At 38.3% G+C, this 228,825-nt stretch overlaps 11 protein-coding genes and 3 non-coding genes across 19 annotated transcripts; 5 read left to right on the top strand and 9 right to left on the bottom strand.

Annotated features, from left to right (window-relative positions):
- Positions 1-13,070: 13,070 nt before the first annotated feature.
- gpc5 (glypican 5) lies at positions 13,071-131,624 on the bottom strand. Of its 2 annotated transcripts, XM_011490229.3 has the most exons (9): positions 131,016-131,624; positions 129,097-129,258; positions 105,397-105,857; positions 105,072-105,305; positions 104,334-104,467; positions 104,134-104,259; positions 75,613-75,733; positions 56,410-56,572; positions 13,071-13,286 (listed from the first exon to the last, which is right to left on the bottom strand). In XM_011490229.3, the coding sequence occupies exons 1-9, from the start codon at positions 131,152-131,154 to the stop codon at positions 13,132-13,134; spliced, it is 1,695 nt and encodes a 564-aa protein (XP_011488531.1). In that variant the 5' UTR covers positions 131,155-131,624; the 3' UTR covers positions 13,071-13,131. The 2 variants fall into 2 exon arrangements, with proteins under 2 accessions (XP_011488531.1, XP_020568813.1); XM_020713154.2 differs by lacking the exons at positions 13,071-13,286; positions 56,410-56,572 and adding an exon at positions 63,541-63,650.
- Positions 131,625-131,872: 248 nt separating this feature from the next.
- On the bottom strand, positions 131,873-131,975 carry mir92a-2 (microRNA 92a-2). Its single transcript, NR_107083.1, has one exon. It is a non-coding gene; the product is annotated as a microRNA 92a-2 (primary transcript).
- Positions 131,976-132,167: 192 nt separating this feature from the next.
- On the bottom strand, positions 132,168-132,276 carry mir20a-1 (microRNA 20a-1). Its single transcript, NR_107082.1, has one exon. It is a non-coding gene; the product is annotated as a microRNA 20a-1 (primary transcript).
- Positions 132,277-132,501: 225 nt separating this feature from the next.
- Positions 132,502-132,607, bottom strand: mir18-1 (microRNA 18-1). Its single transcript, NR_107081.1, has one exon. It is a non-coding gene; the product is annotated as a microRNA 18-1 (primary transcript).
- Positions 132,608-140,687: 8,080 nt separating this feature from the next.
- Positions 140,688-148,365, bottom strand: LOC101172801 (ephrin-B2a). Its single transcript, XM_004067145.4, has 5 exons — positions 148,020-148,365; positions 147,157-147,440; positions 146,177-146,269; positions 142,293-142,400; positions 140,688-141,558 (listed from the first exon to the last, which is right to left on the bottom strand). Exons 1-5 carry the CDS (start codon positions 148,163-148,165, stop codon positions 141,161-141,163), a joined length of 1,029 nt encoding a protein of 342 aa, XP_004067193.2. The 5' UTR covers positions 148,166-148,365; the 3' UTR covers positions 140,688-141,160.
- Positions 148,366-165,494: 17,129 nt separating this feature from the next.
- LOC105356912 (C3a anaphylatoxin chemotactic receptor) lies at positions 165,495-168,326 on the top strand. Its single transcript, XM_011490255.3, has 3 exons — positions 165,495-165,566; positions 166,148-166,263; positions 166,971-168,326. Exons 2-3 carry the CDS (start codon positions 166,180-166,182, stop codon positions 167,901-167,903), a joined length of 1,017 nt encoding a protein of 338 aa, XP_011488557.1. The 5' UTR covers positions 165,495-165,566; positions 166,148-166,179; the 3' UTR covers positions 167,904-168,326.
- Positions 168,327-170,954: 2,628 nt separating this feature from the next.
- cenpq (centromere protein Q) lies at positions 170,955-174,939 on the bottom strand. 3 transcript variants are annotated; one of them, XM_004067065.4, is made up of 9 exons: positions 174,837-174,938; positions 174,609-174,694; positions 174,476-174,542; positions 174,286-174,382; positions 173,592-173,660; positions 172,890-173,019; positions 172,451-172,570; positions 171,707-171,781; positions 170,955-171,391 (listed from the first exon to the last, which is right to left on the bottom strand). In XM_004067065.4, exons 1-9 carry the CDS (start codon positions 174,895-174,897, stop codon positions 171,227-171,229), a joined length of 870 nt encoding a protein of 289 aa, XP_004067113.2. In that variant the 5' UTR covers positions 174,898-174,938; the 3' UTR covers positions 170,955-171,226. The 3 variants fall into 3 exon arrangements, with proteins under 3 accessions (XP_004067113.2, XP_020568795.1, XP_011488567.2); XM_020713136.2 differs by having other exon boundaries at positions 174,859-174,919; XM_011490265.3 differs by lacking the exon at positions 173,592-173,660 and having other exon boundaries at positions 174,837-174,939.
- An 868-nt stretch (positions 174,940-175,807) lies between these two features.
- mrpl16 (mitochondrial ribosomal protein L16) lies at positions 175,808-179,258 on the bottom strand. Its single transcript, XM_023953395.1, has 5 exons — positions 179,033-179,258; positions 177,690-177,761; positions 177,208-177,356; positions 176,654-176,947; positions 175,808-176,101 (listed from the first exon to the last, which is right to left on the bottom strand). The coding sequence occupies exons 1-5, from the start codon at positions 179,100-179,102 to the stop codon at positions 175,910-175,912; spliced, it is 777 nt and encodes a 258-aa protein (XP_023809163.1). The 5' UTR covers positions 179,103-179,258; the 3' UTR covers positions 175,808-175,909.
- Positions 179,259-179,983: 725 nt separating this feature from the next.
- On the bottom strand, positions 179,984-182,472 carry txnl4b (thioredoxin like 4B). The gene is made up of 3 exons (XM_004067067.4): positions 182,022-182,472; positions 181,774-181,925; positions 179,984-180,638 (listed from the first exon to the last, which is right to left on the bottom strand). The coding sequence occupies exons 1-3, from the start codon at positions 182,151-182,153 to the stop codon at positions 180,473-180,475; spliced, it is 450 nt and encodes a 149-aa protein (XP_004067115.1). The 5' UTR covers positions 182,154-182,472; the 3' UTR covers positions 179,984-180,472.
- On the top strand, positions 182,241-184,328 carry trmt10c (tRNA methyltransferase 10C, mitochondrial RNase P subunit). Its single transcript, XM_004067146.3, has 2 exons — positions 182,241-182,350; positions 182,459-184,328. The coding sequence occupies exon 2, from the start codon at positions 182,518-182,520 to the stop codon at positions 184,036-184,038; it is 1,521 nt and encodes a 506-aa protein (XP_004067194.1). The 5' UTR covers positions 182,241-182,350; positions 182,459-182,517; the 3' UTR covers positions 184,039-184,328.
- Positions 184,329-185,724: 1,396 nt separating this feature from the next.
- ercc5 (ERCC excision repair 5, endonuclease) lies at positions 185,725-194,465 on the top strand. Its single transcript, XM_011490285.3, has 15 exons — positions 185,725-185,999; positions 186,112-186,287; positions 187,090-187,205; positions 187,292-187,393; positions 187,576-187,639; positions 187,832-187,966; positions 188,046-188,256; positions 189,896-190,702; positions 190,781-191,043; positions 191,641-191,760; positions 192,055-192,268; positions 192,477-192,621; positions 192,717-192,917; positions 192,992-193,076; positions 193,748-194,465. Exons 1-15 carry the CDS (start codon positions 185,912-185,914, stop codon positions 194,255-194,257), a joined length of 3,237 nt encoding a protein of 1,078 aa, XP_011488587.1. The 5' UTR covers positions 185,725-185,911; the 3' UTR covers positions 194,258-194,465.
- A 321-nt stretch (positions 194,466-194,786) lies between these two features.
- mettl21c (methyltransferase like 21C) lies at positions 194,787-197,788 on the top strand. Of its 2 annotated transcripts, none has more exons than XM_023953397.1 (5): positions 194,787-195,080; positions 196,585-196,733; positions 196,813-196,930; positions 197,047-197,144; positions 197,247-197,788. In XM_023953397.1, the coding sequence occupies exons 1-5, from the start codon at positions 195,029-195,031 to the stop codon at positions 197,556-197,558; spliced, it is 729 nt and encodes a 242-aa protein (XP_023809165.1). In that variant the 5' UTR covers positions 194,787-195,028; the 3' UTR covers positions 197,559-197,788. The 2 variants fall into 2 exon arrangements, with proteins under 2 accessions (XP_023809165.1, XP_023809164.1); XM_023953396.1 differs by having other exon boundaries at positions 194,794-195,080; positions 196,582-196,733.
- Positions 197,789-202,713: 4,925 nt separating this feature from the next.
- LOC101173774 lies at positions 202,714-207,529 on the top strand. The gene is made up of 8 exons (XM_004067149.3): positions 202,714-202,813; positions 203,016-203,136; positions 203,206-203,369; positions 204,013-204,130; positions 204,207-204,827; positions 205,128-205,276; positions 205,373-205,490; positions 206,456-207,529. The coding sequence occupies exons 2-8, from the start codon at positions 203,025-203,027 to the stop codon at positions 206,851-206,853; spliced, it is 1,680 nt and encodes a 559-aa protein (XP_004067197.1). The 5' UTR covers positions 202,714-202,813; positions 203,016-203,024; the 3' UTR covers positions 206,854-207,529.
- Positions 207,530-207,781: 252 nt separating this feature from the next.
- tpp2 (tripeptidyl peptidase 2) lies at positions 207,782-225,205 on the bottom strand. Of its 2 annotated transcripts, XM_023953393.1 has the most exons (29): positions 224,843-225,205; positions 222,723-222,851; positions 222,472-222,567; positions 222,190-222,294; positions 221,700-221,824; positions 221,431-221,594; positions 221,111-221,265; positions 220,958-221,034; positions 220,747-220,874; positions 220,291-220,539; positions 220,077-220,192; positions 219,805-219,976; positions 219,560-219,717; positions 219,404-219,480; positions 219,224-219,330; positions 218,635-218,789; positions 218,399-218,515; positions 218,208-218,308; positions 218,035-218,131; positions 217,816-217,953; positions 216,743-216,987; positions 216,408-216,486; positions 211,745-211,783; positions 211,276-211,433; positions 211,090-211,186; positions 210,830-210,960; positions 210,404-210,653; positions 210,004-210,123; positions 207,782-209,884 (listed from the first exon to the last, which is right to left on the bottom strand). In XM_023953393.1, exons 1-29 carry the CDS (start codon positions 225,005-225,007, stop codon positions 209,795-209,797), a joined length of 3,840 nt encoding a protein of 1,279 aa, XP_023809161.1. In that variant the 5' UTR covers positions 225,008-225,205; the 3' UTR covers positions 207,782-209,794. The 2 variants fall into 2 exon arrangements, with proteins under 2 accessions (XP_023809161.1, XP_023809162.1); XM_023953394.1 differs by lacking the exon at positions 211,745-211,783 and having other exon boundaries at positions 224,843-225,203.
- Positions 225,206-228,825: the final 3,620 nt, after the last annotated feature.

The following is a 228,825-nucleotide window of genomic DNA, read 5'->3' as shown; positions in this document are numbered from 1 at the left end:
TGTGCTAACCCAAGCTCATAGCAATATGTGAAACATTAAAGAAACAGGAACCTCTGAGTTGCACAGATGGACATGGTTTCATCATTTCTCCATTGCCTCACACTGTGTAGTACATTTCAGTAAGATATTTTTTAGCACATTGCTCATATTACATTAAAGTAAGGTAGTAACTTTATGGGAACATATTTATACTTTGCAGAACTATATCTTTGGTCAAAATGTAAGAGCAACCCAGTTTTTCAGGTTTTGAAGGAAATTTGAAGGAAATTTGTGCAGTTTATGACTTCATTGCATAAATAAACTGGAAAAAAAAAACAATGGGCAAAGAATTCATTAAGCAGAAAGTATAGAGTTTTCAAAAGAATCATCTTTAAAATATAAAGCAATCTCTCTACAAACCAAATCAAATCTTGCTCAAAAAGAACACAGGGTTCTGCATGGAGAAAAATAATTAGTCCTAACTTTCTTGGTCCAGGCTGTCACTGACTCACAACAATATGCTGCACTCAGCCCAACCATAATGCATCTTCTTCAGTGCTTGACAGCTGACATTACCAATCCCATTTTATATTTATTGAGAAATATATATATATATATATATATATATATATATATATATATATATATATATATATATTCAAAGTTATTATTTGAATTTGTTAATCCAAAATACAAAATATCATACCAAATCAGAGTTCATAAAAACGCTAGCTGTTTCTGATGTTTAGCTTCATTCATATGATCATAGCTTATATTTTAAAGAATTGTAAAGCTTTGTGTTGTACGTGTCTTGCTGAGTAAAATGAATTGCCGCCGGAAGAGCGTTGGGCTCTCGGCGCGGCGGGGGGGCTGCTTTCCTGGTTGGGCTGGGGCGGTGCTCTCTTTCCCTCCGCGCCTCCCTGCTCTCTGGCTCTGGGGGCCTCGCGGCGGTCCTGCTGGCCCTGGCCTGGGTGGCGGTCTTGGTCGCCCGGGGGGCGGTTGTTCCCTGCCTGTTCCCGTGTGGTGTTGGGGGAATTCCGGCTGCCGCTGCTGCTGCGGCGGGGGTCTGGGTGTGGGGGTGGCTGGGCGCTCCTCCTCCTTCTTTTCACATTCCACCATCCATTTTAGAAGAACATAAACACTCACCTCAGCACAGGTGTTAGCTCACCTTTGCACTAATAGTTTGCATGATTGAATGGATGAAAGATTTCACACTAGTTGGTTTAAAGGCATAGGTATGCGTTCGTGAACACTATCTGTTTTGTGTACATGTTGACATGTGAACATTTTTTGCAGCTAGCAGGTGTGTTGATAATATTTGAGTGTGTGTGTGAACAGGCCCCGCCCTTTTTGTACTACATTTGAACCGTACCGTAATGATAAACAACCAGTAAACCTGTCTGCTCTATGCTGCTTCATGGTCTTACCCCCCCCCCCTCTCACTATCAACCCCCCCCCCCTCTCTAACATCCCTCTCTCTTCTTCCCTTCTTTCCTTTTCCGTCCGGTCCAACACCAAAGATTTTCAAACATGGTTGAAATGAATAAAGTTTGGCCTCAATTACAAAAGGGGTTTATTCAGACATACCTTTGGTTTGTCTGAAGATTAATAACCCCTCTTGTTAAAGTAAAATATGTCCAACACAAGAGGCCCTCAGCTCTCATCTGCCTGCCTAGCTGTTGGACAGGACAAGTTAAAAAAAAAAAAAAAAAAGAAAGTTTATCAATAAGTAATTAATACTATGCTTAAAAAAAAGAAGAAAAAAAATAGCTAAACTTATCTCATCTAGTAAATGGAACAGGCCAGATGTATTCAAATTGTATTAAAATTTCATGCTATTGATTTTAAGCTTTACACTTAAATTTCACCAAATAAAATATCATGCCAGGCCTAAGTAAGACATTTATTGCAGCTTTAAACCTTTCACTGAAAATGACCTTACTCAAATTTCATAGCAATTTATCTCCTTGACTTGCTCAAAGGCACGTCCGGTGTTGAGAGTTAAGCTTCTAAAAGCGTCTTAGCCATTATGAACAGGTTGAAGAATGAAACCGACCGTTGTCTCCGTCTGCACTGCCATGATTAAAGCTCCTGTCTGAGTTGAGGCTAAACGTTAGCTACTGTCAAGGTCAAAGTAATCATTTTTAGTGAAACAGAAACCTCAATGGGAATATGAAATTAATCTCTGTATATGTTTGAGTGGGGCTCAGCATTATTCTACTTAGATGGTCCCGAGAGCCCTTTTTCAGCATGGAAAGATAAAAGACTCTAGTTCATAAGTATCTAAGGCTTGAACTCTGAATTTAAGACACAAATGTGTTTTGTTGCTCTGTTTGCTGCACCACAGAAAACAAAACGACTGCAGAGAAAACACTCCTATATTAGCTGTTTTTAGAATTTATAAAAGACGAGATTGGAATTTTAACACCCTTTCTTTCTTTACCTTAAATTGAAGATGAAAGCAGTTTTTTCTTATCCTTTTTGCAGTTTCTTATTGTGTTTCATTTTTTTAACACTTCATTTTGATTTCTAGAAATGTATTTTATCATCCAATTGTGTTTTGGTTTTTATGGAATTTATCATTTTTATTTCAAAAATTTAAGGTCGTTTTTGTATTATTTGTTTTGCTTTTTTAATTGTCATTGCGGTTTCTAATATGTGTTTGCGTTAGGTACTTTGTTGCTGTGATTTGCACTTCAAGCCACCATGGTTTTCAGATAAATTCCAAAAATAAAGTTGAAGGAACGTGTTGACATTTCATGACACAAGAAGCTTGTCCTTGTTTTGTTTTTGTCTTTTAGTCTGTCGAAAAAGTTACACCTGTAGAAGCGGAAACAAGTCAGCGCTTCACAACAGGATAAATACGTCAGATAAAACTGGCACAATACGGTTGTGTTTGCTGAAGACAGAGTAAGACCTTAAACAGAAGAACACCTCCTCCCCTGTTGCACTTCATGTTTTTCAAACTGATTTGTTGCCAGGTTACACTTTAAGTGCTGATGTGTTGCTAATCTAAAATTAAAAAGATAAACGGGGTTCAATGCCACTGGTGGCACTGAGTAAGAAATTCCCTGTTCAGTTTGTTTGTTATTGAGTTGACAGAGGTTGTATGTGCAGAAGGTAAGGATTTGTTTTGGCATGAAAAATAAATCCTCACCTTACTAACTCCTTAAGATAATAACTTTTATTTGGTCAAAAATGGTCAATGGGAACTCTGAAAGGGGTTTCAGACCCACTTTAATCAGCTTGATAATATATATAACCATAAAGAGCAGATTTTTCTTAACAAACGGGATAATCAAAAAGATAAAAAGATAGTAGAAGCCAGCAAGGTAGGGTGTATGAAGACCAGGACATAAAAGAGAATCACATTCTCAATAAAAGACTAAATTAATATTATTGAGCTGTCTGCAAGCTCCTGACTTAGCCACTGATAACCTGGTGGCTGAGCATACAGTCAAATTCGTTATGGCCTCAACTGGGCATTAGCATGTTGACGTGATTCATTATTATTTCTGAGCCGGCTCCTTGCTTGTATGAGCTAGGAACTCACTGGACCACAAGCTCCATCAACTGAGAACAGCATCTCAGGCAGAGAGAACGGGGAGTCTGACAGCCTGAAAATCACGGTCCAGTTAACTGAACTAATAAAAGATTTACCTTGACTTTTTTAGGGTGTTTTGTGCTGATTATCTCTATTTAGTTTACAGGGGGATTTTTAGTTTTGCTCTGATTCATGTCAAAATAGAAACATCCAAATCTTTGCTAAAACACCACAAACCCTCTCTTAAAAGCTATTAACATTTTATCATCAAATGTAAAAAGATTTGCTCATGTTTTTCCTCTTTAAATTATATTTTTGTCTTTCACAATAAATCAAAAATATATCATCACAATATCAGCCTGACGATGTAAACTGTGATATCAAATGCGAAAACAACCTCATGGCAGCTGGAAGTGTTTAACTAATCAAATACAACTTATTACACATTTAACCAATCAAATGGACCCTTGATGTTGCTGAACAATCAAATGGAGCCTTTGTATGTTAGGTTAATAACACACTGGGCATGTGTGGCGCATGCCCAGTGTGTTATTAAGTGGTAAACGGGTAAATCTCACAAATCTTACTCCAGGTTTTTCTTTGACAGCTTTATTCCGATATATAAAAGACTTTGTGTCATATAATTTGGTGTCAAATAATTTATGACACCAAGGGAAAAAAACGCAAATAATTCTCCTTCACGATAAATTTTCAACTGGTTGGTACTTCTGTGTTTTGAAAAAGATGCTATCCATACATCACTATCAAATCCGAGTCCCTGAATTGGTTCAAAGATCAACTGTTTTAACGTTTAGCGTGCATTGAATTGTTGCACGTTTTGTATGTAGAACCCAAAAACTGACTTAAAAACTTGTTTAGTGATACCTGAACATGAGAGCTTTGGACACAGACTTTTTTATACGCACATATGTGTACATTTACGTGAACTTTTCATTGGAAGCTTTTGCTCGAGTTTCCGAGTCTGGTGTGAAGATATCATTAGATGCCCTCTTCCTTTTGATGTGGGTTATTTGCAGTATAATTTAAGTTATGTCATATTTAAATAAAACTGTTGCAGTGAAATTATTTATTAATAGTTGTTTCTTTCTTTTTCATGGATGGCAAGTCATATGGTCATTGCAATATTGATCAGTATATCTCGTATTGCACTTTTTCTTCATGTCCTGCAGCCCTACTTCTGTGTGCAAAATACGTGTACATGACTAACATCCAATTTAAGTGTTTGGCCAAGCCAAACACTTGATCTCGGCGGTCAAGGCAGTTTACCACACCAAATAGTAATAAAGGTGAATAGAAAAGGTTCATTATTCCAAAGGGACTGTAGCCCTTTGCTGAAAGCAGAAGAATATTAGGACTCCAAGCCAGTCAGAGCCACAGACTGAGAACCTACAGCTCCCTGAGGACAGTAAAGTCTCTTGAGCGCCCATTTCACGTCTCAGTATGCAAAACTAAAGTCTGCTCTCATAAGACATTATCACTTGTAATGACACTGAAAATGTAATTATCTACCTGGGGATTTATATCCAAGCTGAACTTTGCTTGATATGGTAATAAACAATGAGATGACATACATAGCCATTTGCAAGTCCAGCGTTACACATTTGAGAAGGTTAAACTATTTGGTGTAAAGAATTTACACAGCCTTATAATAAATTATTTATTACACAGTTTGATTACTTTAAGACACTATTATCAAAAATATGAACTAACTTTGATCTGGCTTATGGGTCAGCTGCTTTTTCATTGAAAACCCCTACCAGGAATTCCCTCAACAAACTAATACTGTTGATCACCTTTCAGCATATCCCTTCAGGGACTCAGCTTACACTGATTCGCACAGGTGGTTTGGCAGAGATTTTTACGCCGGGTGTTGCACAAGGACCCACACTGGATGAGCCCAACGTGCACCCATGTACAATATATAAATTATGTTGCATTTTCAGATTTTTACACATCTCACATTACTATCTAAATGATAAAACTTTTCTCGGCCTACTTGTTATTGACTGCGATGGGTAAGAATAAAAACTTCACTCAAGCTCACTGAAATGAGTTCCGTTCATTCTTAATGCAATATTTGACAATTATCCTGTACATTTTATCCCAGTTGCATCCCATCCTAAGTGTTTGCCAAATACCCTCTATCCTTTTTAGATCTACCCCTTTTTACTGTCGCAAACTCAAGATGTCTTTGCTTCTCTCAGCTGTGGTGCATTTACAGAACCCAAGGAAAAAGCACACAGTGTTACACAGCTGATAATCTGGCCTTTTTCCTACAACCTACCACTGTATTTTATGATTCCTATCAGGGGGAGCATTAACTGCAAGCAGTTTACAAAGCGGAATTAATATGTCATGCCCCCTTTATAAATAATGGATGCCAAAAAGACTTTCTGAGGTAATAAACCGGTGCACTCTTACTCCCAAACTGCCTTGTTTTCATCTCCTATCCCGATGCTTTTTTTTTTTTTTCATTTACTAAAATCCACTTTGGATCCACAGGCATAAAGACATGCAGTTAGAAAGAGGTTAGACACTCTTGAAGCAAATAACTTTTTAAAACTATTTTATTGGGTCAGATTGATTTAAATTGTGGCATTAGGAGCTTTCTGATGCTCTTTTCCCTCAAAAGAAATCTGCACTTAACTGTGACAAAAGTCTTCCCATATTATGGTTTATAGGTCCCAAAAAGGTAGGCTGGGGGAAACTCTTTCTGTTATAAGGTAGGATAAGCCTGAAAAAGGACGAGTCATCTACTTAAAGACTTCGTGTCTGCCCTACTCAACAGTGGCTGCAAGAAAGATGACCAAACTCAAGATGCGGACTTTAGGTTTAAATAGAGTGCAAGGTCAAAGCTGAGCTGTTAATCAAGGATCTGCAGTGCTCTGCTCAATCTTTGTTCCAACTCCGCCTGTGGCCATGACAGCTCACCAAATCATGAGATCACAGTTCCAAATGTCCTGGTGAGGGCACTGGGTTGCAGAGGGACATGCTTGGATTGCATTGTTCAAAGCCTTAGAAAATACAACTCAAACACAGCTTTATTATAAGGTTGAGTTAACTCAAACTGCTTTATGCTTTATAGTTAAAGCTAAACTCTGAATGTGATTGGATTTATGACCCCAAAAATATTCAAAACAAAAGGGGAAAAAATACTTTTTTGGTGGCAAATTCTGAAATACTGAACAATAGCAAGTCAGAGCTAGCAATGAAAAACCAATGATTCATTCATTTGAAAAAAGAAACATCTGCATTAAGTTGAGTGAATCAACCTTGTAATAATGTAAATGTTAAACCTTTTTTTTACCTAAATAACTCCTGACATCTGGAATCTAAAGAAGCAAAAGAAGCCAGGTTGTTTAAACAAGACTTCATTAAAAGCGAGCGCCTAAACTTGTTTGTAATAAATGCTAAGCAAAAATCAATGTGTGCAAAATATATCAAGTGGCAGAGAAGGTTAAAGTTGAAAGTCTGTTGGTTACGACTGACATCTGATCAGATCACCTTTAAAAGCATTGGACTGGAGTCTCTATCAAACAGCTGTAGCAAAGCTGGATGTTAGTTTGGTTGCTCAGCTGTTCGACTAACTTGCATTATTGAACCTGTTGCTCCAACTGTAGATTGTTTTCATCCCAGCAGCAGTGCCAGCAGTTACTGTTGATACTGTTGATCATGGGATCCTTTTGCACAGACTCCAAGACTGGGTTGGCATCTCTGGATCTGCCCTAAGTTGGCTCAAGTCTTATCTAGAAGACAGGAAATATTTTGTTGAAATTGGGAGTTGTGTCTCAGACTACATGGGCTTGAATTGTGGTGTGCCCCAGGGATCGATCCTGGGACCCCTTCTGTTCAACCTCTACATGCTGCCACTAGGGCAGTTAATACGCAGTAATAACATATCTTATCACAACTATGCAGATGATACTCAGATCTATGTGTCACTGACAACAGGTGAATATGGGCCAGTGGATTCACTCAACCACTGCCTACAACAGATCAGCGCGTGGATGCAGAACAACTTTCTCCAGCTAAACTCAGACAAGACCGAAGTTATTGTTTTTGGCCCACAGAAACAAAGAGAAATTGTCAGCAGCTACCTTCATTCTCTGTCTCTCAAACCCTCAAATCAAGTCAGAAATCTAGGGGTAATCATGGACTCTGACCTGAACTTTAACAGCCATATCAAGTCAGTAACATCAACGGCATTTTACCACCTGAAAAACATTGCCAAAATCAAAAACATAATCTCAAAGCGAGACCTGGAGATACTTATCCATGCATTTGTCTCCAGTAGGTTAGACTACTGTAACGGCCTGCTCACCGGCCTCTCCAAACGAGCTGTAAAACAGCTTCAGTACATCCAGAATGCTGCTGCTCGAGTCCTGACCAAAACCAGGAAGTATGATCACATTAGTCCTGTGCTCAGGTCTTTGCACTGGCTCCCTGTACCTCAAAGAATAGACTTCAAAGCAGCTCTGCTTGTGTACAAGTCTCTCCATGGCCGAGCACCAAAGTACATCTCTGACATGTTAGTGCCATATGAACCATCTCGTACTCGGACCACAGGGGCCGGCCTCCTGTTCATTCCCAGAGTCAGAACTAAACAAGGGGAATCAGCGTTTCAATATTCTGCAGCTAAAATCTGGAACAGCCTCCCTGAAGGCGTAAGACAGGCCTCTTCTGTGTTCATGTTCAAATCTAGACTTAAAACATTTCTGTTTAGCCGTGTATATGACTGAAAGGTCCTATCTGCACCTTTCTTTCCTTCCTTTCTTTTTAAATCTTTTTTTTTTTTTTTTTTTAAAGTAAATTTTATGTTGATTATTTCTATGATGTATTGTGATTTTAATGCACTTTTCTGTTTTGTGAAGCACCTTGAATTACTTTGTGTACGAATTGTGCTATACAAATAAACTTGCCTTGCCTTGCCTTGCCAGTTTCTGACGGGGCAGAAGAAGTCAGTGCTGCCTTTTCTTGATGTAGCACCAAAATCATGCTATGATCATTAGGCTCCAACACTGCCTGCTCCTCGTGATCACTTTTTAAGTGTATTTGTGGCTATTGCGCTTTATAATCACTAGGCCTGCACAATATACCGCAAATTTATCGTCATCGCGAAATCAAGCTGTGCAATATGCATACCGCAAAAGACGGCAAAAATTGCAATAAATGATTACCTTAAATGTGCTAAAACAATCTCATGGCAGCTTGAAATATTGAACAAATGAAATAAATCCCTTTATGCATTTAACCAATCGGAAGGACCCGTTTACGTTGTTGATCAATCAAATGAGCCCTTTTATGTTTGATGTTTGCCTCCTACGTCGACAAGGGTCATTTGGAGTATAATTTTTAAACTGTTGCAGTGAAATGGAAATGATGTTTTTGTTTTTTTGGCTGTTTGTTTATATACCGCAATTTATATCGTTAACGCAATATTAATTACTAATATCGCACATCGCAAGTTTTCCTCATATCGTGCAGCCCTAATAATCACACAAAAATTTAACTAAAGAAACATCATTACTTGGTTTTGTATTTAGCCTCCAGGCATCAGTGTTTGTATCTGCTACCTTTCATTTGGGAATTAACATCTTTTTTTTAATAGTGTCATCATAACAGTTGCTCAAAACCTAATTGCTAACTGTGAGCGTGAAAATATAATTGGTATAAAGGGAGAGTCTGTGACAATAACTTCAAGATTTTTAATATAGAAAATTATTAGAAACAATTGACAGATTTTTTTAATAAAAAGAAAATCCCCTTAGAATTTAGAGTGAAGTTATTTTACCAATAATATCTCCTGTCTGTGTTTTGCAAAGTGCCTCTTTTGTTTCTTGTCAAGAACATTTGGGGCATCTTAGTTATGTTGATCTATAATGGCTATACATAATATAATAATGGATGGATCAGTGTTCTGTGAATATACATGGGTTTCAATGATGAGCATAAACTACACCTATTCTAGAGTCAGAACTATCTGGATAAAGCTGCTTTTAGCTGGATTCAGGTTTCAGGTTTTCTTAACATCACCCACATTTCTTCTCACTGTTTTCCCAACAATCTATATGTCATAAACACTTATCAGCATCCCTACTTAGTCATCTTCTTGTCAGTAACCGCCCTACAACGTGCGTCGACTGGAACAAAAAAGCAGGTAAAAAGTGTTGAAGTTAATGTTAATACAGGCGTTAAAAATTGGTCAGCATAATACAAAGTTTGAATGAACTATCCACAAGGACTGCAAAGCGCAGGACTTCCATAATTTCTGCCTCTAGTTGGTTTGCCCCAAAATCCTTACCAATGAGTGAAGAGATCTTTAGTCATGTGGTTTTGTTTACAAGCCTTAGTCCAGGAAAGGAAAGTGCGTTTGACGGGAGTCTGAGTAACACCAAACGCAAGGTTCAGGACTCGATCAGGACCAAATTTAGTAGACTGGGTCCGGACTAAGATTTTTCCCGTATGAATGCACCCTCAGAGTTTCATAATTTACTATTATAATGCATTTTTTTTAGCTGCCTTGCACATATCAACAAAAAAAATAATTGCAAAAATTATTTTATTTTAAAGATCTTCAAATCAGTTCAGTTATATTTTTGCAGTTAATAAACAATTTACTACAGCAAACAATTTAGGAGATTTCTTTTAATTGTGATTTTTCCTAATGGAAAACACAATGTTGCAGTTGCATACAATGTATTTGTCAGTCATTGATTCTGTAAGTTGTCCCACATATAAACACGAGAGAGGTCTGTAATGTTCATCATAGATGCACTTCAACTGTAAGAGACAGAACATAAACAAAGAATATACAATTTCAAAAGACTTTATTGGGGTAAAGTTGCAAAATTTAAGGCTTTAGATCCAACAAACAAACAAAAATTCTTTTCCTCGAAGACCTGTTTGCTCTTCTTTAAGAAGCTCTTTTATTCTCCATTCATTACCTGTATTAATGGCAGCTGTTTGAACTGGTTACCTGCATAAAAGACACATGTCCACACACATATACAGTCATACTGTAACATTTCCACCAAGACCAAACAGCTGTTCAAGGACACCAGAGACAAGATTGTAGACTGGAGACTAGAACAAGACTGGGATGAGCATGGGGGTGGAAACGTCATACTTTGGGCTGCTTTTTGCAAAACAGACAGAAAGACGGATGTGTAATAAGGAAAGAAAGAATGAGGATATGTATGGTGAGAGGTTAGGCAAAAACCTCAGTTAATGACTGGTGGAAGAATCAGTGACTGACAAATATCTTTTTGACCCACTGTAAGCAGTTCAGCTTTGCTGATGTGTAGTCTCTAGAGATGTGACACTGTAAACACCTTGATTCCAGAAATGTCAACCTACACTCCCAGGAGATGTTTGCAAGTTCTGTCAGGAGGGAGTGGAACTGCCAGTAACCAACAAGGCTCAGAGTTCCCCAGATTATAACTCTGACCAATTTATGTCAGAGTCTTGTGACTGTGATATACGCCCAGTGTTGGCTGCTGGGGACATTTTGATTAAAACAATGAGGTATATGAGTCATTTTCAGCTCATTAGGCATTTTGAATCAGCCTTTATCTGTAGCCTTTTTTCTTTACAGTGTTTCCAATAGCTGAAAACGCTCCACCAAGCATCGGTGTAGGGTTATTGAGCAGGTGCTGAGCTGAGCTCTGTTGTCATGAGGCTCAAAAATGAAGCTTCAAAACTGCAGCATAAATGCATCAGACCAGAGAGCTTTGTTTTCCCTCGAGAGTCCCATGTTTTTTTTTTTTCCAAACAGTCTTTCATGTGCCTCGAAGGACTGCTTCTACCATGTCGCTCTGCCTTAAAGCCCAGATGAGCAGTGATGGTTTTCCCCCTGGAAGTACATCCATTCTCCTTTTTACCAATGCTCTTATTTTTTAGTTTTTTTGGATAGACAGACTGATCTAGAAATAATCGTTTCCAAAACTTTATTTTTTTATATATCATTTTTTTTTTCCCCCAGTAAGACGCAAAGGATTTTTAGAACGACAGAAATGTGTGCTTTGCAAAGCTGAAAACACTTTTGCATTCCAACTTACTCTCACAAGATAAAAGGATTTTTCTGCCTTTTTGTTTTCAGTTTTTTCTGAGAAAAAAATAAAAGAAAATATTCACTTTTCACATTCACACATAATAAAATCAGGTGGATAACCGCCTTAACTATTTCCGAACCTTCACTGCATTTTTTGACAGTTATATAAGGTCAGGTACGTTATCTATCAGTCTTATACTATTCTGTCTGTCCATCCCAAACAGAAAGAAAACAAAAACACTCGGCCAATTTTAAGAGAAACAATTGACCACATATCACTTTTGAAGCCACCTTTCGTGCAAACTGAATGATTTCAAAAAGAAAACTTCCCACTCGGTGCTCTCTATAATAAGTACAAATAACATTTTTGAGGGAGTCAAGGAGACTGAGAGCTTTCTAAAAACACACTGCTTTGACAGTCAAAGAAGTCCTTTTCAAAAGCAGCAAGTGCTTTTGTATCTCGGCCACTGACCAGACACTCATATGTGAAACAAGTCATTTTACATCTACATTTTCTACACAGAAGCCTGTCAGATAGCTGCAAGAAGCAATTGGATTTTTCCTCACCAGTGACTCCCGGGGCTATCAACCTCCATGCAGGCCTATGAAGGCAGAGGAGGATGGAGTCTGAAAGATGATAATAGACTCCAGAGGAAACTAATCTACTTCTAAAGAAGAAAGGGGGATGAATTCTCTCACTCGCCCCCGATTTCCACCTGTCCAAATTTTTGCTTTCAGCATTTCTTTCCACAGTAGCACAGGTCGATAATACTATTGAAATGTGTGGTTCAATGGAATTTGCAGGCAAATATCACCATGGAAAAGTATTTCTTTTTCAATACAGACCTGATTTAGAATTTTATGACATGCAGTCATGTAACAAACACAAATATATTTATGATATTTGACAAACAATCACAACAAATTCTTTAGACAGAATATTACTTGGTCATGTACAAATACAGCAGAAACAAATCCACCAAATATTTAGGTTTTTTTTAACAGAATATGCAGAAAATAAACAATTTTAATAATTAAATTGATTAAAAAAACACTTTAGTAAGTATTGCCTGTCATAAATAAATCTTTGTTAGTATTTAAGATTACACTGTAAATAATAAACATCATATCCTGTGTTTGCTTAACCCTTGTGCTATCTTAGATGACCCCGCCCTTACATTGACGTGTTCTTCCTACCATGACAAAGGTGGATAAAGGTGAAGAGGATTTCATGTAATCCATGGACACCAGTGAAGATCACAAATCATTGAAGAAAAATGGTTCAGGGCACTGTCTAGTGGGTCTAGATGACCCAACTCCCAATGTTAAAGTGCCTAGGATAGCACAAGGGTTAAACATTTCTTCCAGCCAATTAAATCTTCTGTCTTGTCAGTTCCACTCCACCCTCTGTCCAGGGTACGTAGAGAAGTGGAAGTCCTCCATGGATCATTGATTCTGTCATCCACGGGTTCTTTCTTTTTTGGATAAATAAACTTGAAATCAAGTCTTAAGGTTTAATTCTGCAAAAAAGCAGCTGTTACCAGACTAGGAGCATATGTAAACAAGGCAATACCGGGACCCAGATGGTTCCAATCAGTCTGACGCTGTTAGATCTGCCACCTATTTCTGGATCCTTGGCAAATGGAGGATGATGATTATGATGTTTGTAATCACTGATCACATCTGGAACCACTGTGGAGAGAAGAAAGAGGGTAAGACACAGAGAGAAGTTCACCAGTCATGGGAGTGGTACCCAAATTTGAGATGCTGGAACAAACAAATCGTCATAATACCTTCAAATCTAAACTTAAAGTCAATATTTGTCTTTTTTCTTTTCTTGGTAGCATTTTCTAAAATCAAGATCAGCTCCAATGGAACTCTTGAGGGAAAAAAAAGACTTTTGATTTGATTAATTTTAAAATATTACATCAAATATTTATTTACTCAGTCAGCGTAAATAAATATTTGGTAGAAAGTGTAAAGATCCAACATAAACTCCAAATAGTTACAGTCACAGCAGTAAGCAGAAATAAATCAGGAAAAATGTTGAACATTGAGATAAGTTTGAGATTGTTACGTAAATGTTCTTTTTTTTGCCCAATACAGCTTGAAGATGCAATCAAATTTTTACATTGTTTCATCAGGTCATGGTTATCGGTGCTGTGAAACAAAGTAATGAAATGTTATAGTCTATACAAATGTTAACAGCAGGGAAAAGATGAAAGAAATTTTAAAAATATGAAGAAATCTTTTTTATGTTGTTGTTTATCTCTTAACTTTTATTAATTTAGGGCTGGTTTCAAAGTGCACCTTATAAAGCCACGCCAAACCAAAGCATGATAACAGATAGATATGTGTTGGAGCAACTTCAGTCGTTTTTTTAAATTCATTAAATAAAAATGTGTAATAATATTATAGCATCACCAGCCAACTAATCAACCAAAAAGGGCATGATTGTCGTACGAAAACTGGCTTCAAAAAAAGCACCAAGGATTGTTGAAAGTATTGGCAATTTTACAACAAGGAGAGCAGCCATGCCTTACACATCTGTCACAGTTGCAGTGCATTAGTGACCCTTCCAAACCATTAAGGTTGTCTGTTAATTTTGCACCAGCCTGATGAGTGAGCTGATGCAACCACGTGACACTTTGGCCCTCCATCTCTTTCGCTTGAAAGGTGGCTGTGTGTGACTTGGGTGTGTCAACTCCCATTCCAATATGGAAGAAAAGCTGTGTTATTATTGTGAATTTAGAAAATATAATACTGCAAGAGACATTCATGCATGGATACATATAGCCACATACTTAAATTTATATCTATTAGTGCTGGGCAGCTATTAATCTATTCAATGACGATTAATTATATGAAAACTGACTGCAACTTTTAACAGTCGGAAGCCAAAAGCTCTCTGCTCTGCTCCATTTTGATGCATCCACTTGTAGATGACTAGATCCTCGTCTGAGCTGGCATGTGGCTCAAAATTGTATGGCTGGATAGCTCCGATATTGCTCGGCATTTTTGTTTTGCTGCTAATGTAAGCTTGCAGGTATGAGGAGCTGTAAGCTAGCCTAAGTGTAAACACATTGATGATGGGAAATGGTCCCGCCCAAAACTCAGAGGCGATATTCTAAAGAACTCCTGCTGCTCTGCAGAAACTATAGCACTAAAACAACACTTTTTATTTGGGTCCAAAAACAGCAAAATTATAATTAAAGGACCACTTGGAAGAGGAGATCAAAAGACGATAGAAGTGGGACTTTAAAAACACAAAGTTGACAAAAGTAGAGAAATGTGGGTGGAAAGCTTGATTTCGCCCACTAGAGCTTGGATGAAAGAGGTTTGGGGCAAACTTAGCGTTCTTTCTGCCTTGTTTTAAAGGAAGCCTTAAGCAAGTGATTTGACAAAATGGCCAACAGAGCTGCTGGTTGTGGTAAGCTCTTGTGGACATATAGAGAAAGATGGTGTGAAGGGCAGTCTCAGGTGAGCACAAAAGCTATGAAAAATGACTTAGCTTGGCATATTCCCTGGGTCTCTGACATCATTACAGTTCTTCAACTTAAGCCTTTGACCTCTGGTGGTGCAGTTGTCCAATTACTGTGAAAGGTAACTTTTTTTTCCTTATTACTTGGTTTTAGTGGTATAAACTTTAAATAAAAGTAACATATTATTAGTCCATCACAGCAGGACTGGAAGTAGAAAATCGGACGAGACTTTTTTATCATAGCAGAGGATTGTGTGAAAAAACTAAGATGATAATATTAGGGTTTTAGGAGTATAAGTGTTTCTGATACACACTATTAATGTCTTAGCTTTTCATCTTCTCACTTTCACATTATTTACTCCAAATCACCTAGACCTGAACTCCAAACCCCCCAATGTATCTACGCCTTTGAAATTCCACCTTTACAGATATCAATTCCGACAATTGCACACCAGGTGCCAACATCCATCTTGTTGTTTACATGTCTTTGGAGGCCTGAAATGTTGGGGGAGGTCCCTCGCCAAGTGAAATAGAGTATCCTCTTTAACCCCACTGATGGAGCCTCACACTCCATCCTGGCTCATCCCCACAGGGACAGAATGAGGTTGAACCTAAATAGATGACCAACCGCTTTAGGACTTTGAGGCTTCTCACTTGAGCCCGAGGGTCATAAGTCTGTCGCAGGCAGGGTTAGCCTCGTCCATACCCCCTCAAAGTCCGCAGAGCTCTGCTATCAAAGTTTATCTTGCTGGCAGAAAAATAAGAGCAGCAACAAAGGCCATTCGTACTCTGTAGATTCAATTCCACTTTTTATGGCTCAGCACAAATAGACTACAATTCTTTTCCACATATATGGATCCACAACCTTCTGGATTCTGTAAGGGTATTTAGGTTATGGAATCTCATAACTCTAATGAAAGCTAATACTTTTATACAATAAACACACGTTTTTGTTTTTTGTTTTTCATTTAATGCGGATTTTTATGAATGGACACTTAAATTGTAGATGCTTTTCCTAAAATGGTGTTTCAAAACTGATAGTCTTAACATGTTAGGGCATATTTAGGAGCTTTAGTGAAAGCACGTGACTGTGGTTTGAAGTTAACTGCTTATCGATTCGCTGCCACACAGCGCCCGGGATAACTATTTAAAGGTATACAGCTCTCTGACAGTCTTTATCCTCAAGAGAACTGAACTTCAGCTCCTCAATCAATTCCTCTTACTGAAGCTTCACAGTTTCTAATGCTGCAACAAGCTGCAGACAAAATGACAGAATACCACTCTTCTCTCCAAACTGTGACACAAACAGAGCAGCCTTTAGGAACTCACTGGACATCACTAGTTGATGTGAAAGCAAGCAATTGTCCTGATGATTCACCGCCAAAAATCTACTAAAAGCTATAACTGGTATTTTTATGTGTTTTAATAGGTGTATGTATATCAGAAAATTCTTGATAAGTATAAGACAATAAAAATATAACTTTGGCTAGCTATAAGGAAGACATAGAAATATAAATGTTTTTGGCTCATAAAGAAATCTGTTGTTTTTTTTAAAACAGAAAGCTCCTTTTTGAAGTTCCAGCCAAACAACACGGCAAACTCCTGACCAAGCCACAGGAAATGTCAGGTTGGGAGTAAAATAGTTGTCATTGTACTGGGTTTTTTCTAATCTTGGGATTCATTTTGAGCCGTGTCTTCAGTTTTGCCTTCAGTCGTCATGCTGCGCCCAGGATTCTTCCCAAACTGAAGTCATTTTTATCTCACTATGGGGTCCAACAACAAGGGCAATTCTATTCCTCTCATAATCACTGCTACCAAAAAATAGACATAAATAGCGATGTGGAACCAATGCCAATGTTAAAAGTTAACATTATCCAGGGTTCTTGTAGATACAAATACTTCTCTTTAAAAAAAATGCATGCAATTAAAATAATAATTACTTTTGGGAAAAAGTGTACCAAATGACTGCGGTATGCGTAAACTTTTGTAACAGCCTGAGGATATAACATTTGTCAGAATAATATTTGGTAATTTTCTTAAACATCTGCAGCTTTTCATTTTTCTTACTTAAAATAAAACTTAATAAATGTTTTAGCCATGACAGGAATGACCTTAAAACTAATGTCTGTCTATCAAGAAAAGATATTAACTGTTTCACTAAGTCTATTTCCACAAGGTGTTTGTTGGAAAACAATGGTTACACTTTTAAAATAAATCTAAAGCAGTTATTTCTGAAACAAATATTTCATGTGATTTCACCACTTTGTGGTAATTCAGAATAAAACAATTTATACATTGCGTAGGAAATCCTGTTCCTTTGGTTCCTGAATTTGAAACAAATCACAAAAAAATGTTGCAGTTTCTCATAGAGGATGGTAGCAGAAGAAAGCTATTTTCCCACTGACTCAAATGTTAAAAAAAATCAGATTTTAAAACAAAAGAAATTACATATTTATTACCTTAAGATAAAAAAAATTATGTTTATGGTTTTAGAATTGTTTTTTGTAAATGCTTTAACACCAGATCTTTATCTCCAATGTTAACATTCTTTTGACTACTGTAATTCTACAACGGTTTATGTAATTAATGTAATTCCAGTGGATTCTAAAGTAAAGGAAAGTGGGTTTGTGCCATTATGCAACACTTTAAAGTGACTATATCATGTTTTTTCTAAAGTCCCCCTCCGATTAAAATCGTGCTTTTTGAGTTTTTGACATGTGTGGTATTTTTGTTATAAAAGTGAACAAATTTAATAAAAAATAATTTCAGTTTTACATTTCTACGTACGTCTCCTTATAAACCGCTGTCAATGTCGCAAAGATGCTCGGTTTGTATTAATGGGCCGTTGTGACGTCACTTTGGCGCAGGAACGCATATGCATTGCACAAGCTCCCTGATCTGCCCTGTCCAGTAGCCAGGACGGGTACTATTGGGCAATTTGGTTCAGACAGGTACCAAATTACGCCATGCTGCTGAAATCGCCCCGCTGCCAGACCTTTGCACCCCGCCCATTAATCATTTTGCGCTGCTGGACCTCAGATTGCGTCTGTACCATTGGCTTTACATTGAAACTGGCCGCCTCTGCTGTGTGAATCGCATTTGGTGTGACACAATAGTTATTTTGTCACAATTAGTTGCTGTTTTCATAAACATCATTCAGGTCAGCAGAACAAACTCAAAATGCCACTTCCACACTTGCACTCCAGTGTAAATATAATTTGAGTTAAGAATCTGCAGAAATTATAGGTTTAGAAACTGATCCCAGCAGGTAGGATGTTTGAAAGGTTCTTGGCCTGAAAGACAGTTCAGACAAAGACGTTTACTTGCTAAAGCAAAACCATTTGAAGCTGATTTGTGGGGACATGACTAACAGCGATCAATACCACTTTACCTTTACCAAAGAAAGACCTAAGAAATGCAGGGAAGAGAAGTGTTTGTATATTTTGTGCGCTTGATGAATTTGAAGCTAGCATCTAAAGCTGTTCGGTGTAGGTGTTATTATCTGAGGCTCAGTTATGCCAAACTATATCACACCTTTCATCTTTTTAGATGAGTGGTTTCGTTACCCAAGAGATTTATCGTTCATCTAGACAACAAGTGATAAAGAGCACTTTCTGAAAAGAGCCTTTGGCTTGTGAGATTCAGTACAAATCAAGCTGCACAAATGACACGTTTAAAACGCCACATTTATTGAAAGAATGAGCTAATGTCGTCTCCTGTTTGAGACATAAATCTCAAAAAAGTGGTCAGATCATCAGTTGTTCCCTGAAACTTCTGCTGATAAAGGTGCAATAGAGGCAGAAATCGCAGTAGCAGGGTGCAAATGGATGCATGAGGACACAGATCTACTAAAACTGCCAGATGTTTAACAGTTGTTGGATTTGTGATATAAATCAACAGGAGATGGCAATTACAGAAATAAAATATCATTCATCACAATAAGTATATACTTAGAAGTGACACAAAATTCTTTGTTTCAAATGGAATAATCAATTATATAAACCGAAATGAGGGCTTTTTCAGAGACAGATTATGACCTAGCACCTTATGGCTTGCGAATAGTAAGTTGTGGTGCTATTTCGCCTTGTTGAAGCAGATCTGCAAGGATTTTGCTGTCCACGCCTCCATGGATTTTTCTGTAATCATTTTGGCTTCTTTCTAAATATCAAAACCATGCAATTCAGGTTAATTAGTGTCTCACAATAGGCTTTCGTCCATCTGGCTGTCACACTTTACTTTTGCACTTCTGCACCCTCTAGGTGTCTTTTCACATGGTTCGAGGTCATCCCAAGCATGCAAGATGTGTCCTGCCCAGAGCCTAACCCCCAATGACTACTGATTAATTCATGCACAAATTCCTGTTTCACTTTCAAATCTTTCAATCACACTTTCAAGATCTCTTCTTATTAAAATGTATTTATAATATCCATAACTTGTTTTTGTACTACAAATGGTACCTGTGTCTCCCTACCAAAGCATCAATACAGCTTAACGTGGGTGCTTAAAAAAATGTAATGTCAAGCCAACAAGAAAATATGTTTTCACAAATTGTAAATATCTGCTTTCTGAACTGGCAGCTAAGTTATTTAAATCAACATCAACTAACAGTTTATAGCTAAATATACACAGGCCATAAGAAGAGCGAGAAGCAGCATATATAAAGAGAAATGCATTTTCTCTGTTGTTTTCCTTCAGATTTATTTTGTTTGCACAAAAATGTTGGGAACCAAGGAGAGAAGGTAAATAAAGAGAAACCGCGTGAGACCCTTTTGAGAGGAAGACACTGTGCGGCCGTTCTGAAACAAAACAACTCAGCACAGCTCTGCTCCAGCGAGAGAATCCCTTCTCAATTAGATTCAGACTCCCACAGAAAACAAAATAAATTAACTCTTTATCCACATAATTTAAATCATTTAGCTAAATTTAATTCATTCAGTGTACTGTGTATACTGTTTCAGTGCAAGATACACATGCTTTTCTTTTTTTTTACAAAAACTGTTAATGCAAAACATGTATATTTCTCTTTAATGGTAAATTGAACCAGTTCCAACAGAGTGGAAGCAGCTTCACTGTTGCTATGATAATATTTGAAAAAATAAATCAAAGACTTGCAATGGGTGGGAGGATGAAGACAGAAGGGGGTAATGGGTGGGCTGAGGAAGCTTCAGGGAAGAAGTTGATCTTCAGTCTATTTGTTCTTGATTTTATTGTTCTGAAGCATTTGGCTGACAGCAGTGGTTGAAACAGTGATTGACTGGGATGTCCGCTGGCCTTTTTCGGCATGCAGTCAGTGCACATCCTCTCTATAGGTGTGGGATCTCCCTCTCCACAATGCCCAGGGCAACTTCTGTATTGTAGGTCTATTCACTCAGCAGCTGTGCAGCTTCCAAACCACAGATATGCAGTTTGATCGGATGCCCTCTGAGGTAATTCTGCAGGCGTTCTGCAGCAATTTCTAGAACAGCCTTTCTGGGATCATCTATCCGAAATAAAACCTTTTTTGATAGATTTTCTTGACCATTCTTGAGCTGTTTAGGGTCCATGTCAGCTTTTTTTTGTTTTAGGCTGCATTTAGATTGTAGGTCTTGATGTCCATATCCGATTTTCTGACTATATCTGATTTTTTTGATGACCCGCTTACATCATCTTTTAAAAATGACCCGTATCAGATTCTTGCATTTATACTATTCTGAGGACTACGTAGCAGCGTTTCCGCCTTCCGCGGACCTCCTTCGGACTTTTGTGACTGCGGTTGTCATGGAGGCAACGCAGCGACGAAGGAGGCGTTGCCTTGTGCGCTCCAGAGGGGAGAGGAAAAAGGGGGGCTGCTCGGCCGGCTTTTGTGCTCTCTCTGAGTTTTGAATGAGGAAGTGTTTGCAGACATTGTGTTGTCCGAACAGTTTGATACAAGTGTTGAACCTTTCCTGCGCGATGACTTCTCTTTTTCCGACCGTGGTCAGAAACGCACGGGAGATTTTCTCCAGGGCCAAAGGTTGATTCTCCTTCGGGGTTCACTTTCCCGTTCGAAACCCTCAGCCTCCAGAGTGGGTTAAGAAAGACTCCAAAACTTTTGGGGGAGACACCTTATTTTTAATTTACGGTTCTCCAACACTCCCCCGCTCCGCGCTCACACCCCCTCTCCTCTCCTTACACACAGCACGCGCGGTCCCCATCATACACGCCCCCACTCCGCAACACAAGCAAAGAAATAAACAGCTTCTAGCCTGTTCCATAGCAATGGTGTCCAGCTTGATTAGTTACCGTTTGCGTCCCAACCGGGACAGGACCGGGAATAACAGCTGTTTCCGACTACGGTCTGAAGCCTGAGGCTGAAAGGTAACACGCTGACAGCAAAATCAGCTCACAAAAGCACTTCAGTGAGTCATGTGATCTCAGTTGGTGGTGTCCTGAGTTGACGTCACTGACGTACGACTCGCATTTACCGGGGAATATCCGATTTGTCTGCTCACATGGCACACGCAAATGCACGTATCCGATTCGTATCCGATTTATTTCCACATATGAGTGAGGCCTCTATCCGATCTGAGAAAATCGGAATCCATGCGCTTTTTTCCTGCTTACACATTCACCGGTCATGTCCGATCTGTGCCACATGAGAGGAAAAAAATCGGAATTGGGTCACTTGAACCATGCAGTGAAAATGCGGCCTTAGTCTTCACTGAATCTCCAAAGAAGCGGTCCGATCCCCCTGTTCTCCAGAAACAAAACATCATCTATATTTTCAGACTAAACTGCAATCTTCGAAAAGCAGTTTTCCACTCAGTCACCATAACAGCCAAATGTCAACACACTCTCTAAATATAAAACGCAAAAGCTAAGCAAAAATGATACAGATTACAAGTGAGCAAGGCCAACAGTTTGTCAGCTCTTACCATCTGTTGAAAGCTATTTCAACTTCCTTTTTTTCCAGTTATTCACACGATCTGCTCTGTTTTTGCTCCCTCTATAAACTGCTTTTTTCTGCAGAATTCCTCTTACTCTCTGAGTTCAGAGGAAAACAACTTGGATTTGGCTTCATTGTGTTCAAGCAGCTAAATATTACTGGATTTAGAAGCGTAAACATGATACAGAAAAGAGGGGTTGAGACTGCTAGAAATAATTCAAAAGCTAATTTTGAAGACAAAATTACTAAAAACTCATAGAAAATATACATTAACATACAATTAACTTGTATGTCTATTCTTCTTTATTTTCTAACATCTCACTTATTTTTGTCCTTGGGTGCTCTTTTTAAATTGTTCTTTAAATTTGCTCTCAGGTGTGGAGAATTTAAGATCCTTTACCAAAGTCTTTCCATTTCCTTATGAACAGAATGACCTTTGAGATTGTTTCATGTAAAGATAACTACTGAAAAACATACACACATAATTTTGAGACCTTTTACATGTAATATTTAAATTTTAAATTCAAGAAATGTGTATGATTTTCTGTTAAATAAAGCTTTTCCCTCCATAAATACAGATAGGCTCATCATCGAAGATGATAGTTTTACATGCAAATGACATATACCATTTTTTATATAGCACGTTTTACATTTTATTATAGTGATGCTTGAGTATGTCAGTGTTATGTTTTTTTTTATTATTTTAAATTATTTTTTAAAAATGTGGGGGGTAAAACTTTATTGTCTAGCTGGTAAAGAAAAACAGTGGAGGGGTAATAATGTATGTAGTAATGTATGGTATGATATTGACAAAAGATTGTCTTCTCATTGATCTTGAGTGAGGTCTTGCAATCGCTTAAATTTAATTTGTTGACACCTGTAGGGCTACTGTGACAGGAAGAGCGATAGTTTTTATGAATAATTTAAAAAAATCAAAATAATAAACCTTGTACCTTGGTTTTTAAGAGGACTGAGTATCAGCCAAAACAATATATCCATTCAATGTGAATTAACATTTGAAGGAATTTGATTCAAGATTCATTGTCAATTTTTTTTAGCTAATTCCTATTGGAATCATATTTTATTTGGTGATAAAATAAAATGTCACATAACTAGATATAAACAGAACAAAGGTAGTCCTCTAATTAGTGATTGAAAGAACGAATTTGCCTGAAAAAATACAAAAATACAAGATTTAGTTTAAGGGAAAATAGATTCAGGTATCTAGTGAACTCATTATAATATTTTTAAGTAAAGACCAATGCAATATTGACAAAAATAATTTAAACTCAGCTCTACCTTGTGTTTTACAATAAGACATAAAGAAAAGTAGAAAAATAAGTTTAGATAAAATTCTACAACATTAAAAAGTTGTTGAAAGGATCAATTTTTTATGAGGTTTGATGGAAAGAAGCAAACTATCAACCACCTTATCGTTTCAAGCAGACACATGCTGCACATTTACAATAACACTTTGCTCTGACGTGAGCATAAAGTAGACCATTTTTTTGTCCTATCGGCGTCGACAGGGACAGCTGCATTTATGGTTGACAGCAAATTTATGGGATTTCTTGTAGCCTATCACAAGAGAGCCAGGTTGGTAAACACAAACAAGCTGTGTTTACCAAACATACATCACTTGGCTGTTTGGACTATAAATGCCTATTGATGGCTTCTTCTCAACACTGCACACTTACTAAACTGCAGGCCATAAGCATACAACACTGCAGAGAGCTGGTGTAATTGTATTATCTGTGAAGCAAAGTACAATGATTTGTAGAGATGAGCACCTTCACCTTGGCAATAAGCTGAAACAAAAACGAGAGCTAGCTCTTGTACACTTGTCTCCTAATAGCCCACTCACCTTGAATCTGGTCAAACAGCCTTTTGTCTGATTTAATTTAGCCTATATGCCTAAAGCTAAAGTATTTCAAATGTCTGCTCTGACCCCCTGTTAAAACCAGCATCCATCCTGTTTGTGCAATTACAGAGAAAAACAGGATCAATGGGATCTAATTTAAGGCGCAAGCATTATTCCAAAACACGGGGCCCCTGCATCTCTGCATGGAGCCAGCAAAATGATTAAGTGCCCTGGCTATATCTTGTATGGCTCTGCTGCACATGCCACAGAGAGAGTGTTCACGTCCAGGATCCCATCACCGCAGCCTCTATTACATCCTCAGAGCAGTCAATACTGGTCTCTGACCACCAGTCAGTCACTCTCACGATGCACACACAGGAGGAATACCAATCAGTCTGGAAAACTCAAAGCTCTGCATCCAGTCTGTGTGTCAAACACCTTTACAAAATGGATATTTGTTTGGATGGGAACGTTTCCACAGTTTGTTTGTGGGTGAGCATGCAAATGCAATACTAGAGAAAAAAACTCAATTCCTTTAAATTTGGAGTAATGAGACCTACTTGGTGTTACAAACAAAACATGATGTTTTCACTCATTTGTAATAAGCATTGCAAATTATTGAGCAAGGGGGCACTTCTGAGGCCAGGATTTGCTTCTGTAGCTACGCTCTAGTTTAAGACATGCAGGATGTTGGGATGCGGTAATTAGCTGAAGAATCCTTAAAATAGTGGGATTGAAACTTTTGAAGAAAATTTCATGATTGCATGATTATTGTTTGATTCTTTCAATATCTCAGTGTTTAAAGCCAAATCAAATAATTAAATGAACCTTTATTTGTATAGCACTTTTACAACTCAGGTCAGTCAAAGTGCTTACATACAACATAATCAAATTTAAAAACAAAAGGACAAGACTAACAATTATTTTGTTTAAAACCTGCAAAATGCCAAAAAAAAAAAACCACACACAGACACACACACACACACAAATACACACAAACACACCGTAATAAAAAGAATGTTAAAATGATGCAATGTTGAAACCTGAAGTTCCACTCCAATCATCTTTTTTTAATCTAATGTGAAAGCGTTCCCAGTGTTGTTGTTTTGTTTTGTTTTTTGTTTTATTTTAAATTATGATTATGCCACTTTTAGCCAAAATCAGTTTTTGCAGAGTGGAAGGAGTTCATCAGAAATTTGACCCTGAGTTCCGGACGACGTAACCCCGCCCCTATTTCACATCACCCATCTGTTTATACGCTTCCCCACTAGCTTACAGTCCCTCAGAAAGCCAACATAACATTACCAGTGCTGCGATAAAAATTGTGAGCATTATTGGAGGTATCCAGCTTTACAGTTTTGATCCAGATACCAGTTCAGATGAGGAAAATGAAGATGTGCATGGATCTATTTGTCTACAAGTGGATGCATCGGAATGGAGCAGAGCATGGAGCTTGTGACCTGCCAATCATAGCATTCATGGCCCATTAATAATAGCTAACTTTAATAATAAGATATCAAAGAACCAAGATGTTCCTCAATTTTTCATGCACTGTTCTTTTTTAAATAGAGGAATATAGAGTTAGATCAAGCTGATTTGCAGCTAAATGTCTCTGCAAACACATAACTTTATCCTATTTCATTTTTATGTCTCCCTGAATCATAAGCTCAAAAATTAGGAATTAATCTTCTGAAAGAAATGCCGATTGCAGCAGCAGACGAACCTTCTTTGCTGTCTATGAAGAACACAAGGTTATCCAGCTCTGTTATCTTTGCGTCTATGACTGGCGGTGCAAAAGGCCTTGAGAAGCCTTTTCAATTAAAGCTCTAAATGTCACTCATGCACAAATACAAATGATGTTCCACAAAGTTACAACGTGTATGAGAAAAACAAGTTTAGTAGATTCTGCATATATAAAAAACATATGCTCTAATATATACTTAAGTTCTTAGTGCATAATACAAATAGAGATTGAGTCATTATTTTGTGAGTACATCTTGACACAAGGTTATCTTTTTATCTTAAAGCTTTTGCACGCTTTTTGACCGAATAGAAACACATTAATATACGAATGGACACATGATGGTATGTTTGGATCAGTTTACATAAATCTTATATACAAGTGTTACAAGTGTATACATTGCATAAACCAATGTATGCAAGTGTTGGGGAAAAAAATTCCAAGAGAATCTTCATTTGTTTCATTTAAAAAGGGACCAGACGCATTTGTCACCATTTGAAACTATTTTTTCCATAAATATTTAGCAATAAGTATAACAATGTAACAAAATTCAAAATTTAAAAGTTGAATGTTTTAAGTATTTAAGAATTCTGTTTATTAATTTCAACATACAATCAAAAGCAAGAAATATGAGTGATTTATTTTTTAACACACTTGTTAGATTGGGCCTCCCACCTTCATTAATAACAACTGAAGTGCCCTTGAGTTGGGCGCCTAACTGCTTGCCAGGTGTTCCCGTTGGGGCAGTTCCCTGCTCCTGATGTGTGTTCATTGCACATTTGCATGGTCAGGCCTGTAAAGTGTTCACTTGCATGTGAGTTAAAGGTGAAGGGGGAAAAACAAAAAAATGCTGAAGAGGTAATAAGAAAATAAACTAAAACGATGATACATCATGGAGTATATGTTCTAAAGACTGAAAAAAGATTAAAGCTGAATTACAAGAAGACTTTAGTGTATAAAATATAATCTAAAGGTAGACTATAAATATTTCTCGACGCTTGGAAAAACTAATTAGCTTGATCAGCAATATTGCCAGGACATAATTAACCCCAATACAGAACATATTATACTTGACTTGCTAATAAAATAGTGCTTGTATGATAATAAAATAGTATGTGCATACACCTCTTAAACTTCATGGGGCTCTCATGAAGATGTTTGAGGTATCGACCATTGTGATCCTCATCTGCTTTCCTAACAGCAGCTGAGGATCACATGGCTGCCTTGTGCTGCGGGTCCCCAGCAGCATGTTCAGGTTAGATGCTGAGCTCAGCATGGTATTAACTGCATCAGCAGCCAATTGGAACACATTGGCCTCAGTTTGAATGTGAACATGAAAGGACCTACCTACACGTGTGCAAAGAAGAGTCGTCCACATGTATGGAGATTTTGCAGATACTGCAGCTGACACTCAATTTATCAATTAAGAATGATATTTCTTAATCAAGCTGTGTTTTGAAAAGTCAGTGATCATAAGCTTTATAAATATTTTTTTTCAGTGAGCTGAGCTTCAGAGGTGGCTCTGTTAAAACCAGCACAGAGACAATTTTCTAATTAACAGAGCCACTTCACAAGCGCATATTGGTCTTTTTAGAAAACATAATTTGCATAATAAGGTTTTTGAATTTGTCCCTCTCTTATTAACCTTCTATTAACCTTTAGATAAGCATAGACATCTCTGAGCTGCATTCGCAGGGACCACATGCCACAAGCCTTGGCCTAAATTCATCAAACCAGCTGTAGGATTGGTTGAGAGTGATTAGAGCACTGATAGCTTCTCACCCACTAAAAATGATTTCTGAGATTCTGCTCAGGAGCAGGGAGAGCATCGTGTGATCCAAATCATTTTGAATTTTTATTTTTAAAAGTGCTAATATTTCTTCGAATTGATTTGTATCTCAGGAAGAGTAAAAAATGTCATCTTTTAGGAAGTGAATCTAAAAACCCAAAGTGACACACGTATCTATCTTAAGAGAAAAATGATGTGTGTCTGTGCACATTTCAGTGTGGGTCCTCGGGGACTTGTTCAACCTTTTCCTCCAGTTCAGCTAGGCTCTCCCTGTGGTTGATTAACTTTGTGATCCATTAAGTAGCTTCATCCCCCCAGTAGGGGGAAAGTGCCCTCCACCCAAACCTCAGAGGATTAAGGAAATCCCTCAGACATCATCAAAGGAACTCCAAGGTAGAAAGTGCTGCTGACTTTCTATGAAATGTCAGGAAAGAGGGCAACTTCTCTACAGAAATATGTCTAAGTGCATGCCCACAGTCTGCCCAGAACTGCCTTAGTATTACAATAGGAAACGCATTTAGATAGAAGCCATCATCTCCTTTTTTAAGGAGTTTTATATAGAAACCAAGTAGAAGGAAAACATGAGATCTTTCAGTGATTTTAACACAACAGAATGGAAAATACAGTGTAACAGACTGCAAACACTAATAGGAGATCAACTGCAGAAATAATGCTGTAAAGGGATTTTTTTAAAGACCATGTAATCATGATTAGTAATTAATTAGTCTAATTAATCTAATTTTAATCTAACCTAATAATTGCTGGGAAAGGGCTTATTTTAAACTGGTTTCATTTAAATTTGTGACATTTAAAAAAAAGACAATAACCAACCTATAATCACCAGGAGCTATGTGGGGTTCAGTGTCTTGCCTAAAGACATTTTGACACATGGGCATGCAAGGCGGGAACCAATTTGTGATATTCTGATCAAAGGGTCAACCGCTCTACCTCTTCACCAAGGCCACCCTTAAATACACTATAGACCATTTACCCAAATCAAGACATCTGTGGATAACTGGCACCCTAAACCTGGAGTGAATGATAGAGGGAAAATAGAAAAACAGAACAAGACCAAAACCAAGAACGCAACTAAGAAAAAAACAAAGCGCTCAATCCTCACACCAGGTTATAAATCAACAAGTAAACCAAGGTGTTGCAGTTTCTTCAGACTTAACAGGCTGTAAAAAATTGTCTTTCAAGACCGTATTCATACTTAAGTCTTTTCACACTGTCATTTCTTTTCTGAATGTTCTGTTTAATCTCAAGATTTTTTGTGACCTCATAAACATAAGAATGCTCAAAACAAGCAATTACCTGGTGCAAACGATTACATTTTTTTTAATCTCAAGTAGTGTCCCAATGCGTCTGTACTTAGGTTTCCATTCAAATGTCAGTTGTGTTTTTTTCATGTAGAAAGCATTAGAAATTATGGGACCACAATGCTTGCATTGAATGATGCTGTAAATTGTATGAAGCTGCAAGGCCACAAATTTCATTTTAAACTTTTATTTTTCCTCAACAAGCCCAGTGAAGGTGTGAATGTGGCATGAAATGAGGTACAGAAGCAGGGCCAATTGATATTTAATTAATGTTAGGCCTGACTGGAGGGCCCAGGCTCATCTGCTGTGTGTCTCATCCAATATGCATGATTTACAAGTGGGCTTCTTGCCACAGCATACTTTTCACGCAATAAGGACCATCAGTGTGAGGTGGTGTCCACTGCCAGCATACAAAAAAAGCAAGGATTCTGCAGAAATACTCACTAAATCTTGACAACTGGGATTTGGATTGCACCACCAGACAGAACATTTAAATTCATTCTGGCCAAACCTATCTGAGCATTTATAGCAATCAAAGCTCAAAGGAATTTCAAGTACTTGCACTTTCTTTTGGCCAAGCGGTTTGAGAATTTCTGTAAGGAGGCATCTGTAATTTGATATAAAATATTTAGGAGGTGGTTTTTGTCACAGTTGTGGACAGTGGATCAAATCTACACTTACACAGAGTGCTTGGGGATTCGAGCTTTGTAGATTTGAAGTAGTTGTTCGATCCTCTTTCTCGCAGTGTTATGTGGGAGGTACTCTGGGAATATGGGTTCTCTACTAAGGACCGCCCAGTCTGTGACACCACAGCAAGAGCTTGGATCATGTGGCCAGCAGTAACTCAAACTTCTTCTCAGTTTCATGTAGGACTCCAGCAGGGATGCAGCACTCCCTTGGATATACACTTAGCAGTTCAGACACTAGGGAGAATTTCAGAGTAGAGCCGCTGCTCTTCCATTTTAAGAAAGGTGGCTCTGAAATCTCTTTTAGATGCCCCTTTTACATTTCCCTGGACAGGTAGGCCTATTCTGGGCATGTCACTAAGGGGCATATCTTTTGGCTGGCCTGGAAGCACCTTGAATGGGGTCTCCTTTGGCAGAACTGAAGGAAGTGTCTGTGATGAGGGAGTTCTTGTATCTACGTAGACTTTTGACTCTATGAATGGATTGCCATATATATCAATAGATGGATATTTAGAAGCCCAGCTTTGTAAGCAGATCTTTGCTGTTTAATGAGAAACTGGTTTCCTATAGACACTTATTTCATTTCATTTCATTTCAATGAAGCCAAATTTCATTACTGAATACAGGCAAATGAGAAGAGATTTTTTTGTTTTGTTTTTGATTTTCTAAAGTAAAATGGCAAGTAAATTATATTTATATACTTCTTGAGAGTCAGGTAAGAGAAAATCTACTAGATTTTCAAAAAAAAACACCATGTCCACATTGTTTTCAGGTAACATGTATCCTAATGAAACAACGGAATTATAAACCTCCTAAAACACGGCAGGTAAAATTTTCAGATAGTGCAAAATCATAAAGTGTTCTGCATGAGACTGTGGCTGGTGTGTTTGGCCCTCACACAGTTCATGCCCTTAAGTGTGAAATAGATGTAGTTTCCGATTGCATTTCTTTCAGGTTTAAATGAGTGCTAACCACTACTGTCCAGGCAAAAACCACTTAAAACTCAAACATTTTGACAGTCATTTCGAACACTTTGAACGTGGCAGTAGCAATAAAAGGCTAGACAACAGTTTGGATTATCTATATATTGGACGTCATTCAACTCCCTGGCAGAAAGGTGATGTTTCTTGGCCATAATATAATATGCAGTTTTCATTAAAATATTTTTTATAAGAGCAAAATCATTTGATCACTACGACGGAGTTTAAGGGCCAAAAAAAAAAAAGTAAAATTACGACATTTTAAGTCGTAAAACTCGTAAATTTACGAAAAAAAAACTCTTAATTTTACGAGATCAAAGTCAAAGTGAGCATACAGAGCAGCAAGTAAACGCCGCGGAGCACGCAGCAGAGCAGACCGACTAAACTCAGTTGAACAGGTAAGCGGAATGTTTATTGACAACGTTCCAAATGTTTGGAAGCTCATTTGTTTGATTTACGATTTATTAATGTTTTTTTATTGATGGGTGGTTTGCAGGATCTCTGCAACCCGATGAAGCCATCGGATCCCTGCAGCTGTTGACTTAAATCCTTTCTTTCTCCACCAAAGACAAGATCTCTACGTTTGTGTGATGCTTCCGTCCAATGAGTTATAACTCAGTTATATCGCCACATAACTCATTGCTTCCGTCTGAGGAGGAGCACTTTTTGGCATTTTCAACGTTCTAATGCTAATATAACAGAGTATTTTCATTCCTCTTTATTATTTTATGTTGAAACGGGACATTTCATCTGGAGGATGGGGCCTATGCAACTGTTTACTTCCGCATTGATGTTTGGATGACAGGTTCATGACGTACGGTGACAAATGAACTTCAGGGTGTGTGAATGAACAGGAAAATAAAGGCTGCAGCGGTCCTCTACACCCAAACGTGTCTCTGAGACACTTTTTTCACATATGAAACTCCGCTTTACCGACACCGAACCCTGGAAAGCCGGATACACTGAAAACAATCTGATTTTGAGTCACTAAAAGGTTCCAAATCTCTTTGTTTTTTAAACCTATTCGGAAATAAAGCTTCACAAAAGGCTCCACATCTTTCATCTTCAAGCTAGGCTCCGATAAAAGGAAAACTTTGGTGATTTTTCCTCCTCAATCTATGACTTTTTTTCTCATAAATCTCATAGATTTTAAGTATTAAATTTACGAGAAAAAACTTGTAAATTAACGACTAAAAATCTCGTAAATTAAAAGTTATGACTTTCTTTCTTGTAAATTTACGACGTAAAAGTCATAATTGAAAAAAAAAAGTTTTTGTAAATTGGCCCTAAAACTCCGTCGTATATTACTAAACATACTATTACTATTGTAATCCAAATTATCACTAATCTTAATACTTATTAAATTCTGTATTTAACTAAAGCCAACTAGGACATGATTAATCATGACACTATTTTTAACAATACTTATAAAGGTGAAATTACAATAAATGTTGGCTCATTCATTATTCAACAAAAACGTAAAGGAACCTGTGAACACACAAATTTAGATATCTAGTTATATTTAGTTACAATGACTAGTTACAATGATTTAGTTATAATGATGCACAGTGCATCGGTTCACAAAATAAATATTTGTGAATGAAAGATTTTCCTTTATGACAAATAAGGGGCTGCACATTCCTTGCTAATGTCCATTGAATGATCATTTCTCCTTCTTGGGCTATCCATCAGCCCACTCACACTGTCCACGTTACATTAAATAGATGCCTGGCTTTTCTCAGGAGTCCACAGCAGTGTTATTAAACTGCCTACCTGGATTACGAAGATAGATCTCCTCCAAAGTTTAGAGCCACAGAAAACTGGGGTTACCAATGAATGCAGAACATAGAAGAATTGCTTGTGCAGACAAACAGAAAAAACAATGGAAAAAGGCTGCACACAGCTGACTGCGTTCATATTTTGACAAAGGGCAACAGAACAGGATAGAAATGTGAGCAGACAACAGTTCAGGGAATTTGACCGTAGCACAATGGGAAAGCTAAACAGTTTGAATATATGAAGACATGACATTGAATGAAAAAAGTATCCTAGCATATGCAAAACAATTGGAAAGTATTTCTGTAGCCCTTTTCAGCTTTTATATAGAGTACAGCAAAAGTACTTTTTTCACAGTGAGTTACATTCAGAAAATACACTCCTTCCAGCACTTCAGTTTCTATTACAGTATCTACTGCCACGATTCTTTAGGCTAGCATTGCAATTGCTGTCCTTGAAACTCAGTCTTTTGAAGCTGAAATGACAAACACCCACTGCTTTCAAACAGATGAATTCCTTCACTACTCACTACATAGTACGCTATATAGGGCGTTCACCATTTTGTCCGATTTCAAAATTGAGTGCCCTAGAAATTTCTCAGGAGTCTCTAAATACAACCAGTGTGCATTGATGCTTACTGAGCTATTTTGACCAGAATGCATTGAGTTTAAATAATTTTTATGAAAACATTTATGGTGGGTTCATAAATAGTTTTCATTCAATGTTCATATTTATAAGGTTTACTTCAGGAAATCTATGATATTTGCTGTTTAAAAAATAATAGAAAAACATGAACACGGTGTCCAAATTGCTTTTCAGATCCAGGGCACTAGAAAGTCCTGAACTATACAGTTTTTTTAGTAGTTAGAGAGTAGAGAGTGAATTCAGCCCTTGTTTCTGTTTATGTTTGCATCACTTCCTGTGCCTTTTGATCGTCTTATTTTCACAGGTTTCTGAACTTAATCATGTTTTTTCAGTTATGACACTTTTTATAGTTTATTTTCACATGAGTTGTGAGCCCTTTGTTTTATGCAGGGTTTATTTCCTGTCAATGTTCACACCTGGTTTGACTTAACAATTATCACAGCTGCTTCCAATTTTTTTCATTAGCCTCAGCTAATATTCCCTGCTATTATTTGTTTGTTTCCTGATCCATGTTGTTAGTTTTGCATTCTATAGTGTGCATACTTCTTTATTCACTTGTTAATAATTCATGAAATGTATACTTTGATACATTTTTTTTGTCCTTATTGGTTTCTAGCTCATTAGTTTCTAACTATTTTGGTTAATCCCTTTTTTAGTTTTACTTGTGTGTCTTTTTGCCTCACATTTGAGTCCTCAACACACACCCAGAGCCTCACACTTTTCTGACTGGCTAAAACAAACTCTTGAAAGTTTTACAAAAATTAGGAGTATTAAAAGTATTTAAAAAATAAAAACATAAACAAACAAGAAAACCTATTCAGGCTACAATAAAAAAGTAGTATTTCAAATGACCGCCCCTTTTTCATGATGCATTTTTCCATTTAGGAAACCACATACATTTAATCCACTCTGTATAATAAGTATTGTGTAATACCCTGCATCCAGCAATGTTTCAACTATGCAATAGCTGTCTAGAAGGAGCAGTCTTCTGCCTCGCAGTCATGATCACGTCTGCTTGCCAATTTCCCACCAGGCCTAGGTGACAAGCATGTGGATGTCGAGCGTGATAATGGATGATTCTAATGGTCAAGCCTGGACCGCACATTAGAACTGAGGTCGATTCTCAGTACTGCACACAGGAAGCGTTGCCAACAATCAATGAGAGGCTAATGTGCAAAAAAAGGAGTATGTTGAATGTCAGTGTTACCGATCAATAACTATTCATTTTCAGCAACCGCATTTCCACAAAGACACCTGATATTGTGTGATTAGGTAATTACCATCCCCAATTAAGGATCTGTGACACTTAGCAATAAACGTGAGATGGAAAACAACTGCCAAAAGGTGTTAATGGATATATGTGTCTGTCTCAGATCGACAGTAGGGAGATGGATCTTGATGACTGCAAACTGTTGGACGCCAGCAGAACCGGCAGGAGTCAGATAATCCTCTCTCCATCTCCATAGCAGCAGAGATAATGGATGTCCATCCTCTCCGATTCTCCTCTAACAGGAATCCCAAAGTCCAAAGGGGAAAGACACTACTGTAAATAAATATTTTGATTTTTGGTAGATTAGGTTTCTGAGAATGAGAATAAGTCCTTGCAAAAAATTCAACTGTGCAGAATTAAATTCATTATGTTTGTTTTGTGTTATTTAAAAGCATATTATGGTCTTTATATTTTGATACTATGGTCAAATGAAACAGAAAAAAAACTTCAGGCTCAATTATGTTTTAGAGTTGAAGCAAATATTATCCTTAAAAGGAACACAATTACATCTGACATAATTCTTCAAATCCATCTTAAACTACATATTTGAATCCAGCAAAGCAGGAAAGCCACTAAGATCTGAAGGAAAATCTGAAGGTCTCACTCAACATACCATGAAGCTTTCAACAAAACATTGCAAATTAAGAATGTAAATAAATAACCAAACTGATTAGAAGCCTCACAATTCTTGCATTTCTGTCAGTTATTTACTGGTAACAATCTGCCATCATTCAATAATGTGGCACCTTTTTGTTGCAACATGGGTTGTTGTCTTATTCAAGTTTGTTTATTATACGTCTAAGTTTCCATCACCAAACCTGGTCTCCTGCATTTGTGGGTCCTACATCACCAGTTCAATGACACAACTGCTTTTGTAAGGGTTAGTGTTGTTAAACATTGTGGTCAAAAGGACTAGGAAAAGGACTTTCCATGTTGGAATAAGTGTGATTAACAGGCAATGAAATAAGACATGGCATTAGGGATACATCAAAGCAGAGCAATGGCTTACCATCTTCATTCAAAAAATTCTTTCATTTATAAAACTAATTTATAATCTAGTGTAATCCCAAACATTGTATTTTTTCTAAATATGATGGAAACTGGTGCATGTGGGATCATGCTATTAGCAAAAATTAAAGTGCATTTGCATATTTGGTGCTGGGTGGGCTTCATTTTGCCTGAACATATGGAAGGCAGAGTTCGGGTCCTTTTTTTTTCTTCTCCCACAACTTTGTTATATGTATTTGTGTCACTGTCGTCTTATCAAACAGCAGCCCAAATGAAAGCGGGGTGTCTGCTTTTAGGCACGTTGGGAGCATGTGGACATAGAAAGTAGCAGCACCGCTCAGCAGCAGAAGCCTCTCCTGTGGTCAAAAGTGAACTCATCCCTGCCGTTTAATGGAGACTTTGATCATGATCCTGTGTGCATCTGTGTAAATGCATGGACCACCTTCCTTTAAATAAGTCTCTTTAATCTAACCAAAGTATGCATCATGTTCAAAATTTAACTGAGTCATTTTGAGTGTTTTTTTAAACATTTTTTCTGTTAATATTCTGTGATTTACCATAAATAGGTCATTTCAGTGTCAGCAATGCTTCTGTCTTGGTAATGATTAGTTATCAGTGTTGAGATTTTACAAGATTTGTGACAGCAGATAAAGGGAATAACCTTGTAAGCAGGAGATTTACCGCCATTAGTCAGTCACTCTCCCATCACCTGTCTGCCACGCCACTCCTTCCACCATTTCCACAAATGGACTTCTTTCTGATGGCTGTCATTTCTAATTTTGTCATCTGTTTCCCAAATCATATGGACGTACTGGGGTTGCAAATACAAAAAAGCAATCATGCAAAAACAAAAAACAAAAAAAACTTTATGGTGTCCTAAAAGCATTTATGGTCTGCTTTCTTTTTGTAAATTCTAACCTAAATTAATAAAATACACACTTAAGAAACATAAAATATTTTATTTGAATTGAGACAAATTCCAAGTCACAAGAGTTAACCCATACAGGTCAGGAATATCAACAATTTGAATACAGACTTAGGATATCTTTCTTTTTATGCCCAGAGACTGTTAAACACTTTATGTAGCAATGCTTACACTCACCCTCCTCTTAAATGCTGTTTTGTAAAGTTACACTTAATTGCATTTTTCATTCAAAACACCTTCCTTTTTCAGGAGATGAAGTACGGTGTTGCTTGTTGCCAATTTTGAATCTTTTTTTCCTTTATCAAGGTAAAAAATGAACACAGATGCACCTGATTGTCTTTTTAGAACAAGTCAATTCTCAAAATGTAACCCATAGTGACTCTTTTTAAGCTCCAATCAAACATGAGCGTGTTTTGCACAGGATACTTTGCCAATTAGATAACTTTGATTTGAGGAAAGTGAGACTTTTTATCCTCTGAGAGCTCCACACAGTGTTGTGACATTCAATCACCCTGTTCTGGAAAATGAGTAATTGTCAATCTTGAGGGGAAAAAAACAGCATTCCCACTGGGGGAACATAGATCACAAACACATCTGCTCTCCGATATTTAACGAGATAGGACTGCATGGCTGTAATCCTGTTGACACTGGTACACTCTCTGCTCCAGATAGTTATCGCCATTAAATCTTCTGTCCTACTCCTATAGTTTCTACATCTCAAGAGAAAGAAAGTTTTTGTTTCTAAATAATATAACCATCACATTTTACATGGATGGATGTGAGTTCAGAAACTGGTTTTCTAACTAAAAAACAGCTAAATTTATAGATAAAATTTGACATTCAAAAAGGGTCAAAAAGCCAGTGTTGAGTCATGAATGATCCACAGGTATCCATCTATTTCATAGCTTCTTCGAATTGTTAAAGACATCACAAAGTCAGCATTGATTTGCCTGATGAAAGCGTCTTATCAGTAAGGGCCAATAGTAATTGGCAAGACTTGTTCCATCTAACAGGAAAGTCATTAACTGAGGAATGAAACGACTGTACAACAGAGCAACAGCAGGATGGGGGGAGGGGGGCATTCACGGACACTCCTTGTTAAACCATGAAATGTGCGGTTCACAGCACCAAATGCCCCACAGGGCTTCTCTGCTGTGTACTTTTAGGAGAAAAATGAGGCCACAGAGGGCATCTGTAAACCAAAAAGATGATTTAATAGTTCTAAATAAACAAAAAAAACTACATCCCAACAACCTACTTACTGTGGGAGGAGAATATGCTGTCAACAGAATCTATTCATTTATAAAAGGGGGTGATGATGTCCCGTTCTGTTAGTGGTGCTTCTTGGCACGCAATACGCCACTTTTTGCCAACTAAGCATCATTTAAATGCAACACCAGTCTCTGCTGCCAACCAGAACCTTTTATTCATTACTAGGGTCTTCTTATTCTCTTAAGGATAGCTCTAGATGGGAGAATACTGAAGGCATTTGTTACAGCAGCTCTATAACCCTTAATAAAAACGACTAAGGAAACTGTATCATGCAGTTTTAAGAGCATGCTAATCCTTATATTTTATGGCTTTACATAAACTTTCCTCCATTTATAGAGCTCATATATGTAAACCGGCTCTGTCTGTTTGTTTTTCTAACCTTAGGCACTTTTGTCCCACTGACACCAGGGTCTATTTTAATTGGTTAACTTATTGAGCCATGCCTAAAAAGACCAAAACTAAACACTTCATGCTGGCTCAAAAGTTTCACTGAATGGCTGGTGCCCTTCTGCAAACACCAAACGATGCCTTGACCTCTTCTCTCACTTTAAAAGAAGAAACATGCAATTATGGTCATGTAAAATTCTGAAAAGCAAACAAAAATCCGTTGTCTACAATAAACAAACATGAACAAAAAACATTTGCCAGTTTTGTTGGCCAGTTTAGGTTTTAATTGTGGTTGACTCAGGGTCGGTTTTGTGTTTTCCTAAACAAATTTGTAAAAAAAAGAAAACCAGTGCTGAAAAATGGCTGATTGGGCAGGACAAAGTAAAGAGAGAGTTTGTTCCACCAATCAATTATAAAAGGCACACCCCTAAAGCCGCACACACATAAGCTCGAAAAAAATCAAAATAAATAGGAAAAATGCCAACACTTAATATTGTCCGAAATGAAAAAACAAACAAAGCAATAAAGTTATTTAATGTGTCAAATAAGACGTTTTAGACACCAGGGTGCACAAATGTTTATCTTTGGTATAAAATCATGCTTTTTAACATAGTAGGCAAGAGGAAATTGCTCCCCTCTCCAACCTACCTCCAGTTGTCTTTTGAAGGACTACTTCACTTTATGTCATAGCTTAGGGTGAAGGGAGACAGTCATTAACACTCCACAGGCTGCTCCACTCCTCTGGGTTAAACCAATTTGTTGGATTTTAATGGACGGTCATAGATAGATGGAAGATTGTTCCTGAGTACAGAATCTTGATGATGTCCGCTATTAAAATAAAAGGTAAACCAAGTTCAGTTGACTGTTCTTTTTTACTTTGATTTCTAGGATGACGTCTTAATCTTTGTGTAAACTGACGTGTTTTTTTCTTGTCTAAGTAAAACCAACACTACTTATGTAATTGACATTGCACAACAGATGGCCCCTTTCTAGAATCTGCCACCACAATCCTGGTAGGACTACTTTGATTGACCCACTGCTATCATCAGCTATATTAAGACAGCTGGGCCTCAAGGCACAGAGGGATTTCAGGGCTTCACCTGTTCACAGAAATCAGGAATTAGCTCATGAGTGGCGGCTAGGCAAAGATAACAGCCACAAGTTAAGAAAAGTGAAAGGATTTCTTGTGACTTTTTTGTTAACAGGAAAACAGAACATTTTGTATTGTACGCTGATTTATTTTGTTTACCACTCTCTATGAAAATGATAATAATTTATCCCTAATGTGATATGAAAATTCCTCCATGTGCCTGCACCTAACATCAATGGGTTGGAAAGATGTTTTAGCGCAGGATATCAGGCTTTTTTCTTTAAAATCATCAATTGTCAGTGAAGGTCAACACAGAACATCAGTTTGAGAAGATTCAGACACGTTGTTCATGTTAGGTGACTCAGATTTGCACCGGTTCACCTGACATGTCCTGAACACGCTGCTGCATCTAAAGGTGGTGTGCGTGTGTGTGTGTCCACACATCCTTGTGTATAGATGTGGTAGTGTGCATACGATTGAAAAAGAGTGTAAGCCATGGGCTTTTGCAGCAGACACAGCCATTTCTTTTTTTTTTCTGCATGGCAGGGCACTCAGACAGAGAGAGGGGATGATGGGAGAGTGGTGCGTAGGTCTGCCAGAGCTGCTGATGCACATCTGAGGATGACCTTGGAGGTCTGAAGATGAAGGCTGAGTGAAATTTTAAGAGGACATGAAAAGGAAGGAGATGGAAACTTGCCTGTCATGTCACCATCCTGACAAGTGGTGTGAGTCATGCAAGTCAACTTTCATGTCCAGTAAGATCCAAAACATCACATTAGTAGGGGACAAAAAGAAGATTAAAGTGGAATTCAACTGCAAAGCCCCTTTCTCCAAACATATGCTGGCAAATAATGATTTGTGTCACATCAGGTGAAGCAGACAGGTGAACAATTAAAAGTCTGCCACCCACAGAAGACATTTACTACATGTTTCTGGACATGTGTGTAACAACTTAACGGTAAACTGATGCTTAGAAAGTTAAAATTTAACAGTTTGATCACAACAAATACAATAATTCAGTAACAACAGGACAATTGTCATCACTCTTTTTAGTACTCATCTCTGAAATATAGTAACTTACATGAGGATCTGTGATTTTTACTTTTAAGTATGTTTTGGCTTTAATGGGTTATCATTTGTACATTTCTACCCTTTCTATCTTTTCATCTATATCTCTTTAAGTATTAGTCACAGCGATTCCTTACATTTTAGGTTCGTCTTTTGATTGTTGTTGCTTTTAATCTGCAGTTTTTTATTGAGTTTCATTCTTTTAACCATAAAAAACCCCACTACATCAAAGAATTGTCTCTCTGAGATTCAATGGGTAAATGTGTTTCAAATAAACAGAAGATCATCAACCAAGATCATAAAGTCTTTATAAACTAATAAAACCAATCTTTAAATTGTTTTTAGAGATTGTTTTTTTTAGAAGACTAATAGAGTTTGTGTCTTTTTTTAATCTAGAAAGAAGAGTGTTACAAAAATCCATTCTTTATTAGATGGCATAAAAACAAGGGTCAGATTGGCCATAATTTTAAATGATAAAATGCCGTGATTGTTTAGCAATTTGTAAATTTAAGCTTAGATCTGAGTCTGATATTTCTCTGAGGTTCCTGATGTGTTCTACAGTTCTTTAATTACTTTAATCTGATTCATTGACAGGATCAACAGTTTAAATTTAAAGTTAAAATAAAAGTCATTTTTTTATCTTTATCATAGGGTCTACAGCAGAATTTAGCTGTCATGTTCCATCCCCCTGTTATCAGAAACCACATCAGGTTTTTTAAGTCATTTGTGTATGAAAATGTATGTCAGATAGACATCACTAAGTGGGAGCATGTAAAGGCTAGAAAAAGTGCGACCCAAAATGTAATCCTCAATCTTTGCCTGTTGGACATTCAGTAGCAATACAATCTGAATATTTTTCTCATGTCAGCACTGAAATTACAGAGAACCCAGGTATCAAGGATCTTAAAGCTGATGAACTCATGCATACTTATATAGTCACATATTCCTATCTGAATGTATAAAAGTAAATAGTTTATTTTGTTTTTACCTTATTTTCATTTACAACTTCAACAGCTCATTTTTAGTTTTACCATTTTTTTTCTTGATACTCTGAAGAAATTGATTCAGTTTTAGCATTTTTTTTTGTTCATATGGAACTACTATTTCCAATATTTCTTCAGAAATAAGGTATAACTAGATGCATCAAAAAAATGCCCTACATATATAGAGGGGGGGGGGGGTATTACAAATGATAAAGCTTGAAGTAATTTTTTCTTGACCTCTTTAGGTATAATGTTCATCTAATGTAAAAATACCTTTCTAACAGTAAAAAACACCCAGTGAAACAATTTAAACTGTTCCAAACAATGAATAAAAAATGTGAAGCTCAAAGTGATTTAATATTAAAAGGAACATATTTTATGCTTTTTTAGCTTTCTTTAATAATTTGAATAATATCAAGTTTAGTTTCAATGTTGCCACAGAAGACTTGAACATTACACCTGACAGTGAACCAAAGGCACGGAGGAAACTGGAGACCCAAAGACAAGACAGGCATTAAAAGGACAGTCAGACTTGATTACTGAGCTATCAGTTCCTCAAATGAAGCATTCAGCATTTTTGCTTATTGACAAAGCAGACTTATGGAAATGTGCTGTATCTCTGACACAGTGGCGATTATTAAACAGTTCACACAATGATGTGTGCTTGCCCTTTTCATGGTTCATTAATACGAAGAGATGTCCTTCCACACAGGAGCCGCAGCTCATTAAGCCAGCCATTAAATGATGCAAAGTATGGAAAAATGATTGAAAAACAGGAATGTGCCGTTGTAGATAATGACATCTTACTGTAGTTAAAAAGCTAGGCTTCAAAAGACACAAGCACCTGGAAGGGAAATGATAAAGAAAATGCAAGGTTTCTATTATCTAACAATAAAAATGTCATTATGTTTACTGCAGCAAATCAAAAAGCAATTGCATTTGATTTTCGTCCAACCGTGTTTGATTTAGAGCCGGGGAGGACGTCAAAAGCTCAAAGGTTCTGCTTTTATTATGCTCAAAAATCTTATCTAAACTGGGGCCATATGCTAATAAAAGATTTTATTCTGGCTGACTTGTGAAACCTTTTTTTCTACTATTTATAAATATGTAAAAAGCATTTATTTTACATGTAGCAAAGACAAATAGTCCTTGAGTAACTTGAGTTAGATTTAAAAGTACAAAACCATGAAGTTTACCATTTTTATGCATGCAATGGCAAATGGCTTTACCATGTTTAACAAATTCTGGAGTCACAGCCTGAACTTAAGTGTTTTTAGTTATAACTACTTTGATAAGCTGCTCCCCATTCAATGCCAATGTCTGCAGGCAGACTGAATTAACGAAAGAAGCCCAGCTATCCATATTACAGAGATAAGCCTACTACAAATTCAGGAAGCATTCACAATGAGGCGTATGAGACCGAGAACAGGAAATAATCTCACGCTGAAGCTAAAACCTTTAATATAAGGTGAATGAATTAGAGGCAGCGATTGTCTTTTTTGAGGTTTAGGATGGATCGGTAATTTGAAAAAAAAAAAAAAAGTGAAAAGCAACCTGAAGCAAAACTAAAAACTAGACAATAAAATGTCAATAGAGATACTAGCAATTAAATAGCGAAGGCAGATCATAATTATGAAGGCTGATTACATCAGATAGTGAACTGTGGAATAAGGAATGTGAACATATGTATTATGGTTTTAATAAGAAGTTAATGGTAAATATTTTTTAAATTGCTCAGAAAAATAGTCCTACTGTTTTTTGGATGTGTCCAATTAGAGCACTCAGGACCAGAGGTGCTTTTTTCTTAATCGTTTGAGATTGGAAATGATCCCTCTTGGTGATGTAAAACTAAAGGGTGGAAGTCTGTTTTAAAAAGAAAACTTTGTAGCGCAACTTTTTAAATTGTATTTTGATCTTTTACTGTACCACAATGTCACAAATTTAAATAAAAATAGATCTAAGTTATTATTTTACAGGAGTTATTAGGTGAGAATAAAAATAGATTAGTTAGACTAATAAATTACCGGTCATGATTAATTAATCACACAAAAAAAATTGACAGCACTAAGTATATGTGTAGCTGACAGGGGAAAAAAACACAGAGAAGAAAATCAAGCATATGTTAGGCACCTTTACTTTTTAAAAGTATTTACAAACATTTTTCAATGGTTTGTGATTTGAAATTCTTCTTGTAACTCAATCTGCAAGGTGCTTGTGTCAGCAAGTTAGCTGCTTAGTTTGCTTGCAGGTTTCAGGCAGCCAAGGATTTTTTTGTTTATTTGCTAACAGAGTTTGGATTGGCTTTCAAACCTTGTAAAAAAAGCACTCTAAGGAAATGGTTGCTAGTGTAGACTGAACAGCGCCTGAACAAAAGTGCCTTTCTGTAACAGTTATTATTATATTATATGCTGTATGCAGAACTGCACATCCCAGGACGTTCAGGAGATGCCTCTTAAATATTGGCAAACAATCATTGGGTTTGATTGGTCAAATCTGGTTACACTCACCCAATGCAGCACATCAGTTTACCCACTTCAACATGTATGTCCTGTAAACCTAAATACAACCCTACAAACATAAAAATACAAAAATCCCATCAAAGTTGCTCTTATTAAACTGATTACGTATTTATAATATAAAAACCTGCTCCTTTTCAACTTGTGTTTGTATAAAATGTCTTTACATTAAAACCAAAGAAGCACGTCAACGTTTCAAAAGTGCTGAATTAAGGATATCTACTCCTGAAAACATCACTTGCTGAATAAGGCTTCCATCTGGCAGATGGTGTCTTTCACTGGCAATCACATGCAGCCACCTCATCTGTCTGTTGATGACAGGAGCCATTTTACTAATGTACTTATAAATGCTTTGCGTGTCATACCCTGTCCTTCAGTTTCACCTTAACTGTCTCCTGCTCCATCAAAGTGTGGTGAACAATAGCTGGATTCATCTGTAACGCATAACAATTTTCCTTTTTTAAATATATATCATTTATATAAGGAATCACGACACCGAATTACTTATTTGAGTCTCATTTTTATTACCTTTGCAAAGTTATGTTGAAGGTTGTTTTTATTTATTTTTTAAACAAAAGATTTCCTGCAGCCATCTTTTTTTTCCATCTGGATTGTGGAATTTTTCTAAGATAAGACCCACTCTCCCCTCTTTTGCAGTTATGCAGCCACATGTTTGCACTCCAAATGCCTTCTCTGTCATTTCTGCAGATCATCTTGTCACAAAGATTGATGGCTTGCATGTGGGTAAAGTGATTGATGGCAGCCCCCTTCCATGCAAAGTTGTATCCTCCCTTGATGGAGATCTGACTGAAGCAGTTTAGGTCTACATAGAACGGCATTTCAATAGGTGGGTACATTTGCTTTGCACGCTGCCACAATTGACAGTCACACATGTGATTGTCCTCGACTCTAAGAGTACGACTACTTTGGAAAGACTGAGTTTTTCATTACTATTATTCCTGAATGCAGATTTAAAAAACATTGTGGTCAACCCAGTTTTCTGTCAACAGGAGTCTTGCTTTCAGACCAATTTAACCTTATTTTAGAATAAAATTGCAATAGATTTTATGCCATTTGATTTATTGCAGTTTGATTTGAGGTGACATAATAACATGACACAGCGGTTGCAGTTGTTGGCTATAATTTCCTGATTCTACATTCAAACGGATCTCGGCATTGCGGCGTTTAAGCGACAGCTTCCGATGTAAAGTCTATGTAAACGTGTGTGGGTTTCGGGCTTCCTTGTTCATGTTTTGCGACACAAGTTTTTAAGTTCTTTCAAAAATGTGTGGCCATTTATCGCGCATTGAAAGTTAGACCAGGAGGTCTGGGACTAGGATGTGGTAGTGATGTATAGATGGTGTCTTTTTTAATTCACGGAAGTGGAACCCGTTTGAAAATTGATCACAGTGGAATTATATGACACCAAGTTTGTCACATTTAGGAATACAGCTATGAAAGAAAAAACATCACCCAACTGTAGGAACATGCACTATTATCAGGTTGCAACAGACCAGTGCGAACACCACATGCTAAAATACTGTTCAGAGCAATCTTAAACACATATAACATGCCCAGTTTGAACACATATAAATAAAGCACATTTAAAATGTATTTTGGTGTCTTTGGAGGCCATTCAGATGTGGAGATGCCCAAACAGAAGAAACACATTTAGTAAATTCAAGGTTTGTGACTCTGTGTTGTCCTGTTTAAAGGAGCTTCAACAAAATAAGTGCAACTATCCATCTTCTGTTAATCCTGTGCAGGGTCATAGTTTTTGCTGGAGCCTATCCAAGGTACTATAGGGTGAAGGCGGGGTTCACCCTGGACAGTTTGCCAGTCTGTTGCAAGACACACAACAAGACAATTTAGAGTTGTCAATCAACCTATGAATCATGTTTTTTGTCTGTGGGAGGAATTCCGTGAGAATACCCATTCATGCACAAAGCAGAACATGCAAACTCCACACAAAAAGGTCCCAGCAGGGATTTCAAGCAGCGTATGTTCACTGTGAGGCGGCAATGACCATCATCCCACCACATTGCAGCTCTTGGGATCAACCAAGTTCACCTTTTACACCTACAACTGAAAATATGATGCATTCAAAGGTTCATGCCGTGTCACCCAAAATCTACCGTCCAAATTTGGCAGAAAATATGATTTGATATTATACATTTTTTGTCATATATTTATCATAGATTGCACAAAAATCATGAATAGGCCACATTTATTTGAATCTCTTTTCTTTGTCTTTTTAATGTCCAGCTGGTCATCTTGACCATGTCTTCATTTTTAAATGCTCAGCTGCAAACTGATTGACTTGTTAGTTTTGCTGCAACCCAGAGGTGTGGGGGTTGTGATGCAAACATTGTTTATTCTTCTCATAAATAGTTCTGTACTCTCTACAAATGATTTAGGTCAAAGGTTTACATTCTTGTCTGAGTTAAAGCTTTTTCTTTTTCTGAATAATTCACTGTTGTAGGTGCTGAAAACCTAATAAACTATGTGTGCTACAGGCCCAGACAACAATAACAAAGTCTTCTTGTAGATTTTTCCACAACAAAGTGGCTGGTGAGTACATACCTCAAGTTAAGTACTTGAACGCCTGCAAAGTCTCCATTTCTGTGAGTGCAAACTCTTAGGGTTTCACAGAGGGATTCAGAAAAAAAAGCAGTTAAATTCTACATTATTTCCCTTTCACTCATGGTGGTTACATTTTAAAGCGCGTGCACATCTCCATCCACAATTTTCCCTGATAACTTTACTGAGCCCATATCAACCTTAGTCACCTGTCATTCAGGTAGACATGAGGGATGGACAGTCACATAGCAGAGTAATGGATGTGAAGGTAACAAAGAAGGAGAAAGAGTGTAAAATGGAGATTAAAATATTTTTAGACAAATGCTCTTTATTTAGATGAAAGTCTAAAAGCTACAAACTTTCCCTTTAAGAATTCTAGCTGCAAAAGTCATCTCAGGGTTTTTATATGTTGCACATTTTCTACGTAGCTCTGAAAAAGCCCTGGCGATGCTGTGTAGTCCAGCCTGTGTTGAGACTCGTCTGTTCCAGTGACAGCTCTGTCTTCAGCAGCTGCTGCTTTGGGCCTCTGGCGTTGTTTCCAATCCCCTGCTGATCTTTGCTCGTGTATTAACACACGTCTCTTCAGCTTCAAGACTCTGATGTCTGACAATACTTTTTTATGTTGGACAGTATTGGATGGTGCTATTCCCTCGTCAAAGTCTTTTATGATCGGTATTGGTCCCCCTTGTATTTGGCAGTCTGGCTGGGAGCCTTTTGTTACCCAGTGGTTCATTTGTGCTTTGAATTCTGAATGCAGTTCTATTTAAAGTCCTTTAATCAGTAGGTGTGTGGGTCATTTCAGTGTGCATTTGCTGTTATAATGTTGTCAACGTTTAACTCTAGAAGAGAAAAGAGGGGTGTGTGTCTTTTTCTTGTTTTTTGTCATTGGTAATTTAGCCACTAGTAGCTTAGTAATCATTTTTTGGGGAAAATAATTTGCTTTTTTACAAACTAAGTCTACAAATTATAGTGTCGCTCTTCGGTGTCAGCTACATCCAAAAAAAGGCCTTATTAGTTACACACTAAAACAAATGAAACTCAAAGCACTGTGTGGTTTAAATAACTGCTTGGGTGCATCAAATAATACTATGTACAGCCTGTTTTTTTAATAATAATTTTTAGGTGTCAAAAAAGTTTTTGAGAGGCTTAATTATCGAGAATAAGTAAGTTAATCTATTATGGAGTTCCTACAGTAAAGCTTGGTGCTCCAAGGCTTAGAAGGTACAGCATGAAACAATCTGAAAACATTTATTTGGGGTTTAGAAGGACACAATAGTCACCGCATGTGACCAAAGCTGCTCTTTCTAATGGGCACAGCCAGATGCTCAAGAGCCTGGTCGGAAAAACCAAGTGCTCCCAATAAAAATGGCAACATTGATGTACCCGTCATGTTTGGACCTCTCCTTTAACCCTTATTTATGTGTACACCAACTTTAGATTATTACCAAAAAACATGTATTACAGCATGTGGAAAAACAAAATTAAATGTCAAAGCAAATGAGACACCAATTTCCTCCTGTCTCATGAAGGCGAAGCTCGGGTAACATTTAAAAGTCTACTGATGAGACACTATTAGTTAATATAATCCTGATAAAGAAAGCTCTCCCATTGCTCCCATTGTGCTTACAGTACTTGCAAGAAATCGATTAGCGTCTCTCCTGCTGCCACTGTGTCTGACAGATGTCTTTTTGCCACACAGCACTGGGGGCACAAGCAGTCACAGAGTCTGCAGCAAAACGATGCCAGTCCAGATAAGAGGCCTCACGCCGTCTGTTGGCTTTGGAGAATGAAAAAGCCCTTAGATGCTCTCCACTGGAGGTGTTGTTAAAAGGTAACTGAAATTTGAGAGTGAGTTTCAATGACAGAAAACGTTTTTTTTTTTTTCCAGTTCTAAAAGGTATCTAGTGCAAACAAAATGTAAAGCAATGCTGTTTGAAGACATTTGTTTAGCACTGAAACTGACTTTACAATTCAGCAGTGTTGGCTGGTTTATCACTCAGCTTTAGAAAAACCTTTAATCTTCAAACCCCTTCCATAAACACTGGCTGACCGTATATCAAAAGTAAAATGCAATATTTTCACATTCTTCAAAGCCTTAATGTGTCACAGAGTAAAATGTGTCATGACTGAAGTTTACAAGTTTGCAACGTTTTTTGTTCAATATTGCTGTAAACATTATTTAAAAAGGAAAGGCGTGTAAAACATTCAGACTGTTAAAATGACGTGCTTTTAGAAAACCAACATGTAGCTTGGCTTCATCTGAGCTAAGAGTTTGGTCAGAACTGCCCTTACAGGTAGATACGGGTTGTCTAAGGTGAGAAGTGGGCAGACCTGTACGCAAGTGGTCTACACAAAACATCAAGGTGTAGACTGAAAAGTTCTAAAAAATTCAGCTGGACAAAATTTCTAGTTTGAAGATGTTTTGCCTCTCATCCAAGTGACTTCTTTAAATCTGTCTGACTGGTGTTGAGCTGCAGATATAAATCATCCTAGCTGGAGTTTAATTCCTTTCAAGGCAAACAATGTCCCCAAACAGCCAAGTCGTTGACCCCTGTGTCACTGAGTTTCATCACCTCTCCTGGGTTACACCTCTGGGTAACCATGCCTATTCTCATGCTGAGTATGTTTGTGCAGTGATTTCAAAACAGGATTTTAAAAGGATGAAAGGTTGTGTCTGAGTCCACGCCCTCTGTTCAGCGAGGGATTTTTTATTTTTACAAATATGGCTTCCTTGACTCCTCTCTCAAACCAGCGATGTTCCCTGGAGATGATCAAAGCAAATGTTTGTATTAGCTTTGTTGGTTAATTATTTTCATGCTCTATTTTTATATATTTTTTATTACATCTTCATGAGAGCTCCACACAACACCACTGAATAGCCATTCAAACATTTTCAAATGCTACACAAATTGCTAAATGGATTTAACACAAATTCTAAAGCAAAGAAGGATCAAAAAGAAAAAATAGAAAGACGGAAAACAACTTATTTTTAACCTCCACCTTCCCTTTATCCCATTAAATCTTGGTTGACAGTAAAATATAGAAAATACATTTTAAAAGTTTTTTAATCTTTGTAAATTAAGAGTTTGTTTTAGTGTATGCTTTATATTCTATAACATTATTGGATCTATCCTTACAGTAGAGGAAGGTCAGTAAATAAAGGCAAACAAAACCCCAAACAGCTGTGTTCGGACCGACACTCTTATAGATCGATGTAAATCCAGGATGTGACTGTGGAGACTCAGTCATCATTCACAGGCCTATCTTTGGCCCGTGAATTAAGTGGTGGACAAGTCTTGAGATGAAAGCAAAAAAACAAAAGTAACAAGTCTCGCTGTTAAATTCTCAAAGGGAAGGTTTGTAGCTAAGGAAACACAGAACACAGAGGACTTGTAGAGGAGATCCTTTAACTGTCTTTATTTACCCGAGTCTAGAAAGGGAGTTTTTTATTTAACATGACACTGTAGCTGACAGTAACATTGTGAGCCTGACACACTTCAAAAGAGGCGAGAGTTTGATAAACATCAAATAATAGAACTGGGTTAGTTTTTGATTTTCAAAGAGTAAGTACGATTTTCTTTTAGGTAAAATACTTGGACTGAATAATAGATTGGCAGTCAAGTTTGACTGCAATCATTTTCATGAATTTTGTACTGCCAAATCGTCCTGTCACTTTATAAAAAATACCTTGTGGGAATGATTTTGAAAATGTTTTAGGATTTAGCAAACGTAGACCCCAACAGGGCAGGAAACCATTATAACCACAAACAAAGCAATCACAGATCTGCCCAAGCCTACATGATAAATTCTACATCACTCCAGAATGGCTAATACCAGAAAATAAGCAAACAGTAACTAATAAATATCATTGGCAGCAATTACATTTTGGATATTAAAGGTACAGTTGGCAGAATAGAGGTGTCTAAGGACTCCTAATTAAATTATGCAATTAAAACACAGTTTCACAAGACTGGTACAACACAATGCCACAGTAAATAAATGTTTATTGATTTTGTTAATGAGAATTCCTGAGTTGTATAGTCTGTTTGCTGTAATTAAAGCTGAAAAGTTAGAATGGTGTGTTTGTTCAAACAATGGGCAGATGTGTTCCACATATAAAAAATAGGGGCTGCAATGAATGACATTGATATCGCCGTTTTGTTAAACTGTACGTTTTTTTTTATTCCCCTTCAAATCTGGTAAAAGTGACTGACATTTACACTATTTTTGTTTTTTAAATAATCCATGCATTTTCTAGACTCGCTTTATTCCCATTCAGGATCACGGGGGTGCTGGAGCCAACCCAGCTGCTGAAGGGTGGGGGCGGTGCACACCATGGACAGTTCACCAGACCATCGCAGGTCTTCGCATTTTAAAAAATGTTATTTCTATGTATAAAAAAATGGATTCCTCGAAAGTGCAGTTCTGTCCACGCTGAATCATGATCTTAAATCATTTGCTGCAGTTATGTTTTTTAATCAATAAAATTCCTGCATCATGAATACCCCACATCACTGCATCTTGTCAGACATCACATTTTCACACACGACTAATTATGCATAATAAGGATAATCCCTTAAATCAAGCTTGTATTGTCAGTATTGAGCTCATCCCATCTGATTCCATTATCAAACTGTTTATCCCCAGGGTATTCTGAAGATAAACATCAAAGACACAAAAGAAAAGGATTAGGAATAATTGCATAAGAAAAATCCAATTAAATTATACATGGTCTTTAAGCTCTGTATCTGATGATGATGGCATTATCACTCCAGCCAATCTGTATTGATTGACTGCTATTTCTGTGATAAAAGTCCAGCTTGAAGTGCATCTATTTTCTAGCTTGAATAATAAATGCTCACAAATTGTCACATACAGCTATTTTACTCATTATGCTTTATGCTAAAATTTTACTTCAATTGTAAATATACTTATATCTAATCTTAAACTGATTTAATCTGATTAGGCCAAAATTATCTGATATGAAATTCAACACATGAAGAAACGCCAGCCATCTGTCTTCTATTCCCACTTGGTCCTGTGCAGGGTCACAAGGGTTGATGGAGTCTATCAGAGACTTCAGGGTGAAGACCCAGAACAGGTCGTCAGTTCATTTCAGGGCCACACAAAGACAGATGCACTTACATTGACTCTTAAGGGACAATTTAGAAATACCAATTAACCTATGAAGCAGGCTTTTGGACTCTGGGATGAAGCCAAAGTACCGAGAGAATACCCACACATGCGCAAGGAGAACATGGAAACTCCACTTTGACAGGACCTTCACTCTGAGGCTGTAATGCTAACCACAACCATTAACTTAACTATACTTGTTAAAAAGGAAACTTACAGGAAATATAATTAGACAAACTATGACTAAAGAAAACACTGCGCTCTACCACTGTACGGTACCATAGCGTATTTTACTACCACACTGATCCCGTTTACCCGTCACCATTCCATCTGCAAGGCAAATAATAGCCAATCTAACAACTACCAGTCTCTTTTCAATGCTGGGTTATCCAAATATTTTTTTAAATAAATGGTTGGGAAACTATGGTTGTTCAATTTTGAAAAACAACCTTGTGAAAATGTAAGAATGCACAGTTGTTACTTAGAATTTTGGTTTAATTTATTTTATTTAAAGGTACAGAAAAATATGTTAAATGTTAATACTGATGTTTAGCTTGTATTTTTAGGACTCGCTATAAACCACATGGTTTATTTATTCATTTATTTCTTAACTAGTCTGTTAAAAGATAACATTTTGAATTTGTTGCATATGTCTGGTGCATATTATTTACTTTACCTGTGATTCAACCTTTTTATAGTTGTGTTTCTTAAGTTCAAGTTATAGTTTGTAAGCATCATGTTGTATTTTATTCTCTGATGCCTCCTGCTTTGAAGTTTCTGCACATGCACACTACCTACTCAACAGTGACTTAATCTCAAAGGTACCTGTCTTATGAGCTCTTTTGCTAAAAAAAAAAAAAGTTGAGGTAACTCTAAAAATATCTGAACTGCATTGACAAGAAACTCTGGAAATGTACAGAATCGAAGGATGAAAAAGAAAATAAAGATATGTCATTTCTAAGGAAAAAATATCTCTTGTGAATAGAAAAGTGATCAACATTTTGAAAACATCTTTCAAGATAGTCCATGCAGTTCAGTGAGTCTGCCTCCTGTTGCTGTGTTTCATCTGCTGTGGGGTCACAGGAAGCTCCAGATGATGTTGTGTTCCAAAAAAGTTAACTTTTGTGAGGCGAGAGAAAGTGACAGGGAGCTTGGGTATACTTCATGCCGCTGCGAGGCAGTGCTGCAACAGCAACATGTATATTTCAGTACAGGCTTTTCCATGTGTTTCAAACTATCTTTTTCCTCAAAAAAAGATTAAAAAGTATGCATGGTGTAATGCAGAACAAAACATTTTCTTTACATTTATTAGAATTCTGTGAGGTTGGTAGGACGTTTGCCAATTTTTGCAGTCTGAACAAAGCTACTCCATAATCTATAATTTAAAGAGATTATTTCAAGTGAAAAAACCCAAGTCCAAAGAAGAAGAAAAAACACATTTACCGATTAAAACGTTTCAATCTTTTTGTGGTTCACATTTCTTCAGGTTTTGGCTCAGCCCTGACCTTACCTCCACATTGGTTCACTTGCCTCATAGGTCCTCATAAATCCATCAGCGTTCACCTGAACAGCACCTGAGTCTTTTTACAAGTAAACTAAGAATCCTGTTCTCCAGTGGATCAGCATTCATTTGTTTATTCCATACAAAAACTCTGATTGGCTTTCATGCCAAATAAACAATTCTATCAAAAGAAAAAAAGCTGGTATCATGGTAATCATACCTAAAATTGTGAATGTGCCCGCTCCTTGGTCCCCCAGATAATCAGTTTTATTCAGGTACTTGCACCAAAGTTCAAGCCCTTAAGATCCTCATTTTCAGGTACACAACGTTCACCTGTCATGCTACGTTCACATGGGGCATGTGACAAGTGTTCTTGAGCATTCTAAACCCACATTCTTGAATGTGCATTTAGTAGGGGTGTGTATTGGCAAGGGTCTGGCGATATGATAAGTATCACAATACACGTCAAATAACGATATATATTGCGATATATCCCAAGACTGTACAAGGGACAATATCACCTTTTTTTAAAGAGTATAGCCCTGTACACACCGGGACGAGTTTAACGCCTCGTGACTAAACAAAGGGCACCAATGTGAGTGTGCACACCGACACGAAAAAACGCCACGCGTCAAAAAAAAAAAACGCCTCGGGTTCGTTTTTTTTTTTGACGCCTCGCGTCGAAATCTATTCGACCAATAAGAATGGCGCTTTTGCACACGTGTCTGGAGCTTCTGAAGTTACAGTAAAACACAACTTGGGGGCGCTCAAACACAAAACTGCCTTGCTGAGCACACATACCAGCGAAGAAGATAGACGCCAAGTAGCGTCTACGCTGCCGCGAAGAAATAATGACGGACATTCTAAAATATCCCCGAACCAAGCACCAGTTGGAGCTACTGGTGCTTGAAATATTCATGTTTTCTTTGTATTATTCTGACAAGCGCGTAAATACTTGCTCTCTTCTTCTGAGTCAAAAGCGACTTTAAGAAGCGTAAAGTTGCGCAGCGCCACCTTGGGTACAGGAGTATTTCTGTTTACATTAAGCGCCATCTAATGTCAGGGAATGAAATTGCATGTTCGTTCGGCTCATCGTCAGCGAAAATCGCCTGAGTGTGAACACAAAAAACGCGGCGAAAAACGCTGGCGAATAACGCCTGGCGAATATTCGTCTTGGTGTGTACGGGCCTTAAGACTTTGTAAAAGCTTTGTCTTAATATTTACCTTCACATGAAAAAAACAGTCAAATACATTTTAATTAATGATAAGAACATTAGGCACTGCAACTGTGTCTCATGTACAAGTTGCTTTTAACCAAGTAAATTTATGGTGCTTTTCTTTTTGTATATTTTTTCATGTTTCAGAAATGTTTTTTCAACATTTAACATTGCTTTTTAACCCATGGAGTCTTGCCTGATTAAATTCTCTCAGTTGTATTGATTCCCGTCATCAAAGACAAGACTGCCAGTTTAAATAGTCTGTTGAATTACCGACCGATTGCCCTTTCCAGCAACATTTCAAAAATCTTAGAATATGTTTTATTGACTAGACTCGAAGTGCATCTTTTAACAAGTGAGAATCAATTTGGTTTTAAAAAAAGTCTCGGCACTGATATGTGTGTCTACGCGTTACAGGAAATAGTTGGGAAATACCTGCATTTGAAAACATCTGTATTTTTGTGTTTTATTGATGCCACTAAGGCCTTTGACAGGGTCAACCACCTCAAGCTTTGTCAGAAGCTAATTAATCGAGGAGTGCCCAAATACCTTGTACGATTCCTGGCTTTCTGGTATGCTAATCAAACAATGGTAGTCAAATGGGGCAATGTCTTATCAGAGCCTTTTTATGTAAGCAATGGTGTTCAACAGGGGGGGATCCTCTCTCCATTTCTATTCAATGTGTATATTCATGACCTATTCACTAATCTGAATCTGTGCAAAACTGGGTGTGTTGTTGGATGTCAAACCTTTAATCATCTTATGTATGCTGATGACCTTGTCATTTTTAGCCCCTACAGTGCTGGGTTGCTCAGGCAAACATGCTGATGAGAAAATTCAGTATGTGTTCTCTTCAAGTGAAGTGTTCGCTGTAGCTCATTGCCACCGCGATAGGCTTTTTCTTTCACAGCTTTATCCCGATATTTGAAGGACTTGGTGTCATGTAATTCTGCCCGGGCACAAACTGCAAATTTTTATTTATCTTCCATAATTAATTTTCTAATGGTTGGCACTTTTGGGTATTAAAGGGGATGACATCCATGCATCACTACCAAATCTGAATCTTTGATAGGTCAAAGTTCAACCTGGTTTTACTTTCAACGCACGTTCAATGCGTGTAGAGCCCAAAAATGGACATGAGAACGCACATAGCGAAGAATGAACGTGAGAGTTTTGAAGCCTGAAAGGCACATTTGCACACGTTCACATAGACTTTTCATTAGAAGTGGTTGCTTGATTGCGGGTAGCCAAGGGCCGTGTGAATGTAGTTCCAGGTTCACACCACACCTGGATAAGCTTTCATATCTCTCAAACCAAGTCTCTTTGCAAATACACTTCGGTGTGAACCAAACAGCTCAGTGTAAAAAAGCTGTAAGTTTTGGGACATTGCTCCAACAATAGACCTGCACTTCTATTGACCCTTTCAATGCACAAACTGAAAGAAAAATCCCAACAAAAACCTTTAGCTGCATGTTGTTGCTATGAATGCTGAATTGCGCAAAGAGGTGGGAGCTTTAGTGGCAGTGTAAGGGTCAGGCACCAAAGGACAGATGTTCAACAGGGGTAACAACAGACAGTGGGTCATAAATATAGAAGACAGGCTGATCTGGCCTATGACAAGGAAAGGGCGGCTCAGCTGCAGCAGGTGATAAATGTCACAGCCTTCGTCAGCTTCAGATGAGCGATTGTTAAGCAGCTTTCTTGAGTCTAAGCTGCAGAAGCCGCGAGTCAGACTGACAAGCGGCAGAGGAAACATTTTCACTGATGGAACAGTGTGTTTGGATGACCCCCACTTCCTCGCAAACGCCATAGGCAAAACGAGAAAGGTGATTAATCAGGTTGTTAGCATGTTTGATGGAGTGGAGAGGATAGGAGGATTCGGTGCGCCAGGGGAAAAGTGTGAAAGGTATCAAAATGAAGAGGAAAGCTCTGTCGTTGTGATTCACGGAGGGTTATTGAACCACCAAGGAGCAATAATTTTTGAAGTTACAGGCCTTGATTGCAATAATGTCCCCATAGCAACTATTATCCTTAATGACTATTATTACAGCTGCCATAAAACAGGCATTGGAGCCAGTCTTATTAAAATATAGCATTACAAAACAGCAGCTCTAGCTGTCTCTTCTGATCAAAAACTTTTTATCATTCTTTTTTTAAAAACAGAATGTAGTTGTCATTGACCGAAAATAATTTACAATTTACAATTTGGCTATGTATGTGATTCTTTACATTTAATGTACTATGTGGATATTATTTACTTTCTTTATATGTCCATTTGTCCAAAATATTGTGTGCCTACTTTTTACACCAGGGGCAGAGCTACACGGGGTTAAAAAAAGCCTTGCCCCACTCCCCCCTTGCAATTTTTAGGTCAACATTAGTATCATTATTGGCAAAGATTAAGAATTCCTCAATCCAAGCTTCTTTAAGCATTGCAAAAACAAAAGCAATGCTTTTATTAAATAAAAACCACAACAACAATACATTTCTTAGAAACACAAACTTGTGATCCCTTCGTTTGTAATGGCCTTCCACTGTGGTGTTTTGCTACCTTTCCAAAGTCTTCTGCCCCCTTCCCGCTCCCCCATATGAAATGTTCTAGCTACAATGTTTTTACATAAACTATTTCCATAAAACCAAAATAGCTAACCTGTTCATAAAATACTGAAATATTCAAACTTACATTTGAAGACTTTAGAAACTTTGCTTTTTGACTCGCCGCCTCCTGACCCGGCACAACCGTCCTCATCATCGCACTCGCCGCTATAGCGTCCCTCTCCGTCTCCACTTCCTGTTTCGATCTGATCCAAGGAGCCCAGTTTAGGAATGGACTTCCCCTGCAACAACTAGTTTGGATAAAAGGACATGATAACTATACATTTGTGGGTAAATACACACCTTTAAAGTCAGACTTTTTATGTATTTTCAAGTTGCTTACACCTTATTAAGTATTTACAGAAGTTAGCTCACCTTTGCACTTATAGTTTGCATGATAGAATGAATGAAAGATTTCACACTAGTTGGTTTAAAGGCATAGGTATGCGTTCGTGAACACTATCTGTTTTGTGTACATGTTGACATGTGAACATTTTTTGCAGCTAGCAGGTGTGTTGATAATATTTGAGTGTGTGTGTGAACAGGCCCCGCCCTTTTTGTACTACATTTGAACCGTACCGTAATGATAAACAATCAGTAAACCTGTCTGCTCTATGCTGCTTCATGGTCTTACCCCCCCCTCCCCCCTTCACTACCCCCCCCCCCCCTGACATCCCTCCCTCTTCTTCCCTTTTTTCCTTTTTTCCAACACCAAAGATTTTCAATCATGGTTGAAATGAATAAAGTTTGATTTTTAAAAAAAAAAAAAAAAAAAAGTATTTACAGAAATTCTGTTTACACATAAAGTCACCCCACTTTGTAAAGGACACATTGAGTTGCTGTTCCAAAAATTTAAAAAAAGCAGAACTGAAGAACGGGATTTTCTTCATTAAACTAATTAATTTAATTTGCATTTTAAATGTAAAAATGCATTCTAGGTTTCTCTTTAGATTTTTTACAAGAACCATCATTTTTAGTCTTTTTTATATGGTTACATCTCTTTTGACCTTTTTACAGTTTATGCTTTACTATGCAAATGCAGGTTTGTTTTCCAAAGAATATTTGGGGGAGAAACTTTTTAACTTTGATCAATAGAGTGAGCCTAGGTTTTGCAAACTATGTTTTGTTTTGTTTTTTGCCAGAGACTTTTGTGAGGTTTTTGTGTAAATAAGTAATTAAACTAATGTTTTTTTTGTTTTGTTTTTTTATTACAGTTGGAAGAAAATGTTACTCCAAACTTCTAATTGGTTTGATCCTATAGTTTGGTTCACAAGTAAACAGCTAAAACGCTCTGAGCAAAAGTTTCTGCTTTCAGATTCTGTTAGTCCGGGAAAGAGAGACTAACTTTCATAATGAAGCAGAACTAACAATTACAAAGAAACACAAAATATTTGTATGCATCTGGAAATTCAGAAGAAGAAACAAGTCATAAAAAATCCAAAAGTTAAACATCGAGTTACTAGAGATTGTTTGTTGTTAACTCAAAGTTACATAGAGATTTTGCACAGATCAGGTATTTTGACTTGTTTTGTACTTCAAATTATCCTATGAAAACATTTACAGTTTTGATTTATTTCCATTCATTTTGGTGCTTTCAGTCTTCCGTAGACACAGCGGCTGTAAGTGATGAGCTACATGATGTTGATCCTCCTTGGCCCTGCTGGTGTAAAGGGCTGCTCAAGTTTCTGTAGTAAGTCTCTGCTGCAGAATCTCAATTAAAGACTTTGTGAATTTGACACTGGGGGGATTGCACACACTAATTGGCTCATATAAATTCATGACGCATCGATGGAAACAAGAGAGAATGCTTTGTGCAGATGAGAAAGGTAGTGAATATGATAATTAGTTACTGTGGTTGAAAGCACACAGGGGAGAGACAGCGTTAGGTTGGCTGGCACGCCTGAGTTGGGACATATCTGAGCGTGTGCGTGGTCTCTGATGCTAGCCTGTGGCAGGTTAGATGATGGCGAGTATCAACTCCACAGGCAGTCAAAGCTAGTAATTGCTATAGTTTTCTTTCCAACTCTGGCAGAAACATGACCAACTGATTGCCACATAATAGAGAATGATGTGTTTCTGTAGTGCATAATTGTAGCGCGGTCAGGGGGATTGACTGAATATGAAAATTTAACTCCATGATTCTGAGTGGCTCTGAGGGACAGACTGCCAAACCCCCATAAACAGGAACTGGTCGAGCTGGGTGTGAAACATGATAGAACTCTTGTCAAACATACAATATGAACTGGGGAAAATTGGATCTGACTATTCACCCATCCATCCATCTATCCATTCAGCTATCCATCAATTTCGCTCATCTGGGATCCTGGGTCGTTGGAGCAGCAGTCTAAGGAAAGATGCCCAGACTTCCCTCTCCCCGGTCACTTCCTCCAGCTCCTCTGGGGGGACCCTGAGGCGTTCCCAGGCCAGTCAAGAGACATAAACTTTTCAGTGTGTGCTGGGTCTTCTCAGGGGCCTCCGCCCAGTGAGACATGCAAAAAGCATCTACCCAGGGAGGCGTCCAGGAGGCACCTGGACCAGACGCTAGAGGAACTTCAACTAGCTCCTCTTGGCATGGAGGACCAGCAGCTCCACCTCCAGGTGGCCGAGCTTCTCCCCCTATCTTGAAGAGAGCAGCTCTATTCGGATACTTCGAGGCTTTTACTTCCACTCAAACAACCATCAACGCACACGTTCCACTTCAGCTTTCATTTGTGCTGTTCTAGATCCTATATGTGATGTCAGACATTATATGTTCTGCCGATCAGCAACATCAGCAGCCAGTTAATCAGGTGAGTTGTATTAATTTACTGTAAAACCATTGTTTTTGGCTCAGGCGGTTTAAACGTCGCTTTGAAGGCCAAACGTGCAATTTGCAGTGTAATTTCTCACTCTGTTTGAGATGTTTAACGGAGAAGTAAATGTAGTGCAACTTGTTTTGAACATGCTATCAAATATGCAAGTTTTATTTTTTAGCATGCAAACCTTTAGTAAATTAGGCCTTTATTGCTGTCTAATATAACAATCCTAACTCCCTACTGTATCTTCCAAGGTTTTCACCCGAAAAAGTTTGAAGTAACTCATCTCCTCCACCACCTTTTGCCTAACTTGGCATGAAGTACTTTGTCGATAAGTGATCCCACTAACATATTGCCTCTGCTCCTTTGAGAGTCCTTCTCATTTCATCTGTCTTTAAAAACCTTTATTTGATTTATTGACTCAACCTTGATGCCTCAACTTGTGGGTCTTATTCAGGGACAAATGTGTTTCAGCTTTTCTTTCCTCCGATGTCTGTCTAAAGCACACTTTTGTTCCCCCTTCTCTTTTTCTCTAGGTTCTTGATTAACCTTTTCACGGTTAATTTGTATCTTTTCTTCTCTTTGTGGCCTTTAACATCTGCTGTGATTGCTCACAACTACCTGGTGGTCATCAGTAAAGTATATTTTTCACAATCGTCTCCCCTTTTCGAAAGAAATATAAAAGCTTCTCAATTTCTCAGAGATGTCTTTTATTGCCTGCAGGAAAGCTAAATTATTAAGAGCACTAAAACATTGTGAATTCCTTAAATCACACCAGACAACATATCTTCTGAAAATACCGTTTTTAAAATTCCTTTTTTTTGGCTTAGACACAAACATATTTGGTTTAAAAAACAAACAAACTCGGGCACGTGTAAGTAAACATTACTACAGCATTTTGAAAAAACACTACTATGGGTATTTTTATATAGGAAAATAAGGAGGTAATCTTAATCAAGTAGATTTTTGTCATTTGATTAACATTACTGACTAAAAACAGAATATTTTTTAATAAACAAGTGCGTAATTATAATGACATGGATAAAAATGTGGTTAAACCTGTAATATTCTAAATAAATCAAAAACCTGTCATAAATGAAAACAAAACTCATAAATAGATTATTATTTAAGCTGCAGTCCCATGTGATATTGCTTTGCATCATTTATTTGCATTGGCTAAACATTGTTATTCAATAAATCAAATCTTGCAAAAAAATATGATCAATGTCAGTTCATGTGTTTTAAAATATCAATGGGATATTTTGCATGTATGACCAAACTATTAATCAGATACAAGGTAAATGCTGTATGTTGATTTTGATTGATCAGCTGCCATGGCCTCGCTGATACACAGCGACGTGAAATCCTGACAGGGTTATTAGTCGCTGTAAATGACGCACACTTTTTTTTCCACTATGGGAGGACATTTGATTTTGATGTGTCCCTCCTTTGACCAGCAACCCCTCCAGACAAGCCAATGTTTTTAGGTGAGTGTGTGCAGTCAATCAGGGATGAGCAAATAATAGTACAACCCTTTAAAAACAAAGCTAAACCATAACACTACCGTAGCTTTTACAATGAGTTTATTCTTTCTCATTTTTTTATGTTTACTCATAGCAACTATTGAAAAGAAAACATCCCCAAAACGGTTATATGTATATCTCCTCTGACGTTTTTAAACAAAAACAAAAGAAAATGATGTTAGTGAAGGGGCTGCACGGTGGCACAGCGCTTAGCAATCTTGGCTCACAGAAAGAAGGTTCAAGATCTGGCTGCATGTTCTTCCCGTGCATGTGTGGGTTTTCTAAGGGAACTCCGGCTTGAATGTGAGAGTGCATGGGTGTGTGATTTGTAGCCCTGAGACAGACTGGCGACCTGTCCATGGTGACAGTCTGGTTAAGATGAATATTCAGGTCAGCAGTGACCCCTAAACCTTTCCTCATGTATCATCATTAGGTCGAAATGCCACTTTGTGCGATACTTCGCACCGAGCACCGGCACCATGTTCCATGTTGCCCTAGCTGCACTTTATCCTAAATGCTAATGAGCTTTGTTTGCCGGTTAACATGCTGCATTAAGAAAACATGATAGACACAGCGGCAGCCAATAGTGGCCAATTAAGGTATTTGACCACCATTCGGGAATGGTGTTCTCAGAATTTAATGTGGTGACTGACTTAAGAAATCTGTAGCTTTGAACAGAAATAATAAACTGTTTAGGGTAAAATAATTTCACAAATTTATGTTTTTTAATTATTATTTTTTCTGACTGGATCAGAACAGAGTTTCACACACTGCAAAAAAAAAACATTATGCCTTTCATAATCACTCATTCAGATTTCTCCCTTAACAACCATCCATTTAGTTAATTGATTTAGCTTCAGCGTGGCAGATGTTCTTCTCCTGTAATTTCACACAAAGAAGTCTCTGATATTGTAAGACAGAATATTGTTTCAGAAAGGTTTTACAGGCGTCAGTCTGTTATAGCTGGATTTCTTTTCTCTCCATCTCTCTCTCAAGCCACCTGTCACTCAGCTACCTGGCTCCCTCTCGCTCAAGAATGACTGAATGTCATGTTTGAGGTCACTGATCTGCTCAGTGAAGCCATTAAGGCTGGAAAGAGGCTTTGTGGAGGTGTGCAAATGTGGATGTGTTCTCCTGTGCCTGATAATGTAATTCCTGTGTCAATGGGAAAAATAACGACTTGGTCTCTTTGATTTGACCACCCTGTTCTGAGAGCCCTGTACACAGAGCACTTAAATGCAAATGCTGGACAGGAGGAGGATGTTGCAGTGTTAGGCGTTGTAGCAAAAAAAATATGACTAAAGGACTAAAAAACACTATGTACAAATATCCTAGAATTTGCCCCAAAGTGTCCAGATGGAAGAGGTGCAAAACCATTTATATTGAAGAATTCTAGTGATTTTGATTTAAATAACTGATTGGACAAAACATAAGGCCTTATCACACAGCCGCTACGTACAATTTGCCCGTTGTTGGAGGAAATTTTGGTCTTTCATGATACATGCTTTATATACGTAATTCATAAGTGTTTCTTGCGTTTGTCATTCGTTCATGTGCGCAAATGTCCGTCAATGGTCTTAGCCAAAGGATCTTTACGTATATTCGGTTTTGAGCTGTTCAAAATTTTTGGTCAGTTGAGAATTGCACAATTTATGCATTTTATCGCAGTTTATATGCAATTATTAAACCACACCTAATTGTGTGTGATGCAAATTTGTGGCTTTCCATGACCGTTCAATGTATGCCCTTGTATGACTAACGGACTTTACACGCATGCACCACACAACTATAACTTTCATATTTCGTATACGGTGCACGTCTCATTTATGTTATTGACGCACGAATCACTAATGAATTGCATATAAACAGTGCAATAATTACGCAGGATTTATGCGCGATTGACACATTGTGTGACGGGAATATAAATCAGCCGATCTTTTACCCCTCCAGCAGTCTACACCGAGTGGGGGTCTCCCACCCAGAGGGCGCTGCACAGAAGGGGAGGGGGGCCGGGTACAGCTGACGCGGGTGCAACTCTTTAGGCATGCCAGGCCCTTCTCATGGTTTTCCCAGCTACGGCTATTGCCAGGGGCGATCCTTGCCGAGAGCATTACAAGGGCCTGCGGTGGGTGCTGACCATGGTGCTGACGCAATGTAGTTTCTGCCCAGTGCTTTGGGCTCTGGCGCCTAGCAGCTGACTTAGAACTGCTGCAAACCTGAGGAATCCGACTGTTTCATTAAAATGTAGCATCACGAGAGTCTGCGACGGGTGCTGACCATGGTGCTGATGTGATGTGATTTCTGCCTAGTGCTCTGGATGTGAAAGGGAAGAAATTCAATGAAGCACATGTTTACGTGTTCTTTGCATGGTTTATTTATTCTTCTTCCGAGGTTTTAACAAGGTTCATTCGTAGTACATCTCTGACAATTTCACATAAAAAAACAGAACTTTTCTAATTTTTTCCACATATTTTTATGTGTTACCAGTTTTCATTTGTGAAATATGCGCAAAGTGTACATAGCAACAGTGTGACACAGCCATAATGTTCATATAAATGCGCCTTTTTTTGCCTTAAACATCTTTTTTTTTATATATCTCTGAGGTCTGTTCTATGTACAGCACAAACTTCCTGGTCATACCCACCAGGCTCACATTACCTATTGAGGCAAACTGACTCATCTGTCTTCACCGCCCCATGAAGAGCATATTCTGACAGCATGCATCACAGTATATGGCTTAGCACTTTTGACTGTAGAAGAATGAGAACTGCAGCAAAACACAGTAAAGCCTCCATCAAAAATTTACTGGCACAGACACGCTATGACTGCATGATATCTTCTTTACCCGCAGCAAAAGGAAAGCCCAGAGCATAATCAAGGACACCAGTCATCCTTCCCACATTTTTTTTTCCTTTCCTGCCATCTGGAAAACGCTACTGGAGCATTAAATTATGCACCAACCCGTTCAGTAGCAGCTTCTCCCCACAGGTTCTAAGAACAGTCAATAATGCCTGCAAACACAAAAAAACTGTTTATGTAATTAACAGCTTTTGGATGATTTTTATTTTAATGATAAATGACTGTGAAGCAGGTGAAAGGGAACAACAAAAGCATTTCTGATCAACTACTGCATTTATTTCTGACTGCTGAGGCTTCACTTTTATTTATTTAAAAATGGGCCTTTTTTAGCAAATGTGATAAAGAATGTGACATTTATCTTGTAGATATAAGAGTATAATCAGGGCTTATTCTGCTAAAAGACCTGTTCGGTCTACAGGTAAAAGAGCACACAAGAAATTCAAAGTTTCACTTGGCAAGTGACAAATAAAAGCTACTCATTTGTCATCAGGCTGTGGATTGTGTACAGGATGTGTTTCCTAAAGAGGTGCAGGGTGTCATGTGGCAAAGTGAATCACACCTTCAGTAGATGCAAGGGATGAATCATGCTGTGACCGGATTTTTAAGCTTATTAGCATTCTCTTTGAACTCGTTCTACTATGTATGGAGGGCGGTAAGGAGTCCTTACAATGATCATATTTGCCAGTCAGAGGGGGAAAAAAAGTGTCAGGATATGTGTCAGCTCCCAAGACGCACACTGTCACTTCCTATCTCCCTTCCTGCAGCAGCACCACTGACAGCATGTTTATCCAGACCAGGAGCAGCAACCGCTACCAGGCAGCAGGTCACTCATTTAGAGGCCTAAGTGAAAATCACCATATGGTTCATGCTTTTGCTCAAAGTCGTTAAATTATTTAAGCCTCTGCATTTGCTTAAATATTTAGAAAACAAGCACATATGAAACAATAGTTACAATAGTTACAAAAGAGCTTTTGGGGAACGAGTTCACTCTAAAACCCCAAGCTCCAAATTTTAAATGTCTTTGGAATTACTAGCTTTTGGTCTTGAGCAATACTTGATAGTATCAATCAATCCCTTTATTTATACGGCACCTTAAAGACCCACTCTGACTAAATTTTGTTTTTGGTGTTTTTAAAATGTTTTTTTTCCTCATGATGGAGAACATAAGAATTTTGAGATTAACAAATCATTTCTGAATGTTTATTGATTCAAACTGTTGTGAATCAGGAACAGATAAAAAAAAACAGTTGGAAAAAGCCTATAGGTGTGCCACAAGCTCCCTACTCCGCCTTATTCTGATGCATCCTCCTGCAGACAAATAGATCCGTGTACGCCTTTGTTTGCCTCATCTGTACTGGAATTCGGCTCAAAACTGGATAGCTCCAATATTGCTTGCCATTTTTGTTGCTACAGTAATGTTAAGTTGGGGGAGTGAAAGGCTGTAAGCTAGTGGGAGAGGACGTAAACAGATGGATGATGGGAAGGGTGCCACCAGTCCTTCACGCAACTTAGATGTAAATTTCTAATGTACTATTGCCGCTTTGCAGAAACTATGTTGTAAAAAACGACAAAGGTTTTTGGATTTTGGCTAAATACGGCATAATCATAATTAAAAGACAATAGAATAAAAGATGATCGGGTGGGACTTTAAATTTAGGAGGTTTTGTCTTATTTGCTAAACGAGTTTTTAAAAACGGACAGTGAGGATTCCTGCTGAATGCTATAATGCTATACAACTGTTCAAATAAATTATATCTTGGTTCTATCTTATTGTAACCATTTTTTTTTTTTTTTTTCAAACCATCCTCTCGTACCACAAAACATCAAATTCCAGAATAAACCCTGTTTGAAATAAAAAAAAAAGGTTATCAATCGTTTGTTCTTGTTTTACTAAACAGGAACTTGGCAACATGAGGAACAACAAACTCCTTTTTAAAAGGGCTAGTCCTTCCTCCACACATACTGGAGGACATAATGACCAAGAGTTGTTTAGTGTCCTAGCTGAAGATATAAAGAAAAGAGACTTGGACTGATAAGGTGTCTTCACTAGAAGGTTTCTTTAAGGTGGAAGATTTTTTCCCTGTAGAATGCCCTGCAGCAGCCTCTGCTTTGGAAGGTCATGGTGGTTCTGGGTTGTATGTTTTGAGCAGTTGAATGCAGCTGCACTTTCGCCTGAAGCCAGAGCTTTCTGAGCCAATTCAGTACAGGTGCAAACGAAGTGGGTGCGCCCCTGAGCGGTATCATAATCAGTCGATAAGAAAACAGTCCTGCATTCTGCTGTCATCAGAAAAAAGAGACCCAATTATTCCCAGAAATGTAAAACACAAGTGGATTTTCAAAAATTGCAACACGTTCTGTGAATAAGACTTGATGTTTGATATTTGTTTAACAAGAAAAGGGTTGAAGAAAGGCACAGTGCAGCACAAAAAATGATACACCTCGTGTGTCTAAAGATTCATAACCCCGTATTGTAACAGTATCTGTCCAACACAAAAGGCCTCCAGCTCTCATCTGTTTGCTCAGCTGCTTGACAGGACAAGTTAAAAAGAAATTGAGATGAAAATAAAAACGTTTCAAAATATTTTTATCAATTTCCTGTTTTTAATCACTTTATTACAGTGACCCTGAATGGAAATAACACCAACAAATAATTTAACGCAAGAACATCTTAATGATCACAATGACAATTAAAGAAGCAAAATAATTAATAAATAAAAAACATTAGATTTTAGAAATCAAGTCAAAAATCCAGAAACCAAAACACACAAAAATTACCAAATTACCGGTAAACAAAATAAAAATGAAACATTTCGGAAAATTAGTATGGAGCTTATCCAGTAAAACTACATGCTTGTTTCCTTTTGGTTGAAATGATGGACAGATCTCATCATCCAATCGGTGATCCCGATAGAAAATAAAACATTTCAGAAACCAAAGGTGATGTCCAGAAATGAAAATAAAACATTAAAACATGAAACAAAAGAAGCAACCACAAACTATTTCACTTTTTAACATTTCTTTTTGAAATTCCTTTTTTTTTTAAACATTTTATTTTAATTTTTTTTTAATTTTTTTGGAATTCTGTTTTGGTTTCTGAAAGTTTGTTTTCATTACTAAGATGTAATGTTTTTTTTATTCATTTATTTAAGTTGTCATTATGATCTTTTTATATGTTTCAGCGTTGAGGGATTTGTTGGTGTCTTTTGCACTTCAAGGTAGTACTTTACCATCAATAAAGTACAGTGGCAAAAAAAGCATGTTTCTTATAAATTGTACTTCTTTTGCCCTTTCCTTTTCTTCTTAAATGAAGAAAATTCCTATTCTATTAAAATGAAAAACAAATCTGCCATAATTTTTAACCAAGAACACAGAGGATTATGCTGCTCCTTTGAGTGTGGACATGTGCACTCACCTGATAAAGTTATCTACAGGTGTGCAGCTTAGCTAGATTTGTCTATGGAATGTTTTTATTTACTGTCCTGGCCTTATCTTGCAGTGTAATGAATGCCACAATGAGCATAGGTTAAACAAATCATTATGCTGCACGCTGCAGTCTTAATGCACTGCACCATGGGACTTTGTTTGGAGGGGGGCTTTGGTGCAGCAGGTGTCGGGATTTGTCTCCCAGAGGACTTACTTTCACAGTTTGCTGTGACATGTTGCTCTTTACCAGCAGGAATTATTACAACAAACCCAATTCATGTTATGTTTTAGTAGTGTTGAAGAAAAAAAAATGCATACATAAATAAAAAAATAGGAAAACACACAGAAGCCTCCGTACACCCAAAAGCCTAAATATTGCTCATGAATAGCATTGCCTTTGTTCCCGTGCAGGACTTTCATAACATTCAAATGTTTAGTTGTGGTATGCAAATATAGAAGCACAACAAATAAAATCTGAATACACTCTCAGTGTTAATGCTTTGGAGTAAAAGGAGAGGGGTTATGAATAATTCACAAGCAAAACTGCTGGTCAACCACCACATCAATGGCTGGTAAATAATTCAGCCTGCAGACTGGGTGAGGAGCTGCTTGCCCCTGATTTCTGATTGAGAGACACAGGACAGGGCCTACTTATGGATTCTTGATGGGTTTTACCACATCAAGAGGGGAGGACAGCCAAAGAAGAGAGGAGTCCACAAATAATTCATAGGAAGGAGCTGCTGATGAGCAAAATGATGAAATCCAAAGTTTGTTCACTTAGATTGCATGATGAATTTGTCAATAGCCGCATTACTGTTTTGTGTGGGTTTTTTTTTTCTGCAGTCTTGGCAGAAGAATAGTAATGACGCATTTCCATTCTGTCCAGGGGAAACTAGGAGCCGTTTTTGCGTTTAGAGTCAAGGTCAGTGGCAAATGAATAGCAACAGCAAACAGCAATTGTGGGATGTAGATAAGAAAATTCAGAAAATAAAATCAACCCTTGCCTGGACGCACAACTCCCTACACAAATGTGAAAACGCCCCCAACAGAGAACGTCTTACAGAATCTCCCCCTTTTGCTTACAAACCACACATCAGCATTCATTCAATAAATTCTCTCCAAGCGCTCACACAAGGCACGGTGGCGTTCATGTGCTCCTGTGCATTCACGTCCCGGCACCTTCCATTATAATGAGTTGCACCAATGTTATAGTGACTTACAAGACTAATATGGTGTGAAATATGCAAGATGTGGGCACGCTCACCCATGTGTACAATGGAATCAGAGTGCGCACTGGTATATGTAATTGATGTTTTTGCTGGTCATACTGTAAAATGAACTGTCATTAAACCCCCCCCCCAAACTACCTCCCAACACTCCCACACACATATGCATGTGCCTTAGATTTCAAACATTAGCTGCATTTTTAATCAGGAGAAGAGCATCCTTTGTGAGCCTCCACCTTGAACTGCCACATTTCTGCCTGATTAGCTCTTCTTCAGGCAGACTGTGGTGCAAAAGCATAAAGAACATCACGTAGCGTGTGGGATCATCATCTTTTGAACAGCAGAAGAATGAGTTTGGAGTTGATAGAATGATGATTCCAGTCAGGCGCAGAGGAGGACACTTGTGCTCCACTTTAGCACTTGGTGAGATGCCAATCAGAATTGTTTGCAAATCCAGTCCCACAGAGACGATATGATGGTTTCATGCAAACTAGACTCAAGGACTGTGATCAGGCACACAAGCCGCCACAGGAGCTGTGCATATAACTGCACCACATCTCCACCTTTTGCTAACCTTTTTTTTTTTTTTTTTTTTTTTGCTTATAGGTAAAACCAAATAAATTCAAGGTGCCATTGTAGCTAATTATAGTCTCTGCCAGTTCTCAAAGTTCTGGCTCCATAGTTTAAAGGTTTCAAGGCCTGCTAGCTTACTTCAGTGTCCCTAATGACCGCTTTTTTTTTAAAATCAAAACCAAAAACGACAGTTCATTTCAATAAGTTCACGCTCCATAATTAAAAGCAGAGTTTACAGGCATATTTGAAAGCATGAACATTAAGGAAATGCAAGTCAATGCAAATCATTCATCAAGCATACTTCACTAATTGGATTAATTATTTACTGCCAGCAATACTTTTTTCTTTAAAAAAAAAAAAATCAGGCTTTGCACACCCACACACGTTAAGTGCATGATTTAACACTATACTGACAGAAAAATGAAATAAAAAAACATAAACACTTAATAAATGTATGAGTATACCTGCTTCACGTCAAGGTGTTTAATGTTATTCATTAGTGGATTCATTAGATGACCTTACTTTGCTTTTAAAAAGCCCAATTTGCATGCTTGTTGTTGGTTGGTTGGTCAAAAAATATGAAGAAATTTTGTCAAAAGAGAGACAAACATTAAATTGTAATTGCAGGTAATTGAAAGAAACCTATGGAATTCTTTTTTTTTTAGATATGGAAAATGAAAAATGCTGCAGTTAGGATCCAGTCAAATGTGTTGTCCTAAGGTTCTTTAGTGCTTGGTGCTACAAAACAGAGGGAAAAAAATGTTTAACTGTATTTAAAAGACTGCACGCACATTCTGTCAACAGCCGTACACCACATCAATACGCTTTTTCTAACGTCAGAGGTAAAACTGCCTTTTTGGCAAACTGCATAACAATGTCTTTAAATAATAAATTTTAGTGATAAACACTTACAAATGTTTGAATTTTTTTTTGTTTTCTTCAGTTTTAGTTTTTTAGTTCAGGATTTATACTTTGAAGAAATCTGTTTTACTGTACTTTTAAAAAGCAGCTTCACTTTTCCTTCATTTTGAGATCCAGTCTGATGAAAAATGTGTCTTTAACATGTTCTTGTGGCATTTTTCTGATGATGGAGGACATTAAGCTCAAAATTGCATTTCTGAGTATTTCTTTATTCAAATTGTGAATGAGAAGCAGAAGAAAAAAAAGCAGTTTGAAAAAGAGTTTATTTGTAACGTCAAATATGCTGGGCGGGCCACAAGCTCCCTGCTTTAAGCTTTCAGCAATGGGGAGAGGAAGGGGGGCGGGATTCCTCTGCACCCACAAGTCAGAGGTAATTTTCTAATGAACTGCTGCTTCTCTGCAGAAACTATGTTCTAGAAAAAACAGATTGTTTTTTTTTATTTAAAAGGCTACTGGTAAACCACTTTTACAAAAGATGATCAGAGTGAGACTTTAAAGACAATTTAAGAAAAAAAGGTCAAATAAAAGCTTGTTCATGTGCTAGCTGCTTCATCCCTGAACTTCCTGACATGCTTTAACATCACACAAGAGGAGGAAGCTTACTGTTGGCTCGACTGTGTTGACATGTCCTGGGTGTACTCATGCAGATACTCAGTCAGAAATGTTTACCAAAGGAATCTTCTCCCAAATCCTGTTTGGAAATTTCAATTTACCATATCAGAACAAATTCTATAAGCTTTTTAATACAATTTATATCTAATCTAGGGTAGCAATATAAAGCAAACACACTATAGAGATGAAATATATATAGTGTCAGCAAATTGTTAGCTGATATGAGGCTTACAGCTCGCACAACAAACCCCCTTCCTCTGAGAATCAGTTTGACCCAGCGTCGGAGTGCAATTTGTCTTGTGTGTGTGGTTTTTCTCGGACTTGTTTGCAGCTAGCTTTTGTTGAAATCAAATCCAAGAAATAGCCAGGAATGGCTTCCAGCATGGAACAGCTCATTGAGCATTGATCTAGAAGGTCACAGCCACGACTTAAACAGACAGGGGTCACCATTCATCCTCCAGCATTTATTCTTTTTCTGTCTGCAAGTGCTGCAAGCCTAGACAAACTGCACTTGTGCAGAAGGGTAAATGTTAAATTTCAACACAAGGAGGTTTTAACTCCAAAATCACTCTTTAGAGGGATCTCAGCTAGCTTTGAGCAGACTGCTGCACTGAATCTTCACTCCTAAGAGGAACACGTAATTCCTACTTTTACAAAATAGCAGCTGAATGGCGAAAAAACATGTTAATGCATCGTTAAAGTATATAATATTTCCAAATTATAGCAATCTTCAATACTATTGGTAATACTGAATGCTCATTATTCATTATAAAATTACAAATTGAGTTTTTCAAAACTACAGGTCTCTCAATAAAGAAGAGAACAAATTAAGGAAAATAAATAACATGTTAAATCCAAAAATAAACAGTTATGGCAAAACAAACAGAATTCCTGTGTTTCCTCCATTTATTTAGTACAATGTCATGGAGTGTTTCATTTGCAAATAGCGAGCACTATCTTTGGTTTATTTTGGGGTGGATTTTTTTTTTGTGTCACACTGGTTGATGTAACACCTTTTCTGAGTTTATCAAAGGGGGTGGGAGAGGTTCAGCTGCGATGCTGAGCTCTGAGACGAGTCATGCGGGTAAGAGGCTTCTGTTACTTTATACAGCTGCCTTGATAATTTATGATGTGATGTGTCACTTTTGACACAGCTGCCATGTTGGGAAAAGTTGTTGTTGTTTAACAGCACAGCAACTGTGTCAAAATCTGTACAACATAAAAGTGTGAGGTTATTATAGAGATTGTGCTGGGAATTGCTCTTTTTTTTAACGTGAAACAATGCCATGGTAACCCTTTTTTAAACAAAGAATAATGTGACAAAAATATCTGTGCATGTTTGGTGGGAACTAAACAGAACTTCAAACTAAAAGTAAAGAAATTATGATAGGAAATCAAACTTTGTTTAAAAAAAAACATTTGGAAGTTTGCTTTAACCCTTGTGCTATCCTATGACCCCACCCTTAAATTGAGGTGTTATTCCTACCATGACAAAGGTGGATAAAGGTGGAAAGATTTCATGTAATCCATGGACACCAGTGAAGATCACAAATCATTGAAGAAAAAAGGTTCAGAGCACTGTCTAGTGGGTCTAGATGACCCAACTCCCAACGTTAAAGTGCCTAGGATAGCACAAGGGTTAAAAAGATAACTTTATTTTATTAAACCCTTTAACCGGTGATGTCACCAGCGACATCCAAATAACGCACGCTCTGTGACCTACCGTAACTGCTCAGCAGCTGATTCTGATGAGAAGAAAAACACCTTTTCATATCAGCTTTGCACCAACACAACTGCCTGTATGGGTGGATGTGGGCAGGCAAAAAAGTGGGCAAACCTGCACAGGGGACAATGGTGGTCCGCACACATATACAATACATACATACATATATATATATATATATATATATATATATATATATATATATATATATATATATATATATATATATATATATATATATATATATATATATATATATATATATATATATATATATATATATACACAATATATATATACACAATATATACATATACAATATCAATATAGAACACTCAGTGAGCCTGTAGGGTGAAAAGTTCATGTATTTTTTTTCTATACGCATGCTGCGGGGGACAGGTCTTAGTGAAGCTTCCACCACATTGCTAACTACTTGCAAACACAATGCAACCCACGACAAAAAAAAAGTAAAATGTGAGAACTCAGAAAGGTCATACTAATCAAAGTAATCTAAAACGGCTAATAAACCTTCAGAGCAGGAATAGATGGTTTCCCAGAGCAGAGGAAGAATGTCTGTTCTACGGATAGGAAAAGACAACCACATCAGCATAGAGAAAGAGGAAAAAAAACATTAATTGCTAAAAGGAAGTTATTGATAATGGAGCCCCATGCACACACATATAACACTTGCACTTTTTTTATAACAGTTTTTGTTTTTTAGGGCTAGCAACTAATTTTTAATTTCTGACTATGATTATCATTTTTAGTTGATTGTATATCACTAAACAAATACTTATCTAAAAACTCCTCTTACTTTGTAATAAAGTCATGTGTGAAGTCAGACGCATAAAGGAAAGCGTTATTTTTGTTATAAGGCTGTCCTTCATGCAGCTGGCATATCCTCATAAAGGGTCTGCTTGCTTCTTTGTTGTTTTGAAGAGCAGGAGATTGCAGTGAATGGAAAGAAAAGAGAGCAAACAATGAAATTGAGAAATGCATGTCTGAGAAAGATTGAATTTCTGGGAAACAGCTTTTAAGTGCCTGGATGAAAACGCACTTTCAGAATTACTGGTATCTCCATAATACTGTATGTGCCGGTTCAGAATCTCAGTAAATTAATTTGTTTTGGGGGAGAAAAGGATGCAAATAATGCAAAGTTAACATTCTGTCCCAATCTTGCTCCTTCTGGTCCAAAAATCTAAACTTTGAGATCCCAAACTCAGATCAGAGTGAAGTCACTGAATGGTAACAAAGCAGAGACACCTAAAAAAAAAAAGAGCAAACTGCTCCTATGGTAGATTAATTTTTCTGTCCCAACAAACATAGAGTAGAGCTCTTCCCGTCAGAAGCTGCAGCAACAGACCAACTAAAAGGATTTACATTCCAATGAATCCGTCCAGGGATTTCTGTTAATTAACTTCAGACATTTCTTTTTGTTTGCGTAGCAATAAGCTGCAATTTTTCTCAAACAGAAATGTTTCAGAAAAATGTGACAGGCTGAGTTACATCAGTTGGAAAAAAAGGACTGCTAAATAAAGAACTGCAAGGCTGAAAATGTAATAATGAAAAAGATGTATAAATGTGCAATGGAAAACTGACCATTTATTTGATTAAATTTAAACTTGTAATTAATACAGAGGCAAGAGTAACACACAAATGCTTTAAAGTCCCCCTCTGATTATCTTTTGATTTATTTTAAAAGAGTACCCAGTGGCCTTTTAATGATGATTATGTCATGTTTTTGTCCGAAATATAAAAACTTATGTCAAGTTCTGGAACAAAGTTTCTGCAAATCGGCAGAAAAATTGTCGCCTCTGAGACTGTTGACGTGGAATAAGCCCACCTCTGTTTCCTAACATTCATCTGTTTAAACTCATTCCCACCATAGCTTACAGCCCCTCACAACCCCAAGCTAACATAACCAGTGCAAAAAAAAAAAGCGAGCAATATAGAAGCTGTCCAGTTGTACAGTTTTAAACCAGAATCCAGACATGGAAAACAAAGACATACGTGGATCTATTTGTCTAAGAATGGATGCATCAGAATGGAGCAGAGCAGGGAGCCTTTGGCCCGCTGTAGCGCCTCCATGCCACACCTAAGCTTTTTTCCAACAGTATTTTTTCATCTGCTCCTGATTCAGAATGATAAATAAAGAGATACTCGGAAAGTAGATTTAAGCTCAATTTTTTAAAGCAACACTAAAAACACTAATACACTGAAAACACATTTTTCATTGGAGTGGGTTTTCAAGTGCATGAAGTGTTTTTGTTGTATTTTCAAACTATAATTTGCTACTGTTTACCCATGTTTGTATCAAGGCTTAATAAACTAGTGAAAAAGAAAAAAGGCACACAGACAAAAAAACAGTTACTAAAACCTGCAGAAGAAGCTATTCAAATAAAGAAATAGTAGCTCAATTATGGTCGTCGGGATTACAAATCACCAATTGCTTAATAATTCGGGGCACTAATTGCAAGAATGTGCAAGGTCAAAAGCTTTTTAATTTATGTAATCATTACCTGAATACAATCTGCTGTCTAAAACAGGTAAAAAGATTTGTACTGAAGATTTAAAAAAAAGGAAAGAAAATTACAGTTTGGGTTTTAAGTTGCACTTGGTGATGCACTTGCTCTCAGCAGATTGTGTGTGATTACATAATCTGCACTGAGCTCATAATCATGATCTGTTTCATAGTACTTACAGTAAATCACATGGAACAGATAAACTATTTCAGAGTATTAAAGATTATAAAACAATCTTCTTTTCCCTGTAACTAAAAAAGAGAAAACAAAATCACAGATCTGCATTCAAATCACGTTTAAAATGAAACCAGAAAAAAAGAGAACACGTCAAAAACTATTATCCACAACGAATGTCAACAAAATAGATCCGAGGCTCTCAGATGGTTATGATATAGATTTATGAGCTCTGACATCCAACAGATGGCGAGAATTAGTGAAGGAGGGGATGCCAACGTGAGGTCAACAGAAATGCCCTGGCCTTCAGCCTATCATTTGCAAGAACAAAGTAGCACGTGAAGACATGGGAAGCTGCATCCGCTGCGCTGCAAAAACCCAGAGGTAGCCAAGGCAGCTGTTACCAAAGCTACAGAAAAGAAAGTGCTAAACTGCTCTAATCTCATCATCCTGAGAGATAAGCAGCTGTAAGAGAATCCATGGCAGCACAAATGGACAAAGAAGCAGACCGGGACATTGAAAGCTGCATTGATTTTGAAATAGAGCAGAAAAGAATTTTGTAAATATGAAAACACACAAAACAGATTCAATGGGTTTTTAAATGTGTAATGATTGATTTTTTTCCCCATGTCTAGAAATGATGGTGTATTTAAGGGCATTTTTCTCAAATGTGAAGAGTTTTCTGTGATATCAAAGGTAATATAAGTTTTCATCCTCTTGAGAAATACTGTCAAAAGGATTTTGCCTTTGCAGGTTGAAGAATTGGACTTGTAAACAAAAAAATAAGTATAAGATGGTTGCTGCAGGGGGCAAAAGCTACTGTGTGACCATCAGAATGGAGCTTTGGAATATACACTTACAAGAATTGACTGATGCAGTAATTCATAAAACGATACGGTACATCACTCAGTAAAATATTAAAAGGATTAGCAAGTGTCACCTGGTTGATGTGTTTGAGTTTGTCGATGATCTGGTTTATCACAGGATCGGTTCCCTTCACCTTCACCTCAGGATTAGCACTTTGAGCTCTGACTCCACTTCCAACCACCCGAACTGTGTAGCTGTAAAGAAAAACAACATAAAAAGCATTATGGATTGTTATTTATCCTTTTGCTTCTGATAACTTTGGCGCTGAAACATCATCTTTGACATCAACAAGCTCTTAACACTGACATCTCTAATCTAATGCCACCAAATTATCGAACACAAAGAAATTGGATAGAAATTTGCAGAGCTTTTATCAGAAACAGCTAAGTTAAGTATAAGTTCAAATATAGTCTTTCTTAAGCTTTTATTTTTTATTTTTTCCCCTCAATTTAAAACAGAAAATGTATGAGTCTTAGAACTAAACAAAATGCTTTGTCCTCACAATGGTATCTATGTATTTGTGTATCCTTGCATGCAGAACCCAAGGTAGGCAGTTTCTCTCATGATTATTAAAGAACTTTGGAATTTAAACTGAACTACAATTATGCCGTTATACTCCCAGCTTTGTAACCTTCAAAAGTCAATTTCTTTGTATTTACATTGTTATGTACTTTATTCATTCATCTTCTACTCTCGTATTTTCCCTTTCAGGGAAGGCAAGGCAGGGAACATCCTGGACAGGTCGCCAGTCTGACGTACGGCCAAAATCTCACACCCATGCACACATTAACACCTATATATGGAAAATTTAGAGTAACATTTAACATTTGAAACATGTTTTATGTACTTCAATTCTACCGTTTAAGTAGTTTCTACCATTTAAATGAATAAACAAAACTTTGGTAATAAAATGTTTACCTTTTAAAGACCCAGTGAGGAAAAATTGTGTTTTTGGTGTTTTAACATGTTCTTGTAGCCTTTTTCTCATGATGGTAGACATATATCAATAAAATTAAGATTTAAACTGTACTTTTGAGTATTTCTTTATTCAAAGTGTTGTGAATCAGAAGCAGATGAAAAAGTGCTTTTTGATCATATTGAAAGATCATAGGTGTGACGTAGAAGTTAATAAAGCACGCCACAAGCTTCCTGCTCTGCTCCATTCTAATGCATTCACTTGCAGACAACTAGATCCATGTACGTCTTTGCTTTCCTCGTCTGAACTGGAATCTGGCTCAAAACTGTTCGGCTAAATAGCTCCAATTTTGCTCAGCTTTTTTGTTAGATGTGCATTTCTGATGAACCACTGCTGCTCTGCAGAAACTATGTCCTAGAAAATGACAGTTTTGTTTTTGTTTTGTTTTCCAAAAACAGCATAATTAGAATTGAAAGACCACTGGGAACGCATTTATAATAGACCAAAAGAAGATCGGAGTGGGTCTTTAAATATTGGAGGTTTTGTCTTATGTGTAAACATAAATGATAAAGTAGCACTCTTATTTTGATATAGTATACATAAATGGAAAATGGCATATACTTCTATAGTTCTTTTCTTCCTCTATTAAGGCCCATGGCATTTTACAGTCCCATTCACCCATGCACACACACAGTCACACACTGATGTGCACACAGGGGGTATGTGGGGTTCAGTGTCTTGCCCAAGGACACTTCAACACACGGGCAGGCAGACTTTGCTGCAACTTCCCAATCAGAGGTCAACCACTTTACCTCTGCACCCCATTACTGTTGAATCTGTCTAAATTCTTCACAAAGAATCCCTTGATTAAATTTATTTTTTGTTTTTCTTTTATTGTCACTTCTTCAGCAGTGCAAAACTCAATTTAAATCGAGAAACGGAACTTACTTTGCCACCTCTGAGGAACGCGCTGGCGACGCGTCTGAAAAACAAACTAAAAAAACTCACACTGAATTAAATCTAATCTATTATCTCGTCCACTCATATGGGAGCTCCACAAAAAAGATGATAAATATTCTGAACTCACACAAAGGTGATGGCAAAACTCATTTGCAGTCATACCCTTGAGTTAAAGCAGGATTTGGAATGTGAGGACATGAGTCACGATGTGTGCAGGAAACTGCGTCTGTCTGCTGTGGTGCTTGGCTGCTGTTTATATGGATGGTTTATGAAAACTATATATCAAGCTTGCATGTGATACCTTTCCGAAATTGAACTATTAAACGGCACTGGATGTACAACATACTCCACACAACTGTTCATTGTTGTTACAGCCTGGTAATAGGCTTCAGATCAGCTCAAGGCCTTCTCCCTCTTTAGTTTCTCTTCAGTCTGTCAGCAGTAATGCCTGTGGCCGTGGCTGCAGGTGAATAAAGGCAATACACTGCGTCTTAATCTCCTCCACAAGATTTAATCAACCTCAAAAACCAAGGCAGAGTCCCTAATTACCACAATACCTCAACTCTTTGGTGCTGTGTGTGATTGGTGCAGTTCTGGCAAAATACAGACGGAAAAAAACATCTATCTGTGCATAAATACAAAAACAAAACCTAGAAAAGGACACAAGGTGGGGCTTACAATGCGGCAGCTATGTCGAGAACAAACAGTGCAATTTAAAAAGATAGAAATGTAAATAAAAACACAGGCAACAAAAGAGTTTCATTTATTTCAAAGTACAGGTGGGTGGAGGTGTTCAACAATCCAAACGTCTAAACAGACAGACAGACAGACAGACAGACAGACAGACAGACAGATAGAATGGGAATAATGTACTCTAAAAGAAAATAATTAAAAACAAAACAAAAATAATAATTGATAATATTCCAGGAATGAATGAGGCTATGAGGCTGCAAAAACAAAACCACCTTAACCACCTTGTTTTTTAAGGTCACCATTCTTATACTAACACAATGCACACATATTATGCACATGTTACAAAGTCCTATCTGCAGATCAGTGGCTGGGAAAGGCTCCAGCAACCCCATGACTCAGAAAGGGGTTAACCGGGTTTAGAAAATGGTTGGATGGATGGAATTAGTTTGATTCTATCAGTCAGAACAATTTGTGGATCTAAGGCATCTATCTGAGATTGTAGACAGCTCTTCATCTCAATCCTGTTTAAATGACACAGGTCAACTGACGCTGTTAACCAATCAGATTACAGGAGAAAAGAGCAGTCCACAGATGTCAGGGTCAACGCTGTCTTCTGTGTTCTAATATCTCCAATGAAAAATACAGTTAAAGATTATCCATTAAAATAAAATGTATTGAAAATATTTTCTGCAAAACCCTAAAGATTTGACCATTTTGACAATGTTACCCACTCAAACTGTTTCTCACAACTGAAACAGTTTCTGATAAAACAAAAAAACACCTTATAGTGCGGTCAATCCATGATTCTCTACATCTTCATCGAATATTAAAAAGAAAAATAGATTTAAAATTTGCTTTATGCTCAGGGCCTGTTCTGCAACAGGTTGAAGGAGTGCAGAAATGGTAAAGATTGACTGGAAGCAAAACGTGCACAAGTCAGTCAATTATAGCATTTATTACCCCCACATCTACCTTTTTAAAATCATTTAGTGTGACTGATTGGACGTGAGTTTTTATTTAACAGGAAAGGATAGATTTCATAGCCCACACGTCGAGCTGTCGGCAGGTTATTTCGCTGCATGTCAGCATCTTCTAACATTTTCCTCCACGGTAACCTGGCTCCTTTTTCTCATCTGAACCTCATGATCAACTGAAAAATAAGTGTAAAGTCAAGGTCTGGTTTGTTTGATGCAGCAGGCGCCTGAGGCTGCAACCTGATGCGTAGGGACTAAGCTGCACCTGAACCATGTTTGTAGGAGCTATGATCCATCTGCCTCGAGCGTTGTTCGATCCCAGGACATGCACATGACTTGCTTTTGCTTTACAGTTAATTGTTTATGGTGAATTTAATGCTTACAAAAACCAAAAAGGGCATAAAAACAGTCAAATAAAAAGCGATCCCTCATTCCACATGCACTGCAGTCTGAAAATGTAATGGGCCCATTTCTTAATTCCTGTCTTCCTTTTTTGGAAAAAAAATTCAAAATAATTAAAATTAATCTTCTGCAAATAGTGTCATTTGATGAAAATATGTGGCCAAACTCCTGCGTGCAATACTCTTTTCAGTTGGGAAATCTTTTTTTTTCAAATCCAATTATTTGGATGCAGATAAATGTCACAAATATAAGATATAATGTTGGTTCATTTTAAATTCAGAGATCCATATGGTAAAATGCAGATAAATTCCAGCAGCAGAGCAAGCGTGGCAACAGGAATGAAATCGTTGGACTGAATACCACAAAATAAGAATCTGCTTTTTAAATATGTTAGAGATTAAAAAGCAGATCACGATCATCGCATATTCTTCAGCGCGAGGCGAAAGCACACAGTGGCATAAAGCACCACCTACAAGAAGGTAGGAGGCAGCTGAGTGATTACCTGGGTCTCTACAGACCAGCAACAGGATCGTATAATCCATACCATTCTCCCCAAAGGGGTGCTTGGTTTGCATCTCATCCCTACTGTTCAGCCCTAGATTAAAATTTTCAATCATCCTATCCTTGGGTCTTATCCCTGCCAGCCGTGCGGCACTGTAAGTGCAAAATATTAATGTCTGGATAAAAGAAATCTAAGGGAACTTTTAACTTCTTTTCTTTGATGCTAGGACAAAGTAACCTTTTTGGGGGGGGAAAATCGTCATAATACTGGCTGCACACAACTTTTCTGTGGATTTTTTATCCTCCATGTTTAACTTTTTGGAACTTGTTTTCTGTGTAATGAAGACTGACCTAAAAATGGTTGAATTATGAATATAAAAAAACATTTATTTTGTCCTATATGGCTTGAAAACTGCATGCAAAAGTAAATAGATTCACACTGACAAAGAATAATTCAAACTGCAACAATCTTTTTGGTTCATTCTTTGTGTTTTTTAGCAGCAGTTTATGAATTGTTCCAAATATTTATTTGCAGGTCAGAGAACTGTGTATTTTTTAAGCCAGCATGCTTTTACTGACTCTAAGTGTAGCCATCCTTTCACTTTGCGAACATTCACAGTATGAATGAAAACCAGGTTGTTAAAAAACATTTGTCCCCTTTTTAGATTTATAAAGATGGCAACTTCAAAAACTTTTCAAATAAAAGCCAAAGAAAGTAGTGACGGATGTGAAGGAAAGGTCGTGCTGGTTGGAAATTGAAATGGGTTCTTGATGGAAATTGCTTCCACGTGTGAAGCTTGGCACCCGCCCTATCTGATGGAATCATGGTCATTCATATTTCAATCTGGAACAAATGGGCGTGCCACCTATCAAGCTTATTTAGGCTTTCCCCACACACACAACAATCACAAAGTAATCAAATCAAAGCTGCCAATCTGAAATGTATTTCTTTTTCTGAGTGTTTTTATCAAAAGAGTTATGGCAGGAGGACTAGAATGGGTTGATAGACGCCAGACGTACAGCATACACAATCACCACGGTTGGCTGTGTGGGAAACAAAAGCAGGTCTTAGCAAGCTGAGAAACACCTGCCTAATATTTGTCAAAGCAGAGTTCAGAAAAACAAGAGTGAGGAAGAAATGTGATCAAATAGGTTTAAAGAGCAGAAAAACCTCAGGCAAGACAATAGGAACTGAGCAGATGAATGTAAGAAATCAATGAAAAAAATCCACACTTTACTCTAAATCAACAATTTGCAAACATAGGCAAGAGTTAACGTGATTAAAATGAAAAAAAAAACAGCAATATGAATAAAAGTTTTTACAAAAGCAGTGATACCTTCTACAAGAAAAAAATCATAAAATCATTCGTCATCTGCCGTGTTAGGTGGCCTGCGACTTAGAAGACATCACATCCAGAAAAAAAAATGGTAGACCCGTTGTAAACAAAGCTCCGACAAAGAGCAAAATGATCTTCTAAACTGGCTTTTATTATTGTAATGATTATTATTAAGTGTATGTTTGCTTGTTTTTTTTTAAATCAGTGCGGTAAGCGCTTCATACTTGGCCAAACTGACCCGAAAGAAGGGTTAGGATTAGGTTAATTGCTAACAACATTTAGCCGTGAATGAACTTACACTAGAATAACATCAGGCTTCATTTTGTCTGGACCCGACTGGTAACACAAATTCATATGATTGTTTGTACGGTTTCTCAGGACTGTTTATTCAAAAGCCGCCTCCGCGCGTCCCAAAGCCACTCAACTGCTTGGAGGTATATCTCCCAAGAAACACGGATCTCCTGAGTCCGGCAGCGTGACAAACTGCGGTCCAAAGCTTCCTCCAATGCACACCGTAACAAAGCACCCTCCCCTGCCTGCAAACACGGGGCTACGACTGAATCCAGCTGCTCTGCTCAGAGACATGCACGAGCAATGTGTGAGCGAACGATTGCGCAACAGTACAAGCACAGTTTTTCAGATTTTTTACATTTTTTACCACTGGCCCTGGAGGGTTCCGTACATCAGCCACGTTAGCATATTTATAAAAACTCCCTACCTTTTTAATAACACGTAAGTAACACAGCCTGACACCGCCACACATTAGCCCCGTTAGTTTTCTATAATAACACCCAAACTTGTTTGCAACTCAAACAAAAAGCAGAACTTATGACAGTACGTCGTGTTCCTCTCAAAATGGATTCAACACCAGTAAACACAACCAGAAATATATAGGTTTTTTGTAAAATCTGTGCTGAACTTTGTTTAGTGATGTTTTATTTATGAGCAATTTATAAATTCATTGAGGAAACCCTTAGACGGGTTGTTATAAGGCAAATTCTTAAAGGATTATTAAACTCGGGCATAGGTGTTTACTGGTATACACATCTAAAAAAAACATGCCTTTACACAGTGATGTGACAGAGGGGATAATATGACAGCAGTCGACTGTGCCTTTGGCAGAGATTCAGCTCCAAGCATCACTACTGCCATGTTTGTTCCAATTACTGGGAAGCCTTGAGCCTTAAAGTTGTATTGACTTGTTCCAGTGAGACACATGAAATTAAGCGGACAGAGCAGCTTGAGAAATGTGGCAGCTGTAATTAATATGGTCAGCTAGTGTTGGGCGCAGGGCAGTGACAAGCAGCAGTAACAGAGAAAGCTCCTTAGATTTTTGTGACTGTTCTGGTGTGAAAAGAGGAATAGCAATTATGGAATTCAGAAAGTTATGCAGGACTACAAGAAAATGAAAAGGAAGCAGTGTAAGTGCACTCTAATGGCGGTGAAGCAAACACCATTAGGAGGAAATGAGTGGGAAAACATGAAAACATTCAATACAAAGAGAATGAGAATAGAGGAAAGTTATGGTAATGATAAGACACAAGTCTAAATGCTTTTTAGTACTTTCCTAATGACCCCAAACATTAAACATGAAAAAGCACTTTTTCAACAGACCTTACTTATCATACAGTTATGTGGCCAACCCTGTGCTTTACAAAGGCCTGTCCTTCAGCCTTAAACTAAAAACTAAATCATCAGTGTGGAACTGCTGTAGAGATTAATCCAACATTTTCACATTTTGGTGGTTAAAATCTGCTATCCAAAACACCAGAAAAAAAGTTGTTGGCTTTTCATGAATTTTTGCAAAAAACATTAATCTTTAAGTAGCTTAGATGGGCACTAAGGGCATTAATATTAATCAGTTTACAATTTTATGCCATAAATCCAAGGGGTTCTATGAAAAGGGGCAGGCAGTATGTGTCAACTACAGGAGTCAAGTCAAAGCATTCATATATTTATCGATCAATAAAAAAATCAATAAGTTTCCTATTTTATTACAGATGGAAAAAACAAACTAAATGAAACCCATCCTGAACAACGTATGGCAGCATTACAAGGTGTCGGGTTTGACTGACATGTGGCTCAACTAGGGATTGATTCATCCATGATCTGATCAAAAGATACGTAGTCAACTTTATCCTGACAACATTCAGTCAATATATTTTGGAAAAGGGAAAAGGAGAAAGAACATCAGTCTCTTATGCAAGGAAAACCAATATTCAGCTTGTAAATAGCATGGTTTATTCCTTGGTAAATCCCTGTAGAGCTAAGTGGCTCTGAATGTGGATGAGCAACTGCATCATGCACTCAGCTAATGCCAAATAGGTTTTAGAAGTCCTCAAACAACGATGCCACTTTTTCAACACCTCTTAAATATTCGATTTTTATAGACAGCAATAAGGACAAATGGGAAACTTGACTATTTGGGAGGCACAATGGCCCCATAAAAGCAGATGGTCATCAAAAGAGGAAAATTTTAAGGTTGTTGATGTCCTGTAAGAGCATCATTGTTTGAGATTAGACAGATGCCGTAAGAGAATGACGGGACATTAAAAGACTTTATGATGGTAGCGATCAACATGCCTTCACCCAAAAGGATCCTCTGTATTACTTTGCAGCATGGGAAAACTGAATCCTTTCTATCAACTTTCTATTTTTTTTTTTGGGGGGGGGGGTTAGCACATTAATATTCTGAAGAACTTTATGTACTGATTTTATGTTGGTTTTACTCCAGTGCAGATTATCAAAATCACCACTTTGATGAAAAGATTTTCTCCTTTCCAGCTCAACTTTTAAGAGGCTTAGTCGTTCTTGCCATCTCCATCCCCTGATCGAGCCTGTCCAGAACTCGGTTCTTGTCGTAAAAAACAATGACAGAATGATTATGAAATTACAAGGAGGTTTGGAAACTGCCAACAACAAATCAGCAAGCTCTGGAGCAACGCCCTTACGCCCAGGTCATCAAACAGTGGAGACGGTGAAAATTACAGGTTTAAAAGGTAAACACTCTGATTTGGCTCCTCTCAATGAGGCACTGACTCCCGCTGAGCACAGAAGCCAAACAAGTGTTTACAAAAAAAATGTAATAGGGGCTGAAGAAACCTGCTGCAACAGAGTTTCAGAGCTACGCTTTTTCTCTGAAGCAGCGGGACACATCAACTACTTTGCAACAATTTGAATTACCTAAAAATGGGTTCAATAAGAGCCTTTCTACACATTTGATGGATTTATAGTTTGGAGTTGTGGCATATATTTGGCACATTCTGGAGATTCTAAAATAAATAAATACTAAAACCTGTTTTATTTTAGTGGCTTCACTGCTTCTTCTGAGTTTTACTTTGAGGGAAACGGGCCAGAATGGTTGGAGACTGAAATACTCAGAAATGCAAAAATGAAATGATTTCTTATTACATTTGTTCTCTTTCATTAGAAAAATGGCACACATACATACACACACACACAGACAAACTCAAAAAACGTGATTTTCATCGGAGGGGGACAAGTCTTCATCTAATTTAGGTCACTAGTGCCTTTCAAAGAAGTGCAAAAATTATCAGTGTGTGCATTCATTAAAATAAAATGTGTTTTTTTATGAACTTGTGCCTTTCTGTTTTTCACAACTGCTTATAAGGTCATTTCACAGACAGCAAAAGCAAATTCGGAGCAAAACGCATTTAACAAACCACAAGATATCGTCCTTGTTGCTCCAATGGGCTGTACCTCTAAAGCTGCAGATAATACGTGCTTTTTTTTGCTTGCTAATTACATGGTGTAGTCAGGGGGATTTTTTTTGTGCTTCTTTTCTAAATAAAACTTTTCTTTGTCTTAGTTTTTGTAATTCATTTTCTATGTTTGTTATAGTAATTTGTCTTTCCAGACAACTCCATTCAGGAGTCGCAACAGGGAATCATCCAGCAATTCACACATTTGATTTGGCTTCAGTGCTACGGCAAATGGCCAAATGATCCAATCCTCTGCGTTTATCCGGCCTTGGGATCGACACATGGAAATGCTGCAAAGTGCCCCCATGTGGTTGCAGCAAATATACAGCACCCTGTGGTTCCAAGCGATCTCTTGTCCAAGAACTACCCAGGCCTAACCCTGCTTAGCATCTGAAATGAGACTAGAATAAGCATTTATAAGATGAAACAAGATGCTCTTCCATTATAAAGATAAGTAAAAAATATACAATGTGTTTTACAAACACAAGCAGTGACTTATAAGGCTAATGACTGCCGTCTCACAGGAACTGCCTAATGTAGTACTCTGCAAAAAGTACTTTAGTTAAGAAGCAGATTATACAGCAATAAACGTTATTCTGGTGTCTAGAGTATACCTGCAGTATTTAATGTTGACACAAAAAATACAAAAAGGATTATCTAATAATAAACACAAAATGATAGATGTGTTGTGTTTATTTCTGTTAAAGATAAAGGTTTAGAAGCAGGTGATGGACTGCTGCTTGTATTTTCTTCTACAAGCTTCCAGTGATGGTAGAAACTTGTTAAACATTAAGGAGCTCAGGGTGAGGAAAGTCTCCGCAGTCTTCTCCCTTTAAGTAACACACATCTTGAAAAGCTATCAGGCCTGAAACCATCTGCTCACTCCATCTAAAAATATCAACCAAAATCTCGACTGGAAGTTCTTTATCATTATTATACAATGCACACCTTCACGTCTTTGCTCTGTGTTCTAAAGTAAGCCTAAATGCAGAGTAGAAATGCATAGGATCCCTCTGCTGTTGATGTTACTTATTGTAAGAGAAATCTGACATTTCTCTATAAATCAAATTGTGTGGTGCATGTGTGAGTGATTCCTGCCTATTTTTACAGCATTTCTGTTCGATGATATCAACATGGGCTGCAAATCAGAACTTCTTACAACCAATTGAAAACCAATTTAAAAACCAAACGTGCAGGAACTTTGATTGAGATTACAGTTAAAATATTTAAAGTCACTTGCCCTAAAAAATAAACGTTGAAAAGATCACAAATATTTGAAGTTAAGTTTCATGGTTTTTTTTTCAAAGGTGGACTAAAAAATAAAATAAGATTTTCAAGGTTTTTGATTAGGTCAGTGTGTTTACCATTGGAGGAAGTCAGTAAAGATGGTGGATACCCACAAGGGATGGCATACATCTCCTTTTTGAACAGTGAAGTATACTATCCATATGCTGCCCCCGGATGGGCAGAAGAAGACGGATGGATTTCCAAAATATAGTTTTCAAGCTTGGTACCCCAAATGGTTCCAACTTGCAACCAGCTTTTTGCTTTTTTATTTGTTTTAAAGTGTAAGCCATGGATGACCTAAAAAAAGGTTTTCATGATTTTCCTTCTTATGTAAGAAAAGAAACTTGTCCTATGATAGAACCCCGCCTATCTACAAATATTGCAAAAACGTGTCCCTTTCTACTTGAATTAAACCACACAAGGCAACCATCTTATAAGATAAAACAAGGAGTTTTTTTTGTTCAACAAAAAGCAAAAGAAATAAGGATTAACAATATACTCCAAGTGGACAGTGCTATGTTCACTACTAGGATGCAAAAAATACCTGCAAATGTAATAAATGTGATTTAAAAAGATACATCTGAAGTCAAATATCAAGCAAATTTGGAGAAACATGAAACAGTTCCATCCAATTGGTCAGCTTCCACACAACCCGTTTGAGAATCCAGCATGCACTGTGTTTCTGGGCCTTTGTCCTCAGATCTGATTGCCGGGAAAGAACAAGTTGCCACGTCTGCTGTCTCTCTGGTGACTGTCAGTGGAATTCACCACAGTGTCACTTTGTCTCAGAGAAAACATTGCAGATCCACAGCAGTAAACAGCATTTTGGCAAAAGGGACCAAAATACCAACAATCTGCTGAAGCTGTTTGTGGATATTTGCTCTCAGCATCATTCTTCTTTTCACTCGGTGTAACAGCAGCAGAAAGGGGAAAAAAAAGAACTGCAGCTGATGGCAAAGCGGCTCTTAAACCTCCTGCAGCCATGGAAAGCTCAGAGGAGAATGGCAGCAGCAGAAATGCCATTCAGAAAGATTTGAGTTGTGTCCAAGGCTCCTTCAGATTAAGAAGCCTGTATGTCAACATATTTACAAGAATGACAGTCATCCTTGCAACTGGAGCATTCCACAGAATCCCAGCTGTTGCAGCCAAGATTGAACCTGTTAGAGGAAAACATTGCATGGCCTCTTTGACGAACAAATATGATGCTGACATATGAACAAATGTCAAATGTTAGTAACACGGAAAAAAAAAAACAGTCTGACACCGCTACACTTTAGCTGCATTAGCGCATTTTGTCAAAGCAATGTGTACCTCTCAAAATTGCTTCGGCATTGGTAAGCACAAGCAGAATGAATCCATATAGCCTCCTCAGAAACCCCCCGCTCATTTATGTCTTCCCAAGAGGACATTTATTTTTGGATTGTGTCCTTTGACTCATTTGAAGTTCTCTAAGACCTGATGTGTCTAAATAAGGACATCCTGATCTGTCCAATAATATCTCATTTGGGTGGGATAATGGGAAGTCAGCTTTCCTAGGGAGATACAATGCAGTCTATAGAGTTCATAAATTAATGGACTGGTTCTCAGTAGGATATAAGGTGCTCCGGATTAGAGGTAAGATCTTAAAACCGAGCCCGAAATTCGGGTCAGGTCGGGGCCTAAAATGACAATCATTACGTTCGGGTCCGGTCGGGCCGGGCTTCTCTCTCGCTGACTTTTTTAATAAATATGTGTTTATAAAAATGTATACTAAAATAATGTGTGGATACAAAACTAAGGAATACTTGTTATAAATAAATAATTTGGCTAAAACAGAGAAGACGCTGTAAGGTAATTGCTATTTAACTACTACTAAACAGGAAGCGCAGCTGCAGTATTTCTCAGCGTAATGAAGCGAGTGCGCATCAAGATCTCTCTTTCACTCTCTTTGTCTGGCCTCTTTCTGTGTTCCAGCGTTATTTCGTTGTGCAAATGCATTTATCATGATCTTAAAAATATGTAGATTATTTTAACTTTAAGAAATCTTGCGTTTTTTTCTGCCAAAAATACTATGGGATAAATTGAAATTTCGGGTTGGCTTCGAGCTCGGGCCTGCAAATCAAGTTAATTGGTCGGGCTCGGGCTGGGGTGGGCTTTAATGCCCGCGGGCCTGGGGCAGGTCGGGCTGGATTTTTTAGGCCCAATCTTACCTCTACTCCGGATTATAAAGCGTGATGTCAATTGTGGAAAAAAAAATAGGGTTTATAAGTTTGCGTTATAGTGCGCAAAAAGGTATGTGTAATTGTTGAACTTACCAAGCACTGACTGCTGTAGACAGTGGCTCGGCCTCTCTCCAATATAAAACAATATCCAGAACTTTCAGCTGAAACCAGTTTAGAATTGTGGCTAAACTCTGGAACTATTAAATCAGTGCAATGTAAAGGTTATTTGCATTGGAATGCATTTGAAAGCATTATTTCAACGCATTTCCTAATGCAAAGTCAGAGGAGTCATGCTTGGTAGCAGAGCACAGGAATGTTGCAAGGAGGTGAATATTTGTCACAGTGGTAAGAACTTAGGAAACAAACATCTGTCACACTGCAGTGCGCCATCTGCCAGCTACAACCAAGAGCCCGCAGACTGCACTTGAGTGAAATGACTCTTTTCACTAAGAATAAAGGGTAAGTTTCAAACAATTATGTGGCTGCTGTTAAAACCCAACCTGTGCTGATGCACTAATGTTGCCAGCAAATTGCCCACTTATGGATTTGATGTTCACTAAAGTCCAAAGAGGCATTAAGCTTCTGAAGATGCCATTTTAACAGTTTTGGCAAAAACAGCTCAAGAGTCAATTTTGCTGCTGAAGGATTTAAAAATACATCTGTCCTAATTCTCTAATATGTTGATTTATGTTAATTCCAAAGACTGTTTTTGTCTCTGTTTGTCCAGTCATAGAGAACATAATCAACCAAGAGTGTGCTGCCTTAACATCAATCACAGAAATGCCCCCCCCCCCCCCCCCCCAACCATTCAGGGCCAACCAATCAGCTGGCGTTTTGTGAACCCTAACAATAATAATTAAAGCAAATCAACTAATTTACGAATGTTTTTCCAATGGGATACTTCTTCAAATTAAACACAAATACATCCAAATAAAATGTTACTACAATTATTGTGAATTTTGTTTTTGAAGACCAGAAATAATATGAAAAAAATACTTTCACCAACATTAAAGTTGAGTTCACATGAAATTTTATAGTTTACTCATTTATTGCTCACTGTAAACTTCTAAATGTAATAATCTAAAGAGGAAAATAACACAAATAGTCATCCTAGCCACTGTGGTTTTGATCAGAGAAACTCATCAACATTTTAGAAATGAGCTAGAAAGAGTCACAGAAGGGTCCAACGACAGTGTTGCCACAGATTTACAACAGTTAATAACAGAATTTAGCCAATCACTATTGAGAAATTGTACACAAAGGTGTAGAATGTGCTGAGGGCCACATATTATTGATTTTATGACAGCAACCTGTAAGCCGGTGAAATCTGAACGCAGGACGCATTCAGCCCCCTGGCCAGACTTTGGTCATGTCTGAACTTCAGTTTAACTTCTTTATTTACATAGTAGAAAAAAAAAATGTTTTTGTGTGTTGGCCAGCTGTGGTACTTTCACTGCGTCAAAAAAGCTTTAAATAACATGAGAGGTCAGTGAGGACCTAAAGCAAACATGGCTGAAAGAGTGAGTTTTTAGACCTTTGCTGCTGATTCTGTGTCATCATATTCAGCAAATCAATCACCAAACAGCTTGACCGCTTATGGATGATGTGCTTAGACAACTGCACGCATTTAGTAAGACTAAAATTACTTTTTTTTTTTTACATTTTTGGGATTTTATACGTTTTTTTTCAATTTAAAAGCACAAATTGGGCTGATGAAATGTTTTGAGCAGACCAGCCGCTGCACACAGTCTGGAGATTTGCTATAATTTCTCCTCCACTACAACTTTCTATTTAATTTTCAAGAAGCACTTAACATCCCCTTGTTGGGTGCCCCTCATGCCAAAGCTGTGGATTGTTGGCCTCTGGTTTGATGGGTCCTTTCATTTGTTAACACTTTTTCTTGAGAACAAGCAGAAGCTGAAAAGTCTTTTTTTGCTGTGTTACCACACTTAAAATGCATGCTCTCGCTGCAGGACACAAACATTACAGTTCAGATTTTTCTCAAGCACTCATTTGTTGCAGAATGCCACAGAGTCCTTTGATGATTCTAAACACCCAAACAACATCCTCCTGTTCCTACATGCTGAAGGACAAAACAATTTGCTCTAGAGAGAATTAATTCTCAATTTACAAGCCAGACCTCAGTATAAATTCAATTTCACCATTTTTACCTTAAGGTGAAACAATCAGTTTAAGCTAACAAGCAAAGGCCACCTCTCCCCCACTTCCACAATGTTTGACTAGATTAGATTTGATAATTTTTTGATTTCCCTGGTGGAATTTGATAAGCAACCCATGCTTGGTGATGTACAACAAGGAAGATACCAATGAAGGACAGACACAATACTGAGATATATCTTGGGACAACACAATTCATTTTATAGGTATAGAAAAGCCCTGGCCTGTCTAGGGTGTACCCCACCTTTGCCCAACAGTAGCTGGGATGGGCTCCAGCAACCCCATCAGACCTTCCGCGAGGTAGCGGGTGGTTGAAGCCAACCTTCCACCAGAAGCAAGGTGGGGTTCAGTGTCACTTCAACATATGAGGGGGCAAGGCAGGAATCGAACTTGATAATTTAATCTTCTGATTAGAGGGTGACTGCCCTACTGCTGCACCATATATGCACCTCGTGTTCCAAAAGATTCATAACCCCTATTGTAACAGAGGCATCTGTCTGACATGAGAAGCTTTCAACTCTTCTCTGTTTGCTCAGCTGTTAGACAAGACAAGTTTAAAAAAAAAAGGAAAGAAAAAAAAGCGATGGACAGACGGATGGACGGACGGATGGATGGAAAATATAGTTTGAAAAGTTAAAAAGTAAAAAAAATTGTTGCAATTAAATCATGTACATAAAAATTCACATGACAGCTTCCAAACTTTCCATGCAGCTAAAACCTTCTTTTTTCAATCTTAGCAGTCATTTGTGACTCATGTTGTTTCTATAAACTGACCACTGTGTCTGTTATCAAGTTATCCAAAAACATAAGTAAATTTTTTCTGTACTTGAGGAAAAATCCTGTGCTAACAAAGGAGATTTTTTCTTTTTACCATTAACTTTTTGTTTTTAACAGATGTAAAATAACCCGGTAACATACAGTCAGCTGTATGTGCTGCATTGTGACACAGCAGTAGTATATGTAGTGACTGTGTTGCTTGTTGTTTTTTAGTACACAGCAATCTGATAAATTTTTTCACAATTTATAATCAACCTATTTTACTAAAAGTGAAGGACAATATATTTGCAATAAAATTGTCGTTAACGATAGCATAAAACCTAACTATCATACAGACAGAACCATAAATATAAGCCACATCCACTTAATGCTGTAAAAGCTTTAGAATGGTACTAATAGTTTCTTTCAATCATCACTTAGTTAGGATGTTAAAGTCATTTCTTATTTACAATTTGGGTTTTTAGGTCTTCCATTTATGGTTAAATAAAACAAACTAAAGCAACGGATGAGAAGCTGAAACTAGTCTGTTCACAGTAACTCATTATTTACATCAACCTGCACATGAATTATGACATTTTCAGCTGTGGCGTCAAGAGAATCTTTGGAGCTTCTCAGGGGCTTCAATCAAAACCAAAAAATTATTCAACAGAGACATTTTGTCAGAAAAGGGTAGAAAGCCATCCACACAGCCGGACTTCAGTCTTATACAGTTGCAATAATGAGATTTCATCTTATTTTAAAATAACAACAAAGCCGCGCCTCCCACATACAGTTCAGTAAAAATGTCAAGTTGATGAATTGGACATGCAGCTTATTTGAGTTTGCTCATTTTTGACCGAAGCAGGTTTCTGGGCTGTGCAGCGAGGGCCGGTGCTAATCTTTACAACCTCTTCACACTTCTTCAGCTTGTGTCAACAGCGTTGTGAGTCAGTTAGCCATTCATATGCTGCTACAGATGGTCCCATCCTTCTTCTTCAGCTCTGCTGCTGACATGATTCATGGGGTTCTGTGTCTTGATTTAGGGTCTCTTTCATATTTCTGCTCGCCCACAGCAGAGGAGCATTTCTCTAAGACACCCCTGAGGCGATGACCCTGGCCTGCCTGGCCTGTCTGCCTCAGACAGAGGGAGGAAAAAAAGAAAAAAGAAAAGAGCCCAGCACAGTAAAACTGGGCTCAATGTTGCATTGTCATACAGACACAGGTGTATGTGCTGTAGATGCATTTGGAATATCTTGTACAGGAAAACCAAAGCGGGGCAAATATGTCTTGAGGTGTCCACCCAAATGAAAACACCCAAAGAGCATCTTTACAGGGGGCCAGTCAGAAACCCATTCCTGACGGCTTCAGATGATCCTCCTGCAGCATCACAGCTGCACAGCGTGCCTTAAACAACCCAAGGAAAATAAGCTTTAAATGACATGCTGAATGACGGGACGTTTTTATGTTCCAACCAAAACAAACTCTAACAGTCGCATAAAAGTTAAGCAAGCACATCATAGCTCAACTCTTTATTGTTGTGCTGTTTTGAAATTTGCTTAATTTTTTTGTGTCCAATCTGTTGTTTGGAATCAGATTCATTCCGCTCGGGAACAGCAATATTGTGAGTTATTTATTTTTTGCCTGATTGTTTTATCCCCGCTGACTCTTCTCTGATGCGTGTTTGGCTTGCCAGCTATGGTTTTGGCACTTATCCTCCTCCTTACCATTTGCACACTGCCAGCATAGGTAAGTTCATTAGATGAACTCCGTCCATCATGAGACACGTAGCAGCCACACAATGTTCAGCTGCCCTGGCACACAAAATGGGCCTTAAAGTCAACCACATCATTATGAATGAGGATTAAGTGGATAGCCAAAGTTGTAAATAAGCTCTTACTGATGCAACAACTGAGACCCCTGCCAGCTCATTAACAAAGTAGAAACAGACCACTTTACACTTCTGTTTTTGCAGCATTTTTATTACTGTTATTTTTGATCCCAAAGCCACATAAATGAATATGTGCATCCCTGAAAATTGGGGGGCAGGTGATTCTTTCTTTACTCTAATTTGATGGATTTGAAAAGGAACTTTATATGTTTTCCTGTTTCCGTTTAGAACAAAAACATTCCCTCAATTCAGCTTTTGTAGGCTTCAGATTGGCTTTTCATAAAGGGTTCTATCAAAACACTGTGCACACCAGTTCCTTATCACCAGCACTAAATTACCTCAGGATCAGATACAGGCTGCCAACTCGCAGAAACTCCACTTAGCAGACAGAGAGACAAAGAGAGACTGGACAAAAAAGAAGAAGCGAGGAGAAAAAAAGGGTGCGTTAAAAAGATGACAAGAGTAGGAGAGAGGCCCTGCAGACGCACATTTTATTGGTTCTCAAAGACCATCGGGCGCTATCTAAAGATCAGCTGCACTTATCAACATTTACTTCTTTGCACTTTGCTCAACAGCTGCAGTCGAGCATCTGTCTATCTCAACTTTCATAACCCACAAGCACAACAAAAGGATGGTTTCCTATTGACATAAAAGATGCAGAGCACCAGAGGAAATCTTTTTTTTTTTTTTTTGGTGGATGGATTGTATGGCACAAAATAGCTGGAAGTAAGTCGAGAGATGTGGGTTTCAAAAAGCCAAAAGAAGCCAGTAATCAAATAAAAGAAATCAGTCATCTCCTTCAAGCAATTTTAGACAAAAACCCAGAAAAAATGTCACTAGTTTGAAATGTGTTTGCTTAAAATAGGAACAAAAGATTTTCAGGGTTGTAGAATGAAGAGGAGCCACATTCAAGGGACAAACAAAAAAAACAATGAAGTATTGTGCCTTGAAGAGTTTATTACTTAACAAGATATGGAAACATAAGGAAAACCAAAACACAAGCAGAAAACACACAGAGACAAAATGTGTGTCTGAAATAGGTGAAAGAAGCAAAACAAACAAAAACACAAAGACTATAATGTTTCTGTGAAACACTTTTTCTGCTCTGTCTCGTCACAAATCTTTTCAGTTATAATTTCACCACAATCTTGACTTTCTATGAATGTGCAAATAATATATTAGTTGTTTGAGCCCCTCACTTTAGCTCGTCAATCAAAAGGCCATTGTCTTACTATAATGTTTTGATGTAAACTATTATCCCCAGAACAGTTCTCATGGATAGACAATCTTTTTACAGAGAAAAAAAAAAAAAGAAATCACAGTTATTACATTTAATTCTGTTGTAAATTGGGATCAGTTTCCACTGGAGTAACTTGTGACTGGTTGGTTTATTTAACAAGCCATCTAGTGGTTAATCTGCAAATTGATTTGGCTCCATTAACCTAGATTTGTTTTTTAAATCCTACTTTAAGATGGAAGAAACGGGCGAGCCCCAGTAAAATTTTAAGCAACTCAAGCAGATTTCAGAATTTAAATACTGATGCAGACAAGAGCTTAAAATTATTTTAATTCTAAGCAGGTAGGGAAATAGATACTAACAAAAACGTTATAAGTGTCAAAATTAGACAACACAAAATAAGCCAAAAAAAGATTTACAGTGTTTATGGTGTTTAAATTGGTAATTTTGCTCCCTTTTCTTTAAAATATTTGACAAAATCAAAAACAAAAAGCCTGATTGCACATTGAGTTTCTGTTTCTTTCAAAACTCTGCTTTTCTTTCTTGAAACTCATCTCTTTTAAAAAATTCTTGAACATGAATAATTGACGTGTTAAGACTGCTGTTACTGCAACATTATATTCCCCAGTGGGAATGAATGAACATCCATAAATGATAGAACACCTGTTTGTTTTTTCAGACGAGTCTTTGCTGGACTCATGGTTCCTCTTTTCCTGTGTCTTTATGTGGAGTTTAGTCACCTACACGTGACGCGATTTAAAGTTTCAGAAGTTTGTTGCTCCGATTGTTTAGGAGCTTTTAAAAAAGAAGCGTAGTCAGAGACTTGTCCCTTCAGAAGCTGTGAGGAATGATTAAACTCCCCGCTGGTCGTCTGAATGTGGGCTGCGGCCCGCCACGAGACGCTGTGCCACAGATGAGGTTCCCGTCCTCTCGGAAGGGGGGTGCTGTGTGCAGCAGCTCCAGCATGGTGGAACTGAGCAGATGGTGAACGTATGCAGCACTCTTGCATGTCATCATCACCTTCATTAGTTGAAGGTGACATATGACATCATCTGGCCCAAGAACGATACAGGACCCAGAAAGAATTGTCTGCTTCCTCCTCCTCTCATCACTGCAGCAGGGTTCAAGGTTGTTTTTGGGAGGTATTGTGATTACACAATATGTTTCCCCTCCCATGCACACGCCTTATTCTAACCACTCCGCCTTAAGTCCCCCCCCCCCCCATGTTCCCCTCTTTCCAACATTAAGGTAAATAAGGGCTTCCAGCAGTGAGCCAATGAGCACAGGCCAGTGAGCAGAGATGCATGTTTGTGTTGCCTTCCTCCCAGGACCCTGCTCGTTTATCTTGGCTGTCAGGTAAAGGGCAGACTCAGAGAAGGTGAAACTTTTTTTTTTTAATAAGGCCAGCTTGGTTCCCTTAGAAACAGCAGGACAACATTTCTAGGAAAATGATAAGAGAGCAAAGTCAGGTGTCAGGGCATCCCGCCATGTGCCATGTTGTTGTAGGAGACATTTGTGTTTATGTCAGAGAAATGAAAGAGCCATTCAGACCACCAGACTCCCGTCCATTAATGCAGGAGGGGAGATTAACAAGAGTATATTCACGCCTTGCTTTAAGCTTTGTTCAGAGGCTAAAAGAGAGGTTTTAATTATTTGCTGTTTGCTGTTTATGTGGTGAGCTGTTCAGTGAAATTATGAATGAATGTTTTCTGAAGATAATCAATCATTAATGGTACTGGATTTTGTTACTTGAAAAGAATCTATCAGATCAGAACTGGATGACAAAAACTGTAAAACTATCAAAGGAATTAACTCCGTAGGGGTGGGATTATATAAATTTGCTTCTTTCCACTCCTTTTCAAGCAATAAATCAAGCTCTACTTAAATTTAGTTAATGATCACTGTATTTAATTAAGCAAAATGTGATTTAAGTGACTTTTTTGTTTTGTTTGATTTTCTGTCTTTTTAATCTATGCATTTTAACATTTCTTTGATAAATATGTGTAAACTTGTTATTCCTTTGACTGCAATGAAATAAATCTATAAATCAAATCAACTTCTGTTAGCAAAAACTCACTTCAAAAGGAAAAATGTCTATAACTAAAATTTTAGGGTTTTTTTAAGATGCCAAAAGTACTATACATAATTTAAAAGTATTTAGGTGAGAGAAAGATAAAAAAGAAGGGTAGCACATGTTTGAACATGTTCTTGTGGCATTTTTCTGATGATGGAGAACACATATAAAGAAAATGAAGCTTAAAGTTGCTTGTCTTTGTTTTCCTCGTCTGAGCTGGCATCTGGCTCAAAACTGTACGGCTGGATAGTTCTAATGTTGCTCGCCATTCTTGTTCCGCCGGTAATATAAGGTTGGGGGTGTGAGGGGCTGTAAGCTAGCTGGAGAACCTGTCGAGAAGTCAGGGTGGGCTAACATCGCACCAACCGTCTCGCCCACAACTCAGAGACGAATTTCTAACGAAGAAGTCACTCTGCAGAAACTATATCCTAGAAAATGAAACAGGTTTTGTGATTTTGGCTTAAAAACAGCATAATCATAATTAAAAGACCACTGGAAACACTTTCACAATAAATCAGTAGATTGGAGTGGGACTTTGAGGCTTTGCACCACCACCCCTTAGTGTGTGGATTCCTGGTTTGATCAACCAGGAGCTCTACTTTCAAGATTTTACTCACAGTTCAGTAATATGCATGTTTCCAGTTAATGCATGATTCCAGTCAGAAAGGTGAGCGTTCCGGGCTTTTATCACCTCTGTGTGAGCCCTGAGATGGACTGCCAACCTGTCCAGGTTGCACTCTGCACCTCTGCTGATGACAGTTGGATAGACTCCAGGCCCAACAGCTCTGAACAAAATGCAAGCAGGTATACTAAGGATGTTTCCAGAGATCCAGAGGCCTAATTCATTCCCACTCATGTTAATAACTTGTACGCACAACTGCTGAATTGAACATGAAGGCTTTTAACAACATTATAGCCATCTGAGAAGCAGAGGGAAGGCATGCACTAAAGCAGTTCCCTCCCCACAAAACAAAAAAAGTATTTTATCAGAAATATTTGTCTATGATTAGTGCAGAAATGATTCCAACGGTTTGTGAGGAATGGCTCACACAGTATCTGGAATGTTTCTTTAGAAACCTTTTCAGGTGAGGATCACACAGAATTTCTCAGCAGAAAACATGGTACCCTTTCTCCCTTTACGACTGTTAACATTTTTTCCTGCTCCGTCCCTCGTTTTTCAGTGGCCCCTGATTTATGTCCGAGCTACAAAGAAAGAGTGCTCCGGGGGGCGGAGTGTGTGCGTTTGGCAGTGGACAGAAGCGGGCTGATATTAGGCTCATGGGTGAGGGTGTGTGCTCTGACAGCTCATCAGTGGACAATAAGGCCTTGGCTGTTAATGTCCTGCTACCTGGCACACTGCAGGGTCACAATCTGCTCCAGATGCCGGAGGCAGACGTCCAACTCGAAGTGACAGAGGGAGGGAAATCAGCGTTGGAGAGGCAAAAAGGAGAGTGAACTCACTGATAAATGAATGGGACTAGACAGGCGCTCACGCACGCAGGTCCATGCACCACCAGCCAACTCTGAATTCACTCCCTCTTCTGTACAGTACTCTCACTGGCAGTTACTGTAGCAACATCAGGGATAATATCTCAGCACATATAAATGAAATCTCTCTTTCGCAGCCAGTGAGATTGAAAATTTATCTGTTCAGAGCAATCATGCATAATTCGAGAACGGGGTCCAGACACTTGTGTGTGTGTGTGCACTCACACTTCCACACACTGATACAAGAGGGACTTATGAACTCAATTTATCCAGCCAGACAGTTCTTGATTCTGCCACTTGGGATAATCGTCAGGATGTGGTACTCTGACCAAAACCCTGCGTCTAAACCCAGGCAGGATATAAGGTCATGTTGGAGTGCAACTCTAGCCATGCAGCACCCAGACCTCAAGTGCTCCAGTGGTTTTGTGGTTATCTGCTGTAGCCAGCTGTCACAGTACAAAGCTTTTCAAGAACGTCCGCTCTCCTTTTCTGCTGCCTCTCATCTTTCTCCCCCCTTTCTCTTAATCACAATTGGTCAGTTAGCCCGCCCAGCTCTGTCTGCAATCTGATTTCAAGAAGTCAACTTTTGCTAAGTCTTGTTTTACAGTTTTCTGTTAATGCTGATGATGTGAACCGATGCAAGATGATTCTGTGATTAATTTGTTTGTAAAAGGAGTGCCTTTAAAGGGAAATGACCCCTAGTGTTCTCTGACAGGACACTGATGCATAATACATTTGACGGCACATGTTTAAAAGGTTATCTCTTCTACTTTAAATTAGGTCAGTTCTCCACAGTAAGAAGAGAGGAGGCTGTGCAGCCATATGTTCAGCAGCGTGTCTGTATATCATTTAAATTCTGTTTTCTGTCTGTCACTGTCACAGACAACATGGATAAGAGTCGCCTCTGTATGGCATACATCACCAAGACTGATGCAGAGGCGCAGTGGACTGATCTGCAATCTGCCATGTCTCTGGCCTCCACCTGAGCAATCCAAAGTGCACAGCTCCACCTACTGGTCACACTTTGCTGATATGTTCATTGGAATACACGAACTGCTCTGTCGAAACAATTTAACTGTAATAACTTTGTTTTGTTAAACTAGACCCCAAAGCTCCCGCTGTTTATGTCAATTTAGTATCAATTATTTGAATGAAAAAATATGGTCAGTCTTTTTTCTTTTGCATTTTTTTAATTACATTTAAATAAAACAATTCAAAAAGATGTGCCTTTTTATTTGATCTTAAATGAAATAAAAAATATAGAAATAATATTTAAAAACAACATAAAGATATTCAATACTGTAGTATCAATTACAAAGAGTCTCTAAAGGAATTTCACCAATACTTTTTTAAAATGTATCTATCATTTTTATACTTAAAAAAAGTGCAAAATAACAAATTAATTTGCTCTCCAGATCAAATGAAATGTGCATTCTTAGCTTTAAGTAATATTTGATCTTCAAACATCCTAATTGCTAATTCTTAGGCGGTTTAGGAGGCTTCAGGATGATAAATGATGTTAAGGGAAGTCCAAGTTGTGTGTGCATGAACCACATCTTAACTAATGTGAAAGACCAAATCAATTCCATAAAGGATTTTTTTTTAGATTATTTTCCCTTTTCTTAAATTACTACCCAAAAAAAATGTTTTTGCAGAAGCAGATCAATACTGGACATGAAAACTATTACTAGATACATGAAACTCAGTATTCTGTTGTATTGCATCTATATCTTTAGGTTAAATTTCACTGAGATTTATTAATTTAGTGTTTTTAGACAGCACTTAATGAGTTTAAAGAATCGTGGGATATTATTTATTGCAATAATTCCCAGTCATATGCCTATCAAGTTGACAACAAATGTTGCTTTGACAAGAAAAACATTAGGTTTATATCAGTAAGAAAAAAAGGAATTTGTTTTTTAAACAAACGGTCTTTCGTTCTGCAACTAAAAGGGCTTCATATTACTTGAAATCAGAAGTAAGTTAGATGCACAGTGCATTTGTCAGATGTACAGTGGGTTATCTGCTGGTATAGCATTAAATTTGAGAATTCTCTCTTTTTAAACAAAGATTCAAAATATTTACCTTCATGGTAAAAATCAGCTTTATATCGGAAAGGGTTATGCATTCTTTAAATGAAAATGTGCCCCGCTGAACAGGCTGAGCTTTTTATCCCATTACCCAACATAAAGCCTAAATACTGTCATTTTAATTAAGCAATCCACCCAGCCAGGAGGGTAAATGATTAAACATGTATGAACAAAAACACAGCAATACTTCATGCTGCGGAGGGCCGAACAGAGCAGCAGATATAGGAGTGCAGAATCAATTGGTTCCTCTGCTAATTGACCACACACTGTCTGCTCCGGCCCTCCACGCCTCTGATTACCATATGATTAACCTCCTCAGGATGAACCGGGCCGGTAAAGACACAGCAAAGGTTGAAGGTCGGCCCTCAGACAACTGCTCTGGCATGAGGCTCGGCCTATTAAACCAAAGGCCGTGCTAGAGTCGGCCCATCTGCCCTCGAGCATCACTCTGAAACATATTGTGGGTGTTCCCCCAGAAGTACTCAAGAGTTAAATTCCTGCAGCATGCAAGGACAAATGCTTTTATAAGGGCTGAAATATCCTGGAACTGATGAACTCAATTAAGAAAAGGCAACTATGCAAACAAACAGCTATGAGATGGACCGCAGGTGGAGCAAATCGAGAGTGGAGTCACACAAAAGCAGGTCATTCAGTACAAACCTTCACAGGGTTTGAGATAATCCAGATGTTTACCTTTTTGTTTTTTAAAGATGGGTGACTTACAGCAACTGCCTTGATAGATGAAAAACTGAAAGTATCCAAAGTAGTCTGAGTGAAAGTGACAGCATGTTGGGGGTACATTATCCTTATTTTAGTGTAGGCATTCATTATAATAGAAAATATGTTGCGACAAAGAAACTGCCTGATGTGAGTTTAAAGGTATTTACACAGCTTATTCACTCTGGCGCTCAAGTTCTGAGGGGCTGTCAGCTTAGCTCACCTGTCAACCTTCCTTCCCAATCTTCCAAACTTTGAGTGATTTGTTGGCTGCAGGTAAGACACTGTCAGACCTTAAGAACTTTACTCAATTTCACTTTAGGACAAAAAAAGTAATACAGGTTTAAAGCAGAAACAGTTGCCATTTTATCCCACCAATGGCTGAAAAGAAAATGACTACCTCTTTCCCTTCAGCTCTGTATGTTTTTTATTGCATCTCAGCTAATAGGTTTCTTGGCCTGCAGCTGTTTTGAGCATAAAACCCCTTCCTTTTTTTTTTCCTGTACACTACCTGTCCAGCCAGTCACTTGGCAGGGAGCTGATAAAAATGGTAGAGTATCCTAAGACATGCTGCTACTCCATATTTCTAATACAGTTGTTGTGCTGGATTATATTCTGCATAAAATCAGAGACAATGTTTATATTGTCTTTGATTTAATAATCTTTTATCATTATGCATGTGCAAGTAGAAGTTGTTCAAAGGAACAACTAAAAAAACGTTTTGGGTCTCTTGTGTATTTGCGATAAAAGCTACACAACTAAGATAGATAATGACAGACAGGTGCAAGAAATTTCACCAAAAGAATTGACAAACTAAAACCTAAAAGATCTAGTAAAGGAAGATGATTGACAGACGTTGACAGCTTGTTTGTTTTTATTGCCCCCAAGTGGCCGAAGATGTTACTGCAGGGTTAAAAAACAAAACGAGCTTTAACTAGAGGCTAAAATTGTTCATATATTTCAAATGAGATTTTTAAAAATTATGAAAACTAAGCATTTTCATGTACTGAATATTAAATTATGGGTATGCAAGTTTAAACATATCTGAGAACACTGAAAGAAATGAGTAAAGGCTTTGAAACAAAAACAAAAATCACAACATTTGTGGGTTTTGACCTAATTACCCATCCAATAATTCCCATTTTTTGCCTAAAATAGCAATGATCTATGAATGAAAGTAAGAAAAACTTAAAAACATTAGAATGTGTGAACCTGCCTTGAAGCAAAATTCCATCATCTCCGTTCACAGGGGCACCGTGATAAAAACAACTCCTCTTGTTCCTACAAGATCTTATCTGAATGTTCTTTATCATTTTGTTTACCACAGATTCAGATGTGAACAAGACTGAAATCTCCTTTAAATCTGATGCTTTTGTTTTTTTGTTGTTTGTTCATGTGTGTGTGCTTACGCATGGCCCTTTTTTATATAAGAAAAGACTAAGCTGCACTGCAACACACTCCTTTAAGACCATAAAACAATATGTGGCAGCACACAAAGACCAGTTATAAAGAAGTGTACACGCACACTCTTAGGTACAGCTTCTCGCACAAACAACCACACATCAACTGAAGCAATCGTTTAAGGTCTCTGAGGCCTCGATAAGCTTCAGTAAATCACCCGCCATCCAGCAGCGAGTTTTACTCCCTCCTCTCTGGATGTATGTTGGGTTATGACCTAAAGGCAGGATGTTATTTGTTGCTTTTGTCTCACCCCGTGTTGACTCAGCCTCTCATCTTTGCTTGTAGGCTAATAGAAAAAAGGACTGCAGATCCACAGGAAGCTGCAGGTACTCGGCTCAATGGGCCTCATTTTTCGAAAGTCTTTTTATTTTTCTGTCTAGCACCTTTTTGTTTTTTTTGTTTTTTTGGAACTGAGTGGAGCCGATGCTGTGATACAGATCTTATCAGTGAGCGTGTATATGAAACACAGAGATAGGAGGCTGAAAAGGTTAAGAAATACCTGCAAACCATCATTTTTCTCCAAAGGTTGTTATCGCAAACTACTGAGTGGCCTGCCTCCTTCACAAGCACACACACATTTATTCTCAGAGAATGCTGCCTCTCTTGTTGCAGGCCTGCAGCAAAAAAAGTAGCAAAAGACAAAAAGAAAAAGGACATATCTGGCTAGGCAATTACTTGTCTATCTGCAAACATCATCAAGTAGTGAAAGAATCTGGTTGCTAAACGGCTAAACTGCATCCCCCTCTTCTAATCCTAACTTGTTCTTTCTTACCTTTACACACTCTGCTGTGAAACAGCCTCTACCTGGCTGTCATCCTCTACAATAAATCATCTAACACAAACTGGCAATTCCAACCTCAACGGCCCACCCGCTGTTTCTCCTGTGCTGTCAGCAGATGGCAGTTAAGAGGTACAACCACAGACTGAGGATATATGAAGGAGTCCTTCAGCGATGACAGCATGAGTGAGAACATAAACCGTGATGTGATAGAGACAAGGCTGCAAACGCACATCATGAAGTACGGCACCACGTGTCCGCTCCGCCTCACAAGCATCCATACTCGAGATCTATGTTCTGGTGGCCCAAACAGCTGGATACCACCATTCACCTATGTCGCCGTGGCTCTGGGAGGTTTGTATGCATATGTATCCATTAGAAAACATAAACTGCAAAACCTAACTCAAAAATTAAAACTACTGATTATTTAATTCTATTTTAGGTTTTTTATTATTTTTCTTTTTTTGGTTCACTGGTAATGTCAGTTTGGGGTTGTGAGGGTTCGTAAGCTAGTGGGAGGAAGTGTAAACAAATGGGTGATGGACAGGAGAGGGGAGCTTGCTTTGAGCCAACAGTCCTGCCCACAACTCAGAGGTGAATTTTAAACAAACTTCTGCCACGCTGCACAAACTTTGCCCTAAAAAATGACACAGCTTCCTTGATTTTGGCTTAAAATGGCTTAATTATAATTTAAAAAAAAACACAGGGAACGCTTTGACAATAGATTAAAAGTTGTAGTGGAACTTTATGAAGTGTTCTTATTTGTATTCTTCAGTTAGGATGTTGGATTAAATTTAAAAATAATTTTTAACTCTTTTTAACTTTGCACAATCATTCATGAGTCCAGGAACAAGCATTCAAAACAAAGATGCTAAAAATCAAGCCTAAACTCTGCAAATGTGGAAGTGTTAAACTCTCAAGTTTCCAAACAAACCTCTCTACCATGCTGGTTCCATTCCAGCAGAGCCACCCATCGCCAGACGAGAGGTATCTGTCACAAAGCTGATCTGCAAGGCTGCCGTAGAATGTGCTGTAAGGCCGCAGAGTGCGTAAGAAGTCCCTGGAAAATGTGATATTGATTGTTTAAAATGTCAAATGTCCCTCTGCAGCCGTATGCATCTCAACCCCACCTACCGTCTCTTGCTGGTAAATGCTTCTCCTGTGACTTTGACTGGAGCTTGAAGTGGGAGCGATGCCCTCCTGCTGCTGTGACGCACGCTGACCGACTCTGCAGGCTTCCTGCCAGGCGGGCCACACACTTTCTGGACCTGAAATCCAGAAAGTGAAATAGGAGCGTGTATTTCTACGACTTGATGACTTGACGCCTTGCTTACATGAACGACAACCTCACAAAAACGTTCCACTTAAAGACTGAGAACAGATGTGTGCACTTTGAGGGCCACGTTCAGTTTGTGACAGTCCATCATTGACAGTGACTTCTGTTATCCACCAGGGGGAGCTGGGGTGTCTCTATTTATTCAGACACACAGCATCCTGTCACTTTATGACCATGAGATGTGAAAGATACCCATCAAAAAGTGTATTTTAATGTTTAAATGTATAGCTGTTTATGGTACACAAACTTCAGATATTTTTTCTCCAAAAGGTAAGCAAGAAGAAAAATACATTCAGGCCTCTGCAGTCTGTCTTATTGTGTTTAAACTGGTCTGCCTATTACACCTCTTTTTCACATAAAGAAAACAACTGTACCAGCAGCAAAGTGTGGCACAAAAACTGTCTTAGGTGTGTGTGAAATCCTTTATTTTCCATTTATCCAAACAGATTTGCAGGTGACAGTGCTTTTGCCCGCTGCAGAGCCCCAGGCATGCTCCAAACTCAGGACAATACCAAATATTTTCTCATGATCTGAACCTGTTTTGAGAGGGGAGCTCCGTTTTCCAAAGCATGTCCGACAGCGTGGTGCAGCAGCGTGTGAACTCCCAGGAGGACTTGCTCCAAATCCAGTGTTCCGTGCATCCTCGCTGACAGGCCCTCCAGCGAGCTGACAAACTCCCTCCAGTGGGTGTCGATTTCTGCCATGCTTGCCAAACACCCTCGCATCACATTGAGACAGTAACCCCTGCAAGGCTTGGACTGGGTTAAGCCCTGTGGAGCAAATTACTGTAGATCAGTGCTGCCAGTAAAACGTTTCATTAATTCAGATCAATAAACTCAATTTACAGACACACATCCATACCTGGCAATGAGGACAGAACTGCATCTTGAGCAGGGCACGCCTGCACTCGCGGCTCAGCTGTAAGTGGTCGGTGGTATTGATGACCTCAATGCTGAGATGCAGCGCCTGAAGCAGAAGCTTCCCAGAGACCCCAGAGGAAGTAATCTGATCAGCAAGCAGGCCCGGCGCTGCACCAAATGGCCTGACATCACGGCTTAATGATCTCACACACTCAGCGTAGCCTGGCGATACATCGCCAAGGCCTGGGTTTATCAGATGCTTGTAGACGAGTGGGAAGAGGGCATCAAAGAACCGCTGCACAAATTCATCAACGCTGAGCTCAGACCCCAGAAGAAAGAGGCCGACGTCAGTGAAGAGCTCTCCGACTGTGCTCACAGCATGATCAGCCATGTTAGGGTAGGACATATGGAAGATGGCGTTGGTGTGGTTCTCAGCCTGCCTGATCAGGACCTCAAAGGTTTCTGTGGGATCCAAGACAAAGAAGAAGAAAAAAAAAGAGATGGAGGTCTATTTAAATACAGTAAAAAGAATTGTTTCCCCTTCAGTAGACGTGCAGCTGGTTAATTGTCTTTTAAGGTTCATTCAGATAATACTTAAGGTTAAAACACAGAAGAGCTTCTCAGAAGAGAAACAGAGCCGTGCAAGCGGGTCGCTAATTTGTCCTTATCGGTCTGATATTACATCACAGCCATGATAAATTATGACCAGAGCTGCAGGTCATAGAGTGGAAATGAAGCACTTCTGTAGAGCAGCCAAGATAACCAACAAAGGCTGATGTTCATTTTGGAATGTTAAGGGAGAGCAACTATAAACTTGATAAACAATTTTTAAAACAAAAAACAACATAGCATTCAAATGCAACCACTCAAAAGTATAATAAAAACTGTAAAAAAAAAAAAAAAAGGAAATACTGGCTTTTATAAATTAATATACTGTTTTGTTTGTGGTTTACTAAAAGAAAAAATACAAAAAATCAAAATTGTCATCTAAATAAATAAAAATTATGAAGGAAGAGTAAATATGAACTGGAATAAAGCTTAAAGGTTAATGATAAAGAATGAACATTGACTTATCCTACATTTAATTTTAAATTCAGCCGTTCAGATGGATCAGCAACATTAATATTGAAAAGAATGATAATGAAAAGTTGTGGTGTGGTTAATGACATGTAGATGATTAGCTCCGGCTTAAGCTGTGATTTCTAAAGAGCAGAACAACAAAACTGCAATTTTATAATAAAGAAAAACATTCCTGTTTTCTTTATGATCTTTTTGGGGAAAATTATGAACACAGGCATAAGCTTTTGCAGCATTGATAAAACATTACATTTACAGTTCAGTATAGTTACTGATACTGAACGGTTCCTTATGTATAAATTATATTTATGCATAAATGTGTCCCATAAATGGACCTAAAATTAAACCAGTTTAACAGCAGCATTTATAAACACATTTTTTATCTTTTTGATGCTTTTGAGGATTTCAAATGTAGTGTTATGAATGGAAAAGCACAGATGTATTGATATGAGAAATATCATTTGTTGATTATAAAAACTATACCATCTGATCAGCAAATGGCTTCAGTTGTTCAGACTACAAGATTTACAGCTTTTATTTTATCATAACTAGCTTTACTGTTTCTGCTGTGTTCTACATGAAACCGGGCAGTAGGATGTCCACTATGCACTACGCTGATATTTTTTGTTGGATTTGGTTTTTATGACTCTGCATGTTTATGTTCTCATTTACCATTTTATTAACTTAATTTGATTGTCCTTTACAGTCCTTTTGCTGAACAAATCCAGTTTTACAGACCAAAGTCCAAATGTCAGGGAAATACAGTTGCTAAAATTCATGGACATTATGAAAAACAGAGGCAGCTTTCAGAGAGGTTTTCACATTTAGCGGATTTGTATTTTTTACTGGTTTTTATTTTTTTTTAGATGTTGCTTTTGGGAGTATTTTTTTAAAAAAATTTCTTCTAATTTAGGATCTATAAACCTATCTGTTTCAAAATAAGACTCATACATACGACAAGAAAAACAACCTGCCATGAGATCAACCTGCAGTCCAGCTTGTCCTCCACAGTCAGAGAAGAGCAGTTCAGTTTAGAAATTTACTATTATGCAGGTGAGCTCAGACATAATGAAACCTGAGTTTTATCCCTCAGAAGTGATCCAGATAAAAAATTATAAGTCCGTGTTGGGTCAACACCTCCAGATTTTCTGATGTCTCCTAAACTAAACCTTTGCTGATCAATCTCTCCAAGTCTTGCTCTGATTAAAAAGACAAAAAAATGTTTCTTTCAGACACAATATATCACAATCTTCCATAAAACCTCCGGTCTAGACGACGATTATCCTGTGGCTGCAAGGATGGGTTCACTGTGCAGAAACTGTCTGTGCAGCTGCACGCTTTATCCAGGAAGAATTAAAACATCCGTGCTGTTGAAAATAAAATGAACCAAACCCTGTTAGAACTGGAGGAACACGGCACTAACACAGCACCGGAGCAGTCCAATGAGATCATTTCTTTAGAAAATGTTCCACAATTTAAGAGAAATATAGAAGACAAAAAAAAGGCAAAACAATTAAGGTGGACTTCTTGCTTTTTAGTTTGGAGGGAGGATGAAAAAGGTGCATGGGGAAGTGGCTAAAGTAAGGAAGGCTGAACCTTTACTTCATATAATTGACAAGTGGACCAACACATTTCCAGAGCCAGATTTATCAAAGGTTTATGTCCAAATGAAATGAAAGTGATTCTTGGGAGAGCAGACGGATGGTGCAGAAACACTAATGGCCCCAGGGCAGCACTTCAAGAGCAGAGCAGGGAGGAGGATGTGATGGAGGATACTGGCACTGTCATCCATAAGGATGAGCTTAAACCCTCAAAATGTTCACCAAGAAACACCTTTTTAATCCCGGTAAAGGATCTTCAAATAAACCCAAAGTCAACACATTTTGGTCCAGAAGAGCATAACTGTTAATCCCAAATTCCACGCTTTCACAAACTGGCAAAAACAACAACAAAAAAAGCCGGAGGGTTTTTTTAATATTAGGTTTTTATTTTATCGCCTAAAATTCTTGATATTTGTTTAGATAGATAAACAACCCAAACTATTTAATAAGAAAAAGGCTAAGATCTGTTATTTTTGATCTCTTTGTGTCTCTTTCCTGAAGTTTAGCCCGACTAATACCTGAGCCACAGCTTTTCACATCATGTGCTTATCATGAGTTGTGAGGTAAGAGTCGGGGTGAATGCCTGGAGCTGCCCAGGGGGCTGAGCGTCTGACAGAGGGCAGCCAGTGTGATGAGGGCTTAGATGGTCTAAAGCTGCATAATGTGCACCGACGTGGAAAGATTGACCGAACGCCCCCTGGTGAGGGTGACTGCGAGGGGAAACAGAGAGGGGTCTGGGACGCCTGTGGGCACAACATTTCAAGTGGGAGCACAAAACCACCAAGTACCAGGCCCTGATTTTTATCTCGGGTCCCCTGTGATTGTGCATGGACGTGTAATACCTTGCAAGATCTGAGAGTATTAGAGTTTCTATTATGTGTGAATAAAAAAAAGAAAAAGAAAAGAAAATCCTGACAAGCTGTGTGGTCCGGAAGCAAAGGAAAAAAGGGTGTAAAAGACAACACAGACAAGAGCAGCAGCTGTGATAGTGAGCGTGGAACAGAGATCAGCCACACAGAGCAGCAGGGAAACAGAGGAAGAACTAAGCGCTAATGGAGAACAGTTTGAGAGTATTACTGCTCACAGGTGTATAAAGCAGAGCAGCTGCAATTACGACCTAATGGTTTACAAAACATAAAAAAACCATTTAACTGCACTTTTTTTTAAACTCCTTTACAGAATACAAGTTTATTTTATTTTTAGTTATTATTGCAGCTTCAAATGACATACATTTGGAAATTTGAAGTTCCTAAGATAGCAATACATCATTTTTTTCTGGTATGTAACACAAAATCTACTTATAAAACTACAGTCCATGCTTTCAAACACCTTAGTTTCTTTATTCTAAAACCCTCCTCTAAATTAGAGGGGGCCCAAACAATGACTACACTAGTATTAAACTCCCACCTAAAATATTTCTATATTTCAGAGTCTCAACATTAAAAAAATGCTTATGGTTGATAAAGTTTTTTTTTCTTTTTTGTCAGCATTGCTTCTCCGTTGGAGACCTAGACCAGCAGGCAGGCTCCAGGGTAAGCCTGAAGAGAGAAACACCGGAACAGGAAATATGAGATGAAATATTAGAGAGGATAATGAGAAGGCTTTTATTTTGTAACTAATACCAAAACAATAAAAGCCTTGGTGTAAACTCTGAGAGACATTGCCCTTATAGGCTTCAATATTCTTTGCAAAAATTTGCTTTAAAATCATTACTACTCATGCATTTGGTCTTAGCTAAACGATAGCAAGCCTTCTACTTAGGGGACACAATATCAACTGTCTCCTGAAAATGTGGCTAACAAAATCATAATCAAGAGATGGAAAGATAAACCCTTTACACTTAAGAACATTTAACAAGAAGACAGAGTTGTTTGTATTTCTGCGAGAGGGAACAAAGAGGGCAAGTTCTCATGGTTTTAGTTTAGGAGAAGGATTGTGGGGTTTTTTTATAATGTGTGAAAGAGAAGAGAAATGCTGATCTCAAGAGAAAATTACTGACCATAAAGGGTAATCTTTGGCTAGCCCACATGCTGTTTTGAGAGCTGGTCACTCTCAATGGTTATAAAGAAAAGAAAAGAGTTTGCAGGAGTGTTATGGTTTGTCTGTGCTTTCTCAACACATCCTTACTTTCTCAAGTCTTTGGTGTTCTGAAGGAACTTCACATTCAAACGTTCTTAACATTCAAATGAGCAACATGCTGACCGAATACGTACCAGAATATATGAAAATAAATAAAGCTGAACAACACAGAGCAGGTTGAGTCTCCCCTAAGGATGAGGAGGTTCGTTCGGCAAAGATGTTGGTGAAAAAAGAGAATAGAACTGTGAAATGCAGCATAATGAAAGGTTCAGCCCCACAATGCAAAACTTCTAAACCTCTAAATCAGCACATGTAGAACACTAGAAAAGATGCAGAGTGACACGGTTTAGTGGATTAATGCGTTGAGTCTGGACAATTCACAAGTTTTAGCACATCGGGAAAAGAGATAAAAGTCTACTGTATTTGAGTCCTGCTCATACTAAAGTAACACAAAATGAGGTAATAATAGTGCTTTGTTTATTGCTTAAATACAAACAATGTAAACAATATATAAAAGATTGCATATGTAATGTCAGATTAAATGACGTTATACAAGAAAATTTGTTGCACGTTTGTTTTGTTTTTATTGCATCTTTTGATGACAGTATAATACAGGAATTTAACATCAAACATACCTGTGTGGCTTATATCTATGCATCTTAGGGTTTCACAGCAACATACAGCTCATTACGTGGCATCTATGTCTTGTCTGTTAAATGGATCATTATTAGAACAGCTCATCCTTTTCGGCTCAAGTATCTCTGATTAATGTCCAGATTTATTAGCTTTTGAACAGCATTCATGAAAAGTCCTTAAGTTAAAGTCCACCATGACTGAGCTGGGCTCCATGTCTGAAAGGCTTTTAACTTTAATCCGATTTTCTTCTTTTCTACCATTATCGCAGCACTTTGCCTTTTATTTATCGTCGGTTGATCAAGTTATCTGTGACAGGACTGATCGACGAGCTTTCATTTGAGGCAAGTCGGTCAGTTTCTCTATATCTGTTTCAGCTGATTTAAGGGGTTAATCTAATTATTTGATTATTTAAAATCCAAAAACAGGTGACAAAAAAGCTTAAAAACAATATAACCGTCTTACTGTCTCAAGGCGTTACAAAAGCGTGCCATGGCCCCTTTATACCACAAGAGGGCGACAGACTATTTTTATATGCATGATAAATTAGTTGATTTAAGGAACCTGGCAAAAGATGGACTGCATCCTTATGACACATTGCTGTTTTATATTAATTTTTGTAGTTATTAAAATAAGTTCAGGTTTGTACACATCGATATACACTAGACATTTGAATTGTTGTGTCTTCTTAACACCTGAGGAGATCAAAATGGGATTTACTGTGTAAACAAAGGCATTTCAATAGCTTGTTTGAAGTTTGCAGTGCTTTCAAATTTCATGCTCTCAAATGCCACCAACTGACCTGCAGGGAGGGCAAAGATGGCTTTTATTAATGCGATTCATTCCCTCTGAATGGCTGTGACCACAACAGAGGAGCTCAGTGACATCTGATAGGCTGCACAAAAAACCCCAGCCGTCTACCGGGGATGAGTCAGTGGCAATTTAGGTTCTGCTCATCTCAAAACACATCATGAAAAATCAGGCAATTCAAATCTTTTTAAAATTAAAAGGAAATTGTAAGCTTCTGTGATTACAGAAGTTAAAAAGTTTATATTTGTAAAGTTTAGTACTTTGAAAACATGTTTTACAGTAAGTTCATGTACCGGTAATTCATAAAGAGCTGGAATGAATAACTATCTTACCACCATAAAGTGAAGCAGAATGAGTCACACATTACAGCTTCCTTTATTTTAGAGCTTCTCAGAAAACCACTTTGGATCAAAAGTCATTAAAAAAAAGTCCCTACAGCTGACTCAAGAGCCTCCAAAACATGACGACGCCAGGAAAGCAAAATGTACTACAAATACTAAAAAAGGGCTGAAGCTGATGAAGTGTGATGCTAAGTTCAGCGCTGAAGCAATCGAAGAATTGTTCTTTTTACACATCCACCTCATGCGAGAATATTACAGAACATTACAGAACACACACCTCATCAGAGTAAGAGTTTTCCCCCTCATCTCCTAGCAGCCACACTTAAAAAGTCCTTAAAAACTTTGTTTTAAAACAGATTCAAGGCCTCCAGTTTCTACAGATTTGAATCTGGCTGCATATTTCTGCCTGTTGCAAACCAGCCATTTGGCAGCATGCAGGTCATATTTATGTGCTTTTTTTCTGTTATACATTTTTTCATGTTTAGCTGATCTGACGTACATCAACTACGGCTCATCGGCTTTAAAAGACGTCAGAGAAATCTAAAACAGACAATACTTTTCTTTTCCTTTTTGATTTCAAACATGAGTATCAGGTATTAGACATTCATTCCAGAGGTATTGTGTGATATGTTTAACTGCTTCACATCATAAAGTTACTTTGCAAGTACATTAAAAATGTCTGAAATTGTTAAAATTGTTTTTTTTTTAACTTGCTTTACGTTCATCTGGCACAGAGTTTGATGTAGTTGCAGAAAGAGCTTCTTGCTGTTTTTGGAAATGCTTACAAAAGTCAACAGACGTAAGCTGTTAACATAAAATCATGTCTGACGTCTGCCAGAAGCAGAGAAAAAAATGTTACAACTCTGAGAACATATTTACAACAACCTTTTTGGAAATAAGATAACACATTGAAATGCAAATGTTTGCTTTCCGTGGACGTCTTCTTCAATCTGCCTGGAGATGGAGGTGAAGCGGTGAGCTTTTTGGTGTGCGTGCTCCAATTTACAAACAAACCACAGAGTCAAAATGAGTCTTTTATGTTGAGCGTGCTTTTTCATGTGTCGAGACGCGTGCAAACATGCATGAGGAGGGGGGTGGCAAAAGCACAGACCAAAAAAAAAAAAAAATGGAAAGAAGTCCAGATCTGATACCTTCACATCAAAAATGTTTTCGTCCAAAGGTTTAGCCTGGCAGAGGCCGAACCTGACAACAGCTGGCTTGCAAACGCCAACAATCTGACCCCTCTGACCTGCGGAGAGCAGCGTACGTTTCAGACAAAAGTTAAAAAGCCCTCAGATGTTTTCCTTTTTTCTCCCCGTCTTCAGCTTCAATAAAGGAGGCTTTGTTTAAAAGTGAACAGTCGCCAGCGTACGAGTGTCGCAGAAGCTTGTTCAGGCTCAGATGAAGAGGGAAGATTTACTCAGTAGAAAAACAGAAGGTAAAATATTGTCCATTTAAAGACCCACTCTAAAAATGATGTTCTTGTAACATTTTTCTCATGATGGAGGACATATATAAAGAAAATTAAGATGAAAACCGCATTTCAGAGTATTTCTTTATTCAAATCAATATTAAAGAAGAAAAATGCCTGATGAAAAAAATTGTTGCTGTGATGTAGAAGCTACAATTAGCAGGGCATGAGTTCCCTGCTCTGCTCCATTCTGATGCATCCACTTGCAGACAAATAGATCCATCTATGTCTTATTTTACATCGTCGGAGCTGACATCTGGATCTAAACTGTACAGCTGGATAACTCCAAAATTACTTGCCGTTTTTGTTGCACTGCTAATGTTAGGTTAGTGGTGTGAGGGGCTGTAGGCTAGCGAGAGAGAGTGTAAGCAAGGAATGATGGGAAATAAGAGGCAGACCTACTCCACCAACAACTCAGAGGCAAATTTCTAATAAATTCCTGCTTCTCTCTTCTCTGCCTAGAAAACAACACAGGTTTTTTTTTTAATTTTGGCTAAAAACTGCATAATCCTAATGTAAAGACCACTGGGAACAATTCTTAAAATAGATCAAAAGATGAGAATTTAACTAAATCAGACTCAGCTTACCATCAAAACTTTGTAATACCTCCTCTGCATCAATAAAACATGCTCTTCCTCTCAGACATCAACATTTGGCAAACACATTTGGCCAAAGCAAACTCAGCTACCATGTAATAAATGTTACATCTCCAACCAAAGCTCCAACAACAGACATTTCCCCTTTTTGTGAGTCCTTCTTCATATGAGCCACACTACTCTGTATTTCAATTTGTTCGCGTTTTTTTTCCGCTCCCTCTCTCTTCCTGAAGGCTTAAAAGTCAATATTTGGGGATCTGTTACCACGCTTGAAGCCTTTAAAGAGGACCGTGCGGCGCTGTGAACGTGCCCTTTAATATGTTCTTCGGGAAAAAGTTGAAAAGGTCAAAAAAAGTGAATCCTACATGTAGAAGATATTGTGATGGAAGCGTGACGGAATGCCTGCAGAGTTCAGGTGATTTTGGACTTCTTGAAAACTTTTTCAGAGTGAGCACAGACGTCCATTAAAAAAACAAATCTCCCCAGTTATAAAAGTAGAAGGAAAATAATAATATAATAAAGCTTTCTTTTGCTTTCAAAGGTGTCTCTGTGCGAGGCTGTTGATGGTTTCCTGTGGCTGACCTCAGGGAGCTGTTAGAAGCAAGCGGAGAAGTCAACATAGCTGTCAAACGTCTGAGAAAAGAGCTGACTGCACACAGCATGCTATTGATTCCTCTATTGAACTGAATGGTTACATTTCGTGAATGAAGACATGCTGTACTGTAGGGGTTCAAGAATGTAAATCACAGAAACCAAAAGAGGAGCTCTAACATTGCTGATGAACCTATTTTTACAGTGGTAACCTTCATGTACTAGTTTTCCACATAATGACTCAGTCACAACTGCCCTTAGGGGTGGATACTGCAGACAAAATGGGGGTAAAAAAATGGGCAGACCTGTTAGAAGAGGAAAGTGGCCTGCATGAAATGTTGAGGTCATAGGCCGCATGATGAAGCCAAAGACCAAAAATGCACTTTTTTTCCCCCAACAGTCATGATGCGAGCGACAGGTCATAGCAAACACTTAAACAACTCAGGATGCAATGCATTCACTCTAAAACGCGTGTTCGAACAACCGCTCTCAAAAGAAAGTCAATGTAAACATCCGCATATGAGCATTTCAGGTTCCTGCATACAAAATTCTTGAGTCCAGGCATCGCTACGCAATTTCTTAATTCTGTTTTCAAACTGTACGTATAAAATGCTCAGAGAAAGTTAAACTAGTTGAATTTGGACCAGATACTTAGATTTGGTAGTGAAGTATGGATAGTGTCCTTTTCAAAACATCAAAATTCCAATCAATTAAAAATCAATCATGCAAGAGAAATTAATAATTGCAGTTTGTGCTCAGACGGAGGTACATCACACAACATTGTTTGTGTATCGGAATAGAGTGGAGAAAGTAAAGGCCTGGAGAAAGATTCACAAGATTCGCACTGCTTGGACATTTCACACCAAGCCTCTTCCAACTGTGAGTACATGCACTAGTACTGGGTGGTGACAGATCTGTGTGACCACCTTATGCTACTGTGCAAAAACCCACATTTTGCACATTGTTGAACGCGCCACACCTGCCCAGTGTGGCATAAATGCTGTTCTAGAAAGCGAAGGCTCCGTGCATGCAGCCTGACTGTTAGAAATGAGAAAGAGGGACAGTCAGAGCCGTGTTTGTGTGGACATCATGCGGGCACTTGCAAACTCTGCAAACTCTTTGCGTGCAGCATTTGTGTGTGTAACTTACAGTAACCCAGTGCTTCTAAATTATTTTTTGCGAGGCCCCCCCTAGGAAAAAGAAAATGTTTCGCGGCCCCCCCTAACCCCCCATCCGCCCCCCACACATACACTTGCGCGGTGACAACATATAGGTTTGTATCTATAAAAATTGTTTAAGTATACCTAAAATTGTATTTAACATTTACAAAAGAAAAAAAACAATATAAATCCACTTTCAGCAAATATTACATAAATATTACATTACACAAATATTTGCCATACAGCAACCCTGTTATAGTCTAAAACAGAAAAGAATTTTAAAGTGCCTAAAATAAAAAAATCTGTCCGTCCTTTTTTAAACTAGAAAAATTTTTGACCAACTGAACCATTTGATGCTGAGAAAAATAATAATTTAATCAATACATAATATTAAATGTAAATTGATCTGAAACATTAACACAGCAGCTCCAATATATTTAACGTTTTTAGTCTGAAGAAAAATAGGTAAAAAACATTGTTCTGATTTCTTTTTCTAAATGATGGATTGTTTATTTATGGTTTCATAAAGTGCAGCAGTTTTCCTACATTACCTGCTGTCTTTATGTCAAATACTGACACCAACTAAACGACAGGCAGGCAAAGAATACATTGATGGAAAATAAAGACACGTCATCAAAATGTCTACAATAGTTAATAAAGAATGACATTATTAGCATGAGCTGAGTAATCACGCGATGATCCCGGTGTTGCGCAATCTAGCGCTCCGCGTGGGCATTTCGCCTCGTAGCCTGAGCCCACTACCCCTCCCCTCTCGAAGGAGACAGGAGCAGCTGCAGGGATGGCAGTTCACAGTTTCAGGCTGTTACAAACACTGTCATTTAACAGATAATAGGAAACCAATAGTGGCGAAGATTCTTTTCAAGCACTGAGCCGCTGTCGCTGCCGCCCCCCGTTAAATTTGCGCCCCGGGCAATTGCCCGTTTCACCTGTGCCTAAAGCCGCTACTACTGTGTGCCCCCCTTAGCATCGCATCGCGCCGCCAGCCCCACTATTTGAGAAGCATTGCATTAACCTCCACAGGCCTGGAAAACCCAAAAACCTGACTGAAGCATAAGAGAAGACAAATAAGGTCCTTCTCACATTTCATCTTCATCAAGGTCTTCATCGCAAATGAAATGCGTTAAATCTAAAACCAGAAAAAAACATCAGTAATTTGTGAACTAAACTAAATAGAGCTGAGGGATTTTGCACATTTGAGGTGATAGAGTTTGGAAAAACTTGTAACCTTTGAACAACCACTAGTGGTAAAAAAAAAAGAAAGCATCAGTAGTGCAGCTGCCTGTTTACTACCTGTTATATCAGAACATAAGAAGTCTTTTAAATGGCACAAAAACAGGGGCCTGCAATGCGAGCTTCACTCAGAAAACAACTTTTTGTTCATCTAAGGAATAGGCCAGAGTTTGATTTAGCAACTGGCTCCAGGCGGCGGTGGACAGACGGGCCATTTACTGACCTGCCAAGTCATTTCTGAAAGTGTTGCTTTTATACTGATGGCTTGCCAGATGGCTCTGTGCAAAAACCACCTGGCATGCCAGGCTGTAAAAGCACAACGCAGGGAATCTCTAGATATCATCCCCTGCACTTTGTAGTTTAAGCATGTAAAGTGTTTCTTTTTATAATTTTTTATCAAAACTAACATTATCTTATAAGGGATAAATGGAGGAAGTGATTTTTAAATGATTGTTTACCAGCTGAACAGGCGACACATGCAGGACTACCAGCAGTAAAAAAACACTTATTTGTCAGTCATGCCAATTACACCAATCACAGCTGCCATGTAGCAGAAACTGACAGGATGAGGGTAAAACACAGTCGACAGTATTGCTTGGTTTAGATCTCTTTTGCCACTAAAAACTGATCCCAAAGACTGATCTCTAACTTCGTAAACATTTCTTCTAAATGACAGAATAAATATAGTTTTCTAAGCAACGAAAGTCAAACAGAGAAACACAACTCTGTATAAATGAGCTGCAGGCATCACACGTGTGTTTTCTTTGAAAATACACCGTGTCTGCATTGAAATCCCAGTTTCCTCCAGACTAAAAGAAAGTAGTTGTGTGTTTTATCTGTAACTCAACAGGCAGATTGTTCTGGAATTCTTTTCCAGAACATTAAAAATAGTTTTGGACATCCCATCAACCCTTTAGAACATGTTAAGACTATAAGCTCAGCAACTCTGTTGCTTTTGCTACTGCTGTTCACTATGCGCATTTTCTACAAAAGTGGAGGAAGAGGTTTTTAATCTGTTTAAAAAAACTTCCTGTCCTGCATAATCTAATCTCAAAAAGGCCCTTAAGAAAACAGCCAACAGCAAAAAAAATCTCCATTTCAAATGGGCACACAAATTTATGTATTTTTAGGGCACATAGTTGAGCTGTGTATGAGCGGGGAACAACTGAATTTTTAAATGCACAGAGAAATAAGAAGCAGCCCGGGTTATGCTGGCTGTTTGCCTGTCAACATTACACATCAGAAGCTGCTCAAGTCCACATTTGTGAAATGGAAAGGCAATTCTTTAAGAAGAAACAACAAGCTCTCATTGCAGGAGCGATGACAGAGCCTCAGCCAGATGTCAGGATGTGTCTGCTGGTGGCTAAAAAGGCCTGTCTAGTAAAGCTGCAGAAGACACTGAAATAAAAGAAAAGGGGGTAAAAAAAAGTATCTGTGTACAAACCGCCTGAGTTAGGATAAATACTGTAGGAGTATTTAAGTGCTTGCTTTAATTAAGGTAAAATGAACAATTATTTCTGAGCTGAAAGAAAAAATGTTACTTTCCTGACTCTGACTTTCCTCATGGCTGTGCAGAGGAATAGTGTTGGGGCTCTTGTTCGAATCACAACGGGGTCCTTTCTAAGTGGAGCATGTTAGAAGGTCGCTTCATAGGTTGATTAGTTCTCTAAATTGTGCCTTAGGTGTGTATGGCCATACGATGGACTGACAAACTGTCTGGGGTGAATCCGGCCTTTGCCTTGTAAATAGCTGGGACTGGCTCCAGCAACCCCAGTGTTCCTGCTCAGGACTGAGTGGTAACAGAAGATGGATGGTCTGTACTCATCTCACAGTGTTATTCTTTACTAAGCTGCCTTTCTGCTTTCCTTTGAAAATGAGTGTCTTATTTGTGGTGTGTTTTTTTTTTTAGTTATGTTCATCTGAGCGAAGGTTTAACTGAGCAGTTTCGGAGTGGTGTACATAAGCTCACTCAAATCTTAACCTTACAAAAGGTCTTATTCTTGCCTTTTCTAAAGAAACCTATTACAAATAATCTTTTCCTTTTTTGTGAAAATCAAGGAAAATTAGGAAAAAATGAAGACAGAGCACTGCTAAGGACAAAAAAACATGTTTGATTTGTTATTTTATTTCAAGCATAGATATATCAAACCTATTTCAGAGGGGACTTCAGTTGGACTTCTCTGGAAGAATATCAAATGTTTCACTCTTTTGACATCACGCGGCGTGTGTGCTTCCTTACTTAATGTCATTTATTCTGTAACTTGGCTTCAATGCTAACGGGGCGGGACATCACCCAAATATGCTCTTTTATGATCCGAGGCAAAAATCTTCTTTTCCTTTTGGCTTTTCCCTTCAGGGGTCGCCAAAGCGAAACAGCTTCCTCCATCTAACCCTGTCTTCTGCATCATCTCCTCTAACACCAGCTACCTTCATGTCTTCTTTCACTGCTTACAAATGCACTTCCCTCCTCTCCTTCTTCGACCACCAGCATCCTGTCGGTGAGCAGCACCAATGGCAGTCGTTGTTAACCGGGGCCTCGACCGATCTGGTGTAAGCATTATAGGTCTTATTTGCATATTTGGATTGGCAAAAATTCTCAGATGCCCTTCCTGACACCACCCTCTATATTTATCCAGGCTTGGGACCAGCACAATAAGACGCTTGCTTGGCCCCCCACTCGTGGCTACATTAAATCGAGGCAAAGATAAATCTTGTACGAGTATGAAAAATTTGGATGAGATACAACAGTATTACATCACCTCATCAAGTCCTTTTATAATAATATAGATGGGTGTACTTTTTGTACAAATAATCCCCAAACTTATGTACCCTGTAAAAGACTTAAGATGTTGTTGCTTTTTATTAAAGTTGGATAAAAACTGCTAGATGGCCTATAGAGAAAATTATTCCTAGACTATGTTCACAAAATAAAAGTCCTTGTCTGCACATCCTCACTACAACTCATTTACCAACAAGACAAGTTCCAACCCTTCCTTTGATTTGGGTTGTGGAATTTTTTTTTCTTCTAGAGACTGTACAGTATCTGCAACCACAAAAAAAAAAAACAGTTAAATAAAAAATTTGTCGCTAATTTTATTTCATATGAATATTAAATATTACTGGTGATAATATCTAATTCTTGAGATTTTAGGTTGGGTGGTAGATAGCAAAAAAAAATATTAAAAAAAATACACAGAACTCAAAACACTTAAGACTACTCATCTTCAAATCTTCATGAGTTCTGATTCATCTTGTGGCTGTAGTCCCATATCTTATTGCCAGACATGAGCCGTTTCATTTTCCTGTGCCCATTTCTCTCTTTTTCGTCATCAAACTTCCTGTCAAAAAGTGCATACATGCATTCCCTTGAGTGTCCATCCTTTTCTGCAGGTACGCAGAAGTATAACAGGATTAGAAAAATGCCCACACCAGTCAGAATATTTGACAAAAAAGCTGCAGTTCAACACAAAGAGGCAAACAGCCACAATTGTGTGGCTGAACTGAGCAGTGACTCTGAATAATCCGGCTCCCCTTTAAACCCTCTGACTTAAAACCCCGAAGAAAGACTTTCTATAGGATCTGGCAAACTCGATACTTTCTCTCTTTTTCAGTCAGTCTCTTTTTGTTTTCTTTACATTTTTTTACACTGTCCTGCTCTTGATCAGCTCTCAATCTTTGAATTGGAAAGTCAGGCTCAAAGTCTGTGAAAATCTTAAAGAGAGGCCCCAGAAAAAAATCCAACCTACATGCACACTCGCATATATAAAACAGACAAGGCCTACTACCCATTGTTCAAATGGTTCTAAACTTGAAAAGGTCTAATAAATGTGTAGGACATACAGGTAGATCTGTTCAATTAAGGATAACACACCAATACCTGACATTTTTTGTAGGTTGCTGTATCTCCCTGCACTGTCTCTGTTGCATGGACATTTTACAAATGCAGAGAGCCAGACAAATCTGAAGACGCTCCCAAAACCAATAGCTACACTGGTATCTGCTAACTCCAAAACTACCTCCAGTTGGCCACTGACACAGATGCCTTTGATGAACAGACTTTTAGGGACTTTCACTGCAATGTCTGTCAAAACTGGTTCTCACAGACTCTCTCAACCAGCATGTTTTAGATGTTTCCTTGCTCCTAAACACGTGATTTAAAGTAGAGCTGGTAAGTGGAACCAGCTGAATAAGTGTGTCACCTATATGACCTGAATAAGGTGCTGGAGCAAGAAAATAATTAAAACTCACAACACTAGGGTCCCTAAAGACCAGGACAGAGAAACACTGACCCACTGGCCCCTGTTCCTCACTGTCAACACTGATACAGGACACTAAAAATGGTGTTGGATGTGTCAACCCTGGAAAAGCCTCAGCATGATTGGTTTGATGGTAGGTCACTAATTGTCTGGGGAGATAAACAGAACCCTACTTGTAATACAGAGGCACTCCCCACTACCACTGGGTATCTTAATAAAATCCATGGACCAGGTTTTAGGTTTTACACAGTGCATGGGCCATGGCTTCCACCTCGTAAACATCTTGGTATCAAGCAGGGGGGAAGGAAAAGATGAAGAAAAAACTAACAGAACTGACAAGCCTGCATGTGTGTCTAACCTACATTCAACAGAGTACCTCTGAAGAATTACTTTTACCTCCATTCAAAATCACCAAGTTTAACCACAGACTGCCCAAGAGTTTAGTGATATTGATGGGGTAGACGAGGACATTTTTTAAACATCCTATCAGTACCAACATGCCCCAATATTTTCAGGCAGGCATACACATGCAGAGGAACAATACAAAGTATGAGCACCAGCAGCCAGCTACACCCTTTATCGTTCACCAAATCCATAGTGTCCATAGTGACACTACATGTCGTTGGGGAAGCACACCACTGCAGTTTAATTACAGCAAAAGAAATACAGACAAGAACCAGAGCCTGAAGATTCTTCATGGTCTCATGGTCATAGACCTTTAAGGAAAAGCTTCAGAGTTGATTGTCAATATCAATCCATCAATCAAATCTATTTAATATAGCACTTTTCATATAAAAGCATTACACAAATTGCTTTACATTACAACAAAACAAAATAAATCATATAAAAACAAGCACAAAAATACCCCCCCCCCCCCCCCCCCCCCTCTGAGTAGGAAAACTAGATGTTTGTTGTTGGAAATGATAATAATTTGGACCTCCCTCTCTGTGAAGTAAGAGGAATAGAGTTGGCCCATGTCTTCAGCGCTTGACAAAGCAAACATGCATGCATACATTTTGGATTCTACTGAGTTCTGGGAAATAATAGCATCATATGGCATGTAAGTTTTACGAACATAAAAGACAAATGCAGTGCTGAAAATCTATTGTCTATAGTTTTTTATACAGAACATTGATACGTGCCTTTTTTATCATACAGCAGAGGTTAAAAAAAAGAGGTGAAAGGTGATGAAAAATGATGAGTTACCTATTTTTGGTGTAAATTATTTGATTGATGTCTGAAAAAACTGGATCTTAGAGTTGTGCCATGTAGAGGCAAGTGTTTGTTTAGTCCACAAATACAAGTCCCAATGTTGAAACCATGACAATGTTATGATCTAAATTAGTATAAAGGAGCATCTGTTTGCATCAAAAACTCCCTTCATCAAACTCTGTTTGCATCAAAACTCCCTCTTCATCACAACTGTTAACTGACAGCCACAAACAAAAAGTGAGAACAAATGGAAAATAAATATAAAAAAGAAAAGTGGACCAAACAAGATTATGAATAGAGAATAAAATATATAAAAACTATAAATAAAGTTTTTTGAAGGAAATTTGAGCAAGTAGAAATTAGACAACAAACATGTTGTGTCGTACTGAAAAAACTTTCATCATAATATTCTTTGCTTCAACTCATCTCATTATTTCTGTATTAATTTTGATATCTGTGTGATTTTTTGCTGTATTGTCTACAATCAATAAAAATAATCTCATAAATCAAATCAAATCTCAATCCATTTCGATAAGAAACACAAAAGTTTTGGTGAGATGACCAATGTGAAAACAACAGAGACAAAGGAGCATCTCAGATCCCATAAAAAGAAGTGTATGTTCACTGACAAAGGCAAGGAGCCAATTCCATGACCAAGATAGAACTTTTACTGGAAGCAAACAATGCAGTTGAAGAGGGTGGTGTAAAGCTGCTTTAGTGCTGCACCAAATCTGCCCTTGGTAAGAGCTCACTGTTTTCAGTCTGAAATTCTTGGAAAGTGTTAATTGCAAACGAGTAGTTTGTTAAACAAAATTGCAGCTTAGACCCTGATTTTAGAGGATGCCTTTGGACCATAGCTCTGAAAGAGATGGTTAGCGCACAAAAGAATATTAAAGTTGGTATATAAGTAGACTTTTGTGAGAGACTGAGCTTTTTAGCACTTAAAGTTAATTAAGGAAATGCATACCAAAGAAACCAGAAAGTACACAATGTAGATTTGCAACCAGAACATAATGGGTCTCATAAAGAATGCTGAGAACATCTAAACAAAAAAAAAGAAAAATGTCTTTCAAAGAAATCTCACAAAGCACAAGAATTCAAAATTGTTGGTCAAACCACAATAAGAAAAAGCAGCAATCCTATGTCTTATTGCCTCTGGACATACATCAGAAGTCAGTATATTAATGTATGAGGACAAAAATGATGCTCAGCTGACCTTATGGACTGACTGATTTATGATTCCTTTTGTCTGTTTTCAGGCAGATTAAAAATATTTTTCATAGGACTCAGAGCCAAGATGTTGGAGTTTGTGTGGGCGTTAGCCAACCCAGTGGTGAGTTCACTGGACCTTAACGGTATTTATGTTCTGAAACAGTAACTCTACCACAAAGAAACCTTTACAGTTTTTTTGTTTTTTTTTGCTTTAGGCACACAGGATATGTATATAAAAACTATGATATAAAGAAAAGCTTGATTTGCTTATATTACTTATTTATGGATTAGTTTCTTTTTTAATTCAAGGTCAATGGGCTAAATTAAAACAGAAAATCAATATCAAAATCAACTGTTGTGATTAAATGTCACAGTACTTGAATGATAGCAGCCGTCAGTTTTCTAAGTTTAGTCTCGCATTCGTCAGCGCTTCCTAAGCTGCCAACCAAACAGAAGCTTAAAAGTTCAGCAAGACAAAAAAAAATCTGTGCTGATTTTCCCTGGCTGTCGGATTTTTTTCTTCCCAGACAGAAAACCAAAATGACTAAACTGACTGGAAGAAAGACCACAAGCCACAAAGTGTTAATGGACACAACAGCCTCATGCTGCAGACGTTTAAGGAGCAGGAGAATGTACAGTACTTGAGGCTGACAGCGCGTCTCTAGCTGCTCATCAAGTAATCATGCAGCAGAGGCCTTAAGACACACAATGACTTACCTACATCTGTCCCCTTTATGCTTTTAGACTTATCTTGCTTTTGTTTTTTTATTCCATTTGCAATTGGGTTGGATATTTTAACACATTTCTTTTATTTTTCATAATCCCAAATCTGTTTCCCTGATAAGATTATAGGCGACACAAAACAATGGTGATTTCCTTGCATCCTTGAATTATGGTTATTATTATCCTTGCTGATCTTATTTTCGCACCATTGTTGCTTCCCAACACAGACTAACGTGTGACAAGTATAATGAAAAACCGACACCATCGAGGCATGAGGCTCTGCAGGTTCACACCAAACACCTGGGTTTAGATGCAACTGCTATAATGTGCACACGTGAACACATCAATCATCAGCTCCTTTATAAGGTTATGTAGCCACTGAGTCAGGCTTCAACTCATAATCAGCTTGTACGATTCACACACTAATGAGATTTACAGTAAGCCATGTCTGCTTCAATATGACTGCAGCTTCTCTGTTTAGGAAAAGCAACGGACGGATTTCTGAAATGACAACCAAAACTAACTACAATCTAGCCTCACAAACAAACTTAAAGTAGAACATATTTAAAAACAAAAAGGAAAATTTAGTTACGACACGACTTTGTCTTAATCATCCCCTAGAACATAGATTTTGCAGAGCAGATGTTCATAAGAAATTCACCTCTAAGTTGTGGGCGGTACTGTTAGCGTAGAGCAAGGCAACCAAAAAAATGATTTTCATGGGAGTGGGTCTTTAACTATGTTGTGCAATAGCACGTCTACTGCTGCTCACTAAGACTTATAGTTTCTGCGGTTCTGTTTCTATTTACCCAACCAATTTAGTTAGATATGTTGGATTGACACTAAATACTCTTGCGCAAACATTTCCATTTTTTTCATAAAACAACCAAAACAATACATCTTGGTCAAGATCTTATGCTTGAGAAATGAAAATGTAAAAGAAAACTTAATTTTCTGTCCATTTTACATACTTAAAAGAGCAGGGAAAATCATTTAAAAAGGTAGATCTATACATATATATCTATACATTCGTATAGATGTGAATATATAGAAATATATTTATCTAAACATATATGCGATAAAGCATTTAGGCATGCTTGTGGTTCACATCAAAGCATTCAGTATAGAATAGACTCAACACTAGCAAGATTGTATCTTATTTCTAAATTTGGGTACCTGGACTTAAGCAATAAGGTTCAATGATTGCATTTTCGTAGAAATTCCTTTCTAACTAGTTTTTGAAGGTGATTTGTGATTGACTAAATAACAATCACATCCTATTTTTATGTTATGAAAGGTGATATATTTTTCCTATGTAGGGAAATAAATTTCATTTTCAACGATTTCTTCAAAGTTGAACTTTTGTGGTGGTACTTATTTGACTACTTAATCTAAACAAAACTTGATTTTCCTCTGTTTTAACAGTTAGAGCTGAGCAAAAATGTTCTTTTATAAATGCTTTCCGAAATCGATGCTCATCCGAGAGGAGGGCATTTCTTTTACTTGACATTTCCAGACTACGGTTCCATCCTCAGGCCCCTCAACAGCTGATTCACAGCGCAGACACTTTGACTTTTATGTGGCTCCTGGTCGATGGGGTGATGGGATTGTACAGGCTCGTTGCCATGGATCTGAGACAAACCTGCATGTTATTGAAAAGAAAAAACAAGATCTCCCCTGATCTCCCCTTACGCCATGGCTTACCAGGCTGCATATCTGGGAGGTAAAAGAGTAGAAACCTCACAAACTGCAGAAAAACAAAACATGGAACTGGGGGGAAAGGTGATACGCTATAGAGCTAAAACCCCCACTGTACCTCCAACTATGTATTATTTTATCTTTCTTTTGACTTTATAATAACAATGAAGGTGGCCGATTCATTTTAGGTCAAGGTTATTTATATTTAAAAACAGTGGGACATTTTTTTAAAGGAAGAGTTCTATGTAATAAACTGCACTTTGAAAAACAAAATTTAAATCAAATTTTAAGCTTTAAGAAAGACATTTTTTTTCCCTTCTATACCAGTAATATGCTTTAAGATTGGAATCATTTCCTGTAAGAAAACTACAAGCTGCAATTCTCCCTGGAAATGTTAAAATAGCATTTTATGGGTTCCTCGGAGCATTTTTTTCACCCCCACCCCCTTCTCCCTTCAGCTGCATCGTTTAATGAGGCCTAATTGAAGGCTTTGCACAAGACAAATGATCACATTAGCTGACTCCCTTTTAACTCATCCATCCCGCCTGTCTGTGTTTGTAATGCATTGTACATTCTGCCTGTTTACGGCTGTCTCTCAAATTACAGTGCAGGCTGCCAATCATCATGAAGCTAAATCTACAGGACTGTGGCCCAACCCACCTGGTAGAAGACTGTAATCTTTTCCTGTGGTGAACTTTGAAGCTGTTGCAGACATTATGTGATAGCACAGACTGTTTTTGGCTGATGACCTTTGTTTTCTTTTAAATTAAAAAGATTTTAAAAAAAATAATTGGTTTAAATTTATCTAAAAAAAAAAATCAAAAACTCCAGGTTTAACCAATAAAATCCAAAAAAGTGTGTTAGATGAAAAGGAATAGTTCCCTTCTTTGCCTGGCTATGAGAACTTACCCAAAATAATACTTTAAAACTATAATTTTAAAGAGTTGCAGTTATTATTCTTTATTAAAATCAGTCTAACATTAAGTAAGTCAAATCTAAACAAGTGAAACTAAACTGAACTTTTATTTTTATTTTTTTTATTTAATCCTAATGTTGTTGTTTTTGGGGATAATTTAGATTTGTAACTGCTTAATATTTATAAATTGTGTTCACCTTTGTTTTTTATAAAATAACTTATACATGTAATCCTCTTTTTAATCTTTTTTTTCCAAAAACAGACCTGTCAGTTTGGCTGATGTGACCCCGCATGAGACCTTTGATAAGTACAAATACCCTGAACTTAAAGTCATGCAGGAGATTTGATTTCTAAAAATGTGTTGTTTTACCCCTAAAGTTTAGACAAAAGTCAAAGTGATGTTGTTTTTTTGCCCACATACAGACAGAGGCTTTGATGTGAGGGATTTCTGAGGGACCTCCCCAGAGAACTGCTTTACTCAAAGGGCTTTTTCCCTGCTTGGCTTTGTATCATTTTAAAGTGACAGCTGGTTAAGTGTGGAGGGGCAAGGCTGGAGCTGAGAAATCACAATAAACCAGAAGACGACAACTTATCAGACCTGAGTTCTAACATCGTTGCAGGAAAATGTAAAGGAAATAGTCATAATGCAAACTGTTTTCTTGTTTTTCCAACATTTTTTTAAAAAGATGAGTAAACAAGAAAAATCTTAGCAAAAACGTTGCTGCCAATTGAATTACGCAGAAACAACAGTTTGACTGTGAACACAGTTTGGTTTGGCAGAAGTGATCACTGGTTGCCTTTTCATAGACAAAAAACGGTGTGAACACCACTCATTAAGTGTGTGCCACCAAACAGTTTCCAGATCCTTCAGTTCTGCATGACTTATTCCTTTATCCAGGTTTTCAGAGTCTTATTTTGAAAATCCAACAGCAGTTGACAACCTAGAAGTTCAAGCGAGAGCTTAAATGGTAGCTATGATCAACAGAATATTTAGGCAAAAACAATACACATCTGTTGTGTCAGAACTATATATATATATATATATATATATATATATATATATATATATATATATATATATATATATATATATATATATATATATATATATATATATATATATATAACACATTGGGAGGTTTCTTTTGTTAAACTGTGCTGAGATAAGTGCCACAATGATGCAATCCCTTCTGTTAGTGATATTTTACCTTAAATTCTTTATATTTATATTCTTTTTAAAATATCTCCAACCTTATTTTCAGTGTCATTTGTGACTGTTCGTACATCAAGAATGTAAGAAATCTTCCTCACAAAGCCAGAATTGGTGGATGAAACGTGTTCAAAAGCAGTGAATCGCCCCCTCAGCCTGCAACTAAAAACTGTGATCATGAGAGGCTCTCCCTGTAAGTCATGCCAGTTTTTGGGGAGGATAACAAGCCCTTCTTCAGACTAAGAGTCATCATTAAAGTGAATTGGCATAATGATAAGTCTTCGACTGTATGTTCTAGTCATAAGCGCTGCATTTGTTGCACACCCATGTTCAGCCATCAGTTAGAGGAACAAGGCACACTGGGCAGGCAGTGAGCAATAAGAGGACAAGTCGCAGCGTGTCGTGGCTGGGCAACAGGATGGAGAAAGGACGAGAACCCAGAAACCAAAGCCGACTTTTAAGATTTTTCATGTTTGCTATCTTTTAGATGCTTTATTCCCATATCAGAAGACCTTGGATGCTGACAAGAGGCTTTCGCTAAAAGCATCATTTAATATCTGGGACAAACATTTGCCCCTACAGATGACCTCCCAAGCGCTAACAGGAACAAACAGAAGATATCTGCCCTGAAGATCAGATGCCTGGGGCAGATCTAAAGGGAGGACAAACTCAGCTCTGTTTCAGTCTCAAGTAAACCCAAATACACATCAACCAAACGCCCCCAGAAGCTCCGGCGTCTCAAGGTAAACTCCCTCTGGAGAGAACACTCCACCGTGAAGACAGTACATCAGCAAGATAAACATCCGTGCTCAGCACGTGTATACAAAGTTAGGGCACTCGTGCTCAAACACACAATGCGTTTACCTTGAAAAGCAGCCACGTAGCGAGATATGAGAAGCTTCAGCCCAGAGCTGGACGCCTGTAGATGGGTCTGGATTTGTCTTCGGGCAGCCACTTGGTACTTCTCCTCCATCTTTTTGGTGCAACACGTTGAGTTCTTGGACATGCAGACCTGAAGGTCTTTACCTACAAGTTCAGAAATGTAAAATAAAGGACATAGCAGGAAGAGGCAACAGGTACTCCTTAAATAATAAAAAACAGGTCCTTAGTGATTAAAAAACAATATATATATGTCTATTTAAATTTTTAAAAACACTGTACATCAAGAAGTCAAGTGGAAAAATCTGATTTTCCTTTCATTTAAGGCAAGTTTATTTGTATGGCACATTTTGTGCACAGCAGGCAGGTATTTAAATTAACCAAGTGTTCCAGCAGATCTTAGCTTTGTGGAAGTCTGTTCCAGATTTGTGGAGCATAGAATCTGAATGCAGCTTCTCCATTTTTAGTTTTGACTCTAGAAACTGACAAAAGTCTGGATCCAGATGACAGGAGAAGTCTGGGTGGTCATTCAAAGCTTTATAAACCACCAACAGAACTCTCAGGTCTATCCTCTTGCAGTCAGTGGAAAGACCTCAGAACTGGACTGGTGTGGTCCACCTTTTTGGTCCTTGTGAGAAGAAGCGTCAGTTTCCTGATTGATTTTATTAAAGCCAAAAATTGGCCACTAACAACAGCTAACTACATCACAAGAGTTTCTACAGCATGGATGTGTACCTTAAATGCTAAGATTATAAGGATGATTCTTCTGTTTAAATCTAAACCTGATTGCAAGCAGCATCGTCAGATGCTGGTTTTTACAAAACTTCTAGATTCTGGAAGATTCGGTCAAAGGGGTATCACTCAAAGTGACACCCATCTACCTTTTTACCCCCTGAATGAAGGTGAACTATCTGCACTCATGGGGAATAATTAAAACGTCTTGAAGAAGAACCCAGAGCTGGTCTGCGGTCTGTCTGACAAGCCCAGGCAGGGTGTTCCGCCCTGGAACTCTATCTCAGCTCCTTGCAGGGTGCAGGAATGAGCAGAGCAGGCGAGGGCCCACAGGCTGGAATTCAAAGGCTTCCAGATAAGGCAGCATGAAAGTGGCCCCCGGGTGCAGGTTTTCCAGCATATCCAAATCCAGCTTTTACACCCTGCAGTCAGAATTCTAACTTTCTGATTCTGAATCCAAACTTTAATCTGTTTTAGTGATTCTAAAGACACCAAAAGTTTGACATAATCCGACCACTGACACCTCTGGACATTCTGGGGGCTTCTCTTCACTCAATCATAGATGACACCACACCATCAGCCAGGTTTTAACCAGTTTGAGTGCAACTTTAGGACACTGATTTATATTTAATCGCAACTCAGAGATTTACTCATTTGAAACAGAATCTTAAAAACCTTTTGACCTGGGAAGTGTGCAGGTTCAAAGCATCTTTGAGATGCAGTTTGTGTCGGGATGATGGACTAAACCTCACTTTCTCAGCTGGAGGCTCACTAGCAGTCCACGTGAAATCCCCGCATCCACACTTACACCGCGCGTGAAGTTCAGAAAGTCAAACGGGGCCCAGTTTACCGAACTCTGCAGTGAATAATGACTGAAAGCCACTTATATGCTGTAAGTGCACAAAGGCGAACGAGGGGAGGAAAGTTTTCTTTTGCGCCCAGAACTACAGAGTAATCTCAGCAGCTTTGGCTCGCAGTGTCATGGGGTTAAAACAGCACCATTAATTCTTACCTTACATCCATAGAAGCTGATTCTTACAGACACACATTTCTACCAATGGCTCCTTCTGATTGCAATTTTTTGGGGTGAGAATTAAAATGATCCATAAAGAATACTAGAGTGCTTCATGGGTTGCATCTAATTTGTCAGAACCTGCAAATGATAAACATACCTGTTGTTGGACCTAGAAGGAGCTGACTCGGTCCAAGTGACATAAAAACTTCACGCACTTTGTCGCAGTTCTTCGGACTTCCGAGCGCAGATCCACAGCAACACGCAAGAAAAACGCAGCATGTCCAAAGCACAGCCATCTGACCAAATGAAGCCTTTATAATCCCAGTGATTTATTTCCTCTTGATTTAGACACCAGGTGTCAGGTGAGGCAGTATTTAGTTTTTTTAAAGGAGGTCCCGTTCAAATTTCTAAAGAACCTTTACATCCAAGAGCTTGCAGAAAGTTGAGGCGGTGTGACTGGAAACAAGTTACTGTCGGGCGGACCGACTGTAGAGGCGGGAACCAAACTATACCTGCGATCCACGTCTGCTCTACATAAAACAGCTCAGAAAGCGCCATCTAGTGGACACATCTTACAATTGCACCTTGGTTGATTTCTCGCAAGGTTTAAGCTTAACGTAGGTTGACAATGTGCACTACATATCATTGTAGAAAAAAAGGCAATATATTGGTAATGATTTAGATATTCTCTGACTAATTTATTCATAATCAAAAGCTGTATTGTGAGGGGAAACCTTTGAAACAAATGTTAAAGCACTTTTATATGTAACATTTAAAAGTAAAATAGTAAATAAAAATAAATAAAATTTAAACAAGATTGATCCTAAATCTGAAACCCCTTTTTAATTTTAAAATTAGTCTTTAAAACAAATTGTTCCATTTCAACAAAAAAGTACACAAGAAACTTTTAAAACGCTTAATGTTTTAATCACAACACAATTAAAAACACACACACACACACAGGAGACACCAGTTTCATATTAAAATAAATTATATTTTCATTAAGTCATTGGTCAGCTTCATCTCCCCGTTCCTTTACAGGCCGGGACAAGTGCAATACCTCGTGGAGAACAGCATTGCTACTAATCCCCACCTGCACAGGACAGGACATCTTCCACGTGTGCAAAGACAGCGCAGGTTCGAAGCAGTGATGGCCTGGAAGGAAATGAGCTCATACGTCTGGTCAGTTTTGCATGGATTTGCACAGCAAACGCTGGTTAAAGCTGAATGCAAACCAGCAAAACTGACCAAGCGATGAATATAATAGATTTGTCGTGTTTGTACACATACACACACACACATCGGGCTCCAGAAAAATACAGTTAGAAGTACTTCAAGTGCTTACATTGCAGTAGATAAGGTAGAAACACTACCTGCACTATAAGCACTTTAGTACTGCTGAAACTGGGATCACTGGACGAGAACTGGCAAAGGGTCTTTGCCATCATTCAAAAGCACAAATAAAAAATAACTTTTTGCGTTCGTCCCCCACCCACCCCAAAACAGGTGGAGAGCAAGCAGGCCACCATCAGTTTTGCATAGATTTGCACAACTCATCTATTCTTGTAGTGCAACTATGCAAAACTAGCAGAGAACTGCAAGATAATTGGGCCAAATTAGAAATTAGTACTGATCTGGTGGCGCATATTACAGCCCCTTATGCCAGAAGGAGCACTTAGGGCAGTAGGTGCTAGTCTATTTCACTATCTGCACTAGATGCACCTTAGCACAAAGACAGTACATCGTATGACATTACACACAATCGTCTGCACATTAGCGTCGGTGTACTGCTGTAAGTGCCTCCACTGCAGTAGGTATTTAAATGTACTACCTGCACTGTAAGCACTTTGACAATACACAAACAGATTAGGGAATGATCATACTCCAGCAACACCAGGAAGGCAGCAACATGCTCTGCGTCTGGACTGTTGATGCATCATATTCTCCTGTGATGTTCACCTGGAAGAAGAAAAAGAAAATAAAGTCACAAACACAAGTTGTTTTAATGCAACAAGTGACAAACCAATTTTTAAAATGTAAAGTGTGAAATGTTAGGATTTTAAACCACTAAAGTTGTTTATAAACGGTAAGAATTTGATTGGAAATACAATTAAGGTGCTTCGGTTGATCAGGGCAGCACGAGGTTTATGAAAACATGAATGAGCAGCACAGCACAAGGCCCGCGTTCTCTGCACCACGGGTGCGCATGCGCACAAACCAATGTTGTTTACCCCTCCCCCACCTCTCTTAACATGGCGCCTCGAAGTGCGCCAACCTTAGCACAAACGACTTTAAACTAACCACGCTAACCTGAAATGATGTGTTACACAATAAAACCCACAGCTGCGTGTTTTTCCCTTATCGGATGAGCCTCGGTTGGCGGTTTGAGGAGTTTCTGAAAACAGGGCTTCCGTTCGTTGCGGGGCAGACGGCGGCCGTGCGCTGATTGAGCATGTAGCTTAGCCGCTATCAGCTTGTACGATTAAAAACACCCAAACCACGATATCAGTGTCGCTCTTAATATCATGTGAGGATTTGTGCGGAAGCCGTCTTAGCGTAGATTGGTGTAAACAAGTGAATTGAGCTCAAATCTGCTTCGGAAAGTAATAAAACATCAATTAGCAGCTAACCGACAAACGTGCGTGATTAATAAAGCAGCAACACGTGTGTCACGCTTTTTTGTTTCAATCCTTTTTTTTGTTTTACACAAACTTTTATATTATATCCATGTTTACTTTGCGGTATCTTTAAGTTCTATTTAGTTGTTGAAGCTAAGCTAGCTGAGCTAAAGCGCGGGGCCTACAGCTGCCCCATGTGCTGCTGCTTTGTTCTGGGGAGCACTTTAACTCACACACCACTGCGCTCGACAGCGCGCGGCGAATTCACCACATTTACAACTTTTAAATACGTCCCGTTCTAATGTTTCCCTGCGGTGTGCGGGCCAACAAGAGCCGGGCAAACCAAAAACTAGTTGTTGGAGGGGAATGCTCCGCACAGCTTTTCAAATCTCCCTCATTCCCTCAATGGTGGAGCTGAGGGGGCTGCCATGCGCCTCACGTTGCACTGTTTTCATCGCTTAAAAAAAAAATCAAACATATATACATATGTGCTAATTGTGAGGCTCTTTCGAGATTACTTCAAGCGTTCTAAGACCCCGAAAGGGAAGGAAAGTCGTTAATTCGCGGCGAGAATCCAAACACAGACCCGACTTCCTTGGCTATAAACATGCGCTCTGGAGGCACTCACCAGCCGAAATCCACCATCTTCGCTCACTTGCTTGGGCTGCTGTGGAGACTCACGCTGACAAAAGAGGCGGATAAATGCGCAACTTTTTAACAAACTTTTACGCCAACAGACACAAACGAACCGCTGAACAAAGTCCGCGCTGTTCGGGAGCCGAATTCTGCCACTGGAACGTGGTTTTGAGAAGACTCCGGGGTTAGGAAAGTGGCGCGAAGGAGGGCAGTTGGTAACCATGTGGGTGAATGAAGGGCGGCTCCCACTGAACGTAAATATCTAGCTACAACCCCCATACATAAACTACAGCACTTCCGACCCACATCCAACCAGCCTCCACCTCCTCCGCGGAGGGCGCGGGGGGGATCCAGATCCCATCTTTGAAAATTACTTTCAAAGAAAACAAACTCTACTAGCCATTTAAGTTTTACAAGAGAATCTATAGAATTTCTATTTTTTTATCGATGTACTTGCGAAGAACATCCAACATTTAAAAAAAAAATCTTTTTATTCATGCTATCTTCTAGTAAAAACATATTTGACTTGATTCTGCTTACGAAATAAATAGAAAAAAAATCAGTTTGTCGGGTTTTAAAGGTTTTTTCAAACCAAAAAATCTATATTTCCTTTTAGTATTATTATTATATAAAATCAAACAATTTTTAAAATAGAAATTTCATAAATTATAAAAAAAAAATCTGCAGAATAAATTACCAGTGTAATTTAAATGTCTATTTAGTTTATCATATCATTGTTTTTTCTAGTGTATAAGAGACAATTTTGCATCAGATCTGTGTTACATTTCCTTAGTTTCAAGCATATTTTTAGAAAAGTATCGTGTCCAAAATGTAATTTTTTATCATTTTTTTTCTAGGAAAAAAATCTGATCAGTTTCAATTCATTTTCTCAGTTCTGGATGTGGTTTTTGTACTATTTTTTTCCAATTTTATCAATCAGAAATTTCAAACATTTAGTTTGCACAGTTCAAAAAAAAGAGAGAGATTTGCAGAAATCAAAAATAATTCAGCTTTTTTTGCCCCGTCTAGCTTTTAATGTAAATGTAAACAACCTTCGTTGGAATTTAGGAGATTTAACAAGAAGTTGTTAAAAAACTGTTAAGCAATAAAATATTAACAGATCTCAGACTTTCAGATCTTCTTATACCTCAAGAAATGTGTTAAATCTGTAAGGTAATTCTCAAATATCAATATGAATTCAAATTGATGATTTAAAAAATCATCATACAATGGACCATATATATAGGTTCTCTGACATTTAAATTAGCTACTTTAAATGTTTCAATTATTTTATGTTTCAATGTTTCCATAATATTTTTTACCATATTTTAAAGTTTGTTTTATTTAATTTCTTTATATGTTTTTTTTAAACATTACATTTTCTTTGATTACTTTTTATTTACCTAAATTAAAAAAAAACGGAAATCTATTTGTTGAACTGATGCAGTTTGAAAGTGGGCTTTAGTTTTTTAATTTATTTTTAATAAATTTCAGATGCAGCGAGTATTGGGCCTCTGAAGCTTGGGAACGATTGTATCATCTCACAGAAATTATGTTCACTCTGATTGTATTAAGAATATTTACAGCTGCACGAGGTGTTGAACAATCAAAAATATTTGCTTAAGTTTAGGTTTAATAATTTCATAATTAGTTTCCATCTTTCAGAGATCTACACTCTGAACGGTTTTGGCTTTAAAATGTAATCAATATTTGGTTGAAAGATTAAATCAAGCAATTACTTTTATTTGGGTTTTAGTTGCTTTAGATTTTTGCACCCAAAGCAGGGCTTTTCACTCTATTTTCTAACTAGAATGCCACAGGTAACGTTTCAGCTTTTTTTAAAATAATCCTTAAGAGAATCTATCAGTGTCTTTTTCTTAAAAAATTGTTACAGCATTACATGAATAAAAAATGTAGTGATTTCATTTCATTTTAAAAGGGAAGACAATACAGTTTAATAAAACAATATGGATTGTTTTCAGCAAAATGTTTTCTTACTTTTACTTTGACTCATTTATTGGAGCTTGAAAAAAGTTCCAGATAAACTCCCTGATTCAAATGCGCAGTAAACCACCTCAGCTCCAAAATTACCTTAATTTAGCATAAATCTGAAAACAAAAACATGAGTGATTTCTTTCTTTTTTTCCTAGCTAGAAATAGATGTTGAGGGGTTAAAAAGACCTGCAGATGGTGACCCATTCTACGTGTACCAGAATTTATTGTTCTAGTCATTGCATATTTAAGCTTCTCAGGACTGGAGGTGTTGCCTGCAAGATGATAAGGAGTTTTCCTGGAAAAATAACATTTTTTTGGGTTCGATACAGTATAAGAGCTGGCCAGCAGAGGGAACTAGCAATCTAAATACTGTACTATTAATGCAATTCTTAACAGGAAGCACTCTTGTATAGAACTTTGTGTTGCTCAGAATTGCCTTATTTCCACAGAGGCTTTATTGAACAAAAAGTTGAAGGGGAGTTTAACTTTCCATCAACTTTCCATCAACTATAGATCACCCGATGGTCCTCAGTAAGATAGCGGTTTCTGTTTTTAAATAGTTTTTTTTGTGTTTTATCTCAGCTTTAAGGCTAACCAATAACTGGACAACTCCTCACCCTGACACCAGAATGGCTGTTCCTCTCCACTTCTCTGAGCACACTGTGGGAGTGGAAGCGCTCAGTCATGACCCCCAACCCCCCACACAAAGCCTGTAGTTCCTCTGCATATGGAAGTGAGGTGGGGGGTGGGTGGACGCAGGGTGGTTGTAGACTTTACTTTGTCCCGTGGGGTCAGATGAAAGCTCCTTCGGCCTCCGGCTTTCTAAACAAGTGATGGAAAATCTGCATTAGACAGGGCAGGTATCAGATATAATGACATTTGAGGAAGTTGTTTTTGACAGCTTCTTGATTTAACTCAAAGAAACATGCAGCAACATATAGAGGTGTGAAGCTATTGTGATAGTTCTTTAGTTTAGAGCAAAGATTTCTCTGATGCATTGAAAAATCAAAGCGTTTCTGCAGCCGCTGCTTCAGAGCACCTAAACCTGTCCTTGATGTCCATAACACCCTCTTTTGACACAATGCTACTTCGGCCTCGTCTTTTCTAAAATGGCCCACCGCATGCAAGCCCCTCCCATGACAGGGGCCACGAGCCCGGGGGTCTCTGTTTTGTTCTCCTATAGAAGCCAGGCCACCATTGTCTCAGTGTGACCTCGGGGTCAACTGAACTCACCTCTATAGGCCACGGCTCATTCAGATGTGAAGCCCCACATGGGACAAAAACATCTCACAAGGCCATCACTTCAAGGGGAGGGGGTGTGAAGACACAAGCACACAGCAAAAACAGGGGTTGTGTCCGAATTCTCTCTTCTTTACGTAGGGCATTCATCAGTTTGTCAAGGTCTCTGAATCTACAATTCAAAAATTTCCCAAAAGTCTCTGTAAAAATCTGGTGTGCGTCAATGCTCACGAAATTGGCAAATAGACCACAATGCATTGCATTTTAATGGTTTGTCATTCAACAAAAGGAAAATAATTTTTTTCTTTATAGATCCTCCGACTTTTCATCAATAGAAAACTGTAGATTCGTAAACATTTTTTTATTAAATTTTCATATTTACTACATTTTTACTTTAGGAAATGTGTGATGTATTTTTGGCTTTTTTAAAAATCCTGATTGTTGAGCTGATAAGTTCAATCTAATAAAGCTGATTTAAAGACTCACTCCAATGAAAATAGTTTTAGCTGTTTTTAATATGGTCTTGTAGCATTTTTTCCCACAATGGAGGAGATATAATAAAGAAAATTAAGCTTAAAATTGTATTTGTGAGTATTGTTTTATTCAAATCATTGTGAAACAAGAGCAGAGGAAAATAATTGTGATAGAAAGCTTGTAGGCACTACAGTCGGAAGGCCACAAGCTTTCTGCTCCACCCCGTTCTGATCCATCCACTTGCAGACAAATAGATTCATGTATTTTTTTTCATTTTTCTGGTGGTTTGAAAACAGCCATTATGCAGCTGGATAGCTTCAATATTGTTCACTATTTTTGTGGCACCTGTAATGTTAGCTTAGGTTTGTGAGGGACTGTAAACTAGTGGGAAAGAGTGTAAACAAAGGGATGATGGGAAATGAGGGAAGGCTCATTTTGCGCCACGGGTCTCACCACAGCTCAGAGGGAAATTTCTAATAAACTACTGTTGCTCTGCCCAAGCCATGTCCTACAATATGGCACTTTTTTTTTTATTTTGGCTAAAAACAACATGATTATAATTAAAAGACCACTGGGAACTTAGATCAAAATGTGATTGGAATGGGACTTTAAGAATAGTGAACTATTTATGAGTATGGTAGTTGACATTTGTGCACATCTGGAAGCCTCAGTTTTTTTATTACTGCATTTCTGCTGGTCTGAAAATAAATAAAGAAAAAATAATGTGACAAAGGAAACCTGATATTCCACCCCAAAAAAAAAAAAAACAGAGTAAAAGCTGGTGGTATCTTTACTGTGTTTGCCATTTCTCTGCCAGTAGCAACAGTGTCCCTTGTGGAGAGGAAGCTCACAGAAGTTGACAGGTTGAAAATGTGCCGCATGATGTGGCTGAAAGAGCATGAAACGTGTTCACCCATGGGTGCTTCACACGGTGCCACAGGAGAAACCGAGAGACAATTAAACCCTGAGTGTTATTTATTTAATTTTTTTGTAGGGACAGGATTAGTTTTGCTTGCTTTTTGTACGTTTATTAGCAGTGTACCAATTTGTTTTACCAACAATTCAAGTCGTATTATAATTTGTGGTTGCTGATCCAATTCATACTGTAGTCGATGTTGGTTCATCGATCCAACTCACTGACCTAAAATTGATTCAGGACATCTTTAACCAAAAACTCCACCAGTGTGACTCAGAGATAAATACCTGGGTCCTGAACAGTGCAGGTAAAGTTTTCCACATTTCTTGTGTTTCTTACAAGATACTTAAGTGTAAATTAACTATGTGTACAAAGAAACAATAAAACAGGAATTAATGTCAAATTCATTCACATTTTAGTTTCCTAAAGTTCAGCCCATTGTTGTTTTTCCACATCCAAATAATCCAAAAGGAACATCCTTAGAATATTCTACCACACTGTATGGTCACATGTCTTTGCTAAAGTCAAAGTGTTTCCACACCTTGGACTGGAATGATGGATTGATAATTTTTTTCTTTCATTTTTAAAACCATTTTTTAATGGTTTAGGTCGATTAGATTAGATTATAAACTCGCGCCTCAGGCAGATCAATCTGGCTGGATCACAGGAATACATATTAATTAAGTCAATTGATCGATATACCCCTAACGTATATAGATAGTATAAGAACTTGGGTTGACTTTCTGCCATTTTAGATCTGCAAAGTTTTTCAACACTTCATGTTTAAGACTGTGGGAAAACATGTATTTTCTTTAAAGCTCTGAAGCATCATGTCTGTAATCAACAGAGATGGATAGTCATGGGTAAGATTTCTTCAACGTAATATTTACTTAAAAAGTTGTAGTCCTGAGAGTAGTTTTATTGTCCCATGAACTTTTGTTTTTTGTTTCAGTAGATTTATATTTAAAGTACGGTTACTCATTTACAACAGAAATTGTCTGTAAACTTAAATTTTTTAACATCTGCACAGTTTACTCTGAGGGACGCACCAATATATTGGCACCTCTGGATAGCTGCAAAAAAGGTTCTGTAAATATTATAATTGTTCAAGAAAAAGAAAAAAATCCCAGCAAAGGTTTCAGTAGATGTTATTAGCATCAACATGCTGTAAGAAATATAAGCACATCAAGAAATTAAAAATATCAAATGCTGCGCATCACTGTTTTCCACACTAGCAGTAATTGAGTAGTCTTTCTCCTTAACAATTGCTTTAAACTTCTATTGAAGGACTATTAATTTCAAAGTAAAGCTTTTCTTTCATGAGTACAATTCTCTGACACTGAACCACTGGTGATAACTGTATTATATTTCTGGAAATAACTCAGTAAACAATAGGCACACTTCGGGCGTTTTAAATAGTTTTTAACTCACTAAGCAGATGTTGAAAATCAGTCACAAGAAATAAGTTACTGATGAGCTCTAATATAAAACATCCACAAAACATAATTTACATCTGCTTTGGGGTTAAATTTGTGGCTTAACAGTTCTGGCTTAGCATATCTGGTAAAAACCACAAAGGTGCCTACAGCTGTTTCCTTTTTGATGAAAACTTTCATTTCTCTATTTTCTTTTTCCAGGTTGTCACTCAGTTTCCTTTTCTGTAGCATCTGGCCGATACAGAGTCGCCCTATTATTAATACACATCGCTTTTTTCTGTAGATTGAGCCGGTTTAGCTCGTGCTGGTTTGCAGCGCCTTCCGTCCGTGAAACCAGGGTTCGACTCCGGGCTGCTCCCTGTTCCCTTCTCTACTTCTGTGCCGGTCCCAAGCCCGGTTTGAGAAGGTTGCGTAAGGAAGGGCATCCGGCGTAAAACATTGCCAAGTTTACCATGCGACTCGTTCGCTGTGGCGACCCCTGATGGGAGAAGCCGAAAGAGGAAGAAGAAGCTTTTTTCTGTAGACTCAAGCTGCAGCAAGAAGAGGGACAGATTTTGGGCCCCTTGATAGATTCTTCTTTAATACAAACAATTGAAATGGCTTTTTTTATTTACTTGCAGTATTTTTTTTAGTGTGAACAGAATGCCAACATGGAAAATCTGTCATGCTTATCCCTCCTTTAACAATAAATTAAATAAAACACTCAATTGCCACATATGGTACCGTCAAAAATAAATAAATGCATTTTAAATAAATAACTGCTGCTCTCTGCAAGTCATGTGAGATTCAAACTGACTGTTCACATTTTCTCTTGAACTGTCTCTTCTTTTTTGGAATATGAAACTTCATGTGAAGCCCCTGAAGAGTGGTAAGCTGACAGGGAAACACTGCTTTCATGTCGGCGTCCTACAGTTAGCAGGTGTAGCCATGGAAGTCCACAGTTTCTTCCACATATTTAGTGAATGATTGCCACCAAACACATCCGACGTTAGACTTTGTAGTAGACGTTGGTGGGGCTGTGGGGCATTATCTCCTGGACTATGTACACAGGGGGCGCGTATTCACCGCTCACACGCTCATAGTGACGGCAGATCATGCTTTCAGAGGCCCGCAGAGGAAAGACGATGTCGCTTCGGTCTGAGCCAATGTTGTCACTGCTGATGCTGTCCCGCTTCGGCACAGCCAGAGTGTTGAGGGACAAGGAGGCCTGCTGCTGCTGCTGCCTGTCAGGAACACGGCGGTGCTGGTGGTACTTCCACATCACAACCAGCAGAACGGCGATAACCAGAAGAAGCGTGACACAGCCGGAGACGATCCAAATAAAGAGTCCTGCCCTGGAGCTGCTGATCCCACCAGGCTTTGTTTGCCCTGTGTCCAGGTCCAAATCTGTCACGATACACAAAGGAGGAAAAAGTAGGAACATGTGACAGGATCTCAACAGTTGGAGACATTTCACCCCTGTGTAAAAGGGCTGGCATGTGTTAACAGGAGAATAGAAACACTAACAAATAATGTGATAAATTTCCTTGGCATGTTATGACTGGAAGCTAGAGAGCCTACCACCTAACCCACTGATGTCTCAATTTAGATATAGCTTAAATGATGTTCTTATTTTATTTACAGATTAATAAAAAAATGTTCAGTTTAATAAAATTTATACTTTCCACATTGTGTTTAAAACTTAACAAGAAACCGTATAATGCAACGCTGAGATTTGCATTTAACCAAAGAAAGAATTTGCTTGAACATCGAGCCTAGGTTAGCAAAGTACTTCTTTAAAAACTTTTAAAACAAAAGTTAATTCTGTAGGATGTACTCTGGTTATAACTTTGTTAATCAAATAAATAAATGATCATTTTCAGGTTTGTATTTTTGCTGCTTTCAAGAGCAAATGTGGTGTTAAATGTTAAAACCACACGACAAAGATTTTTGCCTGTTCTTCAACAAAAGGCTGCATATTTTAAGAAAAAGAAGTAGATAAATTACAATATTTCTATAACTTCATCCACCTAATGATCTCTGAAGTGAATATTAAATATGATGCAGCATTAATTCAACTGATTATCAGTTTTGCATAATTGTCCAGACAATATTTTCATCTGTCCCTATGTGAGCTTTACTTCTTATGTTCTTTTCTTTCACGGAGGCATCCTTGGCCTTGGACTTGGGCGGTGTGGGTGGATATCTCGTTGGAGACTCCTGAAGCGTGGATGGTGGATCGGAAGAATCTGGAATCAAAAGCAAAACTTATGAATATTAGCCCCAGAACATTGCTTCACGGTGTAGGTGGAGGTCATGTCAGGTACCAGTTTAGTTAAAATGATTGAAACAACAAAAATCTTTGACTCATCTACTCATTTACTTCATACTGTTGGAGCTAAAGCAGAGGAACCCTCTTTTTCTTTGAAAAAATGTCAGCAGTCAGAACGAATATAAGGATTGTTAGTGAGTTTTCTGTTTTCAGATTTTGTTTTACATTTTTAAACAGATGTAGTCTTACATTAATACATATTTACTGCTTTTCTTATAATATCCCACTGTTGACATTACAGCAAATCAAGAGGCATTCAGAGCTTTACCATTCCTCCAAAATACACAGGTCAGATAACTAAGCAAAATGATGGTAAGCGGTTTGATCTATAATCAGTGTTTTGTATTAGAATAAGTATAAAGCTCATATTCTTATTTTATGTCTAGTTGCTATTCAGAGACAAAGTTCTTAAAGTATAATTGCAAGTAAATCTATTGCAGCAGGATCTTATTTGACACAGAATGTCTTTTATTTTGAAAGAAACTTAAATGTGCTGCTGTCAAAAGTAATAGAAATGCAACACTTACTGTATATGATTCAGTAATCGTAAATATTTATAAGCTGCAGTTTTATAAATGAATGGCCTAATGGCCACAGAAATAATAACAAAGTGTATTTTTCTAAACGTTGATAGGATTTTACGGATCTCGTTGGGCTTGGGGTCGCAAAGATATTGGACCATATGGCTCTTTTAGCGTTGAAGGTTGCAGACCCCTGACCTAAAACAGCAGTCAGATTACAAGTTCTTCCTCAACACTGAGATTTTTATTTATTTTGACTGAAAAAAAGAATTATCCATTTATAACACCTGACAGAAATAGTTCTAAGGCTTCTCTCAAGGGAAAATGATATTTCATGAAAAGTGTACCTCATCAGCTCTGCAGCTGATTAGTTTCCTGCATTAAGCTGCAAGATTTTGATCAAGTCTAACAAAATTACACCAAATTAGAGTATTCAGAGGCTGCTTTGATTCTGAGTGAAACTCTGACAGAGGAGGAAAATAGCCCATGATGGGAGTACACTGAGGTACTTCAATGTTACTCGACTTTTCATTTCATGGCTCTCCACAAGAACACATCAGGAAATTGTAAACTAGTTTGTTTTTTTTTCTTAATCCATATGTCTGATTTTTTTCTCCTTTTTCAAGGAAGAGTCATCAGGCTTTTGCTTTGATTCTTTTCCATCTTCAGATAACTTGCTTAAAACAGCCGTCTTATCAAGTTTTTTGAAAGAATATTTCACTGAAAAGTGAATAAATCAAGCATTATGGTTATGATCTTCAAGTAGAAAGATAACAACCTGTTTGTTTGTTTTTTTCATCTACATCGTGTTTAAAACTAATACAATTTTTTAAAACTGATTTCTTTCAGTCTTTTGTTATTTTTGGCAAATATTGTTAGACGTTTGTCTCAAATCAGGCTGCTTTGCAATAGATTTTGGTGCTGTCTGATCTATAAAGTCATTTACTGCAAAGAACTCCAAGCAAATTCAAATATCGTCAAATTTCACATTAATTATAAGTAATCCATTATGTATCGTAGTGAGTAGTAACCTCCCAATGCAGCTAATCTCTGAATACATGAGACACCTCGTGGTTAAGATACTAACACTAACTCTATTTGACCAAAATAGACTGTTAGCATTTCATACTCAACTTCTTTTTATATCAATACTCTCATTTATAGCTTTGCTTTTGGTCAATCTTTCTATGGGGTGGTCAGAGCCCTGAGGTGCAGGGAAATCTGATAAGACAACCTGTTTTATTTCTGTCGATATGAAAAATTTGGAGTCAGCTTTTTGATTTTCTAATGTTTTTTAGTTTTCCAATTATTTTCAGGACGCTATAAGAATTTCTATACAGTGGAAAAACAAATGTATCTACTGTTTCCATGTATCAGAAACAAACTGAGATGACAATGAGGGATATTTTACATTTAAAGCAACAAAAAACCCTTACTAAATTGTTTGACCTATTGTAAAATGCTTAAGCAGAGTTAGATGCTTGAAATGGAAATATATATGAAAAAAGACATAAAATACTTAAATATATTAAATATTATGAAATATAGTCGAACAAAGTCAAATAAAAGTAAAAACAACAAAACACAATTAGAAAAATTGCAAAAGGGACTTCAGTTGTACAAGAACATTTAAAACAGAATAATTGTATCAAACTACCGTAATTTAAATCTTCAATAAAATAATTTTGTATTTCATTATATTTGTTAAACTGTGGTTCAAAACTTTATAAAGCATTTTAAAACCGGATTTTACTGTTTTTGGGAGAACTTTTATACAAATCTGCAACGCTTCTGCTTTTAGTGCTTAGATTTAAAAAATGGTTTCTTTAACTGCTGTAAAATATGAAGTTCACATTCAAGTAAACAGCAGAACATTAAACGGTCACCAAGTACCACAATGTCCAGCAAAGTATAAACAAAAATCTATTTTATGACCTTTTCAATGCAGCAAATAAACAAAGCGGAAACGATCTCCTTTAATTGAATGTATTGATTTATGAGGCCATCACATTAATACAAATTTCCATTTGTTCTGGACTCAGATATCCAACAAGATCATTCAGTTCCAAAGTCTTTTATGCTTTTGGCACATCATTATTAATTTACCAATGACTTAAACATTTTTTCCCTGTACATATTTATTGTTTTCCAAAATAATTACCATTTAGTACCAAATTTTGATTTAAAAAAACAGCTAATATGCATAACAGCAGTAGCTTCCAAGCAACAGGCTGTCATGACGCAAAATAAATCTAGATTTTTATTAAAAATGTAAAAAAAACAGTCGAAATGAGCCAGAGTTATTAAAAAAATCTTTTACTGTTAGAAAGGTTTGTTTACATCAGGAAAATTTGTAAACACAGCAGGAAAACAGCTTCATATTTTCAGTTATGATCAGCACGAGAAGCACACGAAATGCTGATATTTCATCTCTTATGCTGAATAAATGAATAATTTATTGCAAAAAAAACTTATTAATTCTGGAGCTTTAAAAGGACGAAGAAAAACTTCATTTTAGGCCTGAGATAGGAAAAAAACATTATAAAAAAGCTGGATGCTGTTTAACAGCTGCTTAATTGCATACTAATAAAACTCTTGTATAAACAAGTATATGTTTTATATACAAGGCTGCCTGTCAAAATATGCATGCATGATAAAGTAAGAAATCCATGCTGTGGCTTTGTGGCTTGAAAATGTGATTTAACCTGAGTGCATTTAACGTGAATACGAGCGAGAATGCATTTTTTGCATTGCATTTTTTAACACACATGATTGGAGCACCAAATGATAAGAGTATTGGCTGTTCTGATGTTAAGACGAGGAGGGATGAATGAAAGGTATTGACTGCCATTTCAGATGATCGTATGCAGGATAATACGGATGGTTTTAAGCTGCTGGCAGTTTGAATAGGGGATTTGAAATAGAATAATTCATGATGGCAATCTCTCTTTGAGAGAATGACTGGATGACCAGATTATCTGACCACTTAATTCAAAGAGAGAAGATATTATTGCATTATCTGTCCAACATTTTAACCAAAAAAAAAAAAAGATCTTCTGCTGCAGTCTCTTTGGCAGAATTTGCTGCAAAGCTTTGCCAATGCATGTGTGTGTGTGTGTGTGTGTGTTCATCCTCCGGCTTTTCCCCTCAAGTAGAAACATACGGTACTCACTTTGGCCGACTCTTAACACCAGCTTCATTGATTTGTTCCCACACACCCCTCCGTTGGTATTATCCAGACCTCTCAGAAAGCCTGTAGATGTGGCTGAGAAACAGATTAAACAAACTGATTAGTTAAATGCTGTGTTCTTATGCTTTGTTGGATATAAAATTGCATAATTTATTGTGTACTAATGGTTTCTTTGCATGTGTTTTTTTTTCATCAGCTGGCCCAGGAGAAATAAAAATGCAGCACAAATTAAGGTTGCATGCAGCATGCAGGCAGGCACGCATGTAATGACCGAAACACGCTTTGCAGAACTTTAGCATTGCTTTCAGCTGATAGATCAGAAACTGTATATCCTCACTGTACAACTGAGCAGTGAACTACAAATTATTTTAGCCCTACATACAGTCTTGGAATAAAAACATCAAATAAATAAAACATTTTCTTTCTTTTCAGCAGCAACTCCCGCGGCAGACACTGAAGCTCACTTTGGAAAATTCACATAAATATACTCGAGAACGTGCTAAAAGAACTCAGATTCACCCCTGTCACTTACAAACGAGTTCACTTGTTAGCAGCATTTAGGTCAGATAACATTTCACAGGCTACAAGCCACATTGCAGTGAAAGCTCCCATCAAATCTGCCTGATGCTGTAAAAGCCTTGTGTGATTTGGGGCATGTAAGCCCTTGGAATCACACTGGCCTGCCAGAGCGAAGTGTTCTGTCATGGCAAGAAGGACGAGGCTACACGGTCAGATTTGTTCTCTATCTCATGCATCCCGATGCACTAAGATGCTGTTTTAACCGACAGCGGTCCAATAACGAGGGCACATTTTTGATTCTCACACAAACTGACACACTGAGAGCAAGCCAGGGGATGAGGGTTTACACGCTACAGAGAGCGAAAAAGAAACTTTTGCTCTGAAAGGTTAAAATGTCATTCCACCTTGAGCAAATTTGCTATTTTTTCTCAGCTTTCACTCACAGGTGATGTAATAATCCCTTCCCTTTAGGAACTCCAGTCCCCAGAGGTTGGGGCTGAATTCCTGAAACTTGAACGTGAATTTCACGTCCCGGTAAGGCTTGTCACAGTTCAGTAGCGGGGTGTCCATCTTTTCAATCGTGCAGCTCTCCATCTGACTTCGAGAGACCAGGTAGACTTTGTAGAACTCCTCCTTTCCCCCAGGAGAGCCATCTGCCCGGGGACACACAATGTCCATCTTATCCCCTATCTGAGGGAAGAGCACCAGTCCCTTTCCAGCTTTAAATCTGTGCACAAAAAAGAAAAACATTTATTTTAAAAACATTTCACACATTAGGAGGAATTTTACAGTTCTCTGCATGAGCTAATGAAGCCCACAGTGGCAGGTTTAAACATTAATATAGTGACAAATAAAAAAGGGAATCAAACATCAATGAACACAACATTTTTTTAAAAGGAAAATTCATTTCTTGGCAGCGTCTTGACAACCTTTTTTTCTGCTGCACAGCAGAATTGCTCAGCAACAAGTCTGAAAAAAAGATTTTTTGTTCCTTTTTTAGTAAATTGAAAATAGAGCAGCCAATTTGAAAGCCAAACTGAGATTTGTGTATTTAGGATAAGTGTCACCTTATGCTTTACATTTAATGATGATTATTTTTAGGCAAACAAAAAACAGCAAACCTGTTGTTTTCAAGTGACCTAAAGGTGAAAATCCACACATATGAAGCTCAGTAAAGACAATCAGGAGAACAGACATTTTTGGTGAATCAAAAGTTCACCTGTTGATTTCAGAAGGAAATACTTTGATGCCATGATGGACAGGACAGCAGGACAAAGTTCCAGCACCACAGACTTGTCAAACATACTTAGTGTTGGAGCTGCTCCACAGGATAGACTCCAGTGTGGCAGCACGGCAGGAGCACACGATGGCCAGCAGGATCACAGCAGCGCAGCCCTGCGCGCTTCTCCCCATCACAGGAAAAATCAAGAAAACCCCTCGTCTGAGTATCATAAATGAAAAGTGGCAGCAGTCTGTTTCCCCGCCATGTCTCCGGTGCTTCCAGGTGCGCGCAGAGGACGCATTTCCAAGTGAAAGCCCTCCAAATTGTCAGCCGTCCTCCAGCGGTTGGATGAAATCTTCCACATTGCGCGTAATTGGCTGGAGATTCGCTCGTGTGACGAAATGGAGCGCAGAGATGGAGTGGAGTGTTTCAGTCATCCGCTGAATGACCGATCCACCCATTTCCAGATCACGCGCGCGGGAGAGTGGGTGGCGCATCCATCCGGCCACTTCCTTTAACTTATAGTTCTCAACCAAGATTTGGAAAACCACATCAACCTTCATACAGGCTGATTGTTCCCCAATTATTTCTAAACAAGAGTTATAAATAGCAGGGAAAGGTATAAGACCAGAACGTGCTTCATTTTAATCCATTTAATCAGATCAGAGTTTTATTATATATAAATGCATTTATTTAATCTTGGGATTATTGCAATGTAAACAAATGACCGGAAAATTGATCTGATTAGTTGGCTAATGCAGTGATTTGTTCTTTTGTGCTTTTTGTAAATTCAGTTGACTCTGCTGGTTTTTAATGCCAGAGTTTGTGTCATATTTGTAATTTTAATTTGGTGTCCTCTTTCACTAAGGTTCTCCTGGTTAAAAGGGAGTTCTGGTCATTTTTATGATGCTTAAGATCTTGTCACTTGATGTGTAAATGCTATTGAAATGCATGAGCCTAAATGGGTCTTTTAACTTTGGACCAAAACATTTCCCTCAATAAATCCATTACAATAGAGGAGGTTTGTCAGAAATATATGTCAATACATTTATTTGCGTCCTGCTGGGAAAATCTGAGCAGCTAAGCATACTTTAGGGTTCACTAAAACTGTTTTTCATGTTTAATGTTTAGGTTCCTTGGTGTCATTACAGTTGTTTATTTCCGGTTAATCAAATTAACTAAACATAAAATCTTTTCAACAACATCATTTCTATTTAAAGACCCACTTTAATGACACTGGTGTTTTTGGTGTTTTTAACATGTTCTTCTAGCAGTATTTCTATACTCAAATTGTGAATCAGGAGCAGATGAAAAAAATGTCACTTGAAAAAGCTTGCAGTTGTTACACACACAAACTACAATGGGCAGGCTGCAAGCTTCCTGCGCTGCTCCATTCTGATGCAGATCCATGTACTTATATATCCTTCTCCTTCTCCGAGCTGGCATCTGGCTCAAAACTGTTCAGCTAAAGCTCCAATAGTCTCGCCGTTTTTGTTGCAGCGCTTATGTTAGGTTGGAGTTGAAAGGTGCTGTAAGCTAGTGGGAGAGGAAGTAAACAAAGGGATGACAGGAAATTTGGGAAGGCTTTCTCCGGGCAGACATTCCCACCCACAAATTGGAGGTAAATTTTTTATGCATTACTGCAGCTCTGCAGAAACTATGTCCTAGAAAATGACACAGGTTTCTTTTTTTTTTTGGCTAAAAATCATAATAAATTCTAAGTCTTTAATTCTTTGTACTGTAACCCTGGTTGACCATGACAGAGAGCAAACATTTCCTGTAGCTTTTTACGTAGCCACTTCTTTTCTTGGGCGAATTGGCTGGGATCATTGTCATCCTGGAACATCCAGACATGTTCCATCCTCGCTGATAGAAGGAAAGTTTTGTCCAAAAGCTCACTATGCATGACCTCATTCTACCTTTTCTATATACAGATCTTGTGTCATGTTCCCTTTGCAGAAAAACAACCCAAAAGCATAATGTTTTCACTCCCATGCTTTGATATACTAAAATAGGGTGCTCTTGTATTTCTTCCATTTTCTTATAGTTGCACCAACAGATGATCTCTTCTTGGAAAGCTGCTTGCTTGTTGTAGATTGGTTGATCCTAGTCTTGTTCAGGTTGACAATTTGGTTTCTGGTGTCCTTTGACAGCTCTTTGGTCTTGGTTATGATAGAGAGGTTGCATTCAGACTGGTTCAGGATTTGGACAGGTGTATTTTACGCAGACAAACAGTTCAAACAGCTGCCATTAATGAGTGGAGGATAAAAAACTTCTTAAAGAGGAAGAAAGGGGTCTGCCGTGTTTTTTTGTAGGAGTTAATATTTTTATTTTTTGCATCATAATATAAACCTATTCTTTTAAAAAATCATGCAATGGGATTTCCTGGATTCTTTTTTCACATTCTGTCTCAGAGTTGATATCGATGATGGACATTGCATACCTCCCTCATATTTTTACGTAAAATAACTTGCAGAGTCGGTGACTGCTAAATCCTTTTTTGCTCCAGTTCATGTACCGGTACCTTTTATAACAGAAGTATTATTTTAGGTTTGGTACTTAAAAAAATTACCTCCATCGATGCTGGTCATAATGAATAAATCAATTTCAATTTAGTCAAAAACAGAGCTAATCAATTAATCCCTAAAGGGACATTGATTGTTGCAGTAGTCTGTACAGGCCAATAAAAAGGTTAGAAGGTCACTCTGGACTCATTGTAGATTATAATGGCTGTAGGAAGGAATGCTCTTTTGAAGCAGTCATAGGAACATGTGCTTAACTATCCAGCATTTTGGAAAGCTTGGTTATCATCATTTTATAGGTTTAGGTATACAGTTTCCACACTTCTGCCTCAAAGGGGCATCATCACACCATCCGGCTGTTGATTTTTTTTTAAAGATGATTGCCGAGTGTCCGCAGGATTTTCATGCACTCCCTTTGGGAAATGTTCTCTGTGAAACCATTTTCCATGACATCTATAAAACCAGGATAACTTGACAGAAACTCAATTGTATCTTGGTCACATGTCAAAGCTCCCGTTAATGCAGAAGTCTTTAAAAAAATGTTTTGACTGAGGACATTATAAGTGTGTTTTTATGAACTGATTTTAAATCTCTCTATCTTTAGATTCCATGTTTTAAATGCACAGCAATTCACACGGTAGATTTCACATCCCACCTCATCACAGATTTCATCCAGCTGTTCCTTTCCTCTGAAAGATGATTGCTGACTCGGGAGCTTTTGTCATGCACTCTTTGAGGAAGCTGACAGGAAATCAGGTTATCTGACTTATCTGACATCCGATTATTCAAGTCATCATTTAAACAGAAAATCTAATTTCCTTAATTGTAGCACTGTTTAAAATGATGCTGAAGTAATAAGTTTAAACAACAGGTGTATGGGATCTGAATAAAACACCTAGGTTTCTTTACAATATTGATCTGATTGTCTTTAAAAAATGCCATGTTGAAAATATATATATTAATATTAAAATATTAAATAGTATGAACATAAAGTTTGGCATCCACTTTCATTACAAATTTAATATAATTTATAACTTTCACATGATTTTGCACAAAGGAGACACATAAAATGCATCTATTGAAACCTAATTACAATTGTTAGTTAATATGTATTTTTTGAGCCGGTTTAGCTCGTGCTGGTTTGCGGTGCCTTCCATCCGTGAAACCCAGGTTCAACTCCGGGCTGCTCCCTGTTCCCTTCTCTACTTCTATGCCGGTCCCAAGCCCGGTTGCTTTGAGAGGGTTGCGTCAGGAAGGGCATCCGGCGTAAAACATTGCCAAGTTTCTCATGCGACTCGTTCGCTGTGGCGACCCCAGATGGGAAAAGCCGAAAGAGAAACAACAGTTAATATGTATTTTTAAGGATTAATATTCATATTAAACTACAATAATTTTAGTTCATCTGCCTGCAACGCATAGGAAAACTTGTGTTTACTATGGAGAGCTGGTGGGAGTGCATCATCATTTCATGGCTTTTTTGTCAAAACGAAAAGATTTCCCCATTCTCACACTGTCATCTCTAAAAGTGAAACCAATAACTTAAATGTTACAAACATTTTTACATAAAATGTGTCAAATCCAGCCCCTTTTCTTTCCAATAACTTGCTAAAGTTCTCCATCCACAAAATACTTTACGTTCTTGATGTACAGATGGGATTTTATGTTTGATTGAATCTTTGTCTTTTCTTTTTTTCCTAAACAGTTTTCACAACCCTGTTAAGATTTGCAAAAAACCTGTTTTGTGACAACCCCCATCTTAGAAATTTCAAGAATTTTAAAATGCTTTACAGTTTTGACTGCTCTCCAATAGCTATGAACACTGATAGAGGCTTCTGAACTTCGTAAGCAAGTGTGCTTTTCTTATGTATCCACATGCTATACATCCATAAAGTATCGATCTGTCATGACATCGGTGACGTGGCAGACCCAGTTGCTGAAAACCCGGAAGTAAACTCAGACCCGAAAATCCTGGAATGGATTTATTTTGAAGAGTCCAAGATTGATATGAAGTTAGTTTGAGAGTAGAAGGTAAGTATGGAGCGTGGATTGCTGTTGGCGTCCGAACCGGCGTCCTGAGGACGGCGTTGAAGATGGTCGAGAGCGTGGTAGGAGCTTGCTGTAAACGTTACGAGTGGGACCAGAGCGTAGCGAGGAGGACTGAGCAGGCCTGAGCAGATGGAGGCGAGAAGTTCTCGGGGAGGAACGAGCGGCACCCGTGGAGGAGAAGACCTGAAGGCGTATAACAAGGAGAGGTAAGTACGAGGCTTGACTACAGTCGCTCAACTTAACTTGGTGGCCAGGCATAAGCACCGGAGAGTGTAACGAACTGGCGTAGAATGCTGGGGTGGATCTCCATATGAAGGTCTGCAGGTGATGAGAGGATGAAAGGCAGCTGGTTCCAATCAGCAGAGCAGGGAGGGGGGAGGTAGGCTGACAGAGGCACCGTGACACGATCAGCTCTAAGAAGATCAATCCATTCATCCATCATCTCCCATTCATCTGGGACCGGGTCACAGGGGCAGCAGTTTAAACACAGATGCCCAGACTTCCCTCTCGCCAGTCACTTCCTCCAGCTCCTCCAGGGGGACCCTGAGGGGTTCCCAGATGCAGCGTACTTAGAGCCCCCTTTATTTGTGGTAACCATCAAGATTACTTTACAGATTGTCATTCCAGGGGTCCCAATCTGGAACCAGACCGGGGCTCTGAGGCCTGGCGAGCGCCTGGTGGCCAGGGCTCTGTCCACTGGCCCTGGTCAAAGAGATGATGTAGAATTACTGCCCCGTGGCTCCACCACCTGCAAAAGGGCTCAAATGGGCCAGGGCAAAATGGTTTGTGTGGCAGTCTGTGAGGATTCTGTGCTTGGGTTTTTTGTGGTGTTTTTTGTCATGTTCTGTGTTCTTTGTCAGTCTCCCAAGGGTCAGGTTGATCATCCACGGTTGGTCTTCATTTAATTACCCTTATTGTATAGAAGTGTCTAGTCTTTCAGTTCCTCAGTTTCAGGTCATCATCTCTGTTGTGTCACCTTTTTTTTTTGCTCCATGAGTTTTGTCTTGTTCAAGTTTTCTAATTAAATGTCGAAGTTTCCGCCACTAAGCCTGGTCTTCTGCATTTTGGGTCCAACACCACCAGCTCTCGACACAGTTGAAGGCTAGTACCTCGGCGGTCCAAACCCCGGTCTCTCAAAAGGTGCAGCGCACAACTGTGACTCGGGCTGCAAGTCTGAGCTAGGGTTTTCCTTTTCCACACTCCCGCAGGTATGATTGTGAGCCCAAAACAAGTTAATATCCTATTCTCTGACCCTTCATGTCTGCTCACCTTTCAGCTTTGCTTTTTCTAACTTGCCCTTTCTCTATGAGCTGCAGACTGTTGCTCACAGTAATCAGAAAGTGTACACTTGCGTGAAAAGAGCGTCTGGCTCCGATACTGCCCCAACAGGTGATTTAGCTGTTGATCGGATTTTTCATTTATTTTTTGCAGTAATATTTCATCCACTCCACTATCTGTTATTTACAAAACTTCCTTTTTTTAACTTTGGACCACAGTGTCACTTTTCTGTCAGCATGGGGTGTAAAAGTCAGGTTGAGAGCTGCAGGAGCTGAGATGTTTTTGCAGGTGTGTCCTTGTAAAACACATTGCATCACTGCTGTCCCTTATGAGTGGTGCAGCCCATCCATCCTCTTTATCAGAAAGCTGGTGTTCATCGGGATGACAGATCAAAGAAACAGCTTAAAGTTAAAGACCCACTCCGATAAAAATTGTGTTTTCATGTTTTTAACATGCTCTTGTGACATTTTTCTGAAGATGGAGGACGTGCGTAAAGAATATTAAGCTTAAAATTGCATTTCTGAGCATTTATTTAAATTATTGTGAATCAGGAGCAGATGAAAAAAATGCTGTTGAAAAACACCTTATTTGTGACGTAGAAAATATGCTGAGAAAGCTACAAGCTCCCTGCGCCAAGCTCTCAGCAACGGTGAGGGAAAGGGTTAAAAACAGCATAGTTATAAAGACCATTGGGAATGCTTTGAAAAAAGATTTTAAAAAAGATGAATGGAGAGGGACTTTAGTGAGACTTGATATTCACTTTCTTTCCTGTTCTGTCTTTTATGGTACTTCCTTCACGACAGCAAGGATTTCTCTTGACAAATGTTTCCACGTAGAAGCTCTGAAACTAATAAATCTGGCAGACAGACAAATGAAATACTAAAAAAAAAGTGTTTCAACAAGCTGACACCTTTACAGAACTGTCAAGTCAACTTGATCAACTTGATCTAGACTCAAACTTTACTTGAATCCATAAAAACAATAGCACTTTTCTTCCACTGTTGTACAGAAACTTTGAACATGAGGTCTTTTAAGTATTGGCTTTTTTTGCACAACATTACTTTGATGTGTGATATATTGGGATGATTGATTTTCTTCTTAAGTACAGTTTATTCTCTGTGTAAGTCAAGTCTGTAATCCTCTCAGTTTTAGAGAGTCTGGACTAATGATGTAGCGGTTTAAAAGATTACACAGGACTTCTGTCACAAGACTAATGCAGCACAAATGTCGGCTGAACTGCAGGAAAACGTCTGCTTGTCTGTCGGTGACAGAGTGGGTTGCTTGTATTCAAAGTGCCGGCAACATTTCTTAAATCTATTATTCATCGGAACCTCGACATACACTACAAAAACACCGCAGATGCCTCTCATGCAGACACACAAGAATTTAAGTTGCTCTGCAGGCTTTTCTGGAAAGCAAAATTCCAACACACAAACTCCAGATTCCAAAGATTTTATTTTTACACCAGATATTACAAATAAAACAGCAGCTGACACATCGTCCAACAGTTCTTGCCTGTGGCCTTTTCAGCGAACGATTTCACTAACAGTGAAAATCTTTTAGAATAAATTATTAACTCTGAGTAAAGCAGATCTGTGCATCTGAGGTTTATGTTCAAATAAACTGCCTATGTTGCTATAAATGTCTCTACTGGAGGTAAATTAGCTCTAATAAGGGAAAAGTGGCTGTTAAACAACAAACTGGACACAAGTAAGGAAATCCATAAACCTGATTTGTTGTGGTTGAAATTTAAATCTGGAGTTATCAGGCTTAAGATGACAAAACTCCCCAAAATTGTCAAACATGTTTGGATAAAATGAAATGTTGACTAAGTTGCATAAATTATCTTCACTGAACTTTTATATAAAGAGCAAAAAAAGGAACTTAATCTGATCATGAGCAGATTTTAGATTTTTTGTTATTTGTTCTTGACACGGTTTTGGTTCGGTGTTGCATTAAGGATGTGAAGGTGGAGTAAAAGTATTCCACAGAGAAATACGCTCAGGAAAAAATGGGAAAACAGGATGGAATTGTGGGAAAAAGCAAAATATTCATCCTACAGGGTGGCACACATGAGTGGACAGCAGGCAAATTATGCCAGAAAAATGAGCAAAAGAAATGAAGCGTGCACCAGAAATCACACAAAAATATGACTCATGACACAACTGAGGTCACACCACACTGTGCTCCCACTCTTACTGAAAGATAGAGCAGTACGTAGTTTGGTGGTTTTATTAAACCCTTTTGAAGAAGGGTGGGATTTTCCCTGTCACAAAAGTGCTCGTTGGTTGACAGCTGCACATTGAACACCTTAGCTGCGTGACTGACTGCATGCGTCACTTCCTGGGACGCTCTTTGCCTTCACTCCGTTTCAGCGTGAGATGTCCCAGGATAAAGCTAATGCTATCATGTTAGGTGTCAGATTAATTGCAACCCCTATCACGATTAGCATTAACATCAGCCTGGGACTGAATATGACAGCTTCTTTGTTGAGCTTTCTGACCTGTAGGGGAAGGTGGAAAGATACTTTCATTATTTGGTTGGCTTTTACAGCATCAGCTCTATTTAGGTTTTAGTTAAAGAAGCTACAGGTAAGAAAACAAAGGAGATTAACTTCTGCTCTTTAAGCTGCGTTTCAAACTAAAACTTCCAAAAAAGAAGCACACAACTTTTAAAAACATTTCCTGTACTGTCGCTCTGAATCAGCTGTGAGGTTTCTTCCGAGCGAACAGAAACAGGATGTAAGCAGTGATGTCGTTTTTTAACTCTGGTTTAACATCAAGATGAACTGAGATGTTGTCAGGAAGTAAGTGTGTATCTTTGTGTGGGTAATGATGGTGGATGTGTGAGCACTGACCTGTCTCCACACTCCCTCTATGAGGCGCTCACTTTGCTCGACTCCTCATCGTCTTCTGGACTCTCCACCCTCTGAATTGCTCCTTCTCCCATTGAACAATCAGCCAGCCTGTAGGTTTTATATGCCCTTGTGTGTGAGTCACCTAAAATCCCCTTCTAACTGAATTACTACTAAAAAGAAAAAGAAATTCACCCAACATAATTTCTGTCAAGTGTTACTTGTTTTTATGTAAATACTGCCTACTAAAGAAACACTTTTTTGGACTGCTCTTTGCTTTTATTTCTACTGCTATGACTGCTGTATAGACCGTCACTTAGAAAAAGACAATTTTCTATTCTGAGAAATAAGTTCCCCATTTATTCACCTCAGTGAAAAGTAAAAAGGCTGAAGGCAGCTGGAATAAACACCTTTTTCTCATGAGCATAAACAAAAATGTCTTAAATGTCAAAATGGCTCAGGACTCAATGAATGTTTTTACCCAAAGTTCACTTCAGGTGACAAATGACTTATTAAAAACATATTTGGATTAAAGCACTGGGCTATAACATCTTATTGGAAATGTGGCACATTCCATACATTTGTGGACAAGCTCGACGAAAAAAAACATTCCAGTAGAATTGACCTGAGATCCTGAGCACCATTCTGCTCCACATCTCTCTATTTCCTCATTGGTTTTTCAAATTCTGATGCAAAAAAAAAAAAACATCTGCATGAAATAAGTCCCAGTTCCTACACATGTAGCATTCAGACTAGTGGTCACGTATATAAAGCTTTCTTTCATTAGACCAGCTCCCAGTGGGTCCGATTAATTCTGAGTGAACACCGGATAAAAAATTGTCCTCTGAAATCAGATTATAGAAATCTAGTTTAGGGTTTTATGTGGGTCAAATATGAAGTATTGTTTATAACTTTTAAATGGCATAACTGGGATTAATATGTCATTTGGTGTTTAAACAATCACATATTGTGTACATTTTCTATACAACTGTTAAAAAATGTTGCAGGAATATGAGAAATAAGGTATAGTAAGGGTAAAAACATTGTTGTACTACCAGAAAAAATACTTTTAACAGTTTTTTATGTTTTTTTTGTGCCATTGTAAGCCTATTTAAGTAGAAAATACATAAAACATTTCCTTCTTACAATGAATACTTATTATGTACATAGAATAAATAGACAGGGAGAGTGATCTTTTGGTTTGAGTTCAAGGCTGCAAAATAGACCTGATTACCTAATATTGTCCTGAAAAAAACAGAAAAATATTCCACTTTGAAGATTTTTATCTAGGTGGGCCTTTTTTTTAAACAGTGACAGTGGTTCAGGTCCGTTTTATCTAGTTGTGTCAGGTCACTCTCAAAGGGTGTGGAGTTTTACTGATTTCATGTTTTCCTCACAAATTGGTTCATCTCCTGCCGATCTGTGCTTCGTTAATTCAGCAGTAATGTTGGTGGGTTTACACTCCATTCCAACGTGTGATGATCACATTGACCATTATGTTCCTATCTCAACATGTAGAGATGTTGTGGAAATGAAGATTAAACCCAGAGGGACAAGTACTAACAGGCTGAAACAAAGAACAATAAGCATGGGATGCCCTGGAGTCTTGAGGTCCCTGAGCCGAAAAAGGTTGCAGAATTAAATAGGTGGAAAGGAGAAAGATTTACGCAGAACAGATGAATGTAAAGATGATGACAGGCTAATAAGAAGAAGATTAGATCACAGTGAATTACATGAATTATTACAAACGAAAGCGAGTTTGACAGCATGAGCGAGCGACAACAGCTAAGCCCTACAGACACATGTCACAATATTTTTCTAACAAACATTTTCAACTTTTATATTGAAACATTCTGCAAATAATGTGACCAAGGGGATTTAAATCTAGACCTTAGAGCTCAGCACAGACCAGTGACGGAGAAGAAGCACCAGAGTCCAACTCATTATGAATAATCATTTCTGTCTTTTGTCTGAATGAAAAACACTTAAGAAGTCATTGTTTTTAAAAAAAATCCAACAAAAAAATCCATTTAGGCAAACAGAACCAAAACATGAATATGTGACAATTTTCATAAGCCACAAGTCGATACACAAGTCTAACGAAACAAAAGTCTCAACTATCCACTACTTTTACACAGAGTGCATATCTCAGCCTGTTTCTGAAGGAGATATAAATCAAGTAATTAGGGGTCTAACAATCAAAAGAGTAATCAATTAATCGATTTCAATTCCTGCGATACAACTGTCTGAGGCAAGTTGTTAATTGAATCGAAACAAATTGGCCCAAGGCATTAAAAATTGTATCAAAATGAAATAAATCAATTATATCAATCTTGGGAAATACTATTTGGATTGAGTCTTGGTAGGTTTATTTTACTGTAACGTAAAGTGCATCACAGTGGACATGTGATGATATCAAAGAATGATCAGTCCATCATTCTAGTCCAATGTGCGGAAACACTTTGAATTTAGGAAAGACGTGACCACACCGTGTGGTAGAATGTTCTAATAATGTTCCCTTTGGATAATTTGAATGTGGAAAATCAACAGTGAGCTGAACTTTAGGAAACTAAAATGTGAATGGATTTGACATTAATTCTTCTTTACTTGTTTGTCAGTACAAATATTTAATTTACACTTGATTATCTTTCAAGAAACATAAGGAATCTGGAAAACTTTACCTGCACTGGCTAAAGAGATCCTGGATCAATTTTTGGTCAGTGAATTGGATCGTTCAAAATGAACTAATATTGACTATGAATTGGATTGTTGACCACAAATTATGTGAATCGAATTGTTGTTAAATTGACTTTGTAAGTAATGTTTTACCTGTTTCGATATCCTCCCAATACAAATTTATAGGTGCAAACAATTTATTTCTTTGACTTTTTACATCTTTCTAGAGCTACTTTTCTACCAAAAACTGTTTTAATTTCACCAGCAGCTCACCCTTCTTATTGTCACAAACAGCAGACAGGCTATAATGCTGTTATTCATCTGAATTCTTTTTTTTTTAATTAAAAAATGTTTAAGGACATCCCTTTCCTGTTTTCATAAGCTATCAGGTGTAAAGTTTTTATTTTATTTTAATAAGAGTAAAAATCCCATTAATTAAATATGAGAAGAGTTAGTTTATGAGGAAAAAACAATTAAATAAATCAAGTAAATATACTTTCATGTTGGAGTTTGTAATTTTTGTTGAAGCCAGTAATATCCTTTAGTTTTGTTTTGAAGTTGTGAAAAACAGTCAAACTGAGATGGCATTTGAAAAGTTTCTGATCTCCAAAAACTTAAAAAGTTTCACATTTACTCATATCGAGGTGAGCGGTCTTATCAAGCCACCTGTTAATCGAACACTATGAGTGTGAATAGTTATAAAATGACCTACATGCATTCTTGTCAGTTAGGAATTATAGGAGTAAGGTTACCTGAGGGGAATTTGAAACTTTTTACTATATGACTGATACCACACTTAAACTACCCCAACTGTAGCAGCCAAGTGAGCAACTCGGTCTTCTACTTGTGAGAGGGGAAGGTAACCCCCGACCCATTCTTCACTTCGGGGTGCTGGCTTCATCCTTTTCATTTGAGCTCCTGTCGCCATCTTCTCATTCCTGTAAGTGTGCTCGAGAGGAAACCGAAGAAGTGATGTAAGCTGAAGGGAGAAGACCAGAAGTGAGAAGGGAAAAGATTCAAAAAGTGAGGAGGCGGGGGAAGAAGAACAGAGAACGGAGGGACCCCCCCTTCTGCAAACTGGAAATTCACAAAACGTATCAAACGCAGATTCTTGCATCTGCAGTCTGTTTCTGGTCTGAGATAAGAACCCCGTTAAGGCTGTCACCTTGTGCCTTTCTCTTGAAATTGAAGCAGTAGATTGAAGTATGAAGGGTATGAGAAACAGGAAGTGTCCGAAATAAACAGAAACATCTATTAAAATTGAACATTGAATTGTGTGAACAACTTCAATTGCAGCGACTTATTGAATCTTGTATGGTACTGCGTGCACAACCAAAGAGAGCAAAACAAAAGACAAAAGTTCTCTCTTGATTCTAATATCCTGCCATAAGTGGAATGCACTTGAGAGGCCCCACAGACACAGCTGACACGATAACATCTCTACCTCTGTGTAATGTCATCATCTTGTCTACATGTCGACGGCAGCTCAGGTGAAACTTCAAGTTTTGCGTTCCTCCAAATGTAACTTAATTGTTCCTTGGGTTTCACATATCGTCTCACAAAAAAAAAAGAGCCACAGAGCACAGAGGCATGTCACATTCAGATACCAACACTTGGTTTCTATAAACCGAAGACGCGGATCTAAAATTAGATTTAAAAGAAGCGTGGTTGCATCTTCAAAGGTGGAAATGCCAATGCTGCTCATGAAGTCCACGAACTATTTTAAATATACGCATGTTTACAACGCCATTATTTACTGAAACAATCTAGAACTGAGGATTCCTAGAAAAAAACACTAAGATTACATGTATTGTTATTGGTTTTTTTCATTGATTCTTTTAAATCTCACAAAAATATTGTTGAAACTTTCCTGTTTCAGGCCATATGTATGAACTGTAAAACCTTTTTGTTAGTGTTTTAAAGGTTTGGTTTTTTTACAATAACCTTTTATGTAATTTGTGTGTTTGGTTTTCTAGCCCAAACCATATAAATTTAAATGTGGAAACTAAGCTGACAAGATAATATAAAAAACAACTGCGTGTGTGTAATTTTGGAAATATTTTGGGGGGGGGGGGGGGGGGATGACAGCAAAGTAGTAAAAGGGACAAATGCAGACATGCTGAGGGAAATGTCATTTCACTCCAAAAGAATCCTCAAAGCCATCTGCTTTGAAAATACAAAAATAATCAATAAAATAAATAAAAATGTGTGAAAAAAAACAAGAAACTAGCTGAAGAAAATGAAATAAGTAAATATTAACCTCAACAGAAAACAAGTCCACTGCAGAGAACCAGCAAAGGATTGTGTGGATAAAATCTGTTTATTGATGAAATGTGAAGAAGAAAAAAGCAAGGATTGAAGGGTATTTCTTTGTTGTTACCATGTTTGTTGGAAGTGAATTTCACACAGTGGGAAGCCTTTTTATTTTCCTTATAAATGGTGCAACATTTGTTAGGAACTGCTTGCATTTGTGGGATGAGCAGCAGACCTGAGAATGTGAGCGCAAATCATCTTTGAACTGCAAAGCTGTAAAAATGTGAAGTAGGTCTTGTCCATCATTCTCCTTAGGAAGGTGGGGAGCACCAGGCTTCAACCAGGGACTGGGAGAAATCCATCAGATGTCTAAGAATTATCAGGGAGGAAGAGGAGGGTTTAAAAAGTCCAAGCCATCTGAAGCAGCTAAATTATTGACACTTCAGACTGAAAGCTGAGGAAGCCTCTTTTTTCACTTGAACCTCCATGGCACCCAGTTCAACTTCAAATATTCACAAAGGCTCACAAGTACCTGACCATAGCAGTAGCATCACCACTATAAGTCTTAATCCTGAAAGTGCTATAAATATGTGACAAAACTAAACAGAAGTTGGCAGTTATGTAGATGACAAGTGTTCTGCATTTGTCCTTAAATGTTTTAAAACATGTTCCTGTAGCATTTTTCTCATGATGGAGAACATATATATATATTTAAAAAATAAGATTAAAACTGAAAGAATGCCATTTGAAAAGGCTTGTGATTGCTACGTACGACTGGATAACTCTAATATTGCTAACCATTTTTAATGCACCACTAATGTCAGGTTGAGGTTGTGAGGGGCTGTAATATAGTGGGCTTATTTTGGCTAAAAACGGCATAAACAGGCTAGAAGACCACTGGGATTCCTTGGGATATAAACTTAAAGATGACCGGACTGGGACTTTAAAACACTGCTTCTGTTTTAAAATTCCCCTTATTTTTTAATAACAGTTTACAGTTCGTCAGTCTTTTGCATCCTGGTACCATTGGAGATGCACGACTTCAGAACGTGACTTTATCAACAAGTTTTCCCGGAAATACTGTGGCAAAGGAGGGGGATGCTGACATGCAGAAGCTGTAAACAAAGAATACAGAGTTATGAATTTTGGCCTCTGTCTTTTGCTTATAACCTCTGCTGAATCCGTACTCGAGTCCAGAATGACAGGAAATAAAAGTCGTGGCTATCTTCAGTAAATGTTTTTGCTGTCAAGCGATCACTGTCATAACTGCTGTCATTCAACCCTTTACAAAAAACACACACCAAACTTTAAGGGTGACAAATTGAAAACGAAAAGCTTGAATGGAGAATTTTAAGACAATGTGCCCAAGTTCCAAGTCCATCTGGTTGGAAATCACTGCTGTACCACTCCGATCATCTTTTGAGCTGTTTCAAAAAAATTCCCGGAGATCTTTTAATCATGATTATGCAGTTTTTAGCAAAAATCTAAAAACCTGTGTCCCTTTCTAAAACAAAGTTTCTGTCCAGTAACAGAAACTATGTTCATTAGAAATCTGCCTCTGAGTTGTGCCTTGAGTAAGCTTTCCGTCATCCCGACAATCCCTTTGTTTACACGCTCTTGTCCTAACACCTTCAACCTAACATCACCGGTGCAACGAAATGACGAGCAATATTGGAGTAATCCAGCCATACAGTTTTAAACCAGATGCCAGCATATGGATCTATTTGTCTGCACGTGGATGCATCCGAATGGAGTGGAGCAGGAAGCTTGTGGATTGCTGACAGTAGCTTCTATGTCACTGCTACATTTCTTTTCCAACTGCATTTTTTCGTTTCCTCCTGATTCACAACAATTTGAATATTTCTATACTCAAAAATGCAATTTTAAGTTTCATTTTCTGTCTATATGTCCTCCTTCATGAGAAAATGCCAACAGGAACATGTTTAAAAAAAACAACACCCAAAACACAATTTTTTAGTGAAGTGGGTCTTTAAACACATCTAATATTACAAAAATTTGTGGGTCTGCTGGAAAGGCTTATGGCAGCAACTTGCATTTTATACAGACCAAAGCGACTGGTCTTCGGTTGCCTGAGTCTACCTGTTTATGCAATGAGAACCATGTGACGACAGGAAAAAAAAAAAAGGCCAGTTTTACAACCTTCATACAGCATGTCAAGCAAGTGCACAGAAAGGCACCTCCAGAAGAACTCATAAAAGTCCGCTGGTAACCCGTCTCGTCCTGGAGCTTTTTCTGACCCCATCTGACCCACAGCAGAATGATGGGAGAATCCAATATAGCGCAAGGAAGACTGAAATAAAGAGAAGACAAACAAAAATAAAGAGAGAACGTTTCAATGAAATACAAACGACAGCAAAAGAAAGAAATAATAATTTAAAAAGCAGATAAACCAAAGGGAGGTTCTTGTGTTCTTTATCTGAAGGTTGAATAAAAGCAATAAAAGCACCAAATTTAGCGAGAAGTTGGACCAAGGAGACAAAAATATAATCTTTTGTATTGGATGATCTAAAAAGCTGAAAGTTCAATTGGAATGAGCAAATCTTGTGAAATTGTAGCACAATTTGTTTCACAGTTCTACTTTTTTCCTTGAATTAACATTTTAATTGAAACCTTATTTCAAGAAATCAACAATAATAGTACTGTGTAAATATCAGAAATACATAAAGCAAAGAAAACAGAACAGAAAAGAGCAGGAAAAGACTATCTTCTACTTGAATTTATTAACACTGCCCTCTGGTGGTAAAGACTTTATTTTACTTCAAAATTCTATCAGATTTAGGATGGATGAGGCTATACATCACGTGACCATAAAAAAACGAGATTATGATTATGATTATGACATTTTCCAATTGGAGGCATTTAGATGCAAGCAATGTTATATTGTCTTATTCTGCATTGTAATTGTCAAAATAAAAGCTAGTTTAAAATTTTCCTTTAGTGCAAAACATCACTCAAAATAGATGAATAAAATCCTTAAAACGTCAGAGGAGGAAATATGTTAAACTCAACCCTCTAGTAAAAAACACATTTTTCTATGATTGTTAATCCTTGAAAACTAAAAGGAAGTGAGGAGATGAGCAGAAAACAAGAAGGAACTCAAAAGCTTGCGCTGCTTCTTTCCTGAAAAGCAATAGCTGATATGAGGGTGGAGAAAGATTCATCCAGCAGCAGAAATATGAAGTTGTGCAGGTACATCAACCTCATAAACAAAAACAACATAGTGTTATTTCACCACAGCTCATAACTATGCAATGCAGGATGAACTTAAGCATGGTTGTGCCACCTTTTTCACTTAGAATCTTCTTTAAAGATGAGAGTTCTTCAGAGTAAATGCCAAAAAGACATCTGCAAAAATAACACTTTTATTTTTTCCCTTATAAACCTTTTAGATCTTTTTTCATTAAAAAAAAAGTTAAAACAAATAAAGGCTAACTTTACATCTGCACACAGAATAGTCATTTTATGAAGAGCTGATATTTGTGTAGAAGGAAACACAGACAGAGACATGGTTTGGGGTTTTTTTTCCTTTGAAAGCCACAAACTGAGCTGCACATGCAATGACAAAATAATCCGTCAAAAATATTCCTAAAAAAAGATTTAAAATTATGGTTATATTTAAATAAGCAGAGGTTCAAAGTTGTTTGCACAAAAAAAGAAAGGGCTTTGTTAGAAATCTTGTGAACATTTAAAATTTCTCCTTTAAAACTGAAAACAGACAATCACTTAATGTAGTGTCACTCTGCACAACGGTACAAAAAAACCCCATTTAAATCTGTAATCAATGCAATCAACTTTAACAAGCAGGTATTTGGCGTAAATTTCATATCGAAATTTCTGCCCAGATGTGAAAATGTGTGTTGCAATCACACAGGAAGGGGTAAGTGAAAGAAGGAGCAACAGAACACTTGAAAAAAACACTCAAGAGCCGCTCCCTGTCATTGCAGGTTGCTGCATTTCGTCCACACAAGACCGAGAGAGCAGGTAAGCAACAAATTCTGTGACTGGCAGGCTGATTACCTCAAGGTGTTTTACATTTTATAACTTAACACTTCTACGCCTTACTATTTGATTTTTCTTGTTAATTGGGGGAAATGTTTAGCCGCAGCTGTCATTTGTAACATTGGTGTACTTTAAAGGCCATTCAAGAATCTAAACGTGCAGCTGCACATCACCTTGTTGCCGGGTAAACCCCTGAGGCCACAACAGTGAACAACAGACAAATTCCTTTTACCTTTAATCACTATTACTAACAGCTTGCACTAGCTTGGACTGAACGGTTGTCATAAGGAAATAAAAATGTTGAAATAGCAACAAGTTTATGATTAACTCAAATGTTTCTTAAAGTTACAGGTACCATCTCAACTGGAATGACAAAAAAAATGACATCTTAAAGGATGATAAGCACTTTTTTGTGCAGCAGAATTGTTTATGCAAGGATAAAGTTTTCGCTTTGATGTTGGGTTTTGATGTGGACATCTATGATGCAACGGCCTCACATGCAACCATGTTCATAGGAAATACTGAAAGGAACTCATGGTTTGTTTGTTTTTTGTATTCTTTAGTTTTTCAGCTCGGACTCTCTGCAGTGGCAGACATGAATGGAACAGGGCTAAATGTGACTTGCCCTTCTGAGGCTGAAAGAGGAATTCAAGTGGTTGTTACTCTGCTAATATTCCTGGTAAGAAATTCTCTGCAGGAAACCTCGAGAGTAATTCTAGTAAATCAAGCTGCAGGATTGGTAACAGTGTTATACAACACAGATCAGCAATCATTACAAGCATGTTTTAGAATGATGAAAACAGCTTTGACATGATTTTTTATATGGGATTTATCTTAATTTACCTTTGAGGTGTACAAAGAATGTTTCTAAATCGGCATTAGTGGATTAAAAATCCAAGGTGTTTGATAGATTCTCTTTAGATGCATGTTAAGCTAAACTTTGTCATTTTGGGAAGCCTGTTTGTTTTCCCTTGTTCATTGTTGGCATGTATGTTTAAAAACACAGAATTCTTGGATAAAAGGACAGTTGGATGTTCAATTAAATGAAAAGCTCTTTTCCCCTACTGCTGGTGATTCAATTTGAGCTGAAAAGAAAGTGTTCGTTTAAACTTCTTTGAAAAAAGAACAATAAAAAAAACAATCCTTAATGAAAAACATCTTAATGTGGAGAAAATTCATCCTAAAATAGAAATTCTCTATTTTTTCATGTCCTGTGCCTGTGCCCAACATAAAGATGGGTTTATCAATGATGAATCAGAGCAGATTCGACTGTTGTTTCTTGAAATGTTTGATTGCTTTGTTGCCAATAAGTCTTGATTTTTGATTTACTGCAAAGATTCTAATGAAGACAATCTGGGCTAAGGTGCATCTGTTCTCTACCAAAAGGTTGGGGTTCCTCTGAACGGGCTGGTGCTTTGGGCCCTGGGACTGCGCAGCAATCGTCACCTGGTCCGCAGAGGCAGCACTGAAGAAACACGTGCTGCCAACAGTTTTCGGGTCTACGTACTGAATCTGGCTCTGGCAGACATCATCTTGCTCCTCAGGACCCCTGTCATGCTGGGCTTTCTGATCAACAACTGCAGCTGGCCGTTCGGCTACACCTTCTGCCGCATCATCATGTTCCTCCGGGTCCTGGGACTGTATGCCTCCGCCTTTCTGATCTGTGCCGTGGCACTGGAGCGGACCCTGTGTCTGCTGAGGCCGGTGTGGGCCCAACTACGACGGCCCGCCTGGGCGGTCCCGGTCGCCTGCGGCCTCTTGTGGCTCGTTGCAACAGCTTTGTCTGCCCCTTACCTTTACTTCGCCTACCTGCAGGAACACAAAGGGGCACTCTATTGTAAGGAGAGTGGAAATTTCACCATGGGCCTGTTTGTTATAGAGACAACTGCAGGATTTTTGGTACCCCTGCTGGTGTTCCTGGGAAGCAACCTTGCAGTTGTGCTCACTATCAAGCGGGTGGTGCCCCTCACACCTTCCTCATCTGCCCCTTCAATGGCACGCAAGATGACCAGGATGTACCACGTTCTCTTCATAACCATGTTTCTCTTCATCACCTGCTGGGTGCCGTACTTTGTGTGTCGGTTCATTGACGCCATAACAAGGGGAACTCATATGTCAACAAAAGTAAATACGGCCATATACATTTCCCTGTTCTTTGTTTACATCAAAAGTGCTCTCAATCCTGTGCTGTACGTGTTCGCTGCCAGGGGCTTGAGCCGCGCCGTCAAGGCTTCACTCGTCTCCACCATAGAGCGATTTTTCAATGATGACTCCTTTGAGTCCATACGAAGGAAGTCTATCAAGAACTCCCAGGTGTAGGGCAGAAACAGTGCAGCACTTTAAGATTTTTGAATGTAATATCCAAGTCAGAGAAAGAAACTCTTTCAATTTATGTTCATTTTTAATTCAAAAAATCCTCTTTTTTGTTTTTTTTTTGAACTGTTTAAAAATTCACAAAAAAAGAGTCTGTAAGTCATTTCCTCAGACATCTTTCCTCCTTTGAATGTGTGGGTTTTTATATGTTGCTCTTCTGCATCCTTTTTGTCATTGTGTTTTTTTAATATTAAAATGCAATTTTATACATTTTTTTTTTAAAAATCACCAAAGGTTTGTCCTTTTTTTCAGTTAATTCTTCAAAGTTTTACCAGTTTTTTGCTAAAATTCTCCAATTTATTTTCTATGTGAAAAAAATGTTCTGTGTTTGAATCATTTTATAATAAAACTCAGTAGATTTTCAAATAACGTGCTGTTATAATTCTTTGGGAGGACACATTTAATTATAAAACTTTATAAGGTTCAGTATTTCATTTTAGGGGGAAACCTAAAAGTATTATCTTCATAAATGTAACTTCACAAAAACAACCAAGTGCATATTTGAAAAACAGATTTCATTATCAAGGTGTTCAGAAATTCTAAATCTGACTTCAAAAGTCAATTCCACATAAAGTACTGATTGTGGCATTTACAACAAATCAGTTTTCCAACTATATAAATATTTCTACGTTTTTTTATGATTATTCTTAAAATTTTTAGGTGTTATGAGCATCTAAAATAGATTTAGGTCCATACTGTAAAAGTCATCTGAAACCCAAAAAACCTGTTCTTCCATTGGTCAGCAGAAAATGGCTGAACTTTTAAAACATGTTTTAGTCAATTATGGGGCAGACCTTTTGATTTTCAGTCAGCGGTTCTTGACATGATTCTCAAAGGTTGTTGGATGACCTCTTGAAGGAAGTGTGGGAGTCCAGCTTTCCTTTGCTGGACGGTAATTAAAAAAAAAATCAAAAAGTACGTTAAGAAGTTTTCAAGTTAAATGTCACAATAAATAAACAGTGTTATTGCACATTCAGTGGTGTGTTATACTGAGGGAAGTCTGAGATGAATAAGATTTAAGTCAGGGGGAAGTAGAAAGAGGGGGTTGATGGAGACTACAGCTCTGGGAAAGAAACTGCTTCTCAGTCTACATGTCCTTGTTTTCAAAACCCGGTGCTCTTGCCCGATTGTGGCGGCACAAACAGGGAACGTCCAGGGTGGCTGCTGTCCATGCTGATGGCCCGTGCTCCTCTCTGTAGACGCTCTTCATACACCACGTCCAGGTCGGGGAGCTCAGCCCCCACAATCCTCTGCGCTGTCTTCACCACCCGGGACAGGTTTCTCCTCTCCTCTTTTGTGCCACACTGTACAGGCCTGCTGTCCACGGTGCTCCTGTAGAACTGACTGAGAAGTTCCAGAGCCAGACCTCAACTTCCTCAGGAAGAACATCTTCTGATGGGCCCTTTTCACCAGTTTGGAGGTGTTCAGTGTCCATGTCAGGTTCTTGGAGAAGTAAGCGCCAAGGAACCTGAGAGAGTCGGTCTGTTCCACCTCCTCACCTCTGATGTGGAGTGGGTGTTGTGTCGTTCTCCTGAAGTTGACAATGACCTCCTTGGTTTTGCTGGGATTGAGGACCAGATCATTGGCTGAACACCACTCCTCCAAGTGTTGGATCTCCTGTACAAGTTCTGCTTATTGTCATCAGTGAGGCCCACCACTGTAGTGTCACCCGCAAATTTCCCTACAGTGTTGGAGGAGTGGATGGGAGCACAGTCCTGAATGAAAAGTGTGAAGGGGGCTGGACTGAGCACACAGCCCTGTGGTGTGCCTGTGCCCAGGATTATGGTGTCAGATGTCAGGCTCCCCATCCTGACATTCTGAGGCCTGTTCATCAGGAAGTCCATAACCCATGAACAGAGCGTGGATGTGAGGCTGAGATAAGAGAGTTTGTGGATCAGTTTGTGGGGGATCACAGTGTTAAATGCGCTGCTGAAGTCCACAAAGAGCATCCTGACGTAAGTGTTTGGCTGCTCCAGGTGAGTCAGGGCTGTGTGAAGTATGGTGGAAATGGCGTCCTCTGGAGATCCATTTGCCCGGTCAGCAAACTGATGTTTGTCAAAGTTTGCAGGATGTTAATTTTGACATGGTCTCAGACGATCCTCTCAAAACATTTCATTATAACTGGGGTGAGGGAAATTGTGACAGCAGGTTTTTTGGTTGTGGATTTGAAGCAGGCGGGGACTGTGGACCGCTGTAAGGATAGGTTGAAAATATTAGTGAAAGAGGAGAAGCCAGAATAGCAGCTTTTCTATTAAGGCATGGCAATGGAAGAATCCAAATCTATTTTTGCTTATTGCAATTTCAATAACTCAAAATCATGGAACTTTTCTCTGGTTAAGTGATTTTTTACTTTATTTAGACAAAAAATGGGCTTTTCCTCATATTATCTGTAAGAATTCATAGCTTTTAATTAAAAATTTTCACCTTTGTTGATAATAATCCCCAAATATAGGAGAAGTGTTTTCCCAGCCAAACAAAACCAATTTGGGATGGAAATTGGAAAAAAATTAAAAACAAAAGTCTCCAAGTCTTATGTGTGAAATTGCAAAGGAAAACGTGAGTTTGTGGATCTAGTATGCAAGATCCCCAATCCTCAGAGGACATGTCACATAATGTGGCTGACAGTTTTGTCTTTTGTCATTATGTCCATGTTTTTAGAGACTTTTTTGGTGCCAAAACAGATTCAAAGACAGTGAAGTAATGTCCCGCTGCAGGGTTTCAGTTTACCTCCTGGTGGTTTTGAACAAAAACCTTCATCTCCAACAGATTTCAGTTTTCTTCACTTTGGAGAGGTTAAACTGTAACTTTAGGATCAGTTAATAGACTTTAAACACTGAACAGTTTGTTTTTCTCACAAATATTTTCAAGATGCGTCTGATCTTTCACAGAATCATTTTCTGAAATATAACCTCACATCACATATTTGCAACCTTGAGAAAATGCCATTGAATGTAGTGTTTTTGGTATATTTGCAGCTACAAGTCATGCCAGCAAATGTGGGTTTTGGTCCACCAAACTGCACAAAAGGTATGTTTTATTTTGAACTGCAGACTGGTTACAGCTCTCAGAGGGGAATTCAACAGAAAAGGACAAAAAGGAAATGATAATGTGGTGAGTTCTAGTGAAAAAAAAAGAAAAGGGAAATGGTTTTGAAAGAACATTCGCCACAGCAAAACACAGACATTCAGAGAGATAACAGAAATCCTGTCTATTTAAGCAAAAAATGTAGGAGCCATTTCAGCATTAGTGGCTTTTCTTTAGCACGAACTTCATCCATCTTTGTGCAGAGGGTTAAAGAGCAGCTCAGCACTTTTCTGAGCTTGTGTGAGCAGCATCTGTGCCTCCTGGTTGGCTTTAGGTTTCTGCAGGACTGCTCCCAGTTTGCGAGCAGTGGACTCCAAACTGTTGGCCGGTATGATCTTCCTCAAGCGAGACTGAGGATGACAAAATGCAAAGTGTTAACAGACAGGAAGTGTCAAAGGTATGTGCTGTCAGGATGTACAAAGATGTTTGATTTTTTTTTTAAATTGGCCAATAAGAACAAGCACACATGAGGATCCACATATGTTGCATTTCGTAAGAGTGATTTCAACGTTTTTCACAACATTACAGAGAAGTTGCAACATAGTGAAGTTGGTAAAAAAAAAAGAAGTTCTGTTAAGGAACATTTTTATAACTAAAAAGCTTCATATCGAATTAATATGGCAGCGGTTGTGCAATGAAGTCAACTCAAAATAATGCAAACTTACTTCTAAGGCGTCCTCCTCTGTGACTGATGGAACAGGAGGAAGTTTGAGAACGGAGCGGTCTGCTATTTGTAAAATCTGCAGGAACACAAGAAGGGAAAAAGTCTTAACAATCATAATAAGTTTCTTTAAACATGGCTAAAAAAAAGCCAGAATTATCCAAAGGTTAGCGTTCATCTGTAGTCCTCTGGCCATGATGTAAAAAACACACATGCATATACAATATAATACATAAAGAAACATTTACTATTCAAATAGATGAAATACGACACCACAACATTTAATCACGGCGTTAAAACAGGTTCATCTTCTTGTGTTGGCAGTTGCAGGTAACTGAAAAACCAATCAAAATGTTTCCCCTGATGTGTTTGTGGTTTCTGCTGAAACAACTTTTGACTGAAAAGCGAAAGGACAAAGCTCCGTCTGAAAGCTTCTTCTCTGCCTGATGCTCAGCTGAAACTACAAGACGTGTCCAGACTGACCTGCCTGAAAGGCTCTGCTGCAAGTCTGAAATGCACTGAAGCCCTTTTCGTGTCTGGATCGCGTCAGAAGAACATCTCTTTGCTTCACAAGATATGGCGTGTTTAAAATACATTGTCTTGTTTTTTTGTGTTTTTATAGACCCAGTCCTTTTATAAGTCTTATCCAAAAATATTGCTTTACTTGCACTGTTTCTGAGCAGCTCTGTCATCTAAGATGTCCTACATCCATTTTCTGTTTTTGGATAGACTTAGAAATGTTTTGAACCTCTTTGGCTTTCTCTTCTTCCTCTTCCAGCTCTTCTCTTAAGGAACTGCATGCGTGCTCCAGCGACACCGTCCGTTCTTCGACCTTCTGCAGCGCGTTGACAACACTCTTCAAGTCTTCCTGGGGTTCAGACAGAAAAAAAACACTTTACAAAAAACAAAAAAAGTCACCAACCCATGAACACTCGTGTTCAGCAGCAGCTTTGTAGGCGGACCAGGGCTTTATGGCAAAACAAAATTCTAAGTCCCTTTTTTTTCATAATATCTCTTTTTTTTTGTTCAAAAGGGCATTTTAGGATTTTTGTCATGTATTTATGCGGCAGACGATTTCATAAATTAGATATATAATCGGCGTTCATATCTGTAATCCGCGTACTGTTGATACCTATCATTATCTAAACCACTAAAATCAATGCAAAAAGTTCAGAAGACTCTTTTACCTTAAGCAAGCTGAGAGTCTTTTGGCCCATCAGTGACTTTTTGCTCTCCTCTTGGTGACGAAGAGACAAATGCACCGTATGTTTCTGCTTCGTCTTCGGTACTTTGAGCTGAGCACACTCGGATAAAAACCTGGAGAAACCAACGGTAATAAGCAAAACAATCACTTTACAAAACGCATTCTGTCCTTAATTTAGTATTTCAAGTAGTAATAGATACACTAATGTAAGGAAAACAAGAATTCAAAGCACGAATATGGGTAAAGTTGGCTAAGAACAATAAGACATTGTGGTTTAAATAAAGAAAATAACTGAAACAAACAGAATATTTATATATTTCTTTAACATCTTCAAATTTTCTTCTTTAAATCACAGCGCTTCAACTTTATTAACTTTTTTAAATTACTGAATGAAAGTGTGCTTTGCCTTCCCAAACAGTGAATTTGTTTGGTTTTTTAAATAACACTTATTTAATCATTTGTGAATTTTTTGTGTTATGACTGGCAGCTTCTATACCTGACAGAGTGTAAATGACTAAACCTTTATGGGTGGCTTTAATCACAGAAAAAAAAGAGAGAACTTTTGAAATGCTACATCTGATAAGCACATCATGTAGAAAGATTAGTATGATTTGAATATTTTGTGGATGCAATGTAACGTGTGGACTGCAGGACAAAACTAACCGCTGGAAATGCAAAGACTCACTTGGTTTTCAGAGTGTTCAGATGCGTCTGACTCTCCTTCTTGTCTGGAGCTCTTAAAGCAAGAGTTGCTCTGTCAAAAGTCAAAGAGACAGACCTTAATATGTATTAAATGATGCGCCGTGGTGTAGGGTGGAGTCTGTATGTTCTCCTTGTGCATGTGTGCGTTTTTTTCCGGGCACTTCGGCTTCCTCCCACTGTCAAAAAACATGCTTCATAGTTTGATTGGTGACCCTAACATTGACTTTGGGTGTGAATGTGAGCGGGTTGTGTGAATGCCCTGTGATGGCAGTGGCAAAGCGTCCTGGGTGTACCCCGCCCAATGGTAGCTGGGATAGGCTCCAGCAGCACCGATGACTGACCAGGATAAGAGCGGATGAGGAAAATGGAGGGAAGGAGGGAGGGAGTTCAGTTTGATTCAAGAGAGGTAAATGTTAGTGTTAAGCATTAATAAATACATTTTTGAAATGTATTATTTTTATTTTTAGTTAACATGATCTAAAAAAATGTATATCATGTATTATACATAAGGATGAATTGCCTTGATTTTGTGGGAAGAAAGAGACACTCCCAAAAACTTATTGGGCTTTTTTTTTTTTACCTAAATCCATCTAAAATTAAGCTTAAATACTTCCCCTAAACTTGCCCTGATGCTAACATGAACTTTTAAAGGTCAGCCCGGGTTCAGTGAGACCCACAGTATTGACAGGTCCAGGATGTTCTCCACAGCACTGATGGAGGAGCTCGGCATCAGCACCCAGCTGTCCGGGACTCCTTTCTTCTTCCGGACTGAACCTGAGGGGGTCACGTTTAAATAATGGAGGTCAAGAGCAAAATGTCAGCATGACGTCATACCAGAAAATGTATCACGTGAACAAAACCACCTACCTTTCCTTTTTTTAGCCACTTGTTGATGAGCGGGTTTGTTTTGGTTGCCGTCACTTTGTTCTTCGTCCTACATAAAGAAACCCGTGTGTGGCGTTACTTTACTTAACGTAGGGAGTGTTTTTCGTTGCCTTACCTGATTCGGGGTTACTTTTCGAGGTTCGGCTCGTTTCTTCTTTAAAGTGGGCGATCGTTTTGAGCCTCGCACAGGCTTCATGTTTGCTAATGAAGCAGACGACGTTTATCAGAGCAGTAAACAAACGTCAACACCAAATAAATGAACATATAAACTTAAAAGCGGAGAAAAAGTAACAACATTCAGGCTAAACGCGAATAGCGTGACAAAAACCGAACTCCTACAAACCAAAACATATCAGGGTTCCCACCGACTTGTTTAGGTTTCGCGCTGTTTCGGTTATTCCCATTGCGCATGCGTAAAGTGACTACAAGATTTTCCCGGTCTATGCTTGACAGGCTACAATTTCATTAATGCAACTCTTAGAATACAAATAAAAATTACAAAATAATAAAAATAATAAGCACATATTAAATAGTCAAAGATTTATGTACCATCTACAACATTAAATGTAAACTCCAGAGGCACGTCCAGCGCACCTTTTAAGACAAGCGAAAGGTAAAAATAACAAAAAAAAAACATTACAGAAGTTGCCAAATAAATTTGCTAAACTATAATAATAATACATTTTATTTATAATGCACTTTTCATTAAATGAAACCTCAAAGTGCTACAAGATATGAATAAAACTTAATTAAAAAGAATGTGCACATTTTAATACAAAACTATTTAAAACTATAAAAGTAGCACTTTAGGCAAAAAAATAAAAACATCAGGAGTCATAGGCTTTTTTAAATAGAAATGTCTTTAAAAGGGCTTTAAACTATGGACTTCTTTTTTGCAGATTTATGACTTAATGTGTGTTGAACTCTGGTTTACATTGAAATATAAACATTCAAATGTTCAATTCTTGATTATTTTATGCCAGTAGTGTCAAATAGAATTTACAAAGCAAACCTTTCAATTGAAGCTTTGCTGTGTCTAAGTGTGCCTTCAATTTTAAAGGTTGCTGTTGTCAGATTAAAAAACGGTTAACCGGTACTCATTTGTGTAATGACTGAACCATAAAAACCACTTATCAACACAATCAAGGAAATCTCTGATCACTGAATTTCTTTTAAATGCATAACTGAAAACTCACAAATTTCCTGTGCATGAAAAATGCAGATTGCAAAAAGCTAAATCTATGTTTCCATACCATCAATGTGTTTTGTTTTGGTATTCCAAGCAACATACTCATGAGTAAATCCCCAACATGGTTTCTTTCAATACATATAGTTTTATTTAACATGTACACTTATTTTAAAATGTATTTGTTATCAGAAATGTTTCAAAGCACTTGGAAAACTACCTCTGGTCTGTCACACTCTGCCCGGGAGATGAAATTTGCCCGTAAAACGTCCATGGTTGTGCAGATCAAAGGGACTCAGCACTTTCCTAATGCCTAACATGTTTCCCTGTACAATTTGCTTAAACGTCCATGGATTTTGGTTGTTCTGCTCCATATCAGCATGGACCTTTTTCAAAGCTTCGAGGTCTTCCCTGCTCATAACCTGAGAAAAGAAAAAGCAAAAAACATTTTAACATACAAATGTTTAAGTTTTACTCTAATAAAGATTTAGATACTTTAACGTTTAAGAACTTTCACACTGGGCTTCAGAGTAATTTTCTTGGTTCACTTCATTTGGCAGAGCTCACCTCAAGTCTAAGACAGAACCAAACAAGTGAATCCTGGGAAAGATGCCAATTTGCTCAGCAAGAATGCACCAAGGGGACATATCTGCTAAATTACAAGTTTGGCCTGCTTAATGCTAAGGGAAACAGAACCAAACAAAGATGCACCATTTACAGAATTCCCTGCCAATTGAAAGTAAGATTATGGTTGGGGTAAATGCAGTAAACTCCATGTATTACAGGTACAAAAAATATAGCTTAAAGTGTGAAACAGGGAAAAAATAATATGGATAGAATCCCCTCTTCCGTCTTTGTTTAATTTGGGCAAACCAGACTCCCAACTAGAAGGGATGGTGTCATTTCACATGTATTTATGATCAGAAAACAGCTTTGTCTTTTGACCCCTAGTGGCTTCACGTCTTTGATCATACCTTAGCAGGGAACGGTAGCTTTTTAGCCACTTCAGTGAGAACCGACTCCACCTCCCCCAGCTCCACCTTTCCTCCCAGCTCCACTATTAGACGTCCGTAGCGGACTGGTGTGACATAGTGGTCGATCGCTCCTTTGCCTCCACCCATGCGCTGGCCAAGGCCTTTACGAGTGACAGGTTTATATGGGGCGTTGACGCGCCAGCGGGCAAATGTTGTCCGTGCATCCATTTTGCGATTAATCGTGAGACGCATCATCTCGAAATGACCCCAATGGAGATACCCTCCACCCATCGCCTAAGGAGCAGAAAGAAAGTGAGCAAAGTCACTCTGAAATGTCAGGCTTTTTGTCCAAAACTCTTAACAGTTTTGCAAAAAAAATACACAGGTGTCACATCCAGTTAGATGGCTAGTGATTGAAAAGAAGGTGCGGGTGGCCAAACCTCACTATGAAATGTGTTAAATATTTGCACGTGTAACTACATGTTATTTAACTACATGCAAACTGCTGTGACTTTTAGTGTTCCCATTTGTTTGTTTTTTCTAAATGTTCTCACCACAATAGCGTACTGTCCCACAGTGAAGGCATTGGCCGCCTTCGCTGGACCTTGGATATCCCGCAGCTTTTTCATCTCTTTCTTGGCCTTCTTTAGGTTTGGCACCTTGTTCAGAAACTTCAGTTTGGGTTTTGCAGGAAGAACCACATCTTCAGGAATGAAAACAAATACAATTTCAGTCAATAAGATGAAAATGAATCACAGCATTAGGAATTTCAAAAATGTTTTCCTCTTTTTACCCATTTAAATTGCCCTTAATGTGGAAAACAAAAGCACCTGCTGATATTTCTCAAAAAAACATACATTTCCTGTTTACCTTTTTGTTTTGCAGTACAATCTAAGATGTATATATGCACAAGGTTTAACTGTTTTTCTCCAACTCCAACATGTGCTTTTGTTACTTTCATTGAAAGGTTCTAAAACATATTCATGCAACGTATTAAATGGGAAACATATTAGAAATGGCAAAGAGTTATAATTACTGCTGTAATCCGGAGGGATTTCATACGTCTTCATCCCTGCAGCAAAGAGTTTTAGGTGGTTGTGCAAGAAACCTGTAGAGAGAAAAATAAGACTTGTTTAACCACATTGCAGGTTTAAAGTCATCACTTCTATTACGTTTTCCAGATTTAAACACTTGTATTTATTGAAAATAAGACACAGAGTTTATTCAATTTCATAGATATAAAATTCAAAGAACACCTTTAAAAGTATATATATATATATATTTATATATACCGGTAAATATATTTGATAAATCAGAGGCTCTGCTCCGAAACTGCCTTGCCTCTTTCTATGTTACAGAAGTACACAAACCCACTACATTAAAAAGTACAATGTCAAGAATACACAAGTTAAGAATACAATAGTTTAAGTAAAAATATAAAATACATTAATTATGCATAAAGCACAATAAACATCAGTTACAAAGACAAATAAAAAGACAGTCCCTCCAGTGTTTCCACAAATTTGACTGAAAGCGTGTGGCTCTAAATCTAATGTTACTTCAGGCCAAGATGAGCGTTTTCTCTGAAGCTTTTAGCCTGCAGAGAAACCTGAACATGAGTGAGCGCATGCAAGACCAGAGAGTGTTCATTCTGACACACAAACAGTTCACATGCAATAAAAGCACTCATCAGTGTGCCACCTGCAGCTTTCTCATACTGGCACTTTTTTAGCTTGCCCACAGATGAGCGGTATAGAGGAGTATAACATGCTTCAAATAACATCACCTTGACCTCCTCTCTGTACACATGCCAAACCTACGACCGCAGGCGCTGCCTGTGGATTTCTGCACCATGCCCAAGATACTGTATCTTAGTAAACACGAGCACAGCATTTGATAGATAGAAATCAGGGAATTTGTTTGTTTGTTAGTTTTTTGTCATTATAGGACCTTTATGTGCATTAAATGTGATGTCATTAACAAGCCCATAAATTGAACAGATGTTAAGCAATTGTTGAAGACCAGCAATACTTTGTCTCAACAGAACTGCATCATCAGCATAAATCAAGAGGTGAAGAGAGGCAATATCATACTTTTGGAAATTTAAATAAAAACACAATTTTCAAGCACATAAACTTAACTCATTAATTAAGAATTATTACACAGGAGAAATCAATGTCATTAACAACAACCATAAAAAAGCAGGGTACAGTTTTAAATCAAACTATACAAACTATTAAAAATATAATAAAAAGGATACTTTGTACTACTATGTACTATGTAGGGAAAAGCTCAGGTTTATAAATAAAGAACATGCTTTTGGCTAAACCGGAGTCGTCTCATTCAAATGCAAGGCTAACTCGAGCTAGCATAAATTACCCCTCAGGTGGTTGTTAGCTCTGCAAACGTCCATCAGTCCGCCGACCGCAGCCTTGAGGACCGACACCATTATCAAGCTGATGAAAGGGTACAAACAGACCCGAACTGTTACCTCATGTGGCCCGTATACGATTAAAAACAACAAGGGTAATTGTAAACACGCTTTTAGCAAGGTCGCCTGCAAAAAAAATGTGTTGATCCACAACTTCCGCTAATAAAAGAAACACATCCGGTAGAAAATAAAAAGAAATTCACAACAAAAGCATACGCAGCATTGAGGCAGTCACAGCCACTTCCTGGAAAGCATGTACGTGATTGCAGGCGACAAAACATCATTTACTGTCATTTAAAAAAAAAAATGATTTACTGTCACCGACACTTCGTCGGTTTTACCTGTCTAACCCTGCGAAACCAAAAGTCCTCAGAATCATTTAATGTTAAAATGTGAAAAATTGATAGCCCATCTGAATGACAAATGGCCCATTTTTTCTGTAGTCTTTGTTCAGTTACTCAATAACTTTATTCTTGTACTCCAAGTAAGCCGTCTACTGACGGTTGTCGTGGTGACATTGCCCTGAAGTTCAGTCATGACATCTTCTGCCTTTAAATGTTTCACTAGTCTTGAAGTGGCTTTATCAGTCACTCCAGCTGCCGTTTGTTGACTTGTCTTAAAAAATTGTATAGAATAAAAATAATAGAAGACATGTAGACATAATGGGAACAGGAGTCTTTCACACTAAAACAAAAGTAGTCAACAAATCCGAGGGTGTATTGTTCCACAACTAGGAAATTTTAAAAAAAACCACACAATTTATGTACTTTTTAAATTGACAAGAAACGGATCATGTAGTGAAATTTTGTAGAATCTTAGATAATCCTACAGATGTCCTTTTATGAGACAGTGTCCTCCAAAGTTGAAGTCTAGAATAAAAATTTCCTCATTATGCTATAGTAGCACAGCAAAAGAAAGCATTATTTAATTATTACATACATGCATCGACAGTTTGTTTTTGGCTGTAAACATATTTCAATTCAATCAAAATAAAATAGCAGAAATTGTATTTCCTTCATTCAATTTCACACCTTTACAATGAGGTGGTTACACCAACTGGGATGACCACCACCTAAGCATGCATCGAGTAAAAAACAACAATACAGAAACTGGCCAATGATAACAGAAAAAGAAAAACAACTTAAAGGAGAGACAATTTTAAACATGACATTTTATTAAATATTCATACAAAACCAAAGTAATTGTCTAATCAGGTGTTTTCCATGGGAAACGTTCAAAATAAATAGTTTTTAAAAAAATTTGTGTCCACGACCTAACAACAAAGTGAAAAAGCAACTCCTACATCTATCAGTCAGAACCATCTATTGTTTTCACGAGTCAGTGATTCACTGCTTTACAACATTACTTAGTCTGACAAAGGTATGGCTCTAAATCCCATGAAAGAGGAGGTCGTATTTTGGGATATTTCGAGGGTCAATAGGACTACGGACAATCATTTTTCCTCGCATGGCTCCTCTGTAGATGACCTCAATCAAATCCTTAAAGTCCTGCTTGGTTTTGAAGCTGCCGACAAACTTGGTGTGATCTGGTGAGCTGAAAGACAAAACAGGTCAACATTTATCATACAAAAAGTAACTCTGATTAAACATACAGTGAAAGATTATCCTGATCTGACTGATCTTTAACTTCATAAAACCACTAGTCTGAAACTGAGTGTTCTACATTATCAAAACTTGTAATTGCTTAGCTATTATTACAGCCGGAGGCTCTTTAATCCCTCTTTTGTGGCACTTCGGGAAAAAGAAATGAGAAAAAGCTTTGAACAAGTAATAGATTATCTAAATGTTGTCATTTTATTTATAAACTAAGGGGATTTTCTTTTGGTAAAATACTGTTTTTGTACCACTGCAACAATACACTAAAATCCAGAGATCTCATGTGCTTTTCCACTCCCCATAGTTCAAAGATCTCAAATAAGTGAACAAAATAGTGATAAAGGGTTTAATATACTGTTAGAGCTGTTCATAATTTAAAAAAAAAATAAACCAAAATTATTACCTTCTGCTAAACAACAGTCCTGTTGCTACTGAGGCTAAGTTCAAAAGGTTTACACATGCGTAGTTTTTTTAAGGATATTGTCATGTTTATTTTCAGAAGTAAAGGAGAGAAAGGATGAAGCCATACCAAAATCCTAATGATAGAAAATGTAATAATTGACCTGGCTTTCTTACATTTCTAATTTAAGTAAAACTGTTGCAGTCGGAAGACCTTATTTGACACAGGGGGTATTTTATTTTGAATGGAACTTTTATGTACGGATTTCTACATTCAAAAAGATAAAAACATTTTAGCATAAAAAAATAACAATAATGCTGTTATTCTTTAATTCTTTTAAATATTTAAAAGCTAAGTTTTATAAATGAATGGCTTGATGGTCACAAAAACATACATACAGTGCTTTTTTCTTAACAATAAGGTGGGGGTTTGCGGCTCTTGTTGGGTTTTGGCCAGTAAAAAAAAGTGGACTGACTGATACGGTTTATAATAATAATAACAACAATAATAATAATAATTTAAAACAAATTAAAGTTAAATGTTTAAAAAATAGGTTAATGATATATAATATCTGTATTATAAGGCTGCATTGTTTGCAGTGCCCTTGTAATGCTAAATAAAATAGTAAAATAATGAAGTAAAAGAATCAAATGGCAGATAAACGTAGACTCACCCATAGTCAACTTTCATGTGCTGCCCGTTGAAAAAGAAAACAGTTGAAGGAATGTAACTAATGTCGAAATATCTTGTGTATATCAGCGCTTTGTCTACATCTATTATATAAATGGAAGCCATGTTGCTCAAGTCGTGAGCAGTTTTCGATAACTAAAAGAAAATCAAGACAGAAAAAGAAAATCAATACTGAACAGACAACAACATTTATCGAAAACGGCATTTTAAACTTTACTTCTTGTCGCTTACAATCTCATCCAGCTGCAAACAAACCGAGTCTTCGTCTCTCCCAAATCGCAGAACAACGACTTTTTCAGCCACCCCTTTGATAACATCATCAATGTCCTTTTTGGTTGTTAATTTAGGCAAAAACAAACTCATTTTGCGGGCTGATGTGTTAGCTTCGTGACTTTCGTCGCGAAAAGTTAGCGGAAATTACATCATCAACTGTTGTTCAGGACCGAAAAGCTTCCGTTTGGAAACAAATACGACACATTACAGTGCGACACCCTGAAACAACGTGACCTTCCACCCGATATGAAAAATCTCGTACACTGACACACGTTGGATCATCATTGGTAATATTCTCTATTTTCTTTAGATATTCTACGATGCTACAAGTCTTATTAACGTAAAAATGAGCTTTGAAACTTAAAGACTATTGATCCGTATTTCCTTTCATGCAGCGTGGATGTATTCCGGTTGTGCCTTTCAAGAAAGGATAACGTGAGGTGATTCATTTAAAATGCTTCGACATTTATTCAGCAAAGGCTGTAATGGATTACGGATTGGCTGTCAAGTAGGGACACCCAGGAGTCAAGTGCGCAGATTCTTGCCTCTCACCTGCGATGGAGTACAATTAATATCCTGTCGCCGCCTCTGTTCGGGACATCCTAAGGAGAAAGATCTTATCCAAACCAAAGAAGATAAATCTGAGCAAGCAGAACCACTAGATTTGGACCAATGGAAGGTGGTCATGAGATCCCAAGCTAAATACCAGGAGCAAAAAGTTGATGATGGTTTGGAAGGAAGTAACGATGGGAGTCTGGATGAAAATGGAGATGATTGTAAGAACAGTTCTTCCCTGGAGGCAACTCGTGAACTTGTGTCAATGTGGCGACAAGCAGGTAAGCTTGTGCCTCAAGAAATGACCGAAGACGAGCTTCAAACCTTGTCCGAGCTCACGACTAAGTCCTCCAGAAAGAAGTACCTAAAGTACCTGGCTATCAGGGAGGGCTACAAACTGTCCCGCAAAGAAAAGCAGGCACAGAAGAGAGCAGAAAAAGAAGCAACAATGAAAGAGAATAGAGGCGGTGCAGAGGAAGGGTCTGATCAGGAGAACAACCAAATCCCAAACTCGCTTTTCCTCAAGTTTTGGGGACATTCTTTTGACAGAGTGTTTGCTTGGCGAAGCGCCCAGGCCATGCTGTTTGGCCAACCACTTGTGTTCGACTTCAGCTACGAGTCCAACATGTCTCGGCGAGAGATCGAGAACACTGTGTCCCAGCTGCTGGAGGTGGAAGGGTGGAATCGGCGCGCCATCGACCCTTTTCACCTCCACTTCTGCAACCTGCAGCCAGACGGACCTTACCACCAGGAGTTGATCAAACGGTACAGTGCAGAAGTTTGGGATCGCCTGCTCGTCACCAACACTGAACGCCACTATGTGGAACTGTTCCCCAAAGAACAACTGGTCTATCTCACTGCAGACTCCCCTAACGTTCTGCACTCCTTTGACCACTCCAAGATCTACATCATCGGAGCCTTGGTGGACCGTTCCATCCAGCCAGGGCTGTCCCTGGCCAACGCCAAGCGCCTAAAGCTGGCCACAGCACGCTTACCTCTGGATGAGTTTCTTCACTGGGAAACTGGAGCCAAAAATTTGACTCTGGACCAGATGATCCGTATCATGCTTTCTATTAAGATGACTGGGAAATGGGAGGAAGCTTTAACGTTTGTGCCTGAGAGAAAGCACGATGGTTTACACCAACAGCAGACAAAACCTTTGCGAACAAATACGACAACCAGAGGTTTTACAAATCAAGGATGGAGAGAGCATGCTGACAGGCCACTAAAGTTTAAAAAAACACACGAGAAAAGGACATTTATGAGCCCCGACCAGTCGAAAAGGGAGCCTGGTGGAGACAGAATAGTTGGTGCTAAAGAAAAATCCACATCTGGAACTAGAGTACGGACATCACTGAAAAGTAACCTGGAAAACAGGAAAGCTGCAGATAGAAACAAGATGTGGTGGGATGATGATTGATGTAAACATGTTGGTCAACAAGAATGTTTCAATGCCTGTTTTTGTAAAATGTTGGCAAATAAAAGATGGAATTTGGTGTTTTGGAGTTCTGATGCTGAGAAACTAACAGGTTTCATTTAAAAAGTAGAAACTACCTTCAGCTTATGTACACAAATGTTCAAAAATCTTTATGGGGTTTGTGTCAGTGACATAAGATGCATGAAAAAACATCTGCACAACTGAAGATTACTTTGTACAGCATGTGTAACGTTAAAAAAATGTTTTCCAATTGACAATCATAGATTGAGTGATCCTAAAAAAGTAAATGATAAATGGAAAGTGCAACTAATTGTTTTTATTTATTTTTGTATCAGTATAAGATCATATGTTCATTTTCAAAATAAAAAAACATATTATTAGACATTTTTTAAAATTGTGTTATTTTCAAAATATCTTGTCCAATAATTTATTAGACTTTAAAAAAAATCAACCTGAAGTAATAGGGAGATAATAGGGTTTGTTGATTAGCAAAGATCTTTTTCTCCTTTTTTTTATTCCAGATTCTTCCTCTGCAGCGTTTGTGAAGAAAGAAAAAGTTTAATAATGTCTGTAAGTAAGGCTGTCTGCAGTTCAGGTTAAGGAGGTGAAGGAAGGAGCTCCAAGCATATGGCTACAAGTATGACATTGCTCTGAAATGTTGAAAAAAACAAAACCGCATTAAAAGACACTGAAAAGAATCTAGAAGGTGTTTTCAGCTGTCTTAAATTTTTTAACAATAAAAACGGTTGGACCCTTTTTCTGTTGCTTTACATTTGTCTGCAGCTCATCTGCTGCTTCAGTCCTACCCTGTTTACGTTGGCTATGGTGGCCGTTTTGGTTCAATTTTCTGCTCCAAGTACAGGTTGTATTCAGTCTGGGGAATCTCAGAGCGCACAGAAGCTCAGTCCGATTGGAAACTAACCCACAAAGATGGGTCCGAGCGGTTTCTGGTCCCGGAGCAGGAACTGCTTGGTTCTGTTCAGACTGAAAATGTGCTCTGGATTATAAGCGGATCAAATGTGTCCAGTCTGAATACACCCTTTGATTCAGTTTGATTCTCAACAAAAGACTTCAAACATCCTCTTGGCTGCAACAAACATTAAAAAATGTTAGGTTTCAGAGATAGATATAAGCAATCCTTTTTCAACGTTATGTAAAACAGCAGGGATGCTCTTTTGATTTACCATAGTTAAACTGGGTTTATATTATTGATGAAGAAATATCTGGTGTTAACTAAATTCCAACATGGTGCCTCTCTTAAAAAAAAGATTTAGTTTGCATCATCAAACTTTAATGTATGTCACATGAAGAGTGAGGTAAGGAAAATGCTGATAATTCGGTATGCAAAGATAGAATTTAAACTCCACAAAGTCAGTTGTCTAGCAGGATGATCTGGAAATGTCAGGTGGAATTAGAACATGACTGTTTTGGTGTTTTTTCCAGACATGATTGAAAATAAAATGTTTCAAAATATATTTCTAAGATCATTTGTGGAATTCATATTTATAATGTCCTCCTCCTGTGCTATCTTTTTATATAATTCTACAAAGCACTCCTCGTGCAACTTCTTTGCCCAAGAGAAAACTATAATTTTGAAAAAGACGGATGTGTTACATCTAAATGCGTCCGACACCAATCACGCGGAACCTTTGTTTAAAGTGAGCGTTTCCTAAACGGAGGGAAATGTGAACGCAAAACAAAGAAAAGTCTGCTCCCTTTTGGCTCCTGTCTTTACTCGAGTTTTTTGTTTTTTTGTTTTTTTTTCTTCACCCAGCAAATACCCATATAAATCCCGAAAACGTGTATTGTTTGTGATCTATAATTAAAAGTCCCTTTTCTCGTTTTCCTTTTCATCATGGGAGTCCACGGACTGTGGAGGCTGCTCGAGAGCACAGGAAAACCAATCAACCCCGAGACCTTGGAGGGAAAGATACTCGCTGTCGGTATCCTATCTGTCTGTGCTGAAGTGGTTTGCTGTTCAGTTGTGCTTTTTAGGGGAATCTCGTCATAGCTGGTTGTTGTGTTCCGGTTAAACGCCTTAACCTCCCGCTGCAGACATCAGCATATGGCTGAACCAGGCAGTGAAGGGGGTGAGGGACCGTGAAGGCAACAGCGTCCAGAACGCCCACCTCCTCACCCTGTTCCACCGCATCTGTAAGCTGCTGTTCTTCCGCATCAGACCCGTTTTTGTGTTTGATGGAGACGCGCCGCTTCTGAAGAAGCAGACCCTGGTAAGCTTCATTCATGGACCCACTCCGTCCGATCACGTTATTGATGCTTTAACATGTTCTCGTGGCATTTTAAGTTTTCCGTCCTTTTTTTTTTTCGTTTTTACCCTAAAAAAACAACTGAGCAAACAGATGAGAGCTGAAGGACATGTTACTATTACAATAAGGGATTATGCATCTTCTTATATATCTTTTGTTTATATATATATATATATATATATATATATATATATATATATATATATATATATATATATATATATATATATATATATATATATATATTTACAGAGAGAAGAGAGAGGGGAAAGTGTATAAAAAGGGGGGGGGGGGGAGGACAAAAAAGAGAGAAGGGGCTTGTGGCATTTTTCTTATCATGGAGGACGTATCTAAAGAAAATTAAGCTTAAAATTGCCCTGCTGAGTATTTCTTTATTCAAATCGTTGTGAATCAGAAGCAGACAAAAAAATGCAGCTTGAAATAGGTCTAGCAATGAGGTTGAACTTACAATTGCTCCAATATTGCTTTCCGTTCTTGTTGCACCGGTAATGTTAGGCTGGGGTCTTAAGGAGCTGTGAACTAGCTGGATGGATGGATGATGGGAAATGAGTGTAGGCTAACTCCATGCCAACAGTCCCACCTACTACTCAACAGGCACATTTCTAATGAACTTCTACAGATTCTATGTTTTAGAAAACCTCACAGGTTTTTTTTCTTTTTTTGGGCTAAAAACGGCACAATCCTGATTCAAACTAGACCCCCTGGGAACGCTTTACTCTGTCCGTCTGGCATTCTCTGCTCGCAGGCTCAGAGGAGGCAGAGGAAGGAGGAGTTGACCCGGGAGTCAAAACAGACCAACGAGAAGCTGCTTAAAACCTTCCTGAAGAGACAGGCCATCAAAGCTGCTCTAGGAGATCACAGGTGTTAAGGCCAAGGACCCAGATTGTTGTGAAGAAGAAAAAAACCTAACATTTTCTTACCCTTTAATGTATTTTTCCCTGTTTCAGTAAAGATCCTCTTCCCAGCCTCTCGAGTGTGAGGCGAGATGAGGTGGACGATCTGTATGTTTTACCAGCTGTTCCACCAGCAGAAGATGTGGAAAAAAACAGGTCAGGACTTCAGCAAGTTTACAAAGAATGGGTTTTATTTTATTTTTTTCAAAGGAGCAAAAATTACAAGAAGCTTTCTTCTAATCATAAAAATGAGTTGTCTTTTATGTAAGATTTTAAAATTCTTAACTGTATTTTTTAGTCTAATTTATTGATAATATTATATAAATACTTTTACAAAGGTCCCCTTCCCCCAGTTCGGAAGAGGAGAGTCAGGAAGAGGCTGACAGTTTTCATGCATACCAGGTAAAATGTTCTTAAGCATAAGATCCGAACAATGTTATTTATCTTCTATATGTTAAAAATATTTGGGACATTTAATCAAGGATTTAGAGCCTTTCCCACCAAAAACATTCTCATGCTGTTTATTAGAAAAATGTAAACATGTGTTGATCATTTTAAAGCTTCCTTAAAGCTAAATTGCTCTTTTTGTTTTAGGAGGAAGACCCAAACTCGGTGGATATCAACTCGGAGGAGTTTGCCAGTCTGCCTGCTGAGATGAGACACGAGATGCTCAAAGAAATGAGGGAGTTCTCAAAAAGACGACGAACCATGTTTCACAAACCTCCAGAGGTATGCTGGGGTTTCACTTGCAAGTTTTTGTGTTGTTGTTTTACAAATGATTTCTTGACTCCCCCTTATCTTTTCTCAGTGTTCAGGAGACTTTTCGCAGTACCAGCTGGCCGGTCTGCTGCAGAGGAACAGGCTGAACCTGCGTCTGGAGGGCGTTGAGAAGGAGATGAGCCAGCACAGCGCTGGAAGCGCTCAGCAGCTCTGTCAGCGGGAGGGAGATCTCGTCAGCCACAGCGTGGAGGCCAACCGGCTGGTTTCTGAGGACAATTCACACTACATTCTCATTAAAGGTGAGGCGAAATGGCCTGCAGGAGCCAGTTGGATACATTTAGACTACTTGATGTTATTTCATGCTTGATGTTGCCTTGGATTTTTTGAACATTTTTCACCATTTTTTGAAGCACTTTGTTAAGCTGGTGGGGGCGTGGTTTGTTGGTACAGCGTGACTGGATGCAGATGTAAAGCGGCAAGCACGGCGTGATTGTGGAGTGATGCGGTCTTTTGACCCTCCCCTACGATATATCAGCCTCTAAAATCACACAATGGTGCAAACATGCATGAAGTAGTGAAAGAACCAAAGAAGCTAATAGTTTTCATTAGAATGTGTGCAAAGATGTTGGAGAGGTGCTGGGTGTGGAGGGGGAGGAGATCGCTCTTACAGGGCTGCATTTAAAATTCCACAAATCGAATTAAAACAGTTTTTAATTGACTTTTGTTGTCAATCACCGTCTTTTTTCCAGGCTCAAAAACGACTTTTTAGTTAATTCAGCAATAAAAGTTTCACTTCTGCTCTGTTTAAATCAGTAGTTGAACAAAAACTGTTTTTACAAAAAAAAAAAAAAAAAGAGTTTTGGAATAAAACTATAAAATAAATGACATTAACTCCTACATCAAAACTAAACCAGCTCAGAGTCTTAATCAATAGACTTTATTGATTGAGTGTTTTATATGTAAAAATCTGCAATGCATTAAATGTAAAAAAAAATACAAACCAGAAAAATAAACAGCATATATATATATGAAAAATGAAAAGAAAAAATGAGAAAAGCTTTGATATTATATAGGAATATTGTATATTTTGTCAGTTATACCCAGTTTTTATGCTTCCTGGATAAAAAATGTTGGCATTTTTCTATAAATTCCTGATATTTATTTGTGGGATACAGTATTTCATGAAAGAAAAACCTAATTCTTAATCATTGTAATATTAAAATGTAATATATCTACCTCTGTACCGGTTCCAAGCCCGGTTTGAGAAGGTTGCGTCAGGAAGGGCATCCGGCGTAAAACATTGCCAAATTTACCATGCGACTTGTTCGCTGTGGCGACCCCTGATGGGAGAAGCCGAAAGTGGAAGAAGAAGATTTTAAACGCAAAATGAAAACGGTATGGTTTACTGAAAAGCAGGAAGTGAGTTTCTGATGTTGTAGGTTTGCTCCTGTTTCAGAATGCTAATCTTTAAGTGTCACAACTCAACTCGGTGGTTTTTGTTAAACATGGCTGAAGTCTTATCTTTAAACTCTAACAAGACACTCTGGGATAGGATTTTATAAAATATTTGATCCAAATAACACTGTGTTTGCTTAAAAAGTCCTGAAGTTATTTATTTAATAAGAGGCAAAATTGTTTTAAATTATATACAGTACAGACCAAAAGTTTGGACACCTTCCCATTCATTTGAATGGGAAGGTGTCCAAACTTTTGGTCTGTATTGTATATTTTTTTATTTTTATATTATTAAAAGTAATACCGGTAATTATCTTTTTGGTCAGTCAGATTCCTCAGTTTTATGGAAACCTTGTTTTCTAAGTAAGCAAGTGAAATTTTTGATTGTAAAATAAAAGAAGAATCATCAGCACAGAAATGGAAACAGGGATTTGGATTTTTTGGAAGATACTCTGCATTAATGACATCTTACTTTATGTCCAGGCTCCAAAAACAACCACGCCACCTCAGAGAGCAAACCTGCCACTGCGGCCTGGTCCGGTCTCTCCGTATCAGGCATCAGGAAGCCGGCAGACAGACCAGAACCTCTCTGGAAACCGGTCTTAGAGGACGAAGATGAAGTGCAAGCCACTTGCTCTGGAGACTCCAAACCTCCTCAGCGGCTTCAGAGAGAGGGGACTCCACCTTCTCCTCGGACCCTGAAAGCAATCCAGGCGGCTATGAACGACAGCTCCAATGAAGGCGAGGCAGAGCAGAAGGATGGGAGCGTGTCTCCACGAACTGTGAGGGCAATCCAGCAAGCGCTAACCGAAAAGGAAGAAGACTCAATAAACAAGAGTCTTCATCATCCTGTACCACCGGTGGACATCAGCAGATCGGACGAGGAGACTCGAACTTCACTGAGCGAAACGTCTGAGTTTAACAGGAACGCAGCAGGTCAAAGTCCAGTCATAGACGACAGTTCATATAGTAGTAGCTCAGAGGAGGAGATGGAGGAGGTGATCGGGCAGAGAAACAAAGCGCTTCGCTTTGCAGCGCTTGATCTGCCTCATGACACAGCAACAGAGTCTAAAGAGGAGAACGGAAAACCACCAGAGAAAGAGGAAGACCCGGAACAGCGGGAGCAGGACGCTGCTTTGGAATCCAGTGCAGACAGAGCGAGGAATCGGGATCATCAGCCAGACCGTGGAAATCCTTCTGAGCTCTTAGAGCGAAAGGTGGACAAAACCTCAGAGGAGACGAACAAAGACGAAACGAAGCCAGAAAGCAGCGAGGAAAGCGACTCAGAGGGTACCAATAATCCAGTTGATGACCTCGATCAAGCTTTTTAGCGCTTGTTCTAAATGCATCTTGTGGGTTTGTCTTCAGAAAGCTTCATCGAGGTACCGGAAGAGCTTAAAGTGGAGGATACAGTCGTGAAGACTGCAGAGAAAAGACCACCAGATGAGATCTGTGCAGACCAGACGAAGAAGGAAGAGGAGGCAGAGGCAGCGGGGATCGAGGGCACTGACCGTCCAGCCGCTGCTGTGGATGCTGAGGGAGATGAGGATGAAGAGGGAAAACTGAAAGAGGAAGCAGACACAAAGGCCGCACCCGCACTGGCTGTAAACGAATGGGAACAACTTGACATGGTTTGTTCTTTAACAGGAAATCTACAAAACATTTTCTTCGTCTCTTTGTCTGATGTGATTAGAACCAACATTTCTGAGGTTTTGACACCAGAATAAAGGAAATGGGCCGTGTGCAGTATCTGCTGGTTTTGGGTTCGTATTAGCTTAGAAAATCAAACGGATCTTCAAACCATGACTTCAGAATTCGTCCTTTTATTTAAAACATTTAACACAAACAAAATCTCATATTAGAAATAAGTAAAATGTACCCAAACAAAGATGTTGGTGTTCTATAATGTAAGAAGGATTTGAAAGACTTCTTTTTATTTTAAGGTGATAGCACAGATCAGACAGGAGTCCTCCAAATAGCTTTAATGATATTTTTTCTGAATATATTTGATTTATATTCACAGCTAGAAAAAAGAAAAGCATATTTTGGTTTAACACCAATACCTTTATTTAATTTTTCCATAACAGTATCACAATTAAGATTGTTTCATTTATTTAAAATGCTTTTTTTTTATCTATATTTTCTGTTCAGATGATTTAGAAGCTTTATTCTGATGCATTTTAGCGATTTCCTTTAGTTTGCAGTGACTTGATGTGTTTTTTCTGCAGGAGGACCTAGAGGCTCTGGAAAACTCCCTGCAGATGGAGCAGAGCAACCTGAAGGATCAGAAACAGCAGCAGGAGCGGATGGCCAACACAGTGACGGGGCAGATGTACCTGGAAAGCCAGGTAGAGAAAAAAAGACATGGAAATTTCCCCTCTACATGTGAAAATTCCCACGCAGCACTTTTGAGCTTTTCTGAGAAAGAGCGGAATAATGATGATCCACAGCAGGGGCGTCTCACTGGAGGACAGTTTTTTGTTTATGCATCTGTGAATCATCCATGCTTTTAAAGAACTTAAAGGAACATCACAATTGAAACAAGTTTCTAGTTTGTCTCATACATTATTCCAAAGTGCTGCATTCGGCGGCTGTGGGAAATGCGGAATGCAGTCCGGTCATCGCTCTGTGTTTGAAAACAGGAGCTGCTGCGGCTGTTTGGTGTTCCGTTTCTCGTGGCTCCGATGGAGGCCGAGGCTCAGTGTGCGGCGCTGGACCGCGCCGACCAAACCCACGGGACCATCACCGACGACTCGGACGTGTGGCTGTTCGGAGGACGGCACGTTTACAAGAACTTCTTCAGCCAGAACAAATACGTGGAGCACTACCAGTACAGCGACCTGCAGAACCAACTGGGTCAGTGTGACACTCATGAGAAAATATGTCCTCACACTAAAGAAGATAAGTGGATGGCAGGCCTCTGGGGCCTTTTATCCTGTTTCCACATCATCTTTTTACATCTTAAAATGTGGTGTGCTGTGATTATTTTTTAAAAACGTTACTTATTTATAGAAGTGTCCGATTTCTTGAAGTAGCTTACTGAAATTATCTGACCCTGTGTTAGGTCTGGACAGAGCTAAAATGATAAACCTGGCTTACCTCCTTGGGAGCGACTACGCAGAGGGAGTGCCAGGAGTCGGCTACGTGACTGGAATGGAGATCCTGAACGAGTTTCCTGGACCAGGTTTGGAGCCCCTGAAACAGTTTAGGTGTGTGTAATTTTGTTTGTTTTTTTGGTTTTCTTAAAAATCAAAAAAGGTTAAAAAATGTTGTTTTATAGCATTTTTTTTCTACGTCTTTGCAGTCAGTGGTGGTCACAAGCTCAGGAGAATAAGCGCCTCACGGCTGACCCCCAGGACACAAAGGTGAAGAAGAAACTGAGGGCCTTGAAGCTTCAGTCCGGTTTTCCCAACCCCGCCGTTGCTCAGGCGTATTTAGAACCCGCCGTTGATCCGTCCTGCAGCTCCTTCAGTTGGGGGCGCCCCCAACTGGATGTGATCAAAGAATATCCTTCCATTGTTTGGAGGAAGACAGAATGTCTACTTGTCTGTTGTGAGTATTTCTTAACCTGAACTTTAAATTCTGCTTGAGTCGTTTTGGTTGGAGCAGCAGAAAGACGGAGGAGATCCTTCAGCCTGTTGTCAAGCAGCTCAACAGCCAACAGGTATGTGGGATTCTTCATATAACAGTGATATAATTATTGAACAAGTTTAAATTTCATATTTCATCTTTAAAACCGTCTTTAACAGCTGAATGGAAAAAACAGAAATTACAAAACATTGTTGCAAGAATTTGACATTTAATGTTGAACAATTTGTTGATCATTTTGTACTTCTTTGTAATTTGAATGTATTTGTTTAAATCATTTTTATTCCATAGGATCTTTGGAAATATTTTTTTTGTCATAGCTAAATTTGGTTTGTTAAATATAATTAGTAAACCTCTCAAATAGAACATTTTTATAAAACTGCTTGTTAAAATATTTCAAAAACAGTTGATTGAGATCTTTTTTTCCCCATAAAATATTTAAAGTGTTTGTCCGGAATCATCCCATAATTATGGCAGCTGTTGTGAAAATCCATTTATGAGTTACATATTTGACATTTAGAAGCTTTAAATGGATGAAAACGACAACAATCTGTATTGATTTTTAGTAAGTTTACCATAAGGAAAGCATAAGCCTGTTTAAACCAGTAACTAAATCAAGTTTTTCCCAGATTGTTTAAGTTCAATAACTGGTTTAAAAACAGATGGCTCCTTTTTCCTTAATTCTCTACTAAAACATTTATTCCTGAAAGTTACAGCCCCTTAAACCGTCACGGTTCTGTTTTCTAGACTCAGCTGCGGATAGACTCTTTCTTCCGCATGGAGCAGCAGGAGAAGCAGGTGATCCATAGTCAGCGACTCCGCAGAGCAGTTACCTGCCTAAAAAGGAAAGAGCGAGAAGGGGGAGACGATAAAGACACAGAGGAGGAAGAGCAATCGCCGACCAAATCTAAAAAGGCAAATCTGAAAAGGCCAGACGAACAAAAGGAGGGGCAGAGGAGCGCAGCGATGGCGGCGGCGGCTGGAGGTTTCCTGGGATCTGAGCTGATGCTGGAATCTCCTCTGGCCTCGGTCTGCAGCCCTGTCCCTCAGTCCTCATCATTAAAAAATGCTCCTCTGTCTACAAAGGCTTCATGTGCAGAGCTGCAGGGCAGCAGCAGCTCCGGTGAGGACAGTGACATAGGCGGGGAAATGGTCACAGCCAGATCTGTGTTTGAAGGCAACAAACGCGGCCGAGGAGCAAAAGGAAGAGGGGGATCCAGAGGAAGAGGAGGGGGAAGGGGGAAGAAGAACACCTGAGGTCTAACTTGAAGGGTTGAAGCTCTCAAAGCCACAGACAAAAACCTTTGATGTCATATTTGGTATGTAGGTAGGGGTCAGGAAGAAACTTCCTTTCTAAAGGAAAGTCTATGAATTTTGTAGACTGAATAAAATACCTCACTACTGTTTGGAGTTTTTTTTAACAAGTAGAGCATTGTTTGGCATTAAATTTTGAGTGTCTACCATGTTTTGGTGCTTTTTACTGTTTATTTTACAATTGTATAAAACCTTTGAACTGATTTAAATGTGCTAACTGTAGCAAATGTATATAATTAGGCTCATGGAAGAAGCATTTAGGGTTGTCAGTGGTCAATAGAAAAATGGAGAGCAGCACGCTTGAACATTACCGGTAGTTTGATGTCATAAATCCATGAAGAACTCCACCATCATCATCGTACACAGACGCTAGACTCATCAGCTTCACAGGTGTGCCCCCTAAAGTGGTCTGGAAGTGTATGGAAGATTTCTGTTTTCTTTCAGCAGAAGCTTTTGCAGAAATTTGAAACGCATTTTTGACAAACTTTCCATTTTCAGCCTCAGCTGCCCAGCTTGGCTGCAGGGCAGCTGTGGCTGTCTGTCAGCTTTAGTGCTTCACAGCGCAGGGAGGTAAAAGGGACGCTCTGGGATTGTTGGTCAGGACGCCACCAAACTGTGTGTAACTTTAAACCCCGGAGGCCAACTGTTACCAGATTTCCGAAGGGCTTGATCCTGGAGCAGCATTTTACAGGAAACGCTGCAAATCATTCAGACATGGAGACTGAACAGTGTAAGGCCACAGAGGACTTCAACACCAAACAACAAGGTGAGAATTTGGACAAAGGCTCTTAATCTGGGGGGATAATAAACTGCGGGACACACTGGAACAGTTGTCTCAGAATAAAATATGTAACGGACATTTATAGCAATGAAGTGCACAGTTAAGCACTCATGTACTATCTTTAGGCTTTGTTTTGTCACTCAGTGGGTTTCCCTGACCTTTAAAGCACAATTATCTAACCGGGAGTGTTGGTTGGATGCCAAAAATGGATGTCAGTGCTGGTGTTTACTGCACACAATTACTGTAGACAACAACATTAAACTTTGGGACAAAGCAAATGTAGTTTTGATATACCTTTAAAACTTATAAAAGTTCAACTTAAGTTAAAATTTAAACAATTTCAGATTGAAAAACAGTTTCTAAATTTTTAAAATCCCATCAGTTGTCATGGGGGAAAGACAAAAAAATCCTGACGAAAAAAAACAAAATTTAAAACAAAAAGTAAAGTAAAAGAACATTTATAATCTATTAAATCAAACAGACCCAGATATTGGAAACTACTACTACTATTTACATAAATCACTGCATGGCAACACAGGCAAAAAAAACAACACTTAACGACATCCAATCACATTACAAAGCAATATTTCATTGTTTTTGCAATTTAACATATCGTGGCATTATACATTCCTTAACTGGCATGAAAGTTTACTAAAAATATGTGAATCCTTAAAAACTTAAGCTAAAACCTACTGTAAATAAATAATCAAACAAAGCCTGTGATTCATTAGCATGGAGATCCACCTTAAGCAACACCTCTTGACTGTGAAACCTGTGAGAAGCACTTGTAAGAAGAGACAAGGGTCAAAGTTTGGGGTGAAAAAAACAAAACGACTGCTTGATCATTTGCTATTCCAACAGAGTAACTGAAATGGTGGTAGTGTGATGGCATGGGCTTGCACCTCCCTCAATTCAAAAACAGACTTGTGGCTCTGCAAACACAGTCCAACCCCCCATTTCCACAATTTTGGACTGAATTTGAATCTTCAAGATTACAAATTTGCCTCGCAGAGCAGATTTTATCTCAAACCCCCAGTCGGAACAGACTTGAAAACATCACAAAAAGGTCAAGCCAGTCACAAGCAGGAGGAAAGGGTGCCAGTTTGTTGTAGTTTTGTGTGGTTTTTCAATGTGTCACAAAGACCTCTGTTTATTCAATTAACAGGCTGGGATATAAAAGTTATTGGTTTGAAGTGTCGCAAAAAAAGAAAGAGAATTTAGACCCAACAGGCTTCTTCTGTATGTTTGGTTCTAAAAATACGTATTGAAACTAGGACACCTTTTCATATGAAATAATAATCTGAGTCAAAAATACTAAATCATTTTAAGTTTCATATTTGTGCTCCAGCATCTCTAAACACATCAAACAGAATAATAAAGAATTCAAAGAGACACGTCTACGTTGACTATCTCCCCTTGTTATGCAGATGACGACCTTTTTTATGTTTGCACCTGTCAATGTCTGTCTCCCTTGTCGATACCAAAGTAGACGATGCCGAACTGGCCAACGCCATAATGTCTCGCCGATTCCAGCCAAAATTCTTCAGCTCTGAGACTTGGGAGGGATACAACTTCTCGGATCTGAAGATCAGACTCAAAGAGTCCACTGAGGTTTACGGAGCTGTTCTCTGGCCGTCGGTGAGCTCAAACATCATCATTCATCAGCCTTTCATTTAATTTCTGCAGCTGAAATGTAAACTTGTATCCCTCTGACCAGGCCATGGTGCTGTGTCATTTCTTAGAGACCAACCGAGACAAATACAACCTGGTAGACAAAAATGTGATTGAACTTGGAGCAGGAACTGGCCTCGTCACTATTGTTTCCAGCCTTTTAGGTACTGAAACAATTCAAGTACCAGTACTTTATTTTAACAAAGTCTTCTGCCTTTTCTAGCACAACCTTTATTTATAGTTGGTTAATTTTTCATTCAAAACTGAATTGTCTCTTTAGGAGCTAAGGTCACATCCACAGACCTTCCAGATGTGCTGGGAAACCTTCAATACAATGTAACGCATAACACCAAAGGCAGATGCAAATATACTCCTCTGGTATGGGCTTACTTTTAATAATGTTGTGCTTGCAATAAAAAAAATGTTCAACGTAATCTTTAGCATAAATCCTTTTCTGGCTTGATTCCTCTGTCTCTCCAGGTCACTGAGCTGATGTGGGGTCAGAATTTAGATCAGCGTTTCCCTCGTGCCTCTCACTGTTTTGACTACATACTAGCAGCTGATGTGGTGTACCACCACCCTTACCTCGAGGAGCTCATGGACACATTTGACTACCTGTGTCAGGAGAACACACAGATACTGTGGGCCATGCGTTTCCGCCTCGACCCGGAGAACAGCTTTGTGGATCGGTTCCAAAAGCGTTTCCATTTGGAAGAGCTGTATGACCTCCCCAGTCTGAACATAAAGCTGTTCAGAGCTTGGAGGAGGTGCAAGTGGACCAGTGACAGCTGACTGTACAGACTTTTTTGGGATTCATTGGCTGTTAGTTGGTGCAAGAAATAACAAGACGCTGAAACTGGACTCCAGACTATATTTTTTGGGCATTCCTCGCACCGACTGTTGCACAGAGCATATCACCTTACGCAGTTGATGGTGTTGAAGAAGCCAGTTCCCACTGTAAACTAAATATATCTATGTCAAAAAATGAATAAACAAATACAATTTCCAAAATTTTCCCCAAACATTTCCAGACTCAAGTTTATTAGAGGAGCTTTTTACGCGTTTTTTGTTCAGGCATTGACCACTTCACTGACCTTAAAGTCATAGGTTATTGGCTCAGAGAACAAACAGATGTGCTTTCTCATCAGATATATTGTGACAAGTATTTTTTTAACAATAAAAAATCAGTTCACATTTTGTTTTTATTCTACATTTGACAATATTGCTTAACTCTTTCTTTTTTTTTAGTGTTGTGAGTTAAGCCCAAGTAACCTTGTGTCAACACTTCAGCTGGTTGCTGTCCCATATTTGGGTGTCACAGAAGTCAGTGCAATGGCGTCACAGATAAAATCAATTTTTCTCTCTTTCCCTAATTATGTTAAGAGGGTGAAAGAAAACACAGCTTTTCTTGGTAGTTAAAAAAAAAACTAATTTGTGTCTAGATAAAACAAAGATGCCTTAAGGCAGTGTCACATGGCCACTATGTACGTTTTGTGCATTTTTCACGTATGAAATTTTGGTCTTTCGTGATACATGCGTCATTTACATAATTCATTCATGTTTTTTTTCATTTGTCATTCGTCGATGTGCGCATGTCCGTTGAGGGTTTCGGCCAACAGGTCTTTACATGAATTCGGTTTTGAGCTGTTCAAAATATTTAGTCGGTTGAGTATTACTATTATGTATGTTTTCATATACAATTATTATGTACATTTTAGACAATTGTGCGTTATTTTTGCAAGATGCATATGTAAATTTGTGGCTTTCCAGGACCGATCCACATATGTCTAATGGACTTCTATCTTTTATAACGCATGTTTGGCACACATATCACTTAAACGTACATAACTGACGCATGAATCACTAACAAATTGGATATAAACAGCGCAATAACCATGCACGATTGATTCATGTTCTATGTTGATTTACGTGATATTTGCGTGGTTTATTCGTAATTATTTTGTGGTTTTAATGTAGTTCATTCATCTGTGAAAATTTCACGTGAAAGACCACAACTTTTCTCACTTTTTCCATGTATAGTTGTGCATTACCAATTTTCACCCATGCAATATATGCAAAATAAACATAGTGGCAATATGACATGACAACTTTAGAGTTGTGTTTTTCAAAGCTTTTCAGCATCCTCCTGTTTTCTATGTTTCTCAGCCAATGGTCAATGGTTAACAATGACCTTGACTTGACTTCCTGCTTATGAAAATATAGAGACATCGACGAAAACACATTGTTTTGTCCTAATAGAAGGACTCGGCCTCATCTGAATCTCTAATGTTCTAATTTAATCATCAAGTCACCCTAAAGGGACCTTTTATGTCATTACTGCAACACACGTTCATCACTTTTATGTTTGTTAAAATGTAAGAACTGGATGAGACTTGTTTTTGGTTATATGAGTGCATGACAACACTCACATGTATTTTTTGGCACTATGCATACAGCTCCAGTAACATGAACAGCAACGCTCTGAAAAAATTTGTCATATTTTGGAGACCCACCAGTTGAGCTTGATGGCCTTGGGTCACTTATAAGTCGCCTATAATGAATGTGACCCATTAAATTTGATATTTTAATGACCCTGGATTCCCAGATGCTCTTGGTGACCTTTAATCTTTTATTATTTTTTTCTGTTGACGCATTTGGTTTCTTGACAACAGAAGGGTTGGAATAGGAACAGTTGGATTTAGGCGCAGGAAATGGCTTACAAAACAAATATTCAACAGCTGAAGACTGTATGTGGCTGTGATGGTTTGGAGAATTTTGAACCGGGTTGCAAAATACCCTAGAATTTCAAAGTAAACGAGAAATTAAGGGCAGAAACATGACATCAAAATAAAACTCAAGGTGTGGAATTTTTCAAAGGAACTTGGTGTGACAGAATTTGATTTAAATTTAATTTTACAATTTTATTTCTTAGGAAAAGTTCACATAAAAGCATCACTGCAATGAGCCAGAATTAGCCTAACTGGCTATTTTTGACCTCTTGTCCCCGGAAAGATGTTAAAAATGTCAGCCTAAAAAACTAAAAACAAAGAGTCAATCAATTAAATTACCGCGGGTAGAATCCACAACCGACTTATAAGTAGGAAGGTTTCCAGTTTTAATCAACGCTGTTAGTTCTTTTTGTTTAGAATTTTTAGGTGGACCCCCCAATATTGCAAACATTAAAGAGGCCATTATTCATCAAAAATTTCAGCAGAAAACGACCCCTCTGCTAAGAATTCTGCTCCCCCGTGACCTAATAATACGTCACGGGGTCATAATTGCTTCATAGATATTAAAAAGAACACCAGAAAACTTATCCTGCTTTAATTTTAAAAGATGAGGGTATTTGGGTTGTGACCTTTCTGGAAATTGAGCTGCAGGACATCCTGAAGAACAACAGCAGGTCAGAAATGCAGAGAAAGGGTTCGTAGGTGTTGTGCTGAAAGTATGTGGAGTATCATCTCTCTTCGGGACAGGCTGCTGGTTTTATCACTGTTGTAGAAGGAACAATTTCATTTATTAAAAAAAAAAGTGGGGTCTGTTTAGTTTTTAATTCTTCTGGGCTTCCATAGATACTACTGCTCTTTCTAAATCTTTTTAAAACAATGAGTTCCCTTGTCGATGTTACTGCTATTTAAATGAGGGAGCAGCTGACTGAGCTCACAGAAGCCGAACTAAGACCCGGAATGAAGCTCCAAATCCCCAAACAGTGGAGGAGGAAATCTCACAGATGGAGAGCAATAGCAAAACAGAAATGTCACCATGGAGAGTGTGAGATCACCGGCAAGGAAAACAGACCAGCATGGACTGCTGTAAAGGACACAAGGGCAATATCAAGAATGCACTTTTATGTGTTTGATTGGGACACAGTCCACATGGACATGAAATCGAGACCTGTGAGTTTGAATGTTGGACTGAAATGGACCCTGCAGAGACTTTGGTGATTAGTGAAGGAAGGAGTCAAATGCTGGTTAACCTTAAAAGGTGCAGAGGTAGAGCAGTAAACTTAGTAGAAGCATCACAGGTTTGCTTTCCGTCTTGTTTCCATCTACCTTGTGTTGAAGTATCTGGAATGTCAAATGAAAAAATAGGCTGCAGCAAAGTTGCAGGGCTGGAGTCTAAAAGGCTGAAATGCTTTATGTGTGAAACCCTGATCCCACTCAGAAGGCTGCAGTGCTGTGAAAATGTGCTACACGCTCCCAAAAACTTTATTTGGCTTCAAAACTTCCAATATCATTGATGTACGGGATTTTCAGAAAATACTTGCTTTAGTCGTCTGACTTTTGAGTCTGTAAATAGTAGTTCAAGTTTCCTCCTTTTCTTCTGGATTAACAACAATATCCCTTCAGGAACATTTAGGAATATTCAGATGGTGGATGTCCACCATCAAAGATCCAGACCAACGTTTGTGTTGGGTTGTGTGTCTGTGAAGGAAGTTCTGCGTAACGCACAAACAACCTGTGCTTCCTCACTGCACAAACAGGCCCCTTAGAAATAAGTAAAAAATTATTAATATTTGAAGCATTTTCTTCAAATAAGCAAAAATAAAATCTGTCACTGGGGGGGAAAAATGGCCTTGTCAAGAATTCTTATTTTAAAAAGAAAATAGTTCCAATCACCAGAACATCACTAAACATTCTTAATTTGACTGTTTTTCTTGCAAGACAGAAAATTAGACATTTTTTCTTGAGCTAGGTGTCCAAGAATTTAGCTATTGCAGTGTTGTGATTCTTCACCAAACTCCGCTGCTCAATGATCCAACCACACAACACTCAGAGGTTCCTGACAGATGTAGCTGCATTTAGGATGGGATTGCATTAGTTATGATATATGAAGCGTCGTGTTAAAGTGTCGGTGAGGCTTCTGACTGGAGCCCCCTCTTTTTGTGGGGGTTTGACATGGAGGGGAGGGGGGGGGGGGGGCTTCATGCCAGTCTGATCCTGTTACCTTCCAACACTGCTAAAGCAATTGAGGTCACTACAGAAAAAGCAAGTAAGTAAAAACAACATGGATGTTTCCCAGGCCGGGGGCGTCATTGCTAAATAAACTTTTAGATCTGAAGAGTCCTTGTGAAAAAAATACAAAAACATATGGAAATATGGGAATGTTGTGGGTTTGTTTCCAGACAACTTGTGAGGTGGTGGTTGATCTTGAAAGGTAAAGATGTTTCGTGGAGAAAAACATTTGTAGGACGTATTATCATTAGGTTTTTAACGTGGGAAGCTCTAAAACCTTAAAAATGTTACAACTGACAGGAAATAAAACTGCCTTTTGCTGCACTGTTTGTCAGTTTGAACTGCCGTCTCCGTTGTCTGCGCCTTCAGGGGGAGTCACAGTTGTTTCAAAGTAATGAATAACATCCTTCAGCATCAGAGGAATCTGTCATACTTGTTGCCTGTATACGTGGTGTTCGTGGCTGCTAAACAGGGAGACCCAAAGTAAAGTGAGAGCTGTGAGGGTTTCGTGGGGTGAATAGTTTTGGAACAACACAGACAGCAGCTCTCCATCAAGTCAGACACAAATCTTCCTGTGACCTGGCTTAACCCGCCCTGCTTCCCAAAGATTATTTGTGGACTGCAGTGTTAATAGAATGTATTACTCAACTTGCAATATTTGGAAATATTTTTACTACAGTTTTAGTGGCATTATTGTTATGCAATTGTTGTTGTTGTTGTTGTTTTTTCTAGGTTTTGGATTCCTTTGCACTTACACAGTTTGAGGTCACAGACAATAAAAATTCTGAAGTTCCTGTGACGTGCAGAAGGAAAAGACAAGGAATATCAATAAAATACATCCATTCTCTCATGCCTTAGCACCGGCCTGGACTCCTTTTTGTTTTGCATGTTCTGAATTTGCCGGAGTTTTGCCTCTGCATCGTTCCCCTGTTTAGTTCTCAAAGGCAACGCTCTAAAAATACCCTTGAAGCCGTGTGATGGCGATGGGTGGGTTCTGCAGGATGCTGGGTGTCTATAACCCCACAGTCACAATCAGTCCGACTACATTCAAGATCTTAAACTGGACTGAAGCAGTGGATTCATAGGTGACGGGTATGTTTTCTTTACTCTGCATTTTCAAATATTTACAGATTCAAAGCTGAGCAGCTAAAGCTGTCAACTTAAATAGCATTAAACAGCAAATAAGCATATTTGCCTACATTGATTTATTTTAATCTATTTAGCCAATGATAATAATTAGAACGAAAGGAAGAAAAGAGATTGCAAAACTTTTTTTCTTTAAATCTGTGCACAGAAAAAAGCAATGGATACTTTATCCAAAGGCTCCTTAGAGGAACCCAGTTTGGGGGAAAAACAGGTGGAGGAGGAAGAGGAAAGGGAAGAGACTGACGAAGAACATGAAGAGAAGGAAACAGGTAATAGAAGCTAAATTGGTTCAACTATTTGATGTATGGATATGAGAGGGTTTGTTTTTGTTTTTGCAGATGAGTCACAAAGTGGGGATTCATGTGCTGGAGGTCAGAAAAAAACAGCAGCATGGGCTCCATGTTTTTACTCCAAAGGAGGTAAAGAGGTGTACCACTACGTGGGTCAGGAAATAGTGATTGAAGAGGGTTTCGACTCGTTTGCAGGCATGATATGGCCCGCGGTGAGTGGCACCACACCTAACCCTCTACAGCCTGCTACACTAAAGAAGTAACAGAAAATTCAAATATTTTGAAACTGTTTTTTAAACTCTACAGAGTCCGAGATGTCAAAAAAAAATAAGGTCCCTCAAATTAACAATTTGTGGCCAAGAATTAGTATTTTGTGCACAGGAATAAGCATTTCGTAGCCACTAATTGGCATTTTGTGCACATGTTTTGCGTGTACAAATTAGCAGTTTGTGGACATATTTGTGGGCAAATATGAGGATTTTGTGGACACATTTTATGGGCCCAAATTAGTATTTAATAGGCCCAATTAGCATTTTTGGGGACAAATTAGCATTTTGTGTGGACAACTTAGAATTTTGTGCACACAAATTGGCATGTTGTGGGCACAAATTAGCATTTTATGGGTACAAATTAACATGCTTACATAGCAGTTTTTCCCTTCATAAGTAGTGTAATATTTGTTGACTTCATAACAAACAATGGTGCCACAAGAATTTTCTGCATAAGAGGTAAAATGTTTAAAAAGGATATTTTCATATTACTGTTTACTTTAGATTTTTTTCTTTAGGGTGGGGGGAAGTCGAAGATAAATCTTTCCTGCATGGAACCAATTTAAATCTGCTCTTGTTGCTGCAGGCTCTGTCTCTGTGTCACTACCTGGACACTCATCGTGACCACCTCAGTCTGGTGGACAAAGCAGTTCTGGAGATCGGAGCAGGAACTGGTCTTTTGTCTATTGTAGCTGCACTACTGGGTTTGTAGATGGACACGAACTGTTTTACTGCCCAAAAAGCTCTGTTGTTAGAGTAATTCTTGTTTTCTGTCCTCAGGAGCCTGGGTCACTGCCACAGACCTTCCAGACGTCTTGAGCAACCTGAGGGTCAACTTGAGCAGGAACACCAGGGGGCGCTGCAGAAACACCCCTCAGGTAGCCCCTCTGTCCTGGGGCTTTGACCTGGAGCACACATACCCCTCATCTATCTACAGGTACGACTACGTGCTGGCAGCTGATGTGGTCTACCATCACGACTATCTGGACGAGCTCCTGGCCACCATGAAGCATTTCTGCCAACCTGGAACCACTCTGATCTGGGCCAACAAGGTCAGGTTTGAGATGGATCTGACTTTCACTGAGAACTTCAAACGGGCCTTTCACACATGCCTGCTGGCTGAAGATGGAGAGATGAAGATCTTCATGGCCACTGGCAGACACGAAGAAGAGGCTGGTGAAACAGAGACAGAAATCCGAGCCCTGCCCTGCAACGGAGAAGAAGCAATGACGGATGAGGAGGAAGAGAGCATGAGGGAGCTGGAAGAAAGGGAAGAAGCTGAACATGAATGTGGGATGTTCGTACAAACACAAGAAGAGAAAAATAGCTCAGAGGATGAACAAATAGTGGACCACAGAGAGGACAAGGGTGAAGATGAAACATCTTCAAACAATATTTCAAGTAAGTCATTCAGAAATAACAATAAAATGCTTTATTCTTACTACTTTACTTATCCTGGTTGTGAATATTTATTTTACTTGCAGGAAACAGTAATTGTATTTTCTATCAGAATTTGCCTGGACTTTTTCTCAGTACATAAATACTATAGTTGGTATCTTAAGAGTTAGATGAAAAACTTTAAACAGATTTGCTAAATCTGTTCTAATGAAACCTAAGATTTGTCATCTAAGAAATCATAATTTGTTATTATTGGAATCAATTATGTCAATCTAAAAGGATGTTTATTGTTTGTCTTCACAGATCAGGACTCCATGGCAGAGAAGGCCATGCGGCACAATTTTGTCCCCAGCGTCATTTTCAGCCTTGGAAAAGAAATCTATCATTACGTGGGGGAAGACATTGTCATTTATGAGTCAACGGAGCCATTTGGGGGAGTCATGTGGCCAGCTGTAAGTATTCCTAAGAGAATGCTTGCAATTTTTAAAGCACAAGCATTTCATAATGTCGTAAAGAGTTATGTAGTCTGTGACATGATTTGTCTGCAGGCTTTGGCTTTGTGCTCCTTTCTGGAGAACAACAAACACGCCGTCAACCTGGAGGGGAAAACCATCCTGGAACTGGGAGCAGGAACAGGACTGGTTTCCATTGTAGCTACTCTACTGGGTGAGTACATAACCAGTTTGTTTCAAACCATCAAACTTGACCTGACATAACAGGAGCAGATTCATTTACTCTCAATGAATCTGCCTGTGGTAGCATTTTGTTAAAAAGCACTGATAGTGAGTATTTATGAGTAATTTATTTGAAAACTTTTATTTCATGGACGGTCATCTCAATTCAGCAGTTAAAGAGTCTACAAGAACAACAGCAATCACATTTTCTGATATATATTTAGTGCTTAAAAAAATAAAGATGATTCATCGTGTTTATTCTGATTAATAAAATCCTCTATGAGACTCTCAGTCTTTATTAATCATTTGAGTGCTCTGTTCAGTTTTCTGTTCGCTTCTGATTAGTTGATTCACTCTGATTGGCTGATCTCACCTGATCCAGGTAATCAGCAGCAAGAAAGGTTGGGGTAGCAGTGTTGGAAAGCCTTGGTTCAAACAATTTTTTGTAAATTAAAAACTAATAAAAAATTTTTAGCCCATTGTTAGTTAAAACTGCAGGCTTTTGTTCATTGCTGGGATGTCATAAATCGCTGCTGTTATACAATTAAAAAAAAATCAAAGAAATCGGGTAAATAAATGGATTTCATACCTATTTTGGTCAATTTTGGACAGAACCTTGATAATTAAAGAATTGATTTAAACAGAAAAAGGAAATATTACAACAAAAAAACTATATAGACTAACAAGGAAGATCTGAGACGTAAAAACAGAAAAATTGGTTAAAATACAAGATCATGATCTAAGACAGGTCAAACAACAAGGAGCAGCTTTAGTTTTTGAAACCAGGTATGAGCAATAAATGAGAAGTTCAGGTTGTAAAAGAATAAAAACAGAATCAGTTTCACACTGGAATGTGGTAAAATGATCAATGCAAAACTCCATTTTAGGGTGTTGTTGTTAGTGCAATAACTAATTAGATCTCCTAATTATGCACTGGCAAAATTTCTATTTCTTCAGGAGGTGTGGTCACAGCGACAGACCTGCCACAGGTGCTCAGCAATCTCAAGGCCAATGTAATGAGGAACACCAGGGGGCGCTGCAGACACACCCCTCGGGTAGCCCCTCTGTCCTGGGGCTTTGACCTGGAGCACACATACCCCTCATCTGTCTACAGGTACGACTACGTGCTGGCAGCTGATGTGGTCTACTATCATGACTATCTGGACGAGCTCCTGGCCACCATGAAGCATTTTTGCCAACCTGGAACCACTCTGATCTGGGCCAACAAGGTCAGGTTTGAGATGGATCTGACTTTCACTGAGAACTTCAAACGGGCCTTTCACACAAGCCTGCTGGCTGAAGATGGAGAGATGAAGATCTTCATGGCCACTAGCAGACAGGGAAAGGTGAAATGAAACTCAACGGATGATCGTCTGCCTCTCTGCAGGCAGAAATTTTTAAAACTTTATTAGACAACTTGATCAAAAGAATTCTCCGCATGAAGTTTACTTGCCAATGACCTTTGAGTTTACAGCCTTTTTTGTTTAATCTGTCTTGGTTACTGCAGTTAGATGAGTCACAAAGATGATTCTTAAGAAACCCTTTCTACAGGCTTGTCACATATTTGTCACACTTATATCCTTGGAGATAAAACCATCAAATCCTCCTCATTTTGTATCTCTTTAGCCAAAATCAAATCCAAGCAAAGTTAGAAAGAAGAGCATTTTGTGAACATTTAGATGGAAAATATGTTTTTTCCATCTGAAGTTAAAATAAAAGAAGAAAAAACCTAACTTTGGCTTTAAAGTTGACAGTTGTTCAAGCTGTAAATAAAATGTGGTGGGAAACACTTTAAAAAGGAAAGCTGGAAGTTTAAAAAGGACAGCCAGGCTGGTGTTTTCTGCCTTATTTGAAAAAACCAGGACTGAGCTGTCAGTTCCTGTTTGGATGTCGAAGACCAGAGTTATTTGATCTCATTTTAAAGCAGTTCCTTGACTTTAGTTTGTATCTTGCAGTTTTTAACAGGAGTTAAGTCTGTTTTTAATCATGAAAGTCTTTATTTTTACATGTATTAAATTCCAGATAGTTATATTTTGCTCCTTTTTTTAGTGTGGCTTTTTCTATTATTTAATGTCTACTCCAATTCTTTTCCTTTTGTGATTCATTCAACCTTTTTGCAGCTAAATTGATGCTTTGGAAGTTTCTAAAATGTTTCCATATCAAAATGTCAACCTTTTATGCTGTTTTTTCACACATTTTTTGTATAGCATGACTTAATTTCAGTTCACTTTTGTTTTTTCTTTCCATTGTTTGCTACCAGCTATTGAAACAAAAACATAAATGCAACTTCTTCCAAATAATTTTATTGAGTGTAATTTGTGACTTATCTCTATATGAAGTCAAAGAAAAAAAAACCATGACATTTCCCAAACCCATCCAGAACAGAGGGGTAAAAACATGAAACAAACATTCAACCTTTACCTCGAAACATTCTTTAAAATCCTATGGCTATAAATATAAACACGTAACATCCATGATTAGCATTTCTGTGGAGCTTTCCTGATGCGAGCAGAGTGACAGCAACAGAAGGGAAGAGTCTGTTCCATGTCAGAGGTTGCAGGTAAGAATCCTGTGTTGAAAAGTAAGGCCATTTTGGAGACTGTCATTGGCAACATGCACAGTAGAGCTCAGTCCTGAAGATATGGGTTGTTAAATCAACACACAATAAAAAAAAATAAAAAGAGTGAGGCAGGATAAAAACAGAAAATATGACAAACCCATCCAGTTGACCTTGCCGATGGTGCTAAAAATGGTTGAACTTAAACATTTCCTCAATATTTTAGCTCATCATTTAAACTTATAGTTTTATTTAAACTTTTCTAATTAATAAAATCGTAGATGTTGAGTGTTTCCACTCCAAAGGTCTAAATGGTGTCAAATTGGTATAGGCATTTAAAGTCTACAGTTATTTCTTCACTAATGAAAAGTGTCAACAACCTTTTCACACATCATAAACTCTTGCATATCAACAAAACCTTTTACAAAAGCTGGTTAGATAAGGTTCCAAATAGTCTTTTCTGATTGCCAAGAGGGTGGGGATGACTAAATCCAACACCATCCAGCTCCAGCAAACACAATCCATATAGACGTATTCTTAAAAAAAAAAAAAAAAAAAAAAAAAAAACGCTTGCACAATCAAATCCAAGGTGAAAACTTAACATTTAAAGGTTTGTGATTTAAAAAAAAACAACAGCTAGAACTCAAGCTGTTCCTTAAAATGATTGAATTTGCATTGAGAAATGTGTGTACCCAGATATTTGTGTACGCAAGAAAACAGGTATATGTTTGCAAAAAATATCTTTAAAAAAAAAAAACAAGTCAAATATTTAAAATCTACCAGGTTGAAACAAAAATCTACTTCTAAAGAGTTCTGCTTACACTCTAAAAACATGCATATATGCAAAATACTCCAATGACAATAATATTTGTATTAAATATCTATTGTGTCTTATATTGGTGTGTTGTGTATGTACAGTATTATAAGTCACTGACCAAGTGCAGCCGTCTGAACAGCACAAAAAAACAAAAACTGTTTAATACTGGACAAAAAAAAATCAAAGTCATCTATGAACATCCTCCTGCTGCCTGGATCATTGTGAGGTCCGCTGAGAAATCAAATATGGCGCCAAAGTGATATGAGTGATTGTGACAGGAAGCTGGTGGGTGAAACCACAGATGAAATGTGCTAAAAAAAAAATCTCAGTTAATTTCCTCCCAACAGAAACAGTAAGGTACATGAAGAAAGGCACCTCAACACTGAGACAGTTAAAAATGCAACAAAGACTCTACCATAGACACCTGGATGGAGCAACAGAGAAAATAATAATAAAACATGGAAGTCCGAACACGTGTCCCTTTTTATTCTATGATCAGTCTGCGGGTCTGAACATGGTGCAGCAGCAAGTCAGTCAGTTTTAGTTTTCATTGAAGCAACTTGAAAGGAGCAGAATCCTGGTCTTTTTTATGCATTTGAGTCTAAACTGGCTTTTCTTTTGATGTAGACACCTGATGACGGATGGATATGAAATACTGCAGACCAACAGCCAACCAAAATGAGTTGCGAGCTAAATCCCCCCCCCCTCTGTTGGCTGAATTCAAAACATCAGCAGAGCCAGTTTGACTGCAGGATAAACGTTCCCCTCACAAGGTGTGCTGGGCATCAAACTAGATTCCTTTTGTGCCAAAAAGACAAAGATGAAAAATGTTCACAGCTGGACAATCAGCTACAAAAAAACAAAACCAAAACCCAGATAATAAATATGGCCATGCTGCTCATGCATGCTCTTGTGCATGCTCTTAGAAGGGTGTGTAGTCTGCAGGATACATGACAGGAAGCCAGTTCTCGCTGAACGCAGAACAGTGAGTCCATCCAAGTTGATGCATGAGCTGTAAACCAAAACACAGTAGAAGGTTTTAGTTAAAAAAAACTGTGATAAAGTGTTACATTGATGCTCTCTACAAACGTACGTGTGTGTATAGAATATATGTGGCAGCAGCACAGATACCTGGATGCAGTTTCTCATGTTCTCTTTGCTGGGCTTCTCCTCCACCATCTTGGAAGCATATTTTAAGGCTCGCCCATACATCTTACTCACGAGAGCGTGTTTGTAGGAAAACGACAAAACCTAAAAAGGATAAGCACAACACAAAATGTTAAGATTAGTAGAAAGACCTCTCATTGGGGTTGTGCATTGACATAACATTGAAACGGAGTTTTCAGTATATTGTAAATATGCTTCTTTTTGCTATTGGACCAAAACCAATAAAGTCTGTTGCTCCAGAGTATCTGCATCCTCCCCAGCACATTCAAATGTGATAAACAAAGCCAGTAGATTGAATCTAAATACTAACATGTCTCTGTAAATAAAATCAAAGCCTTTAAAAGTCCTGTACACATGTTCTCACCTTAGTGTCGGTTAGCTCCGCCCATTTTTGAACCTCCCAAAATACATCTGTGAGAGCCGTGGCCACGTTCTGCAGGACATCATCACAGCTGCTGGCCACCTGCTCCACGGCCTCTGTTGCTGGAGTCTGTCCTGCATAGACGGCGCCGGCGCCATCCTGCGTGGCAGAGGGCAGCAGCAGCTGGTCAGCCAGAGCGCAGCCTTTCCTGCACAGCGCGTCCAGCAAAGAGGACTTCTGCTTCTCCATGTCTCTGAAAAACACATCAGTCAGTTGCATCAGTCTGAGAAAAGCAGACATTTACAAAACAACATCGATTTAATAGCAAGAACTTTTTCTAGTTTTCAAGTGACTACACTGATTATGTAAAGATTTAATTTGTAATCCTTCAAAATAAAACGTTTAAAACTTCAAACCAGCAGTCCTTACGTCTTGATGGAAGCGGCGTCCGGCCGGGGATCAGTCTTCAGGGAGAGGTACACGGCTAAGACTGTTTGGTCGATGTGCGAGATGACCACGTCTGCTGCGGACACCACCTCTCCGAGATGCTTCACACGCTCCTTAACACACCAGAAAGGATCCATCGTCATGGGGTAAGTCAACAATCTTAGTTCAAAATCACTTTTGTGCATTTCTCAGCGGGGAGGGTTTCAAACTTATAGTCAGGTTTCCTTCTGCTGTACTTTTACCTTTTCGTTGTCCAGCTGATGCAGCCTCTGCACATGCAGCGGAAGGTAATCTGGATAGAGTTCAACCAGTTCATCATAGACTGAGCTGGAATCTAACCTGAGCAAACAAAAATACAAGAAAATAGTTTAAGTTTCAAAGAATTTCTGCAAAAATGAGCCATGAATGAGGTTCCAACAATAACTGACTTTGTCATCCACTGAATTTTCAAGTCTCTCATAGCCTCTGCAAACTCCTCCTTCACATCCTTCTCTTTGTCTCCCTCCTTGTCCTTCTCCTTTTCCTTCCCACCGTTCTTTGTTTTGTTGGGAGCGGGAATCAAGTGGTAGATGACTGGAATAATATCCTGTGTAGACAAACACACAACGAGCCTTGATCCACTGTGCGGTTAATTCAAAGATCCCACATTCATAATTCCCCCGTCCATATCATGACCCTAACCCTTTTCTGATTGTCCATGTTTTGACGTATTTTTATTGGAACTGACCACCAGAAAATTTGAACGTTACTACAAAAATAGTTCATGTTGCGTAAACCAATACACAAATGATCAAAGCAGAGGTAAAATGAAGCAATAAATAATAAAAAAGAGCCACTTCCGGATGGTAGGTGAGAAGTGGGTACTCTGTGGTTCAGTGTCTCTAGCTTGTCCAGTACCTTTTTAAATTTTCCTTGTCGTTTTGCGGAAGCCTGCCCCTGGTGGTCAGAATAACAAACAGTAAGGAAGAGACAAACACAAACACACCAAAAAGGATTCGCTCTTTTTCATTTCACCGGTCATCTATCTGTCTGTCAAACACGGTCTACATACCTGTGACCTCATCAAGTCCTGGTGCACAGGTAGTCAATTAATCAGACCCTTCCTTCCTTCCTTTTCTTTTTTTACATATGAAATTGTGATTTGGTTTTATTATTTTACTCTGTAAAAAGATGAAAATTCACTAGGCCACAAATGCATGTTTGAAAATGAGTCAGATGTGGATGTTTTACTGTTTGGCTCTCACTTTGCTCTCAAAGACGCCATAACCACAAATCCCGCACACGCTCAGATCACACCGAGACACATCTATTTGGTCCAAAACAAAAACGAATGAAAAAAAAATCATAAAAGTTATAAGGAAAAATAAAATTAAATAATAACTTGTACATTGCTATTTAGATATAAAGGGTAACCTCTGAAAATCAAAACTAATCTTTAACGTCTTTTTTTTTTACATTATACAGTAAATTAGACACACAGGACGTCATTAAGCCCATCACTGGGTAATCTATTGATATTTTAGCAATAAAACTAAAACTAATTTTATGGGCTTTAAATTCCCACTCCCATCATCTTTTGATCTATTTTTAAATTGTTCCTAGAGTTGTTTTTTTTTAATGATTGTGCCATTTTTGCCCAAATCAGAAAACCTGTTATTTTCTAGGACATAGTTTCTGCAGAGCGGCAGGAGCTCGTTAGAAATTCGAGTTGTGGGCGGGATTGTTGGCGTGGCGCCACACCATCCCCCCTTTCCGTCACCCTCATACCTGAGAGCTCTTCGTTTACATGCTCTCTCACTATCTCACAGCGCCTCACAACTCCAACAAAACATATTACCTGTACAACAAAAACGGCGAGCAATATTGGAGCTATCCAGCCGTACAGTTTTGAGCCAGATGACAGTTCAGATGAGGAAAGCAAAGACGTAAATGGATCTAGTCGTCTGCAAGTGTATGCATCAGAATGGAGCGGAGCAGGGAGCAAATCCGTTTCAAACGACATGTTTTCGTCTGCTCCTAATTCATCATGATTTAAAGAAAGAAAGACTCAGAAAATAGCCGTTTAAGCTTAATTTTCCTTATAACTGCCCTCAATTATGAAAAAATCCTACAAGAACATGATAAAAAGAAACAAAAACACTATATTCATCGGAGTAGGTCTTTAAACGTATGGAGTCCTTTACTGTTCATATTTAAATAAATATTTAATTAAATAAATAAATATGACCTCATGCAAATACACAACCAATAAATCTCTCATTAATATATAAAAAGATCATGAAATTGTGAAAAACCTGCACACATATTTTAAATTTGCCATTGTATCATTCAATATATTTCATTTTGCTTTAAAAAGCCTGTTCATTATTTTAAAACAGCATTTTAAAATATTCATTTTAATCTTGTGGAATATTATTATAATTCTACGTCTTTTTTCAGAACCTTGGATTTCAATATCAATATTTTCCAAAGTATCTTTGTTTTTATTTCATGTTGCTGTTTTTCACAATGGCTTATTTATTTCATGAAGGGCTTTTTCACCAGACTGAGTCTGTCTGTCAATCAAACCAGACAAGGCGGGGACACTTTTGTGATTGGCTACTCCTTTACTCAGACATGAGCAGCAGCACCCTGACTACGTGGATCAAAGATGGTTCAGTGAACGTGACGGCGCAATGCCCCCCCCCCTCAACACTAGGGGGAGTATGCACCTCAACACATCCACAGTGTTACAAGAAATAGGACAGTTTTGGTTCTAAATTTGCGGATAAAAGTGGCTTTGGGCGAGTATACATAAGTCGGGTGATTTTTTGGTCGGTTCGGCAATTTTCATCTTCTCATGAACATGTAGTAGTGGCCTAAGTTAGGCTGGTTGGTTGTTGGAGTTCCACTAAGCTTCTATGAACTGGAGTTCCATGAATGCAACATGCCACGTGTGGGAGGAGCTACCAGCTAATGTTTTTAGCCTGATAGCCACATGGAGCGGTTGCCTGTGCTCATCTCACTAACAATGCATGGATGCACAATACTCATGGAGAGTGTTAAGAGATCAGGTTTATTTATTTCTAATAGTTCCACATGATAACAATGTTTCCATGTTTGAGTTCATGAGATCATCCCAGAGTCTCTGCTTCAGGTCCTGCAGTCAAACTACGTCTTAAATTACGCGTAAATCAGAGCGCCCAGGCAGCGCAACAGTGTGCGTGTGTGTGTGTGTGTGTGTGTGTGCGCGCGCGCACAAGTTAAGGGTCTGTTGCACAGTTCCCCGGAGAAGTAATAGTAAAAAAGATATCCTTCAAAGTATAGAGACTGGTTCTTTTAACCCGCTCTGGAAGCATCTGAACGGGGTATTTGCATGAGGTCATATTTATTTATTTAATTAAATATTTATTTATTTAATTATGAACAGTATAGGACTCCAAATAAATCATTCAGACCTGTCTTAGTGGTGTAAATACTTTGTCAAAAGTACAAACTTTCACTAATTTATCATTTATTTTGAACTGTCAAAACTGTTGATTTACATTTTCATCTTCAATGCTTTGCATTGATTTTACACCTTCACATGTCAACATGTTGAAGGCAAAATTACACAATAGTTGTTTTGGAAAAGAGGAAAATGTATCTGAAATCATACAGAATTATATTAAAGCTTCTCCAAAGCTCCCAGAATTTTCACTTCATTGTTGCATTAATGACAAAAAAATCTGGACACAACCTTTCTGACAAATGAAATGACCTGGAGCTTGTTTTGGAGTAATCCTGTTTACTCAGCAACTCCATCAGAAGACCTTCAACAATAATCTCAATCTTTTCTTCATCCACGGTTCAGATCCTATCGTTTACATGAACCAATAGGGTGTTCAACCTAAAGACCGGAATCCTGCTGATTTTTCATTAAGAAGTTATAAGCAGGACATTGATCTTCAAGGACTGAGATTACCCCTGTAATTAAATGAAAAATTCCCAGAACCAGCCCAAACAGCAGGCAATACTTTTAAAGTAATCAAATGACAAAGATTTATATTTAAGGCTGAGAGGAGATAGCACGACACATGTTGAGCATCAAACTGGAGAGTGAACATAACCTGGAGAAAGGTCAGATTGGGACTAAAAAAAATCATTTAGTACTAAAAATTGTGTCTGATCTCGTGATGATCATCAACACCGTCTCAGACACCAAGGACCCCTTAACTAAACCGATTGACCCGTTGCAGAGTGGAGAAATCCTGAAAGCCATTACTACAGTTGGTGTAGTCACCTTCATCCTCCTCTCTGCTATTTTTTCACTTTCCTCATTACTGCTGAAAACAACCCACTAATCTCGACTTTATGGGTTAATAAAAGTACTCGCAACTGTGTAAAATTACTGTTCCTTTTTTGGATACAACTAAAATGAACTTGGTGGTTTAAATGCCATGTGATCAGCCATGTGTCATGGCTTCCTTTGGTTCACAAACGCTTTGTTTGTTCTTGCTTGTTAGTGTGAATACAGTAGTTCAAAATCATGGATTCTGTAAAATTGGCTCTCTGGATGGAGAAGCCTCCTGGACAAGAGGCGAAACGTCTTTCACTTAAAAAAACGAACCCTTTTAACACAACGTCATCATGGATTCAAATCCAGCAGTGGTCCATAGGGCCTCACACGAGACCAAAAATGGAACTCTAGGGTATGAACGCCTCCCGTCGTGTTTTGAGGAGAAAGAATGCATCCCAACAACACTTTACCCACAAACATGAGGGTGGAAACATCATGCATTTGGGCTGTTTTTAATGGTAACGGGACAGGCAACTGTCCCCTTTAAAAATTGGGTCATGCACAATAAGATTTGCGGTAAAAACCTTCTAAAATCAGGGAGGATTAAACATGTCTGCATGTTCCAGCAGGACTATAATTTGAAACACATTGCAAAGGAGAGGCTACGTAAGAAGCATTTCGCTGTTCTGGAGTGGTCTAGCCAGTCTCTGGACCTCAATCTAATAGAGAATATGTGGGAGAAGTTTAAAATGTGTGTTGCCCAGCAACAAGCCCAAAACATCACAGCTCTCGAGAAGATCTGCATGAATGAATGGACCAAAACCGCAGCTACATCAGCTGAAGACCTAAAGGAAATGATTGACTGCTGTCATTGACAGTCAAAGCTACATTACAAAGTACTGCAGTTAAATTTTGTTTTTAGCCAAATCTTTAATTTATGCTCCATTACACAAATCATTTCTTTAGAAATTATACAGTGGACTTTCCTGAGTCTCTCAGATTTGAAGTGTTTCTAAAATGAACATTACATACCAATCTTAGCTTTTTAGGTTGAAAACTTGCAGAATCAGTGATACTAAAGACGCAGGTTGGACTTATATAGGCTGTACATCTCCACACTGCGTTTTAATATGCATAGTTTGTATAAATTAGCTAAAAAATGTTCTATTTTATTTCTATAGTTACAAATTAAAACTACGTTATACTGTGCAAAAGTTGTTTTGCCTGTTTGTTTTTTCCCTTTTAGTTCCCTGAACAAAAGTACTGATCACAGAAAAGAGACCATTGGTAACAGCTACTCACTGCTTTCTTGCCATACTCGCTCTTAGGCACAATGAGAGATCCCAAAATGTAGCAGCCTGGACTTGTTCCTTTAGGAATCCTGAAAAATTTGGATTTATAAATGGTTTATTTCAAGCAATCAAACCAAAAAGACTACAAAAATCAAAAAGAAAAAAAGGTAAAAGACACAGAGAATAAGAAGAATGATAATGTAAATAACAAAGAATAAATCAATTGAAAAAGAGCTTTAGTCGTTCGAATTGTGACGTTTACTTTGTCCTGTCAGGTTTTCTAAACAGAAGTGCTTATGAGCAACATAACAGCGGAAAAACAAGAAACCAAACCCTTTCACTCACTTGTCATCTGGCAGACCAGTGATGTAAAATGGATGTGTGGTACCCGGACACAAAGTGACGGAGTTTGCCTTCTTCTTGCCCATGAGAGCCGCCCGGTGGGTCTCGTAGATATCCAGACTGAGGGTTGTGGATAAACGATGAGAAACCACAAACGGCAGGTCTTTCAGGCGCTCCAGCTCGTTGGACTGTTCGTGACGGACCTGAAGGCGAACGCTGTAGTCCCCCTTCTCAAGCTTCAGCGCATACTTGGGGAGCGACAAAAGTAGGGACACGTTAGAAAAACGCTACCAATTGTCAGTAATACAGTGATCCCTTGCTACAACGCGGTTTACTTTTCACGGTTTCGCTACTTCACGGATTTGCATCATGCATTGTGTTCTGCATTCTGATTGGCTAAGAAGTCACTCCGCTTCTTCTCTACCTGTGCGTCAATAACGCTGCAGTTTAATATGTACACGTACGTAAAACAGCTTGCCAAATTTACAGCACGCACGTGCAAATTATCTTGCAATTTCGAGTTTCTCTAAAACCCATAGAAAAAAGAGCAACAACTGCCTATCACTATGTTCTTCTCCCGAACAAACACAGCTGCACCGAGGGCTTCAAAAGAAGAAAACACTGCAGAGCGGAGTCAGGATGCAGCGGCTAGAGCAGTGAAATACACCTGAGTCGCTATTTGTCCCAATGTACTTTGTATTTTTTTCATAATCATTTTAAATTTTCTCCCGTTTAATTCAATTACTCTCGGGTTGCGGTGGGCGGGGCTAATCTCCGCGATTTGAAGCCTTCTGTTCACATTGATGATTAAAATTATTATTTGACAGTACAGTACAGAGTTATTTGTTGAAAAAAAAAAAAACATTTCTAAAGAACTTTTATTTGTGAAACAAATGCTTGAGCCTGTAAAATGGTTTGTTCTTTCTTTTTAATGTATAATAGATTATTTAATTGTATTAAAATTGAAAAAAAAATAGAGGTTTCTACTTCACGGATTTTGCCTATCACGGGTTCTTTTTGGAACGTAACCCCCGCGAAAAACAAGGGTTTACTGTAGAGCGAGGGAGTGAGTGTACCTGATGCGGGTAGGCGTCTCCTGAACCAAGCAGCCTCTTGTTTTGGTCAAACAGCATCCACAGCTGACTGTCAAATTCAGACTCGTATAGGAGCTCGCACAGCATGGGGCAGCTGGGCGTAACTTCACCGCTCTTAGGCTTAGAGAGCAGTAAAGAAGATTATTTGGAAGCATAATGTCACCAGAACATGCATTTGTTACGCTTTGTGTCAGAAAGTACCTGGTGAAAGTTGTAGGTAAGGACAATCTCATAGAGTTGTCTGTTATTGGGTAGAACATCTCGCATTCCCAAGGCCTTTATCTTTGAACTCAAAGGCCTGAAATGATAGAAACACCAATCAAATAACACTGAAGTTGTGTTTTAACTGTGTGTGTGGATGGGCGATCACTCACCTCAGAGGTTGTACCCATGATTTAAGGGTGATTGAGGGAGAAACCTCCTCATACCGTAGAGGCGAAGACACGTCAAAACTAGCCACTCCCTCTGAAGCGTGCTGAACACATCCACATCAACAATTAACTACAAACCTAAATTGTCTGATGGGGAATTTATTGGGTTAAACTGATGCACGCAAAGTTCTTACGATGTGGAGCGGCAAAGGAGAAACACAGAGGCCATGGAACGAGATGCTGTAGTCCACAGTGACGTCTCCCAGACTAGCCCACCAACGAGCTATGCACAGCTCCACAACCCTACCCGACTGCAAAAAGACAAAAAAACAAGGAAAATTCAGCAACATTTTTTCCTAAAAGCTCTCAAATAGCCAAAGCTCAACTTTAGAGCCAAGTAAAAATCATCAAATATATATTTTTTCCATACCAAAACGGGGAAAGCCTCTGTTAGAGATCCTCTCTCCAACAATGAGGAGAACTTGTAGAATTCGTTCGCTCTATAGGCTTTCTGCTTGACCAGGTGCACCGCATGAAGAACAAACTTTGATGACACGTCTCCTGAGTGAGACGTCAGTGTGATCTCTGTGGCACAACACAAGAGAAAATGTGGTCAATGAGGGGGAGGAGAAAAAAACACTTTTTTCCTCACAATTTTTGAAGTGCATGCAAGAAAACATGTATAAGAGCTTAAATTTTTTTTTACAGAATAATCCTGCAGGTAATCTCTACAGAATACAGATTAGAATGCATTTAAATGTACCTTGTCCTCCTATAAGATGATGCAGACATTGATCCAAAAGAATGATAAACTATTTGGTTAAACAGATGCTCCTGTTACATAACAGCAATAAGGCTGACCTTTTGACTGAGAAATAAACAGCTGAACGAACCAATTAATATGAAAAAAGAAATATGTCAAAATGTTCATTAAGAAAACTATTAAATATTCATTGATCTTGATCAAAACCTTTCAGTTGCAGAACAAATTCTACTTTTATGACAAATGAGACGCTAACCTGCCCAAGAGGCTCCCTGAGGAACGGTGATAAAGTGCCGTCTGATCTGTCCTGGTCTAAAGTGGACATCTGTGAAACTCACCTCCTGGTTACGACTGTTTGTCACTCTGACGGAGGAAAAAGAGACATTAAAAACAAAGAACTGGCAATGTTCTCCTTTGATGACAGACGAGAACCTACTTGACAGGTATAATAACCGTGATTGGCACTCGGAACAGCGGGCCACAGCCGGGTGCTGCTGTGTCGTAGCCACACACCTGAAAAGTACAGCCATCGTAAACGTTAAGCTGCACAAAAACACTGAATTCATACTCTTCTCCACCATCGGATAGTCACCTCTGCGTAATGCACTCCTTCTCTCAGTCCCAGAGGATCGACGCGAACATTAACGTGACGACACTGGTTCATCAGCTCGAGATGGGAGGGACACTGAACCCACGGCGCAGTGCAGGTGAGGGCCAAGTGGAGCTGCAAGGAGATTCGCTCAGAGTTTTCTGTGGAAGGAGGAAAAAAAACACAGGGGGTGAGATTCAAAAATACAACAATATGAAATCTCTACATATAGCTGCTCCATGAAGTACCTGTGTTTTCTGGAAAGATGGGTTCAATTCCAACACTGTGATCTGAAGGTGCAAGGACCTGGGATGGATCCCTGAGGTAAATGCCTCTCTGTGACCCCACACTGACTGTGAAACCGAGCTGGCTTGTGGGTAAAGAAGCGTTCTGAGTGAGGTAGTCTAACGCTCTGTCCACCTGAGACGAGTAAGGGATGCATGTTACATAACAGCAAATTTTAAGTGTTTTCAACAATCAAAACCTCCAATGCAAGAGAAGACATTTTTTATGAGGACACCTGAATGATTCCATGTCCCTGTGCAAACACTTCTATGTCTTCAACTTTAAGAGCCGAGTTTTCCAGCGCTCTCCTCACAGCAGGAACACACGTACGGATCCCAATCTGCTTCAGACCTTCAGAACAAAAAAAATAAAAATAAATAAATAAAAATTGTATACATTGTTGTATTGTATATACACACACACTTTCCTCTGATAAGTATAGAACCCACCTGAGAGAACTAGTGCGATGACTCCACAGGCATTTGGGGATGACATGGATGTGCCATTCATCAGCTGTGTCCCCCGAAGCGTCCAGTTCGGAACAGATGCGATGGCGCCGCCGGGAGCACTGATGCTAACCCCCAAGGCTCCATCAGTGCTGGGGCCCCGCGACGACCAGGTGTACTGGTTGGGAGGCAGCTTCTCTCGAAGGGAATACTCTGCCACCATCATGTCTGGGGTCACATAAGCGCCAACCCCTTCAGGAAAGAGAGAGTAGGACTTAAGCAGATCAACAACGATTTGAACCTAAAGCCTGATGCATGCGTCTGTGGTGACATTCTTATTCTTATTGCCTATTGCATAGGCTTCAATCTTCTCTACAGAGTAAATCCAGATATTAAAGTCTGTCTGTGAAATCAGTAAAAATAAATATGAATCTATTGTTTTCAAACGTGGACATGTACCTATGACACTGCTGGTGGTTCCTCCAGGACAACCAACAGTGGAAAGGCAGGGGCCATTGTTCCCCGCACTGGACACAAAAATCACATTGTGCTTCTGCACAGCCTCTGTGATCACTTCACAAATCCTCCTGGAAAACATTTACCAACATGTTACTAACAGGAAAGAGGCGACAGGTCCAGGCCCACAAAATGCCCACATTTCAACACTCACCCTGAGTTGGGCCAATGGGTGGCTTCCCCGTAGCTATAATTCACCAGGTCACACTTGTAGTTGATGACTTCAATCATCTTTTAATGAAGGACAGATGCAAAATATCAGTTGGGCCAAAAATGTCACATGGATTGTTATTTTCAATTGTCTTACGGCGCGTATGAGTCCAGTTCCCGTTTCCATGGTGCTGAGGCGAGTGTCACCAATTTTCAGAGCCAGAATCTGTGCACCAGGGGCCACACCGTTACGCTCGGGTTCCTCTGGGAAGTAGCCAGCTGCAATGCTTGCAACATGTGTCCCATGAGCCCCTTAAGAACAGACACGTAAGCAAATGTAAACTTTCATTTTTTCACTATTTCTCAAGTAAGTTTAAAACTGAAAGATTATTTAAAGTGAAATGTGCAACATTACTTCAGAAAGATATATCAGTAATAACAGCCAGGATTTGTCATTTCAACTTCATGTTAACTCACCTCCACTGGTGACGATGCAGAGTGTGCTTCCCTCGTCGTAAATGTTTATGGAATAATTAAGCATCTCCACAGTTCCTAATGAGGCATACTCTTGGTTTTCTTTGTAGGAGCTGAGCACAGTGCACTGCGACAGTTCCCCACACTCAGATGTGTCCACCACAGCCCTGACAACAACAAACAGACGCGTAGAAAGGCCTGTGAGCGTACTGTGTAAAGAGGGGAAGATGGGAGAAGGAAGCGTAAAAAGATGGGAGAAGAGCTTTGCTCACTTCCACGTGACTCCGTCATGCCAGAGCACACAGTCATACACAGGACCAGGATCGCTGTACTTCTTTTCCAGGGATGCTAGAAGCTCTGACTGACTCTGCAGCTCTTCTTTCTGCAGCTTCTCACTCTGGAGAAGATTATTGTCAGATTATCAGATTGTTGTCAAATGTAAAGACAGAAAAAGGTGAGCTCTCACAAACTAGATTGGGTCAGGATGGTGGATTTTTAAATACAAACTGACTTTACAATGTTTTAAATAAGATGGAAAAAGTGAATAGAATTAGTATAATCAGTGTTTTTACATACTTTGCTTAATGTATTTTGGATTGAGAGTCTCATGTATTACCTACGTATTTAAACACCAAAACTCAAGAACCACTTTAATGTACTATAATACCTAACCCTGTTATCTGGTACCTAAAATACATGAGTTTTTTGCCGAAGGAAACAGAAAAACTCAGTGGAAACATGAAGGAAGAAGTCAAGTCTAACCTGTGAAGGAGTCGGATGGGAGAGCTCAAACTCGTCTAACTTGCGACAGACCTCAGCAAGTGCCGCTCTGTGTGCCGGATCCCATATTTTCTCCTTTCGCTCTTTCTAATATTACAAAACAATAAAAGCATATTTAAAAAAAGGCCACAAGAAATGATAACATGACTTTTTTATGTCTGGCAATATATTGCACTTCTTTTTCTTAGGATTCAAAACAGCCAAAAAAGCTAAATTACCCATAAAAAAATAACAAAACACTAAAGTACAATCACATCTTCCTACCTGTATCCTTTCTTTAAGAGCCTTGGGGAAGAATTCATAGCCATTTTTAACTCCAATGCGAAACTTCCCTGTTGGATTGACCCATGCTGGAGGAATCTGAAAGATGTAAAAAAAAACACAGCAAGAGACTTACAGTTAACACACATGTCTTCAGATGGAGGACATTAACATGAGGCAGAATATTTCAGAAGTAGCTGTTGTTGTTTTCTTAACCATCAATTCTGTTTCTTTCAAGAGACTTCTCAACCCACCTTAAGTATTCTACCAGACAGACCAGTGATTGTCCCATCTTTGGCTTCTGCCACCGTAGTCATGTTCACGTCCCCACTGCCTGTGGTATCGATGATGTCCACAATCTTTGGCTTCCCTTCAGTTGTGACCTTAAAAAAATAAAAAATAGTACTGCTGAAAAATAGATTTATTTTAGAGTTATACACAGAGAAACAACCCTGGTTCAATTTCGGGCAGGGTCCTTTGTGTGGAGTTTACATGTTTGCATGTTGCATGTGCATGTGTGGGAGTGATTGTTTGGCCCTGCAACAGTCCATGATTTACCCGGCCTTCACCCAACAGCAGCCAGGACAGGCTATGGCAGGGGTGAGCAAACTTTTCTTAATGTATTTTGGATTGAGACTCGTGGGCCAAAGAGGGTTCTAAAATTTGACGAAGCTGGAGCTGATGTGTGGGACGTTTTGGTAGTCCACCTCATCAGAGGAAGAAATAATAACACGGAATCTTGATGAAAACCTGCTTGAACTGATTAAAAATGGGTTTATATATTTTAAAACTGAACATTTTGGATTTTGTTCTCATTTTCGAGCCAATTGCACAGATGGATTGATCTCCCTCAGGGAAAATGCTAAATTAGAGAAATGCTGCGTTCATCTGCAGTTGGAATGGTCAGAAACATCAGAAAAACAGCAAATAACTTTCTACATCTCAGCAAAGGTTACTTTATTTGCAGAGAACCATTTATGAGTGGAAAATAAAACCTCTATAAAGATTATCAATATAATTTATTCCAGTTTGGCGCCCAGGCCATACATGACCCCCGGGCCCTGGTTTGTCCACAACTGGGCTGCAGCAACCTTGTGAGCTCTAAGGGATATTGCAGGTTATAAAAATAGATGGATGGATAATTCTGATCTGACAGAAGCTGTAAGGTTAATTATAAGAAGCTGTTTATAGTCACTAAAGCACAGTGACAAAAGAAGACAAAAATATGTCATCTTAGAATGAAAACAAGGGAAAACCAGTCAACAGTACAGAACAGAGATTGAGATTTGACTGAACACTGATTTAGCCCCATATGAATTTAGGGTGTTTTTTTTTCTATTTGTGAACAGTTGGTGAAATTATTTTAAGGTCAAGGTAGCAGAAAAGTTGTATCTTTATTAGTAAAGACAAATGAAAAAAAAAGTGTAGTTCTTTATTTAAATATGGCAATAAAAGTACATAATTAGCTATATATACATTAAAACGTATGCTCAACTATCTGTTCTTTGGCCAGTCTTCTTTATATCTTATTTTTAATGATGTCTTTACTTGGAAAATGTCCTTTTTTATGTTTTTATTAATGTTTTGTTGTTAAATTGCTATTTTTCTATTTTAAAATACACTAATATTTACACAATTTTCAAATTATGACCTGTAGAAAAGAAATACGTTTTGTGTCTTGTATGTTTTACTTTTCTTTTGGCTGTTAGAAATCTAACACCAGAAACTAGCACAGCTTCCACTCTGAATTGACAGTTCAAATGTTTCATTTAGTTTTATCTTCTGTTTCTGTTAACCGGATTGATGGGACCAAGTATTTTGCTTAAGCTAGTAAATGCTACAAATAAAAAGCTAGCTTAGTAGCTGCAAACCACTTTAGTGACCTTTTATCCTATATATTTGTAAACGTGTTTACAGGGTTCTGTTTTTAGCTTTGAAATTGTGACAGCAGTTTAATTCACCGACAGTTATTTCGCCATCACGGTTTAAGGCTTTCATAAGAAAACGCAACAGTTAGCTGATATGCTTAGCAATTTCTAAAAAGTTAATAGTAAATGGAGTATCTTTCCTGGCTAGCAAGTGATTTACCGTACACGCTAATGTGATGCTAGTTTGCTTTCTACTATTCCAGGAACTAACAGAAATTGACAGGTGGTTTTACCAACTTTAAAGTATTTCTTCTTTTAATTTAAATAGTCTGACTATCATAAAATGTAATAAAAAGAGATTTATTGTTGTGTTTTTTGCTCCTGCTAGCATGTGGGTTCACTTGTGTCTTACGGTGACTGCGTAGAAATTACGTCGGCCCTTTAGCTTTCTTAGCTTCCAGCTGCTAAATCTAAGCTAACACGAGGCAGCCGCCGGTCAAGTGTACCTGCATGCCGGGGGCACCGGGATCCACTCCGGTGTCGAGGATAGCGATGAGCACCCCTCGCCCGTCATATTCGGGGAACCTGGACAGATGGGAGGCGGCGCCGGTCTCTTTCTTGGGGAGCAGTCCGTGGAAGGGGAACGGTTCTTCACTAGAATGAGCAGCCATGATGATACAAAAGAGCGACAATAAATTCAAAGCAGCGAAATGGGGAAGAGACGGAGAGCAACACGGTGATGGGTGCGAGAGACCGGGGACAACGGCTCGTTAAAGGCGCAGCGCCTGCCCATCCACAGCCGGGGACAACCAACATAAACAAATATTATTTTTTACACGGAGGAAACCGTTTACAAAGCGACAATTCTACACTTGAATCTCATTTTTATTATTCGAATTGTAATAAAAGGCAATCTGGGTGTCACAGGCAATAACTCTGACGTCATAATAATAATAATAAACTCCAGGTTTACATGTATGCACATTTATTTTTGTCAAGCAAAATTGCAGAGTACATGCATCTGATGCAACAATGACTTCAATATTTATATACTAAGATTTATACTTTAATATATGGAAATGTTTCTGTCTTTATTTATTTATTCCTATTTCTATAAACAAATGTTTGGAACATAAGGTCCATTAGTCATGGCTTAAAATCATTGAATGGCAAAGGAAAAGTTATTTTTAATATATATCTCATGTAATAACACTCTCCAAAAAAGGCAAATTATTATTTATGTCTAAAGTACAGTGCTTGTACAACACTGATCCTTGTAATGTTTGTGTAAACAAAAAAGTGGGGGGAAGTGTTTATGAGTGTTTTTGCAGGAGAAAATGCATGCAATATCACTGTTGAACGCAGAGAGGCGCTATAAAGGCAACAAAAACCGACCAAGGAAACTGTTGAATTGTGATGAAAGCCTAAAGTAGCTATATGCCCTATTTAATCAGAATGAACTCAAGACAGTCTACAAAAGCAACGAAACTAAGCAAATTGTCTGATCTCATCAAGCTGTGTTTTTTTTTAATAGGAGCAACACTGCAGCAGTAAAATGGTGTTTGAGAATTGTTAGGAAGAAAAGACATTATTTGTGAGTTGTTTACAGCACCCAGACCTTTAGCAAATCTTCCCTGCAAAGAAGATCTTCAATGACATTGACGAGTTCGGCTGCGACAAAAAATTAATACATGCTTCAGCAAGTCTATGATGGCAATAGAGAGGAATGGGCGGACTCTTGCAATATTTTTAAGATGATAAAATCCTGTCCTAACGACATTTTTAATGTGTGGGATAAAATGTAGCTCAGAGTCAAAAAGTACACCCAGGTTTCTCACACAGTGAGAAAGTTTAAAATTCGGAAGATATGGTAAAATCATCTCTCTTGTCTTCAGAACCAATTATTACATTTTCAGTTTTCATAATCGGTATTTTATATCTAAAAGACAATTTAAAACAGTGTTTATAGGTTCAAGGTCATCAGGTGACATGGCGATGTAAAGCTGTGTATCATCAGCGTGGCTGTGAAAGTCAACGCCGTGTCTCCTGGTGAATACCCAAGAGGCAACATATACAAGTTAAAAAGTATAGGACCTAAAATCGACCCTTGGGGAACCCCACAACTTGTTTCATGGCTTCTTGAAGAGCATGTATCCATACTTACACAAAAGTGTTAATGTGTAAGATAAGAATAAAACCACTTATGAACGTTTCCAGAGAGGCCCATTAGACTCCGTCTAATAAAATCTGGTGATCTACTATATCAAAAGCGACCCTAAGATCCAGCAGAACCAAAATAGAATGTTTCTGTGAGTCCTAATTTATTCTAAGATAATTAACAATCTTTAAAATAGCTGTCTCTCTACTGTGGTTTCTCCTAAAACCAGACTGATATTTGTCTAAAATTTTTCGGGTATTTAAAATCTCATGTTGTTTAGTAGCGACACGTTTTTCTTTACTTTTACTTAAAAACTGTAAGTTGGATTCAGGTATAGTTATCCAGAGTATTTGGATCTAAATGACTCGTCTTCAGAAGGGGCCTCACCACCGCCGTCTTACAGGCAGAGGGGAAGACCCCCGTCTGAAAAGAGCAGTTTACTGTATTTAAAATCTCTGACTCAAAGAATCCATAAAATGTTTTAAAAAATGACGTGGGAATGGGATCGAAAAGGCAAGTTGTGGCATTTACTTGGGATACAACTCGACCAAGCATCTCAGCATCAAACAGGACAAAACTCCCCACTGTTTCTTCTGGTAAAAACAATGCTGGTTATCTGTTAAAACCAGTGTATTGCACAGATGATTTCATCTATGCAATACACTCATAGCATTGATTTTGCCCATGAAGTGGTCTGCAAAGTCCTCACATGCAATATTACATGATGGCATGGAGACTTGTTGAAATCTTTATTTATTAAAATATCAGTTGTTTTACAAAAAAAATGGGATTGTCTTTTTTTTATCTGAAATGATTTTTGGAAAAATAGAAAGTTCTGGCCTGTTTAACTGACTTATTGTACATTTTGAGTTGTTCTTTTAAAATTTCTAAATGAATTAATCAATGTATCTTTCTGTATCTCCTCTCTGCTCTCCTGCAATTCTGTTTAAGATACTTAATGTCATCAGTCCTCCATGGCATTTTAGGAGTGGTTCTTAATGTCCTTGTCTTGAACGGAGCCACTGCATCTGATGAAGACTGACGTCTATTATTAAAATGATCAACCAAATAATCACAGGGTGCAGGTGAAATCTGAGCAGGAGTTTGTTTAAAAATATCAATAAAATTGTCATAGAGGCTTCCTGCTGGATTACATTGGTGACGCTGAAAGACACAATAATGGTCTGATATGGCCAAGTCAACAACAGTGGACACCCCGGCGGACAGGCTGTAGGTAAAAAAAAGGTCCAGCCTGTGTCCTCTGTTCTGAGTTGGGTTGTGTGACATGTTGCTGAAAATCCATGCTGCTCAGAAGCTTTAAACATTCTTTAATAAACAGGAAGGAGGGTTTGGTATTCTGTACACCGGGGCAGTTAAAACTGGTGGGTCACCAAAAATGATGTTCAAATGAACAATATTTGCTGAATAAAATCTTTTCAGATGTGATTTTTTGTGAGCAATCGATGCAGGACCCCACCGTTCTTTCCTGTAAGTTAAAGTTAAAATTAGGTGGAGAAGCCTCACCGAGAATTGCTGGTGCATCAGTATCAGTATGACAAAATAAAAGAACCTAAATGATTCTTGAGCCCTCAGCTGGTCTACTTCCTCTTAGTCTGGCAGTACCACAACATCTTTAATGACACATGGGATATTTCCAAGCAATTTATTTTATTGTTTAGGTTCTCATAAGCATAACCAATCCAAAAATACATTTGTCCGGTAAATTAAGGCACTGTCTGGCACCTTACATTTTGAATTCTATTTTTTCAGCTACATCTGTAACTGACCCTTGTTCCTAAAAGCAAAACCATTTGATGTATATGGGTTTCCATTTGTGCCAAAAGTGAGTTTTTGTCCATGTCTTTAGTCCATTGTCTGTCCATGTCTCTGATCCATGTCTATGTCTATTTTGCTGCTCTTGTTAGACACAAACACGTTGCAAAGACAAAGACAGCAAATGCATAGCAATGGTCCAACTACATGAACCTAATGCATGGACAGTGATAAAAATGATGTTGACAAGGTCTGACATTTTAGATTTTTCTTTATGGTTACCCAAAACAGTTTTTATTTGAGTATTTTAACTGTGTTTTTGAGTGTTTTTTACATGTGTGGCTGATAAAAAAAAGTGTTTAAATTGAATTGATTTGATTGATTTTGTTTTTAGAAGACCTCCATTGACAGATATTGTGATTTCTGTTTTTTCCCCCCATTATAGAGAACAGAAAAGGTTGAGGGCAAACAATTAGGTCAGGGGAAAACACTTCTTTACATGTGGGATAAAATGCCTACAAACAATAATGAGCTCAGAGACTACATTAAAAAATACCA

The sequence above is a fragment of the Oryzias latipes genome, chromosome 3 (genome assembly GCF_002234675.1).
Source record: "Oryzias latipes chromosome 3, ASM223467v1".
In the NCBI taxonomy this organism is placed as follows: domain Eukaryota; kingdom Metazoa; phylum Chordata; class Actinopteri; order Beloniformes; family Adrianichthyidae; genus Oryzias; species Oryzias latipes.
Note: the sequence above shows the minus strand (reverse complement) of the source record. Positions and strands in the feature narration are given on the sequence as shown.

Coding starts and splice junctions, on each gene's coding strand:
- LOC105356912 (XM_011490255.3), top strand. CDS start 166,180: ATGAATGGAACAGGGCTAAATGTGACTTGCCCTTCTGAGGCTGAAAGA. Junction 166,264..166,970: donor TTACTCTGCTAATATTCCTG/GTAAGAAATTCT, acceptor CTCTACCAAAAG/GTTGGGGTTCCTCTGAACGG.
- gpc5 (XM_011490229.3), bottom strand. CDS start 131,154: ATGGCTGTGCTTTGGACATGCTGCGTTTTTCTTGCGTGTTGCTGTGGA. Junction 105,306..105,396: donor AGTTCTGTCCTCATTGCCAG/GTATGGATGTGT, acceptor TTTGCTCCACAG/GGCTTAACCCAGTCCAAGCC. Junction 104,468..105,071: donor GAGCTCCCCTCTCAAAACAG/GTTCAGATCATG, acceptor TCTGGATTTCAG/GTCCAGAAAGTGTGTGGCCC.
- cenpq (XM_004067065.4), bottom strand. CDS start 174,897: ATGGGAATAACCGAAACAGCGCGAAACCTAAACAAGTCGGTGGGAACC. Junction 174,543..174,608: donor GAAAAGTAACCCCGAATCAG/GTAAGGCAACGA, acceptor TTCTTTATGTAG/GACGAAGAACAAAGTGACGG. Junction 171,392..171,706: donor CAGAGGAGGACGCCTTAGAA/GTAAGTTTGCAT, acceptor TGTCATCCTCAG/TCTCGCTTGAGGAAGATCAT.
- ercc5 (XM_011490285.3), top strand. CDS start 185,912: ATGGGAGTCCACGGACTGTGGAGGCTGCTCGAGAGCACAGGAAAACCA. Junction 186,288..187,089: donor TTCTGAAGAAGCAGACCCTG/GTAAGCTTCATT, acceptor CTCTGCTCGCAG/GCTCAGAGGAGGCAGAGGAA. Junction 187,394..187,575: donor GAAGATGTGGAAAAAAACAG/GTCAGGACTTCA, acceptor ACTTTTACAAAG/GTCCCCTTCCCCCAGTTCGG.
- LOC101172801 (XM_004067145.4), bottom strand. CDS start 148,165: ATGATACTCAGACGAGGGGTTTTCTTGATTTTTCCTGTGATGGGGAGA. Junction 147,441..148,019: donor TGGAGCAGCTCCAACACTAA/GTATGTTTGACA, acceptor TTTTGTGCACAG/ATTTAAAGCTGGAAAGGGAC. Junction 146,270..147,156: donor AAGGGATTATTACATCACCT/GTGAGTGAAAGC, acceptor TCTGTTTCTCAG/CCACATCTACAGGCTTTCTG.
- LOC101173774 (XM_004067149.3), top strand. CDS start 203,025: ATGGATACTTTATCCAAAGGCTCCTTAGAGGAACCCAGTTTGGGGGAA. Junction 203,370..204,012: donor CAGGCATGATATGGCCCGCG/GTGAGTGGCACC, acceptor TTGTTGCTGCAG/GCTCTGTCTCTGTGTCACTA. Junction 205,277..205,372: donor GGGGAGTCATGTGGCCAGCT/GTAAGTATTCCT, acceptor ATTTGTCTGCAG/GCTTTGGCTTTGTGCTCCTT.
- tpp2 (XM_023953393.1), bottom strand. CDS start 225,007: ATGGCTGCTCATTCTAGTGAAGAACCGTTCCCCTTCCACGGACTGCTC. Junction 219,977..220,076: donor AGGGACATGGAATCATTCAG/GTGTCCTCATAA, acceptor TACTCGTCTCAG/GTGGACAGAGCGTTAGACTA. Junction 210,961..211,089: donor ATCAGCTGGACAACGAAAAG/GTAAAAGTACAG, acceptor TGGTGTGTTAAG/GAGCGTGTGAAGCATCTCGG.
- trmt10c (XM_004067146.3), top strand. CDS start 182,518: ATGCTTCGACATTTATTCAGCAAAGGCTGTAATGGATTACGGATTGGC.
- txnl4b (XM_004067067.4), bottom strand. CDS start 182,153: ATGAGTTTGTTTTTGCCTAAATTAACAACCAAAAAGGACATTGATGAT. Junction 181,926..182,021: donor GTTTGCAGCTGGATGAGATT/GTAAGCGACAAG, acceptor ATTTTCTTTTAG/TTATCGAAAACTGCTCACGA. Junction 180,639..181,773: donor CACATGAAAGTTGACTATGG/GTGAGTCTACGT, acceptor TTTGTCTTTCAG/CTCACCAGATCACACCAAGT.
- mrpl16 (XM_023953395.1), bottom strand. CDS start 179,102: ATGGTGTCGGTCCTCAAGGCTGCGGTCGGCGGACTGATGGACGTTTGC. Junction 177,762..179,032: donor AGCTAACAACCACCTGAGGG/GTAATTTATGCT, acceptor TTCTCTCTACAG/GTTTCTTGCACAACCACCTA. Junction 176,948..177,207: donor TGGGACAGTACGCTATTGTG/GTGAGAACATTT, acceptor TCTGCTCCTTAG/GCGATGGGTGGAGGGTATCT.
- mettl21c (XM_023953396.1), top strand. CDS start 195,029: ATGGAGACTGAACAGTGTAAGGCCACAGAGGACTTCAACACCAAACAA. Junction 195,081..196,581: donor CTTCAACACCAAACAACAAG/GTGAGAATTTGG, acceptor TCGATACCAAAG/TAGACGATGCCGAACTGGCC. Junction 197,145..197,246: donor GATGCAAATATACTCCTCTG/GTATGGGCTTAC, acceptor CTGTCTCTCCAG/GTCACTGAGCTGATGTGGGG.